Raw genomic sequence first — 288,358 nt, 5'->3', positions numbered from 1 at the left:
TCGTTAAAATAACGCACCTTGACGGATTCCATTGGAATCCACCAAGGTTTCTAATAATTGCCTATGGTGGCGGAATCCACTGACGGATTCCGTCACGTTCTACTGAGCATGCTCAGCATGTCCAGCAGAACGATCGAAATCATTTAAAATCACTCCTGGTCTCTCTCCCCCCTCTCACCCCCTCTCTCATACTCACGGGCGTGATGCTGCACAGTTGTCACAAAGCTCCAGCGGCTTTTCCTCTTTTGAAAATGCCGGCCGCTCATTATTCCATCTAGTATTCACTGCTTTCCCCGCCCACTGGTGCCTATGATTGGTTGCAGTCAGACCTGCCCCCATGCTGAGTGACAGCTGTCTCACCGCAACCAATATTGTGCAGTACAATAAATAAATAAATAATAAAAAAAACGGCGTGCGGTCCCCCCTAATTTTGATAACAACCAAGGAAAAGTCACACGGCTGAAGGCTGGTATTCTCAGGATGGGGAGCCCCATGTTATGGGGAGCCCCCCAGCCTAACAATATCAGCCATCAGCCGCCCAGAATTGCCGCATCCATTAGTTGCGACAGTTCCGGGACTCTACCCGGCTCATCCCGAATTGCCCTGGTGCGATGACAATCGAGGTAATAAGGAGTTAATGGCAGCAGCCCATAGCTGCCACAAAGTCCTAGGTTAATCATGGCAGGCGTCTATGAGACACCCACAATGATTAACCTGTAAGTGAAAGTAAATAAACGCATAAACCCGAAAAAATACTTTATTTGGAATAAAAGATAAAAAAACACCCTCTTTCACCACTTTATTAAAATCCCCCAAATACCCCTCTGGCGTAATCCACATGAGGTCCCGCGACGCATCCAGCTCTGCTACATGAAGCTGACAGGAGCGGCAGTAGAACACCGCCACTCCTGTGAGCTCCACGCAGAAACTGAAGGGAGTCGCGCTGTCAGCGTGAACGTCACTGAGGTAATGCCTGTGTGTGTGCAGTGATGATGCGTGCGGTAGTGCCTGCGTGTGCGGTGATGATGATGGGTGCGGTAGTGCCGGAATGTGTGTGATGATGTTGAGTGCGGTAGTGTCGGGGTGTGTGATGATGATGGGTGCAGTAGTGCCTGCGTGTGCGGTGATGATGATGGGGGCGATAGTGCCGGGATGTGTGTGATGATAAAGACAGCCATGGATCCCCCCTTGGGGAGGAGGGGCGACATGACCAAGGGGGAGTTAGGGAGTGATGGGGTTAATAGGGACAGTTTGCTTGGCAGGCCTAATATGGCATTAAGGGGTGGTTTTAGCTTGGGAGGAAGAGGAGGAGTAGGGAAAGGGTTAGTCTGGGAGAGGAGGGGGTTACCTCCTCTTCTTCTTCCGGACGCCAAGAGATCAGCAGCACGAGTCACCATGGCTGATCTCCAGGAACTTCAGCGCCTGATTGCAGCAGCCATTGCAGCGCACGGGCCCCTGGCAGTGCAGACCCACATCAGGGCTACCGGGGTTAACCCGTCGGCGCTTGCCCCTCGCTCCCCCAGCCGTGGTGTGCGCCAGTCGCGGCCCCCCCGCAGGTATTCCCCGGGTGCGGGGGGGGCGAGGAGGAGATGCCAGAGCCCCTCCAGGGACCCTCCGCAGCGGGCCGAGCAGCAGCGCAGTCCGGCTGCTGATCCCAGCAGCAGCGGGAGGAATCTGCGTTCCAGCCGCGGTGGTCGGGAGGTGGGAGTGGCCAGCGTGGGGCCTACTTCCGGTCCCGGCCTCCGGGCTGGATTTCCAGTGACAGCAGCGGCTCCAGGTCGGCAGCGCGCTCGGCGAGGGATGGAGGCCAGCAGTTCCCCCTGCAGTCGGCGGGGGGACCGAGGGGCTGCAGGCGGCGGTAGGTCCAGCGCCAGGGGGAGGTCTGTGGTGCCTGACCCTGGCGCGGCAGTGAGCAGGGGTGACGGCGTGAGCCATGCGGCGACCGCCCGGTCACTCAGGACCGCTGTGCAGCCCCCGGATGTGGCGGTGTCCCGTGGGAGCGGGAGGACCCAGCGGCAGGAGGCCTGCGGCGGCCCAGGAGGGCCAGAGGCGGCGACGGCTGGGATCCAGAGCCGGGCGTCCATCAGTCCAGAGTCCCCTGGCAGTCGGCGAGGGGGTGGGCGCGGGCGCAAGAGGTCGAGGCCTGGGGTGCCGGCGCGGGGGACAGGACGGTCTCCTGGGCTGTCGCCCCAGGGCAAGAGACGGAGCGGGGACAGCACTGCCCACGCGGCGGCCCGGTTTGGCGGCCGTGGTGGGGGGGTGCCGCGGCGGCGCCCCCCGGATGTCGGATGGAAGAAGATGTCAGCGGCGAGGATGAGGAGGTCGTGCTGTCGGAAGAGTCGGATGGTCGGCAGACGGAGGACAGCGAGGCTGCGGTATCGGGGGACGCTGAGCCGCGGTTGGGTGAGACGGCGGCAGGGGCTGCGCTGGCGGGGAGTGTCGGGGGCGGGAGGGCGGCTGTGGACACGGCAGCGCCTGGCGGAGTAGCAGTGTGGAGCCAGTTGTTGGGGCTGTTGCAGGGGTTGGCGGCGGTTGCCGGGGCTGGGGGGAGGGGCGGCGCAGGCGCCGGCGGCGGCGTGGGTGGGGACGACAGGTCGGGGGGCGGCGGCGGTGGGAGGGGGGGACGGATCGGGCGCGGCGGAAGGGGGGGGCGCAGGGGGGAGTGCGGCGGAGGGGGCAAAGGAAAAAGAAAAGGAGAAGGAGGATGAGGTGGTGCGCCTAGATGATAGGGCTAAAAGCGAAGTTTATGTTTGTTTTGAGGGCCCGCTGGGGGCTCATTTAAAGAAGGAGGTGCGGGAAAAAATTTGGAAAGGGGAATATGTGGAGATTTTTTCTCTGCTTCCCCTGGAGAAATTTAATTTGGATATGGTTAAGCCGAGCGACTCCAAAAAGGAGAAGGACGAGGAGGAAAAGCGCCGTTATAGGCTTATTCCTCGGACTTTTGCAAACTGGTTGCAAGCGTTTGCGATTTTGGCGAGCGTGGTCGGGGAAAAGGAGTCGGAGCATTGTTCGGCCTTGTTTGGTTACATGGATGCGATAGGGGAGGCTTATCGGGTTTATGGCGGGCTGGCGTGGCTGCGTTACGACGAGCAATTCCGGCAGCGGAAGGCGTTGCGGCCGGATATGCGATGGGACCATAAGGATATTTCCTTATGGATGCGACTGATGTCGGCACCGACTCAGCCCTTTCGGGGGGGTGCCAGGGGACCGGGGGCCGGGTCCCCGGCAAGTCAGAAAAAAGGTTTCTGTTGGCAATATAATGAGGGGCAGTGCAGGTTTGGAGCGGCATGCCGGTTTAAGCATGAATGCTCAGGTTGTGGGGGAGGACATAGCCTGTCCAAGTGCTTTAAAAAGGGGAAAGGAAAAGCGGGTGACGGGGTTGGAAAAAGGGATGACGCCGGTGAAGGTAGAAGCGATGGCCCCCTTTTTAAATAGGTATCCGGACGGCGAGGCAGCGGCGTTGTTATGGTTTGGTTTTTCTGACGGTTTCCGTATCCCGTCGGCTGTTAGTCCATCGCCCCCGCCGTACCGTAATTTACGTTCTGCTCGGGATCATGCGGATGTGGTGGATGAGAAGCTGAGAAAGGAGGTGGTTTTGGGCAGAATGGGCGGTCCTTATGACGCCCCGCCGTGTTCGAAGTTGGTGGTTTCGCCGTTGGGGGTTGTGCCGAAGAAAGAGCTGAACAAATTTCGGCTTATCCATCATTTGTCTTACCCAGAGGGGTTATCGGTGAATGATGGCATTGCACCGGAGTTAGCGGCGGTATATTATGTGTCGTTCGACAAGGCGTTGGACCTGGTCAGGGCTGTGGGTCGGGGTGCGTTGATGGCAAAGGCTGATGTGGAAGCGGCGTTTCGGTTGTTACCGGTTCATCCAGATAGTCAGCATTTGTTAGGTTGCTGGTGGGATGGCAGTTATTATGTTGATCGCTGTTTGCCAATGGGTTGTTCAATTTCGTGTTCGTATTTTGAGGCGTTTAGTTCGTTTGTAGAGTGGGTGGTTCGGGATGTGTCTGGGCTTATGTCCATTATTCACTATTTGGACGATTTTCTTTGTGTTGGGCCGGCGGGTTCAATGGTTTGTGCGGGGTTGTTATTTGCGTTGCAGAAAGTCGCAGACAGCTTCGGAATTCCCTTGGCCCCCGATAAGACGGAAGGCCCGGCGCCTGTGATGCGTTTTTTGGGGATTGAGATTGATTCTATTGCCATGGAATGTAGGTTGCCGGAGGAGAAGGTTCGTGATTTGAGGGCCGCGGTGGCAGGGGTGAAGGCGGCAAAGAAGGTGCGGCTTAAGGTGGGGCAGTCCTTGCTTGGGAAATTGAATTTCGCTTGCAGGATTATGCCGATGGGGAGAGTTTTTGCGAGACGTTTGGCAACGGCGACGGCAGGTGTGCGGTCGCCGACACATTTCGTGCGAATCACGAAGGCGATCAAGGACGATCTTTTGGTATGGGATCAATTTTTGCAGTGTTTCAATGGCCGGGCCCTGGTGATGGAGAAGGTGGCGTCTAACGGGGCGTTACAGCTGTTCACCGATGCGGCTGGGTCGGCAGGGTTTGGGGCCGTGTTTCGAGGTCACTGGTGTGTGGGTCGGTGGCCACAGGCGTGGCGGGAGAGCGGTTTGGTCAGGAATTTTGCTCTGTTGGAGCTATTTCCTATCGTGGTAGCAGTGGAGCTGTGGGGGTCGCGTTTTGCCGGGAGGAAGGTTTGCTTCCATTGTGATAACCAGGCGGTGGTGTTTGCTATTAACAACTTGTCGGCTAAGTCGGAGCCAGTGGTGGTGTTTTTGCGGCATTTAGTGTTGAGATGTCTGCAGCTGAATGTACAGGTGGTGGCAAAGCACGTTCCGGGAGTTGACAATGGGGTGGCTGACGCTTTGTCTCGTTTTCAGTTCAGCAGGTTTCGGGCGCTACTGCCTTGGGCGGACGAAGTCGGAGTGGAGTGTCCCGTGGATTTATGGAATCTGGTGAGGTGGTGATCTCAGAATTGATTCGGAATTCGGTGACTGAGGTGAATTGGTGCCGATATGCTAAGGTGTGGGCTGAATGGGAGGAGTTGCTGGGTCGGATGTTTGATGGGGTAAGCGTGGATTACTTGGTGGCATTACTGGCGTTGGTGAGTGTGGATTTCTCGGCCGGGCGATCGGCATCGGCCGTGGCGCATCGGGTGGCGGCGGTGGCGTTTTGGTTAAAAATGAGAGGGGAACAAGATGTTTCGCAGGATTTTCGGGTTCGACGGGCCTTGCGGGGATTCCGCCGCGGTGTGCGGGAGAGGGACAAGAGGCGTCCCGTATCGTTTGGTTTGTTGAGGCGGTTGGTGGGGGGCCTGAGCGGCATTTGTGAGTCGGTTTACGAGACTCTTTTGTTTACAACAGCTTTCGGTCTTGCTTTTTATGGGGCTTTCCGGATCGGTGAGTTGGTAAGCCCGTCCAGGGTGACAGGCGGCGGGTTGCTGCTTGAGGATGTGCGAGTGGGCGGTGATCAGGTGGAGTGCCGGATTAGTCGGTCGAAAACGGATCAGCTGGGTCGGGGTAGGTTGGTGGTGTTATACGCGGTCCCGGGGGAGGAGTTGTGCCCAGTACGTTTGGTGGAGCAATTCATGGCCGTGAGGGGGGGTTTACCGGGCCCATTTTTGCGGCACGTGGATGGGTCCTTTTTATCAAGGTTCCAGTTTGTAGCGGTTCTGCGGCGAAGTTTGCAGAATGTGGGGGAGCGCCCGGAGGATTTTGGGTCGCATTCCTTTCGGATAGGGGCAGCTACGGAGGCCGCTCGTTGGGGGCTTGGAGATGAGGTGGTAAAGCGTATTGGTAGATGGGAATCTTCTTGTTTTCGGCGGTACGTGAGGCCGCAGCTGTTGTAGCATTATGGTAACTTTGGTCTAGGTACAGGTGGTTTGGCGGTTTGGAAGTGGTTTATATATGTAAAAAAAAAAAAAAAAGAGGGGGTAATGTACAAGTGTTAGAGGACGGAGGTAGAATGGGTTTTTTCTGAGAGGCGTTGATGGTGGTGATGTTATTGGTTTTTAATTTCTGTTTTCGTTGTCTTTCTTTGTTGTAGGGATGTGCCTAATCTGGATTCTGGGGCATTCCTTCGTGTTCTGGGGTGCTCGGCGGGCGGCGGTTCGCCCGAATGGTCGGCAGCTAGGGCTGGATCGTGGGCAGGCGACTGTTCGGTGGATCGGTGTTTGGGGCATGGAGTGGGGCAGGGTGGTCCCAGAATTTGGTCGTTATTGTAAGGTTGACCGGCCTCCGGATGTGCTGGTATTACACGTGGGAGGTAATGATCTGGGAGTCCGGGCGTCACGGGATCTGATCCGGGATATAAAGATTGACTTACTGCGGTTGTGGAAGCAGTACCCGGGTTTGATTGTCGTGTGGTCAGACATAGTGACCAGGTTGTCATGGAGGGGGGCTCGGTCGGTGGAAAAGGTCAATAAGGCCAGGGCCCAGGTGAATCGGGTGGTTGCCAGGTTTGTGATCAGGATCGGTGGGATTGTGGTGAGGCACAGGAGTTGGAGCCGGCAGATTGGCGGTTTCGGAGGGGTGACGGAGTGCACCTCAACGACATTGGAGTGGATTTATGGGCATTGGGCCTGCAGGATGGTGTTGAGCGAGCTTTTGGTGTGTGGCGGGTCCAGGCCACGTAAGGTGTCACGTGGTCTGTCCTGTGGCGGGGGGGTAGGTCTGGTCCAGAGGTTGGAAGTGACTGGTAACTGGACCGGGAGTCATTGTCTCGGTATGGTGGCTCTCGGTTCCGGGATGTGGCAGGCACGGGGTTCTGCCAAAGTGTGGGGGTGTCAATCCGTGGGTGATTGGCACCTCGTCTCTGGGTCGGTGTGTTGCGGCCAGGGGCAAGGGGAGTAGTAGTTATGGACTGGGCCTGCCCCCGGGAGGGTCATGTAATTGGCATTGTCTATTGTTATCTGTGTGTTGTTTTGGGTCGCCCGTTGGACGGCGTCCCTAAGGTGCTTAGTTTGTGAACAATAGGCAATAAAAGGCTGCTGTGGCCATTTTGAACCAAGTCGCATGCAGTCCGTGTGTTTATTTATAGTATAAGGGGTTTGGTAACACAGACATCACGACCGGAGAATACTCCCTCAGCTGGTCATGAGTGCGGTAGTGCCTGCATGTGCGGTGATGATGATGGGTGCGGTAGTGCTGGGATGTGTGTGATGATGATGAGTGCGGTAGTGCCGGGGTGTGTGATGATGATGGGTGCGGTAGTGCCAGGATGTGTGTGATGATGATGAGTGCGGTAGTGCCGGGATGTGTGTGATGATGATGAGTGCGGTAGTGCCTGCGTGTGCGGTGATGATGGGGGCTCTCTCGTGCCTAGAAAACTTAACGCAACGTGTTATTTCCCAGGAATCCGTTGCCTTTATATTCCACTATTTGCAAGGCATCCGTCACATGCGTCACACAACGCAATGCAACTGATGCCGTTCAACACAAGTGTGAAAGTAGCCTTACATTCAGCGGGGTGTATCCTACAGACGGGTCATGTTATCTGTGACATTCCATATGTTGCGGAAGGTCAGAAAGAAAACATTGGGAGCACAATAACATGACCTATTCTTCAAACAGTTTTTATGACCTTACCTGTAAAAGTTACATCAGCAGTTTGCTCATATGCACCGATTAGCTTGCTTGGCAGATATTTGTAAAAGACTGTATAACCCTTTAAGGGTTCTCTTACACAAAAGCTTTTTTCACATGTCAAAATCACCGTCAATTTTATGCATTTTGTACAAGCATTATTTTTGTTTTTCTGTTTTTGTTGATGTATTCATATGTAGCACCCATGGGGCAGAGGTTCAATACTCGTCGCCAGGTCTGGTGATGTCGAGTCTGGGAATGTCACAGGGTGGCCCTTGTGCCCGGCTTCATGGCACCGAGGTGTACAATAAAGGGAATGGGGTGGTGGTGATGGAGGTTTGATTTCGTGACGCCACCTGCGGTATGCGGCCAGGGAATTAGCCGCCGCTGCTGTCGCTGTACTCCGGGGCAGATGGTAGTAGCAGTCGAGATATTTCTGCTCCCCACAGGTGGAGTGGGCCCCGGGGAGGATAGTAAGGGAACTAGTAATTGTGGGTGCCGAAACACGGGGCGGTGGCGCCGGCAAGATCAGGCACACAGTATCTGCGGGTTCCAGGTGTTTTACTCACAGTTCTTTAGGTAACCCGGTTGCCGTTCCTGAGGTACTGGCCACCGCTGTGATGGGCCCCATCGATCCCGGATCCATTGGCGGTCGGACCCGATACAGTGGTCGGTGGGCCCTTCCTGCTTGCGCCTGTTGAAAATGGATCCCCGTGGCTTGAAGCTACTTGGGGACCCCTGCTCTTGACTTGTTGTCTCCCGTCCCGTATGCAGGTGCCGCAGGTCTGCAGTTGGGCCGGACTTAGATCGCGACTCCGGACCCTATGTAGCACTGTGCTTCGAGAACTGTTGTGGCCAGAGGGACATGCAATCCCCCTGTCCTGCAGACTCTGGTGACCAAATCTGAAGTATGGTTCACCCTAGGGCTTTGCACCCTGAACGGCGCTGGTCCCGAGGGAGCAATGAAGCTCTCCCCTCGGTGACCAACTTGACTCCTGTGTCCCACCAGAGCCACTGGTAAAACCGTCTGCTCCTTTCCTCTTCTGCTGGAGAACTCTCTAACTGTTGTGTTAGCTCCTGACTTCCTCTGGTGGTTCCTCTTCCCCAGGGTCCCTGTCACTAGTGGGTAGTTGCCCACCATGTTTGGTGACTGCCTTAAGGCCCTGTGCGCACTTACCGGATTTTGCCGCGGATTTTCTGCGGATTTGCTGCATGTTTCGCTGCAGAAAATGTTCATAACATCTCTGCAGTGAATCACCAGCAAAACCTATGAGAAAAAAAAATCCTGTGCGCACTAGGCGGATTTTGACAGCTGCATGTTTTGCTGCGGGATTCCCGCAGCAAAAACAATTGCATGTCAATTCTTTTCCGCACGTCACTGCGGGATTTCACTCCATTGACTGCAATGTAATCGTGAAATCCCGCAGGGAATAACGCAGGCAGCAAATTCTGTGCGGTTCACTGCGTTTTCCTGCGGTATTTCGCGGTTTACATGCGGTAATGTACATCGCTTGCCTGCGGTTTTGCAGGGAAGTGATGTCATTGACAGGAAGAGTAAGCGGAGCAGAAAGTAAACACACACAGATCACAGACACACACAGACATCACAGACATAGAACACAGACACAGACACATAGAACACACATAGAAATCAAACGGAAATATAGAAAACAAAACACGTGGGCTCCGCTGTATATTTACCGTACAGCTGAGGTAAGCACACAGAGGCGGCCCGGTATTCTCAGGCTGGGGAAGGCGAGGGGCAGGGTTAATGTCCCCCGCCTCCCTCCCACCTCCCGCAGCCGAGAATATCAGCCGCAGCTGCCCCGGGACTGTCGCATGCATTATGCGGCAGTACCAGAGTGTCCCCGGCTCTTCTTGTCGCCGTGATGCAGTGGCAATCAAGGTAATGTAAGGAGTTAATGGCGGCGGATCACCGCCATTAACTCTAGGCTTGATCATGGCAGCATCTATGTGACAGCTGACATGATCAACCCGTAAGTAAAGTGAAAAAACACACAGACCGAAAAATCATTTATTTTAAATAAAACACAAAAAAGCCTCGATCACCCTTTTATCAACCCCTCCCGAAACAAAGCTCCGGCGTAATCCACAGCTCCGGCGTAATCCACAGCTCTGGCGTCCTGCGAGGCTTGCATCCAGCCGCGACTGACACAGACACTGCTGAATGCAGCCTCGCAGCGAGACAGCAGAGGTAACCACAGGGCATTTCCCACGGCCGGTAATGTGAACTCACTGCCGACCGTGAGAAATGCAGAGTGTGCTCACAGGGAATCTATCTATCCCTCTATCTATCCTTCTATCTATCCCTCTGTCTGTCTATTTATTCTTCTATCTATTCTTCTGTCTATTTCTCTATCTCAGAATGAAATGACTTTTTTTTTTCTTTTTTTTTTCAATGTGCTTTATTGCATTGAATGCAATAAAGCACATACCAACCCGCACGCGGCAAAACCGCTGCAATACCGCGAACAATACCGCGGTAAAACCGCAGCAAACCACTGCGGTTTGCCGCAGTTTTTTACCGCGGGTGCGGTAATCTTTGAATACCTGCGGAATTTTCTTGAGAAAATTCCATTTTCCAGTGCGCACAGGGCCTAAGACCCGACCCTGGCTCGGTCCCCATTGAGGAGGGCAACCTGATTGTGTGTTTGAGTTGTGTAAGTGGTGAAACCAGTACCGACCTCCTATGGATCCAGTATAAGCACCGCACCTTAAGGGAGGTGCAGTACCCTGTGGCGACTGAAGCCTCAGGGTCGCCATACATACCTATGGGATACTGTCAAAAAAATCATCAAAAATATCCAAAAGCTGCGAACAAAGCATCATTGTTAGCAATGTATTTTATTTTCACTATAGAATATTATGCGCTGGCTCAGTGTTTTTACAAGCATTTTTGTGGCTTATTTTTTAATTTGCACACTTTTACTGTCCAACGTTTTTTCTTTACAATTCATGTCCTAAAAAAGAGGTCATGCAAGCATGACTGGAAAAGACATCGCATCCAGAACATGTTGAGCTTGAAGGAAAAGTGAAACAAAGCTGCAAAAGGACAGGAAAAAGGCCCAAAGCATTATTGTCCTGATTCATTACTTTCAGATTTTTATTTTTTTTTTAGTTTTTTATTTGTTAAATCTGGACTTTCTTTTGTTGTAGAGACAAAATAAGCAAAATGGCACAAAATGTTTGCTAAATTTAGTACACATGCAAACACGTGGGGGCTTTGCAGTATTAAAGTCCATAAAAGTTAGATGTGTAAAACTTGCTTCAAAGAACTTTCATAGCTTGCATCAAATGAATCTTGTTGTACATGTACTTTGTACATCAGTGATATTGATTCCTGAAGAAGGAGTTTTCAAGACTCTGAAACGCGTTGAATAATAAATCACATTTTTATCCTCAAGTGATCATCCTCCTATTCCCCACAGCAGCACGGGTTAACCCTTTTCCTTCTTCCCCTTGCATATTAACTTTTTAAGACTAGAAAGAGGTAAAAAGTTTGACCATGCCCCTAGCCACAACCAAATCATACCACTGAGTTATTGCTTCCCTTTGGCCAGGTCACGCTATATATCCTACCACCTTCTACTCGGTGTCCTGGGTACTGGACCTCATCCATCCCCATTTGGCACGTGTCCATCTGAATGATTATCCCAGTCTGCTGAATGCACTGGAGTATCTCCTCTACATGCTGCAAGTGTTCCTCCCAGGTCTTACTAAATATGGCAATATCATCAGGATGAGCCTTGGAGAACTCCTGACAGCCTGCAAGCATGAAATCCACCATTCACTGAAAGATAACTGACACATCCTTCATCCTGAATGGCATAATTGTAAATTGGATCAAACCAAAGGGGGTGAGGATGGCGGAATGCTCCTGGGTAATCAATGTCAAAAATATGTGCCAGTAGACTTTACTGAGATCTAGGGTAGACACAAATGTTGCTCCCCTGATCTAGTCTAACAGATCAACTATTTGGGGCATGGGGTAAGCATTAGTGATGGTTAGCTTATGTAGTCGCCAGTAGTCCACGCAGAATCTTGTGCTCTGGTCTTTTTTCGGGACAAGGACTTCACTGGCAGCCCAGAGACTGCACGAGGCGACCAGCGATCTCAACTCTAACATTTCTTCTGTGACGCCCCCGTGTCAGCAGCCGGGCTTCTTGGATCCGGATCCGCGGTGGCTCCAGGGGTGTCTGGACCCGGGGGTCGTGCGGCCACTCAAATGAAGGGGGTATTAAAGGGGATTGTGTTAAAGTTTGTGACGCCAACCGTGGTGTGTGTATGATAATATGGAGCAGTACCGCTGCAGTTGGGAGTACCCGGGTGCGATGGAATGGGGTAGCCAGGTGTTAGAACCCTCCATGGGTAGGGGGGATGCCTCGGGACTCAGTGATGATGAGGGGGAAGTGCCGTTGGGTGCGAAGGCGGTCACTTTTGTACTCACTCAGTCCAGTAAGCTGACACCAACAACTGGGTAAACCAAAGTTCTGGCTACCGCTGCTGCTGAGGGGAGCTAGTTTGGGTCCCGTCCCCAATGGTGCTGCCTGGTGATCCGTGACCTTCCTCCTCCACTAAGTTCACTTCTCTGTTGGTCTCGGTAGTATGGAACTAGTTGGGTCCCACTCCCCAGTATGGCTAACTGTGGGAGCTTGCTCTCAGGGTTCACGCTTGGGATTTTCTGGACCTTTTTTGTGGAAAGTTCTATCCCCCTGGTTGCGCTAGTACCCCGATTTTGGAGCGGGTGGAGAGTGGATCTTGAAGGCTCCGTTCTCCTCGGGTAAATTGTCAGGTTGCCTGAAGCTACTCCCTGACCTAGGGTCCACGTACCCCGTCGTGCCCTGGACCCAGCCTGGTGATGGTACAAGGACGCTGGCTGTCCTCCTCGACAGTTCTGTGCCCCTTGTCACAATCCCCTGCCACCGGAGGTCCAGCTCCTACCAGGTCCAGACCACCTTCTGCTACCTAGGTGTCTCCAAGGAGCCCAGCTCCTGAGCTCCTCTCTCCTTCACTTCCCACTCTCCACTCTTCACTGACTCTTCTCTCTACTCACTGACACTTCTGACCTCACCTTATCAACCCCCCAAGTGGGCGACCCTATTACACTCAGGCCGTCCACTGGTGTGTCTGGTGGGTGTGGTCCAGAGTGTATCTTAGGACTTTAATCAGCTGATGTAGGCAACACCATGTACTTGGGGACCCACAACCAAGGAGGCAGATATTGCACGGGAGGGCAGATTGTGCAATGCTCTGTGACGACCCGATAATCCAGGGGCGTCACACTTCCACTAGTGGTTCAGCCAGGCTGGTTAGAGAAGAGCCCACAATACTGGTCTAATAACCCCCATAGTTGACTGGATGGACCTGGGTTGAGGTGATCCCCTAAGGTGACTTGCTTAACACCCCTTTTCCTTGGTGTTCTGTAACAAGTCCAGGAGGACTGCTGGAGGAGTGTGACTGATTCCCGGGACATTTATCCGCTTACTGGACTATATTCGTGTTTCTGGACTATTTTAATCCTCTGTATGGAACATATGTATAGCGAGCTTCTGTTCAACCCCCTGTCCGTGTGTTTTGGGAGGAGGGGGATTATTTTGGTGTGTCCTGTTGCCCGGGGTTAGGGGTATGGGGAGTTAGGTCAAGGCTTGGTGAGGAGACAGGGACACACTAGGGGCCCTGAACTGACTACCATCAAGCGTATCTCTGGAAGAAGGGTCAGTCAGTGCAGGGCTCCCAGTCTGATGGTCAGTTGAGGTCTCCCCTGTTATCCTAGCTCACCTGTGATATTGTGATCCTTGTTCCATGCCAGGAAGATATACTGCTGTATAGGATTGTTCCACAATTCATTAGAGTTCTTTCCTCCATAAATCTGAGCCATTCCGTGACACAGGTTTAGTGCTTTTCTTTATCCTTTTCATTTTATGTAGTTGTTGTATCCCGCTTGTAACATCTTTTGTATATTTTTATAATTAGTGCCTATTTTTTAGATTAACTATATAAAATTAAATAGCTTAATTTCTTTGCTCTCTAAACCACATCCCTGAAGTCATATTTCATCTTCTACAGGTGTCCAAACGGCCTGTATCCAATTGGTGGTGGTAGCTGCTAGTTACTCTTCTGTTATTGTGCTATTGCGGACCTTGACACTGACCATACTGAGGTAGGTATATACATTTTTATATATATATATATATATATATATATATATATATATATATTGTAAGACTGAGACCGGGGTTGTCTATGACGGCCGGTACGTCTCGCCCCGGTTGTGCTCCCTCCATGTATAGAAAGCAACTCCACTCCAGGGTTAATGCTGTTTCCCTGCAGGCTGAAAGGAGGGTTAAAAGGAAACAGGAACATGGGCGTGGGCCCTAGTGTGAGGGAGTGAACACAACTCCCTGAGTTTCTGCCAAAGAAACACATGTGAGCCATTTCTGGAACCTGGCTTGTTGGTCCAGGAGGAGGACATTCCGGAACGTGTTGTGTGCTGTTTTGGACTTTGTTTGTGCAATAAACCGTGTACTGTGACCATTGGTGCCTGGATCCCGTGTCTTCTGCCGCGCAGCCAACCACGCTACCTCACAGATGGTGGAGAACGTGGGCATGCCAGCCCGGTGAGGTGTAGCATCCATCCCTGGTGACCCAGTAGCGCATGTCCTGGATTCGAGCGGCTATACTACAGCCCAAACCCGGCGACGCCATGGAGGACATACTAAAGCAGCTGGCTCAGGCTAATGCACAGCAACTACAGACCAATGCACACCTGCTCCGGTCGTTGGATCGTCAGCAGCAACAGCACCAGCACTCCTTGCAATTGCAGGAACAAAGGCACCAAGAACAGATGGTTCTTCTGGCCAAGTCGATCCGTGCCGGACCTGCAGCAACAACCCCGGGACCGGGTGACGACGGCAGCGTCCGGAAAGCGGTGAGACAAGCGTTGCAAAAGATGACCCCGGGGGATGACGTGGAAGCGTTCCTGGCGGTGTTTGAGCGGGTGGCCGAGCGGGAGAAGCTGCCGACCCCCCAGTGGGCTGAGGTATTGTCGCCCTATCTGACGGGGGAGCCCCAAAAAGCGTACCTGGACCTCTGTACCGAGGACGCCATAGAATATGAGACCCTGAAAGCCGAAATACTTGCTCGGTTGGGGTGAATACCTATGTACGGGCTCAGCGGGTAAATCAGTGGTTCTATGAGGAAGTCAAACCCGTACGCTCCCAGGCCTATGACTTGTTGCATCTGGTAAAGAAGTGGTTGCAGCCTGACACGAGGAGCCTTGCGCAAATGGTGGAGAGGGTAGTGGTTGATCGCTTTGTGCGCACTTTACCCGTCACCATTCAACAGTGGGTAGGACAGGGCGACCAAGTACCCTGGACCAATTAGTGTGCTTGGTGGAGCGGCATGTGGCTACGCAGGACTTGATATGGGACACTGAGACTTTGCGTGCCGCCCGTCGGTCCGGCCCCTCCGAGCCTCGGGCCAAGGACCCACCGCTGACACCGGTGCGGGAGTCCGCTACCGTCCCGTCTGAGGCCGCGCCCGCCGTCCCTGAGGTCCGGAAGGCTATGTACCCTAAATGACAACTCGTCAAGGGGGTTTCCTTCCCTATTAGATGTTGGCGGTGCCAGCGGGTGGGACATATGGAAGCCCAGTGTCCACTCACCACGGAGCCCATGGATTGTGGGGTTACCCGGCGGGGTTCAATGTATGCTCAGGCGGTGTGTACCGCGGACCTTGTCTCCCCGGAGACTGAGCCCCACTTGTGCCAAATACAGGTGAATGGATGTCCGGTTACAGGCTTGTTGGATTCCGGAAGCTTAGTGACCCTTGTGCGATCAACCCTAATGGCTGAAGTAAAGGCCACAGGACGTACAGTGGGGGTGGTTTGCATACATGGGGACCACCGAGACTATCCCACGGGGGTTGTCACCATCACAGCACCCTGCGGTCAGGTGCAACATGAGGTGGGACTTATGAACACTCTTCCCTATGACGTGATCCTAGGAAGGGATGTGTCGTATTTTTGGACTCAATGGAAGGGGCCTCTTAAGTCCCCTCAGGTATTGGACAGTCCGGGACCTGAGCCCGACAATCACGAATCCGGGACGCCTGCCGTAGGGGTCCCCATGATAGGGACAGAATGTGAACCCGATAGGTCACCCCTAGAGGTATTGGCAGGAGAGGCTGAGATGGTCGAGCCCATCCCGGAGTTGGAGGCATCCCCGGTTACATTTGGGACAGCCCAACTCCAGGACCCTACATTAATACATGCCCGGAGTCGGGTGACAGTGGTTGACGGGGTGGCACAGCTGCCCGGTGCCCAGGTAAGGTACCCCCATTTCGCTCATAAGCAGGATTTACTCTACCGGGTAGATGAAATACGGGGCGTGGGGGTAGAGCAGTTGGTGGTGCCCCAGCCGTATCGCCGGCGGGTCCTCAACTTGGCTCATAAACACCTGATGAGTGGCCACCTAGGGGTCAAGAAAACGCAGGAGCGAATATTGCAAAGGTTCTATTGGCCCGGGGTCTTTGGGGAGGTAAAACGGTTCTGCGAAACCTGCCCGGAGTGTCAGCTTACCGCACCCCTGGCCCACTTTCACAGTCCGTTGGTACCGTTACCCATTATAGAAGTCCCTTTTGAACGGATAGGGATGGATCTGGTGGGGCCCCTCGTAAAGTCCGCTCGAGGGCACCAACACATCCTAGTGATCGTTGACTATGCCACCCGGTATCCAGAGGCGATACCTCTCAGACATACTGCAGCAAAGCTTATAGCTCGAGAGTTGTTTGCTGTGTTCTGCCGGGGGGGGGGGTTGCCCAAGGAGATCCTTACGGATCAGGGGACCCCATTCATGTCTAAAGTGACCAAAGAGCTATGCCGGCTACTCCAGATCAAGCAGTTGCGTACGTCTGTGTATCATCCTCAAACGGACGGTTTAGTGGAGCGATTCAATAAAACCCTGAAAACCATGCTCAAAAGGGTGATTTCCAAAGACGGGAAAGACTGGGATATGATGCTTCCCTATTTGATGTTTGCCATCCGAGAGGTGCCACAGGCATCCACGGGGTTTTCGCCTTTTGAGTTGTTATACGGGCGACATCCCCGGGGATTGTTGGACCTGGCAAAGGAAACATGGGAGCAGGAGCCCACCCCCCATAAAAGTGTGATTGAACACATTTTAGGAATGCAGAACCGCATAAGCGAGGTCATGCCAATTGTGAAGGAGCATTTACAGGAGGCTCAGGCCGCGCAAAGCGGCCGCTACAATAGACAAGCCACCGTGCGGACCTTTAACCCCGGGGATCGGGTGTTGGTATTGGTCCCCACGGAAGAGAGTAAATTCCTGGCTCAGTGGCAAGGCCCCTACGAGATAAAGGAAAGAATCGGGGTGGTCAACTATAAGGTATTGCAGCCCGGTAGGTGGAAACCTGAACAAATATACCATGTCAACCTGTTAAAACCTTGGCAGGAACGGGAAAGCCTGATGGTTGATTTTTCCCCATCTCCCTCCTCTTCGGGTCATTCAAACCCGGCTCCAGCGACCTCCGGAGAGGACGAACCGGAATTAAGGATTGGAGAAGCCCTCACCAAGCAACAGAGGCGAGAGGCCAGACGGCTGGTTCAGCAGAACCCCGATGTCTTCTCCAAGCTGCCTGGTAGGACCAGTCTGATACGACATGACATTGTCACCGAGCCTCACCTGAAGGTACGCCTGAAGCCATACCGGGTGCCGGAGGCTCGAAGACAAGCCATATCAGAGGAATTGAAGACAATGCTACGCCTGGGGGTCATCGAAAAATCCCGGAGTGAATGGGCTAGTCCCATTGTCCTAATACCAAAACCCGATGGTTCCTTAAGGTTCTGCAATGACTTTAGGAGATTGAACGAAATATCCAAGTTCGATCTCTACCCCATGCCCCGGGTGGATGAGCTGATTGATAGGCTGGGACAGGCGCGATATTTCACCACGCTCGACCTGACCAAGGGGTACTGGCAGGTGCCACTGACGGAGTTCACCAAGGAGAAAACTGCTTTTGTTACACCGGAGGGTCTCTTCCACTATGTTGTCTTGCCTTTTGGGTTACATGGCGCTCCGGCCACGTTCCAGAGGTTGATGGACTTGGTGCTGGAACCCCACCAGGCGTATGCATCAGCGTACATTGATGACATCATTATTTACAGCTCCGAGTGGCAGACCCACTTGGAACAGGTACAAGCGGTGGTGAACGCGCTCCGAACAGCCGGATTGACAGCCAATCCCAAGAAATGTGCGTTGGGGCTCACGGAAGCCCGCTACTTGGGCTACGTAATAGGCCAAGGAGTGATTAAGCCCCAAATTAATAAAGTTGAGGCGATCCAGAAGTGGCCTAGACCCCTGACCACGAAGCAGGTTAGGGCCTTCCTGGGTATCGTGGGGTACTACAGGAGGTTTGTAAAAAATTTTGCGGGACTATTAGCACCCTTGACGGACCTTCTCAGAGGCAAGAAGTCCGTCATGGTGCGCTGGACTCCGCAGGCCGAGGACTCCTTCCGGGCCCTGAAGGGGGTCCTGTGCGGACAGCCCGTTCTTGTCAACCCTGATTTCCGGAAGGAGTTCGTAGTACAGACCGACGCCTCTGAGGTCGGCCTGGGGGCAGTGCTGTCTCAGGTGGTTCAGGGGGAGGAACACCCCGTCACCTTCTAAAGTAGGAAGCTCACCCCTCCCGAGCGAAATTATAGCGTAGTGGAGAAGGAGTGCCTGGCGATCAAGTGGGCCTTGGAGTCCCTACGCTATTACCTGCTGGGATGGCAGTTTCGCTTGGTGACTGATCACTCTCCGCTGGTCTGGATGAGGTCCACCAAGGAACGGAATGCCCGGGTTACCCGGTGGTTCCTTTCTCTACAGAACTTCTGGTTTACGGTTGAACACCGGGCCGGTAGGTTGCAGGGCAACGCCGATGCCTTGTCCCGCGGCCCGTGTTTGATGGCGGGAGTTCAACCCCGCACGCTTGAACTGAGGGGGGGGTATGTGAGACTGTGACCGGGGTTGTCTATGACGGCCGGTACGTCTCGCCCCGGTTGTGCTCCCTCCATGTATAGAAAGCAACTCCACTCCAGGGTTAATGCTGTTTCCCTGCAGGCTGAAAGGAGGGTTAAAAGGAAACAGGAACATGGGCGTGGGCCCTAGTGTGAGGGAGTGAACACAACTCCCTGAGTTTCTGCCAAAGAAACACATGTGAGCCATTTCTGGAACCTGGCTTATTGGTCCAGGAGGAGGACATTCCGGAACGTGTTGTGTGCTGTTTTGGACTTTGTTTGTGCAATAAACCGTGTACTGTGACCATTGGTGCCTGGATCCCGTGTCTTCTGCCGCGCAGCCGACCACGCTACCTCACAATATATAACAATATATATATTCCATGTGTTGTAATCGGTTGTGTATCTACAAAGCGGTCACTGTGAGTTCCCTAATAATCGGTCTTATAGTAAGAACAGCCGTCACCTCAATTGTTGGTTTATTGCTTATTATTCTCATGATTTAAGACAGTGGTGTGCTGTTCTTGACAAATAAGTGGCAGCGGTGGGATATTTGCATGATCTCCTCGGCTGTGTCCATGACAACAGGGTTATTTTTTTCTTATTACCACTTATAGAAATTTAAGAATTGAGCTAAATCTACATTGTAAAGGCCGCTTTACACGCAACGACATCGCTAACGCGATGTCTTTGGGGTTACGGAATTTGTGACTCACATCCGTTCTCGATAGCGACATCGTTGCGTGTGACACGTACGAGTGACTGCTAACGATCAAAAATACTCACCTTATCGTTGATCGTTGACACACTGTACATTTCCCAAATATCGTTGCTGTTGCAGGATGCAGGTTGTTCGTCGTTCCTGCGGCAGCACACATCACTACGTGTGACACCGCAGGAACGAGGAACATCTCCTTACCTGCTGCCGCCCGCAATGAGGAAGGAAGGAGGTGGGCGGGATGTTACGGCCGCTCATCTCCGCCCCTCCGCTTCTATTGGGCGGCCGCTTAGAGACGTCGCTGTGACACCGAACAAACCGCCACCTTAGAAAGTAGTCGGTTCGCTGGTCCCAGTGACATCGCTAGGCAGGTAAGTAGTGTGACGGGTCCGAGCGATGTTGTGCGCCACGGGCATCGATTTGCCCGTGACACACAACCGACAGAGGCGGGAACGCTCACTAGCGATATCGGTAACAATAGATATCGCAGCATGTAAAGCGGCCTTTAGTGTCCGCTCACAACTGCATATAAATACTGTGCAATGTGAGAAAAAAAATCACAATGCACTTGCGCAAATATTGTTCAAGGAGGCAGTGTTCATCTGTCAGTTTTTTCTCAGCTGGAATCGGGCTGAGGAAAAAAATCACAGTATGCTGCATATGACCACTAGAGATGAGTGAACCGGTCGCGGTTCGGCTCGAGCTCGGTTCGCCGAACCGAGGTCTCGTTCGAGTTCGGTTCAGCGAACCACTCAAACCCATAGGAAACAATGGGAGGCAATCACAAACACATAAAAACACATTATAAATGTATACATACAGCTAATAAACATTTGCCATAACACTTACCGGTGCCCGCGATGCGTCCTGCACTCTGTCTCCTGTCGCTATTCCGTCCGATGATTGCTGCGTCCTCCCGATAACCAGCACTGACAGGACCTTCCGTGACGTCGTCAAACTAGCCATGTGACCAGTCACGTATCTGTTATCTCATTGGCTACATACTGGTCAAATGACTATGACGCGTCATGTAGGACCTGTCATTGCATCTCTCTGTTACACGGTGCACGTTTGTGTATCGCCGTGTACCGGCGACATGCTCTAGCACACGGTCGACTCCCCGTTCTGCTTCCCCGTTCCGTTAGGGACCGGCTGACACAGCCGGTCAATAACGGAGATCACCATTGCCATAGCTAACCGCGGCTCTGGGAATCACATGATCGGAGCACCGTTGCTATGGTAACGCGTCTGTCAGCGGTAATGTTACCGCTAACAGCCAGCAGCACTGATCACTCACGGCGTGAAGGCAGCACGGGAAGCAGCGTCTTCCACCATGCAGTGCTGTCTGATGTAGTAGAGCTGCATGTGTTGAACGAGAAAGACAGAAGAGCATGGATCGTGGAGGGCTGACAGTGAGTAATAAACATGGAGTCTCTAATGTGTCTGTGTATTTATTTTTACTAAAGTATTTTTTCTCTGTGTGGGTTTTTTTTTTTAACCCTTTATTGGAGATTCTTAATGGCCGGGTCAAACTTGCCTGACATTAAGAATCTCTGACTTAATACTAGCTAGTAAAGCAAAGCCAGTATTAACTCATTATTACCCAGCAAAGCCACCGTCACCAGGGCTGTTGGAAGAGTTGGATACAGCGCCAGATGATGGCGCTTCTATGAAAGCACCATTTTCTGGGGCGGCTGCGGATTGCAATTCGCAGCAGAGGCGCCCAGAAACCTCGGGCTAACCTGTGCTGTGGATTCCAATCCCCAGCTGCCTAGTTCTACCCGGCTGGACTCAAAAATGGGGCGAAGCCCAAGTCATTTGTTTTTTAAATATTTCATGAAATAACTGAAATAATTAAAAAAAACGGGCTTCCCTATATTTTTGGTTCCCAGTTGGGTACAAATAGGCAGCTGGGGGTTGGGGGCAGCCGTACCTGTTGCTGTACCTGGCTAGCATACAAAAATATGGCGAAGCCCAAGTCATTTTTTTGGTGGGCAAAAAACTCCTGCATACAGTCCTGGATAGAGTATGCTGAGCCTTGTAGTTCTGCAGCTACCGTCTGCTCTCCTGTATACACTAGTGAATGGAGCATGCTGAGCCTTGTCGTTCTGCAGCTGCTGTCTGCTCTCCTCCATACAGACAGACAGCAGCTACAGAACTACAAGGCTCAGCATACTCCATCCAGGACTGTATGCAGGAGTTTTTTGCCCCCTGAAAAAATTATGTGTGCTTCGCCATATTTTTGTATGCTAGCCAGGTACAGCAGGCAGCTACGGGCTGCGCTCAACCCCCAGCTGTCTATTTGTATTCGGCTGGGAACCAAAAATAAAGGGAAGCCCTTTTTTTATTATTTCATGAATTTCATGAAATAATTAGAAAACAAATGACGTAGGCTTCGCCATATTTTTGTGTCCAGCCAGGTACAACTAGGCAGCTGGGGATTGGAATCCGCAGCACAGGTTGGCCTGAGCTTTCTGGGCCCCTCTGCTGCAAATTGCAGTCTGCAGCCGCCTCAGAAAATGGCACTTTCATAGAAGCGCCATCTTCTGGCGCTGTATCCAACTCTTCCAGCTGACCTGGTGAAGGGTGGTTCGCCCTGGTGAAGGGTGGTTCGCCCTGGTGAAGGGCTAGCTGTATATTATCAACTGAAATCATTATTATCCAGCGAGCCACCGGCATCAGGGCAGCTGGAAGAGTTGGATACAGCACCAGATGATGGCGCTTCTATGAGAGCGCCATTTTCTGGGGCGGCTGCGGACTGCAATTCGCAGCAGAGGGTCCAAGAAAGCTCGGGCTAACCTGTGCTGCGGATCCAACCCCAGTTGCCTAGTTGTACCCGGCTAGACACAAAAATGGGGCGAAGCCTACATCGGGTTTTTTTTTTAATTATTTCATGAAATACCCCAGCTCATCCCGTGCCCTGGTGCAGTGGCAAACGGGGTAATAAATGGCGTTGATACTAGCTGTAAGGTCATCTGACATCAAGCCCAGCAGTTTGTGATGTCATGGCGTCTATCAGATACCCGACATCACAAACTGTCAGTACTAACAAAACAAATATACGAAAAAAAATGTATTTGAAAAAACACTCCCCAAAACATTCCCTCTTTCACCAATTTATTGTAGGGAAAAAAAAAAGGGGGGTCCCACGATGACTCAGGACCATCTAGAATATGGGGGGACACGCTCAGGGAATGTATCCCCCATTTTCTAGGAGTGCAGACCCTCCATGTGAGGAGTGTGGGTGCAATGAATCTGTACCCACTCTCCCCGGGTCCACAGCAGCAGAGTCCATGTCGTAAGTGTTGCTACCAAAGCTGCAATGCCCTGCTCATGAGGTAAGGGCATGCCTAATCAGGAGAACTATTCTACATTTCCAAATATTGGTATTTGCTGATATTATTGCTATTCCACCTACTATATATTGGGGATAGGATCTTGGAGATGGAATACCCCTTTAAGTCCAGTTATCCAGCTGAATGAATACTAAACAGAGCTCTCAGAAATAGCAAATCCCTCCATTTGTAAATGTAGTATAGCTCTCCTGATCAACTATGTTCCTTACCTCATGAGCAGGGCATTGCAGTAGCTTACAGATGCATGGTTACCACCACTCACTGTGTCTGAATACAGGAAGCTGAGCTGACAGCAGCTCTGTGCATGCGGCAGCGTCTATTGGGAAGGAGGGGGCCGCGGGGGATCAATGCTGTACAGGTACCGTGGGACACCGGGGAACACCCGTGGGGTTATAGGGGGTGACCTGGCAGGGCCTGGGGAGGAGTTTTCTGTCGCATGTGTCATGGCACATGCGAAAGAAATCAGAGGAGTATGGTGAATGCGGCCGGCGCGCTGCTGTGCGCGTGGCCATCTTGGATTTCCGGGAGAGGATCGGGGGGGCACTTTGGCGACACTGGGGGACCGGAGGGGACCGGGGAGGAGATTTATCTCCCATCTGACATATTTGTTCATGCCAGATAGGAGATAAATAATTTTTTACCGGCGCTGTCATTTACTGTAACGTGATCACCGGTATACATTGTATACCGGTGATCACGTGAGCGGGGATCGGAAAAACCGGCCTGAATCATGATCTCCAGGGTCTCAGCTACCCCTAAAACCCCGAAGCTTTTCTGACGCTGGGGGGCACTGTTTACTTATTTCTGCCTGCTGTTTATAAATGGCAGATCAGAATGAGGCTACATTCACACAACCGATCCGTTTTTGTTTTTTTTCACGGGTGCATCCGTGTGGCATTTTGTAATTTTGCACCCTTTAGTGCCTTTCATGTGGCACTAAGGGGTACTTAGCCTTGTATTTACCAAAAAAATAAATAAATTTAATAAAAAAATAACGTTGGGTTCCCTCTATTTTTGTAGCCAGCTAGGGTAAAGCAGACAGCTGCAGCCTGCAGACCACAGCTGGCAGCTTCACCTTGGCTTGTAATCCAAAACTGAGGGCACCCCACGCTGTTATTTTAAATTAAATAAATAATAAAAAAAAAAGCATGTTGGGGTCCCCCTAAAATTGGATTACCAGCCAAGCTAAAGCGGACAGCTGGGGTCTGATATTCTCAGACTAGGGAGGTCCATGGTTATTGGACTCTCCCCAGCCTAAAAATAGCAGGCTGCAGCTGCCCCAGAAGTGGCGCATCCATTAGATGTGCCAATCCTGGTGCTTTGCCCCGTGCCCTGGTGCGGTGGCAAACGGGGTAATATATGGGGTTAATACCAGATGTGTAATGTCACCTGGCATCAAGCCCTGGGGTTGGTGAGGTCAGGCGTCTATCAGATACCCGACATCACCAACCCAGTCAGTAATAAAAAAAAAAAATAGACGACAAACACATTTTTATTTGAAAAAACACTCCCCAATACATTCCCTCTTTCACCAATTTATTAGAAAGAAAAACAAATCCAGGTCTGCTGTAATCCAAGGGGTTCCCATGACGATCCATACCATAGTCACTGTCCCAGTCCATGAAGAACAGAATGTTCCCCATTGGCTGGGAGAGCAATGCAGTGACCTGAGCTAACATCAATAGGTCAGCCCAGGACACTGCAGGGCATGACAAATGCTGCTGTCAGGAGCGAGGTACATTACCTGCGGTGACGATCTCCTGCACTGCTGACAGCAGACCTGTCACTGAGTTCAATGACCTTCACAGTCAAGTATCGCGAGAGCCTGTGACGTCACCGCTAGTGTCAGTCTCGGGCCGCAGTGACAAATGTGAAGCGGCAGCCATGGAGGACAGTGACAGTGCTGAGGTCGGGAGGGCGGGACTTCATCACCGCAGGTAAGCCGAGCGGGGTAATGTGTGCGGAGTGCGAGGTCGGCGGAGCCTAGCGGGGTAATGTGTGCAGAGTTCCAGGTGGGCGGAGCCTAGCGGGGCCATGTGTGCAGAGTGCCAGGTGGGCAGAGCCTAGCGGGGCCATGTGTGCAGAGTGCCAGGTGGGCGGAGCCTAGCGAGGCCATGTGTGCAGAGTGCCAGGTGGGCGGAGCCTAGCGAGGCCATGTGTGCAGAGTGCCAGGTGGGCGGAGCCTAGCAGAGCCATGTGTGCAGAGTGCCAGGTGGGCGGAGCCTAGCGGGATAATGTGTGCAGAGTGCCAGGTGGGCGGAGCCTAGCAGGGCCATGTGTGCAGAGTGCCAGGTGGGCGGAGCCTAGCAGGGCCATGTGTGCAGAGTGCCAGGTGGGCAGAGCCTAGCGGGGCCATGTGTGCGGGCGGCGGAGTGCAAAGTGGGTGGAGCCTAGTGGGGCTATGTGGCGCTGAGGACGTCAGTGTCGTGGACTGCATGGCTGGGGACAGGTGAGTGTGAGTGTGTGTGTGTGAGTATGTGTGTGTGTGTGTGTGTGTACATGCCGCGTGCAGGAGTGGGGCAGAGCGAGCTGAGCGGGGAAGTGTCGGCTTCCTGCACACATAACTAGGATAAATATCGGGTTACTAAACAAAGCACTTTGCTTGGATACCCGATGTTTATCTTGGTTACCAGCTTACCGCAGGCTGCCAGCGATGGCTCCCTGCACACTGTAGCTGTAAAAAGCCCTGCTTTTGCTGATAGAACCGTTCTCGAACGTAAGTCGAACTGTCGAGCTTTTAGCAAAAAGCTCGAGTTCTAACTAGAACACCCCCCAAAATCACTCGAACCACGAACTGGAGAACTGCGAACCACGCTCAACTCTAATGACCACATAAAACAGACAGGCCTCTCCAATGCAAGTCAATATATTGGAGAAAAAAAACTCTGCCAGCACATGGACCATTCGTTTGGCGTCCGATTTTTAAGCACACATCTAAAAGGAACAAAAAAACTACAAAAGATATACAATCCTGCTTACCATTATTGGCACCCCTTAATTTTTTTCGGACGGAGTACAATATCTTCTGAAATAAATGGAAATGTACCAAAGTTATATCCTCAGGATTTTTTAATTAGTGGTCCAAGGTAATACAACTATAAACGTCTCCAATAAAGGTTATGATGTTTTTACCATAAGGAGCTTTTGTGCCGGATCCTTCCTTCAACTTCTCTCTTCTGCACCACCGGCTGGGACTCACCGGTGGATTCCGTGCACCCGCTGGATTCTACAGCCTAGGCAACAGGTGAAGTAAGTTAGGACCCTGCTTCACCAATTAGGTGCTCTGGAGAAAATTATTTATATGTAGGGAAGAACTCCGGCACTCTTAATAACCCCAATAAGAGACTTAAGCAGTAATAATGTTCAAATTGATTTTTTATTCAGAGAAAAAAAGTCCATAAATTAAACGTTTTCGACCTAATTCGGTCTTCTTCAGAAGTCCACGGAGCGGTTCCCCACACACATAGGTCCACTTTGTAACATAATCGTGAGGGCTTTCCTCTTTTGTTCAGTATTGTCCAATCCAACCTCATCTAAGATATCCAATTATAGACAATCATAGGACGATATTCTGAATATATGCCATTAAATGGTCCTATAGGCAGCTGATCATTACATCTGTGTTCATACCGTAGCGATAAGTCCTTTCTGAAGAAGACCGAATTAGGTCGAAAACGTTTAATTTATGGACTTTTTTTCTCTGAATAAAAAATCAATTTGAACATTATTACTGCTTAAGTCTCTTATTGGGGTTATTAAGAGTGCCGGAGTTCTTCCCTACATAGGCAACAGGTGAGCTGAAGTTCTCCTTTCCAATACAACTATAAAACATTGTTTGTCAAGTCACATGTTGCAATTTCAAAGAAGAAACAGAATAAACAGCAGGTACAGTAATAAAGGCCCCCCTAATTAATACTTGGTTGCACATCCTTTGGCATTGATGACAACCTCCAAACATTCCTTGTAGCCATCTATACGCTTCTTGCACTACTCAGCTGTTTTTTTCTCCCACTCTTCCTTTGCAGTTTGCTCAAGCTCTTGAATATTTGCAGTCCTTTTTCCCAATGGCAGATTTCAGCTCACCCCAAAGATTTTCAATGGATTGAGGTCAGGACTTATTTCTGGCCATTTTAAAACAGTCCATTTTTAGTTTTCCAACCATTCCTGTGTACTTTGGGATGTGTGCTTTGAATCATTGTCTTGCTGGAGGACCAACGATCTTCGACTCTAACCAAGTTTTCTTACACTGGGTAGGGTATTTCGCTCTAAAATCTTTTGTTAATTCTCTGATTTCATGATTCCTGTGATACGGTCAAGGCCTCCAGTACCAGATGCAGCAGCGAAGCAACCCCACAGCATTAGGGATCCTCCAGCATTGTTAACTGTTGTTAGGGTGCTCTTTTTCTTATAAGGTTTATTGCACCTGTCGCGGGCGGGGAGGATGCCGCCTCCGCTGCACCCTCGCTGGCGCTCGGGTCCGGCGCTGCTGCTGCTGCTCGGTGGCTCGAGCGGTGGGCCGGATCCGGGGACTCGAGCGGCGCTCCTCGCCCGGACAGTGAAAGGGGTGATTTGGGTTTGGGGAGTTGGTCCGTGACGCCAACCACGGTTTGTGGTGATGTTGGGACACCACCACTGCTCTGGGCGGGGATCCCGGGAGCGATGACAGGGAGCAGCCGAGATGTTTCTCTCCCCTCCGTGGGTAGGGGGTTGGTGGTCCCGGGGCCCGGTGAGGTGGGAAGGGGAGGCAGGGTTGGCAAGGTGCAGGGTCGCGGGGCAGCGCGGTGCCAAACAGCACGGTGGTACTAACTCAGCCAATGATGGATACAGAGTCTCCGGTAAAACAAACGGCTGGATGGACGGGTCCCGCAGCCGGCTGCGGTAGCTACTCCTGGTAGGTTGGTGGTGGCTGCCTTTCCCTGCACCTGTTGTGTATCTTCGGTCCCGATGGCTTCCCACCGGTAACCCGCTCCCCAGCTTGGATATGGGCCGGAGGAGCCCCTTTTGCCCGCAGGCTCTGGCCCTGGGAATTCTAACTGTGGCGGTAGTTGTATTTCCCTTTCTCGGTTTGGACGGTTGCCTTCAGACGGGTCTTTGCTGCTAGGAAACCCCAGAGGTTCCGGTCGCTAACGGATTTGACCAGTTTAACGGCGACTCCAAGCCTGTTCGGGGTCCGCAGGCCCTGCCGGTTTGTGCTGGCTTCTCTTCGCTCCCCGGTTCGGTACCGGCGGGCCACCGCCCGTCCCCGGTCCTACGGTTCCGCGTCAATCAGCTTCTCCTGCAGACGGCCACCACCGTCTGCCAACCTTGCTCTTGGTGCCCGGGCCACGTACCCGGACACGGTCAGTCTGCTCCTCTACTACTTTACTCCTCTCGCTTTCACTCTCTGAACTACTCTCTCTTCCTTTCCTGCCTCCAGGACTGTGAACTCCTAAATGGGTGGGGCCAACCGCCTGGCTCCACCCCACCTGGTGTGCACATCAGCCCCTGGAGGGAGGCAACAAGGATTTATGTGTGACTGGTGTGCCTATCTCGGGGTGTGGGGTGTGTTGTTGCAGTACCTGTGACGACCTGGCTAGTCCAGGGCGCCACACACCGTCTGTAAACAAACTATTGCTTTGCATTGCCAAAAAGGTCTATTTTGTTTTCATCTTTTCATCTGTTCACAGAACTTTTTCCCAAAAGGATTGTGGTTTGTCAAGGTGCTCTTTGGCAAAGATAAGTTGTTACTTTTAATGTCTTTTCTTTAGCAGTGGTTTCTTCCTTGGCCTTTGCCAGTGGCGTAGCTAGGGGTTCAGCTCAGGGGGGGGCGAAACATCTGAGTGGGCCCCTAACCAGGTAACCGTGATAACTATGATGGAGCAGACTAATCGTGGGTATAGGGGATCCTCAGCATGACACTGATATTAGGGGAGGCACGGTGGCTCAGTGGTTAGCACTGCAGTCTTGCAGCACTGGGGTCCTGGGTTCAAGTCCCACCAAGGACACCATCTGCAAGGAGTTTGTATGTACTCCCCGTGTTTGCGTGGGGTTCTCCGGTTTCCTCCCATACTCCAAAGACATACAGATAGGGACTCTAGATTGTGAGCCCCAATGGGGACAGTATTACCAATGTATGTAAAGTGCTGTGGAATTAATAGCGCTATATAAATGAATAAAATTATTATTATTATATTACCACTATATGGTGACTATATAATGGTAGATATCAGCCTGCAGCACATACAAGAGAACACAGTACAGTTAGAGTGACTTATAGCTGACGTTCTTTCGGATGCAATTGTTCACTTTTTCCATCTTTTCCATCTGGCCCAGACCGACATGACAACTTCTTCTAGCCACAACTCGTCTACAGAGATTACAACAAAGACACATTTGACTTCTCACATTTCTGGCACAGTCCCCATCTAATCCCAACCTGCACAAACTCCTGCTGCCATATGTGTCCCTATTACTGCACCTGCTGTGTGGCACAAAAACCGACTCCTCTTACTGCCCCACATAGTAATGCCACCACTATGCCCCCACATGGTAATAATGCCCCCATTGTGCCCCCTACATAGTAATAATGCCACCACTGTGCCACCAGATGATAATAATGCCACCACTGTGCACCCCCTTTACATGGTAAAATGCCTCCTTTGTGCCCTCTAGATAGTAAAACTTCCCCCTAGAAAATATTAATGACCTGTGTAAGTACCCTAGAAAAATGCCCTCATTATGCTCCTAGAAAGTAATAGAGCCCCCAGTGTGCCTGTTATGGTCACAATACCCTGAGTTCCCCTATAACAATGATGCTTCTTAAGTGTCCACTATTTAACATTTAATAATGTCCCCCCACGTACAGATCATCTATACACAGTATGAAGCCCCTATACCTCCACTATACACAGGTTGTAAGAAAACTTTCCAGCTCAGCATGCCTTTAAAGTCCTAAGGGATCCTTCTGCAGTGCTCAGTACATAAAGTCGGCATCAAACTTGAGAAAAAAAAAGGATTTGTCCGGCAACATGCATCCAAGGTTAAAATCAGTTTATTGCAAAACAAAAATACACAGAACATGACAAAAAGTGAATAAAAAAATCCCAATGCAATTTTTTTGCCTCAACTTTTTTGTCATGTTCTGTGTATTTTTTTAGGGGGGGCTAATAAACTGATTTTAACCTTGGACGCATGTTGCCGGACAAATCCTTTCTTGTTTTTCTCCCCTATACACAGTATGATGTTCCCATAGCTCCCCTATACACAGTATGATGTTCCCAGAGCTCTCCTATACACAGTATGATGTTCCCATAGCTCCCCTATACACAGTATAATGTTCCCATAGCTCCCCTATACACAGTATGATGTTCCCATAGCTCCCCTACACACAGTATGATGTCCCCATAGCTCCCCTATACAAAGTACGATGTTCCCATAGCTCTCCTATACACAGTATGATGTTCCCATAGCTCCCCTATACACAGTATGATGTTCCCATAGCTCCCCTATACACAGTATGATGTTCCCATAGCTCCCCTATACACAGTATGATGTTCCCATAGCTCCCCTATACACAGTATGATGTTCCCATAGCTCCCCTATACACAGTATGATGTTCCCATAGCTCCCCTATACACAGTATGATGTTCCCATAGCTCCCCTATACACAGTATGATGTTCCCATAGCTCCCCTATACACAGTATGATGTTCCCATAGCTCCCCTATACACAGTATGATGTCCCAATACCTCCCCTATACACAGTATGATGTTCCCATAGATCCCCTATACACAGTATGATGTTCCCGTAGCTCCCCTATACACAGTATGATACCTCTATACCTCCCCTATACACAGTATGATGTTCCCATAGCTCCCCTATACACAGTATGATACCTCTATACCTCCCCTATACAGAGTATGGCCTCCGACACACATCCGTGCCACCGGTACGTGTTTGGTACGTTTTTGCACGTACCGGCGGCACGGAGACACGTACACCAATGCTACCCTATGGTAGCAGGCACACACGTAAAACCACACGGAACGTGTGTGCGTTTGTACGTGTGTGCGTTTTCCAACACGCTCGACATGTCCGTTTTTCGCCGGCATCACACAGGCACGGACCCGCTAAAGTCAATGGGTCTGTTCCTGTACGGACGGCGCACGTAGCATGTCCATGTGCTACACGTACCGTCCATGTGCGTTTTTTAGTGAGTGATGTCGGTCAATCTATTTTTTATGTGGTTGTTAGTCAATCTCCCTTTTTTTCTGTGCTTGTCAGTCAATATCCCTTTTTTTCTGTGGTTGTCAGTCAATATCCCTTTGTCGGTTGGTCTGTATCTCCCCCCTGTCTCATACTTACCGATCCCTGATCACCAGCACGGTGATGAACAGCTGTGCAAAAGCTACGGCGGCTTTAACAATTTTGAAAATGCCGGCCGCTGATTATTCAATCTACTGTTCCCTGCTTCCCCCGCCCACAGGCGCCTATGATTGGTTGCAGTCAGACACGCCCCCATGCTGAGTGACAGCTGTCTCACTGCAAGCAATCACAGCAGCCGGTGGGCGGGTCTATATTGTACAGTAAAATAAATAATTTAAAAAAACGGCGTGCGGTCCCCCCCAATTTTGATACCAGCCTTGGTAAAGTCACATGGCTGAAGGCTGGTATTCTCAGGATGGGGAGCACAACGTTATGGGGAGCCCACCACCCTTACAATATCAGCCAGCAGCCGCCCGGAAAAGCTGCATCCATTAGATGCGACAGTTCCGGGACTCTACCCAACTCTTCCCGAATTGCCCTGGTGCGGTGGCAATTGGGGTAATAAGGAGTTAATGGCAGCAGCCCATAGCTGCTACTAAGTCCTAGGTTAATCATGGCAGCCATCTCCCCAAGATAACTTCCATGATTACCTGTTATTAAAAGTAAATAAACACACATATTCAAAAAATCCTTTATTTAGAATAATTAAAACAAACAAACACCCTCGTTCACCAATTTAATAAAACCAAAAAACTCATACAGGTCCGCTGTAATCCATGGATGTCCCACGACGCTCTCAGCTCTGCTACATGAAGGTGACAGAAGCGGCCACACACAATGACCACTCTCTATCACCTCCAAGCAGCAACTAAAGTGAGCCACGTGATCACCGATGACGTCAGTCAGGTTACTCGCGGACACCACTGGATCCTCCAACTGTGACAGCGAGTCGCCCAAGTGACTGAAGTGAGCTGCGCGATTAGCGATGAAGTCACAGGTGAGTAGCGGTGTCGGGTGGGTGACTGCAGCTAGCCGCGGGTAACCTGAGTGACGGCAGCGCTAATGTGGCCGCTAACTTCAGCCACTCAGGGGATTAGCGGTCACTGGTGATTCCATCACAGATGTCCACTAATCAGGACGCCACAAACAGACAGAGCCATGGTATGACAATGAAGTCGGGTGAGGTTCACCCGAGTTCATTCTCATCGCTCGTCTCTGTCTGTGTCGGCTGACAGTGGGTATGTAGCAACGACATTTTACAACACGCACAGATCAACACATACGGACACCACATGGACATGTGTCACGCTCCCCGGGCCCTCGGCTCCCCTTCCCGGGTCTCCTGTCCCGCTCCCCGGCTCACCTGCCACGCTCCCCGCGTCCCAGTCTCTTGTGCCCGTCCTTCCTAGGCTCCCTGGCCGCCGATCCCGGCGCCCGACGGCCTCCCAGGCCCTGGCCGGCTCCCCTGCGTCCTCCTCTCAGCCTCCTTCCCTGGCTTCTGGCACCCGGGCCGCGCGCATGCGCATTAGGGCGCGCGCGCGGTCACTGACCCTTTCTTAAAGGGCCAGCGCCCATTAACAGGAAATGAGGTTAGACAGGTACGGGGTATAAAGGGGGTTCTTGTCCAAGGGGGCGGGGCCTGATCTTCGTGTTTTCTGAGCTAGGAGTCAGGTCTCCTTGTGTTTTCCTGCCATACTTACGTATCTCTCTTCTAGAGCTGATCCCGCCTCGCCATCCAGTCCTGCTGAATCCCGAGCCCCGCACGCTGTCCGTCTGCCATCTGACAGTCCGTACCATCTCGGATCCCTGCGGTGACCCGTCATCTCGCTCCAAAGGTTCCGGACCCCGCCTGACATCATCTTGGCTTCCGAACCTGAGCTACGTCACCCGGACTGCCATCTGTGACTCCGTGGTCCCAGGGACTCCTCCGCTACCTTCACTTGCACGGACTGTTCTGCTGCCCATCAGTGCTTCAGCTACCGGACTCCCTACCACCATCTTAGAGTTCGGCCCAGTGGATCCACCTCCTGGGTCTGCCCGACCGCCCGGCCCTGACAGTAAGATCAGGCCATGGATCCCGCTGCAGCACTATTGGCCCTGCAAGAGGAACTCCAACGCCAGCGTGAAGTCCAGACCCGCATGCTGCAATTTATGACCTCCGTGGACACCCGCCTGTACACGTTACAAGCATCAATGACGCCTGCGGCAACCAGGTCCCCCACTAGGCAATCCACGGCTCCCGCACCAGTGGCAGCCGCGTCGGATGCCTCCCGACTCCGTTTGGCGTCACCACCTCGTTATGCTGGAGATCCCAAGACCTGCAGGGGCTTCATAAACCAATGTTCCCTTCATTTCACGCAGCTGCCACATCTGTTCGCCTCCGACCAAGCCAAGGTCGCCTTTATAATGTCTCACCTGGAGGGCGAGGCACTGGCGTGGATGAACCCCTTGTGGGAGAAGGAGGACCCCATGACCAAGGATCTTCAAGAGTTCCTGCAGGCCTTTCGCAGTACCTTTGACGAGCCGGGACGCGCCTCTGCGTCTGCTTCATCACTTCTCCGCCTACGTCAAGGAACACTGACGGTGGGCCAATACGCCATCCGTTTCCGCACTTTGGCTTCTGAACTCGGGTGGAATAATGAGGCCCTGACAGCCGCCTTCTGGGAAGGACTTTCGAGTCGCATCAAAGATGAGTTGGCGGGTCGTGACATGCCCTCCACCCTAGATGCCCTGATTGCCCTAGCCACTCGAGTGGACATTCGTTTTCAGGAGCGCTCCAAAGAGCTGGTTCGTGAGCGACGTGCGGTACGGCACTCCTCCCCGCCACAGAAATCCTCTGTGCCACAGTCATCAACAGCTGGGATTCCTGTCCACGAACCCATGCAGGTTGACCGAGTACGACAGTCTGACCAACGTCGAGCAGAGCGGCTCGCCAAGGGCCTCTGCTTTTACTGCGGAGAGGGCACACATCTCCTACGCTCCTGTCCGGAAAGGCCGGGAAACTCCAAAGCCTAGGGTTGGTAGGAGAGGCCACCCTAGGTGCTGGGACTCTCTCAGACCCAGTTATGTGGACGGTACAAGTATCAACAGGAGAGACGCGCTTCACGGCTGAGGCATACCTCGACTCCGGAGCAGCAGGCAATTTTATCCAGCAGGCCACGGTGGACAAATACCAGCTGCCTGTTACTCTACTCGAGAAGCCCCTACTGATTGCCTCGGTGGATGGGAGACCCCTCTCTGATACCATCTCCTGGATCACCAAGCCGGTGGAACTGCGTATCGGTGCTCTGCACACCGAGAACATCTCTCTCTACGTCCTTCCACACATGTCCCATCAAATCCTGCTGGGACTTCCTTGGTTGCGAACACACGAACCATCAGTCAGCTGGGGTACTGGCGAAATCACCCGTTGGGGCTCTGCCTGTCATGAAAGATGTTTAAAGTCTATACAACCAGTCCGACGACCTCCGGTTCCTGAGTACCTACCGGGTCTGCCCTCGGCCTATTGGTCCTTCGCGGACGTTTTTGACAAGAAGGAGTCTGAGGTACTTCCGCCACACCGTCCCTACGATTGCGCCATCGACCTGCTCCCAGGAACAACACCACCTCGAGGACGGATATATCCGTTGTCTCCAGCCGAAACCAGGGCCATGTCCACCTACATCACGGAAAGCCTGGCAAAGGGATTCATCCGGAGATCCTCCTCTCCTGCGGGAGCAGGCTTCTTCTTCGTTAAGAAGAAAGAGGGTGACCTACGCCCATGCATTGACTACCGGGGCTTGAATCAGATTACCATAAAAAACAAGTACCCCCTACCGCTCATCCCCGAATTATTCGATCGGCTCAGAGGAGCCCGTGTGTTCACCAAACTGGATCTTCGGGGTGCCTACAACCTAGTTCGTATCCGCTCTGGAGACGAATGGAAGACCGCGTTTAATACTCGCGATGGGCACTATGAATACTGCGTGATGCCCTTCGGTCTGTGTAACGCTCCTGCCGTATTCCAAGAACTGGTGAATGACATTTTCCGGGACCTCCTCTACGTATGTGTAGTAGTTTATCTGGATGACATCCTTGTCTTCTCTCCGGACCTCCAGACCCACAGAGAGAACGTAAAGCTGGTTCTACAAAGACTGAGAGAGAATCGTCTCTACGCCAAATATGAAAAGTGCGTCTTTGAGCAGTCTTCTCTTCCTTTCCTGGGATACATCATCTCGGGTACTGGGCTGCAGATGGATCCAAAGAAGGTCTCCTCCATCCTCCACTGGCCTCCCCCTTCTGGACTGAAGGCAATTCAACGGTTCCTGGGATTTGCCAACTACTACCGCCAGTTTATCCCTCACTTCTCCGCCCTGACTGCTCCTCTCTCCGCTCTGACCAAAAAGGAGGCTAATCCAAAGGACTGGTCACCTGCGGCCGACGCCGCGTTTTGCTCCCTGAAGCGAGCATTCGCCTCCTCTCCTGTACTCCACCGACCGGAGTTAAACCGCCAGTTCACCTTAGAGGTGGATGCCTCCTCCTCAGGAGCCGGAGCAGTGCTCATGCAAAAATCCTCCTCCGGGAAGATGGTGACTTGCGGTTTCTTCTCTAAAAGCTTCTCAGCACCTGAACGTAATTACACCATCGGTGACCGAGAACTATTGGCGGTCAAACTGGCTCTGGAGGAGTGGCGCTACCTCCTGGAAGGAGCAGTGTACCCTGTGATTATCTACACGGACCACAAGAACCTGGAATACCTGCGGTCCGCTCAGCGACTGAACCCACGACAAGCCAGGTGGTCCTTATTCTTTGCCAGGTTTGACTTCCAGCTTCACTTCCGACCCGCAGACAAGAATATACGCGCTGATGCCTTGTCTAGGTCTCTCATGCCTCTGGAGCAGGAGGAAGAGACTACCCAACCTATCATCTCTCCTAGCAAGATTGTTCCGGTGGCTCCTGTCACTCTGGCCCAGATACCACCCGGGAAGACCTATGTCTCTGAGACCGACAGGCAAAAAGTGTTACACTGGGGTCATGCCTCGAAAACAGCCGGCCATGCAGGCCAGAAGAGAACATGGGGTGCGATTGTACGCCATTACTGGTGGCCATCCCTTCGCACGGACGTTGCCGCCTTTGTCTCTGCCTGCCCCTCTTGTGCCAGGAACAAGACGCCCAAACACCTGCCCTATGGCCATCTTCTGCCTCTGCCGATACCCTCAGTTCCATGGCAACACATAGCGATGGACTTTATTACGGACTTGCCAGTATCATCCGGACACACAGTCATATGGGTCGTGGTGGATCGGTTCTCCAAAATGGCTCACTTCGTCCCTATGCCCGGACTGCCCTCTGCTCAGGAACTCGCGGAAGCCTATATACAACATATCTTCCTCTTGCATGGCTTTCCTTCCCACATCGTGTCCGACAGAGGAACTCAGTTCACCTCCCGCTTCTGGAGGGCTCTCTGCAAACATCTGGGAGTGACTCTGGACTTTTCTTCCGCTTACCATCCTCAGTCTAATGGCCAAGTGGAAAGGGTCAATCAAATCTTGACCTCCTTCTTACGTCACTATGTCAACGCCCATCACGACGACTGGTCCACGCTTCTGCCTTGGGCTGAATTCTCCCATAACCACCACGTCAGTGAGTCGTCCTCCAAATCTCCCTTCCATGTCGTTTACGGACTTCAGCCCTCCGTCCCGTTGCCTATATCCCCTTCTTCGGATGTCCCTGCTGCTGATACTGTAGCCCGTGACTTCGCTACCATTTGGGACTCTGTCAAGGCGTCCCTTGGGCGCGCTTCCCAGCGGATGAAGAAACACGCTGACAAAAGGCGTCTAGATCCTCCGTGTTTCTCTCCTGGTGACCTGGTCTGGCTTGCTTCCCAGTACATCCGACTGAAGATACCTTCCTACAAGCTGGGTCCTCGCTACATCGGGCCGTTTAAGGTCCTCAGCAAGATCAATGAGGTCTCCTACAAACTGAGGCTTCCGACCACGATGAAAATACCCAACTCCTTCCACGTCTCTCTACTCAAGCCGGTGTTCCTTGGTCCCTTCTCCGCTGCTGCCAGTCCGGCTCCTCCTCCTATTGCTGAGGACGACATCTATGCGGTAAGGGATATCGTGGCCATGAAGACTGTTCGTGGCCGGCAGTTCTTCCTGGTGGACTGGGAGGGGTATGGTCCTGAGGATAGATCCTGGGAACCCAGAGAGAATGTGGGTACTCCTCTGATCCGTGCCTTCATCTCCCGGTTGCGGGGAGGGGGGCGTGGGGAGGGGGGTACTGTCACGCTCCCCGGGCCCTCGGCTCCCCTTCCCGGGTCTCCTGTCCCGCTCCCCGGCTCACCTGCCACGCTCCCCGCGTCCCAGTCTCTTGTGCCCGTCCTTCCTAGGCTCCCTGGCCGCCGATCCCGGCGCCCGACGGCCTCCCAGGCCCTGGCCGGCTCCCCTGCGTCCTCCTCTCAGCCTCCTTCCCTGGCTTCTGGCACCCGGGCCGCGCGCATGCGCATTAGGGCGCGCGCGCGGTCACTGACCCTTTCTTAAAGGGCCAGCGCCCATTAACAGGAAATGAGGTTAGACAGGTACGGGGTATAAAGGGGGTTCTTGTCCAAGGGGGCGGGGCCTGATCTTCGTGTTTTCTGAGCTAGGAGTCAGGTCTCCTTGTGTTTTCCTGCCATACTTACGTATCTCTCTTCTAGAGCTGATCCCGCCTCGCCATCCAGTCCTGCTGAATCCCGAGCCCCGCACGCTGTCCGTCTGCCATCTGACAGTCCGTACCATCTCGGATCCCTGCGGTGACCCGTCATCTCGCTCCAAAGGTTCCGGACCCCGCCTGACATCATCTTGGCTTCCGAACCTGAGCTACGTCACCCGGACTGCCATCTGTGACTCCGTGGTCCCAGGGACTCCTCCGCTACCTTCACTTGCACGGACTGTTCTGCTGCCCATCAGTGCTTCAGCTACCGGACTCCCTACCACCATCTTAGAGTTCGGCCCAGTGGATCCACCTCCTGGGTCTGCCCGACCGCCCGGCCCTGACAACATGACGTACGCATACACGGACATTCCACGCGCACACACAGAAAGCATACGCTATCACACGGATGTCACACATACCTGAGAAACACCCATAAAAAACAGATCACGGACCCAAAAAACGGAACGTGAGACACGTACGTTTTTTATGCAGAAGTGTGTCGAAGGCCTATGATACATTTTTGTGTAAAAAAGTTAAATTTTCATTTTTTCCTTCCACATCGCTTTTGTTCCTGTGAAGCACCTAAAAGGTAAATAAACTTCTTGGATGTGATTTTGAGTACCTCGAGGGGTTCAGTTTTTAGAATGTCGTCACTTTTGTGTATATTCTGTCACCTAGGCCCCCCCAAAGTCACTTCTAACGTGATGCGGTCCCTAAACAAATGGTTTTGTAAAAATTTTTTGGAAAAATTAAAAATTGCTGATGAACTTTAAACCCTTCTACCTTTTATTGTGACATATCTCTCGAATTTATGGGCATAAAATTTAAAAGTTTGAAAATTGCAAAATTTTCACCAAATGTCCGAACTTTTCATAAATAAATGCAAAAAGTATCGGCCTAAATTTACCACTATCATGAAGAACAATATGTCATGAAAAAAACTGGTCACTATATGTCATTACCACAGTCTATGGCTGGTCACTATATGTAGTCACCACAGTCTATGGCTGGTCACTATATGTAGTCACCACAGTCTATGGCTGGTCACTCACTATATGTAGTCACCATAGTCTATGGCTGGTCACTATATGTAGTCACCACAGTCTATGGCTGGTCACTCACTATATGTAGTCACCATAGTCTATGGCTGGTCACTATATGTAGTCACCACAGTCTATGACTGGTCACTATATGTAGTCACCACAGTCTATGGCTGGTCACTATATGTAGTCAACACAGTCTATGGCTGGTCACTCACTATATGTAGTCACCATAGTCTATGGCTGGTCACTATATGTAGTCACCACAGTCTATGACTGGTCACTATATGTAGTCACCACAGTCTATGGCTGGTCACTCACTATATGTAGTCACCATAGTCTATGACTGGTCACTATATGTAGTCAACACAGTCTATGGCTGGTCACTATATGTAGTCAACACAGTCTATGGCTGGTCCCTATATGTAGTCACCACAGTCTATGGCTGGTCACTATATGTAGTCACCACAGTCTATGACTGGTCACTATATGTAGTCTCCACAGTCTATGACTGGTCACTATACGCAGTCACCACAGTCTATGACTGGTCACTATATGTAGTCACCTACTTAAGTAGTCGCCACAGCAGAGCGGAGTGGCTGATGTACCTGGAGGTGGACGTGCACATTCCTGCCTCTCTCAGAGGCATGCTGGAGCTTCTAGTCCTGTCTTATCTGCAGTATGAGAGGGAAAGTGATTAGAAGATGTCAGGGCCATGCTGGAGCTTGTAGTGCTATCCTGGTGTCAGGGGCATGCTGGAGCTTGTAGTGCTATCCTGATGTCAGGGGCATGCTGGAGCTTGTAGTGCTATCCTGATGTCAGGGGCATGCTGGAGCTTGTAGTGCTATCCTGATGTCAGGGGCATGCTGGAGCTTGTAGTGCTATCCTGATGTCAGGGGCATGCTGGAGCTTGTAGTGCTGTCCTGTTTAATGCCAGGGGCATGCTTGAGGTTGTAGTGCTGTCCTGATTAATGTCAGGGGCATGCTGGAGGATGTAGTGCTGTGCTGTCCTGATGTCAGGGGCATGCTGGAGGATGTAGTGCTGTGCTGTCCTGATGTCAGGGGCATGCTGGAGGTTGTAGTGCTGTCCTGTTTAATGTCAGGGCATGCTGGAGCTTGTAGTGCTGTCCTGGCTGATCTCAGGGGCATGCTGGTTCTCAGTATGAAAGGACAGTGGATGTAGAACAGCTAACGGCAGATATGCAGCACCCTGAGCATTGCTGCAGTCCTCTCTCCCCATGATTTAATGCCTGTATCTGGTATTATATGGCCCCTTCTCCCTCACTCTCTCCTGGGACAGGTGCTCACCCGACCCTGCACACTACAGAAGAAGTAACCAGTGTGAGTGCAGCACCTGAGCTCCATCCATTGCTGTAATTCTGCAGCAGGTAGGAGATGACTGGAGGCTTCTTTCTTCCATGCTGCCTTTACTCAAGCATGCAAGTGAAACTTTCTGATTGATAGAGCAGAAGACAGAAACTCCTGCTCGACCAATCATCGAGCATTACACATTGTCCCACCCTCTCTCTCTAACTTGCAGCCTATCAGGCTTTAGCTCCCTCGGGCCACCCTGCCCCCTGCAGAAAAAAAACATGCAAAAATCCATAGAAAGTCCTGCAGAAAAAGGATAATGGGGAAAATAAAATTGCATTTCAGGCCTGAGTGGGCCGCCCTCCCAGCACGGGGCCCGGGGCACCCGCACCCCCTGCCATCCCCCCCGGAGCTCCACTTTGTTTAGTGTGTGGCGTATAGTACTTGTGGAAACCATGACCCCAAACTGCTCCAAGTTGGCCTTAAGGTCTTTGAATGTTTAAAGGGGTGTTTTTTTCCAAAATTTGCACCTGCCTTCGAAAATATCTCTTCTCAATTTTCACCTTTCCCTACATCCAGGAAGATTCTTGATTGTTCCATGGTTGGCAAACATCTTAATAACATTGCGCACTGTTGAAACTGGGATACCAAGGTCTTTGGAGAAGGCCTTATATCCATTGGAAGTCTTCTGTTTTGCTAATAATAGTACTTCTGATGTCTTCAGACCGCTTTTTTTCTGTTCACCATTGTGACAAAGAAACAGTGTGTACCACGAAGCTTTTTAAAACACTGAAGTCATCATTCATTGGCTAATTCATGTTACATGGGCACCCACAATTTATTACTAGTGATTCTCATTTATGATTTACCACAGAAGAGTCAAAATGTGTTTCTGTACTAATTTCATGTAAAAGGTGACAATACCAGCGTCACAGCAGTTTTAGATTTTTCTATTTTCCCCTCCCATTGTTTTTTGTTTTAAATTGTTGTGTATCATATTCTCTTTTTTATTTAACACGAATGCTCTATACAAATGTTTCACTTGATTCATTTTTTTCAGAAGATATTGCACATTATGTACTTAAACTTCATGGATGCCAATAATGATCAGCAGATCTGTAGATAGATAGATTTGATTCACCACAAAGGAGGCATGTGGGTGTAACTTGTGTTAATAAAAGTAAATGCTAAATTGTGATTCTTGTTCAATGCTGGGAAGATACAGTGCTGTGTAGGGATTGTTCCACGTTTCATTTGAGCTCTTCCCTTCATAAATCTGAGCCATTTCTGTGACATAGGTTTAGTAATTTTCTTTTGTTATTCATACTTGATTTTATGTAATTGTATATATTGTATTGTTTTGTTCCCCTTTGTAATATCTTTTGCAACCGCATCTCTGAAGCCATACACTGTCTGTAACGGGTGTCCAATTGGCCTGCATAAGCGATTGGTGGTGGGAGCTAGTAGTTTTTCTTGGGTTACTGTGGAGCTTGGCAGTGACTATACCGAAGTATGTGTATATATATATTCCATGCTTTGGAATCGGTTGTATACATACAATATAGTCACTGTGAATTCCTCAATAATTATGATGATAATCGGCCTAGTAGTGGAAACAACAGTAGCCTCATACATTAATCGTCTGTCAATTGCATAATTGTCCTGACAATTTGGAGGACGCTGAGTGCTCTCAGTGATAATCACAATTTTTAGATTTATATATTAGAAAACAATGTATCATTGTTAGTGATGAGCGAGTATGCTTGTTACTACTCGGTACTCGCACGAGTATCACTGTACTCGGGCTACTCGGCGGGGACCGAGTAATCTCGCGATACTCGTGCTGTACTCGTGGTCTTCATCCCTGCATGTTGGCGCTCTTTTGAGAGCCAGCCCTCATGCAGGGATTGGCTGGCAGACCACTGCAATGCCACAGCCCTGTTAGTTGTGGAATTGCAGTGATTGGCCGGCCTGCACAGCGTGACCGAGCCTTTATACCGGCGGGCGCGCTGTGCTCTGTACACAGCCATCTCTTTCCCTGCTTTCCACGCCCACAGGCGCCTATGATTGGTTGCAGTGAGACACGCCCCCACGCTGAGTGACAGGTGTCTCACTGCACCCAATCACAGCAGCCGGTGGGCGTGTCTATACTGTGCAGTAAAATAAATAAATAAATAATTAAAAAAAACGGCGTGCGGTCCCCCCCTATTTTAATACCAGCCAGATAAAGCCATACGGCTGAAGGCTGGTATTCTCAGGATGGGGAGCTCCACGTTATGGGGAGCCCCCCAGCCTAACAATATCAGTCAGCAGCAGCCGCCCAGAATTGCCGCATACATTAGATGCGACAGTTCTGGGACTCTACCCGGCTCTTCCCGATTTACCCTAGTGCGTTGGCAAATCGGGGTAATAAGGAGTTAATGGCAGCCCATAGCTGCCACTAAATCCTAGATTAATCATGACAGGTGTCTCCCCGAGAAACCTTCCATGATTAATCTGTAAATTACAGTTAAAAAACACACACACCTGAAAAAATCCTTTATTAGAAATAAAAAACAATAACAAAGTCCCTCATCACCAATTTATTAACTCCGACAAACCCTCCATGTCCGGCGTAATCCACAGTCCTCCAGCGTCGCGTCCAGCTCTGCTACATTCAGGTGACAGGAGCTGCAGAATACACCGCCGCTCCGGTCACCTCCACGCAGCAAATGAAGACAGCCGCGCGATCAGCTGCTGTCAGTCAGGTAACTCACGGCCACCGCTGGATCCAGCGGTGGCCGCGGGTAACCTCAGTGACAGCAGCTGATCGCTATACTCACCTCAGTTGCTGCATGGAGCTGACCGGAGCGGCGGTGAGTAGCGCGATCAGCTGAGCTGTCACTGAGGTTACCCGCGGCCACCGCTGCATCCACCGCTGGATCCAGGTAACCTCAGTGACAGCTCAGCTGATCGCGCTACTCACCTCAGTTGCTGTGTGAAGCTGACCGGAGCGGTGGTGTATTCTGCAGCTCCTGTCACCTTCATGCAGCACAGCTGGACGTGACGCTGGAGGTCCGTGGATTACGCCGGACATGGAGGGTTTGTTGGGGTTAATAAATTGGTGATGAGGGACTTTGTTAGTGTTTTTTATTTCTAATAAAGGATTTTTCGGGTGTGTGTGTTTTTTAACTGTAATTTACAGATTAATCATGGAAGGAATCTCGGGGAGACGCCTGACATGATTAATCTAGGATTTAGTGGCAGCTATGGGCTGCCAATAACTCCTTATTACCCCGATTTGCCAACGCACCAGGGCAAATCGGGAAGAGCCGGCTACAGTCCCAGAACTGTCGCATCTAATGTATGCGGCAATTCTGGGCGGCTGCTGACTGATATTGTTAGGCTGGGGGGCTCCCCATAACGTGGAGCTCCCCATCCTGAGAATACCAGCCTTCAGCCGTATGGCTTTATCTGGCTGGTATTAAAATTGGGGGGACCGCACGCCGTTTTTTTTAATTATTTATTTCACTGCACAGTATACACACACACACCGGCTGCTGTGTTTGGGTGCAGTGAGACACCTGTCACTCAGCGTGGGGGCGTGTCTCACTGCAACCAATCATAGGCGCCGAAAAGCAGGAAAGTAGGGAATACGAGATTGTTTAATGAGCGACTGGCTTTTTCAAAAGAGGAAAAGCCGCCGGAGTTTAGTGAACAGCCGTGCAGCGCCGCGGCAGTGATCGGGGAACGGTAAGTAAGAGAGAGGGGGGAGAATGACCGACAGACTGTGAGAGGGGGACAGACAAGACAGAGAGAGACCGACAGAGCGAGACCGACCGACGGGAGATAGAATGAAAAAAAAAATGACCGACATCGCTAGTAAAAAGCACAAAACGTGCGTTTTGGACATCGGAGTGCCACACAATGTTTTACGTAAAATCTTTCATGTATTAATCTCAAAAAGTAACATACACCAGCTCTATCTCACTATTGGGTATGTGCCCTTAACATTTCCGCCATAAAAATTCATTTTGGTGTCATTTTGGAAGGTTTTCTGGTGAGTCCGTAAAAATGGCGTAAAACGCGGACAAAATTGTTCACAGCTGTGACTTTTGAGTGATAAATGCTTCAAGGGGTCTTCCCCATGCTGTTGCCATGTCATTTGAGCACTCTTCTGAGACTTTTGTGACATTTTTAGGGTTTCTACATGCTGCCGGGGGGTCATTTCACAAAAATACTCGGGTCTCCCATAGGATAACATTTGGCTCGGTGCTCGGGCCGAGTACACGAGTATCTTGGGTTGCTCGGCCCGAGCCTCGAGCACCCGAGCTTTTTACTACTCGCTCATCACTAATCATTGTCTTTACACTTCACAAATAGTAGCTACTTTGTGTTGGTATGCCACATAGAATCACAAGAAAATACACTTAAATTTATGGGTGTAACATGGAACAATGTAGAAAAGTTCATGGGGTATGAATAGTTTTGCAAGGCACTGTATGTTTACTTAAAATTTGAAACAAATAAGACCAACAATTAGAAAAAAATATATTGTATGTTTATGAAAAATTGAATTAAATAACCTCATTTTCTGAAGACACATTTCCTTCAGTTGTAAAATTACCATACCATTAATTTCCTTCATGGAAGTGATTAAATTGATGGACATATAAGGCTTTTACTGACAGAAATGTCAAAAACATGTTAATGGTCATTTAGAAACCACAAAAGTTGGAAACTGCCGTACATCTGCTCTCTGTGACTTTACGACTCCCTCCTTAATTCTTTTAGGTTTTAAAGTAAGTGCTTGGATATAAAAGCCGAGATAAAATCTTCTGCTTCAACACAACCAGTTGCTCTGGAAGATGGAAAAAGACATTTCATGGATAAAGAATCATTTGACCTCATGAAATGAACATTGTGCTTTGCTGGGTAAGTTTATCTTTAATAATTACACTTTTTCGTTTTTCCATAATCACTGGCGTAATCACTGGCCAACCCAGAGTAATATCCTTTAAAACATTTATTTTATAATATAAGCATAATAAAAATTCTTTTGCATTTTTCATACAGACATTATAGAACAATTTTGGAGATTATTCTTTTACAGCACCCATCATGGCCATTAAAGGGGGCTTTACACGCAGCGATATCGCTAGCGATATTGCTTGTGAAAGCACCCACCCCCGTCGTTTGTGCGTCACGGGCAAATCGTTAGGAGCCATCACACGGACTTACCTGCCTAGCAAAGTCGCTGTTGCCGGCGAACTGCCTCCTTTCTAAGCGGGCGGTTCATGCGGCGTCACAGCGGTGTCACTAAACGGCCGTCCAATAGAAGCGGAGGGGCGGAGATGAGCGGGACGTAACATCCCGCCCACCTCCTTCCTTCCGCATTGCCGGCGTCCGCAGGTAAGCTGCAGTTCGTCGTTCCCGAGGAGTCACACGTAGCAATGTGTGCTGCCTCGGGAATGACGAACAACCTCCGTCCTGCAACAATGAATGATTTTTTGAAAATTAACGACGTGTCAACGATCAATGATAAGGTGAGTATTTTTGATCGTTAACGGCCGTTCGTTGGTGTCATACGCAACGACGTCGCTAACGATGCCGGATGTGCATCACGGAATCCGTGACCCCGGCGATATATCATTAGATACGTCGTTGTGTGTAACGGGGCCTTAAGACCAGACTCTATGCGTAGTCCACCCTTGAGGATATTATTGTTATTTTTACTTAGATGCATGTATTTAGGACTATAAATAAATTTTGAAATTGAGTGTCCTTAAAACGTTTGGACCATTTGCCTTCTATAGCCTATTTGTTGCACTGCCTATTGGAGATAACCAAGAAATCATCAGCGAGCTTGCTCTCATTGCCTGATGGGAGAGTGTAGAAATCTGAGCTCCTCTCAGCTGATTTATCACCACTGACCTCATCAAACTTGAATGTGCAGGAAAACAAAAGCCAAAAAAGAGCTACATTTTTAATTAAACCCAATTGGGAAAATGATTTTTAGCTCCAAATAAGTAAAAAAAAGTTCTTAAAAAGTGAGCACCTTTTTAACTCTTTCCTTGCCCAGAACATATCTCATCATACAACCTTGCAGGATTGCAACTCAGTAGCCAAAGACAAATTAGATATCTCCTGGCTATTAATGGTCATATCTCAGCCTGACTCACCTCTCTATAAGCGACTCGAGGCTCATTTTAAAGCTCCTTAGTTCCTCTTCCTCAGCACTGCTGTATTTGTGTGTTTGTCAGCTCATATTCTCTACTTTCACTTTAAGTAACCATAACTCTAGTTGGTTCATGATTACAGCCAAGATTCTTGTACCATTTTAAGTATATGTTCACATTTGCATACAGGGCAGCACGGTGGCTGAGTGGTTAGCACTGCAGCCTTGCAGCGCTGGGGTCCTGGTTTCAAATCCCACCAAGAACAACATCTGCAAAGAGTTTGTATGTTCTCTCTGTTTGCGTGGGTTTCCTCTGGTTTCCTCCCACAATCCAAAGACATACTGATAGGGACCTAAGATTGTGAGCCCCAATAGAGATAGTGTTGCTGATGCATGTAAAGGGTTATGTAAAGGGTTAATAGCGCTATATAAGTGAATAAATGTTATTATTAAGAAAACACACAAGTGCTATCTGATGTTTTATTGGATATGTTATACTATGGAGCAGAGCTGTGCTGATCAACGTTTTTTTTCTCATGTTGATTCGGCATTAGAAAAAAATTGCGGAATGCTGCAATTGACAGCAAAACCTCGGAAGTCCATGTCCAAGTTCAAAGTTTGGGTGCTGTTAGCATGTTAATAAAGTTTGTTGAAATGCCTTGGTAACTTGGTGAACGAGGGATTGTGGAAGTGTTTTTAATGAAATAAACTATTTTATTCGTGTGTGTGTGTGTGTGTGTTTTTTAACTGTATACTTACCGGGTTAGTAATGGGGGTGTCTAATAGATGCCTCTACATTACTAACCAATGGACTTCAAGATAGCTGTCAATTCACAGCTGACATTAAACCAAAAAGTACTACTTTGATTGGCACGCACCAGGGCAATTGAGAAGAGCTGGTCAAAGCACCAGGATTGGCACGTCTAATGCACGTGCCACTTCTGAAGCGGCTGCTATTTGTAGGCTGGGAAGGACCAAATAACCATGATAATATCAGCTCCCAGCTGTCTGCTTTACCTTGGCTGGTTATCAAAAATAGGGGGGACCTTTCTCGGGTTTTTAAATTATTTGGACTTGACCCTGGATCCCCGAACCTCATATAAGTCAATAGGTACCTGAACTTTGGTGCTGTAAAATGGTTATAGTAATGGCTAGGGGTGTCACATGGAGATTTTCACTAACTTCGCCAACTGTCATGGCGGCATCAGGTTCTATTCAGATTGCAGATTCTGACACTCTGCCTTAGAGATTGTCTGGTGTCTGGGGGCAATGCAGGCAGACTTGGTGGCCGAACTGCTGTGTGCTAATTCATAGGCAAGCTAGCAACAGTTAATCTCTTCTGGTCTGCTGGTATGCTCCCTTTGGTCAGCTGTTGTGAGGGAGCCTATCACATCTGCTCCCCACCTATATATACTGCCTGGGTCCTTTCACCTATGCCAGCTATAGCTTGTTTTAGTTTATTTGGTGTGGTGTCCAAGACTTTTTCGTGTTGGTAGTTCTTATTGCTTTGTGCGGTTGTTGAGTTTACCCCAGTTGTCTTTTGTTGTTTTCTTCTTGCTCTTATTTTTCTCCTGAATCTCTTATTTTCCTATCCTGTGTGTTTGTGTGCAGCGTGTCAGAGTTTTGGTTAAAATCACACTTCTGCCCTGTCCTTCCCAGATGGGGGGAGGGGGAAATCAGACTAGGTCTGTTCAAGAGCAGGGCTAGGAACAGGACCCAGGTGTCTCCACCATTAGAAGTATCACTGAGATTAGGGATAGTATCAGGCACCCTAGCATGAGGGACAGCATAGGAGCCCCTATCCCTTGTAATCCAACAAGTAACATTGTGACAAGGGGGCTGCAAAAATAATATCAAAATCGGAATAAGAGCAAGACAATTGCCCTGCAAATAAATGTGGATAGAAAATAAATAATTTAAAAAAGTGGTGTGGGGTCCCTTTAATTTTTTATACAATTTTTGATAACCAGCCAAGCGGTCTGCTCTACCTGTGCTGGCTATCAAAAATAGGGGAGACCCCATTTTTTAAAATTATTTATTCCCTATGCACATTTGTTTGCAGGGCAATTGTCTTGCTCTTGCCCTGATTTTGCTTTTTTTTGCAGCTATCTTGTTACTTTTTACTTGTTGGACAACAAGGGATGATTCTCTATGCTGTCCTTCATGGTAGGAGGGCCCTATGCACGTCATTTTTTTTTTTTTTTATTATTCCCTATCCACATTTGTTTCCCTTTGCAATTGTACTACTATTACCCCAATTTTCCTTCTTTTTGCAGCCCATAGCCCTTACTACGACCATTTTACAGCCATTTTACAGCATCAAAGTTTGGGTCCCTATTGACTTTATATGAGGTTCGGCGTCCAGGGTCAAGTTTGGGTCAATTCCGGGTCCCAAACCGGAATTTTAACTAAAGTTGGTGAACCCGAATTTCCATGGGTCCATTCATCCCTAGAGATGAGTTTTAGTTATGAATAACATTATTCACGTTACCATATACTGTGCTGAAAAATGGGATAAAATTTGAAGTTTAGTGAAATGGTGAAAGACCACCATTGCTTTTTTGGTTGTGTTTTACAGTGTTTATTGGCCAGTACAAATGGCATGCCAACATAATTCGGCAGATTAGTACGAAACTCATATAAAAAAAAATCGGAATGTGTTCTGGGTTGCCATTTTTGGAGATCTATAACATTTCTATTTTTCTGGGTATAGAGCTGTTTGCCGACTTTATTTTTTTTGTCATGGTGAGCTGAATTTTTTATTGATACTATTCTAGGTCACATGCAATATTTTAATAACGTTTTATTGCCTTGTGTTTAGAGAAACGGGGAGGCCAAAAAAAATCTAAATTCTGGCTTTCCTTTTTTTTTATATCCTGAGTCATATTGCAAAGGATTGTCGAAAATCCACTTGTGACTTTTAGGATCGCTACTTCCAATAGGTGGCGCTGTGCTAGAGTTTGTCTCCTTTACTGGAGAGACAATTTGAATATTTCCCAGAGGGGCATTGCAGCTATAAGTCCCCTTACCTGGCAGCCAGACTGGCTTGCAAAGTCTCCTTAAGGAGAATAGTGTTCCCCCGTGGAATTTTAGGGGCATTGCAGCTATAAGTCCCCTTACCTGGCAGCCAGACTGGCTTGCAAAGTCTCCTTAAGGAGAATAGTGTTCCCCCGTGGTCCCCACATAGCTTTCTCATGAGCCAGATCAGACACCCCCATACTTTGCACTGATGAGGGGCAAGCACCCCGAAACACCGTGTCTGCAAATTGGGATTCTGATCTGGCTTATATATCCTGAGTCATATTGCAAAGGATTGTCGAAAATCCACTTGTGACTTTTAGGATCGCTACTTCCAATAGGTGGCGCTGTGCTAGAGTTTGTCTCCTTTACTGGAGAGACAATTTGACTTTTTTTTTATGGCATTAACTGTTTGGGTTAATTCATTTTATATTTTTACAGTCTAGACTTTTTACGGATGCAGTGATACCAAATATGCATATTTTCCCATGTAATTATTTTTAACCCTTTCCTACCTGGTTAACTTTCTAGTTATATGTGTTTGGATTTTTATTCTCCACTTTTACCAAAGCCATACGTTTTTTTAAATAGTTTTAAATGACTCCGTTCATTTGACCATTCAATGCAATAGAAAATGGAAAAAAATCTGAGTGCGGTGATATTACGAAAAAGTGCAATTGTGAAATAGTCTTTTCAGTTTTGTTTTCTTGGTGTTCTTAGTGCTGGAAAAAGACCTGGTCATATGACTTTATACGTCAGTGCAATTATTGTAATACTAAACTAGTATAGTCTTTCTTATTTAAGGGTGAAAGATTTGGAAATTTCTAGGACAAAAAATGCATTTGTGTCACCATTTCCTGAGTTATGTAAAGCTTTAATTTTTACATTGACAGAGCTGTGGGAGAGCTTCTATTCTGTGTGGTGAGCTGACATTTTTATTAATACAATTTTAAATTACATATAATGTTTAAATCGCTTCTTGTTACTTTTTTGGTGGATCTTCATTACCTGAAAAAATGTAATTCTGGTATTTTTTTTTTTCTACAGCATTTGCAAATCGTGTTGATTAATTTTATATATCAATAGATTTTTTACTGATATTTATTTTAATTTTTCTTGATTTTTAATAGGGAAAAATAAGGGTCATTCACATTTTTTATCTTTTATCTAAATATGTACAAGTATATCAGAGGGCAGTACAGAGATCTCTCCCATGATCTGTTTGTACCAAGGACTGTGACCAGAACAAGGGGGCATTTTTTTCAATTGGAGGAAAGAAAATGTCTACATCAGCATAGAAAAGGGTTCTTCACAGTAAGAGCAGTGAGGCTCTGAAACTCTCTTCCTGAGGAAGTGGTGATGGCCAACTCACTGAATGAATTTAAGAGAGGAATGGATGCTTTTCTTGAAAGCAACAGTATAGAAGGTTATGACTAACATAGTATTACAGGTAGATAGTTGACCCAGCTTAGGAGTCAGGAAAGAATATTTTTCCCTATGAAGAAAATTGGCTCCTACGCTGTGGGTTTTTACCTTCCCCTGGTTCAACACTGCAGAACAGCTGCACTAAAAATAGGCTGAACTAGATGGACATAATTTCTTCCTTCCGCCTTACAAACTATGTTACTATGTTAACAATTAATAAAATACCGGCAGTCTGTATGCAGAGTCCCAAATTAAAAATATATTGTTCGAATAAATCGCCATAAAAAACAAAACAACACAAAAACTAATTCGCATATCTCAAGAAATCTAATTTTCCCTATAAGGTTAATTTAATCATTCGGGTACGAGCAGGAAACTAAAAATGTAAAATCCTGAATTTAAAGGGTTAAACGAACTCTTCTCGGGAGGGGTCCCATTCCATTCTCATTCCCTCTATATTAAACTCCAGGCAGCCTTCTTAACGTCCAGCTCTGCTCTTTGGATGTATTGTTTAATTCTTTTACAAATGGATATAATACCTTCTGATATCATTGGGGTAAGTCTTTTAAGATTTTTAGATTAGCTAACACGGTACAAAGATATGTATTTACCTACCTCTATTCTTTTTTTTTTTTAAGATATAATGCTGCTGGACTTTTAAAATACCAATAGTTTTATGTGGGCAGTTACTTCTTTCTATTTACAAATTCTTTAAAAATGTTCACTTATTTATCTCTGACTTGCATTTATTGGATAGCTGAGTAAGCAAATATACTATTTTATACTTATTCAAATGTGTTAGTTATGTATACCAGAGAACACCTCTACCCTCCCCTAAAAAAGGGAAAAAAAAGTTTAAAGGGGATGGGTTGAGAACTTTGGACAAAGAACCATTGAGAGGTGCCTGGCTAAGCTTGGTGTATATGGGGAGGGTCTACATTATTATGCATTTATGCGCTCTACTATAGGCTGCTATTCTATAAATGCCTACATTTATGCATGATTCCTATGTAGGACAAGGGATTCAAAATAACAAATTTTGTACTTGTAAACTCTCAATATTCTCACTACACTAAAAGAATCCCCCAAAAATCTCCTAATTATCAAAAGGTGCTCTTAAGATAGAAAACCTAGCACAATTACATGTACATTTAACACTTGGTCAGTTTTTTGTTTTTTTTTCTTTTCTTCTCTGCAACTCATGAGGAGCTGCCTACCCCCACCTTCCAGATGGGGGGGTTGTATCTGCTCCAGTTTCTCTATGTTTGAAAGATCCCAGTTACGAGCAGTTTTAAGAACTAAGCTAGGAATTGATCACTTCACAATCTCATCATAGATTCTTTACACTACCCATGTCCATCGTAAGTCACCAATTTATACAACCTCTTGCAATTATCAGCTCCTGTAGGAAAAAACAATCTCTTCTTGAACAGAGTATACATAGTGCTCTAATTGGATTGGCCAACTCCAATTTGAATTCTTTCCCACCTCGTTGCGTATCTTTCTAATACCCAATCACAACAGTGGCACGTGTATGAATACACAGGGGAATACGCTGATTCTAACACTATCATTCACCTGAACCCTTCCCCCTCCTTGCTCTTATGAACAGTGAATGTGTTATATTAAACACAGGGGGATCGCTAGTTCCCACACTTCTGTTCAAATCCAAAACAAACTGTCAAGGCTGCAACTCTCAGCCCCCTTGATGTCTTCTATACTAGCCCAGTGACCCCCCTGCTTGTTCCCTCCTCCCGCTCTCTGTGTAAAGACTGCAGCTACATGGGTAATTGAACCCCCTTCTCTCTGCCTGATTCTTCTAACACCTGCAGTAAATTAACCCTTTGAGGACTGAGTCAGAGTGGAGAAATTACACTGTGGAGCCCCCAGCCCCCATCTCTCTGTCTAAGTCAAACAGCCGTGGGTAATTGTTGACCCCCTTTGCTTTCTTCTCCTGTCCTTAATGAGTCACAGATGTCAGTCCACTAAGGCTGTGGGCAGTGCTATGGCCGAGGCTGTGGGCAGCTGCTGCTCACTAGCCCCCTGCGTCTCCCTGTTTGCAGCTCCATGCACTGACCACCCTCCTTTTTTCCCCCCTCGGCTGCTAAAAAATTCCTCTCTAGTCCCTGCTTCTCCTGTTCCGTCTATCAGCTCTGTAACACACAAGCAGTCAGATCCTGTTTAATGACCTACACCCAGCACTCAGGGAGTCTGAGTTCTTCCTTTTTTCTAGGCCAACGGCAAAAAATAGGCACACTATAGGCCTGCAGTGTAATCTCTTTTCCAGATCAGAGACCAAACCTTTCACCGAAAACCTCCCGACCCACAGGCAAAACAACACACCTGTGGTTTTTGAGAGTGATCAATTCTCATTGTTGGGCGATTCTTTGTTACTTGGAAGCAGCCTCCTGGATCCGGAAGGGAAATTTAGCCAAATTTTTCTTTCGGTGGCCCCACGATTGTAGCGCCAGCTGTTGAGGTGAGACTACAATGGGTCTCTTAAGGTCTGACTGCTGTGTTCAGATTATAATGTCATGTGTGCACACGAGAAAGAAATAACAGACTTAAATTGGTTATTATGAACCTTCTCGCCATGACTGACGCCAGTGAGATTCTGATTCTCTTTACTGTTTGAAACTTTTTATAGCTCTAGAGAAGTGAAGGGTGTAGACAAAATACAGTCCAATCAAGTATCGCAGGCTGGACTCAGGATATATAGGAATTTGCATAGTCTCTGCTGAATTAGTTGTTCCGAACTTTAGGAATTCCTTTGTTCCTCAACTTCTTTGGGAGTTGTCCAGGATGTAGGTGCCATCTTTAAGTTACATGTGCTGGTATATTATATTAAGGAAAATCACTAAATATGCAGTATATATATATCTATATATGTATATATATGTGTTAGTAAGAAGCAAAAACATTCATAAATATGTGTGTTAGGTGTTATGATCCGGAACCATGGAAGACCACCACAAATCATTGCCAAAAGGTGACAAGAGCATTGGCAACTAATCTGGCCGCCATCCCCTTACTAACCATCACAACTAGAAGTAGCCGAGGGGTGAACTAACATCCTGTGCACCGCGAACCCAGCCAGAAAACTAACTATCCTAAAGGTAGGAAAGATGAATAACTCTCTGCCTCAGAAAATAGACAAGAATAGCAAGCCCCCCACATTCAAAGACTGTGGTGATATAGGAAAAACACAATACACAGGTAGATGACAGGATTAGCAAAAGGTGAGGCCCCCACTGACTAAAATAGGAAAGGACAGGAAAGGGACTGATGGTGGCCAGAGAAAAACCCTGCAAAATACCAACTTCCTGATAGTACAAAAAGGCCCTCAGATCGCTCGATCTGAACTCCGTCCTATACCAGGTGCCCTTGTCATACCAATGAACAGAAAACAAGAATTATAACAAATTCAACAAGCCACAAACACATGGACCCAAAGGAGCTATACTCCACACAGAACTGCAGGGAGTTCCTCAACAATCCACTGAGGGGGAAAATCCCTGGAAGGAAATAAACTGAAACCAACCACAACAAATGACAAACCCAGATAAGCAAAAGAACCAGACAATAAATAAAGAGCAAGCACTTATCTGGAGTAGATGTGGTGTAAAGCAGGATTAAGCAGGCTGGAGATACAAAGAACAACTGACATCCGGCAACAGCCTGCAATCAGACCAGGACTTAAATATGCAGAGAGTTAGCAAAGGAAACACCCACTGCACAACACACCTGGTCCAAGTCCAAACCATTCCTGGCCACCAGAGGGAGCCTCCCAGCAGCCAAAACATAACTAACATTCACAATAGTTAGGTTACATCAACTAAACTATATATTTGAGTCTATGAAATGGCTGAATTAAGTATTTTTGGTTACTTAATTCTTATCCTCAACAACTTCTGGAGACCGACCCAAAAACTTAATAGGGGATTGGTGCTGAAGGGATCATTCCCGTGTGAGTCCTGTAATATATGTCCCTACATGACTCCAACTCGGAACAATCTTCTTAATCCCGCGGATCACAAGGAACACTCACTGAGTACATATATCAAATGCAAACCCACTAATGTTACATACGCTATCATTTTTTTCTTGCCCCAAGGTTTCTGTAGGCCAGACATCTCAAGAATTGAGAAAACGGATCCAAAAACATAAATCTACCATCAACCTTGCAAATTCGGACCTCAAAAAAAGTAAAATGATTACATCAGTGGCCTCTCATTTTTTATCACATCATTTTGGCCCCAGTAGAGATATGCAAGGTATACAGTCATATGAAAAAGTTTGGGCACCCCTATTAATGTTAACCTTTTTTCTTCATAACAATTTGGGTTTTTGCAACAGCTATTTCAGTTTCATATATCTAATAACTGATGGACTCAGTAATATTTCTGGATTGAAATGAGGTTTATTGTACTAACAGAAAATGTGCAATCCGCATTTAAACAAAATTTGACCGATGCAAAAGTATGGGCACCTCAACATAAAAGTGACATTACTATTTTGTAGATCCTCCTTTTGCAAAAATAACAGCCTCTAGTCGCTTCCTGTAGCTTTTAATGAGTTCCTGGATCCTGGATGAAGGTATATTTGACCATTCCTGTTTACAAAACAATTGCAGTTCAATTAGGTTTGATGGTCGCCAAGTATGGACAGCACGCTTCAAATCATCCCACAGATGTTCAATGATATTCAGGTCCGGGGACTGGGATGGCCATTCCAGAACATTGTAATTGTTCCTCTGCATGAATGCCTGAGTAGATTTGGAGCGGTGTTTTGGATCATTGCCTTGCTGAAATATCCATCCCCTGAGTAACTTCAACTTCGTCACTGATTCTTGCACATTATTGTCAAGAATCTGCTGATACTGAGTTGAATCCATGCGACCCTCAACTTTAACAAGATTCTCGGTGCCGGCATTGGCCACACAGCCCCAAAGCATGATGGGACCTCCACCAAATTTTACTGTGGGTAGCAAGTGCTTTTCTTGGAATGCCGTGTTTTTTTGCCTCCATGCATAACGCCTTTTTGTATGACCAAACAACTCAATCTTTGTTTCATCTGTCCACAGGACCTTCTTCCAAAATGTAACTGACTTGTCCAAATGTGCTTTTTCATACGTCAGGCGACTCTGTTTGTGGCGTGCTTGCAGAAATGGCTTCTTTCGCATCACTCTCCCATACAGCTTCTCCTTGTGCAAAGTGCGCTGTATTGTTGACCGATGCAAATTGACACCATCTGCAGCAAGATGATGCTGCAGGTCTTTGGAGGTGGTCTGTGAATTGTCCTTGACTGTTCTCACCATTCTTCTTCTCTGCCTTTCTGATATTTTTCTTGGCCTGCCACTTCTGGGCTTAACAAGAACTTTACCTGTGTTCTTCCATTTCCTTACTATGTTCCTCACAGTGGAAACTGACAGTTTAAATCTCTGAGACAACTTTTTGTATCCTTCCCCTGAACAACTATGTTGAATAATCTTTGTTTTCAGATCATTTGAGAGTTGTTTTGAGGAGGCCATGATGCCACTCTTCATAGGAGATTCAAATAGGAGAACAACTTGCAAGTGGCCACCTTAAATACCTTTTCTCATGATTGGATACACCTGCCTATGAAGTTCAAAGCTCAATGAGGTTACAAAACCAATTTAGTGCTTTAGTAAGTCAGTAAAAAGTAGTTAGGAGTGTTCAAATCAAGAAATTGATAAGGGTGCCCATACTTTTGCACCGGTCAAATTTTATTTAAATGCGGATTGCACATTTTCTGTTAGTACAATAAACCTCATTTCAATCCAGAAATATTACTGAGTCCATCAGTTATTAGATATATGAAACTGAAATAGCTGTTGCAAAAACCCAAATTGTTATAAAGAAAAAAGGTTAACATTAATAGGGGCGCCCAAACTTTTTCAGGTCTTCAGAAGATTCAGGATTCTGGAAGAGGTGGCTCCCTGTATAAACCCTTGCTGCGAAGCCAAATGGATTTTCCATCTGAAATCCTTGACCCCCTATGGGGTTAAATGAGAAGTTGCTATTTTCTGGCTTTTTGGGCTAGATTATATTATATCAGCCCTTGTCATGGCTCATATACTTTTATATACTAAAATTCTATTCTTTATCTATTTTTTTCACAGTCTGGGAACCCCCTCCTCTCTCATTCTTCCTTCTGGATTGCGTGATGTTCTCTGTTACTTAGTATCTCACGATGCTTGGTGACTTTGGACTACATAACTTGGAACCTGTCTACATCATTCATTGTCTAACACTGACGATTATTGATCACACTCATGAAATTTGTGATCGTTTTTCTTCACGGATATTACGATCTCTTATGGACAACCTTTGTGCAAACATCCTTTGATGTACCTTACCTTGGAATATTGTAAATGTATTCATCAATGATCCCTGTCTATCATACATCCTGATATGTGCTTACCTCGCTTTTTGAACTTTCGGTCTCTTCTTCACTGTGGTTTGCGTGACTCCATTTAATACTAATACATTTGTGAATTTCTACACTTCCCCATGCTCTGACCCATAGGTATTGGCATGGGGAAAGGAGAAAAAAAAAAAATCAACTTACATACATGAGTTTTGTGTAGCGTTACCCGACTCTATGCAGTACTATAACATCGGAAATATACTGTGAACCATTGAGATATATATATATATATATATATATATATATAAATATATACACACACACACACACACACACACACAGGGGCGGACTGGCCCACCAGGAGGTCGGGAAAACCCCCGGTGGGCCCCTGCTATTGATGGCCACACCCCCTAGGCCCCGCCCCCCTGCCCCTCCTGTGCCCTATGGATGTGTGTGAGAGGCCCCCCCGGCCGGTAATTTCACTAATCATATCGGCACATTGCCGATATGATTAGTGACAATCCCATTCCCTCTGGAGCGGCAAGCAGGGAGAGCGATCTCCCTGCTCTGCCTGCTGTCACTGTCAGTGCCGCTCTGACTCATCTGCGCAGCGACACTGCAGGAGGAAGCAGTCTCAGAGTGATGACTGCTTCCTTCCTGTGCAGGTGCTGGCAGCATCGCACTGCGCGCGGCGGAGGACGGACCGGCGTCACCCCACTGACTGCAGCAGCAGCACGTGAGTATAGAAGGCGGGGGCCCCGGGGGAGGGTGCGGGGGCTTGGGGGGCGAGCAGGGGCCCCGGGGGGGTTGCGGGGGCCCAGAGAGCGAGCAGGGGCCCCGGGGGGGGTGCGGGGACCCGGGCAGCGAGCAGGGGCCCCGGGGGGGGGGGGGTGCGGGGGCCCGGAGAGTGAGCAGAGGCCCCGGGGGGGGGGCGGGGGCCCAGAGAGCATGCAGGGGCCCCGGGGTGGGAGTGCAGGGGCCCAGGAAGGGTGTACGGGGGCCCCGGAGGGGGGGTGCGAGGTCCCAGGGAGTGAGCAGGGCCCCTCATACTCACCTGTCTGCAGCCTCCCGGTGCCATGTCCGCTCCCGGTACCCGCGGCTCCGGCTGTGTGCAGACGGCCGGGACACCTCCGATAGCTGCAGGACCAGGCGCTGATCACCTGATGCGGTCACCTGATGGAATCAGCTGACAGTGATAGTGACCGCGGTGACGCCGGCTTTTTACTACCCGGCCGGCTAAACTATCAGCTGATGCCGTCAGGAGACTTTATCAGCTGATTACCGCCGGGTCCTGCATTGATTGGAGTCTGCACAGAAGTGTGTGGGGTTTTTTTTCTTTTTTTTTTTTGCACTGATGCATCAGCTGATTGTATAAACTGCTTTTATACAATCAGCTGATGTGTGATGGAATTCACATCCTTGATCCTGACACATCATCTGATCTCTCTGCTTTCCAGCAAATGATCAGATGATATTGGATCTGGATTGGACGGCGCGGGACCCTGACCCAGGATAACTGCGGAGTGGGGTTCTTTATTTCAATAAAGATGGAGTCACTAATTGTGTTGTGTTTTATTTCTAATAAAAATATTTTTCTGTGTGTTGTGTTTTTTTTTTTTTTATCTTTACTAGAAATTCATGGTGGCCATGTCTAATATTGGCGTGACACCATGAATTTTGGGCTTAGGGCCAGCTGATAATATACAGCTAGCTCTAACCCCATTATTACCCAGCGAGCCACCCGACATCAGGGCAGCTGGAAGAGTTGGATACAGCGCCAGAAGATGGCGCTACTATGAGAGCGCCATTTTCTGGGGTGGCTGCGGACTGCAATTCGCAGAGGGGGTGCCCAGAAAGCTTGGGCACCCTGCACTGCGGATTCCAATCCCCAGCTGCCTAGTTGTACCTGGCTGGACTCAAAAATATGGCGAAGACCACGTCATTTTTTTTTTTATTATTTAATGAAATTCATGAAATAAAAAAAAAGGGCTTCCCTATATTTTTTGTTCACAGTCGGGTACAAGTAGGCAGCTGGGGGTTGGGGGCAGCCCATAGCTGCCTGCTGTACCTGGCTAGCATACAAAAATATGGCGAAGCCCACGTCATTTTTTTGGAGGGCAAAAAACTCCTGCATACAGTCCTGGATGGAGCATGCTGAGCCTTGTAGTTCTGCAGCTGTCTGCTCTCCTGCATACACTAGTGGAGAATGAAGAACATATTGAAGAAGGAAATGACATCAGATCTTTTTTTTCAACAATCTTTAATGGCATTGTTCACTGATAAAAAACGCATAAAAAAGCAGTGAGCAAAAACGCAGCCAAAAACGTGGTAAAAACGTATAGCGTTTTTACCGCGGGTGCATTTTTGTGCGTTTTTCTGCTGCCAAAAACGCACAAAAAACACCTAGTGCGCACATACCCTTAGTGTACAGAGAGCCGCGGAGGATGGAAGACAGAGGAGAGGCCACCGATGCTTGGAGCAGGTAAGCGCTCAGTGAGCCAAAGATGCAGGGAGAGGGGCCACATAAGATGGCAGCTATATTTGGCTATATGAGGAGAGGGGCCACATTAAGATGGCAGCTATATGTGACTATTGGGAGAGGCCACTTAAGATGGGAGCTATATGTGGCTATATGGGGAGAGGGGCCACATTAAGATGGCAGCTATATGTGGTTATATGGGGAGAGGGGCCACATTAAGATGGCAGCTATATGTGGCTATATGGGGAGAGGGGCCACATTAAGATGGCAGCTATATGTGGCTATATGGGGAGAGGGGCCACATAAGATGGCAGCTATATGTAACTATATGGGGAGAGGAGCCGCATTAAGATGGCAGCTATATGGGAAAAGGAGCACATGGGATGTGATCTGCTGAGGTAAGAGGCCATAATGGGATGGGATCTGCTGGGGAAAGAGGACATAATGGGATGGGATCTGCAGGGGAAAGAGGCCATAATGGGATGGGATCTGCAGGGGAAAGAGGCCATAATGGGATGGGATCTGCAAGGGAAAGAGGCCATAATGGGATGAGATCTGCAGGGGGAAAGAGGCCATGATGGGATGGGATCTGCAGGGGAAAAGAGGCCATAATGGGATGGGATCTGTATGGGGAAAGAGGCCATAATGGGATGGGATGTGTAGGGAGAAAGGAGCCACATGGGATGGGATGTGTAGGGGAAAAGAGGCCATAATGGGATGGGATCTGCAGGGGAAAGAGGCCATAATGGGATGAGATCTGCAGGGAAAAGAGGTCATAATGGGATGGGATCTGCAGGGAGAAAGGAGCCACATGGGATGGGATCTGCAGGGGAAAGAGGCCATAATGGGATGGGATCTGCAGGGAGAAAGGAGCCACATGGGATGGGATCTGCAGGGGAAAGATGCCATAATGGGATGTGATCTGTATGGGGAAGGTCGTCCATTCCTATTTTAGCAGGGCTCCTTTAGTAATAATTTTTAAAAACTGTAGAAAAATCATTTAATATAATAAGAGTGACAGTCACTGGAACAACTGGTGCTGGACAGGAGAGTGACGGTATTGGAGGGGAAGGAGATTTTACTTTAAATTACATGTATTTTTTGGTAGAGGAAATTGCGTGAAAATGGGTGTGGTTACAGAATGGGTGTGGTTTTCAAATGGGCGGGGTTTACAGAGAACCTGTTAAAAATTTGAATCCCACCCCTGCTATATACAGTACGGTAACTGCATGGTGCTGGTGGGCCCCAAGATTGATTTTTCCTGGTGGGCCCCAGGTACTCCAGTCTGCCGCTGCACACACACACATAAGAGTTTAGGTTTTCGGTCACATGTTCCAAGTGCCCACTCTGTTCATCTGTATCCTTATTCATACTTGTCTATACACTGGTATTTTAACCTTACATTTACTTAATTGTGTAATGGTCTTCATGATACCATGCTTCCATACTTCTTCTGGCAGCTGCATCTATGTATCGAATACTTCTTGCTGCTATGTCCGTGCATGCGTGCTATATTGATGAGGTAACGCAACTGTGACTGTACACGTAATTTCAGGTTTTGTCTCTCCTTGAAATATGTCTGGCAATATGTCCGTGGACCAGCTATGATGATGTAATTGCACCTGCACATATCGTTTAAGAGCTTTGCTCAACCTTTAGAGGTACTGGCATCGTTTATACCTCCGGATTCCTTCTTCCGGTCCATGCTCCTGTGTCCATTCAATCCACTGGTATGTTGATACCTGCTTGCTAATGGTTTGATTGTTTTGAGCACCTGTGTATATGTGTATAGGTAGATCCGTGGATTCCAATCACAGTCACCCCTGGCGAAGCTGCTCAGCAGCCTAACGCATGGGCTCCTTATGGCCTTTTATTTCATTTTTCCATTCATTCCTTATCCTGCTCATGGCTGCCTCCTGTCAGCTGTGGCTCCACACCCTTGGCCTCCCTGCCTGCATAGTTGTTCTGCAGCTTTTACATTTTTGAATACCGGGCCCGATGGGTAACACATCATGTATTGTGTGGTTCCATGGCAGCAGGCATTTCTATCTATACTATTGAACTCATGGTCATAGTACTACCATATTTCTAATGATCTATTGTTGGTCTTAGTATGTTACAATTTTGACACATATATTTAATGAAGGTATGACACTCATGCTCATTGGGCGTTTATTACTTATAATGATCGCTCTGAATAGAACTTTATAACATTTATTTGTCTATCCACATATGTTCTCCATATTATTGTATTCAGGTAGACAATATGTTGCTATTGTATGCATGAATATATTGCTCTGTACTGTGTTAATCAGGGTTATATTCTTGGTAGTCATATTTCTACTTTTTTATGTACATCTGTCTCTTATTATCTTAGTGTCTTCCATTGCCCATGGTTCTATATGATCTCATGAGCTAATGTTATTTCCCCTAAAGGTCGTTTTGATATTCACATGTTTTTTAAGTATTTTTATCATGTATGGTTTTTCTTGGATTGAATAAAATTATTGATTATCTTTATTATTATTGGGATGTGCGCTTCCTATTTGTGTGTTTTTTTATCTTCTTTTGATTCTTGCCTTCCACACAAGAGGCTGCACCCCTCTTCTTATTGGATCGGCTGTGCACCCTGTCTTTTGTTTTAACCCCCCACCTGAAGGGAAACTGAACAATCAGTGCAAGTTTCCACACACTGAGTGAGAGGGGAGTTATGCGGCGAAGTAAGCTTAATAGCTGGTTCCAAAGACCTGAGGGATATCCCCAAAGCCTTGGCCATAATGGTGTCTAAAAATTTACTTCTGCCCCGCAATTGACAAAGGCACAACCCTCTACCACCCTCCCCAAAAAGTCAACACAATGGGAAAAAATACTTTTTTAAACAGGCAAACCTGTACACCTAGTTGGGGAGCCCCTACTCCAACTAGGCGCGGTCATTTCTTGAATGCTCTAGGTGAGGGCAGTCTCACACCAAATGTTTAGCTGAACTGCAGAGAAGGCATAGTCTTCGTTTCCCAACGGCAACATCTGTGTTCATGCGATGGGGCAACTCCTGCCAATTGCATAGGCTCCTCCCCTGCAGAAGAAGGTAACTCTGGAGAAGACCACACTCTTCTAGCAAGGGTCTTATCCTGAAGTCGTTCTTGTTGCCTTCTGTCAACACGCACGGAAAGAGTCATAGTGGCCTCCAGACTTTGAGGCGGTGACTGATGCACCAGCATGTCTTTCAGGGGATCCGCCAGCACATCCAAAAACATACTTCACAAAGCAGCATCATTTCACCCCACCTCAATAGTCCACTGCCTAAACTGTGAACAATACTCCTTTGCAGGAAGTTTACATTGAGTAAATGCCTTGAGGTTTAACTCTACAATGGCGACTCAATCTGGCTCATCATAAATAATCCCCAGTGTCCAAAAAAAAATCCTCAGCGGAGTTATGGGCCAGGAAATCCTCAGTGAAAGGGAAAGCCCATGTCTGGGGATCTCCTCTAAGCAAAGAAATAAATAAGCCCAACCGAGACCACTCATCTCCAGAAGAAAGAGGTCTGAGCTGAAAATATAATTTGCAACTTTAACGAAAATTAAAAATTTGCTTATGGCCCCCAGAAAAAAATTCTGGTAATGAAACCTTGGGCTCCTGAGATGTCTCGGCCCCAGAACTGTGACCTAATGTGGGGAGTACAGGATCTGCTGGGATTAACTGAGCCAGGGTTTGAGCATGGTGCTTCACCGCAGTAGCAAAATCCAAGAAACATGCTTAACATTTTCGACATCTGCTCTGCCAGCTGCTTGGCTGGATCAATTAAATCTGGGCTGATTATTATGTAATGTAAAGGCCCCGTTACACGCAACAACGGAGCTAACGATATATCGCCGGGGTCACGGATTCCGTGACGCACATCCGGCATCGTTAGTGACGTCATTGCGTGTGACACCAACGAACGAGCGTTAATGATGGAAAATAGTCACCTTATCGTCCATCATTGACACATCGTTCCTTTTAAAAAAATCGTTGATTGTGGAGGACGCATGTTGTTCGTCGTTCCCGAGGCAGCACACATCGCTACGTGTGACACCCCGTGAACAACAAACAACAGCTTACCTGCTGCCGCGGGCAATGCGGAAGGAAGGAGGTGAGCGGGATGTTCGGCCCGCTCATCCCCGCCCCTCAGCTTCTATTGGGCGGCTGCTTAGCGACGCCGCTGTGACGCCGAACGAACCGCCCCCTTAGAAAGGAGGCGGTTTGCCGGCCACAGCGACATCGCTAGGCAGGTAAGTCCGTGTGATGGCTGCTAACAATATTGTGCACCACGGGCAGCGATTTGCCCATGACGCACAAACGACGGGTGGCAGGTACGCTGCGTGTAATGGGGCCTTTTGGATAGTGATGGGATGATCAGACTGCAGGCCAGCAAACATAGTATGCCAGACACACTTTGCGCTAGCCATCATGCCACCGTACACCCTTAAGGGCCGGGGTGCTTTTCACCCACCTTCTGGTCCTGGAAGGGAGGACTTTGGCAGAGTCCTTCCCAAGTGACAATAGCGAGGTGACTGGTGGCTGGGCACACAGCTTGGTGTCAGATAATAAGCACCAATACCAGCAAGGAAAGAAGAAACCACAATACAGGTATAAGGGGAGTTTGGGGACAAAGCCAAAAGACCAAAGCAGAGCAAACCAGCAACAACACAGCCTACAAATATTTCTACTCAAGCATAACTGAAAATAATCAGCACTGACCAGACGAGATGGCAGGTTTAAATATCCCTCTCCTGAGTCAGCTGACATTGCTGAGGTAACTCCCAGTCTCCACCTTCAATCCAGAGTGGCAGGTGAGGGGGAGAGGAAGATTGACTGGGAGGAACCTCCCACCACCTAGTTGAACCAGAAGACATGACGTTCCTTCTCCCCTGGCAACAGCTCATGTAGTGGGTGGGCCTACCCCCTACTAGTTTAGCATAGTGTACCCGGCATTGTTATTATTAAAAGTGTTGGTTTTATTATTGCATGTGTTAGGGCACCCCCTAGTGGCCGGGTGGGACGGCTGTTGCCACCGGGGAAGGAGGAGTCGGCGGGATATCTAGGAGAGGGCTGTGTGTGTGAAGGAGGAGAAGGATCCGGGACAGCAGGCAGTGAACATCTGCAGCGGCAAGTGTGAGCGTGTGAGCGGAACACCAGGGGACACCGGAGATAAGGAGGTGGACGCAACCTCAGGGTCTATTCCGCTGGTGTGGGTCCAGTGTGTGCTTGACCGGAGAGTGGGAGCCCGGAGAAGAGGAGTATCTAGGGCATATCCCCACCAGAGGGCGCGTTTGGGCAGGTTGTCCCCAGCTCCACCAATTCTGCCGGATTCTGCTGACCGGAGTGTTACTTTTCTGTGTGAATAAATGTCAGTTTTTATGCATTCCAACTTTTGCCTGAAGACTCTTTATGCATCGGACGGGGAAAGAGACGCCTCACTCTGCACACTTAAGTCAGCCCCAGAAGTTGAGAAAGTGGTGGAACCAGGGGTCTGCCTCAGTATCAGTGCCACGACTACAAGGCCAGAGGCTCCCCTGGCCCATCACTTCATGTGGCGTAGTCGGCAGGATCCGAGTTCCCTGCCGGGGACCCAGGGAGCTGAAGACCAGGTAGTGCCCGAGGCACCAGAGTCTGACTGGTGGGAAGAAACCATAGGGTCTGTAGCGTTGGACCGGGCCCAAGAAGAAGAAAAGGCACGAAAAGTTGGCGCCGAAAGAAGAGCCTGGGGCTGGCCGGTGCCGAGGAAGAGGCATAGAGTACTCCGCCCAAAGAGGGGAGGCGCCAGTCCCAGGGCATTGAAGACATACAGAGTGGGCGGTATAAAGAAGAAAAAGAAGTACCGCCGCGGAGGGGTCAAGATATTGTGTGAAGCTGTGGGAGGATACTGTTTAAGAGCGGGAAGCAGAGGACCGCCTCCTTCTCCCTCAGTCTGCACTTTGGCACCACCGCTAGTCAAAACCCAGCAATCCGTGATGGCAGCTTTCGGACAACCGGAGGAATTGGCCACAACCATGGCCCTGATCACCTTAGGCCGAGGCCGCCCCCGGTTTGCCCCTGCCAGTGAGGCAGCTATGGTGGATCTTCCGGTGGGACCGGGAGGTTCTACGCGCCCTGACAAAGTGTCGTGGAAAACCACCTGGGACGCACAGTCCGGAAGAACCGTCACTGAGGTGAAGGCGACATATGCTACACCAGCAGGAGGCCGAGCGGAGGTTACACCCTTCCCTTGGGAGACCCCGCAGCTTGGCGCCACCACACCATCTGTTTCCTCGATGGAGCCGGCTGAAGAGTTCACCGAGCGGCTGGAGAAGGACCACCGGGGCTTCATCTGGGACCCGGTAATCGTCCCGCCCGCCGAGCCGCGCCCCAGAGCACCGTCCCCGAAGCCCGACCCTGTGCAGGAACGTCTTGTGGCCGAAACCCTTGTCCGGGAGATGCTGTCCGGCCCGGGCGGAGAGGAGCTGACTCTGCAGTTTACCACCGGCGTGGTGGTTAAATTTAACCAGAAGGAGGGGTACGGCTTCATCCGCGAGTGCAGCACAGGGGACGACTACTTTTATAACAGGGTCCACCTGGATGTGGAGGGCTTGCCCACCCGGCTTCGTACCCTATGGCCGGGTGAGAAGGTGCAGTTCCTGCCGGACGCAGGCAGTCGCGGTCTATTTGCCGTTGCCATGAACCGGATGCCAACTGCCCGGGAAGCGGCTCAGTGGCAGGAGGAGCTGGAGTGGGAGGAGCAACAAGAGCGGCGCCGGAGCCATGCCAGACCGGTCCCCTCCGAGCCCTCTCACCCCCGGCGTACCGTGACCGCTGCCCCGGAAGCAACGTCTGTGCCGCCCGCTGACCCGGAGAAGATTTCTCCCGTAGTGACCGTGAGTCAGCATGTGACCAACCAACCGGTCATTGTTTTGGACGCACCACCCCGGGGAGCGACACCTTCGCCGCCGCCAGGAGCCGAGGCAGCCACGCCAGCAGAGCCGCCTGTCGCCCCGCTGTCCTTCCGACGGGTCCGCCGTCAGCCGGGACAATCTCTGGGGGCCTACATCCAGGCGCAAGCGGAGGAATGGAAGCGGTCCTGGCCCCCAGAGTAAGTCTCCACTGTCACCTGTTGTTAAGTCCGGTGTTGTTGAACCGGCAGAAGTTATGTTGAAGTTTTACGGGTCAGTTGCCCGCTCAGCTAAGACCGGGAGCGCTTTTGAGCCTCCGGGCGCCCAGCTAAGACCGGGAGCGCTGGTGAAGCCTCCGGGCGCTACTCAGAGACCGGGAGCGCTGCCGCGCCTCTGGCGCCCCAAGGACCGGGAGCGCCGCAGAACTGGTGTCGCTGCTGACATGGACTGGCCTGAAAGGTTTCTTGGTTTTAACGTGCTTATAGTTAAGAGCCTTGCCGGGAGGCTCGGGTTTTAAGAGGGGAGGCATGTAGTGGGTGGGCCTACCCCCTACTAGTTTAGCATAGTGTACCCGGCATTGTTATTATTAAAAGTGTTGGTTTTATTATTGCATGTGTTAGGGCACCCCCTAGTGGCCGGGTGGGACGGCTGTTGCCACCGGGGAAGGAGGAGTCGGCGGGATATCTAGGAGAGGGCTGTGTGTGTGAAGGAGGAGAAGGATCCGGGACAGCAGGCAGTGCACATCTGCAGCGGCAAGTGTGAGCGTGTGAGCGGAACACCAGGGGACACCGGAGATAAGGAGGTGGACGCAACCTCAGGGTCTATTCCGCTGGTGTGGGTCCAGTGTGTGCTTGACCGGAGAGTGGGAGCCCGGAGAAGAGGAGTATCTAGGGCATATCCCCACCAGAGGGCGCGTTTGGGCAGGTTGTCCCCAGCTCCACCAATTCTGCCGGATTCTGCTGACCGGAGTGTTACTTTTCTGTGTGAATAAATGTCAGTTTTTATGCATTCCAACTTTTGCCTGAAGACTCTTTATGCATCGGTCGGGGAAAGAGACGCCTCACTCTGCACACTTAAGTCAGCCCCAGAAGTTGAGGAAGTGGTGGAACCAGGGGTCTGCCTCAGTATCAGTGCCACGACTACAAGGCCAGAGGCTCCCCTGGCCCATCACTTCACTGACACTAGAGGACCCAGCGTCCCAGGACCCCTGAACTGCATAATTGCTGGGAGCGCTGACAACTCGCCTTTCAGCAATGCCACAGCCTAAAGTGAGTCCCTTAGAGCGCAAAACATGGCCAGAGGAAACACCTGCACTAGCTCCACCCCCGGAAACCTGCCATGATGCCCACCTCCATGCAAACCGCGCCAGACCTGACAGATATGTTTTGACTTTTGTCACTTCAGGCTTCAAAACTCGTAAAGTGGGTAAGAGTAGTAACCTTCAGCCGTCTCTCTTGTGCCACTGCAAAAATGATTTAAAAGGAGTTAAATAAGACATTTACTTCAGGAACAAGCCAGCGCTGAAGTATTTCCTGCTTAATAAATGATGTGGGAATGACGCCATGTGCATATACTTTTAAGGCCCCCATAGACATTAGACTAATGTTGGCTGAACACATTGACATTGACAGGTTTGGTAGGCTAATGTGTTTGGGAACTGGTGGGCGTTATATGAAGTGTGCTTGTGTGGACAGCAGCTTAAAAGACTGTTTGGTGGACTTCCTTGTGTTATGCTGCCACCTGCTGTCAAAACAGAGAACAGCGGGCAAAAGTCCTGCTGCTCGAGTGACTGGTTCAGTCTGGAACAGGAGGAGGAGGAGTCTACATGTGGCTGTTTTTTGCAGAGAGGAGTGTGCTCGAGTAGGCTGTAAGATAGAAGGCCTCAGTCTGCCCTGTTTTCCGAGGTCCAAGTACCTTAGAGTGTTGCGTGGTGTCCCCCCCAAGACACAGATCCAAAGAGGCTGGATGTGGAGCGAGGGGCCAGACAGCACGTGCAAATTACAGATCCAAAGAGACTGGATGTGGAGAGCGAGGAGCCAGGCAGCACGTGTAAGTTACAGATCCGGGACAAAGACTGAACTTTAGAGGTGTCTGCCGGCGGAATACGGGCCCCAACGGTGACGAGGTACCCCACGCTGAAATCTGCAGTTAAGTGTGCACACTACTTTTAGTTAGGGACAGATAGGAAAAGACTCTGCACTGTGTTATACGAGTAAGATAACAAGGACTCTGCGGTTTTTTTTGTTTAATAAGGATTTCTGTGTTTTGCTTTTGGGAGTACAATCTGAGGCTTCCTATCTTTGACAAGTTATTCAAAGTAGTTGTATGTATATTGCATTATCTCTACTGCTTTGCTCCCTTCCCTCACTTTTCCTCCACCTGTGTTGTGCAATACATTATTAAATTTGCATTGATTAACCCCCGTGGTTCCGTGCAGTCCTTGCGTATCCCGTTACCTGCAGGTTATTACATTTGGCGTAGTCGGCAGGATACGCAGGCTGGTACGGAACAATTGACGGACAGGGGGGTGTCGCTGATGGAGGTGTTCTAATACAACCTGATGGGGGAATACCAGCAAGGCAACTGTCCCTGGGGGCTACGCTGACCCATATACCAAAATTTACTGGCAGCAATGTACGTCTCCATGACTGGGCGCAGAGAGTGAGGGGCATGTTGAGAGTAGCAGGAGTGACTGCAGAAAATCAAGGGGAGATACTGTTGATTGCCCTTGAAGGCCATGCTCAAGAGACCATTTTATTGCGCCCTGATAGTGAACGAAAGACGTTAGAGCAGGTGGTGAAGATTCTTGAGAGAGTGTATGGCGGGAAACCAGAAGCAGGAGATTTACAGGCGCAACTGTTCTACAGGCTGCAGGGTGAAGAAGAAGGTCTGCCACAGTATGCAAATGCACTCCAGAGAATAATGAGACAAATGCTTACAGCAGAGCCAGAGCTAGCACAAACCCCCGGTTATGCTGACCGTACCCTACGAGATCAATTCCTCCGTGGGTTACATAACCCCAAGATCAAAGGTGCCTTCCGTGAACGGCTCAGGGTAGAAAATAAACTAACTTTCCAGGAGATATTGGAAGAAGCAGTCTCCCGCACACAAACTGAAAATTGCGACCCGCAGAACGCCTGGGGTGAAGTTTGTATGCATAAGGTAGTCCCGGGTGAGAAAAACCGAGAACCGAGCCAGCTTGAGGCTAAAGTGGATCAGTTACAAGAGACTGTTACTGCTCTACAAGAGTTGCTGAAGAATATGCAAGCCCCGGCGTCAGAAGTAGGAACTACAGCACCGCGGCCAAATACCCGCACGCATACCTATCAAGAAGAGAGGGGACAGATCGAGCAGAGACGATCGAGACCCGCTGGAGACTACCAGTGTTGGAACTGTGGAAATCGGAACCATTTATTCCGACACTGTCCGGAGAGGAAGACGTCTCAAGAAAGACCACCTTTAAACTAGTGCCTCCCTCCATGGATGGGCACATGGCGGGGAGACCAACTGATCTTAGAGAAAACCAACGCCCTGAAGATATAGCAGCCAACACGCCGACGATCATGGCCGAATTTGAAGGGAAAGAAGTAAGATGCCTGATGGATACTGGGTCCCAAGTGACCACCATGCCAGAACAGTTCTTCTACCAACATTTTGGACAAACTGTATCCATTGACAAAGGGGCACATATCAAACTGAGGGCTGCAAACAATCTTCCCATTCCAGTTGTAGGGGTCGTGTGGATGAACATACGTGCCTGTGGCCAGAACATAGGCAAAAAAGGGATTGTGTTAACGGAGGGCCGGTACGACAGAGAGGTGCCAGCTATCGTGGGCATGAACATCCTGAAAGAATTAGACTAGTTGCTCTTCAACAAGGGGGGCTGTGATTACTGGAAGACGACAGTTGCTAACCGGCCTGCCCAAAAGGTCTTCCAACACCTTATCCGTGCCCGAGGACTGTGGAAGAATGGTGGGAGCCGCTACCCGGTGGGGAGGGTTCGAGTCCCAAGACAGACAACAATTACTCTACCTCCAAATCGTGAGACAGTCCTCACCTTGCCAGTCGGGGCCCACCGTACACTCGAGGGGATGGAGGTGTTGGTGGAGCCTTACCGTGGTGTTGAGAACGGAGACGAACCGTTGGTGGCTCGCACTTTAGCAACAGTGAGAAATGGAAGGGTCCCTTTCCGTTGCGTGAACTCCGGTGAACAGGCCTACACCTTGACCTCGGGAGTTGTTCTGGCCCATGTCTACCTGGTGCCTGAAGAGGTGGCGGCCGCAGAATCGATTGAATTGCAGCCCATGGCAGGGGAAGCCTGGACTTGGGCTCTTTCTATGGAAAGAAAAGAGAAACCCACTGATCAATGGAACAGTCGCGTCATCTTAGGGCAGATGGGAGTGGACCTGAGCCCCTTCGCTTCGGAGCAAGCCCAAGCCATAGAGGACTTTCTTTGGGAGAATCAAGCCACGTTCTCCCGTCATGCAGAAGATTTCGGCTGTACTGACAAGATTCAGCACGAAATACCCATGGGAGATGCCCCACCGATCAGGGAAAGGTACAGGCAAATACCCCCAAAGTACTACCAAGAGGTAAAAGAGCTTTTGGCACAGATGCTGAAGAGCGGGGTGGTAAGAGAAAGTCAGAGTCCATGGGCTGCGCCAATCGTGCTGGTCAAGAAAAAGTGTTCTTCTGTGTTGACTACCGCAAGCTTAATGGATGCACGGTTCGTGATTCCTACCCTCTGCCCCGGATAGAGGAGTCCCTGTCGGCGTTGGGAAAGGCACGTTATTTCTCCTCCCTCGATCTGGCCAGCGGATATTGGCAGGTCCCTGTGGCAGAGAAAGACAAGGCCAAGACCGCATTTATTGTACCTATGGGACTCTTCGAGTTCAATCGCATGCCGTTTGGACTAAATAATGCCCCAGGAACTTTTCAGCGCCTAATGGAAAGTTGCCTTGGAGACATGAACTTCGAGGCCACATTGATTTACCTGGACGACATAGTAGTGTATTCTGCAACCTTTGAGAAACATCTAGAAAACCTGCACCAAGTGTTTCAGCAGTTACGAGCCCATGGGCTTAAACTAAAACCAAAAAAATGCCGAATCTTTCAGGAAGAGATTGAATATCTCGGACACAAGGTGTCAGAAGCCGGCGTACAGCCCTCCGATGGGAAAGTGAGAGCAGTGCTACAATGGCCCACACCCAGCACAGTGCGGGAGGTTCGAGATTTCCTGGGGCTAGCCGGATATTACCGTCGCTTTATCAAAGATTTCGCGAAGGAGGCAGAACCTTTGCACGAATTGCTCCGAGGGACTGCGAAAGGACTAAAAGCACAGAAAATTTGCTGGGGACCAAGACAAGCAGCAGCCTTACACCGATTGAAAGAGGCCTTGGTTAGCGCCCCTGTGCTTGCCTATGCAGACTATAACCTCCCCTTTCGGTTATATACAGACGCGAGCCTCTACGGCCTGGGTGCAGTACTGGCCCAGGTACAGAATGGTACTGAACGGGTGATTGCATATGGAAGTCGGACGTTGCGAGAAGCCGAGCGCAATCCCGAGAATTACAGTTCCTTTCGGCTGGAGTTACTGGCACTAGTATGGGCGATAACCGAAAGGTTCTCAGAATATCTCACGGGAGCTCAAATTGAAGTCTATACGGATAATAACCACCTGGCTCACATCTCCACTGCCAAACTGGGAGCAATGGAACAGAGGTGGCTGGCACGACTCTCCAGATACAATTATTATGTGCAGTACCGCTCTAAGCATGAAAATCAGAATGCGGATGCCCTTTCTCGTGTTACCACCGAAGCCCCAGTGGGGGAGAGAGATGAACAGTTGGAGGAAGACGAAATTCCAGACTTCAGTAAATTCACCGCTCAAGTGGTAGAGGCTCGTATGCTGGAAATTACGTCGGGCACGACATCACGCCTGCTTGGCCAAACCAGAGAGGAATGGGTGAAAATTCAGTCATCCGACCCAGAACTGCTTCAAGTGAAAGAGTGGGTGATCCAGCAGCGCAAGCCTAGAAAGGAAATATGGGCCACGCTGTCGCACGTGGCCCTCCAGATTCTCAGCCAGTGGGATAAGCTGTCGGTGCAAGAAGGGATGCTGTATCGGAAGGTGCACCTAGCTACAGAGTTGGAAGTACGGTGGAAAGTAGTGATACCCCAGAAGATGGCAGTACCACTGGCCCGAGAGGCGCATGAGAAGGGAGCCCATTTCGGACCGGACAAGACTTACCAGTGGTTGCAAAGAATAGTATACTGTCCTCAGATGCTTCGGGCAGTAGAGAAGGCCTGTAAACTGTGCCGTTCCTGCGAGTTAAGTAAGGCTCCCCCACAGCAAGCACCAGTACAGACTATTGTAACCAAAGAGCCGTTGGAAGTACTCATGATCGATTATCTGAAGATTGGTCACTCCCACCGGGGCTATCAGTTCTGCCTTGTGATGACAGATCACTTCTCCAAATTTGCGGTGGTGACACCCACCAGAGATCAGACCGCTGAATCAGCTGCTCGAGCCATCAGTGATGACTTTATCCGGGTGTACGGCTGCCCCAAAAGAATACATTCCGACCAAGGGGCTTGCATTCAGGGCGGTGTCATGAGAGAGCTGCAAAGGATTTACGGAATGCAGAAGTCAAGGACTACGCCTTATCATCCACAGGGCAACGGAGCCTGCGAGAGATTTAACCGGATCCTCCTACAAATGCTACGCACGTTGGAGGATGATCGTAAGAATCACTGGCCCGGCTATCTCGCAGAACTCGTGTGGGCGTACAATAATCGTGTCCACTCCACCACTGGGTACACCCCATACGTACTACTGTTTGGAAGAGCCGGAAAAGGCATAGAAGAGCTCAACCTGGCTACCCCCGAGATCAGTGAAGGTCAGAGCGTAGGTTCCTGGGTTGACTGTCACCGTCGGCGGCTGGAGACTATCCACCGAATTGTCACCAAGCGGTTGCAAGAAAAGACACACCCGCAGCGGAAACCTGTGTGTGAAGCCCCGCTCTTGCCAGGAGACCGAGTACTAGTTGCAGAGAAACACCCGAGACACAAGTTGAGTGAGCGCTGGAAAACAGAGCCGTGCATTGTGATTAGAAGAATCTCTCCGTGAGAGGTGAGCGAAGAGGCGACACCCTCATCCTGCATCGTAATATGCTGAGGCCCTGCTATTCAGAAGACAGGACCAGACAAAGTACCTCGGAGACGGTGCCCGTGCCTGTTCCTGTTACCTTCGAAGAGGGCTCTGATGATGAAGAATGGTGGCGGGCCCCGACCAACCCAGCAGACTGGGAGAGATCCACACCTCCATCCTTTCAAGACACAGGTGCCACCCCTGCAGAGCAGGAGTCACTAATCTCCAGAGATGGGGACGGGAATACTGTACTCCCTGATACGGCGCCGACGTCTGGTGAGTTAGCTGTGGTGCCACGCCGGACTGAGCGGGCTAATGCTGGTATTCCCCCTGATCGATACTTGGCAGATGAATTTGTGTGTTCTGTCACTGAATCCTGTTTTACGACATTGGCTCCCAAGCAACAGGTTGTGAAGCAGGGCAGGAGTTGCCACCGTGTGCCCCTTTGCAGAGTGCTGTCACGCTCCCGGTGTCCCGACAGCCCTCCTTACCCACTGAGCCGGTCCCTGCATTGCACCACCGCTCCGTACCCACTGATCCAGCATCGCCAGCACACCACCGCTCCTTACCCACTGATCCAGTATCGCCATCGCACCACCGCTCCTTGCTCACTGATCCAGTCCACGTGTCCACTGGTCATGGCTGCCGCTCCCGCTCGTGCTCTCCTGTGTCCTGCTCCTGGTCTTATGAGTCTGACTCTGAGTCTTAGCCACATGGTTCTGTATAGGACCGGGCCGCGCCCACTCTCCTGGTCTTATAGGCCCAGCACACCTGCAGCAGGAAATGACATGAGGCTGTGCTGGGTATATAAGACTGGCCTTTCCATGTGGGCGGCGCCTGATCAACGTGTCTTGAAGCTTTGTCTTGTGAGCTAGGTGCTCAGGTCCCCTTGTGCCGTGTCCTGTACTACTGCCTATCTTTACTATCCGGCACCTGTACCAGTGTCCTGCACTGTCTCAAGGAACTCTGTGACCCCGGTGACTTTGTTCTACCCGTCCCCGGAAGGACGCTGGCCCCCTAGTACCGTGTGACTTTGTTCTACCTGTTCCCGGAGGGACCCATCCCTGCTACGCCAGTGCTCCGGCTGCCATGTACCCTGCCCTCCTGTGGGGTGCTCGGTCCAGTGGATCCACCTCCTGGGCCTACCAGTCCTCTCGGCCCTGACAAGTGCCTCAGGAGTGTATCGGCCGGGACTGCCGAGGTTAAAGAGGGGGGAAATGTAAGACCTGTTAACATTTATATATATATATATATATATATATATATATATATATAGGTTTAAAGACTGTTTGGTGGACTTCCTTGTGTTATGCTGCCACCTGCTGTCAAAACAGAGAACAGCGGGCAAAAGTCCTGCTGCTTGAGTGACTGGTTCAGTCTGGAACAGGAGGAGGAGGAGTCTACATGTGGCTGTTTTTTGCAGAGAGGAGTGTGCTCGAGTAGGCTGTAAGATAGAAGGCCTCAGTCTGTCCTGTTTTCCGAGGTCCAAGTACCTTAGAGTGTTGCGTGGTGTCCCCCCCAAGGCACAGATCCAAAGAGGCTGGATGTGGAGCGAGGGGCCAGACAGCACGTGCAAATTACAGATGCAAAGAGGCTGGATGTGGAGAGCGAGGAGCCAGGCAGCACGTGCAAGTTACAGATCCGGGACAAAGACTGAACTTTAGAGGTGTCTGCCGGCGGAATACGGGCCCCAACGGTGACGAGGTACCCCACGCTGAAATCTGCAGTTAAGTGTGCACACTACTTTTAGTTAGGGACAGATAGGAAAAGACTCTGCACTGTGTTATACGAGTAAGATAACAAGGACTCTGCGGTTTTTTTTGTTTAATAAGGATTTCTGTGTTTTGCTTTTGGGAGTACAATCTGAGGCTTCCTATCTTTGACAAGTTATTCAAAGTAGTTGTATGTATATTGCATTATCTCTACTGCTTTGCTCCCTTCCCTCACTTTTCCTCCACCTGTGTTGTGCAATACATTATTAAATTTGCATTGATTAACCCCCGTGGTTCCGTGCAGTCCTTGCGTATCCCATTACCTGCAGGTTATTACACTTTCATGTGAATCTGACCATTTTGAGGTTCAATTCGCACAAAAAATAACTTACCCGGCATCATTTCACACACTGCTGAAGCATCAGAGAGCAGGAAAACGTCAGTTTGCATTGCATTGCAACCCTGCCCATAATTCAGAGTCATTGGGTAAGTCTCTCTCAAAAGATTCACTCATCTCTAGTTTTAAGTTCAGGTGCCTATATAGTGGATAAAGCGTGAGGGCCTGGGGCCTCTGGGATCTAGTAAGCAGATTTTTAATCAGTATGTTTACCTATTACTGTTTGTTAGTGTTTTTCTTGTACAAAGCTAAGTAAATATGTCCATTCATCAACTTGAAGTTTAGGTTAGACAACAAAAACCATAGTATACGGCCAAAATCAGTCATTTTATTAACAAATTTTATTGAACATAGAGCATAAAACATACATAAAACAATGCCAACAGGTATTGGGAGGACAGAGAATATTGCACAATTTAAAGGTAGATCAAAAATTATATCCAAGGATTAATAAATATAAAGTGAGACAGTGCTTGTAAACATCCAAGGAATAAATAATCAGCCTGTATTTCAGCCTCTGGGATTATAAAGTGCAAAAGTGCACGTATTAGCAATAAACCACCAACAGGGGGAGCCCAGATAATTAGTTTCTATACAAATCAAGAGTGAATAGATAATGTGATTATGCAGAGCAGGTTCAAAGGGAATTCAGGCTACTGCAATGTACAAACCTACTGAAAACTAGTAGCCCAGGACATATCAGGCAAAGAAGATTAAAGATCTACAATCACTTAAGTAAATAAGCTTATAAGTAGCGTATATTACGTCTGTCCACACACCGACGCCTCCAACGCACGTTTCGTGACAACTTTTTCAGGGAGCGTGTGTTGGAGGGGTAGGGGGATGGTATATGAACATATCGGTGGCCAATGAACAGCTGATCGCAAATCAGCTGATACGCCGGGTGAGTCATACTACGGCGCATGCGTCCTCCGCACCAGACGTAACAGGGGAAGACACGAAAGCGGACAGTGGAGGAAGAGCATCGGCTGTCGTCAAGGAGACGGCGTCCGAGCTCCAACCCCTGTAGCCGCCGTCATGACAACCCACGACCGTGCTTTGAAGCATGCGCACAAACTCAATGCTGGAACTTAGTCATAGGCAGTAATCGCCCACAATGTAGCTATCGGACCGGAATAAGAATCTGTGCACATATCTATGCAAAAGACATAATACAGTAAATAGCCATATATAAGGTGCATAATTAAGTAAGAAATAAATAGGGAGTAAAAGTGATATTATAATATAAGTAGAATATAGATCAAAACATATATAGGAACATAGTACATAAATGTGAAGAATATGAATATAAATTACTGAAAGCTTAAATAAGCGTCCATATAAAAATTAATTAGTGTGATATAAATAAAGTGAAATAAAACTGTGTGCGCATGCATATACACATATAGATATATATACATAAGCACACAGCCACATATATACAAGATATAAATTATGTGAATTAGATTGTACAGTACGATAATATAAGTGAGACCGTGATATGTACATGCAGATTTAATCACAAAAAAGGAAACTGCATAAAATGAATATATATCAATTAAAAAATACATATTCTTGATCCAATCAGAAGCCAGAATATTCTTATCAATATCCACCCGACAAAAAGATGTAAATAGGCCAAAACTATAACGAAAAAAAAGGGAAGTTAAAATCAAAATAATATATACAGATATATAAAAACAACAACCACCCTACCCCCCTAAAAAAGTCCGAAAAACTAATTTTTAAAGATCAATTTATAAAAATGATGGTAACGGCTGATGTAGAAAGTCTATATACCTCTATCAAGCATGAGGATGGGCTAAAAGCTGTATCCTGGTTTTTAAAAAATAGCAACATCCAACCACGGTTAATTGAATTGCTTTTGGTACTATTGGACTTCATTTTGAAGCATAATTGCTTCTTGTTTAGGGACCAAGTCTACCTCCAGCTCCAGGGAACTGCAATGGGGGCGTCATGTGCGCCCTCATATGCAAATCTGTTCCTTGGAGCTTGGGAAAGGGAGATCTTTTTAAGTAATCCCATTGACCAGGTTGACCGTATCCATCATTGGATACGGTATATTGATGATATATGGTTTATATGGGAGGGGTCCCCTGAGCAATTGAAGAATATGATGTCTAGGTTAAACAATAATCAGCTGAATATTAAACTCACTTTTCAATATGGCCTTAGGTTGAGCTTTTTGGATATTGACATCAAAGTTACCTCGGATGGATTTCTTGAAACTGACATCTATACTTATATTATAATATCACTTTTGCTCCCTATTTATTTCTTACTTAATTATGCACCTTATATATGGCTATTTACTGTATTATGTCTTTTGCATAGATATGTGCACAGATTCTTATTCCGGTCCGATAGCTACATTGTGGGCGATTACTGCCTATGACTAAGTTCCAGCATTGAGTTTGTGCGCATGCTCCAAAGCACGGTCGTGGGTTGTCATGACGGCGGCTACAGGGGTTGGAGCTCGGACGCCGTCTCCTTGACGACAGCCGACGCTCTTCCTCCACTGTCCGCTTTCGTGTCTTCCCCTGTTACGTCTGGTGCGGAGGACGCATGCGCCGTAGTATGACTCACCCGGCGTATCAGCTGATTTGCGATCAGCTGTTCATTGGCCACCGATATGTTCATATACCATCCCCCTACCCCTCCAACACACGCTCCCTGAAAAAGTTGTCACGAAACGTGCGTTGGAGGCGTGGGTGTGTGGACAGAGGTAATATACGCTACTTATAAGCTTATTTACTTAAGTGATTGTAGATCTTTAATCTTCTTTGCCTGATATGTCCTGGGCTACTAGTTTTCAGTAGGTTTGTACATTGCAGTAGCCTGAATTCCCTTTGAACCTGCTCTGCATAATCACATTATCTATTCACTCTTGATTTGTATAGAAACTAATTATCTGGGCTCCCCCTGTTGGTGGTTTATTGCTAATACGTGCACTTTTGCACTTTATAATCCCAGAGGCTGAAATACAGGCTGATTATTTATTCCTTGGATGTTTACAAGCACTGTCTCACTTTACATTTATTAATCCTTGGATATAATTTTTGATCTACCTTTAAATTGTGCAATATTCTCTGTCCTCCCAATACCTGTTGGTATTGTTTTATGTATGTTTTATGCTCTATGTTCAATAAAATTTGTTAATAAAATGACTGATTTTGGCCGTATACTATGATTTTTGTTGTCTATATTATGCTAGTTTTTGGCCGTTATGTTCATGAAAAGGTACAGCGTGGTTATTGAAGTTTAGGTTGTAGATTAGGATGTTAAAAAAATTAAAAGTGCTTAACTGATTTCTGGGACGGTGTACAAAAAGTGGTTTGTGAGGTTCATGAGTGTCTAGATTTACATCTCCTACATGTCTCACTCACTAAGAGTACGGTTCCACTTGCGTATGACTCATGCGAGTCTCACATCGTATCACCCGACACGGCCGCATACTCTCCTGACAGGAGCGGATCGGCTGCATGTATTTCCATGCAGCTTAGATGCTCGTGTCCAGAGAGCTTCAGGCTGTGCTGGGTGATACCGATGCGACACTCACACGAGTCATACGCAAGTGGAACCATACCCTTAGGCTGGCGTCACACTTGCGATTAACTCGCACGAGTGCAATGCGAGAAAATCTCGCATTGCACTCGGACCAATGTTAATCAATGAGGCAGCTCCGATCTGCTATTTTTTTCTCAGCTCAAATCGGACTGAGAAAAAAATCGCAGCATGCTGCGATTTGTAGAGTTTCTCGCGCGAGTCACTCCTATGCAAGTCTATGGGTGCGTGAAAAAAAACGGATGTCACACGGACGGCACACACACCATCCCAGTGACATGTGTTTTTCTAAATACATTTATCGCATGTTGCAGAGAACACTGGAAATGAGTGAGGTCTGTCGATGTCGGTCAATCTCTATCTCTCTCAGTCTGTCTCTCCCTCTCGTTCTCTATTCTCTCTCTGTCGGTCTCTCCCACCCCCTCTCTCATACTCACTGATCCCCGATCACCAGCGTGGTGCTGCACGGCTGTCACGAAGCTCCGGCGGCTTTTCCTCTTTTGAAAAAGCCGGCCGCTCATTATTCCATCACGTATTCACTGCTTTCCCCACCCACCGGCGCCTATGATTGGTTGCAGTCAGACATGCCCCCATATTGAGTGACAGCTGTCTAACTGCAACCAATCACAGCTAAAGGTGGGCGGGTCTATATCGTGCAGTAAAATAAATAAATAATTTAGAAAAAACGGCGTGCGGTCTCCCCAATTTTCATACCAGCCAGGGTAAAGCCATACGGCTGGGGGCTGGTGTTGTCAGGATGGAGAGCCCCACGTTATGGAGAGCCCTCCACCCTAAAAATATCAGCCAGCAGCCGCCCGTAATTGCCGCATCCATTAGATTCGACAGTCCCGGGACTGAACCCGGCTCATCCCGAATTGCCCTGGTGCGATGGCAATCAAGGTAATAAGGAGTTAATGGCAGCAGCCCATAGCTGCCACTAAGTCCTAGATTAATCATGGCAGGCGTCTCCCCGAGATACCTTCCATGATTAACCTGTAAGATAAAGAAAATGAAGACATACATCAAAAAATCCTTTATTTGAAATAAATAACAAAAAAAACCACCCTCTTTCACCACTTTATTCAAGTCCCCAAATACCCCTCCATGTCCGACGTAATCCACAGAGGTCTCACGACGCTTTCAGCTCTGCTACATCAGAAGCTGACAGAGAGCGGTCACAGACCATGACCGCTCTCTGTGAGCTGCCTGCAACTGAAGTGAGTCACGCTATCAGCAATGACGTCACTGAGGTTACCCGCGGCCACAGATCTCAGGTGGAGGACTTCAGCTGTGGCCGCGGGTAACCTCAGTGACGGCACCGCTGATAGCACAGATCACCGCAGTCACTCAGGGGATTTGTGGTCACCGGTGAGACCTTCACCAGTGACCGAAAATCAGGCCATGACACACAGACAGAGCCGCGGGATGACAATGAAGTCGGGTGAAGTTCATCCGACTTCATTCTGATCGTGCGGCTCTGTCTGTGTCTGCTGTCAGCGGCCATGTAGTAGAGCTGACTTGCAGATGACATAGTAAAAACGGATCCCATACGTATCAAACACGCATTGCACACGGACTGCAATCAATTGAAAAATCCCAGGGTCGCATTGCAGTTGCATTGCACACTGATCATAACGTGAACAGAGCTCATGCTACTTTCTAGCATGAGACTCGGACCGATTTTACATGCACAAATGTGTTTCCAGCCATAGGCCTCTTCTCCACTGGCGTTTTTTAAATCACAGCGATATTCGGCTCAAAATGTGAGTCGAGTATCCTGCGTGTGTCCTGTGTGTGATCTGCGTATGGTGTGTGTTTTTTTCCTCACATAGCATCCGTATGACATGTGAGCGTCATGCGGGTGCTATGTGAGTTTTTAGGTAAGCAGCGTCAGACTGGCTACGGGAGAAATCTCCTGTAAAACCAGGCCTGGCCGCGGTTACCTGCACTCAGCTCCAGAGCTGTAATCTGAGCTCCAGCGTTCTGCCTGATCTGTCTGCAGCTGTGCTGACCTGAACAGCAGTCGCCGGGGAATCAATCACTCGGCGCTCGCTGTTCAGGCTGCACTCTAGAGCTCAGGGGACAGCTCCGGGGTTCAGTGCAGGTAACCGCGGCCAGGACTGGTTTTACAGGAGATTCCTCCGGTAGCCAGTCTGACCCGGTATGCAAGTGTCAGGATCCGTGTGACATGCGCATGCCACCCGGATTCTGACTTGCATGAGGGTGACAGAGCTGAGAATCGCATCAAATCGCAGCATGCTGCGATTTCATGGAGAGCCTGTGTAGAGTCCTTAAAAAACGGGGAAATGGAGACAGCCTCATAGGAAACCATTTGCAAGATTGCAAACCGTTTCTCAATGCGAGGGAATTTGCAGGACAAAAACGCTAGTGGAGAAGGGGCCTAAGGCCTCTTCTCCACTAGCGTTTTTGTCCTGCAAATTCCCTCGCATTGAGAAACGGATTGTAATCTTGCAAATGGTTTCTAATGATGCTGTCTCCATTTCCCCTTTTTTTCCAGACGATACACAGGCTCTCCTTGAAATCGCAGCATGCTGCGATTTGATGCGATTCTCAGCTCTCTCACCCCCATGCAAGTCAGAATCCGGGTGGCATGCGCATGTCACACGGATCCTGACACTTGCATACCGGGTCAGACTGGCTACCGGAGGAATCTCCTGTAAAACCAGTCCTGGCCGCGGTTACATGCACTGAACCCCAGAGCTGTCCCCTGAGCTCCAGACTGCAGCCTGAACAGCGAGCGCCGAGTGATGGATTCCCCGGCGATTGCTGTTCAGGTCAGCACAGCTGCAGACAGATCAGGCAGACGCTGGAGCTCAGATTGCAGCTCTGGAGCTCAGTGCAGGTAACCGCGGCCAGAACAGGTTTTTACAGGAGATTTCTCCTGTAGCCAGTCTGACGCTGCTTACCTAAAAACTCACATAGCACCCGCATGACGCTCACATGTCATACGGATGCTATGTGAGGAAAAAAAACACACATTGTACGCATATCACACGCAGATCACACGCAGGATACTCGACTCGCATTTTGAGCCGAGTATCGCTGTGATTTTAAAAACGCTAGTGGAGAAGAGGCCTAAGGCCCCTTCTCCACTAGCGTGTAAAAAATCACAGCGATACTCGGCTCAAAATGTGAGTCGAGTATCCTGCGTGTGATCTGCGTGTGGTGTGTGTTTTTTTTTCCTCACATAGCATCCGTATGACATGTGAGCATCATGCGGGTGCTATGTGAGTTTTTAGGTAAGCAGCGTCAGACTGGCTACAGGAGAAATCTCCTGTAAAACCAGTCCTGGCCGCGGTTACCTGCACTCAGCTCCAGAGCTGTAATCTGAGCTCCAGCGTCTGCCTGATCTGTTTGCAGCTGTGCAGACCTGATCAGCAGTCGCCGGGGAATCAATCACTCGGCGCTCGCTGTTCAGGCTGCACTCTGGAGCTCAGGGGACAGCTCGGGGTTCAGTGCAGGTAACAGCGGTCAGGCCTGGTTTTACAGGAGATTCCTCCGGTAGCCAGTCTGACCCGGTATGCAAGTGTCAGGATCCGTGTGACATGCGCATGCCACCCGGATTCTGACTTGCATGGGGGTGAGAGGGCTGAGAATCGCATCAAATCGCAGCATGCTGCGATTTCATGGAGAGCCCGTGTAGAGTCCTTAAAAAACGGGGAAATGGAGACAGCCTCATAGGAAACCATTTGCAAGATTGCAATCCGTTTCTCAAGGCGAGGAAATATGCAGGACAAAAACGCTAATGGAGAAGGGGCCTTAGGCGTGTGATCTGCGTGTGATCTGCGTACGGTGTGTGTTTTTTGGTTTTACAGGAGATTCCTCCGGTAGCCAGTCTGACGTGGTATGCAAGTGTCAGGATCCGTGTGCCATGCACATGCCACCCGGATTCTGACTTGCATGGGGGTGAGAGAGCTGAGAATCGCATCAAATCGCAGCATGCTGCGATTTCAAGGAGAGCCCGTGTATCGTCTGAGAAAAACAGGGAAATGGAGACAGCATCATTAGAAACCATTTGCAAGATTGCAAACCGTTTCTAATGCGATGGAATTTGGAGGAAAAAAATGCTAGTGGAGAAGAGGCCTAAGGCCTCTTCTCCACTAGCGTTTTTGTCCTGCAAATTCCCTCGCATTGAGAAACGGATTGCAATCTTGCAAATGGTTTCCTATGAGGCTGTCTCCATTTCCCCGTTTTATAAGGACTCTACACAGGCTCTCCATGAAATCGCAGCATGCTGCGATTTGATGCGATTCTCAGCTCTGTCACCCTCATGCAAGTCAGAATCCAGGTCGCATGCGCATGTCACACGGATCCTGACACTTGCATACCGGGTCAGACTGGCTACCGGACGAATCTCCAGTAAAACCAGTCCTGGCCGCGGTTACATGCACTGAACTGCACTGACCCCCGGAGCTGTCCCCTGAGCTCCAGAGTGCAGCCTGAACAGCGAGCGCCGAGTGATGGATTCCCCGGCGATTGCTGTTCAGGTCAGCACAGCTGCAAACAGATCAGGCAGACGCTGGAGCTCAGATTACAGCTCTGGAGCTCAGTGCAGGTAACCCCGTCCAGGACTAGTCCTACGGCCTCTTCTCCACTAGCGTTTTTGTCCTGCATATTTCCTCGCCTTGAGAAACGGATTGCAATCTTGCAAATGGTTTCCTATGAGGCTGTCTCCATTTCCCCGTTTTTTAAGGACTCTACACAGGCTCTCCATGAAATCGCAGCATGCTGCGATTTGATGCGATTCTCAGCTCTCTCACCCTCATGCAAGTCAGAATCCGGGTGGCATGCGCATGTCACACGGATCCTGACACTTGCATACCGGGTCAGACTGGCTACCGGAGGATTCTCCTGTAAAACCAGTCCTGGCTGCGGTTACATGCACTGAACCCCGAGCTGTCCCCTGAGCTCCAGACTGCAGCCTGAACAGCGAGCGCCGAGTGATTGATTCCCCGGCGACTGCTGGTCAGGTCAGCACAGCTGCAGACAGATCAGGCAGACGCTGGAGCTCAGATTACAGCTCTGGAGCTGAGTGCAGGTAACCGCGGCCAGGACTGGTTTTACAGGAGATTTCTCCCATAGCCAGCCCTACACTGCTACCTAAAAACTCACATAGCACTCGGATGACGCTCACATGTCATACGGATGCTATGTGAGGAAAAAAACACACACTGTACGCAGGACACACGCAGGATACTCGACTCACATTTTGAGCCGAGTATCGCTGCGATTTTTTTAACGCTAATGGAGAAGGGGCCTACAGGAGATTTCTCCCATAGCCAGTCTGACGCTGCTTACCTAAAAACTCACATAGCACCCGCATGATGCTCACATGCTATGTGCTATGCTATGTGAGGAAAAAAACACACAATGTACGCAGATCACACACAGATCACACGCAGAACACATGCAGGATACTCGACTCACATTTTGAGCCGAGTATCGCTGTGATTTAAAAAACGCTAGTGGAGAAGGAGCCTTAGGCCCCTTCTCCATTAGCGTTTTTGTCCTGCATATTTCCTCGCCTTGAGAAACGGATTGCAATCTTGCAAATGGTTTCCTATGAGGCTGTCTCCATTTCCCCGTTTTGTTCTGACGATACACGGGCTCTCCTTGAAATCGCAGCATGCTGCGATTTGCTGCGATTCTCAGCTCTCTCACCCCCATGCAATCCTATGGGGGTGAGAGAAAAGTCAGGATCCGGGTGGCATGCGCATGTCACACGGATCCTGACACTTGCATACCGGGTCAGCCTGGCTACCGGAGAAATCTCCTGTAAAACCAGGCCTGGCGCGGTTACCTGCACTGAACCCCGAGCTGTCCCCTGAGCTTCCAGACTGCAGCCTGAACAGCGAGCGCCGAGTGATGGATTCCCCGGCGACTGCTGGTCAGGTCAGCACAGCTGCAAACAGATCAGGCAGACGCTGGAGCTCAGATTTCAGCTCTGGAGCTGAGTGCAGGTAACCACGGCCAGGACTGGTTTTACAGGAGATTTCTCCCGTAGCCAGCCCTACACTGCTTACCTAAAAACTCACATAGCACCCGCATGACGCTCACATGTCATACGGATGCTATGTGAGGAAAAAAACACACACCACACGCAGATCACACGCAGGACACACGCAGGATACTCGACTCACATATGCATCCCATACTCGCTGCGATTTTTTAACGCTAATGGAGAAGGGGCCTTAGGCCTCTTCTCCACTGACGTTTTTTTAATCACAGCGATACTCGGCTCAAAATGTGAGTGGAGTATCCTGCGTGTGATCTGCGTGTGATATGCGTACAATGTGTGTTTTTTTCCTCACATAGCATCCGTATGACATGTGAGCGTCATGCGGGTGCTATGTGAGTTTTTAGGTAAGCAGTGTAGGGCTGGCTACGGGAGAAATCTCCTGTAAAACCAGTCCTGGCCGGGGTTACCTGCACAGAGCTCCGGAGCTGTAACCTGAGCTCCAGCGTCTGCCTGATCTCTTTGCAGCTGTGCTGACCTGACCAGCAGTCGCTGGGGAATCCATCACTCGGCGCTCGCTGTTCAGGCTGCACTCTGGAGCTCAGGTGACAGCTCCGGGGTTCAGTGCATGTAACAGTGGTCAAGCCTGGTTTTACAGGAGATTTCTCCGGTAGCCAGTCTCACGCGTTATGCAAGTGTCAGGATCCGTGTGACATGCGCATGCCACCCGGATTCTGACTTGCATGGGGGTGAGAGAGCTGAGAATTGCATCAAATCGCAGCATGCTGCGATTTCATGGAGAGCCCGTGTATCGTCAGAACAAAACGGGGAAATGGAGACAGCCTCATTAGAAACCATTTGCAAGATTGCAATCCGTTTCTCAATGCGAGGAAATTTGCAGGACAAAAACGCTAGTGGAGAAGGGGCCTAAGGCCTCTTCTCCACTGGCGTTTTAAAAATCACAGCGATACTCGGCTCAAAATGTGAGTGGAGTATCCTGCGTGTGATCTGCGTGTGATCTGCGTACGGTGTGTGTTTTTTTCCTCACATAGCATCCGTATGACATGTGAGCGTCATGCGGGTGCTATGTGAGTTTTTAGGTAAGCAGCGTCAGACTGGCTACAGGAGAAATCTCCTGTAAAACCAGTCCTGGCCGCGGTTACCTGCACTCAGCTCCAGAGCTGTAACCTGAGCTCCAGCGTCTGCCTGATCTGTTTGCAGCTGTGCTGACCTGAACAGCAATCGCCGGGGAATCCATCACTCGGCGCTCGCTGTTCAGGCTGCACTCTGGGGCTCAGGTGACAGCTCCGGGGTTCAGTGCATGTAACCGCGGCCAGGACTGGTTTTACAGGAGATTCCTCCGGTAGCCAGTGTGACGTGGTATGCAAGTGTCAGGATCCGTGTGACATGCGTATGCCACCCGGATTCTGACTTGCATGGGGGTGAGAGAGCTGAGAATCGCATCAAATCGCAGCATGCTGCGATTTCAAGGATAGCCCGTGTATCGTCTGAGAAAAACAGGGAAATGGAGACAGCATCATTAGAAACCATTTGCAAGATTGCAATCCGTTTCTCAATGCGATGGAATTTGGAGAAAAAAAACGCTAGTGGAGAAGAGGCCTTACAGTGAGTTCCTTCAATACCATACTATCGCTCCAATTTGTGGAGCCATTGGTTTACACAAAGCTTCAGTCAGTTGGGACTCATGATTTGGCAGCATTTCTTATTTTCATAGTGAGGTTAGAGAGTGAGAGTTAAGCCAGCTTTACACCTTACAATTAGGTATGCGATCTCGTATGCGATGTGACACGCCCAGGTCGCATATGCGATTGAATGAGATTGCACGTAGGTCGTTCATTTGCTGTCACACGTGCGTTAGTAGCCTATGTTAAATTGATCAATTTTGTGTGCGATCCTTTAGATCATGTGTTCTGTGACGTATGCATCGGGCACCCTTTTTTTTTTTTATTTATTGACTTGACAAGCGTGTGTAATGTGTAGGGATGCGTTTTTACTATGTCATCTGCCATTCAGCTCTGCTACATGGCCACTAACAGCAGACACAGACAGCCATGTAGCAGCGGTGAATGGCAGATGACAGCAGACACAGACAGAGCCGCACTGTCAGAATGAACTCGGGTGAACTTCACCCGACTTCATGGTCATGCTGCGGCTCTGTCTGTGTCGCGCCCTGATTAGCGGTCACCAGTGAAGGACTCACCGGTGACCGCTAAACTCCTGAGTAACTGAATTGAGCAGCCCTCTCTCATACTCACCGATCCCCGATCCCCGGCGCTGCACGGCATTCACACTGCTCCGGCGGCTTTTACTGTTTTGAAAAAGCCGGCCGCCCATTAAACAATCTCGTATTCCCTGCTTTCCCCGCCCACCGGCGCCTATGATTGGTTACAGTGAGACACGCCCGCCACGCTGAGTGACAGGTGTCACACTGCACCCAATCACAGCAGCCGGTGGGCGTGTCTATACTGTGTAGTGAAATAAATAAATAAATAATTAAAAAAACGGCGTGCGGTCCCCCCCAATTTTAAAACCAGCCAGATAAAGCCATACGGCTGAAGGCTGGTATTCTCAGGATTCGGAGCTCCACGTTATGGGGAGCCCCCCAGCCTAACAATATCAGCCAACAGCCGCCCAGAATTGCCGCATACATTATATGCGACAGTTCTGGGACTGTACCCGGCTCTTCCCGATTTGCCCTGGTGCGTTGGCAAATCGGGGTAATAAGGAGTTATTGGCAGCCCATAGCTGCCAATAAGTCCTAGATTAATCATGTCAGGCGTCTATGAGACACCTTCCATGATTAATCTGTAAAATACAGTAAATAAACACACACACCCGAAAAAAATCATTTATTAGGAATAAAAAACACAAACATATACCCTGGTTCACCACTTTAATCAGCCCCAAAAAGCCCTCCATGTCCGGCGTACTCCAGGATGCTCCAGCGTCGCTTCCAGGGCTGCTGCATAGAGGTGACCGGAGCTGCAGAAGACACCGCCGCTCCGGTCACCTCCACGCAGGTAATGAAGACAGCCGTGCGATCAGCTGATCTGTCACTGAGGTTACCCGCTGTCACTGGATCCAGCGGTGGATGCAGCGGTGGCCGCGGGTAACCTCAGTGACAGCTCAGCTGATCGCGCTACTCACCTCCGCTTCGGTCAGCTCCAGTCAGCAACTGAGGTGAGTAGCGCGATCAGCTGAGCTGTCACTGAGGTTACCCGCGACCACCGTTGCATCCACCGCTGGATCCAGTGACAGCGGGTAACCTCAGTGACAGATCAGCTGATCGCACGGCTGTCTTCATTACCTGCGTGGAGGTGACCGGAGCGGCGGTGTCTTCTGCAGCTCCGGTCACCTCCATGCAGCAGCGCTGGAAGCGACGCTGGAGCATCCTGGAGTACGCCAGACATGGAGGGCTTTTTGGGGCTGATTAAAGTGGTGAACCAGGGTATATGTTTGTGTTTTTTATTCCTAATAAATGATTTTTTTCGGGTGTGTGTGTTTATTTACTGTAATTTACAGATTAATCATGGAAGGTGTCTCATAGACGCCTGACATGATTAATCTAGGACTTATTGGCAGCTATGGGCTGCCAATAACTCCTTATTACCCCGATTTGCCAATGCACCAGGGCAAATCGGGAAGAGCCGGGTACTGTCCCAGAACTGTCGCATATAATGTATGCGGCAATTCTGGGCAGCTGTTGGCTGATATTGTTAGGCTGGGGGGCTCCCCATAACGTGGAGCTCCCCATCCTGAGAATACCAGCCTTCAGCCGTATGGCTTTATGTGGCTGGTTTTAAAATTGGGGGGGACCGCACGCCGTTTTCTTTAATTATTTATTTATTTATTTCACTACACAGTATAGACACGCCCACCGGCTGCTGTGATTGGGTGCAGTGTGACACCTGTCACTCAGCGTGGGGGGCGTGTCTCACTGTAACCAATCATAGGTGCCGGTGGGCGGGGTAAGCAGGGAATTCGAGATTGTTTAATGGGCGGCCGGCTTTTTCAAAACAGTAAAATCCGCCGGAGCAGTGTGAATGCCGTGCAGAGCCGCGCCGGGGATCGGTGAGTATATGAGAGAGGGGGTAAGAGGGATAGACTGACATGGACAGAGAGAGAGGGACAGAGATAGTGACGGACTGACAGAGATTAGTGCATGACAGACATTGTGAGGCGCTTCAGAACGCAGCTTTTCAGCTCCGCTCTGATACAGACCTTTTTTAAGCTGCGGTGCAGAGCGCACACCTGCGCACATAGCATCAGACACCGAAATCGTATGAGGGATGTCACACGTTACAATTGACTAGTTTCGTACTACCAAACGTCCAATGTATGAGGAATAAACGACGTGTATGCGATCACCGTATTTTCGTTCAATATCGATCGCACATAGGTGTCACACGCAAACACGTCACGAACGATGCCGGATGTGTGTCACTTACAACTTGACCCCGACGACGGATTGAAAGATTTATTGAAGTGTGTAAAGCAGGCTTTAGGGCTCTTCTCCACTGGCGTTTTTTTCTCCAAATTCAATCACTTGAAAAAACGGATTGCAATCTGTGTAATGATTTCCTATGAGGCTGTCTCCTTTTACCCGTTTTTTTATGTCTATACACGGTTCCACCTTCAAATCGCAGCATGCTGCGATTTGATGCGATTCTCAGCTCTCTCACCCCCATGAAATCCTCTGGGGGTGAGAGAAAAGTCAGAATCCGGGTGGCATACGCGTGTCACACGGATCCTGACACTTGCATACCACGTCAGACTGGCTACCGGAGAAATCTCCTGTAAAACCAGTCCTGGCCGCGGTTACATGCCCTGAACCCCGGAGCTGTCCCCTGAGCTCCAGAGTGCAGCCTGAACAGCGAGCGCCGAGTGATTGATTCCCCGGCGACTGCTGTTCAGGTCAGCACAGCTGCAAACAGATCAGGCAGAACGCTGGAGCTCAGGTTACAGCTCTGGAGCTCAGTGCAGGTAACCACGGCCAGGACTGATTTTACAGGAGATTTCTCCCGTAGCCAGTCCTACGCTGCTTGCCTAAAAACTCACATAGCACTCGCATGATGCTCACATGTCATACGGATGCTATGTGAGGGAAAAAACACACACTGTACGCATATCACACGCAGGATACTCGCTGTGATTTAAAAACGCCAGTGGAGAAGAGCCCTTAGGCCTCTTCTCCACTAGCAATTTTTTAGTCACAGCGATACTCGGCTCAAAATGTGAGTCGAGTGTCCTGCGTGTGATATGCGTGCAGTGTGTTTTTTTACTCACATTGCATCCGTATGACATGTGAGCATCATGCGGGTGCTATGTGAGTTTTTATGCATATCGCGTCAGACTGGCTACGGGAGAAATCTCCTGTAAAACCAGTCCTGGCCGCGGTTACCTGCACTCAGCTCCAGAGCTGTAACCTGAGCTCCAGCGTTCTGCCTGATCTGTTTGCAGCTGTGCTGACCTGAACAGCAATCGCCGGGGAATCCATCACTCGGCGCTCGCTGTTCAGGCTGCAGTCTGGAGCTCAGGGGACAGCTCGGGGTTCAGTGCAGTTCAGTGCAGGTAACAGCGGTCAGGCCTGGTTTTACAGGAGTTTCCTCCGGTAGCCAGTCTGACGCGGTATGCAAGTGTCAGGATCCGTGTGACATGCGCATGCCACCCGGATTCTGACTTGCATGAGGGTGACAGAGCTGAGAATCGCATCAAATCGCAGCATGCTGCGATTTCATGGAGAGCCTGTGTAGAGTCCTTATAAAACGGGGAAATGGAGACAGCCTCATAGGAAACCATTTGCAAGATTGCAATCCGTTTCTCAAGGCGAGGAAATATGCAGGACAAAAACGCTAATGGAGAAGGGGCCTTAGGCCTCTTCTCCACTAGCGTTTTATAAATCACAGCGGACTTGAATAAAGTGGTGAAAGAGGGTGGGGTTTTTTTGTCATTTATTTCAAATAAAGGATTTTTGGGTGTATGTATTTATTTCCTTTAACTTACAGGTTATTCATGGAAGGTATCTCGGGGAGACGCATGCCATGATTAACCTAGTACTTAGTGGCAACTATGGGCTGCTGCCATTAACTCCTTATTACCTCGATTGCCATCGCACCAGGGCAATTCGGGATGAGCCGGGTTCAGTCCCGGGACTGTCGAATCTAATGGATGCGGCAATTACGGGCGGCTGCTGGCTGATATTTTTAGGGTGGAGGGCTCTCCATAACGTGGGGCTCTCCATCCTGACAACACCAGCCCCCAGCCGTGTGGCTTTACCTTGGCTGGTATCAAAATTTTGGGGAACCGCACACCATTTTTTTAAAATTATTTATTTATTTATTTTATTTACTGCACAATGTAGACACGCCCACCGGTGGCTGTGATTGGTTGCAGTGAGACAGCTGTCACTCAACGTGGGGGCGTGTCTGATTGCAACCAATCATAGGTGCCAGTGGGCGGGGAAAGCAGTGAATACTAGATGGAATAATGAGCGGCCGGCTTTTTCAAAAGAGGAAAAGCCGCCGGAGCAGTGTGAACGCCGTGCAGCACTGCGCCGGTGATCGGGGATCGGTGAGTATGAGAGAGGGGGAGAGAGGGATAGACCGACAGACAGAGAGACCGACAGAGAGACCGACATCGACAGACCTCACTCATTTGCAGTGTTTTCTGCAACATGCGATAAATGTATTTATAAAAACGGATGTCACTAGGATGGTGTGTGCCGTCCGTGTGACATCCGTTTTTTTCACGCACCCATTGACTTTCATTGGAGTGACTTGCGCGTGAAACTCACCAAAACGCAGCATGCTGCGATTTTTTTCTCAGTCCGATTTGGACTGAGAAAAAAAATAGCAGATGGGAGCTGCCTCATTGATTAACATTGGTCCGAGTGCAATGCGAGAATTTCTCGCATTGCACTCGTGCGAGTTAATCGCAAGTGTGAAGCTGGCCTTATGAGAACTCTTTCTGATCATTCTGGACTTCACAGATTCTTTTTAAATAACCGTTTTTAAACTGTGCTGGCTGGATATGGTTAAGCATAATAGCCCTCTCCTTGTGTCTTGTTATTTTTGCCAGTTTTACCTCATATTCTTCATATTCTTACTATACTTACTGTAAAGGCTTTGTTTTCACTATGCTAAGTTATGGTTGACCCAAGGTTCTTGAGGGTATCTCTTTTCTGCTATAGCATTGATTATTAACGTTACTTTAGAATTGTAAAAATCTAAAGTTCCTAAAATAAAGAATTGCAAAACACATTTGGATTGCTTTTTTTTAGACTAGATCTGATATGATTGCTTTGGTTGTTTAAATTGGGAACTTTTGGAACCTTCTGTGATCTGCACTTATAAATACAACACACACACATATATATATAATATAAATATATATATAAAGGCAAATTCTGTACATTGTTTTATTGTTTGCACGAGGCAAATAAACTAGGACAAAACTTGTTCCTAAAATAGCCACTGAAAGACATCTCGGCAAACAACACCTGGCATTCTGAAAGTTAAAGCCGCGCGCTTTGCAGTACCATAATATAAATACGATGTTTAAAAACAGAATTGTCCGGGTCTATAGAAGATCTATACGAAATCTGTCCTCCAATAACTCCTTCACCCCTGGGCAATGTTCCATTTTTCCTCCCCTTCTTCTAAGAGCCATAACGTTTTTATTTTTTCTTCATTATAGCCCTGTGAGGGCTTGTTTATAAAAGGACGAGTTGCACTTTTGAACAAAACCATTAATTCTGCCCCATATTGTACAGGAAAATGGGGAAAAAAATCCAATTGCTGTGAAATTGCAAAAAAAGTGAAATTACACGATTGTTTACACTGATTATTTACCGTTTTCACTATTTGAAAAATTAACCTTACATTATGATTCCTCAGGTTGGTACAAGTTTGTAGATACCAAACATGTATAGTTTTACTTTTATCTAAATGATGAAAAAAATCAGAAGTTTGTAAAAAAAAAAAATAAATTGCGTTTTTGTTGCCATTTCCTGAAACTCGTAACGTTCTCATTTTCAGTATCTGGGGCTCAATGACAGTTTATTTTTTTGTGTTGTGAACTGGCATTTTTATTCATACCAAAAGATACGTAGATGCAATATTTTAATCGGATCACCTGTTATTGTATTTTAATGCAACATTGCGGTAACCAAAAAAACGTAATTTTGGCATTTGGAATTTTTTTCTCACTACGTAGTGTATCGATCAGATTAATTGATTTCATATTTTGATAGATCGGGCATTTCTGAACTTGGCAATACCAAATGTATTTTTTTAAAATTATTAATGTTTTATTTCAATGGGGCAAAAGGGGGTGATTTTAACTTTTTAGTTCTATTTTTAATGTTTAATACTTTTTAAAACTCTTTTTTTTTTTTTACATTTTTTATTTATTTTACTAGGTCTGCTAAGGGACTCTATGCCTGCAGTGTCCAATTGCTTCACCTGATCAGAGTGATGCTTCAGCCAAGTTTTGGCTCTTCGAAAGAGGGGTAAAAAAAAAACAACACACAACCTCGCCTGCTCCTTAACCCCTTCACAACCTTGGACATACTTGTACTTCCAAGGTCATGTCACTATCCCTTTGATGCGGCAGCTGACATGTGCCTCTAACAGGTGCAGGTGAAACTGAGATACACCAGCTCCTGTTGTTAACTTGTTAAATCCCGCTTCCAATCTCAGCCAGTGGGATTTAACGCACGCCGGCAAAGAGTATGTCAGTTCTGGCTCCCATCAGTAGCCCTGTGATGTGATCATTGGTGCCGATGGGTTGTCATTAATGATGGACGAATCTATATATATAATTCTCTAATTCTGTCTGTCTGTAACGAAAATCCTGCGTCGCTGATTGGTCGCGGGCGGCTGGCGCGACCAATCAGCGACAGGCGCATTCCGGCTGCAAATTTGCACGGGATTTGAACCACGCTTCGCTGATTCATCGCACACAGGCACCGCCGCACACAGGTACCGCCGCACACAAGCACCACCGCACACAGAAGCCTCTATATACACCTCAGCAGCCTCTATATACACCCCAGCAGCCTTTATATACACCCAGCGTCGGACTGTGGTGTCTGGGGCCCACCAGAGGAATTGACTCCAGGGGCCCACCCTACAGTGATATACAAATACCTGTTAGCCGTTGTCCCTGTTACAGTGGAGCATCGACTGTGAAGTACAGGCGGCTCCTGCACATCTCCTGTGCACACAATAACGGATGTACAATTACAGTAGTTTAAAGTAAGGGGGGTCTTTGGTGAAAACAAATGATCACCGATCCACAGGTTAGTTAGGTGATCACTTATTGAATGAATGCATCAGGGACAAGTCGGACATGAGCTCCACTTTCAAGGGGATAAAAGTTGCACAATCAGTGCAGGTCCCAGCAATCGGTCCCCTAGATGAATAGTTATCACTTACCCTTAGGCCATGTTCACACGTTCAGTATTTGGTCAGCATCTGACATCAGTAATTCTAAGCCAAAACTAGGATTGGGTGAAAAATGCAGAAGTGTTTCTATTATACTTTTCCTCTGATTTTACCACTCCTGGTTTTAGCTACAAATACTGAGGTAAAATACTGACCAAATACTCAACGTGTGCACGTGGCCTTAAAATAGGCGATTACTTAGCGTATTTGTGCAGTGTAATAGTCACAGGACAGGGAGGGGTTAAACATTCAAGTATTTAATCTCTACTGCAAATAATCTTCCCTTTATTGAGTGAGAGAAAAAGTGACCTCCAGAAACAACACAATCCACTCTACCAAGACCAATAATACCACATACAAGGGAGAAATACCGTGACCAATAACATATTACCACCACATAATAACCGAATACAACCCCATACAAGAGAGAAATACCGCCACACCATAATCAGAGCACATAGTGACCGAATATTACCACATTCAAGGGAGAAATACACCTCAACACTACGACCAGACCACATAAATGACCAAATACCACATGCAACAGAGAAATACCACCATATTGTGGCCAGACCACATATTACCACCACACAGTGCCCGAATAATACTACAATAATGATCATAAATAAAAACCACAATACTAATAACACTAACATTACCATCAGTGCCTTTATACACAGGAGCTCTGCATAGTGTCAGTGTACAGGTAATACAGTGATCACCAGTGACATGAATTAGTGACATTATACACAGGAGCTCTGTATATAGTGTATAGTGTGTGTGTGTACATGTAATACACTGACTTACCAGTGACATCTCTAGCTGACGTTATTCATCTTTACTTTTCCTCTTCATCCGGCACTGACCGCCATCAGTTCTTCCTGCCATGACGCGACTCTGCAGAAAATAACACAGTCACCTATAGCCAATCACTCCCAGAGCACATTCCTCACTTTTCCCCCACAGCAAGTGAAGCCAGGAGGCTTACTGCAGGGGGAGACTCACAGCAGGGGGAGGCTCACAGCAGAGAGAGGCTCACAGCAGAGAGAGGCTCACTGTAGGGGGAGGCTCACTACAGGGGGAGGCTCACTGCAGGGGGAGACAGGAGGCTCACAGCAGGGGGAGGCTCACTGCAGGGGGAGGCAGAAGGCTCACAGCAAGGGGAGGCTCACAGCAAGGTGAGGCTCACTGGAAGGGGAGGCTTACAGCAGGGGGAGGCTTACAGCAGCGGGAGGCAGAAGGCTCACAGCAGCGGAAGGCAGAAGGCTCACAGCAGGGAGAGGCTCACAGCAAGGGGGAGCCTCACAGCAAGGGGGTGGCTCACAGCAAGGGGGAAGCAGGAGGCTCACTGCAGGGGGAGGCTCACTGCAGGGGGAGGCTCACAGCAAGGGGGAGGCTCACAGCAAAGGGGAGGCAGGAGGCTCACTGCAGAGGAGGCTCACTGCAGTGGAAGGCTCACAGCAAGCGGGAAGCTCACAGCAAGAGGAGACTCACTGCGGGGGGAGGCTCACTGCAGGGGGAGCTCACAGCAATGGGAGGCTCACTGCAAGAGGAGGCTCACTGCAGGGAGATGCTCACTGCAAGGGGGAGGATCACAGCAAGGTGGAGGTTCACAGCAAGGGGAGGCTCACTGCAGGGGGAGGCTCAAAGCAGGGGGAAGCTCACAGCATGGGGAGGCAGGAGGCTCACTGCAGGGGAAGGCTCACTGCAGGGGGAGGCTCACAGCAAAGGGGAGGCTCACAGCAAAGGGGAGGCTCACTGCAGGGGGAGGCAGGAGGCTCCCAGCAGGGGGAGGCAGGAGGCTCACAGCATTGTGAGACTCACAGCAAGTGGGAGGCTCACATCAAAGGGGAGGCTCAAGCAAGGGAGAGGCTCACTGCAGGGGGAGACTCACAGCAGGGGGAGGCAGGAGGCTCAATTCAGGGGGAGGCTCACAGCAAGGGGGAGGGTTTCAGCAAGAAGGAGGCTCACAGCAAGGGGAGCCTGACAGCAAGGGGGAGGCAGGAGGCTCATAGCAAGGCAAGGGGGGGCTCACTGCAAGGGGAGGCTCACAGGAAGGGGGAGCCTCACAGCAAGGGGGAGGCTCACAGAAAGGGGGAGGCTCACAGCAGGGGAGGCAGGAGGGTCACTGCAGGGGGGAGGCTCACAGCAAGGGGGAGGCTAACAGCAGGGGGAGGCAGAAGCGCTTACCTGGTGCCTGTGCGTCCTCTTCTTCCGTGTGGCCTCAGGGTTGATGGATGTCGGTGCAGTGCTGAGGAACTCCTCTGCCTCAGTCCTGGCACCGCACCGTTCAAATGTACGTGCGCCTGAAAGACGCACGTGCATTTCAATATGAGAGGCACAGTCTGCAGTTCCTTCGCACACCTCATTTTGTGCAGGCCTGAAAAATGGTATAAGACACAAAAATAAGCCATCACTGAGCCCCAGATAATGAAAAATGCGAGTTACTGGTCTCAGCAAATGACGAGAAAAGTGCAATTCTTTTTTATGACAAAAATTCTTAATTTCTTTTCACCACTTATATAAAAGTTAAACTACACATGTTTGGTATCTACGAACTTGTACTGACCTGAGGCATCAAAATGCCAAGTCAGTTTTACCAAATAGTGAACAACATGGTACATAAAACCCCCCGAAAAACAACCGTACAATTTCACCTTTTTGGATTTTTTTTCCTGTTTTTCAGTACAATATAGGGATAACATAATGGTGTCATTCAAAAGTACAACTTGTCCCACAAAAAAACAAGCTCTCATATGGCAATATTGATGGGAAAAATAAAAAAAGTTATGGCTCTTGGAAAAAGAGGAGGAAAAAACTAAAACTAAAAACGGAAAATCGCACAGGGAGTGAAGGGGTTAATGTGCTGTATGGGCTATTCCCTCATTGATCCATTGTCAATTAAGCAGGTAAAAGGCCTGGAGCTGATTCCAGGTGTAGCATTTGCATTAGAATTAGCATTTGGAAACTGTTGCTGAGAACTGACAACATGCGGTCAAAGTAGCTTTCAATGCAAGAGAAATAGACTTTCATTAGGCTGAACTAAAAGAATTCCATCAGAGAGATAACAGATATGTTAGGAGTGATCACATAACTTGAAAGTGGCAAAAATAATTTTCAATTAAATTTACTTAACAGCAACTAATGAAACAAAAACATTGCTCATGTATTGTCGTTCAACAGAAAAATGTTAAAAGGATACTAAGTAATGGTTTAGACAACTTAATTTTTTCCCCCCTAGGTAATTTTCCTTTTTTCCTTCCCAAGAGCTATACATTTTTTATTTTTCCATCAATATACGTAGCCATATGAGGGCTTGTTATTTCCAGATTGAGTTGTACTTTTGATTGACACCATTCCTTTACAATATAGTCTACTGTAAAATGGGAAAAAAAAATTCCAAGTGCATTGAAATTGCCAAAAAAGTACAAATACGCAATTATTTTTATTATTTTCTATTTAACATGGTAAATTATTGTAAAACTGACCTGGCAGTGTTAGTCTCCAGGTCAGTGTGAGTCCGTACCAAATATGTATATATTTTTTTTTTATTATTTAAGTGTTAAAAAAAAATTAGAAATTAGTATATAAAATTTTTTTTGCTTGTGTCGCTATTTTCCATGACCAGTAATGTTTTTCTTTTTCAGGATATGGGACTGTTAGACCCGCAACACACATCCGTTTTTTTTGTACGTGTGCAGTCCGTATTTGCACGTACCGGAGACACGGAGACACGGAGACCCATGTTATTCAATGGTAGATGGCACACACACGTAAAATCACACGGAACGTGTGTCCGTGTGGTAAGTACGTGTGTGCGCTTTTCTACATGGACGACATGTCCGTTTTTGGCCGGCAGCACGCAGGCACGGACCCGCTTTAGTCTATGGGTCCGTGCCTGCACGGACCGCACACGGAGTATGTCCGTGTTCAGCACGTATCGTCCGTGTCCGTTTTTCATCACAAAATCTGAAACACTTGTTTCCAATCTGTCAGGTCAATTGAAAGCAAACAACAACACCAGGATCTCATGATGAATGATTAAAATCGTTAATTGGGTAAGAATGCGGACCTTTAAAAACGGACAGCACACGGACAGCACACGTACGTATTTTATGTTAATACGGACATTCCACACGCACACACGGCTCGCATACGCCATCACACAGATGCCATATGTACCGGAGAAACGCCCCTAAAAAACGGAACACGGACCCGAAAAACGGACCGTAAGACACGTACGTTTTTTTTGCAGAAGTGTGTTTTAGGCCTTAAAGCTTATTTTTTTCTGAGCTAGTGTTATTACTGATACCATTTTGTGGTAAATACCATGTTTTCATCACCTCTTATTGTATTATATTACAATGTTGCTTTGACCCCAAAAAAACGTAATTCTGGAGGGGTTTTTTTGTTTCTTGTTTACTGATTGGATTAATTTATTCTATATTTTGATAGATTGGACATTTCTGAAAGCAGTGATAACAAATGTGTATTTTTTTTAAATTGCTTTATTTTTAACCTCTCAACCTAGGGCAAACCTATACGTCCTAGGTCATATTTGTCCCTTTAATGTAAGCTCGCATAAAAGTTCAGAATTTTATTTCACCATTTAGATTAAAGTAAAACTATACATGATTCGTATCTATAAACTCATACTGAATCATACTGGCAGGTAAGTTTTACCATATATTGAACATGGTAAATAAAGTAAAAAAAATAGTGCAATTGCACTTTTTTGCTACTTTACCTCACTTGGAATTTAAAAAATACAACTCCTCCCACAAAAAAACAAGCTATCATATGGCTATATTGAAGGACAAATAAAAAAGTTATGGCTCTTTGAAGAAGGGAAGAAAAAAACAAAAACGAAAAAACAGAAAATCGTTGGGGGTGAAGGGGTTAATAGGGCAAAAGGGGGATGATATTTAACTTTTTTTTATTATTTCTTTCATATTTTTATAAACTTTTTTTCTTTACTTTTTACTGTGCCATACAGAGCAGTGCCACAGTAGAGCTCTGTATAGCAGAAATCACTATTTCTTATGAATTCCAGCTCACAGCCGGCATTCACAGGTGGATGGTAATGACAGACACATGGGTCATCAGCTGAACTCTGGATGTCAAGAAAATCCATTGGCGCACCGCGATCCCATCACGGGGCACTGCCAATGGGAGCAGGGAATGACGCGGCCTCCTGCCAAGGCGTGTTAAATCCTGCTGTCAGAGATTGATTGGTTAACAGCTGTGGGAGGCTCTCCAATCCATCAACCGCATGACAGCTGATTAAATGAGCTCTCAAGTGCAGGGAATGAAGCAGACTCTGAGTGTGAGCCTGCATTAAAGGCAGGGACACGACTTTAGACTTAGACATATGTGGCGCCCCTGTGGCTTCAGGCACCACAGGGTACTGCACCCCAATTAGGGTGTAGTACTTATCCCTGGTCCAGGGAAGGTCGGTGCCGGTTTCAACTTACACAAACATACAGTAACACTGAGGGGGGAGCCAGCACTGCCTATGAATGGCATGCAACAATAAAAAGTGTAAAATTCACAAATTTTTTCTACTGTAATAAAGCAAATGACATTTTTTTGCAAACAATTGATCAATGATTTGAGCCCCCCTGCCACGTCACGGCAAATCTCTATATGGGGGTCTCTACTCTATATTATAAATTACTATTGTGCCATACGGTCTCTTATATTGAGCATTACCATATAAAAGCAACACATACCTGAGACATATCTGAACTGCTCCCATGTTGCAAGGACAGACAACTGCAAATAAAGGCAGTCCTGGTGCCAGCATTTGCAGTGTTGTGTCCCATGAATAGGAACAACCTGTTGTATATATTTCTTCCTTTGCATATTTTTCTTCCTATCAGGAAATTCCTTTATTGTTACTAGGTAGATTTAGACTGTATGAAGATTGTCCATATGTTCCTCGCTTAGTTAGCTTCTGTTTAGAATGCTCCTCCCTTCTTCCTCCTCAGTTTAGTCTAGAGGAACCATTGCTGAAGACACATGTGTACACCTTGTGCAGATTATTCCTTTTCATCTGTCTTTACTTTGTACTTAATACAAGATTCTAGAACAGGGTTCCCCAACTCCAGTCCTCGAGGGCCGCCAACAGTGCATGTTTTCAGGATTTCCTTAGCATTGCATGGGTGTTGGAATCATCAACTGTGCAGGTGATTAAATTATCACCTGTGCAATACTAAGGAAATCCTGAAAACATGTACTGTTGGCGGCCCTCGAGGACTGGAGTTGGGGACCCATGTTCTAGAAGAAAACTACAGCGTTTTTCCTGGTCTTCCTACAAGTCATCGTTTCTAGCTGAGTTGAACTATCTGTGGATGCCGGTAGTGTGAGTACAAGCATACAGTTATCTAAGAGACTGATAATTAGAGCGCTTGGGATTCACAGCTTATAGGGAGAGACAGAACAGTGAAAAGGACTAGCTGTGACCAGGATTAGTATACATATATCAGTAAAGAACCTGTTACCAGGAGTGCTATACTGCATATAATCCAGAGAAAGGATTACCCCAAGGGGCTGATAACAAGCCACAGCATAAAACTTTATAGCAGCTTGCAGACAGAAAGTGCCCTGTAAAGTATTAACCTGTTATCAGAACTGTGTGCAGCTATAAACCTAGAATCACCCATAAGCTAATTGTAAGTTGCAGCTAGAGACTGCAAATACATTCTGCAAACACAGGCTGATCCCCCAGCTAAGATTGCAACATTGTATTGGTCTCCATGACAACCAGTGCAGAGCAGCATTCACCCTTCTTGATGGAGGCAAAAAGAACAATTTCACTACCTGCTCTAGAGCAACAAGAGAAAGACATGGACTCACACTTAAATTACAGTGAAAGATCTAAGCGGTTAACCAAACCAATATGGAAGGTTAAAGAGAACCTAGAAACAGCCAGAAGTGAACTGCTTACCCACACAACATTATTGTGGCAAAGAGTGCAAAAACAAGTGACTGTTTTATCTGCGCCCGGTGCTCATGAGCTACCACCAGAGGGAGCCCTTGAACAGCTGTACTCAACATACTAGTCCTACAAAGACATTTGTAAAAAATATTCCTCTACCCTGCTGGGATCAAATACGTCTGACTCTCAAAAAGAACTACAGGACTTCCAACAGCTTAATGCTGAACGAGACCGCACCGTGCGCAACATTGTGAGCGAGACTGAAGCAAAAATGGCGCAAATGTCAGGAGCGGCAGCTTACAAATCCAGGTCCGTTAAGAACTCAAGGCACTCACTCAAATCAGGCTCATCAAGGTACTCAACCCTCAACGAGCAGCTCATAAAGGCGCGCAATGAAGCAGAAACAATGAAAGTACAAGCCATCTTCGCTCAGACAGAAGCAGAGATGAAAGCAGAATCCGCACGCAAGGAAGCAGAAACAATTGCAGAATCTGCACGCAAAAAGGCAGAAATTGAAGCCTTACAGAAGGAATGGGAACATGTGGCGGCCATGGTAGGGCTAAAGGTCTTTGAGCAAGCTCTGGGTGGGAGCCAAGAGCAGCGCCAGTTCGTGTGATCTCGACATAGAAGACTCACTTAAGCATACAAAAGATTACGTGCTGAGCCAAGCCAACGAACTGCCAACTACCATCAACATTCCCGTCAGTGCCAACACTTCTCAAGAGCTTCAAGACACTGATCCACCTACAGCTTCCAACCATCCAGGTCAGTCCAATGCACCTCAGACTTTCAAGCCTGAACCTGCTTCATATTACAATGCACAGCCACATCCTGCGCATCAGCAACCTCCGTACGCCCATGTCTATATGCAACCTAACATGCCGGCAAGGCGCTACACTCCCAAAAACTGTGTAGTTCCGGCCCCGCATACAACAGAGACTGTACACACTAAACCGGTCGCTGGTCTAAATGACTGTGCCACTCCGTATTTTCCCACATTCCTGAACCAAGAAGCTATGAACTACGCAACCAACACGACGCAGTCAACAAATGTGCCCCCAAGGACGGAAAGAACAGACATGTCCGACTTTGCAAGGTACATGATCCGCCGAGAACTCATCAACACCGGTCTCACAAAGTTTGATGACCTGTCCGAAAACTACAGAGGGTGGAAGTGTGCCTTCAAAACCGCAACGCATGACCTCGACATTATGGCTGCTGAAGAGCTGGACTTGCTAATCAGTTGAGTTGAGCGATGTTCGATGTTCAAGGTTCGCCAATTTCATGTTCAAGTGATTTTGGGGGGTGTTCGAGATCAAACTCGAGCTTTTTTGCTAAAAGCTCGACAGTTCGAGTTAGGTTCGAGAACGGTTCGATCAACAAAAACGTGGCTTTTCACAGTAAGGCTATGTGCACGAATGCATGCGTCCTGCATCCCCAGGACAATCCCTTTCTCTTTCCTACTCACCGATCACGGGCGTCTCGCTGCACGGCTGTCAGAAATCTGCGGCGTCTTTTCCTCTTTAGAAAATGGCTGCCGCTTCATTATTCAATCAGGTATTCCGTGCTTTCCCCGCCCACCAGCGCCCATGATTGGTTGCAGTCAGACACGCCTCCACGATGAGTGACAGCTGTCTCACTGCAACCACAGCCGCCGGCGGGCGGGTCTATATCGTGCAGTAAAATAAATAAATAATAATAAAAAAAAAATGCGGTTCCCCCATATTTGATACCAGCCAGGATAAAGCCACACGGCTGGAGGCTGGTATTGTCAGGATGGGGAGCACCATATTATGGGGAGCCCACCACCCTAATAATATCAACCAGCAGCTGCCCGTAATTGCCGCATCCATTAGATGCGACAGTCCCGTGACTCCACCCAGCTCATCACGAATTGCCCTGGTGCGGTGGCAATCGGGGTAATAATGAGTTTAATCATGCCAGGCGTCTCCCCGAGATACCTTCCATGATTAAACTGTAAGTGAAAGTAAAGAAACACACACAACAAAAAATCCTTTATTTGGAATAAAAGACAAAAAAAATCCTCTTTCACCATTTTATTAATCCCAAAACAACAATCCAGGTCCGAAGTAATCCACACGACACTGTCAGCTCTGCTACATGTAGATGACAGGGAGCGATCTGTGCCCTCTCCACGTAGCACATGAAGAGAATCGCGCTGTAATCTGAGACTTCAGTCTGCAATGCAGAAGTCAAGATTACCAAATCTGCCCATGTTTTTCATTAGAGACAGTAGCTCAATGGTTCAGATGCATTAGTTCACGAGTTCTAGCCCCCCTGACCGTCCTTGTAAAAAATGTAATTTATTTTTAAATTAGAATTATTTATTTATAATTCTAATTTAATTTAATTATGTACTGAGGGAAGGAGCCAGACATCAGCTGTGAGCCACACCTTGGAGCAGTTCATAGAATGAGGTTGCATTGCTCTATCTCTTTTTCTCAGTCAGTCAGTCAGTCAGTCTCAGTCAGTCAGTCAGTCTCAGTCAGTCAGTCAGTCTCAGTCAGTCTCAGTCAGTCTCAGTCAGTCAGTCAATCTCAGTCAATCAGTCTCTCTCTTTTTCTCTCTCTCCTCTCTTCTCTCTCTCCTCTCTTCTCTCTCTCCCCTCTCTTCTCTCTCTCTCCTCTCCTCTTCTCTCCCCTCTCTCTTCTCTCTCTCTTCTCCCTCTTCTCTCTCTCTCCTCCCTCTCTTCTCCCTCTGTCTTCTCTCTCTCTCCTCTCTCTTCTCTCCTCTTCTCTCTCCTCTCTCTCTTCTCTAACTCCTCTCTTTCTTCTCTCCTCTTCTCTCTCTCATCTCTCTCTCCTCTCTCTCTCTTCTCACTCTCTCCCTCTCTCTTCTCTTTTATCTTTCTTTTCTCTCTTTTCTCTCTTTTTTCTCTCTCTCTTTTCTCTCTCTTTTTTCTCTCTCTCTTTTCTCTCTCTTTTCTCCCTCTCTTCTTTCTCTCTCTCAAAGACCTGGCGATGATCAGCTGATGCGGTCACCTGACGGCATCAGCTGACACTATAAGTTGAGCGGTAAGGCCGGCTTTTTACTGCCCGGCCGGCTGAACAATCAGCTGATGCTGTCGGACAGGAGTCTGCACAGAAGTGTGTAGTTTTGTTTTGCACTGATGCATCACCTGATTGTATGAAAGCCGTTTATACAATCAGCTGCTGTGTCTTGTGATTCAGGCCCTTGAACCTGACACATCATCTGATCACTTTGCCTTCCAGCAAATATTTTTCTGTGTTGTGTTTTTTTTTCTCTGTACTAGAAATTCATGGTGGCCATGTCTAATATTGGCATGACACCATGAATTTCGGGCTTAGGGCCAGTTGATAATATACAGCTAGCCCTAACCCCGTTATTACCCAGCGAGCCACCCGTCACAAGGGCAGCTGGAAGAGTTGGATACAGCGCCAGAAGATGGCGCTTCTATGAAAGCGCTCTTTTCTGGGGCGGCTGCGGACTGCAATTCGCAGCAGGGGTTCCCAGAAAGCTTGGGCACCCTGAGCTGCGGATTCCAATCCACAGCTGCCTAGTTGTACCTGGCTGGACACAAAAATTGGGCAAAGCCCACGTCATTTTTTTTTTTCAATTATTTCATGAAATTCATGAACTAATTAAAAAAAAAGGGCTTTCCTATATTTTTGGTTCCCAGCCGGGTACAAATAGGCAGCTGGGGGTTGGGGACAGCCCGTAGCTGCCTGTTGTACCTGGATAGCATACAAAAATATGGCGAAAACCACGTAATTTTTTTGAGGGGCAAAAAACTCCTGTATACAGTCCTGGATGGAGTATGCTGAGCCTTGTAGTTCTGCAGCTGCTGTCTGTGCGGTCAAAGGAGGGTGAAGGCACATATAATATGCACCACTGCCCCATCCCATCGGCGCGGTGTGGTTTCAGCACCACGGTGATGGACAGCGGCTGTGCATATTATATGAGCGGGAGCTGGAGGCCAAAGGCTCCCTCCTGCAGCTTTCACAAGCACCCATCACCGCTTCAGAGCTGCCCCCACCTCCCCTGGACCCTGCAGTATATATATATATATATATATATATATACAGTGCCTACAAGTAGTATTCAACCCCCTGCAGATTTAGCAGGTTTGATAAGATGCAAATAAGTTAGAGCCTGCAAGCTTCAAACAAGAGCAGGAATTATTAACAGATGCATAAATCTTACAAACCAACAAGTTATGTTGCTCAGTTAAATTTTAATACATTTTCAACATAAAAGTGTGGGTCAATTATTATTCAACCCCTAGGTTTAATATTTTGTGGAATAACCCTTGTTTGCAATTACAGCTAATAATCGTCTTTTATAAGACCTGATCAGGCCGGCACAGGTCTCTGGAGTTATCTTGGCCCACTCCTCCATGCAGATCTTCTCCAAGTTATCTAGGTTCTTTGGGTGTCTCATGTGGACTTTAATCTTGAGCTCCTTCCACAAGTTTTCAATTGGGTTAAGGTCAGGAGACTGACTAGGCCACTGCAACACCTTGATTTTTTCCCTCTTGAACCAGGCCTTGGTTTTCTTGGCTGTGTGCTTTGGGTCGTTGTCTTGTTGGAAGATGAAATGACGACCCATCTTAAGATCCTTGATGGAGGAGCGGAGGTTCTTGGCCAAAATCTCCAGGTAGGCCGTGCTATCCATCTTCCCATGGATGCGGACCAGATGGCCAGGCCCCTTGGCTGAGAAACAGCCCCACAGCATGATGCTGCCACCACCATGCTTGACTGTAGGGATGGTATTCTTGGGGTCGTATGCAGTACCATCCAGTCTCCAAACGTCACGTGTGTGGTTGCCACCAAAGATCTCGATCTTGGTCTCATCAGACCAGAGAACCTTGAACCAGTCTGTCTCAGAGTCCTCCAAGTGATCATGAGCAAACTGTAGACGAGCCTTGACATGACGCTTTGAAAGTAAAGGTACCTTACGGGCTCGTCTGGAACGGAGACCATTGTGGTGGAGTACGTTACTTATGGTATTGACTGAGACGAATGTCCCCACTGCCATGAGATCTTCCCGGAGCTCCTTCCTTGTTGTCCTTGGGTTAGCCTTGACTCTTGCCTGGCCTCGGCACGGGTGGAAACTTTCAAAGGCTGTCCAGGCCGTGGAAGGCTAACAGTAGTTCCATAAGCCTTCCACTTCCGGATGATGCTCCCAACAGTGGAGACAGGTAGGCCCAACTCCTTGGAAAGGGTTTTGTACCCCTTGCCAGCCTTGTGAACCTCCACGATCTTGTCTCTGATGGCCTTGGAATGCTCCTTTGTCTTTCCCATGTTGACCAAGTATGAGTGCTGTTCACAAGTTTGGGGAGGGTCTTAATTAGTCAGAAAAGGCTGGAAAAAGAGATAATTAATCCAAACATGTGAAGCTCATTGTTCTTTGTGCCTGAAATACTTCTTAATACTTTAGGGGAAAAAAACAGAATTCTTGTGGTTTGAGGGGTTGAATAATAAATGACCCTCTGAATAAACTTTTCACAATTTAAAAAAAAAAATAAAAAAAGAAATAACATTCTTTTTTCCTGCCGTGCATTTCACACTTCCAGGCTGATCTACAGTCCAAATGTTACAATGCCACTTTAATTCCGAATGTGTAAACCTGCTAAATCTGCAAGGGGTTGAATACTACTTGTAGGAACTGTATATATATATATATATATATACTAGCTGTACTACCCGGCTTTGCCCGGGTTAATAACTACTGTTAACAAAATAGAATGTATTAACAAGAGGTAGTAATGGCAGATACTATAACAGCTTTTAAAAAAGGGCTGGATGATTTCCTCAGTACACAAAACATTGTTGGTTATAAATGACTTAGTGACTAAATATAGAACTGGTGGAGGAAGGTTGAACTAGATGGACCTAGGTCTTTTTTCAACCTAAGTAACTATGTAACAAAAATGTATTCTGCACACAAAAACCACAAAACAAATAGATATAAATGTAATTATAATGTCTGTCTCCCCCTCTGTATATATCTCTCTGTCTCTTTCTCTATCTTTTTGTCTGTCTGTCTCTTTCCCTGTCTGTCTCTTTCTCTTTCTCTGTCTGTCTCAATCTCTTTCCCTGTCTGTCTATCTATCTCTTTCCCTGTCTGTCTATCTATCTCTGTCACTTTCCCTGTCTGTCTCTTTCCCTCTCTTTCCCTGTCTGTCTCTTTCCCTCTCTTTCCCTGTCTGTCTCTTTCCCTCTGTCTCTTTCCCTGTGTCTGTCTCTTTGTCTGTCTCATTACCTGTCTTTGTTTGTCTCTTACCCTGTATGTCTGTTTCCCTCTCTTTCCCTGTCTGTCTGTTTCCCTGTGTCTTTCTCTGTCTCTTTATCTGTGTCTGTCTCTTTACCTGTCTCTCTCTTTCCCTGTCTGTCTCTTTCCTTGTCAATCTGTCTCTTTGTCTGTCTCTTTGTGTCTGTCTCTTACCCTGTCTATGTCTGTTTCTTACCCTGTCTGTGTCTGCCTCTTTCCCTGTCTGTGTCTGTCGCTTTCCCTGGCTGCATTGTGACACGCCAACATTCCATTTAAGGACGTGGCAGCGCATTCTTCTGAAGTTCTGGCTGCACTGTGGCTCCCAGCTCCATTCGCTTTAATGGAGGCAGGTTTTTTGGTGAATAACTGTAAAGCGCGGGGTTAAAATTTCCCCTCAAAACATAGCCTATGACGCTCTCGGGGTCCAGAAGTGTGAGTGTGCAAAATTTTGTGGCTGTAGCTGCTACGGTGCAGATGCCAATCCCGGACATACATACATACATACATACATACATACATACATACATACACACATTCAGCTTTATATATTAGATATACACCCCCCGTATATTCGGATTATAAGACGCACCCCCTACTTTCCCCCAAAATTTGGGGGAACAAAAGTGCGTCTTATAAAGCGAAAAATACGGTAAGTGCATTTAGTGTGACAGCACGGGTCACGTACAAGCGCTCCTGCACCCACGCCTTCTCCTACCACAAGTCATGGCAGGGAGAGTACAGGCCAAGCTGCAAACCACCTCACAGTATCCTCCTCGTGCATCGAAGTCTTCAGAGAAGATCTCTGGAACAAGTCGTGTGCGAAAATATGCCTAGTAAGTGTTTATCCCAAAGGTCACCCAGAAAAGGCCGTGAAGTTGTACAGCATCCTGGACGACCAGAGTAACAGGTCACTGGCCAGGTCTGAACTCTTCGACTTGTTTGGCTTAAAAGGAAATGCCTACCCTTACACACTAGGTACTTGCAGAGGCATCTCAGATGCTTGCGGAAGAAGAGCCAGTGGTCTTGTGGTAACATCTCTTGAAAATACCATAGAGATACCTCTACCGACACTCGTCAAGTGCAACCAGATACTGGCTAACCGGAAAGAAATTCCAACACTGGAGGCAGCTCTTCACCACCCTCACCTGAGAACTATCGCCAGCAAGATCCCTGCTCTCGATCATAGTGCAAAAATCCTGATTCTGCTTGGAAGGGACATCCTCCGGCTACACAAAGTACGCCAACAAATCAATGGGCCACATGACACGCCATTCGCTCAGCGCTACGACTTAGGCTGTGTGGTCATAGGAAACGTCTGCGTGGGAAGAATGAAGAGTCCCGACGCGATCTCCTCCTACAAGACGCTCATCCTCCCAAACGGTCGCGGCACTCACTTTCAACCATGTCCGCATCACTGCTGGGTGAAAGAGAGGCTGAGCGATATCAGGTGGTGACAGCAGCAGCCCGACTGCGCGGACGCAAACCATCTCTGGGATGACGACTTTGGGTCGACAGTGTTCGAGTCTACAAATGAAGACAAGTTCGCACCGACGAGAGAAGACAAGGAATTCATAATGATTATGGATAAAGAGTTCTCTTAAAATGACTCTAACAGTTGGGTAGCCCCATTACCCTTTCGGTCTCCAAGGCCAAGGTTGCCAAACAACTTCCAGCAAGCAACAGCAAGGTTCTCCTCTCTAAAACGCACCTTGAAAAGAAAACCAGAGATGGACAAATACTTTGTCGACTTCATGCAAAATATCCTCGACAGAGATCAGGCTGAACAGTGGCACCACATTCCCACTGAACAAAACCCAGCTGACCTAGGAACGAGACTCATTGCTGCGTCTAAACTCGGCAACAACATGTGGCTGACACCCCCAAGTATTTTATACGAGGAGACCTTCGATAACTGATGACAGCATCACAAAGGGTGTTAACCTTTCCAAAACCAGTTCGCTCTTCAACCTGAATCCAGTGCTCAATCACAAGTTGCTATGAGTGGGCGGCCGGATTGGAAAATCTGATCTGCTTAACATGGAACAGAACCGTATTATAATTCCCGGTCGACACTACATTGATACCTTGTTAGTCTGACACTATCATGAATAATTGCAGCCTCAAGGTAGACAGCTTACCGAAGGCAGGATCAGGTCCACCGGTTTATGGATCGTTGGGGCGAAAAGGTGTGTCTCTTCAGTGCTTCATAGATGCGTCAAGTGCCAAAGGTTAAGAGTAGAGATGAGCGAACCTCTAGAGGCTCGAGTTCGACTCGGTTCGTCGAACGGAGGCTGCGTTCGAGTTCGGTTCAGCGAGCCATTTGACGAACCTCTCGAACCCCTTTGAAACCAATGGGAGGCAAACACAAACACATAAAAACACATTATAAATGTACACATACAGTTAAAAAACATTGCCATAACACTTACCTGTCCCCGCGATGTGTCCTGCACTCTGTCTCCCACCGCTTTTCCTTCCGATAATCGCTGCGTCCTCCCGGTAACCAGCACCAGCATAGGACCTATCGTGACGTCAAAATAGCCATGTGACCAGTCACATGTCTATTATCTCATTGGCTACAGACTGGTCACATGGCTTTGACGTCATGCTAGGACCTGTCAGTGCATCTCTCCAGTACGCGGTGATCGTTTGTGTATCTCCGTGTACCGGCGACATGCTCTGGCACACGGTCGACTTCCCGTTCTGCTTCCCCATTCTGTTATTAACCGGCTGCCACAGCCAGTCAATAACGGAGATCACCGTTGCTATAGCAATGCACCTTTCAGCGGTGACGTCACAGCTTACAGGCAGCAGCTTCTGGTCACTCATGGAGTGAAAAGACTGCACGGGAACAGCAGCGTTTTTCCTCCCATGCAGCGCTGCTGATGTAGCAGAGCTGCATGGGTTGAAGGAGAAAGAAGACAGAAGAGCAGGATAGTGGAGGGATAAGAGGGAGTAACAAACATGGAGTCTCTAAGTGTGTCTGTGTATTTATTTCTATTAAAGTATTTTTTCTCTGTGTAGTGTCTTTTTTTTAACCCTTTATTGGAGATTCTTAATGGCTGGGTCAAACTTGCCTGAGATTAAGAATCTCTGACTTAATACTAGCTAGTAAAACAAAGCTAGTATTAACTCATAATTACCCAGCAAGCCACCCGGCTCCAGGGCTGTTGGAAGAGTTGGATACAGCGCCAGATGATGACACTTCTATGAAAGCACCATTTTCTGGGGCGGCTGCGGATTGCAATTCGCAGCAGAGGGGCCCAGAAAGCTAGGGCTAACCTGTGCTGCGGATTCCAATCCCCAGCTGCCTAGTTGTACCTGGCTGGACACAAAAATGGGGCGAAGCTCATGTCGAATTTTTTTTTAATTATTTCATGAAATTCATGAAATAATTAAAAAAGGGCTTCCCTATTTTTTTTGTTCCCAGCCAGGTACAAATAGGCATCTGGAGGTTGGGGGCAGCCGTACCTGCCTGCTGTACCTGGCTAGCATACAAAAACATGGCGAAGCCCACGTCATTTTTTTGGTGGGCAAAAATCTCCTGCATATAGTCCTGGATGGAGTATGCTGAGCCTTGTAGTTCTGCAGCTGCTGTCTGCTCTGCTGCATACACTAGTGAATGGAGCATGCTGAGCCTTGTAGTTCTGCAGCTGCTGTCTGCTCTCTTCCATACAGACAGACAGCAGCTGCAGAACTACAAGGCTCAGCATACTCCATCCAGGACTGTATGCAGGAGTTTTTTGCCCCCCAAAAAATTATGTGGGCTTCGCCATGTTTTTGTATGCTAGCCAAGTACAGCAGGCAGCTACGGGCTGCCCCCAACCCCCAGCTGCCTATTTGTACCCGGCTGGGAACCAAAAATATAGGGAAGCCCATTTTTTTAAATTATTTCACTTATTTCATGAAATACTTAAAAAACAAATGACGTGGGCTTTGCCATATTTTTGTATGCTAGTCAGGTACATCAGGCAGCTACGGGCTGCCCCCAACCCAGAGCTGCCTATTTGTACCTGGCTGGGAACCAAAAATATAGGGAAGCCCGTTTTTTTTAATTTCACTTATTTCATGAAATAATTAAAAAACAAATGACGTGGGCTTTGCCCAATTTTTGTGTCCAGCCAGGTACAACTAGGCAGCTGTGGATTGGAATCCGCAGCTCAGGGTGCCCAAGCTTTCTGGGAACCCCTGCTGCGAATTGCAGTCCGCAGCCGCCCCAGAAAAGGGCGCTTTCATAGAAGCGCCATCTTCTGGCGCTGTATCCAACTCTTCCAGCTGCCCTGGTGATGGGTGGCTCGCTGGGTAATAATGGGATTGGGGCTAGCTGTATATTATCAACTGATCCTAAGCCCGAAATTCATGGTGTCATGCCAATATTAGACATGGCCACCATGAATTTCTAGTACAGATAAAAAAAACACACACAGAAAAATATTTTTATTATAAATAAAATACAACGCAATTAGTGACTCCACCTTTATGGAAATAAAGAACCCCCCTCCACAGTAATCCTGGGTAAAGGGTCCTGCACCCTCCAATCCGGATCCAATATCATCTGATCGGTTTGCTGGAAGACAAAGCGATCAGATGATTTGTCAGGGTCAAGAGCCTGAATCACATGACACAGCAGCTGATTGTATAAACGGCTTTCATACAATCAGCTGATGCATCAGTGCAAAAAAATTCTCAAAAATCTACACACTTCTGTCCAGACGCCTGTCCGTTGGACAAAAAAAAAGAGACAGAGTGTAATACTTATATATGTTCTGAGGATTTCGATAGCGTAGGGCAATGACTATCAGAGACGAGTTCTTGGTACAAGATATTTTATAATATGTAACCACGGTAGATACACAACGGAAGACACAGCGGTACAAATACACACAATACTTTCCCGGAACGGAGCGAAGGGAATTCCCGGGGCCACGCACCGGACTCCCCCAGGGAGACCACCAGAGCGAACCCCTATACAGGGACTGTCCGGCAATCACCCCGGAAGGCCTAAATGCGCAGCAGCCGGGACACAAGGGGCAAGCGGTAAAAGTCCAGGAGTGTCCGTACAGGATGATTGTCCAGAGTGGTTACGAACCAGAGAGAACCGGGCAGGGTGCTGACCGAAGATGGCAGAAGGAATCCGGGCACAGCCTTGAGAAACCGGGTAGGGTCCAGAGTCGGTCGGTCGTCTTTAGGATGATCCAAAGGTAATCAGGATTAGCAGCAGCAAAGCAGGAGCACACAGCAAGCAGTATACTCAGGCACTGGACTAGGCTTAGAGGCGGCCTTTTAAGCAGCTGGACAGGAAGTAGGGCAACAGAACAGTAAACTCCATGTTAACCGAGGGCAAGCTCATTCAAAAGAGAACTGGAAAACCTGGAAACCTGACATTACTCCCCCCCCCCAGAGACGGCCTCAGGACGGATCAGGGCCTGGCTTGTCCGGGTACCGCCGATGAAACTGAGCAATCTTCCGGGGTGCCCGAATGTTACCCACCAGTTCCCAGGAATCGTCCTCGGGGGCGTACCCCTGCCAACGTACCAGATATTGAAGCCGACGACGATGGATCCGGGAGTCAATAATGTCCTCAACCACGAACTGCTCCTCGCCGTCGACCATCACAGGCGGAGGAGGAGGCACAACACGACCATGAAACGTATTAGGGGAAACGGGTTTGAGGAGAGACACATGAAAGACCGGGTGTACCTTTAGATGGTGCGGTAACCGTAGCCGACAGGCCACAGGGCTCACGATCCCGGTGATCTTAAACGGACCGATGAATTTTTGTCCCAGCTTCTGCGAAGGAACACCCAATCTCAGGTTTTTGGTGGATAACCATACAGAGTCCCCTACCTTGTACATGGGTGCCGGTTTCCGGTGAGTGTCTGCCGACCTCTTGTAACGCTCCTGGGCCGTAGCCACAGTGTCCTTTAAAACCTCCAGATTTTGTCGTAGTTCCGTCAATCTGTCCTCCACCGCTGGCACCGAAACCGCAACCGGTGACCTAGGCAAAACAGTCGGATGGTAACCCAGGTTAGCGAAAAAGGGCGTTACCTTAGTGGAGCTGCTCTGAGTGTTGTTGTATGAGAACTCCGCCAACGGAAGCATCTTCAACCAATCGTCTTGGAGATGGCTGACATAACATCGAAGGTATTGTTCCAGGGTTTGATTCGTCCGTTCGGTCTGCCCATTTGTCTGAGGATGGTATGCAGAAGACAAACAGACATCAATCTGGAGTGCCGTACAAAACCCCTTCCAGAATCTAGACGTGAACTGCACGCCCCGGTCAGAGATGATCTCGTCTGGTACCCCATGCAATCGGAATACGTTCTGGATAACCAAATCCACTGTCTCTGCGGCTGAGGGAAGACCGGTACACGGAATGAAGTGAGCAGCTTTAGTCAATCGATCCACCACCACTAAAATGGTATTGTGCCCGCCTGAGACTGGCAACTCCACAATAAAATCCATGGAGATAGACCCCCAAGGGCGAGATGGCACGGGTAACGGTTGGAGGAGTCCCGTAGGAGCCACACGAGGGACCTTGCACCGGGCACAAACCACACATGAGTGGACATAGTCCTTCACATCCTTTAAACAGGTAGGCCACCAGAAAAAACGGCTCAGAAATTCCTGCGTCTTCAGTACCCCCCTATGACCAGCCAACACGGAGTCATGGACCAATTTGAGAACCCGAAGTCTTACGGCCTCCGGGACATAAATGCGTCGCTCTCTCAACCACACACCATTCCGAAGAACAAGCGTTACATCCTTCGGGGGGGCAGCAAGAAATACGTCACCATCATAGGCCAGCTTGATGTCCTTCCACAAGTCCTGGTCCTGGATTACTCCAACGAAATTGGCATCCGATAACACGGTCTGAGACGGGGTTCCAGGCACGGAGTCCACGGCGTGGATTCGGGACAAGGCATCGGCTTTCCCATTACGTGAACCTGGACGGTATGTAACGATAAAATTGAATTGGTTAAGAAATAGGCTCCAACGGGCTTGCCGTGGAGACAGGCACCTGGCAGACTTAAGAAATTCCAGATTACGATGATCTGTGAGTACTATCACTTGCTGCGCGGCTCCCTGTAAGTGGTGTCTCCATTCCTTGAAAGCGGAAATAATCGCCAATAATTCCTTGTCCGCAATGTCATAGTTCCTTTCTGCAGGGGACAACCGGCGGGAAAAGAAGGCACACGGATGCAAGAGACTCTTGTCCCCGGTCCTTTGAGAAAGAATGGCCCCTAATGCATAGTCGGAAGCGTCGACCTCCACGATAAAGGGAAGTGCGGGATTCGGATGTATTAATATTGGCGCTGAGGTAAAACATACCTTGAGACGATGGAATGCTTCCTGGGCCTGGGCGGACCACACAAACCTCTGTCCTTTCTTGGTTAACAGAGTGATGGGACGAACAATCTCTGAAAAGTTACGGATAAAGCGTCGGTAAAAGTTGGCAAAACCGACAAAGCGTTGTACCTCTTTGATGTTTCCCGGTTCCGGCCAGTCTAGAATGGCTTGTATCTTGCTAGATTCCATGTTCAGTCCCTGAGGAGAGATGACATAACCTAAAAATTGTATTTGTGAGCAGTGGAACTCGCATTTCTCCAGTTTAATGTACAGGTGGTTCTCCCTCAGACGGGTAAGTACGGTCTTAACGTGCTCCTGTAGAGAATCAGAAAAGATTAGGATATCGTCCAGATAGATCACCATGAATTGGTCCATGATATCCCTAAAAATATCGTTAACCAGATGTTGAAATGCCGCGGGAGCGTTACAAAGTCCAAAAGGCATCACTAGGTACTCAAAATGTCCGTACCGACATCGGAACGCGGTCTTCCACTCGTCTCCGGGACGTATACGAAGCAGATTATATGCCCCACGGAGGTCTAATTTGGTGAATATTTTTGCCTGTTGGACCCTCTCCAATAGTTCAGGAATCAACGGTAACGGATACCGGTTCCGGATGGTTATCTTATTCAGTTCCCGGTAGTCAATACAGGGTCTCAGAGTCCCCTCCTTCTTTTTCACGAAAAAGATGGGTGCCCCTGCGGGTGAGGTAGACGGACGAATAAATCCCTTGGCTAGGCTTTCATCAATATACTCTTTTAGTGCTTCTAGCTCAGGTGCCGCCAACGGGTAGACATGACCAAACGGAATCTCCGCCCCTGGGAGTAAGTCTATGGGGCAATCATACGGTCTATGCGGGGGAAGCCGATCAGCTTTTCTTTTGTCGCATATATCAGCGAAGTCACGGTAAACCGGGGGTAAAACAGGTACCTGTACAGTGCCCTCCGTATTTGATGTTACTGGAACCGGAACAGTTGGACAAATGGTCGTACCACTCTGCGGTGGGAAGGATATTTCTTTAGTCTCCCAATCGATGACGGGATTTGTAGACCGTAGCCACGGAATACCTAGAATAATCGGAAAATGAGGAGAAGAAATTATCATGAAAACAAGGGTCCCCTGCTGACCTGGCTTCATCACGCATTCGAGCGGTACTGTTTCCCGATCCACTGGTCCAGAGATTAACGGGGATCCGTCTACCGTCTCCATGGTAACCGGTGAGGATCTTTGCTGAGTCCGGATACCGTGTTTCCTGGCAAAGGAAGAGTCCATGAAATTTCCCCCTGCCCCAGAGTCTATCATTGCAGAGGTAGGAATTAGCTGTCCCTCCCAACGGATCTGAATGGGGAGTGAGCAATGGGTGTATTTCCCCTCTGAGTCCTTCGGTGAGGTGGACATTACCGTCAAGGGAAATACTGCATCCAAGTGTCCACTTGCCTCAGAGATATCGGACTCTGCGTCCGTGTTGTCACACTCTGCCATGGCTGCCAATACCTTATTTGGGCGATTTGGACGTTTCGGGCAGTCGATCAAGAAATGGTCCGATTGACCGCAATAGAAGCACAAACGCTCACGGAGTCGGTGTTCACGACGTTCGTTGGTCTCTCGTTTTTGCAGAGAGTCCACTTGCATAGGTACGTCCTCAGCCTCCCGTGGCGTCCTGAGAGCGGGTTCTCTGGAAGGAAACGCAATATTGTTTACACGGTTTACAGCTGCCCATTTTTCCTGTCTACGTTCCGTCAAACGGGTATCAATGCGTACACAGTGCTGGAGAAACAGTTCAAAATCCCCTGGAGATTCGGAACGGGCTAACTCGTCCTTGATGGTACCGGACAAACCTTTTCTGAAAACAGACAATAAGGCATTGTTTCCCCAATCGGTGTCTACCACTAACCTCTTGAACTCAGTGGCGTATTCAACGACAGAACGCTTTCCCTGACGTAAGGAAAGGAGAGCCGCTTCAGCGGTAGCACGGCGATTCGGATCATCAAACATTTGCGCCATTGCGTTCAGAAAGTCATCCAGGTGATTCAAACGGATGTCCCGATTCTCTATCATGGGATTAGCCCAAGCCAGTGCTCGTGAGGTTAATAACATGATGATACATAACACCTTTGACCGATCAGAACGGTAATAATCAGAATGTACATCGAAAAACAGTATACATTGGTTAACAAATCCACGGAACTGACTACGATCACCATTGAAACGGAATGGGGGTAACCTAGGCATACCGGCAGCTGATACGGACGTAGTGGGGACGGCTTCCTGAGCCTCCACTCTGACTTGCAAATCCTGTATAGCCGGCCCCAGTACCTGGTGATCATGGCCCAGCTGTGCCTCCACATCTCTAAGTTTATTCTGCACCGCCTCCATCTCCTGCTGCAGGGAGTTAATCATGGAGAAGAGCTGGTCTACTCGTGTCTCAGTCATTGCCCCAGCGAAATCCTCTTAGGCCTGAGTATAATGTAATACTTATATATGTTCTGAGGATTTCGATAGCGTAGGGCAATGACTATCAGAGACGAGTTCTTGGTACAAGATATTTTATAATATGTAACCACGGTAGATACACAACGGAAAACACAGCGGTACAAAGACACCAAATACCTTCCCGGAACGGAGCGAAGGGAATTCCCGGGGCCACGCACCGGACTCCCCCAGGGAGACCACCAGAGCGAACCCCTATACAGGGACTGTCCGGCAATCACCCCGGAAGGCCTAAATGCGCAGCAGCCCGGACACAAGGGGCAAGCGGTAAAAGTCCAGGAGTGTCCGTACGGGATGATTGTCCAGAGTGGTTACGAACCAGAGAGAACCGGGCAGGGTGCTGACCGAAGATGGCAGAAGGAATCCGGGCACAGCCTTGAGAAACCGGGTAGGGTCCAGAGTCGGTCGGTCGGTAGTCTTTAGGAGGATCCAAAGGTAATCAGGATTAGCAGCAGCAAAGCAGGAGCACACAGCAAGCAGTATACTCAGGCACTGGACTAGGCTTAGAGGCGGCCTTTTAAGCAGCTGGACAGGAAGTAGGGCAACAGAACAGTAAACTCCATGTTAACCGAGGGCAAGCTCATTCAAAAGAGAACTGGAAAACCTGGAAACCTGACACAGAGAAAGAGAGAGAGAAAGAGGGAGAGAAAGAGAGAAAGAAAGAGAGAGAAAGAAAGAGAGAGCAAGAAAGAAAGAGAAAGCAAGTAGGAAAGAGAGAGCAAGAAGGAAAGAGAGAGCAAGAAAGAAAGAAAGAGCAAGCAAGAAAGAGCAAGAAAGAAAAAGCAAGAAAGAAAGAGCAAGAAAGAAAGAAAGAGCAAGAATGAAAGAGCAAGAATGAACGAGCAAGAAAGAAAGAGCAAGAAAGAAAGAGCAAGAATGAAAGAGCAAGAAAGAAAGAGCAAGAATGAAAGAGCAAGAAAGAAAGAAAGAGCTAGAAAGAAAAAAAGAGCAAGAAAGAGCAAGAAAGAAAGAGCAAGAAAGAAAGAAAGAGCAAGAAAGAAAGAAAGAGCAAGAAAGAAAGAAAGAAGCAGCAAGAAAGAAAGAGCAAGAAATAAAGAAAGTGCAAGAAAGAAAGAGCAAGAAAGAAAGAGCAAGTAAAAAAGAGCAAGAAAGAAAGAGCAAGAATAAAAGACCAAGAAGGAGCAAGAAAGAAAGAGCAAGAAAGAAAGAAGGAGCAAGAAAGAAAGAGAGCAAGAAAGAAAGAGCAAGAAAGAAAGAAAAATCAAGAAAGAAAGATCAAGAAGTAAAGAGAAAGAAAGAAAGAGCAAGAAAGAAAGAGCAAGAAAGAAAGAAAGAAAGAGCAAGAAAGAAAAAAAGAGAAAGAAAGAGCAAAAAAGAAAGAGCAAGAATGAAAGAGCAAGAGAGAAAGAGCAAGAAAGAAAGAAAGAGCAAGAAAGAAAAAGCAAGAAAGAAAGAGCAAGAAAGAAAGAAAGAAAGAGCAAGAAAGAAAGAGCAAGAAAGAAAGAAAGAGCAAGAAAGAAAGATAGAGCAAGAAAGAAAAACAACCAGAGAGACAGACAAACATAGATGAGGAAACACACAGACCTTGATAGATGATGTCCGGCTACTTTCCTCTGTGCATAATTAAAATTTTAATATTGCTTAATTAAATATAAATAAAGAATAATCATTGATTCATTTAAAAAAAAAAAATTCCAACACAGCCGGGATTTGAACTCATGAAGTTATGCTTCTTGCAAGCGCTCTATCCATTCAGCTACTCGCTCCAATGAGGAACATAGACAGATTTTGTTATCTTGAGCTCTGCAAAGTAGAGTGAAGTCTGAGGTGACAGGCGATTCTCTTCATGTGCTACGTGGAGAGGAGACAGAGCACTCGTGTTCTGTAGCAGAGCTGACAGTGTCATGTGGATTATGTCGGACCTGGATGTGTATTTTGGGATTAATAAACAGGTAAATGAGGGTGGTTATTGTTTTTTATTCCAAATAAAGGATTTTTGGCTGTGTGTGTTTCTTTACTTTCACTTTATAAATAAATAATAATTATAATTTAAAATTAAAAATAAAAAAATATAAAAAATTCTTTACCGGGACCAGAACTCCTGACGTTATGCTTCTTGTGCACGCACTCTATCCACTAGTCTACTGCCTGTAATGCTAAAGATAGGCAGATTTTGTAATCTTGAAGCCTGCAGTGCTGACTGAAGTCTCTGCTGACAGCGCGATTTACTTCATTGCTACGTGGACCTGATACAGCGCGATGGTGTTCTACGGTGCTGCTACATCTTCAGGGAGCAGAGCTGACAGTGTTGTGTGGATTACGTCGGACCTGGAGGGCTATTTGGTGATTAATAAAGGGGTGAAACAGGGGTATTTTTTGTCTTTTATTCTAAAATATAGGATTTTTCGCGGTGTGTTCATTTACTTTCACTTTCAGGTTGATCATAGAAGGTGTCTCGGGGAGACGCCTGGCATGATCAACCCCGTTATTACCCCGAGTGTCACCGCACCAGGGCAATTCGGGATGAGCTGGGTAGAATTCGGGACTGTCGCATCTAATGGATGCACCTATTCCAAGCAGCTGCTGGGTGATATTGATAGGCTGGAGGGCTCCCCATACTGTGGCGCTCCCCATCCTGACAATACCAGCCTCCAGCCGTGTGGCTTTATCCTGGCTGGTATGAAATATGGGGAACCGCATTTTTTTTTTTATTATTACTTATTTATTTATTTTACTGCACAATATAGACCCGCCCGCCGGCGGCAGTTATTGGTTGCAGTGAGACAGCTGTCACTTAGCTTGGGGATATGTCTGACTGCAACCAATCATAGGCGCCGGTGGGCGGGGAAAGCACAGAATAACTAATTGACTAATGAAGCAGCAGCCATTTTCTAAAGAGGAAAAGATACCGCAGATTTGTGACAGACGTGGAGCGAGACGCCCGTGATCAGTGAGTAGGAAAGGGAGAGGAATTGTGCTGGGGATGCAGGACGCATGCAGATAGCAACATGTGCACATAGCCTAAAGGGGGCTTTACACGCTACGATATCGCTAATGCGAAGTCGTTGGGGTTACGGAATTTGTGACGCACATCCGGCCGCATTAGCGATACCGTTGCGTGTGACACCTATGAGCGATTTTGCATCGTCGCAAAAACGTGCAAAATCGCTCATCGGTGACATGGGGGTCCATTCTCAATTATCGTTACTGCAGCAGTAACGATGTTGTTCCTCGTTCCTGCGGCAGCACACATCGCTCCGTGTGACGCCGCAGGAACAAGGAAGCTCTCCTTACCTGCCTCCCGGCCGCAATGCGAAGGAAGAAGGTGGGCGGGGTGTTACGCTCATCTCCGCCTCTCCGCTTCTATTGGGCGGCGGTTCAGTGACGCTACTGTGACGTCGCTGTGACACTTAACGAACTGCCCCCTTAGAAAGGAGGCGGTTTGCCAGTCACAGCGACGTCGCCGGGCAGGTAAGTATGTGTGACGGGTCTGGGCGATGTTGTGCGGCACAGGCAGCGATTTGCCCGTGTCGCACAACAGATGGGGGCGGGTACCCACGCTAGCGATATCGGTACCGATATCGCAGCGTGTAAAGCGGCCTTTACTGTGAAAAGCCACGTTTATGGTGATCGAACCGTTCTCGAATGTAACTCGAACTGTCGAGCTTTTAGCAAAAAGCTCGAGTTCGTCAAACATCTCGAACACCCTGCCAAAATCACTCGAACATAAAATTGGCGAACCTCGAACATCGCTCATCTCTAGTTAAGAGGAAGACATCAACACCAGCAGATGGCAAATCTTTCGACAGATTGTTTAAGTACAGATCAGCCATTCTCGTATGTCGGTGTGAACGTCTTTGGTCCATTGTGAGTCATCACAAAAAAAACTCGTGAAGAGCTGCAAATAGTAAGCAATGGGCTGTACTATTTACCTGTCTCAGCATCCGTGCAGTTCACATTGAAGTAATTGAATCCATGGACTCTTCCTGCTTCATCAATGCCCTAAGAAGGTTCTTCTCCATCCGCGGGCCTGCCAAACAATTCCGGTCTGACTGTGGAACTAATTTCACAGGGGCTTGTAAGGAACTGCAGCTAAACAACTTCTTGGCTGACAACGGCTGTACCTGGGTGTTCAATCCCCCATACTCGTCACACATGGGTGGATCCTGGGAACGCATGATCAGAATCGCACGAAGAATCCTTGATTCCATGCTGCTAAATCACAAGCTTCCTCTCACCCACGAAGTGCTGGTGACCTTCCTCGCAGAAGTATCCGCTATAATAAACGCCAGACCTCTGGTTCCTGTATCATAATAATAATAATTAATAATTTTATTCATTTATATAGCGCTATTAATTCCATAGCACTTTACATACATTGGTATCATCCGACCCCAACGCTCCAATGATTCTCACTCCAGCCACATGCCTCACACAGAAATTGGAGCTGTTTCAGTCTTTCCTGGGGACTTCAATCAAAAGGACATTTTCAGACGTCAATGGAAGCAAGTACAACATCTGTCCAACGTGTTCTGGCATCGGTGGAAGACCGAGTATTTGCATCTGCTACAGAGATGTCACAAATGGCAGAAGTCATCTCCTAACCTGCAAGTAGGAGACGTTGTCTTGCTGAAAGACAGAGAGACTCATCGCAACGAGTGGCCAATGGGACTCATCACCAAGGCTGTACTCGGCGACGATGGAAAGACCCGGAAAGTAGAAGTGAAGGTGAGAAAGGGCGGTTCAACCCGAATCTTCTTTCGTCCAGTCACCGAACTTGTGCTACTTTCACCAAAGGAGGACGTTACTTGAACTAATTTTGTCGTTGGACACTGCCACGGCGGGGAGTGCACCTTCTCTTACCCCTGCTGTACTGAGACACAACTGTCTGTGTGCAATTGAACCTTGAAGTTTTCCTTTGGACTAAAACTTTATCGTTGGATTATTGGGTTGGAGGAAGAGTTGGTGTACCGCCCCGCTCTCGGCAGTCGAGCTGCTCAGATCCGGTCCTTCTGTGGGTGGCTCGAGGGTCTCCAGACCCGGGGGTCTCACGGTCACTTCAAATGAAAAGGGGGGTGATGGGATGGTTGGTGTAGGACGTATACGTACGGGTTGAGCCATACGGAGTTCGTGACGCCACCCACGGTATGTGGTGATATTGGACACCACCGCTTCCATTACGGGGCACCTGGGGAAGATGTTGCGCAGCAAGTTGTTAACCCCTCCATGAGCAGGGATAGTAAACCCGGGACCCGTTGGGGACTGGTGGTGCAGGGAGATGGGTGACTGCAGGGTGCTGATGTACTCACTATTAGAAACACACATGAGTCTCTGGTAAACCAAGGTGATGGTGGTCGGTGCCCGCAGCCGGCTGCGTTCGGGTTCCCCGACCCGGCTGGTGGTCTCTGCCTTTCTCCTGCACCTGTTTTAGAATGGTGGACTGCCTGCGCTTGCAACTTCAGCAGTCTGCTCCCAGCTGGTTGTGGCCTAAGGAGTAGAGTTGAGCGCAGTTCATGGTTCGAGGTTCACCAGTTCGCGGTTCGAGTGATTTAGGGGGGTGTTCTAGATAGAACTAGAACTCGAGCTTTTTGCTAAAAGTTCGGCAGTTCGAGTTACGTTCGAGAACGGATCGATCAGCAAAAGCGTGGCTTTTTACAGCTACAGTGTGCAGGGAGCCATCACTGGCAGCCTGCGGTAAGCTGGTAAACAAGATAAATATCGGGCATCCAAGCAAAGCGCTTTGGTTAGTAACCCGATATTTGCCCTGGTTACGTGTGCAGGGAGCTGACACTTCCCCGCTCGGCTCCGCCCCCCTCCTGCACTCGGCATGTACACACACACACTCACCTGTCCCCAGCCATGCAGTCCCCGACACTGACGCCTTCAGCGCCACATGGCCCCGCTAGGCTCCACCCATTTCGCACTCCACCGCTCGCACACATGGCCCCGCTAGGCTCCACCCACTTCGCACTCCGCCACCCACACACATGGCTCCGCTAGGCTCCACCCACTTCGCACTACACTGCCCGCACACATGGCCCTGCTAGGCTCCACCCACTTCGAACTCCGCCGCCCGCACACATGGCCCCGCTAGGCTCCACCCACTTCGCACTCCGCCGCCGCACACATGGCCACGCTAGGCTCCACCCACTTCGCACTCCGCCGCCCGCACACATGGCCCCGCTTGGCTCCACCCACCTCGCACTCCGCACACATGGCCCCGCCTAGCTCCAGCCACCTCGCACTCCGCACACATGGCCCCGCTCGGCTTACCTGCGGTGATGAAGTCCTGCCCTCCCGACCTCAGCGCTGTCACTGTCCTCCATGGCCGCCGCTTCACATCTCATCTCACTGGGGAGCCGAGACTGTGACTAACGGTGACGTCACAGGCTCCCGAGATACTTGGCTGTGAAGTCGGTGGTCATTGAAGTCAGTGACAGCTCTGCTATCTGCAGTGCAGGAGATCGTCACCGCAGGTAATGTACCTCGCTGACAACAGCACTTATCATGCCCTACAGTGACCTGGGCTGACCTATTGATGTTAGCTCAGGTCACTGCTATCCCAGCCAATGGGGAACATTGTGTTCTTCATTGACTGGGACAGTGACTATGGTATGGATCGTCATGGGAACGCCTTATTGGATTACAGCAGACCTGGATTTGTTTTTCTTTCTAATAAATTGGTGAAAGAGGGAATGTGTTGAGAAGTGTTTTTTCAAATAAAAATGTGTTTGTCGGCTATTTTTTTTTTATTACTGACTGGGTTGGTGATGTCGGGTATCTGATAGACGCCTGATCTCACCAACCCCAGGGCTTGATGCCAGGTGAAATTACACATTTGGTATTAACCCCATATATTACCCCGTTTGCCACCGCACCAGGGCAACGGGATGAGCTGGGGCGAAGCACCAGGATTGGCGCATCTAATGGATGCGCTACTTCTGGGGCGGCTGCGGCCTGCTATTTTTAGGCTGGGGAGAGTCCAATAACCATAGACCTCCCTAGTCTGAGAATATCAGACTCCAGCTGTCTGCTTTACCTTGGCTGGTGATCCAATTTTTGGGGGACCCCCACGTGTTTTTTTTTTAAAATTATTTATTTAATTTAAAATAACAGCGTGGGGTGCCCTCAGTTTTGGATTACCAGCCAAGGTGAAGCTGCCAGCTGTGGTCTGCAGGCTGCAGCCGTCTGCTTTACCCTAGCTGGCTATCAAAAATAGGGGGAACCCCACGTCATTTTTTTTTTACATTTTTTTTTTTTGGTAAATACAAGGCTAAGCACCCCTTAGTGCCACATGAAAGGCACCAAAGGGTGCAAAAGTACAAAATGCAGGAGAGTGGGACATTATGTGTCTTTCTGCCATTATAATGACAGAAAAGACTGATATGAAGTATACAAGCACAAGAAAATCACCAGTGCGCTCTACGCTGTGAAAGGCAGTAGAAAATGGCACTGGAGTGAACATGTGACCGCCTCATGTAGGCTGAAGCTATGGATCCTGGGTAAATTTATGTATTTTCCCTCCTTCAGTTTTTTTGCAGTATGCAGTAACGGAAGGCACACGGATGACAATCGGATGACATACAGACCGTATACGGAACGGAAACAAATGCCACCGGATGCACCCGTGAAAAAAACGGACCGTTTTTCGCGGACTGCAAAATTGGATCGGTCGTGTGAATGTAGCCTTATTCTAATCTGCCGCTTATAAACAGCAGGCAGAAATAAGTGGATAGCGCCCCCCAGGCGTCAGAAAATCTCCGGGGTTTCAGGGGGTAGCTGAGACCCTGGAGATCATGATTCAGACCGGTTTTTCTGATCCCCGCTCACGTGATCACCGGTCTACACTGTATACCAATGATCACGTTACAGTAAATGACATCGCCGGTAAAAAATTACTTATCTCCCATCTGGCATGAACAAACATGTCAGATGGGAGATAAGTCTCCTCCCCGGTCCCCCCGGTGTCGCCAAAGTGACCCACCCCGACCCCCTCCCGGCAATCCAAGATGGCCGCGCGCACAGCAGCACGCCGGCCGCATTCTGCCTACTCCTCTGATTTCTGTCGCATGTGCCATGACACATTCGACAGAAAACTCCTCCCCAGGCCCTGCCAGGTCACCCCCTATAACCCCACCGGTGTTCCCCGGTGTCCCATAGTACCTGTGCAGCATTGATTCCTCGCGGCCCCCTCCTTCACAATAGACGCTGCCGCATGCACAGAGCGGATGTCAGCTCAGCTTCCTGTGTTCAGACACAGTAAGTGGTCGTAACCATGCATCTGTAAGCTACTGCAATGCCCTGCTCATGAGGTAAGGAACATAGTTAATCAGGAGAGCTATACTATATTTCCAAATGGAGGTATTTGATTTTATAGTTGCCCTGCTGAACGACTACCAAACATGAGAGTCCGTTATACGCCACAAGAAAACATGTCTAAATAGCGAGCTCTGTTGTTTAGTATTCATTCAGCTGGATAACTGGACTTAAAGGGGTATTCCATCTCCAAGATCCTATCCCCAATATATAGTAGGTGGAATAGCAATAATATCAGCAAATACCAATATTTGGAAATGTAGAATAGTTCTCCTGATTAGGCATGCCCTTACCTCATGAGCAGGGCATTGCAGCTTTGGTAGCAACAGTTACGACATGGACTCTGCTGCTGTGGACCCGGGGAGAGTGGGCACAGATTCATTGCACCCACACTCCTCACATGGAGGGTCTGCACTCCTAGAAAATGGGGGATACGTTCCCTGAGCGTGTCCCCCCATATTCTAGAAGGTCCAGAGTCATCGTGGGACCCCCTTATTTCTTTTCCTTACAATAAATTGGTGAAAGTAGTAGTATTGTGCCCATCCTTGACGTATTATATGCCCATCCTTGTAGTATTGTGCCCATCCTTGTAGTATTGTGCACCACTTTAGTATTGTGCCCATCCTTGTGCCCTGTAGTATTGTGCTCATCCTTGTGCTCTGTAGCATTGTGCTTATCCTTGTGCCCTGTAGTATTGTGACAATCCTTGTGCCCTGTAGTATTGTGCCCTGTAGTATTGTGCCCATCCTTGTAGTATTGTGCCCTGTAGTATTGTGCCCATCCTTGTGCCCTGTAGTATTGTTTCCATCCTTGTGCCCTGTAGTATTGTGCCCATCCATGTAGTATTGTGCCCTGTAGTATTGCACCCATCCTTGTGGTATTGTGCCTAGTAGTATTGTGTCCATCCTATTGTGCCCATCCTTGTAGTATTGTGTGCCCATCCTTGTAGTATTGTGCCCTGTAGTATTGTGCCCATCCTTGTAGTATTGTGCCCTGTAGTATTGTGCCCATCCTTGTAGTATTGTGCCTTGTAGTATTGTGTCCATACTTTTGCCCTGTAGTATTGTACCCATACTTGTGCCCTGTAGTTATGTGCCCATCCTTGTGCCCTGTAGTATTGTGCCCTGTAGTATTGTGCCCATCCTTCTAGTATTGTGCCCTGTAGTATTGTGCTCTGTAGTATTGTGTCCTGTAATATTGTGCCCTGTAGTATTGTGCCCATCCTTGTAGTATTGTGCCCAGTAGTATTGTACCCATTCTTCTGCCCTGTAGTCTTGTGCCCATCCTTGTAATATTGTGCCCATCCTTGTGCCGTGTAGTATTGTGCCCATCCTTGTGGTATTGTGACCTGTAGTATTGTGCCCATCCATGTGGTATTGTGCCTAGTAGTATTTTGCTCATCCTAGTAGTATTGTGCTTAGTAGTATTGTGCCCATCCTTGTAGTATTGTGCCCATCCTTGTAGTATTGTGCCCTGTAGTATTGTGCCCTGTAGTATTGTGCCTATCCATGTGGTATTGTGCCTAGTAGTATTGTGCCCATCCTTGTAGTATTGTGCCTAATAGTATTGTGCCCATCCTTGTAGAATTGTGCCCATCCTTGTAGTATTGTGCCCATTAGTATTGTACCCATCCTTGTGCCCTGTAGTCTTGTGCCTATCCTTGTAGTATTGTGCCTATCTTTGGGCCCTGTAGTATTGTACCCATCCTTGTGGCATTGTGCCCTGTAGTATTGTGCCCATCCTTGTGGTATTATGCCTAGTAGTATTGTGCCCATCCTTGTAGTATTGTGCCCTGTAGTATTGTGCCCATCCTTGTAGTATTGTGCCCTGTAGTATTGTGCACTGTAGTATTGTGCACTGTAGTGTTGTGCACTGTGGTATTGTGCCCTGTAGTATTGTGCCCATCCTTGCAGTATTGTGCCCTGTAGTATTGTGCTGTGTAGTATTGTGTCCATCTTTTATGCAAAAAAAAATATCCTCACCTTTCCTTCATTCCAAGGCTACGTGCCCACGATCAGTATTTGCGGTGTTTTGGAGGCAGCGTGTTTCAGCTGTGACCAAAACATTGATGTACAGTACACGCAAAGTGGATGGGATTTCTAGAAATCACGTGCCCACTGTGCGTGTACAACCCGCAGCAAACACTGACCTGTGATGCGGCTTTCAGAGGCCGCAGCACGTCAGTTCTTTGCTGAAGAGCCGCATGCATCCTCCCTAGGGAGAACATAGCGAGGAAACCGCAGCGCCCCGAACCCTGATTGTGGGCATGGGCCGCTGCAGCCTCCTGCAGAAAAGACTTGCAGCCCTGCAGGTCAGGACCTGCTGCGTCCAGAACACAGCAGGTCCTGATCGTGGGCACGTACCTTACTTGCTTGTTGCAGCCCATGACGATAGCGGCCCTATGTTGGGCTCAGCGCCGGCTGGACTTTACTACAGTTGACTCATTTGCAGTAACGCGCAGACGAGCTGTCTGCGCTGTACCAAGGGCTGTACCAATCAGATGCAAGGAGGTGACATCATAGAGCGACATCACCTCCTTGCATCTGATTGGCGGGCGGCAGCCATTGGTATAGTGCAGACAACTCCTCTGCGCTGTACCGCAAATGAGTCACCTGTAGTAAAGTCCTGCCGGCGCCGACCCCCAGCATAAGGCTGTGATCGTCAGGGGGTCTGCGAGCCGCAACAAGCAGCCTCAGGGGCCGCATGCGGCCCGCGGGCCACATGTTTGAGACCTCTGCTCTAGACCATCCATCCTCATCAACTATTGAAGGAAGGTGCAGGCTCCGGGCTGCACAGGCGCTGCACTCCTTCGCCAAGGAGACTCTGTGTGTGGATGTGACTTTGGATGGGGTGCATGACACTTAATGGTTTATTCAGACTGGTGTCTATCACCCCGCTGGCAGTCGCCATCGTGGACAGTCAGTAACTCACGCAACACCAAAGTTCACTTGGTCAACCAGAATCATTCACTTCTATTCTCACCATTATGACAGACATGGCCTTCCTTTACTTCCTTCCTCCCAGTGTGCGGTACTGCTTCTCGACCTGTTCCCCCCCACTATCATGGATTATGTCCTCAAGCTCCGAGGTCTGTGCCTCTCTCCCCCTAACTTTGTTCACTTTCGTCCCATGATGGGCCCCGACAACTTTCTAGCCAGACGATTCTCTAAAGCGGGCTTTACACGCTACGATATATCTAACGAGATGTCGGCGGGGTCACGTCGTAAGTGACGCACATCCGGCATCGTTAGTGATATCGTAGCGTGTGACAGCTATGAACGAGCAGAAATATTCACCTTCTCGTTCATCGTTGACACGTCGCTCATTTTCTAAAAATCGAACGTCCTGTTGTTCATTGTTCCCGAGGCAGCACACATCGCTCCGTGTGACATCCCGCTGGCAATGCTGAAGGAAGGAGGTGGGTGGGATGTTTACGTCCCGCTCATCTCCGCCCCTCTGCTTCTATTGGCCGGCCGCTGTGTGACGTCGCTGTGACACCGAACGTCCCTCCCCCTTCAGGAAGTGGATGTTCGCCGCCCACAGCAAGGTCGTTTGGAAGGTAAGTACGTGTGACGGGGGGTTACAGCATTGTGCGACACGGGCAAGAAATTGCGATCGCACAATTAATTGTAACGTGTAAAGCAGCCTTTAGCCCGTCGGGGTGAGCCATAGGCCGTAGGCTCTGGACCTTTGTTACCCTGACTGGTCCTAGCACCGAGGCCGCAACTTCTCAAACTTGAACCCTATTCTCTACTGGTCCCCGCTGAGCCTTCTCTCCTGTTCTCTTTCCCACCATCTGACACTCCTCCCTTCCACTACCTTAACCTTGTGTTATATAACATCTAATCTAAAATCAATTTGCTGCTAGATGGCAGCCATTGGTATAATCATATACATATAATATCAACGGTCTATAAAACATGGTACATTTACACAGTGGGGCGTAGCCCCCCTGTTACACTATAACCACCACACCGTCTCCACTTATGATATTTGGTTTCCACACCATGCCCCCTTATGAATTATAACCTCAACGCTTTATTGTAATATTAATACCCTTGTACTTCTCTATAATAATAATAATTATGCTCACAGACCCCCCCATATAGAGTATGACAACCCCCACAGCCAACTGCGTGCAGTAGGATGGCCCTCACAGCCCTCATTATGAAATATGCTGGTGCAGACAGCATTCTATATGCAGTATGATGACACCCACAGCCACCATATGCAGTAAGGTGAGCCCCACATAGCCATAAGATTGACCTTCACAGCCCCCATACACAGTATACAAAGTAATGTGGCTCCCACAACTCTTTTCTATATAAGATGTTCTCACAGCTGCCTATATAAAGTACGATGTCTCTCAAAGTTCTCTATACTCTATAATAAGTATGATGCCCCCACAGTTTCTGATATACAGTATGTAGTAGGATTGTTCACAGTATGCTAGCCCCACATTACAATCCCCCTTATGATGCAAACACAAACATAACTTCACAGGCTGCATTGCACAATAAAGTGTAGCAATATGTATATGCTGTATGGCCTCTAGGGGCCTCTAGGGGTGTCTCTACTTGTATGTGTACACAAGCAAGTGGGAACTCGCTGGTACTGCAGACAGAGTGCAGGCAGCAGAGGGAGATGCAATGGCTGACAACACCACCTAATAAAGAGCCTGAAGATCTCCACTGTGTGTGATTACTGAGAGACACAACAACAGAACATGGTGGCAGCTGGGCACAGAACCTTCATGTGACACCTGCAAATCCTCAGAGCTTGTGTGTGAGACTGGGACTGTACAGAACATCATTGCAACTGTGAGTACAGATTTCCTGTCATTATACAAGATGGAGACTGGTCTGAAGCCCCCTCAGAAACTGGATGTCTCATCATGTAATCTATCCCAGACATGGAGACACTGGAAAGAGGAGTTTATTCTGTATGTGGATTAAAAAACCCTACTTATCATAGTCTCCATCTCCTCTTCTGGGTTCTGTTGCTGTGGGCAGTGATGTCATCATGCTGCCTAAGGTCCCCTATGTGGCGTCAACTTTCAAAAGGCAGCAGGCTAGAAGTAGCCTGCATCCTGCTGGAGTAAGTAGCTGTTAAATTATCGGCATCCTGAAGACACTGATACTGTTACAAAAGTGTTGGGGGCAAGTCAATGCGTCCCACTCCCGAAACTGCTGTTGAGGATAAGAATTGAGTAACCTGAAATACTTAATTCAGCCATTTCACAGACCCAAATATATAGTTTAGTTGGCCTAACATATATATTTATGAATGCTTTTGTTTCTTACTAACACATATATACACATATATGTATATATATATATATATATATATATATATATACAGTCATATGAAAAAGTTTGGGCACCCCTATTAATGTTAACCTTTCTTCTTTATAACAATTTGGGTTTTTGCAACAGCTATTTCAGTTTCATATATCTAATAACTGATGGACTGAGTAATATTTCTGGCCCTGACTGTATGTCTAATAACTGATGGACTGAGTAATATTTCTGGATTGAAATGAGGTTTATTGTACTAACAGAAAATGTGCAATCCGCATTAAAACAAAATTTGACCGGTGGAAAAGTATGGGCACCCTTATCAATTTCTTGATTTGAACACGTCTAACTACTTTTTACTGACTTACTAAAGCACTAAATTGGTTTTGTAACCTTATTGAGCTTTGAACTTCATAGGTAGGTGTATCCAATCATGAGAAAAGGGATTTAAGGTGGCCACTTGCAAGTTGTTCTCCTATTTGAATCTTCTATGAAGAGTGGCATCATGGGATCCTCAAAACAGCTCTCAAATGATCTGAAAACAAAGATTATTCAACATATTTGTTCAGGGGAAGGATAGAAAAAATTGTCTCAGAGATTTAAACTGTCATTTTCCACTTTGCTGAACATAGTAAGGAAATGGAAGAACACAGGTACAGTTCTTGTTAAGCCCAGAAGTGGCAGGCCAAGAAAAATATCAGAAAGGCAGAGAAGAAGAATGGTGAGAACAGTCAAGGACAATCCACAGACCACCTCCAAAGACCTGCAGCATCATCTTGCTGCAGATGGTGTCAATGTGCATCGGTCAACAATACAGCGCACGTTGCACAAGGAGAAGCTGCGTGGGAGAGTGATGCGAAAGAAACCGTTTCTGCAAGCACGCTACAAACAGAGTCACCTGAGGTATGCAAAAGCACATTTGGACAAGCCAGTTACATTTTGGAAGAAGGTCCTGTGGACTGATGAAACAAAGATTGAGATGTTTGGTCATACAAAAAGGCGTTATGCATGGAGCCAAAAAAACACGGCATTCCAAGAAAAGCACTTGCTACCCACAGTAAAATTTGGAGGTTCCATCATGCTTTGGGGCTGTGTGGCCAATGCCGGTATTGGGAATCTTGTTAAAGTTGAGGGTCGCATGGATTCAACTTAGTATCAGCAGATTCTTGACAATAATGTGCAAGAATCAGTGACGAAGTTGAAGTTACGCAGGGGATGGATATTTCAGCAAGACAATGATCCAAAACACCGCTCCAAATCTACTCAGGCATTCATGCAGAGGAACAATTACAATGTTCTGGAATGGCCATCCCAGTCCCCGGACCTAAATATCATTGAAAATCTGTGGGATGATTTGAAGCGTGCTGTCCATGCTCGGCGACCATCAAACTTAACTGAACTAGAATTGTTTTGTAAACAGGAATGGTCAAATATACCTTCATCCAGGATCCAGGAACTCATTAAAAGCTACCGAATCCCGAACCCCGAACGCTGCCTATCTGCCATCCTGACAGTCCGTTCCATCTCTGATCCCTGCGGTGACCCATCATCTCGCTCCATCGGTTCCGGACTCCGCCTGACACCATCTCGGCTTCCGAACCTGAGCTCCGTCACCCGGACTACCATCAGTGACTCCGTGGTCCCAGGGACTTCTCCATTCTTCTCTTGTGCACGGACTGTCCTGCTACCTTTAGTGCTCCAGCTACCGGACCCCTTACCATCATCAAGGAGTTCGGCCCAGTGGATCCACCTCCTGGGTCTGCCCGTCCACCTGGCCCTAACAGGTGCAAATTCACCCTGTATCCATTAACATACAAAACTTAGAATAAAAACATATGAGCAAATACCCTGCAGTAAGTAAATACATGCTAACAGTATGTGAAAATAACATAGGAAACTTAATTGACACGATTTTGATCAAAAGAGAATAAAAGTCATGCTACCGCGACAAGGTTAAGTCAATCAGGATGGTTTCTAACTTTTATAGATCACCTCTCGATAGGCCTCAATAGAAGGTTAGAGCAGGACCCAGGCCTGGCTGTTTTGCACCAGCCCATGGAAAGCTACATAGGCAAGATGCAGAGCCCAAAAGAGTGAAAATCACAACCCTATATGTACAGAGTACAAGAAACTAAATGGTACTTTACACGCTGCGATATCGGTATCAATATCGCTGGCGAGCGTACCCACCCCATCGGTTGTGCGTCATGGGCAAATCACTGCCCGTGGCGCACAACATTACTAACACCCATCACACGGACTTACCTACCCTGCGACGTCGCTCTGGCCAGCGATCCACCTCCTTTGTAAGGGGGTGGTTTATGCGGCGTCACAGCGACGTCACACGGCACGGTATTTCAGGCACAAAGAACAATGAGCTTCACATGTTTGGATTAATTATCTCTTTTTCCAGCCTTTTCTGACTAATTAAGACCCTCCCAAACTTGTGAACAGCACTCATACTTTGTCAACATGGGAAAGACAAAGGAGCATTCCAAGGCCATCAGAGACAAGATTGTGGAGGGTCACAAGGCTGGCAAGGGGTACAAAACCCTTTCCAAGGAGTTGGGCCTACCTGTCTCCACTGTTGGGAGCATCATCCGGAAGTGGAAGGCTTATGGAACTACTGTTAGCCTTCCACGGCCTGGACAGCCTTTGAAAGTTTCCACCCGTGCCAAGGCCAGGCTTGTCCAAAGAGTCAAGGCTAACCCAAGGACAACAAGGAAGGAGCTCCGGGAAGATCTCATGGCAGTGGGGACATTGGTTTCAGTCAATACCATAAGTAATGTACTCCACCGCAATGGTCTCCGTTCCAGACGAGCCCGTAAGGTACCTTTACTTTCAAAGCGTCATGTCAAGGCTCGTCTACAGTTTGCTCATGATCACTTGGAGGACTCTGAGACAGACTGGTTCAAGGTTCTCTGGTCTGATGAGACCAAGATCGAGATCTTTGGTGCCAACCACACACGTGACGTTTGGAGACTGGATGGCACTGCATACGACCCCAAGAATACCATCCCTACAGTAAAGCATGGTGGTGGCAGCATCATGCTGTGGGGCTGTTTCTCAGCCAAGGGGCCTGGCCATCTGGTCCGCATCCATGGGAAGATGGATAGCACGGCCTACCTGGAGATTTTGGCCAAGAACCTTCGCTCCTCCATCAAGGATCTTAAGATGGGTCGTCATTTCATCTTCCAACAAGACAACGACCCAAAGCACACAGCCAAGAAAACCAAGGCCTGGTTCAAGAGGGAAAAAATCAAGGTGTTGCCGTGGCCTAGTCAGTCTCCTGACCTTAACCCAATTGAAAACTTGTGGAAGGAGCTCAAGATTAAAGTCCACATGAGACACCCAAAGAACCTAGATAACTTGGAGAAGATCTGCATGGAGGAGTGGGCCAAGATAACTCCAGAGACCTGTGTCGGCCTGATCAGGTCTTATAAAAGATGATTATTAGCTGTAATTGCAAACAAGGGTTATTCCACAAAATATTAAACCTAGGGGTTGAATAATAATTGACCCACACTTTTATGTTGAAAATGTATTAAAATTTAACTGAGCAACATAACTTGTTGGTTTGTAAGATTTATGCATATGTTAATAAATCCTGCTCTTGTTTGAAGTTTGCAGGCTCTAACTTATTTGCATCTTATCAAACCAGCTAAATCTGCAGGGGGTTGAATACTACTTGTAGGCACTGTAAGTGCAATATGTGGGTGCACATTCGCACTGTGGCCATTAACATAAACAAAATAAAACAAATGAGCAAATACCCTGTAAATAGTAATTGTACATTTAAATAACAGAGTGTACTTTGATGACACTAATTTGATCTTGGTAATATGCAGCAGACTTACTACAAGCAAATCTGTAGCAAAATATCCACTGGGTATTGGACCTATGTTTACATATCCTTAGGGTCTTAATGGTAGATTACACTTCTATATACTCATCCAGGCATGTACACAATTACTTAAATTATTACACACACAGAAACACTCAGGCAGACACATAAGCATCTTTCACATGCAAAAAGTCTTCTACACATGGCGGAATGATTTCATCTACCTATTTCTACACACAGAAATATTTTTACACTTATTTGTTTTACACACAAGGACGCCTTCCCAAGCATACTTCTGCTCATAATGGCAATTTTTTTACTTACTTGCTTCATATGCTGACCCTCTAGCAGGTACAACCCCAATTTCCAAAAAATCTGGACGTTTTTTAAACTGTAAATAGAACAAGAAGTTGAAAGTTAGACATTTTTCCATTTTATTTTTCACTGTGCACAGATAACAAGCTGGATGGTCCCTCTCCTTCTAGAATCTCCAGGCAGGGCTGCCACCAGGGGGGGACAAACAGGACTCTAGTCTGGGGCCCCAACAGAAAGGGGGCCGATTCGCGCTTCATTTATTGGCTTACAAATCAGAGTGGAGGCGGAGCAGGGATGGAGACGGAGCTGAGGTGGAGTCTCAAAGGGGCCCCAAAATTATGCCAGTCGGGTCCTGAAATTCCTAGTGGCAGCCCTGCTCCAGGGCATAGAATCCAGCGTTTCCATAAAGAATTTCAATTTTTTTTCCATTTCGCCTCAGTCCATTTTAAGTGAGAATGCCCCAGAAAAAAAAACACAGCATTTCTGCTTGTGCACATAGATTTCACCAGAATCTCTGAATTGTTTGCTGACATTATGTACTGTGGATGGTGAGATATTCAAAATCTTTGCAATTTTACAGTGAGGAACATTTTTCTGAAATTATTGCACAGTTATTAGATAAAAAAAACTAGGTAAGGTCCTTGAAGCTGTAAACCCTGGTAATCGATATAACCAAACTGTAAAACCAACTTGCTCCCAGCCGTTACATACACCGACTCGGGAGCACCAACACACGAAGTGTTATTTTCTCCATTAACCAAAACACACACGGGGGCCGACAAACTTCGCCAGGATCCCCCTCCCCAAAATCACCAGGTAACCGACCATTCCTTGCCAATGAGGGGATCCATACCCAGACGGATCCACCCAACCAATTTACACAACTTCAAGGACCCACCAAAAACCACTAAAATCCACTATGACCCGATAGCTTCTCCCTGTAAAGTGAACAACCCACTTGTACAAAAATATTTTATTTCGGGAGGGTGGGTGGAATTCTCACGTTGTCCCTAAAGAGCAGGAATGGTGCCGCTCCACCCCCTTGTTCCCCTTTTAAACCCCCTGTAGTAACCCCCACTTTTCCCCCACAAGGGATCCTCTCCTCCCCTCCAATCCAGGTCATGCTGGCCTTCGCCTATGGCCCTGGGGGTAGTGCTACGGCCTATCTTGACCCTAGAATTGTAGATTCCGGAATTACCCCGTAACTACATCCCACCCTTCTGTTTCCCTTTAATCTAAAAATAACTCTGACACCATTTGTTGGATATTTTGGCCATAGCAGCCATTTATTAACAAATACAAGCATAAAAATTCTGTAAAAAACTAGGTAAGGTCCTTGAAGCTGTAAACCCTGGTGATCCATACAACCAAATCGTAAAACAAAATTGCTCCCAGGCGTTACCCACAGCGGCTAGGGAGCACCTACACACGAAGTATTATTTTCTCCAATAACCAAAACACACATGGGGGCCCGACAAACTCCGCCGGGATCCCCCTCCCCAAAATCACCAGGTAACTTACCATTCCTTGTCAATGAGGGGATCCATACCCAGATGGATCCACAGAACCAATTTTCACAACTTCAAGGACCCAGTAAAAACCACCATAAATTCCTCCTCCCTCTTCTCCAGCTCAAAATGTCGGACTGTGACCCCGACATTACGGCTATACAAACTTGGATATGGCCCTGTTCAGCTTAACCCATGCCTTATTCAACTTCTCCACTGACCTCGCTTTACTCCAAGGTCTCCTAGGAACCATTTCTCATCAAACTGTTACCATACCTTGGAAGGATGCCCACAAGTGCAACAAATCATGCTTAATATCTTTTATCAAAATTTGAAAAAGACGTACTTGTAAATTGTTCCCCCCAATGTGCAACACAAGAATGCCAGGAGGCTTGTCCAAATGAAAATACCTGTTAAACTCTTGCAGCACCCTATTCCATCCCATACCCCTAAATCCTGATCCACCTGATGAGGGCAGCTTCCCCAGTAAAGCTGAGCTGTCTACCGTTTCTGCTAGCATCCGCTCATAAAGCTCCCCAATAAACATAGGAATGGCCCAAAATCCAAACAAGACAAGGGGGTGGCTCTAAAATACAAAATTAAAAAACACAACAAAGTAACAGACTAACTTAGTCCCACCCCTCGGTCAAAAAAGTGGCAATTAGCTGCCATCCACAACTGGAGGGCGGACATAGGATTTGAAACGCTGAGACGTCCATTGTCCAATTCTCTGAATCGCATCAGCAGATAAACCACAAATTGAAGCCTCTGTCGCGGCCCCAATGCTAAAGGAGTGTGAAGCAAAACTTCTCGCATCCAAAACCAGCGATCTCAGACATGCCCGAAAGACGCTAGTGAAGTGATATCTGAAAAGAAAGGAACCATCCTCATGACATAACAAAGGGCCGTCATGACTAGGGCGGACCTGTCCAAAAAGGCAGAAAACACTTTAACGGACACATGCCTGAAGAAGAGACAGCACCTAAGCACACTCGCCATCCTGAACCAGCTTGATCCATTTTCGATTTTTAAATCCAGAATTTAATGCAATCATTGAAGGCGACAATATCACCATGTCCTAAACCCCCAAAAGACTTCTTACTAGGGGACACCAATTCACTCAAACGCATTGCCCCGACAAAAGCCAGCGAAAAAGCTAGGCATAACAACAATTCCTCAAAAACTGTTGTACAAAACTGACCTTAACTCCCTGCCCAACCGTTCCAGCAACCTAAAAGACACAGGCCGTCTTCCATCAGTCGACTAATGGCCATTATGGAAATCCTTCAATGCTTGCCTGACCCAGAAAGTCTTTGACAAATCCCGCAAACCACACCTCTTGAAACCAAATGCCAGGCCAGCAATAATACAACTCACTTTCGAGGAGGAGCAACCTGCAGCCGCCATCTCACTCAACCTTTCCAACAATACTCTTATCTGTTCTTCCTCAGACAACTGAGCAGCCGCTCCCATCCACTGCTCCCAGAGAACCCATGCCGCATGATAAGCTGCCCATGTGTTACCGGCCAGAAATGCACAAATCAGCGGTCCTGCTGCTTGAATACCACATTCCAAAGCTGCGCCGGGCACTTGCCACGCCGCACGTTGGCTTCTGCTTCTGGGGCAAAAACCCGAAAACGATCCCACTGAAAGCGAGAGAGGGAATCAGCAATTATATTCTCCACTCCTGGCACATGAGACCCCGAAATGCATGCATTGATCGACAAACAAATCAATACCAGCTGCCGCAACACCCGAATGACCGGCGGTGAAAATGCTGAGACGTTATTAATCGCCAACTACACCCCCTTGTTGTCAAAATTAAAACAAATTCTCCTGTTCGCCAGCTGATCCTTCCACAAATGCAACGCAACCAAGATTGGAAAGATTTCTAACAAGGCCACTGACCCTGAAAATAGGCCCCGAAACTTGAGCTACCTGCTGCATCCGTGTACAAATCGAGTTCAGAATTGTTGACTACATCATCCACAAGCAGCGAGCGACCGTTTTACCAGAAACTCACTCCAGATCTATATGTCCACTCTGTGTTCTGCGGGCAATCGAATGTAGTGGTGGGTGCGCGCACCCCTGCTGTGGCACAAGCTATTCTCCTAGAGAAAACCTGGCCCATAGGCATCACCCGGCATGCAAAATTGAGTTTCCCCAAGAGAGACTGAACCTCCCTCAACTGCAGCTTCTTCACCCAGCATGCCCTTACCACCTCATCTTTCAACAAAACAACTTATCATGTGAGAGTCGAAATTCACAAGACACCGAGTCTATCACAATGCCCAAAAAACAGATACAAGTAGTCGGGCCAACGTTTTTTTCAGACGCCAGGGGATTCCCGAAACACCTAGGTTCCCACTCCATGGATCCAAGAATGTTCTCGCATTGCACCAAATCAGCGGATCCTACGCACAAAAAATCATTCAAATAATGCACGAGCGAGTACAGGCCCGAAACGTCCCAAACCACCCATTCCAAAAAAGTACTAAAGGTTTTAAAAAAAATGCTCAAGATATCGAACACCCTATGGGTAAGCAATGATCCACAAAAAACTTCCCCTCCCAAAAACAAACAAGTAACTTAACACTGTCCGGATGCAGCGGCAAGAGCCAAAAAGCTGACTCAATGTCTGTCTTTGCCATCAATGTGCCCCTGCCACATTTTATCACCCACTTTGTGGCCTCATCAAATGATGTGTAGACCACCGAGCAAAGCTGTCATTGACTGACTTGCCCCAAGGTTAAGATAAATGGTCAATCAGCCAAAACTTACCTGGCTCTTTCTTAGGCACGACCCCCAAAGGCGAAACCACCAAGTCAGGAAAAGGAGGTACCTGAAATTGGCCCACCATCCTCCCCAACACTACTTCATTCCCCAGTTTCTCAGATACAACTGCTGCATGTTGATATGCTGAGGGAAGGTTCTTTGTTGTCCCTGGAACCACAAAGGCAGGGGCAGGAATTCTGAAACCGTCACCAAAACCCTGCCTCAAAACTTCCACTTTCTCCCTATCAGGGTACCTTTAGGTACAGCAGCATCGCGGTTAGCTTCACTGGCGTCTGCCCCTTGGTATTGTTGACAGCAGGCTTGGGCTTTCCCTTTTTGAATCTCCAGGATGCTCCGTGAGATGCTCTGCTGCAATGTGAGCAGAGATGCTTGAACCGGCAGGTGGTGCTGAACGTACTTTGGCCTTCATTAAACTGCCAACACAAACCGGGCTTTTAAGACGCTGCCTGACCATATTGATTACCGGACCCCTGACTACCTGACTGGCCTTAAGACCCGGCCCCACCCTGAAAGGAATACTCATACCTGGCAGGCGCCATCACCCTCAACCCCAATCCTATGTCCTTTTGATCCCATTTGATGGAAGGACAAATGGCCCTACGCTGATGAAACTGTTCATCAGAGTGGAGCCAAGTCTGCCCCCAATAAACGCTGTACGCCTCGCCAATCAAGTCTATGTAACAGAACAAATGAGAGCAATTCTCAGGTGCCTTTTCACCAATTATGCTAGCTAATATCGCAAATGCCTGCAATCAATTAGCAAACATCTGAGGAATCAGGCACCATCGGCGCTTCTCCTCTTTCTTACTATCTTCCTTCTTTCACTAGTCCAAATTAAGTTTTACCAGTGGGAGGAGGGAAAAATCTCGACATATTCGTCTTTCCAGATCTTTTCCATCACTTCCTTCTTAAGATGGGAACCTAAGGGGCCCTCAAAACATACATAAACTTCGCCCCACGCCCGATCGTCCAAATGAATGCTCTCCTCCGTAGCTTTTTCTGTTTGAACTGAGACCGATACCGACGCAAAATTGTTAGTAAGCAACACCGCTGCAGAAACATTAGTAACCGTGGCCTTGTTTCCCCCACTAATAGGCGGAGGAATCCAAGCCGACAACTGAGCAGGTGGTTTACTAGGCCCCCAACGCGAGCCAGCATATCCAGAACACTACCCAGCAACTTCACCAGCCCACCACCTGCACCTGACGTGAACCCCCCAAGACCCGTCGACATCACCGGCCCAAAGCCAAACTGCCCTGTCTCTTCCTCCACACTGTGTACCTGACTAAAGTGTGAAAACAAATATGACATAGACCTATACTCACCAGGCTGCGCAAGGGCAGAGACCTTGCCAGCCGGAACTCCGAATCCCGCTGTCCGCCCTGTCGTTGCATCCCGGAATGGCATCTCGAAGATGGCATCCCGGCGTGAATATGTGATGCTGTAAAGCCGGAGGACCCCCCAGGTTGCAAATCCCACTGCTGCTGCCAGTCTATGAAGCTGACTGGACCAGAGGGCTGCACACTCCGTCCCATGCTGCTTGAAGGCTGCCCTCCGTACGCTCCCCACAAAGTCCCAACCCCAGGCACGGCCTCAGGCAACCCAGGTTCTGGTCCCCAAACTCGACCATCAGCTGACAAATGCACACGCGATTTGCCCGACTCCTTTTCTCTGGCTCCGGTCCTGTTCTCCCTCATTGCAGGGCCTGGCTGAGAGTACTCAGCAAGGATATCACCAGAGCACCCCGCCGCAGTGCTAATGTCACTCGCTGAGAAGGCAGACGCAGGTCCCGCTCCTGCTTCCAGCGCAGGCCTGCTAACTGCTGCTGGGCCGAGCTGCTCACCTGAATTCCTCCCAGGCCGGCGCCTGCAAGTTCTCTTCATGCGCTGCGCCCGGCCTGGAGGGTCCCTGGAGGGGCTTCTACGATGACGCTGGGCCCTGGGTGTCAGGTCAGGTGACATCCTAGCTGATGGCCTAGACCTTTGGGAGCGCCACTCAGGAAGAGTTGAGCTCCCCACCGCTCCCGGACTCCCACCCATGATGCCCCCAATGGTCTCCTGCAACCAGCCAGGGGGATGGTCGGCGGCAGTGACTCTGAGCCACTCCAGGAGATAATCTACGGTCTTCATTCCAGGTATGCAGAAGGGGGGTAAGGGGACTCTCACGTTGTTCCTAAAGAGCGGAATGGTGCCGCTCCACCCCCTTCTTCCCCTTTTAAACCCCCTTTAGGAACCCTCACTCCTCCCCCACAAGGGATCCTCTCCTCCCCTCCAATCCGGGTCATGCTGGCCTCTGCCTATGGCCCTGCCGGTAGTACTACATCCTGTCTTGAGCACCACTTCCTATTCCAACCATTTGGTAACTCTATACCAACTTATTGAGGCATGTCTCTGCTATCATTTTCTAAATAAGTTAATTTTTAAAACATTATATCTGTAGAAAAAGACATGGATGACACATTCAAAATGTATATGTGGCGTTCCTGAGGCTTCAGTCGCCACAGGGTACTGCACCTCACTAGAGGTGCAGTATTCATCTCGGATACGGAGGAGGTCATCGCTGGTAAAACCACCACAATCCACCAAAACACACAGTTAGATGCCCTTTCACTGGGACTGGGCTATGGTAGAGACATTGGAGGTTGGCCATCACTAATGTAGTGGACCCTCTGTTCACTAGTTCAGGAACCTGGGGGGAGGAGCTAGACACTGGGGAGCAAGGTGACACACACACACTTACAAACAGTCTAGTCCAGGACAGGAAACATGTGAGACGCAGGAGGACACGGTCGCTGAGGGGAGAGCTGATAGGTCCCTAGGGACCAGCGCCCACTTCAGGGTGCGGAGCTCTAGGCTGGTGGGTACTGCAAGTCCCACCAGCAGAATCCACCGGGCAGAGGATTTCAATTCTTCTAGCCCACACACAGCACCCAGGGCAAAGCAGAATATAGAGACAGGAGTCATGACCATAGGGTGGCTCCATCTACGAACTCGCGCTGCCTGCTATACGGGACAGGAAACAGAACAACCCCAAGGACTTGGGTCCTAGCGTAGCTTCAAGCCGCAGGGACTCGCACAACACATCGCAGGGAGGAAGGGCTTACTGACTAAAACACCGGTTCTGACCTCCGAACTATCCGGGATCGGCTGGTGCGCATGACAGTGGAGACCGGCAGTCCAAAGGTGGTGACATCTCAGTGAGTAAAAGAACTTGAACTGCAACTACTGTGTCGTCCGATCCTTCCTGCGCCCCGCGCTCCTGCATTAGAGTGGACAACTACTCCCCACATCCTACCTGGGGCCTAAGGTCTGCCTGTCGACAGCTTTACCATCTGAGCTGTGTTATCATCCGCCCTGGAGAAGGCCTCCCACAGCGGCGGGTAATACCTGGCCGCACACCACAGGTGGTGTCATGAATACCTACTACTTCCATCATCTTCCCCCTTCATTTGGTTGACACCGCGGGATCACGGAGCCGGGCCTGGCTGCTGTGACATCCCAAACCCTACACCGGCCCGGTGATTAGTAACCCCCAAGACCTCATGGGCGCGTCATATATATTCATCCTTTGCGGCTAAGCAAAAACCTGAATATGAGGTTTTGGTTTAACATTCTAATCAGACTATATGAACCCCACTGCCACATCAGGGCTAACCTCACAGTGATCTCCTGACCTTAAAGATGGAATGTCATGCACTAATCCCTGCAACAGTGCACCAGTATGGGGAACAATCTGGTGACCCACCACACCAATGTTGCAAGACTGAGCCCCCATAACTTCAGGCCACATCATTCTACAGGCTCAGCTCCACAGCAACAATGGCTGACACAAAGCACCTACACCAACTGACATGCTAAAAAGAATAACCTTCCACATGTTCTCAGATTGCGATCTGAAAGCAAAAATAGGCAGTACCCCTCTTGTCGTCTCCTGTTAATTAAAATGACTGAGCCAAATGAAAGGAGTACTGGTCCAAGTAAATCTAAAGATGAGGGGACAGTAATGCAATATATCATGTCTGTAGAAAAAAGTAATTGATCCCACATCCAAAACTTATATTCTAATGTATTGTGGCTAAACACAAAATGTACAAAACTGAACATGAGGTTCTTAGCAGAACAATCCAATCAGACTGAATGAAGTCCACTGCCATATCATTGCAAGCTCTTAGTGGGTTCCGGTGGTGCCAACCACAGCCACAGCAGGCCTAGTAACCTGGTGCCCCACAGCACCCAGGCTGCATGGTTGTGCACCCTTGACTTCTGGCCACGCAACCCCACAGGTACAGCATCAACCACCACAAAGCACAAACACTAAGTGACAGAATCTAAAAAAACAAACAGCATGGCTTCCCACAAGAAAAGTTCTAGTGATAAACTGTCTGCCTGCAGTTTGGACCTTTGACCATTAGAAAACATTTGGCGCATTTTGAAATGAAAAATCTGGTAAAGAAGATCCAGTGCGTTGAGTAGCTGGAATCCTTCGGCAGACAAGAATGGGACAATTCTTTTACTAAAACTCCAGCATTTGACCTTCTTACTTCCCAGATATTTACTGATTGATATAAAAAGAAGAGGGGATGCTACCACAATGGTAGACATCGCCCAATTACAACTTTTCTGACATGTGTTTCTACCATCAATTTCTATAAAAGTTAATTTTTAAAATGAAATAGAAAAAGAAAAAATCTGTGTTTCAACTTCTAATATGTTCTGTTGAGAATAAAATATGGTTATCAGAGATTTTCAAATCATTAATTCTTGTTTTCTTTACATTTTACAAAGCATTCAACATTGTTGAAATTGACGTTGTATATTGCACGCTGTTTGTTTCACAAAGGTCTCATCTCGAAGTGGCATCATGGTGATGAGGAAGCCTCCTGACACTCCAACTAAGACTGCTTTCACACATCCGGTTTGAGCCGTTCGGCTCAATCCGGCTGTGAAACCTATGCAACGGATGCGGTGAAAACACCGCATCCTTTGCATAAGTTTTTTACATGCGGCCCGTCCGGTTTTTGCCGCTTGCGGCATGCTACTGAGCATGCGCAGTGGCAATAACCGCATGCGACGGCCGGATGCGGTTTTTGCCGCATCACGCCACATCCGGCATCCATAGGGATGCATTGGGAAAAGCACCGCATCGGCCGGATGCGGCGCGGTGCGGTTTTTTTTTGCCGCACAAAAAAACGTGCCAGGCAACAATCCATCCGGCCGCCGCATCGGCTAAATTTGCCGCATGCGGCAAAAACCGGACGGAACGCAAGGCCATGCGGCACTAATTAAAGTCTATGCAGGAAAAACGCAACCGGCAGCAAAAAAAACGGAGGCGTTTTTCCTGCAAAGTGCCGGATTGTGCCGCATAGCAAAAACCTGATGTGTGAAAGCAGCCTAACAGGGCCTTTCACTGAATGTGTCAACATGGTTTGATTTTAACGAAATCGTGGCAAAAAAAGCCACATTTTGCAGCAATTTTGTGAAAATCAGAGCATACAGACACAACTTTACCATGGTGAGAGTAGCATCTGTGCAGCAGGGATAGCTGATACATCTAATGAATATTGACATTCCTTTTCTAGTAGAAAGTGGGGTCCAAGGAGAGAACACATGGGTCCCGCATGCTCACAAAGGGTGAGGTAAAATGTCAGCTTTATCTTGCCATTGCTTCTTCTCCCTGCAGGGGAGCTTAGTAGCAGATCTTATTAAAAGCTTTTGAACTAGTCGGTTTAGGGGTCCTCCAGGGGATTTACCGACTCCCTGGTGGGCCAGTCCAAGCCTGGATGAATGTCAGGCTTAACTGCTGATTTAAATAATTTATTGTGTATGGGATTGTCCTGAATCTCCCAGATGGTAGATTTGGATGTTTGATTTCAATAAGTTTTGTCCTCTTATTCTGGCTGCAGATAAGCCACCCCCAGAGATTATTGTCAGCCACATACATTGCTTTAACCATTGAGAACACATGCACTTTCGGTGGAGCTATTCCAAGCTAGTATTGTATATTCAAGCAAAATAAGTGGTGAGATTTTTCTTTATTTTACCTGCAATTGTAGATGGGAACCATACACACACTTCCTTTCTGTTTTCTGTTTGCCTGTATTCACAATGATTATGATTTATGCCCATTTTATTAAATAAGAAACAAGGATAGTGAAATGTTAAAAGAATAATACAGTGGCAAAGAATAAATGTCCAGATAAAAAAACCTTTATAATATTGACACTAGGCAGTGGCAGGGAAACTACATAGTGTTATTATCCTACCTACATCTCCAGAATTACAAAAAGGTGTAATCTGTTATTAAAGAGGTTGTTTGTTTAGGAAAATACAATAGCCATGCAGAGGTAATGTCTGACAAAAACAAAATAGCATTACTCACATGTTGAAGTCTCTTCTGCTCCCTGGAGTTCTTAGTTGACTACACTACAGTGGTGACATCCCATCTGTAATTTGTGACCACTAAAGACAATCACTGCCAACTGCAGTCATGCCATGGTTGACGTCATAAGACTTCAGAAGGCCAATGATGATGAGATTTTTGTGGTGACTATTCCAGGCTCCACATCAATTTGACAATAAACCAAAAGGAGCCATTTTACAGAAGAAATCCATTACCAATTAGAAGTTGTTAATCTCTGAGCAGGAAGCTAATTGGAAATATTTTACGTTGAGATTTTGGTCCAAGGTTTGACTGGAAGGAGCAAAGGTTGAAAAACATCCAGTAACAGAAGTAAAAGGAAATCCCAATTGATATTGCCATTTCCCAGGTCTTAAGCGGGCTTTACACACAACGACATCACTAGCGATGTCGCTAGTGAAAGCACCCTCCCCCATCGGTTGTGTGTCAAGGGCAAATCACTGCCCGTGGCGCACAACATCGCTTACACCCATCACACATACTTACCTCCCTAGCGACGTCGCTGTGGCCGGCGAACCGCCTCCTTTCTTGGGAAAGGAACGACGTGTCAACGATCAATGACTAAGTAAATAATTTTGATCGTTAGCGGTCGTTCCTGCATTTCACACGCAACGACATCGCTAACGAGGCTGGACGTGCGTCACGAATTCCGCGACCCCAACAACATCTCTTTAGCAATGTCGTTGCGTGTAAAGCCCGCTTTACTGCCAGCAGTTCATGGGTTTTCTTATCAACGATCGTGGTCACGGGAGAGACATGGATTAGGAATTTGACAGGGAAATAAATTGGTGAAAGAGGGTTTCTCTTGTCTTTTTTACTTTACTAATGTTCTCTCTTTATGTCTGCCAGGTTCTCCTTTGGGGAATGTCGTGAGACATCGCTATGGATTATGTCTGAACTTTTTGGAATTTTTTTTAATAAATAGATGAATGAGTGCTTGAGTCAGGGAGGGTTTGTCCAAATATTTTTTTTCTTTTATTTTAACTACAACTGGAATTAGTAATGGGGGTTATGACAACATGGACTCTCATGGGTTAAAGTTTCTTAACATTCATCCAGACGGGATGATAGATTGTTTATAGACGGGGGATAAGTCCCTCATTGTTTTTACAAGACTCTTTTGGACTCATGTAATTGTGTTGGCCACTGAAAGCCAGACATATTGTTTCTCCAGACTTTTCCAGTAATCATTGTATTGTAGTTGTGTATTGCTAATGTAATTACCTTAGTAGCCATTGTCTAGTCGGTGACTCCCAGACTACATGTATACCCTCAGTCTTTCTGTAGACATCATTTGGATGAACATTGTCCATGAAGCTTGAGATTCATCCAATGGGAGAGGCGCTCTTGTCCAACCAATCGATGAGGACGCAGTGTATCTAAGTGGAAGGCTGTGGATATAAAAGGGACTTCTTTAAGCCACCAGGTTGTTGATGGATGCTGATGGATCCAGTCTAAGCTCTTTGGAGCTGACTAGAGGATCAGGATATCTTATGGCTTCAATCTAGGGACTCCGGTTCCGGTTGGAGACCATATCCACAGCCTAGGGATTTCGACTCCGGCTGCCAGGATTGTAACATCATATCAGGACTACCTAAGGAGGACACTCAGGTTGGGACAATCCGGTCACCTGGCTACAGACTTTGCAGACGTCAGCCAGCTTCCTAAATCTGGCATTATTCCTTTCTCGGTGGGTGCCCGCCAAAAGCGGGGTGCTGCTGGATTGGAGTAAATAGCCCTGGAACCTCTGAGGCATGGACATTCTAAATCTCTGGTGAGCCAGCGGAAGGGTGAGACTCTGTTGCCTGTTACATTTGTGTGTTTTGCTGGTTATGTGTTATGTGCCGTTAATTGTTTGGGGATCCAATAAAGTCTAATTATTGTGGTTCCCTCACCCTGTGTTGTCTGAGTAGTGTTACGCCCACGGTTAAGGAGGCCGGCGTTCAGTTGGGATGAGCCCTGAGCCACGCTGTCTTTCTAAAGGCGGTGGGTTTTAGTGGACGAGAGCACCCACTGAGCCCCGTGTCTCCACAATTGTTGGCAGCAGTGGGATACTACTCAGCCTGGTTTACCCAGGGGAGCTGAAGCGGACTGGTGTTTTCGGACACCGTCCAGGGCTCAACAACCAGGGAGGCACATAAGCATACCCAGCAGGCCATAGGGGAGGCATTCAGGTTTCGGACGCTGCCATGTCCAACCCCACCAGCTCAGCCATGGGACAAGGACAAGAGAGGAGTTACGACCGCTGCAGTAAATGGATGCTACAGGATCTGTGCTAGAGGCGAAAGATTATCTACTGGAACGCTGAGACTCGGTCAGACTTGATCCAGAAATTAGTCCGTTGGGATGCCCAGAATGATGCAGAGGACGATGAGGATCCCGCCGATATTGACCCAGAGGATTTAAACTATGTCCCACATCATGGATCTAGTGACAATCGGGAATCAACTTTGTCCAAAATGGCCCAAGCCACAGCGTTGTTGGATGCATTGGGGCCTAGATCCTCAAGAGAAGAGAGGGCTTATGTTCTGGAATATGTTTATGGGATTCCAGCTGCAGTACTGCTAACACCAGCCGGTCGAGAAGGATGGTCCCGCTACCCAGCAGAAGCTGCGCCAAAACAAAGGACTACAAACAGGGCCTGTGACTCGCCCAATCTATGGCGCTGTTATACATGTGGGTGCCATGGACATATAGATAAAGATTGTCTCCAAAACCGAGGCCGCATGCTTGGAGCCCATCTACCAGCTCAGCCAGTCAAGAGCCAGGGACTACGAGACACTGGTTCCTCCATTACCCTGGTAAGCCCAGTTATTGTTTCCCCAGAAGACCCTGTACCAGATTCACAATTATCCATCTCCCTGGCTGAGGGCCAGCGCTCAGACATTCCTCTGGCATGTGTGCAGTTGGACCTAAGGACCGACCACGGAGAGGTCGAGGTGGAGCTTGTGGACAGCCTCCCCACACCTGGTATTTTGGGGACCAACCAGTAAGTGATCGATGTGGGGATTGTGAACAGCCTCCCCATACCTGTCATTGTGGAGACTGACCAGAGCAAGGCTGATGTGGAGCTTATGGACACCGTCCCCACACCAGTTACTTTGGGGTCTGACCAGGAAGAGGTCCATATGGAGTTTATGGACAACCTCCCCACACCTGTTGTTTCGGGGACTAGCCAGGAGGAAGTTGAAGTGGGGTTCATAGATGGCCCCACCAAGCCTGTTGTTTCGGATACCACTCAAAGGGAAGTGAAAGTGGGGCTTGGGAATTACCTGCTCACACCAGTCATTTTGGAGAGTGACCTAGGACAAGGACTATCCAGTCAGTTTGAAGGAGCCATCACCCACCTCCAAGTCAAGCAGGACCCTGATGTGGATCTTTCTAACATCTTTTCCAGGGATGGTTTGCGTTCCCGGTCTCCATCATCCACTTCTGAGCCAAGAACCGTGAGTAAGCCTAACCACACTGTGACTATTGACTGGGGGAGGATTGATAGTGGGAGATTTGTGCAGGCCCAACTCATGGACCCCACCTTAGTGCTTGTCCACAATATGGCTGCTCAGCTTGGGGGAGGTAATCAGGAGAGGTGTATAGATGGGACCCTCTGTTGCTGACCTCACCATTAAAAAGGACAATGCCGTCAAGAGGAGAAGGATGATCGGAAGCCTATCATGTCTGGCTAATATTAAGAAGGGGGAGGAATGTGACGACATGGACTCTCATGGGTTAAAGTTTCTTAACACTCAGCCAGACGGGATGATAGATTGTTTATAGACGGGGGATAAGTCCCTCATTGTTTTTACAAGACTCTTTTGGACTCATGTAATTGTGTTGGCCACTGAAAGCCAGACATATTGTTGCTCCAGACTTTTCCAGTAATCATTGTATTGTAGTTGTGTATTGCTAATGTAATTACCTTAGTAGCCATTGTCTAGTCGGTGACTCCCAGACTACATGTATACCCTCAGTCTTTCTGTAGATATCATTTGGATGAACATTGTCCATGCAGCTTGAGATTCATCCAATGGGAGAGGCGCTCTTGTCCAACCAATCGATGAGGACGCAGTGTATCTAAGTGGAAGGCTGTGGCTATAAAAGGGACTTCTTTAAGCCACCAGGTTGTTGATGGATGCTAATGGATCCAGTCTAAGCTCTTTGGAGCTGAATAGAGGATCAGGATATCTTATGGCTTCAATCTAGGGACTCCGGTTCCGGTTGGAGACCATATCCACAGCCTAGGGATTTCGACTCCGGCTGCCAGGATTGTAACATCATATCAGGACTACCTAAGGAGGACACTCAGGTTGGGACAATCCGGTCACCTGGCTACAGACTTTTCAGACCTCAGCCAACTTCCTAAATCTGGCATTATTCCTTTCTCGGTGGGTGCCCGCCAAAAGCGGGGTGCTGCTGGATTGGAGTAAATAGCCCTGGAACCTCTGAGGCATGGACATTCTAAATGCCTGGTGAGCCAGCGGAAGGGTGAGACTCTGTTGCCTGTTACATTTGTGTATTTTGCTGGTTATGTGTTATGTGCTGTTAATTGTTTGGGGATCCAATAAAGTCTAATTATTGTGGTTCCCTCACCCTGTGTTGTCTGAGTAGTGTTACGCCCACGGTTAAGGAGGCCGGCGTTCAGTTGGGCTGAGCCCTGAGCCACGCTGTCTTTCTAAACGCGGTGGGTTTTAGTGGACGAGAGCACCCATTGAGCTCCGTGTCTGCACAGGGGTGTCTACTAGACACTCACCCATCACTAATACCAGGGCTTGGTGCCAGTTGGTAATTCATAGCTGGTTTCAACCCCATATATTACCCCATTTGCCATTGCAGCAGGGCAACGGGAAGAGCAGAGAACAGAACCAAATTTGGCACATCTAATAGATGTGCCATCTCTGGGGTGACTGCGGGCTGCTGTTGTTAGGCTGGGAATGACCAAATAGCCATTGCCACTCTAATAATGTCAGCCCCCAATTGTCTGCTGTCCCTTGGCTAGTTTTTTTAAAATGGAGGGGACCCCCACTCCATTTTTTTAAATTATTTGTTCCAATAATTAAAAAAATAAGAGTGGGATCCCCTCTATTTTGGATAACCAGCCAAGGTACAGTTGACAGCTGAGGGTTGCAGTCCGTAGATGGTGCTGTACATGTGTTGGATATGAAAACTGGTTGAGGACCGCACGTCATTTTTTTCTAAAATTAATTTTAAATTCAGCTAAACTGCTGTCCAGGCTATCTAGCTATCGCTCTATCGCTCTATTATATCTATGTATTGTGTCCTATCTATTTATTCTATCTATTTATCTATCTAACTATCTATCTATTATCCTAACCTATTTTATTGTACTCTATTCCATCTATTTAGCATTTATGGGCAACGGATCCGTTATAGTGTAAGGGGTGGGCAGACCCCTTACAAATAAGCAGTCTACCCGGAACGTTGTTGATATTAATAAAAATGTTTTTATTGTTATTACATTGTCTTAGTGGGTTCCCCTAGTGGCCGGGTGGGACGGCTGTCTCACAGAAACAAGTGGTAAGAGGAGCCGGCAAGATGAAGGGGAGGGAGAGAAAAGATGTGGAGGAAAAAGTGGGAGTAAGCAGGCAGTTGAGTCCGGGACGGGAGAGAAGAAGCAGTGCAGGGGCAGAGTGTGGGAGCTGGATAAAAGGGAAGCCGGAGAGAAAAGGAGCGGGCGGAACCTCAAAGTGCGAAGCGGTACCGGTGTGGGTCCGGTCTGTGGGTAGCCGTAGTGGGAGCCGGATGAAGAGGATTAGCCGGGCACATCCCCACTGGAGGAGACGTCAGGGCAGGTTTTCCCCCAGCTAAAGGAAGTGTGAAGTGTCATCTATAACTGCCGGTTGTGTGAAGAACTGTGAAATAAAGAATGCCTTTTGTTTGCACCGAATCATGCCTGGAAAGTGTTTGTACATCGGACGACATCTGCACCACCACACTCTGCCCCACCAAGTCATCTCCTGTCTCAAAAGTGACGGCGGCACCAGGGGTAAGCCTAACAAAAGGGGCCACGACTACAATCCCCGAGGCACCCCTGGCACCCCGTTACAATAGCATAATGGGAGTCTATGGGCAACGAATCCATTAAAAGATTGGTGAATGGAAGCTTTACTAACAGATCTGTTGTCGATAGAGTCCTGTTATGCTATAACGGATATGTTAGTCATCCGTATTTGGATCCATTCATGAAAAGTTATGCTTGCAGGACTTTTCATCCGTCAAACACAATGGACGGATGATGGATTGTACTTAATGGGTGACACATTTTGTCACATCCGTTAGATGTGACAAAATGATAGATCATGCACCATGAAAGTTAATGGAGAGCCAATCGATCCATTAACTGTTACGTTTTTGCAATTTCCAAACAGTTCCAAAAACGGAAATGATTACAGGACATGGGAACACAGCCTTAAACAGCCAACACGCATCGGTCATTGTGTGACCACAGGTCCTAAAGCCAGCTCCATAAAACTGCATCCAACGTACAAATTAAGGCCACATCTCACTAAGCAACATCGCTAGCAACATCGCTGCTGAGGCATGACTTTTGTGACTGAACAGCGATGTTTTTAGCGATGTTGCTGTATGTGCAATAATATAAAGAACCTCAATTACCAGAATAAAATGTAACCTTTATTAATATCTAGATTTAGTTAAAATACACCCAGTGACTGTGAGCACACATAGGGGCATACAAGCAAAAAAGGGGCATTACCAAATGGGATCCCTCTAAATAAGGAAGAAAGGGACTGCCCTTAGCTGTGGGGAATTATATGCTGGCGTGTGTGTAGCATACACCCCCTTTTTTAGAAAACTAATTATTTCTTGATGCCCCCCAGATATCAAAAAGCATTCATTACACCATAGGTGCACAAAAGGGTAGAAGGGGTGGACAGTCTCTATGGAGTCCCTATCTCACCCTATACATGCTTGCTCCTACCTACCGACGGGGGGTTTGACGCCGTAGCTTTTTGGGCGCCCCCGTTCCACGTCGGCTTACCCTTATGCACCCTACCTCAAGGTGAATGATTACTAAACAATTTTTAGAAATTCAAAAATTTCAAACATTCATGGATCAGAGCAAATGCAATTATTGTACAATCTGTACGAAAAATATGCAAAGGGACCTAAATGACTAATCCTCAATGCATTCTGATCATCACATAATAATTGAAACCCTTTCCACTTTACTCCGCCCCCTTGGTTTCAATTATTATGTGATGATCAGAATGCATTGAGGATTAGTCATTTAGGTCCCTTTGCATATTTTTCGTACAGATTGTACAATAATTGCATTTGATCTGATCCATGAATGTTAGAAATTTTTGAATTTCTAAAAATTGTTTAGTAATCATTCACCTTGAGGTAGGGTGCATAAGGGTAAGCCGACGTGGAACGGGGGCGCCCAAAAAGCTACGGCGTCAAACCCCCCGTCGGTAGGTAGGAGCAAGCATGTATAGGGTGAGATAGGGACTCCATAGAGACTGTCCACCCCTTCTACCCTTTTGTGCACCTATGGTGTAATGAATGCTTTTTGATATCTGGGGGGCATCAAGAAATAATTAGTTTTCTAAAAAAGGGGGTGTATGCTACACACACGCCAGCATATAATTCCCCACAGCTAAGGGCAGTCCCTTTCTTCCTTATTTAGAGGGATCCCATTTGGTAATGCCCCTTTTTTGCTTGTATGCCCCTATGTGTGCTCACAGTCACTGGGTGTATTTTAACTAAATCTAGATATTAATAAAGGTTACATTTTATTCTGGTAATTGAGGTTCTTTATATTATTGTCTTTAAAACTCAATTCAACTGAACTGTTTTTTTGATAAAGATTTCAAGGTTTCTATGGCGGGTTTCTTATCGGGACCTATTGGGGCAGATGACTGGCTAGAGGATGCGGTCCAAGCATTCTCCACTGAGGACAGTAATTTAGGGTCAAATTCTCCATCTTTGAAAAGTACCTTTAGGGACCTACAGGATCTCTATTCAGAGAACCTGAGGTCCTGGTGGGAGGTTAAAGCCCTTGAGAACTATATTAAGCAAAGTATCGTCCCGAGGGGATTACGAATAAATATAAATCCGGCTCCGAGATTACAGGACCCTGAGTTTCTGTCCAACTGGGAGAAAGAATCAATAGGCTCCTCGCTGAGGTTTATGCAATTGCTCCTTGAAAAAGAAAAATTGAATTATAACGAATCTTTGACCAAATTGGACTCATTGAGAAAAAAGGCCTTGGAACTAAAAAGTGATCCTGATTTTGGGAGGAAAGAAACGTCGTTGCAGAATAGTATAGAAAAATATCAAGCAACATTAAAGAAACGTAAGCATAAACAATTCTTACGTGATTACAACGACTTTAAGGATAAGAGAGCATATAATTTTACAACATCAAGTGAATCTAAATTATATACGGATATTTCCTCGTCTGACCAAGAATATTCAGACTCCGAAAAAGTAGGTCCTTCACATTCAGGAGACTATTATAGAGGTAGGGGATACACGAATAGACCACCACGGAGACAGCGATGGCGCAACCAGAGAGGAAATTACTTTTCCCATGGTCCAAATACAGAAACAAGACCAATCCGAGGTCCACTGCAGTCTCCCTCTGGTTCTTCCTTGCCTCACTTACCCTCATCATCTGGTACCCCCTCTTTTTTAGAGAAGGGAATCCCCAACTCTTACAATCTGAGGAGTCGGGACCAGCGAAACGTAAAGATCTAAATGATACCCAAATAATAAACCTCTCCCCGTTTGCTCTCACAAAGGATATGCTATCTGTCCTCAGAAGGGGGTTGTCCTTCGTACCGACACAGTCATTTGATAGGTTTTCTTGGACTAAGGACATCAACCTCTTTTGTAGGAAACTGAAGTGGAAAAAATTCTTCAAAAACAATGATAACGAGAGATGCAAACAATTGGGGATTGAGGTTTCTGACTTGGAGGGGGTTAATATCTTGGCAGAGCTCCTTGAGGAGGGTGAACGGAATAGGGGTTGGGGACCCTTTACGGAATTGAGTAATAAGAGTCAAAGGTTGCCACCAGTAAGTGAGTTATCAAGTATTGACATTTTCTTGAAATTAGTAGAAGAGGATATTGCAAAATTACGGGGTGGTTTTGACTCTTGTAATCTCACCGAGGGTGAAAGAGATGCCCTGAGACTACTTAAAGACAATCAGATGGTCATAGTAAAACCATCGGACAAAGGTGGAAACCTGGTTATAATGGATCATGATCTGTATAGAAGTATGTGTAAAAATCTTTTAGATGATAGAGCTACCTATGGGGTCCTTGAAACCGACCCCACAGGTAAGTATCTATCAGAGCTTACAGTGATCTTAGATGAGGCTCTTGAGACACATTTGATCTCCAAAAAGGAGTATGAATTTATGTTGCCAACTAAACCTTCAATAGCCACCTTCTATACACTCCCGAAAATTCACAAGGGGTATCCCCCATTGAGGGGACGCCCTATTGTTTCGGGAGTAGGATCAATAACCCAAAACATTGGTATTTATATTGATGTGATTCTCAAACCTTTTGTTCTTGCTTTACCATCCTATATTCGCGATACCTCTGATTTGCTCTCAAAAATGGATGGAGTTTTTGTTGAACCAGGGATGTTCCTAGCATCAATTGATGTGGAAGCCCTGTATAGTTCTATACCACACTCCAAGGGCATTGATGCAGTACGTCACTTTCTTCGGTCTAGAGCGGTGTATTTACAACCCCATAATGAACTTGTATTAGAGCTCCTGACATATACTTTGATGCATAATTTTTTTCTTTTTGACGGTAAGTACTTCCACCAGCGCAGGGGCACTGCGATGGGGAGCTCCTGTGCCCCATCGTATGCCAACTTGCTCCTGGGCTGGTGGGAGGAAACCGTCATTTTTTCCGATGACTCCCCCTGGTGGATGAATTTTATCCACTTTTGGGGGAGGTTCATTGATGATATTTTTTTGATTTGGTCAGGTAGCAAAATTGATTTCCACAGGTTTATTAGAGAGATAAACACCAATGACTTTGGGTTGTCATTTACAAGTGAAATTGAAACATCATCACTGTCTTTTTTGGATATTGTCTTTACGGTTGACAATTGTGGTCATCTTTCTTCACGGACGTATAGGAAGCCGACGTCAACAAATAACCTGTTAAGATGGGATAGTTTTCATCCAGTCCCTCTTAAGCGTGGCATACCGAAAGGACAGTACCTCCGGATGAGGAGAAATTGCTCTAATAAAAGAGATTTTTTTGAGCAATCTAATGATTTGCAGAACCGCTTTAAGCGAAGGGGTTACCCGGATGAGGTTTTGAAGGGAGCTTTCAAGCATGCCCTATATTGTGATAGAGATTCACTGTTACGACCACGGGTGAGAACGATGGAGGATGACATCATTAGAGTTATTGGCACCTACGATTGTCAATCAGATAAAATCTATGGCATACTTCGAAAATACTGGGGAATCCTCCGTGCCGATCCGGATATCTGTGACAACGTCTCTCTTCGTCCCTCGATCACTTATAGGCGTGGAATCTCCCTTAAGGACCAATTGGTTCACAGCCATTACCAAAGACCTACCCCCCCTGGTACTTGGTTGGATAGAAGACCTATAGGTTGTTTCCGATGTGGTGACTGTAAATATTGTAATTGGATTGGTACGTCAAAAAGCTTTTGCAGTGCTAGCACCGGGAAAAGATATTGTATCAGGGACTTCTCGAATTGTAAAACAAGCGGGGTGGTCTATATGGCCACCTGTAATTGCCCCTTAAACTATGTAGGTAAGACTACAAGGGAACTACGTAGACGCATTGGGGAACATCTAGGGGATATAAAACATAAAAGAGACACCCCCCTGGCCCGACATGTTTGGGAATTCCATCAGGGTGACAGTAGATCTATCTCCTTCATTGTTATTGAAGTGGTTAAACCTAGCCCCAGGGGTGGTAACCTTGATAAGATCATCCTGCAGAGAGAATGCAGGTGGATTTATTCCTTGAAAACGCAAGTTCCATTAGGCCTTAATGATAGATTGACATACTCCCCATTTCTGTAGTTCTAAAATTTATACCTTATTTTCTCTTTGTCTCCAATTGGTCACTGATTCACTAAACTTATATATATAAAAATAAAATAATAAAAAATATAATAAGATATCGTCCCGATTTTTATACCCCACCCGTCATTGCCCCGCGAATGGGGATTCACGGGCATTTGTCTACACACCTTTATCTTTAGGTGTTTGTCTCCTGGTTATAATATTTTGTCTCTACGGTTGTTTCTGCAGTTGTTAATTTATTTCATCTCCCAATTCCCCTATGCCTCCTCCCCTCATCATCTTTCTCCTTCTTCCCCTTAGCTCCTCCCCCCCTCCCTCCCCACCCCCTTCATTTAGATGACGTAGCATGATGCGTCTTTGACATTAGGTGCTAAGTATACATGTGTGGTGGTACTCCCTTATGATCTTTTTGGGACAGAGATGAGCCATCATTATGGGCAATATGTATGAATGGAATAAAATATACACATCCCTTGTATAATGTGCTCCCCACCGGCCTGGATTGATTGACTGTGGGAGGAGTTAGATGTGGGCGTGGTTAATAATGCCGGCAGATTTGTTTCAAATGTGCGGCTAAAAATCATCTTTGAGAAGGGGATGATTTCCTACACGCCCCTCATGTAAGTTAATCTTGTGCCATATTAGGAGATCTTATTAGGCGTATCTTATAATATAAGACCGATAGATCAGTGCATATGTGCGGGGTGTCATCTTGCCCCGGAAATCTAAATGTAACTGAGCGCCGCACTGGGATGTCGGTGGTGGGACAGGAGACTGAATGGAGCATGCTCGGGAACATCATCAGACAGGTACGCATGCGCTGTTACGTCACCTTGCCCGGAGAATTTAACTGGGCGCCGCATTGTTATGCCATCAGTAAGATAGGATACTAAATGGGGCGTGGTGTGTTATATTGACAGATCAGTACGCAGGCGCGGTTACGTCATTGTGCCCGAGGGATTTGACTGGGCGCCGCGCTGCGATGCCTTTGTAAGTAATATCTGTGGGGCCGGCAGGCTTGCACACAGACACACCCCGTTTACTTCCGGTCTTTAATCAGATATCTGTGAGTAGGAGGTATATGCCCTGGAGGCGTTACCTCACTATGACTGTGATGGTGGGAGGTTCTGAGAGACGGATTGATGACGGGAGTGGTGACCTAGAAACAGGGGCGGTACTACTTTTAGCTGCCGGTTTCTTTGAAGGTGCACGCAACTTCCTTGTACTTGCGTGCATTTATGTAATCAAGTCACTCATTGGCTAGAGCATGAGTGACATGTGCAGTAACAAATGTAGGAGATGAGATAGCCAGGGGCTGCTATTGGTTGGTGGCTCCATGTGACCTATTGGTGCCGATTTTTAAACCCTGCACTTCCTGTGACCAGGGCGCACAGCCATGGATCACCATATCTGACAGCTGGAACCTTTGCCTCCTGATGATCCTTATATCCATAAGAAAGGGGAAACGCGTCGAGGCCACATAGAAATGATCATCTGAAGGGAAGTAACTGCATCTATATTCCCTTTTTCTTTTATATATATATTTTTTGTGCAATCTGTACGATAAGTTATGGTAATCAGAAATTTACCCTATCACCTGTTTCAAGGGATGACCTCTTGATTTTCAGTAAACGCTCTGTAATATATCAGTGAAAATCTTATCTGAACTGTAGGATGTATATGTGCAGGTCCTTTTTTAGAATCATGTGTGATTTTTGAAAAACTGTTTAGAGAGTGTTCACCTTTGAGGCAGGGTGTATCAAGGGAAAGCCGACGTGGAACGGGGGCGCCCAAAACAGTTACGGCGTCAAACCCTCCGTTGGTAGGTAGGAGTTAGTGTGTATAGGGTGAGATAGGGACCCCATAGAGATTGTCTCCCTTTCCACTTTACTCCGCCCCCTTGGTTTCAATTATTATGTGATGATCAGAATGCATTGAGGATTAGTCATTTAGGTCCCTTTGCATATTTTTCGTACAGATTGTACAATAATTGCATTTGATCTGATCCATGAATGTTTGAAATTTTTGAATTTCTAAAAATTGTTTAGTAATCATTCACCTTGAGGTAGGGTGCATAAGGGTAAGCCGACGTGGAACGGGGGCGCCCAAAAAGCTACGGCGTCAAACCCCCCGTCGGTAGGTAGGAGCAAGCATGTATAGGGTGAGATAGGGACTCCATAGAGACTGTCCACCCCTTCTACCCTTTTGTGCACCTATGGTGTAATGAATGCTTTTTGATATCTGGGGGGCATCAAGAAATAATTAGTTTTCTAAAAAAGGGGGTGTATGCTACACACACGCCAGCATATAATTCCCCACAGCTAAGGGCAGTCCCTTTCTTCCTTATTTAGAGGGATCCCATTTGGTAATGCCCCTTTTTTGCTTGTATGCCCCTATGTGTGCTCACAGTCACTGGGTGTATTTTAACTAAATCTAGATATTAATAAAGGTTACATTTTATTCTGGTAATTGAGGTTCTTTATATTATTGTCTTTAAAACTCAATTCAACTGAACTGTTTTTTTGATAACGATGTTGCTGTATGTGACATCCAGCAACAACCTAGCCCCTGCTGTGAGGTCGCTGGATGTTGCTGAATGTCCTGGACCATTTTTTAGTTGTTTCTCTCCCGCTGTGAAGCACACATCGCTGTGTGTGACAGCGAGAGAGCAACAACTGAATGTGCAGTGAGCAGGGAGCCGGCTTCTGCGGACGCTGGTAACCAATGTAAATATCGGGTAACCAAGAAGCCCTTTCCTTGGTTACCCAATATTTACCTTCGTTACCAGCGTCCGCCGCTCTCACGCTGTCAGTGTCGGCTCCCTGCTCCCTGCACACATAGCCAGACTACACATCGGGTAATTAACCCGATGTGTACTCTGGCTAGGAGTGCAGGGAGCCAGCACTAAGCGGTGTGCGCTGGTAACCAAGGTAAATATCGATTTGGTTACCCGATATTTACCTTAGTTACCAAGTGCAGCATCGCTTCCTCGCGTCGCTGCTGGCTGGGGGCTGGTCACTGGTTGCTGGTGAGATCTGCCTGTTTGACAGCTCACCAGCAACCCGTGTAGCGACGCTCCAGCGATCCCTGCCAGGTCAGGTTGCTGGTGGGATCGCTGGAGCGTCGCTTAGTGTGACGGTACCTTTATTATTCCGATCTGATACCGAAACGAAAGGATATTTTATGCTATGTTGTGGGGGTTCGGGTCTTGAGTAGTCCACAATTTTCAAAAAGCCACTCTATTGTGCACTAAAAATGAGGCAAAAAATACTGAGATCATGCATGAGTGTGCACACAGATTCGATTACAGCCCAAGCAGAGAGCAGTGAATTGCTCATAACATTTCTATTGACTCTGTATGTACACTTATGCAGGAGCTCAGAGCTTTTGCTTTCTGAGCAACGTGTTAAAGCTTAAAGCTGGTGTCACACATAACGACGACGACAACGACGTCGCTGCAACGTCACCATATTCTGTGACGTTGCAGCGACCTCAACAGCGACGTCGCTGTGTGTGACACATAACAACGATCAGACCCCTGCTGCGAAATCGTTGCTCGCTCCTGAATGCTCGAAGTCATTTTTTGATCGCTGCTATCCCGCTGCGCCATGCTGATAAGCTGATAATCCTTGTGTTTGACACCGCAGCAGCGACGCTACGCTACGTCTGAAACCACACAACGACCGTCAACGTCGCTATGATCGCTGCTCCATCGCTGCTTTTTCTAACATGTTTGACAGCTTACTAACGATCATCGATGGTCGCTGCTACGTCACAGAATATGGTGACGTTGCAGCGACGTCGTTGTCGTCGTCGTTATGTGTGACCCCAGCTTTACAGTGCAGATGTCTGAGCGTTCAGTTGGGATATCAGAAACTGGACTCCCAATTATATGAATGATTATTAGGGTAAAGATGTAAAAAAAAAATAATAGGTATCTATTAAATCCCAATCCAGTGTAATGCTTGCTGGGGCTTTGAAAAATCTGCCAATGTAAAGGAGTGGAAGATTGTAGACACCCCCTGAATAGATTTGCTGATGTGACTTAATGTTTTGGGTTTTTTTTTACTGCTACATGATATATTATTACATTACATTAATGCAAGGTACTGTGATTTTATCCCATTTCATTCTAATCCTTTTATGCAACATTTTTGGGAGAATAGGCAGTTGGACAGGGAAGAGTTATAGTGAGTCAGCCCTGCAGCTGCAAGGAGGCTTTGGATTGTGAAGGGATATAACTAGGTGATTCAGTTCAAAGTTTGCAGTGTAAAGTCCATAAGAAGAGTGTGACAGTCTAGGGAGTCTAGCTTTTAGTAGCTGGATTGTGGAAGCAGTAGTATGGATTTTAAACATGGTTAGATTACCCTTGATGCCCTGGAAAGTGGAGCAGAGAGAAAGGAGAGCTTATATATATACTTACCGAGGCTCCCACGGGGCTGTCAAACTACTTCCGGGTCCGATCATTAGCTCTCATGTATATTCACTGCCTTCCATGTCCACCTTCTGTGAGATCGTCTGTGATTGGTTGTGGTCAGACTTCTGGCATACTGGCATTTGTCATTGGTTGTGAAGTGTAAAAATAAATAAATAATTGGAAAAAAAAGACATAGGGTCCCGCATATATTGACACTCAGTGCAGATAAAGCTGATGGTTACAGGCTGCAGCCCCCAGCTGTGTGCGATATCTTGGCTGTGTATCAAAATACGAGGAACCCTATGCAGCTTTTTAAAAATGATTTCAATAAATATTTTAAAAAATTGCATGCATTCCCTCCCAATTTTGATACCCAGCCAAGATAAAGTGGACAGCTGGGGGCTGGTATTCAATAAATTGGAGAAAGAGGGTGTTTTTTTGTTTGTTGTTCTTTTTAAAAAGGATTTTTCTCTGTGTTTATTTCTTTTTACTTACAGGGTTAGTAATGGAGGCAACGTCTCATAGACCCCTCCACATTACCAACATAATGCTTGATGACAAGGTCGCAGTGGTGAAATGTCTGATTATCTGTGATTAATGTTTTTACCACCATAAGGAATTTTTTAGGATCTTCCCTCTGTACTAAACCTAACTAAGCCTACTTTGGCTTCAGAGCTTTTATACTCTTTTTGTTCCTTTAACCTTTACGGTGCATTTCATTTATGAATTTATCAGGAAGATTAGTGGACTAGCAAAATGTAACTGTCTATATTCTTATTCAAAAAACCTAGAAGTTCCAGGTGCTCCTTGCTTGCTACTGACCTATGCAACAAATTTTGGGGTTCATGCATAGCTCTCAACTGTCTTGGATTCAGTGGGACTATCCCAATTTGAGGGCTCAGTCCCACTGTCCAAGCAGTAAGGGGACTTTTGTCCTGACTTCCTTTCACCACACCTTGTTGCTCTGTAGCTCCTCCTACTTAAGGGGCGGGCGCGGCATTTCACAGAATGAGCATAACTAAATTAACAATTCTCTTCTCTGCGCTCCCCAAGACTCAAACTCATGACCTTCATATTTATAGGCACCAACTCTACCAATGAGCCAGAGCTCACACAGACCAAGATAGGAGAATTTGGTAATCTTCATGTAATGCTAGGGCGAGCCGAAACTGGCAATATGTAATGCAGCTATGTGTAATCTTGAACAAACCCACTAGATGTCACTAGCATCCGTGTATGGATGCAATGGGATAGTCGTACAAGCCGAGGTCAGAGCCAGGAAGTAACGTAGTACAAGGGAGCAGATGTAGTCGGAGTCAAGTGAGTTGGAGGTCGGAAGTCAGGTAACAAGCCAAAGTTGGGGACCGAGAGAGCAAGTCAGTAGGTGGAGGGTACGTAGACAGAAGAACAAAACAGGGAGCAGGAGAGGGAGACAGGGAGGTCGAACAAAACAGGGAGCAGGAGAGGGAGACAGGGAGGTCAGACAAGACGGGGAGGACAGGAGTAAGGGAGATGAGGACTGGGTAGCAGGCAGTATCAGAGGGACGAGGGACCAGAAGCTCACTCTGCAGAGCAGGAACTATAACTGGCGCCGATCCTAGGAACAAGACACCAAGATAAGGCAGCTTGACCCTGGGAACGAGTCATGAAAGGATAAGCTCCTTCCACTGGTCCCAACACACAAAGCACCTATGAAGGCTCTGAAACAGCATAGTCCTACATGAATCGTGACATTTCAGTTGTATTACAGACAGTGAACTCAGATGCAGATTATTCAGGTACATCGTGATATATTATACATAGCAGTGTATCTCTATGTCCCTGTATTCTATAGCTGAAGAAAAGGTCAGATTTCTTTTTGTTCCTATAAAAATGCTACAAATAAGGAGAAACAATTACAAAAATGTCCTTTTTTATTTCTAAAAACACAGTATCTATGCTATATTTGAAGACAGCCTTAGGCCCCTTTCACACGTCAGTGATTCTGGTACGTTTGTGCTTTTTTTTTTTTAAACGTACCAGAATCACTGACATACGCAGACTCATTCTAATGAATGGGTCTGCTCACACGTCAGTGATTTGTCACTGCATGTGTCTCCGTGCGGCGTACCCGCGTGTGCGTGATTGCTGCACAGAGACATGTCCATTTTTTTCTGGCATCACTGATGTTCCACGGACCACGCAGTGGTGTGGTCCGTGAAACACGTGCCAGAAAAAAACGTGCTTTTAAAATAATAAACATTTTAACTCACCCGGCGTCCAGCGATGTCCTCTGCAGCCCGTTCTCCCTGCTCCTTCTGTGCCGGCTGATTACTGTCGCGCATATTCATTATGCGCGACACAGCCGACCCGGAAGCAGCTCCTGCAGGGGTCACCACCGGCCGGATGCTGCGTCGCGGGAGGATTCAGCACCACGGACAGCGGGAGCGGGCGCAGGTAAGTGAATCTCTAAGTGCAATCACGGGCCACGGAGAACGGAGCCCGGATTGCACTTAGACAACCCACGTGTGCCGTGATTTTCGGAAAACGCAAGGACATGTGCGTGTTTTACACGCCAGTGAAAAACGGCTGTGTTTTTCACTGACGTGTGAAACGGGCCTTACAGAGACTAAAAGCAAGTTATCAAAATGTGAAGCTTACATCAAAATGAGAAAGCTCTGGCTGCTATGACTATGAATGAATGAACAATCCTGGGTATCTGCTGAATGTCCCTCACTGTCAAATGGGTGTGGCTAGGGACATGGTCACAATTTGGCAAGGGGTGGGGTGAGTTTTCCTCTTCCTTGTATGGTGTATAATGTGTTTTTAGTTTGTTTACTTATGGTTATGCTATGAGTAAGAGCCCTTGTTCGGCTTGAAACACATAAGACGCAATGATTTTAATTATTTGTACTTTTGTACACCAATAAAATTAATAATGATTTTATCAAGTCCGTGAAATTTATGGAATTGGGATACTATATCTTCAAGTGCTGGATAAATGTTTTTTCTTTGCTTCTTTAATCCCGAATCCGGCCCGCTGACTGTCCGTGCACTGATTTCCAAAACCGGCCACAGCAAGTTTAGAGGTGAGCTGATCCTGAAAATTTTCTTTGTCTTAGTGGCGCAGCCCATGCCCCTCATAGTTTGTCCCTGTTATTCAAAAGTTGGGAGCTATGGTTCATGTGGTTAATGTACATGATCTGCAGTTGAATACAAAAATCCCTGAACATAGATGAACATGATTGCAGGGAATATACAACATTACACACTAAACACTGACTGCAGTGCTTGCTCACACATTATTCTTAGTTCTGATCAGTAGTAGTGAGAGCATGGGTCAGATACACAGATCCCCTCTTATATACCTGTAACCAGGGCCGGATTTAAGAGGTGGGTGGCCCGGGGCCCAGTTTGGAAGGAGGCCCATTTTTCAAGGTTTTGCAATATGTAACTCAAAATGAAACAAACGCAAGTTTATTTAGAAAAATCATTTACGCAGAGTAATTCAGGTAAAATCTTTCATTTTTTTACAATTCAGGCACTTTCCTTGATGTTCGTGCTGCAAAATCACTAATAACGTCACTAAAGTCCAATTCACGCAGTATATCTGACTCAATGCTCATGATAGCCAAATTTACAAGTTGTTCCTGTTTCATGGATGTCCTTGAGTGGTTTTCAATTAATTTGAGTTTTGAGAAGGAATGCTCCCCACTGCAGTTTGTTACCATCAAAATTAGATATATCCTTAGAACTATCTCAATATTTGGGAAAGTGTTCTGCACATCCTTTTCCATGATAAGTTGTACATGAAAAATTCAGTTCTGATATCTTTTGGCTCTTCGTCTGTGAATAAAATACAAAATACAGTTCACAGTTCACAACACTTCTATGCAGAGATACAAAGCAGTGAACTCAAAGGTAGCTGAACAAACTCTCATCTAATCTAATCCAAGGGAGCAATATAGCTGAATAGGTAGCACCTAGAACAGTCATGTTGAACCTTTTACAGGCCAAGTGCCCAAACTGTAGCCCTAAACCCAATTTTTTTTCCGAAGTGCCAATCAAACCTATTATGTAAATAATTGATTTTAACCTTACCTTTACAGTTTTCTCTTCTCTTCAGCAGAGGGCATGACAGTCAGGCATGCTTACCACACATTGAAGCTGAGCCTCTCCCACTGCCCTTTCCAGACATGGCAGTTGGATTTATCTTTCTGGAAAAAATTGCAGCATATAAGAGAGACAGAGATTTTAGCATGGAATGCAATCAGATTTCACCCTGTAATCCACATCTACATTTCAAAGTCTGAACATCTTGAAATCCCATAAAGATGTACGAGTTGCTCCCCTCCCCTTTAATTGTATAGTTATGTCCCCCTGCCTGGGCCACTTCCTGGTAAACATGTCCCCCATCCTGATATATATTTCCAACATTCTCGTATATTTGTCCCCATCATGGCCCCATCCTGGTAAATGTACCTCATCTTGGTAAATGTTCCCCCATCCCGGCATGTACCCCATTCCTGATAAATGTCCTCCATCCTGGTAAATGTCCTCCATCCTGGTAAGTGTACCACATTCTGGCATGTTCCCCCATGCTGGTAAATGACCCTATCCTGGTAAATGTCCCCCTTCCTGTTAAATGTACCCCATCCTGGCATGTTCCCGCATGCTGGTAAATGTACCCTATCCTGGAAAATGTACCCCCTGTGACGACATGGACACCCAATGCCTCTCATGGGTTAAAGTTTCTTAACATTCAGCCAGACGTATTGTTCTATTGTGTATTACCTCATGTTTGCTTAGCTTTTGTTTCTACAGACCCTTCCAGTAACCATTGTATTGTAGTTGTGTATTGCTAATGTGATTACTTTAGTAGCCATTGTCGAGTCTGTGACTTGCAGGCTCCATGTAGATATCCTTAGTCTTTCTATGCACACCATTTAAATGAACATTATCCATGCAGCTTGAGATTCATCCAATGGGAGTGGTGATCTTGTCCAACCAATCGATGAGGACGCAGTGTATCCAAGTGGAAGGCTGTGGCTATAAAAGGGATTTCTTTAAGCCACCAGGGGGTTGTTGATGGATGCTGATGGATCCAGTCTAAGCTCTTAGGAGCTGACTAGAGGATCAGGATATCTTATGGCTTCAATCTAGGGACTCCGGTCCCGGTTGGAGACCATATCCACAGCCTAGGGATTTTGACTCCAGCTGCCAGGATTGTATCATCATACCAGGACTACCTAAGGAGGACACTCAGGTTGGGACAGTTCAGTCACCTGTTACTGACTTTGCAGACCTCAGTCAGCTTCCTAAATCTGGCATTATTCCAGTCTCGGTGGGTGCCTGCCGAAAGCGGGGTGCTGCTGGATTGGAGTAATTAGCCCTGGAACCTCTGAGGCATGGACATTCTAAATCCCTGGTGAGCCAGCGGAAGGGTGAGACTCTGTTGCCTGTTACATTTGTGTGTTTTGCTGGTTATGTGCCATTAATTGTTTGGGGATCCAATAAAGTCTAATTATTGTGGTTCCCTCACCCTGTGTTGTCTGAGTAGTGTTGCGCCCACGGTTAAGGAAGCCGGTGTTCAGTTGGGATGAGCCCCGAGCCACTCTGTCTTTCTAAAGGCGGCGGGTTTTAGTGGACGAGAGCACCCACTGAGCCCCGTGTCTCCACACCCCCATCCTTGCATGTTTCCCCCATGCTGCCATGTTATCCCCATCCTTGCATGTTTCCCCCATCCTTGCATGTTTCCCACATGCTGCCATGTTTTCCCTCATCCTTGCATGTTTTCCCCTATCCTTACATGTTTTCCCCTATCCTTACATGTTTTCCCCCATCCTGTCATGTTTTTCCCCATCCTGCCATGTTTTCCCCCATCCTGCCATGTTTTCCCCTATCTTGCCATGTTTTCCCCATCCATCCTTGAATGTTTCCCCCATCCTGCCATGTTATCCCCCATCCTTGCATGTTTTCCCCAGTCCTTGCATGTTTTCCCCTATCCTTCCATGTTTTCCACCATCCTTTCATGTTTTCCTCCATACTGCCATGTTTCCCCCCCACCTTGACACAGCCACACACAGTTTAAAAGAAAAGCAAGAAAAAAATGCCTCAACTTCCAGCACTCACTCCACCACCGCGCAACGCTGGGTCAGGTCCTCAGTTCCCACGCTGCCACCAGTCGTCACTACGCTGGCGCAGCTTACTGACGTGTTATGAACATATTTGGACTGGGTTCTGGTTTGGGACTCCCTCTTGTGGCCAGTGCTGGTAGTGGAGTTGGTCTGCTTAACAGAAGCCAGACAGCTGATGATGATTGGGAAACAGGTTGTTCAGACAGGGCCTATATAACTGAGTAGTTTTCTCTTGCTCTGGGCCGGTGATCAATGTTGCTTCCTGTGGTTATATGGACATTCTGAAGCCTGCTCTATCTTGTTTCTACCTGAACTCCTAACAGATACGTTTGGTCTTGTACCTCTGCTGGTTTTGTTTCCATTTTTCCTGTTGTTTAATTTGAAGGTACTAAGGCTTGTTCCCTGATTTTTCTTCTGGAGTTCTGGATGGAGTTGGATCATTCCCTGCTGGGAATGTCTGTGTACAGATGAGCTTTTTGTATTTCTCTCCCTTTAGGAAGAATTAGTTCTCCGGCTGTGTCGAGGCGAGTAGGTCATCATAGTCTCGTCCCACGGCTACTTCTAGTTGTGTTGTCAGTGTGAGGTCTGCAGTCAGCTGAGTTTCCAACCTCTCTGGTGACACTCTGGATTTCCTAGTTTTTGCCTTTTTTGATCCTCCTCGGTCACTGAATCATAACAGTATCACCGGCCAAATTTAAGATACAAGGGTACTCGATAGAAGGGAAAAAAAAGTGTGTCAAAATTTTTATTTTTTTTTTTATTTTTCCTCTTTTTCTCTGGGTGTTGTGGAGGATCTTGTGCTGCAATGGATGTTACACAATTGGGTGATCGAGTTGATCATCTTGCTTCTCAGGTTAAGGATATGTCCGATTATCTTGCTCAGACACTTACTGTAGAGCCTAAGATTCCTGTCCCTGATTTGTTTTTGGGGGATCAGTCTAAATTTTTGAACTTTAAGAACAATTGTAAGTTATTTTTTGCCTTGAAACCAAAGCCCTCAGGGGTCTTCCATGCAGTGAGTTCAGATTGTTATCTCCCTGTTGCGTGGTGGTCCCAGGATTGGGCCTATTCCCTGGCTCCTGGAGATCCAAATAAGCTAGGAGTTTTCTGTGGAGACGCCTCTCATACTATTCCCGTCTGCCCTAAGCACGAAAAACGATTTGCCTGTTTATTTACTTTGGGGAATATACAGCCTGTTTCTTGTGTCAATTTTGTTGATTTGTTCTCTGTCGTCATTTTCGGCTATGGCTTTTATTAATTCAGGAGCTGCCCTGAACTTTATGGATTTTGGGTTTGCTGAGCATTGTGGTTTCCCAATGGCACATTTGCAAACTCCTATTCCTTTGAGGGGTATTGATGCTACTCCTTTAGCTGAAAATAAGCCCCAGTTTTGGACCCAGGTGACAATGTGGGTCGCACCAGACCACCAGGAGGATTGTAAGTTTTTGGTGTTTCCTAATTTGCATGACACTTTGGTACTGGGATTCCCTTGGTTGCAAACTCATAATCCAGTTCTGGATTGGACATCTTTGTCTGTGACTAGTTGGGGCTGTCAATGTGTGCATAGTGATACTCCTGTTTTGTCTATTTCGTCTCGGACACAGGAGGTCCCTGACTACTTGTCGGATTTCATGGATGTGTTTAATGAGACTGAGGCTGCGTCATTGCCTCCGCATAGCGACTATGATTGCCCTATTGAATTAGTGCCTGGATGTAAATTTCCCAAGGATGGCTTTTCAATTTATCTGTACCTGAACATGTTGCTATGCGGACTTATATTAAGGAGTCATTGGAGAAGGGTCACATCGGACTGTCATCTTCACCTCTGGGTGCTGTGTTTCTCTTTGTGGCCAAGAAGGATGGCTCTTTGCGACCCTGTATTGACTATCATCTCCTTAATAAAATTACGGTTAAATATCAGTATCCATTGCCTCTGATTTCCTGTTTTCCAGAGTGAAGGGTGCTAGTTGGTTTACTAGGCTCGATCTTCGGGTGGGTGTATAATCTCATTCGCATTAAGCAGGGTGATGAATGGAAGACGGCGTTTAATACCCCTGAGGGGCATTTTGAGTACCTGGTGATGCCCTTTGGGCTAACTAATGCCCCTTCCGTCTTCCAGTCTTTCATGAATGATATTGTCCGGGACTTTGTTGACAAGTTTTTGATTGTCTATTTGGATAACATTTTGATTTTTTCTGATGACTGGGATTCTCATGTTGAACAGGTTCGGACAGTGTTTCACGTTCTCAGGGACAATGCGCTATATGTTAAGGGATCAAAATGTCTTTTTGGTGTAGGAAAGATCTCTTTTTTGGGGTTCATTTTGTCCCCATCTTCTACTGAAATGGATTCGGTCAAGGTCCAGGCCATTCATGATTGGGTTCAGCCTGCTTCTTTGAAAGCCCTTCAGAAGTTTTTGGGTTTTGCTAATTTCTATCGTAAATTCATAGGCAATTTATCTGGTATTGTAAAGCCATTGACAGATTTGACCAAAAAGGGAGCTGATGTTGTAAATTGGTCTCCAGAGGCAGTCTTGGCTTTTCAGGAGCTTAAAAGGAGGTTTACTTCTGCTCCAGTCTTGCGGCAGCCTGATGTGTCTCTTCCATTTCAGGTGGAGATTGATGCGTCAGAGATGGGAGCAGGGGCTGTCTTGTCTCAAAAAGATCCTGTGACTTCTAAACTGAAACCTTGTGCCTTCTTTTCCCGAAAATTTTCACCACCGGAACAACATTATGATGTAGGGAATCGGGAATTATTGTCTATGAAGTGGGCTTTTGAAAAATGGAGACATTGGCTGGAGGGGGCAAGACATCAAATTGTTGTACTCACCGATCATAAGAATTTGATCTATCTCGAATCAGCCAGGAGGTTGAATCCCAGGCAGGCTAGATGGGCCTTGTTTTTCACGCGCTTTAATTTTGTGGTCGCTTATATTCCGGGCACTAAGAATATTAAGGTGGATGCCCTCTCTAGGAGTTTCTTTGCTGATTCTCTTGATCTGACTGAGCCTGCTACCATCCTGCATGAGGGAGTGGTTCTCTCCGCTATTTCACCCAATTTGAGACTAGCTCTTGAGAAATTTCAGGAGGACAAACCTGAAAGATGTCCTGTGGGGAAATTGTACATTCCTGATCAGTGGAGGAGTAAAGTGATGTCTGAAATTCATTGTTCGGCGTTGGCTGGTCATCCTGGGATTTTTGGCACCAGGGATTTGGTGAGTAGGTCCTTTTGGTGGCCTTCTTTGTCTCGTGATTCGGTTCGTGGTTCTCCAGTTCGCGGTTCGAGTGATTTTGGGGGCTGTTCTAGATCAAACTAGTACTCGAGCTTTTTGCTAAAGCTCGATAGTTCTAGTTACGTTCGAGAACGGTTCTAGCAGCAAAAAGCCAAGCTAATTACTAGCTGGCTTTCCGCTGTAATAGTGTAAGTCACTCTGTGACTAACACTATTATGAAATTTCAGCGTATAGTGTGCGGGAACAGCGCATTCAGATCACTGCTGCTGGGATAATGGCGATCACCATTTTTTTTTTTCCTTGTCTTCCTTCCCTAAGCGCGCACGTGTAGTGGGGCAGGCCAGCATGTCAGCCAATCCCAGACACACACACAGTTAAGTGGACTTTTAGCCAGAGAAGCAACGGCATGTGTGATAGGATGTCCATGTCACATGTCCCTGCATTACAAAAACGGGTATCTGCCTGTCCGGACGCCATTATCTGCCTTCTGCGTCTGGGTGTCAGTCACCGCTGGCATAGCTCCTGTGTACGCTCTACACACAGCGCTATACAGAATAGGGATAGAAGTTTCTATTAGCCCTTGTAAGGGCTAATAACAGCAGGCTCAGAGCCATAGGTGACAGTCAGGTCTGTGGAAACAGATTTTAACAGCTACAGCAGATAACAGCGTCTGTGTAGCTAAGCTCAGGGACTTCCTCGCTGCATTTCCCCATTAGGAGGGATAGAAAGTGAGGCTTCCTTTCCTGTACACTGACCCACAACCCTGCCACTGTACCCTCCTGCCCTTTGCACACTCAAGCTCATTGTTACTAAGCCATTATACTAGCAAACACTGAGTAAACTTAGTGGCATCCTAAAAGTGGCTGTTGGACTTCCATTAGTGTCCCACTAGTGCAAATCTATTTGCAGCACCTCTGCATTGCACACTCAAACTCATTGTTACTAAGCCATTATACTAGCAAACACTGAGTAAACTTAGTGGCATCCTAAAAGTGGCTGTTGGACTTCCATTATTGTCCCACTGGTGCAAAGCTATTTGCAGCACCACTGCATTGCACACTCAAGCTCATTGTTACTAAGCCATTATACTAGCAAACACTGAGTAAACTTAGCGTCATCCTAAAAGTGGCTGTTGGACTTCCATTAGTGTCCCACTGGTGCAAAGCTATTTGCAGCACCTCTGCATTGCACACTCAAACTCATTGTTACTAAGCCATTATACTAGCAAACTATGCTGCCAGTTTAAGGGCCGTAGTTGCATTGTCAGGGATAGTTATTGTTGTTTATTCCGCTGTTAATAAAGATAGACCACCGCTGCAATCTACACCACCTCTCAATTTTTACTACCACATTTTAAGTGCACAATCTTGTCGCAATCAAAATGAGTGGCAAAATGACAGATGCTGGTGGAAAGGGGAAGAGGCGTGTTGGAAAAGGAAAAAAAGGGTTTGTCCGTGGGGAAGGTGGCAAAGCTCCATTAACATCTGCTGAAGATAGACCATCTTCCAGCAAAAGTAAGATGTCTACTACTTACCGTGGACAATCCGATGTGCTCCCTTTTTTACGGACACAAACAACTGGAACAAAGGTAGATGATGGCCAAAAAAAAAAAATGCTTGAATGGATCTCAAGTTGTCCAACAAGTGCCCTCTCCGCCACCTCAACTACCGCATCCAAAAAACACCAGTCCTCTGAGTTGTCATCCCAATCACACTTGCTTTCTCCCAGCTCTGAAGTCTCCATCCGCCCTGCACAGTATGGTGGAACTGAAATGGCTGAGTCTGCAGAGCTGGTCAGTCACACTATAGCCTGGGAATCAGAGGTCTGCTCCCAAGCTACAGTGAGTACAGACCAGGAAATGGTCTGCAGTGATGCCCAGAACCTTTGTGACTCTGATTCAGGCCATGAGGACCAAGTTTCTGAGCATAATGTTGACCCTTATTCACAAACTGTAACACCTGTTGTTATAGACAATGAGGAACATACTGATGACGATGAGACGCAGATACCAGATTGGGATGACAACTTAAATATTGGTTCACGTCAGGAAGAGGCTCGGTCTGAGGGTGAGGGGAGTGCAAACACAACGCTTGATGAGGAAGTTCTAGATTCCACCTACTGTCAACCCACAGTCAGGCACTCGAGGATGTCAACAGAGGCGGTGGAGGAGGATGCTACTGACGACGAAGTTACCTTGCGCCTTCCTGGACAGAGGAGTAGTACTAGTAGCACGTCTACAACTGCATCCTCAGCCACCACTCTGCCTCTGAGCACTAGTCGGGGGGGCTCAGCAGGTCGCATGCCCTCTAAGCCTTGCCTAGCCTGGACCTTTTTTGACATAGAAAAAGATCGCCCAAATCATGTGATATGTAAAATTTGTCGTAATTCTGTTAGTAGAGGGCAAAACTTCAGGAGTTTGACAACTTCTTCCATGAATCGTCACATGAATAAATATCAAATGTCCCAGTGGGAAGCTCACCGTGCTGCAATGCGGTCTACCGGAACCATCCACCACCTGCCCCTTCAAGTGGATCCGCGCGCTCTTCATCTTCAAGGACTGTGGGGACAGCTGTCACACCTGGTTTTCCACACACAACTTCCACCACTGTAACCGCAACAGGCAGTTTGCTTGGTAGGTCGTCATTTGGTTTGGAAGGGGAAACAAATGCGTGTGTACAGCTCTCTCAGACATCGATAGCATCAACGTTGGATGAAGGCAACATCATGTCTACGCCTGCACTTTCCTCACAAACCTGCATTTTTTCATGGACACCCTACTCACCACCGTCTACACACAGCAGCCAGATCTCTGTCCCTCAGATGTGGACAAATAAAAGGCCATTTCCTGCGACCCATGACAAAGCTAAGAGGTTGACTTTATCCCTCTGTAAGCTCTTGGCTACCGAAATGCTGCCTTTCCGCCTATTGGACACAAAGGATTTTAGAGACCTTATGTCTGTCGCTGTGCCCCAGTACCAGATGCCCAGTCGCCACTACTTCTCTAAGAAAGGTGTGCCTGCGCTACACCAGCATGTCACACACAACATCACCGCTTCCTTGAGAAACTCTGTGTGTGAACGGGTACATTTCACCACCGATACTTGGACCAGTAAGCATGGACAGGGACGTTACATGTCGCTGACTGGGCACTGGGTAACTATGGTGATAGATGGTGGAGGGTCTGCTGCACAAGTCTTGCCGTCCCCACGACTTGTGTGTCAATCCTCTGTCTGTCCAAGTTCCGCCACTGCTTCTGCCTCCTCCACCTCGTCTGGGTCCTCCACCTCCGCCCCAAGCCTGCCTGGTCAGGCCACCAGCGTTGTAACTGCGCAGAAGGAATCATGCACCCCTCATTACTATGCTGGCAGCAGAGCGCAACGGCATCAGGCGGTCTTTAGCTTGAAATGTCTTGGAAATAAGAGTCACACAGCGGCTGAGTTGTGGGCAGCTCTGGAGACTGAGTTTAATAAATGGTTGTCTCCACTCAACCTGCAGCCTGGTAAGGCCATGTGCGACAATGCTGCAGACCTGGGTGCGGCCCTTCGCCTGGGCAAGGTGACAAATGTGCCTTGTATGGCTCACGTGTTGAACCTTGTTGTCCAGCAATTTTTAACACACTATCCCGGCCTAGATGGCCTTCTGAACAGGGCACAAAAACTGTCTGCTCACTTCCGCCGTTCAACCACTGCCGCTGAGCGACTTGCATCGCTCCAGAAGTCTTTCGGCCTGCCGGTTCATCGCCTGAAATGCAATGTGCCGACAGCTGGAATTCGACTCTCCACATGTTACAGCGACTGTAGCAGCACCGTCGAGCCCTGGTGCAATACGTCATGATGTATAGCCTGGGCCAACGAGATACAGAGGTGTGTTACGCTCACCGAGGAGCGGCGAGCGTCCGGAGGTGGACCCACTGGACCGTGCACCGGACTCCCCTGAGAAGGCGACCAGCAGCGAACCCCTATACAGGGACTGTGCGGCGCCTCCCCAGAAGGCCTAAATGCACAGCAGCCAGGAACCGGTTGTAGGAGTCTCTGTAGGGCCAGGTGTAGCAAGGTTGTGACGTCCACAGCCGGCAGGACACGGAAACTGCACCGGAGATGTTCACAGCAGGTGACGTCCGCCGCAGGTACGGCACGGATAATGTCCACGGCAGGTAGGGCACGGTGACGTCCACTGTCGGTATGAGCGGTGACGTCCACAGCAGGTACGGCACAGATAATGTCCACGGTAGGTAGGGCACGGTGACGTCCACTGTCGGTATGAGCGGTGACGTCCCCAGCCAGAATGGTACGGATGGCACTACGGTGAGACAAGGGATTAGAACCAGGTATCAATACACAGAAAACAGATAACGGCACAAGAGGTCTGGACACTGGCAAGGCTCTAATGGAAGCGTTGCTCGGGCGCCTGCTGCTGGGGGAGGTGAACCTAAATACCCATTAGGTAACAGGTGACCTCTGAGGTCACTTCCAGAAAACAGGGCATACCGCTTTAAGAAAGGGGGCGTGGCCTCGCGCGCAGCCTAGAGTCACTTACTGCAGCTCTGTATAAGGAAGGGAGACAGGAAGAGGCTGCAGCATGCCTGGGAGCAGGAGCAGCGCCTGCAGAGCCATGGGACTGGTAAGAGGAAGGCCGTCGCTGCCTGGGGCTATGACTGGGAGTGCTAGTGGGAGCCATGCTGGGACTGGGCACATGTGAGGGAGCGCGCCCCCCACGGGGTCTGGTGGGACCAGGTGCTACATTACCCCCCCTGAAGACCCCCCCTCCTCAGGAAGCTCCAGAGGAGACGAGGAGCATCCACGTCCTCCGCAGGTACCCACGTCCTCTCCTCAGGACTGAACCCCTTCCAGTCCACCAGATAGTAGGTTCTACCTCGGACCTCCTTAGCCGCAAGGATGGCTTTTACCTCATAGATGTCGTCACCACCAACAGGAGGAGGCGTATTACCAGAATCACTGTGGAAACGGCTCAGGACCACCGGCTTGAGGAGGGACACATGGAAGGAGTTCGGGATGCGAAGTGTAGACGGCAGCTTCAACCTGTAGGACACCTCATTGATCCGTCGGAGCACTTCAAAGGGACCAATAAAGCGGGGACCCAGTTTGTAGGACGGCATCTTCAGGCGGACATACTTGGATGAGAGCCAGACTTTATCTCCGGGTTGAAAGAAAGGAACATCCAGACGTTTCTTGTCAGCGTGTTTCTTCATGCGGACAGAGGAATGTTCCAGAGCCGACTTGGTCTCAGCCCAGACGGCGGAGAAGGACCTCACAAGGTCATCAGTTGCAGGGTTGCCGGAAGAACATGTCACAGGGCACGGCACTTTGGGTCGCTGTTCATACACCACCTGGAACGGGGATTTAGCAGAGGACTCACTGTCATGATTGTTGTAGGAGAACTCAGCCCATGGAAGCAGGTTGACCCAGTTGCTATGGTGTTCGTCCACGAAGTGGCGGAGATAATTAGTCAAGACTTGGTTAATGCGCTCCACTTGCCCATTGGACTGAGGGTGGTAGGCAGACGAAAAGTCCAATTGTACCTCCATCATTTTGCAGACTGCTCTCCAAAACCGAGCGGTGAACTGGACCCCTCTGTTGGACACGATATGGAGAGGCAAGCCGTGAAGCCGGAAGATATGTTGAATGAATAAGTCAGCAAGAACCTGAGCGGACGGTAGCCCGGAGAGTGGTGTAAAGTGGGCCATCTTGGGGAACCGGTCCACCACCACCCAGATGACTGTGCAGCCAGACGATTTTGGCAGGTCCGTGATGAAATCCATGCCGATATGTTGCCATGGAGCGGATGGTACAGGTAAAGGAAGCAAAGGGCCCGCCGGAAGAGTCTTCGGGACCTTGTTCCGGGCACAGGAGGAACAGGATGAAACAAAGTCCTGGACGTCTTGACGTAGCCCTGGCCACCAATAATATCGGGATATCAATTGCAGAGATTTCTTTTGACCCACATGACCTGCTATTCGGGAAGAGTGTCCCCACCGGAGTACACGTTCCCTATCGACCTCAGCAACAAACGTCTTACCGGGAGGAAGGTGGTGCATGTCAACTGGTGCCGCCATTAGCTTGGAAGGTTCAATGATGTGCCGAGGTTCCTCTTCCTGATCCTCTAACAGGAATGATCGAGACAGCGCATCGGCCTTCAGGTTCTTCTCGGCTGGACGGAAATGCAGAACAAAATCAAAGCGGGCGAAGAATAATGACCATCGGGCCTGTTGGGGGTTTAGCCTGTGGGCTGTCTGGAGATATGCCAGATTCTTGTGGTCAGTATAGATGGTAACTGGATGTAATGACCCTTCCAGCAGGTATCGCCACTCTTCCAGGGCCAGCTTGATTGCCAGCAACTCACGGTCTCCGATTGAATAGTTTTGTTCTGCTGGGGAGAAAGCCTTAGAAAAGAAGCCACAGGTTACTGTCTTACCCTCTGACGTTTTCTGTGTAAGAACCGCACCGGCTCCGGATGAGGAGGCATCTACCTCAAGGATAAACGGCTTGTTAGTGTCGGGTCTGTGTAAGGCTGGAGCAGAAGCGAAGGCTTGTTTAAGGGACATGAACGATTCTTCAGCTTCCAGGGTCCATTTCTTAGGGTTCTCCCCTTTGCGAGTGAGAGAGGATATGGGACGCACCAGAGACGAGAAGTGTGGAATGAATTGCCGGTAATAGTTGGTGAATCCCAGGAATCGCTGGATAGCCTTCAACCCTTCCGGACGGGACCAATTCAGTACGACTGATACCTTATCGGGGTCCATCTTTAGGCCAGTATCAGAGACTATGTGGCCAAGGAAGGGTAGCGAGGTCTGCTCAAACAGGCATTTCTCGAGTTTGGCGTAAAGGCGATTCTCTCTCAATCTCCGCAGGACAAGACGGTCATATCTTCGGTGGATATGCAAGTCCGGAGAGAAGATAAGGATGTCGTCTAAATGCACAACCACACAGGTGTATAGAAGGTCACGGAAGACGTCCTTCACAAACTCCTGGAAGACCGCTGGAGCGTTACTGAGCCCGAAGGGCATCACTCGATATTCATAGTGCCCATCCCGAGTGTTGAACGCAGTCTTCCATTCGTCTCCCGACCGAATGCAGACCAGATTGTACGCACCCCGGAGATCTAATTTGGAGAAGATCTTGGCACCTTGAAAGCGGTCAAACAGTTCCGGTATCAGGGGTAGCGGGTATCTGTTCTTCACCGTGATCTTATTCAATCCGCGGTAGTTAATGCAAGGCCGTAGACCCCCGTCCTTTTTCCCCACAAAGAAGAAGCCCGCTCCGGCAGGAGAGGAGGATTTTTGGATGAAGCCTCGTGCTAGATTTTCCTTTATGTAATCAGACATGGCTTGGGTCTCTTCTCGGGACAGAGGGTAGATGCGCCCACGTGGAGGGGTTGCCCCGGGAAACAGGTCGATGGGACAATCGTAGGGTCTGTGTGGCGGCAACGTCTCAGCCTCCTTCTTGTCAAAGACATCGGCATAGGCCCAATAGGCAGGGGGTAACCCGGGAAGGGTGACCGGTTCAACGGGTCGGTGCGGAGGATGCACTGGTTTCAGGCAGTTGCTGTGGCAAGACGCACCCCATTGCAGGATGTCTCCAGAATCCCAGTCCAGTACTGGCTTGTGCGACCGAAGCCATGGTATTCCCAGTAGTAGGGCATGCGTCATGCCAGGGAGTACGTGGAAGGCGATGGTCTCAGAGTGTAGCAACCCCACTTGCATAGTACAGTTCTCCGTGATGTACCGGATGGGTTCGGATAGCGGTTTTCCATCCACGGAAGAAAGACTGATGGGGGTAGCAAGACATTGGACGGGAATCTGGTGTAGGTCCACCATGGCTTGTTGGATAAAGTTCCCGGCAGAGCCTGAATCCAGGAACGCATGCTCTGACAACCGGATGGAACCACAGGACAGGGATACAGGTACATGGAGAAAAGGAGAGGACTTGGCATGACCTAGGGTGGCCTCTCCGATGGACCCTAGGCTCTGTAGTTTCCCGGCTTTACTGGACAGTCCTGAATCAGATGTTTGGCACTTCCGCAGTAGAAGCACTCTCCTGCCATTCTCCGATTCCTCTGTCGCAGTCTGGACTCACTGACGCGATCGACCTCCATGGGCTCGTGCGGAGCAGTAGGCCGGGTGGAGGGAGGTGACAACTGCCTTTAGAAGGTGGGTGCAAGGCGCGGGGTTCTTCTCGCCCGGGTGACTTCTCTGGCACGCTCTTGGAAACGGAGATCAATACGGGTAGCCAGAGAGATCAGCTCTTCCAGGGTGGTAGGTACATCCCGGCCGGTCAGTTCATCCTTGATTTTACCGGATAACCCTTCCCAGAAGGCAGCTACGAAGGCGTCATTGTTCCACTTGAGTTCGGAGGACAGAGTGCGGAATTCGATTGCATTCTGTCCCACGGTGAGATTCCCCTGGTGGATTCTCATGAGCGAAGAGGCAGTAGATGAGAGACGGCCTGGCTCATCGAACACCTTACGGAAGGTGGTCAGAAAGACGGACAGGACTTGAACGGTCGGGTCATTCCTCTCCCAGAGCGGATTCATCCAAGCCAGAGCCTGACCAGTCAGATGAGACATGATAAATGTAATTTTCGAGCGATCAGTCGCTCGCTGCAGCGGCGACAGCTCAAAGTGCAGGGAGCACTGGTTTAAGAAACAGCGACACAAACGGGGATCCCTTCCATACATGGGTGGGGAGGCCAGGCGGGAAGGAGACATGCATGTCGATAATCCCGCAGAGTCGGGGGTTGTTGAGGAGGCCGGATTCTGCAGGGCGTATAGACGGGAATCCACGGACGCCATATATTCGGCCATGTGTCTCTGGGCCTCATGCTGGCGGGACAGTTCCTTCTGTAGTTCACTTAACTGGGAGCCGTCGGAGGATCCGGAGGTTTGCATGGATGCCAGACAGGATTCCACAGACTTCATGTGAGCCACTAATCTTGCTTGGGTCTCACGTTGGCGGGATAGCTCCTGTTGCAGGTCAAGCAGTGGGTTAACCTTGATCCCGGCGGAGTCCATGGCCCGAGCAAACTGTTACGCTCACCGAGGAGCGGCGAGCGTCCGGAGGTGGACCCACTGGACCGTGCACCGGACTCCCCTGAGAAGGCGACCAGCAGCGAACCCCTATACAGGGACTGTGCGGCACCTCCCCAGAAGGCCTAAATGCACAGCAGCCAGGAACCGGTAGTAAGAGTCTCTGTAGGGCCAGGTGTAGCAAGGTTGTGACGTCCACAGCCGGCAGGACACGGAAACTGCACCGGAGATGTTCACAGCAGGTGACGTCCGCCGCAGGTACGGCACGGATAATGTCCACGGCAGGTAGGGCACGGTGACGTCCACTGTCGGTATGAGCGGTGACGTCCACAGCAGGTACGGCACAGATAATGTCCACGGTAGGTAGGGCACGGTGACGTCCACTGTCGGTATGAGCGGTGACGTCCCCAGCCGGAATGGTACGGATGGCACTACGGTGAGACAAGGGATTAGAACCAGGTATCAATGCACAGAAAACAGATAACGGCACAAGGGGTCTGGACACTGGCAAGGCTCTAATGGAAGCGTTGCTCGGGCGCCTGCTGCTGGGGGAGGTGAACCTAAATACCCATTAGGTAACAGGTGACCTCTGAGGTCACTTCCAGAAAACGGGGCATACCGCTTTAAGAAAGGGGGCGTGGCCTCGCGCGCAACCTAGAGTCACTTACTGCAGCTCTGTGTAAGGCCTGAAACACACATCCGTGAAACACGTGCGTGTTTGGTCCGTTTCCGTGTATACTGGAGACACGGCCAAACGTGCACCAATGTTATTGAATGATAAAAGCTCCACGTACGTTTTTGATGCATGTCCGTTTGTCCGTGTCCGTGATCCGTACCTGTGTGCATTTTGCACGGCAGCATGTCCGTTTTATGCACGCAACACGCAGCACGGACCCATTGAAAGTCAATGGGTCTGTGCGCAAGTCCGAGTGACACGAACGCATCTCTGTTTGCTCCCGGTATGGTTTGTGCTTTTTTTCATGTGATGTCGGTCTTTTTTCTTTTTCTGTTTCGTTCTCTCCCTCAGTCCGTCGGTCGGTCTCTATGTCTGTCGGTCGGTCTCTCTGTCTTATCTGTCCCTCTAGCTGTCTGTCGGTCAGTTCCCTCCCCTCTCTCATACTTACCGTTCCCCGATCTCCGGCGCGGCGCTGCACTGCTGTTATAAAAGCTCCGGCGGCTTTTACTATTTTGAAATAGCCGGCCGCTCATTAATCAATCTCGTATTCCCTGCTTTACCCGCCCACCGGCGCCTGTGATTGGTTGCAGTCACACACGCCCACCACGCTGAGTGACAGCTGTCTCACTGCACCCAATCACAGCAGCCGGTGGGCATGTCTATACTGTGCAGTAAAATAAATAAATAATTAAAAAAAATGGCATGCGGTCCCCCCCATTTTAATACCAGCCAGATAAAGCCATACGGCTGAAGGCTGGTATTCTCAGGATGGGGAGCCCCACGTTATGGGGAGCCCCCCACCCTAACAATATCAGTCAGCAGCCGCCCAGAATTGCCGCATACATTATATGCGACAGTTTTGGGACTGTACCCGGCTCTTCCCGATTTGCCCTGGTGCGTTGGCAAATCGGGATAATAAGGAGTTATTGGCAGCCCATAGCTGCCAATAAGTCCTAGATTAATCATGTCAGGCGTCTCCCCGAGACACCTTCCATGATTATTCTGTAAGTGACATTTAAAAAACACACACACACCCGAAAAAATAATTTATTAGAAATAAAAAACACTAACAAAGTCCCTCATCATCAATTTATTAACCCCGACAAAGCCCTCCATGTCCGGCGTAATCCACGGACCTCCAGCGTCGCTTCCAGCTCTGCTACATGCAGGTGACAGGAGCTGCAGAATACACCGCCGCTCCTGTCACCTCCACACAGCTAATGAAGGCAATAGCGCGATCAGCTGAACTGTCACTGAGGTTACCCGCTGTCACTGGATCCAGCGGTGGATGCAGCGGTGGCCGCGGGTAACCTCAGTGACAGCTCAGCTGATCGCGCTACTCACCTCAGTTGCTGCGTGGAGCTGTCCGGAGCGGCGGTGAGTAGCGCGATCAGCTGAGCTGTCACTGAGGTTACCCGCGGCCACCGCTGCATCCACCGCTGGATCCAGGTAACCTCAGTGACAGCTCAGCCGATCGCGCGGCTGTCTTCATTAGCTGCGTGGAGCTGACAGGAGCGGCGGTGTCTTCTGCAGCTCCTGTCACCTGCATGCAGCACAGCTGGATGCGACGCTGGAGGACTGTGGAGTACGCCGGACATGGAGGGTTTATCGGGGTTAATAAATTGGTGATGAGGGACTTTGTTAGTGTTTTTTATTTCTAATAAAGGATTTTTTCAGTTGTGTGTGTTTATTTACTGTAATTTACAGATTAATCATGGAAGGTATCTCGGGGAGACGCCTGACATGATTAATCTAGGATTTAGTGGCAGCTATGGGCTGCCAATAACTCCTTATTACCCCGATTTGCCAACGCACCAGGGCAAATCGGGAAGAGCCAGGTACAGTCCCAGAACAGTCGCATATAATGTTTGCGGCAATTCTGGGCGGCTGCTGACTGATATTGTTAGGCTGGGGGGCTCCCCATAACGTGGAGCCAGGGCCGGATTATAGGCGGGGCAGGCGGGGCTTCAGCCCAGGGGCCCCCACCACAAGAGCTTCTGAGGGGGCCCCCACCACCATCAGTGTGAGCGCCATTTTATTAAGGTTCAGGACCACACTGTACCTTTAAGAGAATTTCAATCCGGCCATCACTATGCTGCAGACACGCCCACTGCATGCTGTGTGGGCTGAGTCTGCAAGGATGACGTCACCGCGCTGCTGCTTCTTCGTGCCGTACAGGAGCTTGTGGGAGGACCGGAGCAGAGGCCTCGGTGGATGATGGTGAGTGACGTCATCCATCATGGTGCCGGGCAGGAGGCTGCAGTGAGGAGGGAGCAGGACGGGATTTCATAGTGTCAGCGGCAGCTCTGCCGGCAGGACCAGTGTGAGTTATTGCAGGAGTGTGAGCTGCTGCAGATCAGGTCGGGCTGTCAGTGCCGGGTCTTCAGCCTCATCCCTCCCCTGCAATAACTCACACTGATCTTCAGCAGAGACATCACTACACAGAATCCTGCACTGATCACATCTGAGCCTGCAGCACACATTACACTATATGGCCCATATTACATATAGAATATGTGAGGTCCTGTAGGCCCAGGTGTGATCAGTGCAGGGCATTGTATATCTGTGTATATATCACATCCAGTGTACAGAGTAGTGTGATATACTGTGTACATTATATATCACATCCAGTGTACAGAGCAGTGTGATATACTGTGTACATGGTATATCACATCCAGTGTACGGAGTAGTGTGATATACTGTGTACATTATATATCACATCCAGTGTACAGAGCAGTGTGATATACTGTGTACATGGTATATCACATCCAGTGTACAGAGCAGTGTGATATACTGTGTACATTATATATCACATCCAGTGTACAGAGCAGTGTGATATACTGTGTACATGGTATATCACATCCAGTGTACGGAGTAGTGTGATATACTGTGTACATTATATATCACATCCAGTGTACAGAGTAGTGTGATATACTGTGTACATTATATATCACATCCAGTGTACAGAGCAGTGTGATATACTGTGTACATGGTATATCACATCCAGTGTACGGAGTAGTGTGATATACTGTGTACATGGGATACCACATCCAGTGTACAGAGCAGTGTGATATACTGTGTACATGGGATACCACATCCAGTGTACAGAGCAGTGTGATATACTGTGTACATGGTATACCACATCCAGTGTACAGAGTAGTGTGATATACTGTGTATATGGTATATCACATCCAGTGTACAGAGTAGTGTGATATACTGTGTATATGGTATATCACATCCAGTGTACAGAGTAGTGTGATATACTGTGTACATGGTATACCACATCCAGTGTACAGAGCAGTGTGATATACTGTGTACATGGGATACCACATCCAGTGTACAGAGCAGTGTGATATACTGTGTATATGGTATATCACATCCAGTGTACAGAGTAGTGTGATATACTGTGTACATGGTATACCACATCCAGTGTACAGAGCAGTGTGATATACTGTGTACATGGTATACCACATCCAGTGTACAGAGCAGTGTGATATACTGTGTACATGGTATACCACATCCAGTGTACAGAGCAGTGTGATATACTGTGTACACACATCAGATGACATATAATGTGTATATTGTATAACATCTGGTGTCTGTATCACAGTAAACCCGGTCAAATGCCGGGGCCCTGAGCTGCCGGGGGGCCCAATCGCGGTGGCAGGAGTGGCGTACCGCTAGTCAGGGGGCCCAGTGCTAGCGCTGTCACCAGCCTCCCCCCCGCCGAGGATCGCACTTTCAATTGTATCGGCATCGCAGTTGCCGATACAATTGAGAGCAATGATGAGATTGGGCGGCTCTCTCTCATGATTCTCCTCACTGTCTCTGTTGGCGCTCTGACAGCTCTGCAGCGGAGCTCGGTGACGTCATCACTGCGCGCCTGCTGATAGGTCGAACGACAGCAATGGACGCGCCGAGGAGACCGGAGCAGCGGGGGAACGAGGAGAAATGAGTATGTACAATCACTGTGGCCAGACGACCATGGGGGTACATTAAATGATATGGCGGCTGTACACTAAATGAGGATGCCTATTGCTATCTGGTTCTCTGCACTGTGCTATATACTGGCTGTATACTACATGAGGGTGCCTAATGCTAACTGGCTCTGCACTGTGCTATATAGGGGCTGTATACTACATGAGGATGCCTAATGCTATCAGGGTCTGCACTGTGCTATATAGGGGCTGTGTACTATGTGAAGGTGCTTAATATTATCTGGTCTGCTCTGTGCTATATAGGGGCTGTGTACTATGTGAGGATGCCTAATGCTATTGGCTCTGCACTGTGCTATATAGGGGTTGTGTACTACGTGAGGATGCCTAATGCTATCTGGGTCTGCACTGTGCTATATAGGGGCTGTGTACTACATGAGGATGCCTAATGTTATATGGGTCTGCATTGTGCTATATGGGGGCTGTATACTACATGAGGGTGCCTACTGCTATATGGGTCTGCATTGTACTATATGAGGACTGCTTATTGTAATATGGGGGCTGCATAGTGCCATATGGGGGCTGCATAGTGCCATATGGGGGCTGTATACTACATGAGGGTGCCTACTGCTATATGGGTCTGCATTGTACTATATGAGGACTGCTTATTGTAATATGGGGGCTGCATAGTGCCATATGGGGGCTGCATAGTGCCATATGGGGGCTGCATAGTGCCATATGGGGGCTGCATAGTGCCATATAGGGGCTGCATAATGCCATATGGGGGCTGCATAATGCCATATGGGGGCTGCATAATGCCATATGGGGGCTGCATAATGCCATATCGGGGCTGCATAATGCCATATCGGGGCTGCATAATACTATATGGAGGAATATTGAGGCTGCATAATACTATACCCCCAGAGTTGTATGTCCCTTCCACCCCAGAGCTGTATACCCTAAGAGCTGCATGTCACCCCCCCCCACCTCAGAGCTGTTTGTCTCCCCACCTCAGAGCCACTGCCCCCCTCTAGAGCTGTATGCCCCCCATTGCTCCATACCCCTTTCCTTAGTAATATTTATGCCCCCCCAGTAATGTGTATGTCCCCAGCCTCTCATGTGATGTGTATATACATCGGTGTTAGTGTGCTCTATGTGCGGCCATGTCTGTTAGTGACTGCCACCAATCAGCGTGGCACAGACACATGCCCAGGAGGAGTTGGATGGAGACAAGCGGGGAGGTGAATGAGACTGTTGCCGGCTTCCCAATATTAAAAATATATATAAAAATGTAAAAATGTGTCTGTGTGTGCATGTATGATGTGTATCTGTGTATGATCTGTGTATGTCATCTATGTATGTCAGTGTATATGACTGTGTCTAGATTTATGTCTGTTTATATGTGTTTTTGTGAATTTCTCTTTAAATATATATGTATACATATGCCTGTATGTGTATGTATCTGTGCATGTCTATTTGTGGATGGGGCCCACTGAGACTCTTTCGCCCAGGACCCACAAAAACCTGGAGCCGGCCCTGCGTGTACCAGTCATGTATTCTCCTGTACACTGTGCAGGGGCGTACCTTTGGGGGGCATGCGGCATATTTGCATATTTATCAAAGGGGCACCATTGGAAAGTGTGAGGCAGCAGTATGGTGGGAGAAAATTGTAAGTAGACAGTATTGGGAAAGAAAAGTGTGAGGGGCATAGAATAGAGACTGGGTAGTGGTGGGGGATAAGCAGTATAGAGAAGGGGCAGCATGGTGACCAGTGTGAGGGCACAGTATGGAGGGCACAGTATGCTGAGGAGGGGGAATGTGAGACGGAGGTACAGTATAGTGACTGGATAATGAAGGAGATAGGCAGTATAGATAGGGCAGCAAGGTGGCCAGTGTGAGGGCACAGTATGCTGAGGAGGGGGAATGTGAGACTGAGGTGCAGTATAGAGAAGGGGCAGCAAGGTGGCCAGTGTGAGGGCACAGTATGGAGGAGGGCACAGTATGCTGAGAAGGGGGAATGTGAGACTGAGGTGCAGTATTTATATCTAAATGCTACAGTGCGTGCTCTACTGTTACGGCTAAAATTGTTAACGTTATTGGGCCCCCACCAGATTTTCTGCCCAGGGGCCCCCACCAACCTTAATCTGGCCCTGCGTGGAGCTCCCCATCCTGAGAATACCAGCCTTCAGCCGTATGTCTTTATCTGGCTGGTATTAAATTTGGGGGGAACCGCACGCCATTTTTTTAAATTATTTATTTATTTATTTCTATACTCCATAGTGACACGCCCACCGGCTGCTGTGATTGGGTGCAGTGAGACACCTGTCACTCAGCGTGGTGGCGTGTCTCACTGCAACCAATCATAGGCGCCGGTGGGCGGGGAAAGCAGGGAATACGAGATTGTTTAATGAGCGGCCGGCTTTTTCAAATTAGAAAAAGCCGCGGGAGCAGTGTGAACGCGTGCAGCGCCGGTGATCGGGGATCGGTGAGTATGAGAGAGGGGGGAACACTTCAGTCACTCGGGGGATTAGCGGTCACCGGTGAATCCTTCACAGGTGACCGCTAATCAGTACACGGCACAGACAGAGCCGCGGCAAGACAATGAAGTCGGGTGAAGTTCACCCGAGTTCATTCTCATCCCGCTACTCTGTCTTCCGACATGTAGTAACGACATTTTGCATCACACACATACATTTCACACGGACAATACACACACATGTCAGTCATTTCACTCACGCACACACGGACATTCCACACGCACATACGGTTAGCATACGGGATACACACGCTGGCCACACATACCATAAAAACGGACCTAAAAAACGAAAAACGGACCCGAAAAACGGCCCGTATCACACGTGCGTGGTTTTAACGGATGTGTGTTGGAGCCCTAAGGAAGGGAGACAGGAAGAGGCTGCAACATGCCTGGGAGCAGGAGCAGCGCCTGCAGAGCCATGGGACCGGTAAGAGGAAGGCCGTCGCTGCCTGGGGCTATGACTGGGAGTGCTAGTGGGAGCCATGCTGGGACTGGGCACATGTGAGGGAGCGCACCCCCCACGGGGTCTGGTGGGACCAGGCGCTACAAGGTGTGGCAGACCACCCTGGAGTGGTCTCAGATCAAGGACCTATGCACCCTTCTGCACAGTTTCGACATGGCGACGAATATGTTTAGCGCTGAAAATGCCATTATCAGCATGACAATTCCAGTCATTTAAATGCTGGAGCACACGCTAAACACTATTGGGAGTCAGGGGGGATACAACAGGAAGGGGAGGAACTACAGGAGGATTCATATGCACAAGACACAACAACATCACCAAGGTCCAGACGTTCATCATCACCAAAGCGGCAGGCATGGGACCATGGGGGACAGGGATCAACAAGGGCGCATAGTAGCAGATGAAATGCTGAGGAAGGTGCAGGAGAACATGAAGAAATGGAGGACGAACTGTCCATGGACATAGAACACTCAGCGGATGAGGGAGACCTTGGTCAAATTTCTGTTGAAAGAGGTTGGGGGGAGATGTCAGAGGAAGAAAGAACGGTTAGCACCTCTATGCCACAAACACAGCGTAGACTTGGTCCGCATGGCTGCGCAAGACACATGAGCGCCTTCTTGCTGCACTACCTCCAACATGACCCTCGTATTGTCAAAATTAGAAATGATGATGAGTACTGGCTTGCCGCACTATTAGATCCCTGGTTCAAGTCCAAATTTTGTGACATATTTCCAGCCATAGAAAGGGACGCACGTATGCAGGAGTATCAGCAGAAGCTGTTACTCGATCTTAGCTCGGCTTTTCCACCAAACAACCGTGGTGCACGGAGTGAATCTCCCAGTTGTAACTTGACAAACATGGGATGGTCTCGTCATCTTCAACAGTCTACCCATACCAGTAGGACCGTATCTGGTGCTGTCAACAGCAATTTTATGGAATCTTTTCATAATTATTTTAGACCATCCTTTGCAAGGCCACCAGAGACAACAAGTCTGACACATAGTCAACGGCTGGAGAGGATGATACAGGAGTATCTCCAAATGAACATCGATGCCATGACTTTGCAAATGGAGCCTTGCTCATTTTGGGCTTCAAATCTTGAAAAATGGCCAGAGCTCTCCACTTACGCCTTGGAGATTTTGTCGTGTCCAGCTGCCAGCGTTCTCTCTGAACGTGTCTTCAGTGCTGCAGGGTGTGTGCTGACAGATAAGCGCATGCGTCTGTCCAGTGACAATGTGGACAGACTAACGTTCATCAAAATGAACAAGTCATGGATCCACAAGGAATTTACTACCCCTGTGTCATCCTGGGGAGAGTAAATGCTTGTGGATTTTGAATGTGCTTGATGCAAATCTACCTGTGAAGTGTACAACTGGGGCACAAGTGCTGCCACTGGAGAGGTGGATGTGTGTGGGGCCAATTTTTGGAAAAAAAAGGGAGACTCCGCTTGGAGTAACCCTTGCTTGCTGTGTTTTTTTAAAGGAGCCAAGATGAACAAGTCATGGTTCAGCAAAGACTTTGCTACCTACCCCGGGGTCATCCTGGGAACGGTTAAGGATGGCGTATTTTTGAATGTTCTTGATGCAAATCTAGCTGGGAAGTGTACAACTGGGGCACAAGTGCTGCCACTGAAGGGGTGGGTGAGTGTGGGGCCCAATTTTTGGAAAAAAGGGAGACTCCGCTTGGAGTAACCCTTGCTTACAGTGTTTGTAAAAATGATCCAAGATGAACAGAGCTGGGATCAGGAAAGACTTAGCTACCTACCCCGGTGTCATCCTGGGGATGGTTAAGGATGGCGTATTTTTGAATGTGCTTGATGCAAATCTAGCTGTGAAGTGTACAACTGGGGCACAAGTGCTGCCACTGAAGGGGTGGCTGTGTGTGTGGCCCAATTTTTGGAAAAAAGGGAGACTCCGCTTGGAGTAACCTTGCGGTGTTTTACATGATTTTAGAAGGGCATGCCATGCCTATATCTGTGTCTCCTCCTCTTTTTCCTTGTCCAGCTCTTTTGTTTTCGCATGAGTATATGTCCTTGTCACTTTCCCATGTGTTTGTGTTGTGTTGTGAGTTGTTTGTCACCTTTTGGACACCTTTGAGGGTGTTTTCTAGGTGTTTTTATGTGTGTTTGTGATTGCCTCCCATTGTTTCCTATGCGGTTCGAATGGTTCGCCGAAACGGTTCGCCGAACCGAACTCGAACGAGACCTCCGTTCGGCGAACCGAGCTCGAGCCAAACCACGACCGGTTCGCTCATCTCTACTCGTGATGTGAAGAGTTTTATGCAATCCTGTGGTATTTGTTCTAGATCCAAGCCTTACTGTTCTCGTTCTAGTGGATTGTTATTGCCATTGCCGGTGCCTAAGAGACCATGGACTCACATCTCAATGGATTTTGTTTCCGATCTACCTGTTTCTCAGGGGATGATGGTTATTTGGGTAATCTGTGATAGATTTTCCAAAATGGTCCATTTGGTGCCACTGCCTAAGTTGCCATCAGCTTTGAAGATGGTGCCCTTGTTTCTCCGTCAGGTGGTTCGTTTGCATGGTATCCCTGAAAACATTGTGTCTGATAGAGGAGTCCAGTTTGTGTCTAGATTTTGGAGAGCTTTTTGTTCAAGGCTGGGAATTTCGTTATCTTTATCCTCTGCGTTTCATCTTCAGACCAATGGACAGACTGAGACGGCTAACCAGACTTTGCAAACCTATTTGAGATGTTTTGTGTCAGCTGATCAGGATGACTGGGTTTCTTTTTTGTCTTTGGCTGAGTTTGCTCTTAATAATAGGGCTAGTTTGGCCACTTTGATGTCTCCTTTTTTTGCAATTTCGGTTTTCATCCACGGTTTTCTTCGGGGCAGATGGAGGCTTCAGCCTGTCCAGGCATTGATTCGGCGGTAGAGAAAATGCAGCAAATTTGGGATCAAGTGGTGGATATATTGTCCCACTCCCAGAAAAATGTCCAACGGTTTGCCAACCGGCGTAGGACTGTGGGTTCCCAGTTTAAGGTGGGGGACTTGGTCTGGTTGTCCTCCAGACATGATACTATGAAAGTTTCTTCTCCGAAATTTAAGCCAAGGTTTATTGGGCCTTATAAGATATTGGAGATGATTAATCCTGTTTATTTCCGTTTGGCTCTTGCAGAGACTTTCAAGATTCACAATGTCTTTCATAAGTCTTTGTTGAAAAAGTATGTTGAATCGGTAGTGCCCGTGGCTGTGCCTCCTGATCCTGTGTTGGTTGCAGGGGATCTGGAATATGTTGTGGAGAAGATTTTGGATTCCTGTCTTACTAGACAGAAGCTCCAGTACCTGGTCAAGTGGGAAGGTTATGGTCAGGAGCATAATTCATGGGTGTTTGCTTCTGACATACATGCTGATCGCTTGGTCTATGCTTTTCATCGGGCCCATCCTGACAGACCCAGGGGCTCTGGTGAGGGTTCGGTCCACATTTGGACTGGGTTCTGGTTTGGGACTCCCTCTTGTGGCCAGTGCTGGTAGTGGAGTTGGTCTGCTTAACAGAAGCCAGACAGCTGATGATGATTGGGAAGCAGGTTGTTCAGACTGGGCCTATATAACTGAGTAGTTTTCTCTTGGTCTGGGCCGGTGATCAATGTTGCTTCCTGTGGTGCTGTGGACATTCTGAAGCCTGCTCTATCTTCTGTTTCTACGTGAACTCCTAACAGATAAGTTTGGTCTTGTACCTCTGCTGGTTTTGTTTCCATTTTTCCTGTTGTTTAATTTGGAGGTACTAAGGCTTGTTCCCTGATTTTGCTTGTGGAGTTCTGGATGGAGTTGGATCATTCCCTGATGGGAATGTCTGTGTACCTTGCTCCATATTCTGCAATGTATTTCTGTTTTGTCATGCTTGGTATTAATTTTAGACCTTCCTCTATATTAATGTTTTGCTTGGATCCCAGTAACACCAGAGTACTGATATAGTTGGGGGAGGTTGTGTGGTCTCAGCTTTTTTCCTATCAGGTGTGTTGGTTTTTCTAGGGTATTGCGCGGCTGCAGACAGTGCTCTTTTCTGTCCTTTCCTATATAGATAGTTTGGGCCTCATCTTTGCTGAATTTGTTTTCTACCTGAGTACTGTGTTTCATCTTGTCTCCCCGGTTTTATGTTTGGGGGCTATCTATATCTTTGGGGAACTGCTCCGAGGTAGATGAGCTTTTCGTATTTTTCTCCCTTTAGGAAGAATTAGTTGTCCGGCTGTGTCGAGGCGACTAGGTCATCGTAGGCTCGTCCCACGGCTACTTCTAGTTGTGTTGTCAGTGTGAGGTCTGCAGTCAGCTGAGTTTCCAACCACTCTGATGACACTTTGGATTTCCTAGTTTTTGCTCTTTTTGATCCTCCTTGGTCAATGAATCATAACACTGATGCTCCCGTTGTGTCCTAGGCAACAGGCCTGCGGCCTAGGAGAGGAGGAGTGTAAGAGCGAGGAGAAATGTCTCCTCTGCTCCAACACAACTTTGAACTGCCGTTGCGATCACACCAGCAGTTTAAAGTGGCTGAATTAGGCGACAGCGCGCATGCCGACAGAAAGTGCTCTGCGTGCCCTGTCTGGCACGCGTGTCATAGGTTCGCCATCACTGGCCTAGAAGCTTCTGTTGGGATCGGAGAAGGCTGTCGCATGCCATAAGCTAGGTACAGGTACTAAGGAAGTCTGGGTAGCCAGGTCAGTGGATGCTGACGCAGGTGCCATGACTTTGTGCCTGCCACTGAAATGTAGGACCGTAGCCAGGTCCCTAGACTTTCAATAGGTTCTCTTTTGTTAAATGTTCCTTATCATTAGAAACAGTTCACAGCAAAGAGACGTGTATTTTACATGTTTTGAGATATATATCCCTATATTGGTGGGAGGCCCACGCTTAAACATACCCTTATTCCTGTGCTTCCAAGGGTGCCTGTTCTTCTACGTAGTTGAAAGTGCTATTCTACACACCTAGATCAGCCGTTCCAAGTCAAAGGTGCCGATCTGCATACTCAACTCTGCTGTTCCAAGGAGCCTCTGCCATAGTCGCTCCGCTGTTCCATAGCATACTCGGTTCTGCTAATTAGAGATGAGTCAACCAGAGGTTCTGTGTTCGTGCCGAACACAGACTTAACAAAAAAAAAAATACAGCTCAGGTTCGGAGTTCGGGTGCTTTACATATGCAAACCACTGCAGCGAGCATCACCGTGCTCAGGTACACTCTGTGCTCAGCCCGGTGCGGTGCGAGCCGTGTACAGTGTTTGATCAGCTCGCACTGGGGTAACAACAGCATGATCAGATGTAGAGTGCACCAAAAAAAAATAAATAAATACCCTGCAGTGGAAATGCTCTGCTTATGGCTGGCTGTATGTGAGTGAGCATCCAAACTGGCCAAGTAGTGACTGCCAATGGGATTCAGGTTAAGTCCGGGTCCCACACGAATCATTTTCAAAAGTCCAGCTTCATCTGCCAAACCAAACTTCCACGGGTCCACTCATCTCTACTGTTGATGTGTCTGCATATCCATCTCTGCCATCTATGACCATGGTGCCTTCCAACATGCTCAGCTCAGTCGTTCAAGGACCATTGTGCCATCTTGCTTGTCCAGCTCCTTTAATCCATGACTAAGGTTTCAGCATATTCAAAATTGTCATTTCTCACCTCAGGTGCAGACCATCAAATTCAGTCCCACAATTACGAGCTGCTATATGTGCCATCCAGCATATCTTGTGTTGCGCCCCTGAGGCTCTGGTTGCTACAGGACACTGCACCTCAATTAAGGTGCAGTATCCATCTCAAGTAAGGGGGAAGGTTTAATCACCGGTGTTCCATATTCACACTTTACATACAGCTTAGGAGCCTTCACACGTTGTGGGATGACTCAGGGAAGTGACCCGCCCCCAGAGCTTGGGGTACTCAGTCCCGGGCGTGTGCGACACCCAGGGGGAGAGTCGTGGTCATGGCCGGTGCCCGGTCCTGGACCCTGGGGAGGGGTCAGTCCGAAAATAAAAGGGGAATGAAAATAAAAAGGGGATTGTAGTGACTTCGCCTTTTGCGGTGTGCAGCCAGATTTGGCGGCTGCCGCTGCAGAGTTCTGCTGAGGATGATGGAATGTGCAGCTCTGATGACCTGGGCCCTCCGCAAGTAGGGCTTTTCCCCAGCAGGTGATGATGGTGGTATTAGTGTTTGGAGCTGGTGTTACGGTGCAGTGTGCCGGCCATGATTCAGTCGACACAAGTGCTGCGATTGATGTCACTTTTCTCACGGTAAAAGGTGCAGCTGCCCGGTACTGTGTTCCACCAAGGTGGACTCCAGGGAATTCCTTCTTCTCAGACTCCCGTGCCGTTACCATGTGAGATGAACCCTTATGCACCTTTAGTTTCACCAGCGGTTAACAGACAGAACCTGGGCTGAGCTCCAGTTACCAGCCCCAGGCTACACACAGGTCTTCAAGCAGCTTCAGGCCCTTTTAGCTCTGTGGCTGCCGCGCCACCAGACCATCTGGCCTCTCCGGCCCCTCACTGTTCTTTTGTCCTCTCCTTCTCTCTGACTGCTCCTATGGTCCACCCGACACCGGTGGCCAGGCCGGACCCCAGTCCACACATTGCCCAGACTCCGGGTCCCACAGAACTCTCCCTTCAACCTCTTGTTCTTCTTACACCTCACTCCTGACTGAACTCTTTCATGTCACAGACTTAACTGAATTCACTTCCTGCCAGCTCCCATCTACCACACCACTGTTCCCTCCCCCTGCTGGGTCTCTCCCCACAGATTGGATGCCCATTTAACCAATGAGTGCCAATCCCTGTCATCTGTTGCTAGGCAGTCTCCCAGCCTGGTGTTGGGGTGTAGGTGTGTACCTGATGGTGCTGGTGTGTTGTTAGTGGCTTTTACTGACACAGGAGTACTTAGAATACAGGATGGGTATCACACCTCCAGGAGATGCATTACCCTGTGGCAACCTGGTCTCTCAGGGGCGCCACAGTAGGCAGGGGGGTGGCCATCACGATGCATGGGACTTCCCCGGTCACTGAAGCCAGCCACCTGGGGGGCGGGTTCCATTTGAGGGTAGAAATAGGCTCACTCACACAAACTGAGACGAGTCAGGACCATAGTTCTGAAAAGACACCTCTGGAACTCTTGGACTTTACTACTTTACTAGGCCCGGGGCTTGGAGCGGGAGCTCAGCCCGGGTACCTAACTGCTGAGGGGGACATCCTAGGAAAAGGACATTCTCTGTCTTTTCAAACACCGGTGGTGAGCCCTTTCTTGCTTGGGATTGACCGGAGCCCACGACGGCAGAGACCAGCACCTGGGTGCAGCTTTAAATCAGTGAGTAAAATAACCTGCAACCGCAGTTGCCGACTCTGACTTCAATTAACGATGCCGTCACCCCGCGCTCCGGCGTTCTGGCACTTCCCAGGTGACTGCCATACCCTTCGTCATCCTCCCAGGCCCGCCTGTGGGGAGCGACGCCATCCAGGCTGCCATAACACCTGCCCCGGCGAGGAATTCTGCAGCGGCGGTTACTCCTTGGCCGCATACCACAGGTGGCGTCACGACAAACTTTCCCCAATCACCCCGCTTTCGATTCATTTACTGCACTCCCCGGGGCAACGGAACCAGGCAAGTCCACCTGTGACATCGCCTGACCCGACTTGCAATGACCAGGCAACGAGTAGGTTAACCAACTGCCCCGAGGGGCGCTGCATTTGGTGTCATGAGCAGGATATCATGCCTATTCAAATGGATACTCTGCGCCTACAGAACTGAGTTAAGCATGTTAATTTGGCGTTGACGAAAAAAGCCGGTCGACATTATCGGCAAAGCACGGAAAAAGAAGAGGCGTGTCTTCGTAGGCGGAGCCCAGATAAGCGCGTGAAGAAGAGCCCCGCTGCCGGAAATTACCAGGAAACCCCATGTCTCCAGCCAAGAGCGGGAACTGTTTTCCAGGATAGATTGTACAGCTTATTTGAATTGCAACTCTAGATTTTGGAACTGAGACAAGGTAATGCAGACCAAACCAGGGTCCCAGCAACCGGTGACCATTGAACTGGCTTCCAGTGCTGAGGATCTCCCCTGTCAGCAACGTGGATAGAACCCGCCGCCCTCCGTGACCGATTGTTACGATGCTGACGGGCAGCCCATTTGCGCCATTACGGCAAACCAAAACATTATGCCAGAGGATGTACAGTGATCGTGCCAAACCAGGGTGTCGGAATCGGCCCTCTGGAAACACCAGCAACCAAGCAAGAATAATTGTTAATGTTTTTCATGTGCAGAATGTTTTCTAATTGCTGATATATGCTTGCCTTGAAATGTTTTAATGACCTGTGACCGGTATTGTTGAAAATGTTTGAAACGTTTTGAAATAATTGTTGCTTCCCATAAAGGGAAGGATGTCTTCTTGTTAACCTGTTACATGCATATAAAAATTGCAGTGTTAACTGTGTTTTGTTGCAGCCCGGGAGTGCTGCCATTTGCCGCAGGGGAATGTGGCACCCCTGAGGCTCTGGTCGCACAGGGTACTGCTCCTCAATTAAGGTACAGTGTTGTGAATGTTAGTTATGTCTTGGCTGCTGGGTGACCAGGAAGGGTTTGGACAGAGACCAGGTGTGTTGTGCAGTGGGTGTTTCCTTTCCTAACTCTCTGCTTATTTAAGTCCTGGTCTGATTGCAGGCTGTTGTCGGATGTCAGTTGTTCTTTGTATCTCCAGCCTGCTTAATCCTGCTCTACATCACATCCACGCCAGATAAGTTCTTGCTCTTTATTTATTGCCTGGTTCTTTTGCTTATCTGGGTTTGTCATTTGTTGAGATTGGTTTCAGTTTATTTCCTTCCAGGGATTTTCCCCCTCAGTGGATTGTTGAGGAACTCCCTGCAGTTCTGTGTGGAGTATAGCTCCTTTGGGTCCATGTGTTTATGGCTTGTTGAATTTGTTATAATTCTTGTTTTCTGTTCATTGGTATGACAAGGGCACCTGGTATAGGACGGAGTTCAGATAGAGCGATCTGAGGGCCTTTTTGTACTATCAGGAAGTTGGTATTTTGCAGGGTTTTTCTCTGACTACCATCAGTCCCTTTCCTGTCTTTTCCTATTGTAGTCAGCGGGGGCCTCACCTTTTGCTAATCCTGTCATCTACCTGTGTATCGTGTTTTTCCTATATCACCGCAGTCTTTGAATGTGGGGGGCTTGCTATTTTTGTCTATTTTCTGAGGCAGAGAGTTATTCATCTTTCCTACCTTTAGGATAGTTAGTTCTCCGGCTGGGTTCGCGGTGCACAGGATGTTAGTTCACCCCTCGGCTACTTCTAGTTGTGTTGGTTAGTAAGGGGATGGCGGCCAGATTAGTTGCCAATGCTCTTGTCACCTTTTTGCCAATGATTTGTGGTGATCTTCCATGGTTCCGGATCATAACAGTACAGTATCCATCTCAGGTAAGGGGGGGTTTAATCACCGGTGTTCCACATTCACACTTTACATACAGCTTAGGTGCCTTCACACAGGGTGGGATGGCTCAGGGTAGGCAGGGGTGTGGCCATCACGATGCATGGGACTTCGCCGGTCACTGAAGCCAGATACCTGGGCGGCGGGTTCCACTTGGGGGTAGAAATAGGTGCAACACACTTACACAAACTGAGACGAGTCAGGACCATAGTTCTGACAAGACACCTCTGGAACTTTTGGACTTTACTAGGCCTGGGGCTTGGAGCGGGAGTACCTAACTGCTGAAGGGGACATCCTAGGAAAAGGACATTCTCTCTCTTCAAACAACGGTAGTGGCTCCCTGTCTTGCTTGGGATTGACCGGAGCCCACGACGGCAGAGACCAGCACCTGGGTGCAGCTTTAAATCAGTGAGTAAAAGAACCTGGAACTGCAGGTGCCGACTCAGACTTTGATTAGAAATGCCATTGCCCTTTGCTTCAGCGCTCCCAGGGGACTGCCATTCCCATCGTCATACATTTGGGGCCCACACCGCCAGTGGGGAGCGACACCATCACCACTGCCATAACACCTGCCCCGGCGAGAAATTCTGTAGCGGTGGCTACTCCTTGGCCGTATACCACAGGTGGTGTCACAACAAACTTTCGCCAATCCCCCCGCTTTCCCTTCATTTACTGCACGTCTCTGGGCAACAGAACTGGGCAAGGCCACCTGTGACATCGCCTGATCCTACCCGCAACAGTCCGGCAACGAGTAGGTTAACCACCTGCCCCATAGGGCGCTGCATTTGCTTTATTGTTGCATGCTATCTTATGCACTAACGCCTCTGGCTCATGCTGCTCTATTAGACCTATGAATCCACCTTACCAGGTGAATACAGTATAACACCATGGCTGTCAAACTGCATTGGTGAGTACATGAATGCTCAGGCTCCGTGTTACTGCATGCAATGGAGGTAATTATGGAGGGATGACTCTGGCAACTAGCAGCAGTGATAAGCTTCTTAAGTGCTCAGGGTCTTTGGTTTTGTTGTCTAGAGGTGAGATGGCCGCCTGCCAGCGTCCGTAATAAGCTTCTTAGAGGTTATAGGTGCCTTCAATTTTTTTATTAACAATAATTTTTGCAATAGGGTTTACTTAAAAACCATGAGCCATTTCATGTACACTGTCTTTATATATCATAGTACCATTCATAGTGCAGAATGAGTTATCAGTGAATCCATCAGTGATCCCGTTTGTTAACTCCATCTTCATTGTCCCTATTTCTTGTAACCTGATTAATAACCATATCAAGGTGACTTTTAGTGTCATAAATTGGCTTAGAAATTAAAAAAGTAAAAAGGAAATTAAAAAAGACATAACCATTACAAACCCTGCTGTGAGACAAATTCACTGACAGAATCACTGCTAGCAAGGTGCCTCAGTGGTTAGCACTGCAGTCTTGCAGTTCTGGGGTCCTTGGTTCAAATCCCACCAAGGACAACATCGGCAAGGAGTTTGTATGTTCTCCCCGTGTTTACGTGGGTTTCCTACGGGTTCTCCATTTTCCTCCCTCACTCCAAAAACATACAGATAATGAATTTACATTGTGAGCCCCAATAGGGACAGTGTTGCCATTGTATGTAAAGAGCTATGGAATTAACAGCGCTATATAAATGAATAAATATTATTTTTATTATTAACTCTTTCTCCAGCTTATACACTGTGATATATAGAGGTTGTAGAAGCCAAACAGATGAAAATTTTTAATCAAACCCTAATGGTGAAGTGACTGTCAGTCAGTGCTTGGAGCACAGTTACAGCCACTGCTCACTATACCCAATGCCGTCCAGTTTATCATTTTAGATTATAGGGTCAAACCTTCTGAGTAACCTTAAGCCTACCACTTAAGGTGATTTTTAATTTTCTATTAGCAGGTCCCTGCCCACCCATAAAATTGTAGGCTTTTTAGCCCAGGTGGAGGCATTTAGGGACCAAGCATAAGATATACGCCTGGATGCTGGATGCTGGGCTCACATACAATTGGCCTTTTTTATGTTCTAAGCATCTCAATTTTAAAATGTATTTCCTTAGCAGTGCTGCATGTCTAAATTCCTGTATCCAATGTTTGCATACCTTAGTGTCTCAGAGTGCAACATTATATTTAGTACACTATACCCAGAGCGGTGACTGAAGCCTTGCCGGCACTACCCAGATGACTGAAAGCCGAAGCTGCCGGGAGCAATAGAGTTCATTTCCTCCCCGCAAGGAGGCTCTCAGTGCCAGCGACAGGCTGCTTCAGAATGCTATTAACCTGCAGATTAACTCCATATGTGCAGGTTAATAGCATTTTTTAGCTGACATGACAAGTTCCCTTTAACAGCAACTGGCTTGGAGATCACAATCTATGGAATGGCTTGTTTTGAGAAAAGGAATAAAGTGAGTCTTATGGCTGAGCTGTACATTTTTCTCAATCTCCTCAGACTCAGTCCCCAAAAAAGAAAACGGAGCAAAAGAAAGATGAGAAGAAATTAAGGGTAAATACGAGGGGGTGGAGAGCTTTCACACTCATTTACCATACCCTACTTTACTATTTTCACAGATTTAACTAATATTGTCATACTGTAAAAAAAAAAGGAAACATTTCTGATTTATGGGTTTTTTTTCAATTGCAATATACGGTAATACAATGGGTTGGTCACCACATTTTTAATTATGCTTATGTGAGTAACAAATGTTTTCATCCTTGGAGCTTTAAGTATGTAATGGTATAACATGTTTCTATTATTATAAGTATAGGAATATTTAACATACGGCGGGTGAAATAATTTTTGAACACGTCACCAATTTTCAATGTAAATATATTTCTAAGGCCCTGTGCGCACTAGAAAAAGGATTTTTCTCAAGAAATTTCTCAAGAAATTTCTTGAGAGTGAAGGATTAGTGCACCTGCATTAAAAAAAAAATGCACCAATAACGCACCAAAAACACATGCGTTTTTACCGCATTTTTGTGCGTTTTTGGTGCGTTTTGTTACAGGTTGGTCCCTGCGTTTTGTAATGCTTTAACAGCAATAAATAATATAATATAAATATAGAAAATTTCAGACACAGAAGGGAAAAGAATTATCAGACTTGTCCCAGAGCTAATAATCACCTGTGGAGATCTAAGGAAAGACCTGGAATCAGCAAGTAAACTTGTTTCAAAGAAAGCAATAAGTAATACACCCAATCTTCAGGGCTTTTATGCATTCTCACCTTGCAAGACTCCAGTGCTGAACAAAAAGCATGTTCAAGTGCATTTACAGTTTGCGCAACAACATTTAGACAAGCCTGTGAAATAATTGGAGAATATGGTCTCGTCAGATAAGACGAAAATTGAACTGTTTGGGTGCCATAATATACACCACTGTCTCACATGCCACAGACCAGGCTTACCTTGGAGGGGCATGATTAAGTTCTTAATGGGTATTCACCAGAGTCTCTGATGGTGAGGTTGGGCTTGGCTGCTGAAAGACACCGGTTCCACTCCAGAGCAGTTCCCGGTACTGCAGTAGGTGACTACTGTGTTCAGCGACACAAGTATGTGGCTCAGGTTACCGGACAGGATCAGGATCACAGGCAGGGTGAACACAGGTACTAGTTCAGACTGGAGGGCTGATACTGACAGGATGGCTAGATCAGACATGACAGCTTTAATGGTATGCTGGCTGGCAGGATGAACACAGTTTCAGGCAGACTGGACAAGTTTGACTTCTAACTGGCAGGTCAGGCTTAGGTTCAGACAGGCAAGACAGGTATGGGTTCAGGCTGACAGGACAGTTTTGTGTGACACCCTGGCCGGGCCAGGTAGTCACAAATAGGGCCCCGCATTACACCTTTCCCTCACAGGTAAGACACTACTAACCACAAAACCCTAGTCACCTCCCTCGGGGCTTGATAGACACACCAGGGGGCGGAACCAGGCGGTTGGAAGACGCCCACCGAGGAGCTTTAGACAGCCCGAGGGCGGGAAGGAGAGAGTTGAGAGTAGTCAAGTTCAGAGACAGATGAGGTGTGGAGTTCAAGGAGAGTGGAGGTCAGGCCTGTGTCTGGGCCTGAAGGAAAACTAACAGGTACCAGGGTAGGAGCCCTGGTGCCTTTGGCTAGGAGGCAGACGGTGGTCTCCATCTGCAGGAGTCGGAAAGACGGCTCGGTGGAACTGAGGTGGACCGGGACAGGGTTGTAGCCCGCTGGCACCAACTCAGGGAACCGACTCGGAAACTGGAGCACACAGGGGGGTACTCAGACCCTGAAGCTAGGTCCAGAAGTGACTGGAACTGGTTAATTAACTGATTGCGGCCAGTATTAGAGGTCCTGTCCCACCCAAAGTCCCTAATAGAAGACAACAGCCCACCGAGGGGGATAAAAAGGCCACCGCCACTGCTCAGAGATCCCACGGGCCAACGTCCGCGGGCAAGGGCTCCTTAGGCCACATCCAGCCAGGAGCGGACTCCTGGAGTTGCAAGCACAGGCAGTCCACTGTTCTAAAACAGGTGCAGGAGAAATACAGAGACCACCAGCCGGGTGGGGGAACCAGAACACACCCGGCTGCGGGCACCGACCACCATCACCTTGGTTTACCAGAGACTCGTGTGTTTTCTTAATAGTGAGTACACCAGCACCCTCCGGTCGTCCTTCTCCCTGTACTGCCAAATCCCAACGGGTCCTGGGGCCACCATCCCTGCCCACAGAGGGGTTAACAACTTGCTGCACAACATCTCCCCCGGGTGCCCCGTAACTGCAGCGGTGGTGTCCAAACTCACCACATACCGTGGGTGGCGTCATGAACTCCGTACGGCCCAGCCCATACATATACGTCCTACATCCACCATCCCATCACCCCCCCTTTTATTTAAAGTGACCGCGAGACTCCCCGGGTCCGGAGACCCTCGAGCCACCCACAGAAGGACCAGATCCGAGCAGCTCGGCTGCCGAGAGCGGGGCAGTACATTTGGGTTCAGGGACCTCACAATTAACTCCCAGGCACAGGACTAACGAGAAACAATGTTGCTCACTCACCTTCCAACTGGGGAATGTGCCTTAAATACCTAGTGCCTCCCAGCAATAGGCTGGGTACACTTCCGGTTTGCAGGCGCTGCCCCATTGAGAATCAAGAGAGAGCACCCTAAGGTTGCGAGGAGACCTGCATGGCATGTACAGGCCCTGGGAGCAGGGGACTGCAGCTGGGGCCAGCACACATGGAGGAGAGACAGCAGGATGGTTGTGACAGGGAGTATGTCAGAGATGCTGGGGCCAGACCTGCAACCAAGTTTGGAGGAGAAATGGCACTGCATATCACCTTAATAACATCATACCAACAGTGAAATTTGGAGGTGGGAACATCATAGTGTGGGGCTGTGTAGCACCCAGGGGTATGGAGTACTCAGTTGTGGGCAGAATCTCTATTGGGACTGTCACAGTGGTGGCAATTACCCGGTTACGTGCCTTGGGCCCTTTTTGTAATGGGGATATTTACAGGTGATTAGTGAATACATTTTATATGTGACGCCACTTGCAGTGTTGTGGCTAAGTGTAGGGAGCCGCCGCTGCAGAATGTCTCTACTGAGGCTGATAGTATTGGCAGCTAGTATGGTAGTCCCTCCGCAAGTAGGGTTTTGCCCCAGCGGGTGTATGGTGCGGTGGGCGTCGGAAGAAGGAGTCCAGACAGGTATTCAGTGCAACTGGTTTACTCACTTGAGATGTTAACTGGTTGCCCAAAGCCAGCTGGTTTTGCCTCCAAGTCCCCTTCATCCCAGTGCCAGTCTGGTTCCTCTGGTACCTTGTTCCCCTGCACCTGTCTCTGGTAAGTTGGTCCCCGTGGTATAGAACACTGGGGGTCCCCGTTCTGTGGTTTGCCCACTTCTGTCCGCTTGACGGTAGCATGAACCCTGTGGGGTTGCAGTCTCTGGTCCTGTCGCCGGTTCTCCCTTTGCTACTGAGTCTTCGGATTCTTTAGGGTCAGCAAGGTCCTTGATGGTCCCCTTGGTGTGCAGGTGTTAACAGGTCGGCTTGGATTTATTTCCTGTCCTAGGGTCCTGTACCCCATTGGTACGTAGTTCTGGGAATACTCCACCGTACTCCACCGGCAACTACTTCTCCTGGGTACCAGGTCACCGTTAACCCGAGTCAGGATGTCTTTTCGCTTCCACCTTCACTCCTCACCTGTCTGACACTTGTCTCTCTACAGTCACTGCAGTTCTGACTACTGACTTCCTGTGTTCTCTCTGTCCACAGTCTGGCACTCCCACCTGGTCAACTAGTGGACTACATTGGCTTGATCTCTAGGCGGCCATCCATAGTTCCACCCTATCTGGGTACCATTGTATGGAGGATTGTTGGGGAAAACTGGGATTACCTGGGTTATTGTTGGTACCGGCACTGGGGTTCTGGGTCCCTAAGGCGGGGTAGGCCCTGCATCCTTGTTGGGATGCAGAACCTTGTCGCACCCTGATGGTTTCAGGAGCGCTACAAACTTGATGCCAGCATGTTACATATTTGGAAGCCCAGGTAACTGATCTAAATATACAGCTTACAACACTCAGGAGCATTGCAAACATGGATAGAAGTTTAGAGCTCACTGAGCATGCTCTGGCTGGGGCAAGTGCTATGGAGGAGGGTGGAGAAGGTCAGGTTCCAGAGGTAGGTAGATGGGCAAAAGTTAGAAGAAGAGGTAGGAAGAAAAGTGTCAAGGAGCCTAGTCCTAGGCTAAACCTAGTAAATTTGCCTGTTTGGCTGATTTTAGAGATGCATGCCCAGGACTAGGATCACTACAGCAAAACGTTGCCCCTAGCAACTTGGAAAACGACTGCTGTGTGAAGAAGGGAAATAGGAGTGCAGCAAAGGCCAGACAGATGTTGGGGTAGGGGACTCTATAATTAGGCAGACAGACAGGGTCATCTGTCGCCGGGATCGTGAATGCCGAACAGTGTGTTGTCTGCCAGGTGCTCGAGTTTTGCATATTGCGGATCGGATAGAAAGATTGCTGGGTGGGGCTGTGGAAAACCCAACGGTCATGGTGCACATTTGTACCAACGACAAAGTTAGAGGCAGGTGGAAGGTCCTTAAAAATGATAACAGGGAACTAGGAGAGAAGCAGTCCAGGACTGCCAAGGTGGTGTTTTCAGAAATACTACCGGTGCCAAGAGCGTCACTAGAAAGACAGCTTAGGGAGATAAATACATGGCTTAGAAATTGGAGCAGGAAGGAAGGATTTGGGTTCATGGAGAACTGGGCCGATTTCTCAGTCAGCTACAGGCTCTACGGTAGGGACGGGCTGCACCTCAACGGGGAAGGTGGAGCTGTGTTGGGGGAGAAACTGGTCAGATGGATGGAGAAACTTTTAAACTAGGGTCTGGGGAGGGAGGTTAGTGGTGTAAACAATGGCAAAGATAGAGCAGATAGAGACAGTGAGACAGTAGGGGTCAATGAAGGTTTTGGGGTGCTGGGACATTCAAGGAAAGTAGGGAGGCAAAGAGTAAGGAATGAGTTACTAGTATGAAATGTCTACTGGCAAATGTACTCAGTGACCACGTAGGGGGGGAGTTATGACAATGTAGAGTCAGTATGGGTACAGTGCCTTGCGAACGTATTCAGCCCCCTTGAATTTTTCGACCTTTTCCCACATTTCAGGCTTCAAACATAAAGATAAAAAATTGAATGTTATGGTGAAGATTCAACAACAAGTGGGACACAATTGTGAAGTTGAACGAAATTTATTGCTTATTTTAAACTTTTGTAAAAAATAATAAACTGAAAAGTGGGTCGTGCAATATTATTCGGCCCCTTTACTTTTAGTGCAGCAAACTCACTCCAGACGTTCATTGAGGATCTCTGAATGATCCAATGTTGTCTTAAATGACTAATGATGATAAATATAAGCCACCTATGTGTAATCAAGTCTCCATATAAATCAGGGGTGGGCAATTAATATTCCCATGGGGCCGCATGAGAAATTGGGACGGTTTTAGAGGGCCGGACTAATATAATTAACTCAGTTTTACCCAATACTGTATACAGTATATATACTATCCCTTCATAAACAAACAGTAAGTTACAGACTGTGTGACCCCTCGTGGCCCTGCACGCACACACGCAGACATGTCCATTTTTTTCTCCAGCAGCACGGGTGTCACACGGATCGCATACTGATGTGATCTGTGTGACATCAGTGTGACAAATACCAGAGAAAACAAGGGTCTTTTTAATAAAAAGATTTTCTATATTTACCTCTCTCCAGCGCTGCTGTCTCTGGCTCTGCTGCCTCCCGCTCCTTATAGTCGGTAATTATACTCACTGAATATTCACTGCAGTGAGCAGCTGGAAGCAGGGACAGCGCTGTGGACCGCATCGCTGGGTGAGTATACAGGTGTGTGTGTGTGTGTTGAGAACCTGGAAGCCGGAGCACCTCGGGGACTCGTCACAGTTCCCAATGAACTTTGATGAACCCGTGAAGCTGTAGCGTGGGTGTCGCAGGGGGGTCATCAGAGTTCATTTGAAACTCCGATGACCTCCTAGAGGTCACTGTGCTTGCAGAATACTCACCTGTCCCTGCGGTGATGTCCTCAGTGGTGCTGTGCCCAGCGCTGTCACCGTGATGCTCCGGCTTACAGGTCCTGAGTGCGGTGAATAATCAATGAATGAGCGGGGGTCAGGAGCGGGAGGCACTCCTATATACTGCACCTGTAACATACATCACTACACTCCTATATACTGCACATGTAATATACATCACTACACTCCTATATACTGCACCTGTAACATACATCACTACACTCCTATATACTACACATGTAATATTGTCACGCTCCCCGGGTCCTCACCCCCGCTCCCCGGCTCACCTGCCACGCTGCCCGCTCCTCAGCCCCCGGATTCCGTCCGTCCCAGGCCCCCTGGTCCCCGATCCCGGCGCCCGACGGCTTCCCAGGACCTGGCCGGCTCTCCTGCGTCCTCCTCTCAGCCTCCTTCCCTGGCTTCTGGCACCCGGGCGGCGCGCATGCGCGTTAGGGCGCGCGCGCGGTCACTGACCCTTTCTTAAAGGGCCAGCGTCCATTAACAGGAAATGAGGTTGAACAGGTACTGGGTATAAAGGGGGTTATTGTCCAAGGGGGCGGGGCCTGATCTTCGTGTTCCCTGAGCTAGGAGTCAGGTCTCCTGGTGTTTATGTGCCTGTACTCACCTATCTCTCTTTGTAGAGCCGTACCTGCCTCGCCATCCAGTCAGCCGTATCCTGAACCCCGCACACTGTCCGTCTGCCATCTGACAGTCCGTACCATCTCGGATCCCTGCGGTGACCCGTCATCTCGCTCCTGAGGTTCCGGACCCCGCCTGATATCATCTCGGCTTCCGAACCTGAGCTACGTCACCAGGACTACCATCTGTGACTCCGTGGTCCCAGGGACTCCTCCGCTGCCTTCACTTGCACGGACTGTTCTGCTGCCCATCAGTGCTTCAGCTGCCGGACTCCCTACCACCATCTTCGAGTTCGGTCCAGTGGATCCACCTCCTGGGTCTGCCCGACCGCCCGGCCGTGACAGTAAGATCAGGCCATGGATCCCGCTGCAGCACTAGCGGCCTTGCAAGAGGAACTCCAACGTCAGCATGAAGTCCAGACCCGCATGTTGCAATTTATGACCTCCGTGGACACCCGCCTGTACACGTTACAAGCATCAATGACGCCTGCGGCACCCAGGTCCCCAGCTAGGCAAGCCATGGCTCCCGCACCAGTGGCAGCCTCTTCAGATGCTTCCCGTCTCCGTTTGGCGTCACCACCTCGTTATGCTGGAGATCCCAAGACCTGCAGGGGCTTCATAAACCAGTGTTCCCTTCATTTCACGCAGCTGCCACATCTGTTCGCCTCTGACCAAGCCAAGGTCGCCTTTATACTGTCTCATCTGGAGGGCGAGGCGCTGGCGTGGATGAACCCCTTGTGGGAGAAGGAGGACCCCATGACCAAGAACCTTCAAGACTTCCTGCAGGCCTTTCGCAGCACCTTCGACGAGCCGGGACGCGCCTCTGCGTCTGCTTCATCCCTCCTCCGCCTACGTCAAGGAACACTGACGGTGGGCCAATATGCCATCCGTTTCCGTACTTTGGCTTCTGAACTCGGGTGGAATAATGAGGCCCTGACAGCCGCCTTCTGGGAAGGACTCTCGAGTCGCATCAAGGATGAGTTGGCGGGTCGTGACGTGCCCTCCACCCTAGATGCCCTGATTGCCCTAGCCACTCGAGTGGACATTCGTTTCCAGGAACGCTCCAAAGAGCTGTATCGTGAGAGACGTGCAGTACGGCACTCCCCTCCTCCACAGAAGTCCTCTGTGCCTCACTCATCAACAGCTGGGATTCCTGTCCACGAGCCCATGCAGGTTGACCGAGTACGACAGTCTGACCAACGTAGAGCAGAGCGGCTCGCCAAAGGCCTCTGCTTTTACTGCGGAGAGGGCACTCATCTCTTACGCTCCTGTCCGGAAAGGCCGGGAAACTCCAAAGCCTAGGGTTGGTAGGAGAGGCCACCCTAGGTGCTGGGACTCTCTCAGACCCAGTTATGTGGACGGTACAAGTGTCAACAGGAGAGACGCGTTTCACGGCTGAGGCATACCTCGACTCCGGAGCAGCAGGCAATTTTATCCAGCAGGCCACGGTGGACAAGTACCAGCTGCCTGTTACTCCACTCGATAAGCCCCTAGTGATTGCCTCGGTGGATGGGAGACCCCTCTCTGATACCATCTCCTGGATCACCAAGCCGGTGGAATTGCGTATAGGTGCTCTGCACACCGAGAACATCGCTCTCTACGTCCTTCCACACATGTCCCATCAAATCCTGCTGGGACTTCCTTGGTTGCGGACACACGAACCATCAGTCAGCTGGGGTACTGGCGAAATCACTCGTTGGGGCTCTGCCTGTCATGAGAGATGTCTAAAGTCCCTACAACCAATCCGACGTCCCCCGGCTCCAGAGAACCTACCGGAACTGCCCTCGGCCTATTGGTCCTTCGCGGACGTTTTTGACAAGAAGGAGTCTGAGGTACTTCCGCCACACCGTCCCTACGATTGCGCCATCGACCTGCTCCCAGGAACAACACCACCTCGAGGACGGATATATCCGTTGTCTCCAGCTGAAACCAGGGCCATGTCCACATACATCACGGAAAGCCTGGCAAAGGGATTCATCCGGAGATCCTCCTCTCCTGCGGGAGCAGGCTTCTTCTTCGTTAAGAAGAAAGAGGGTGACCTTCGCCCATGCATTGACTACCGGGGCTTGAATCAGATCACCATAAAAAACAAGTACCCCCTACCGCTCATCCCCGAATTGTTCGACCGGCTCAGAGGAGCCCGTGTGTTCACCAAACTGGATCTTCGGGGTGCCTACAACCTAGTTCGTATCCGCTCTGGGGACGAATGGAAGACCGCGTTTAATACTCGTGACGGGCACTACGAATACTGCGTGATGCCCTTCGGTCTGTGTAACGCTCCTGCCGTATTCCAAGAACTGGTGAACGACATTTTCCGGGACCTCCTCTACCTCTGTGTAGTAGTTTATCTGGATGACATCCTTGTCTTCTCTCCGGACCTCCAGACCCACAGAGAGAACGTAAAGCTGGTTCTACAAAGACTGAGAGAGAATCGTCTCTACGCCAAATATGAGAAGTGCGTCTTTGAGCAGTCTTCTCTTCCTTTCCTGGGATACATCATCTCGGGTACTGGGTTGCAGATGGATCCAAAGAAGGTCTCCTCCATACTCAACTGGCCTCCTCCTTCTGGACTGAAGGCAATCCAACGGTTCCTGGGATTCGCCAACTACTACCGCCAGTTTATCCCGCACTTCTCCGCCCTGACTGCTCCTCTCTCCGCTTTGACCAAAAAGGAGGCTAAACCAAAGGACTGGTCACCTGCGGCCGACGCCGCGTTTTGCTCTTTGAAGCGAGCTTTCGCCTCCTCTCCTGTACTCCACCGACCGGAGTTAAACCGCCAGTTCACCTTGGAGGTGGATGCCTCCTCCTCAGGAGCCGGAGCAGTGCTCATGCAAAAATCCTCCTCCGGGAAGATGGTGACTTGCGGTTTCTTTTCTAAGAGCTTCTCAGCACCTGAACGGAATTACACCATCGGTGACCGAGAATTATTGGCGGTCAAACTAGCTCTGGAGGAGTGGCGCTACCTCCTGGAAGGAGCAGTGTACCCCGTGACCATCTACACGGACCACAAGAACCTGGAATACCTGCGGTCCGCTCAGCGACTGAACCCACGGCAAGCCAGGTGGTCCTTATTCTTTGCCAGGTTTGACTTCCAGCTCCACTTCCGACCCGCGGACAAGAATGTACGCGCCGATGCCTTGTCTAGGTCCCTCATGCCCATGGAGCAGGAGGAAGAGACTATCCAACCTATCATCCCTCCTAGCAAGATTGTTCCGGTGGCTCCCGTCACTCTGGCCCAAATACCACCCGGGAAGACCTATGTCTCGGAGACCGACAGGCTAAAAGTGTTACACTGGGGTCATGCCTCAAAAACAGCCGGCCATGCAGGCCAGAAGAGAACATGGGGTGCGATTGTACGCCATTACTGGTGGCCATCCCTTCGCACTGACGTCGCCGCCTTTGTCTCTGCCTGCTCCTCTTGTGCCAGGAACAAGACGCCCAAACACCTGCCCTATGGCCGTCTTCTGCCTCTACCGATACCCTCAGTTCCGTGGCAACACATAGCTATGGACTTTATTACGGACTTGCCATTGTCATCCGGACACACAGTCATATGGGTCGTGGTGGATCGGTTCTCTAAAATGGCCCATTTCGTCCCTATGGCTGGACTGCCCTCTGCTCAGGAACTCGCGGACGCCTATATACAACACATCTTCCGCTTGCATGGCTTTCCATTACACATCGTATCAGACAGAGGAACTCAGTTCACTTCCCGCTTCTGGAGGGCTCTCTGTAACCATCTGGGAGTGACTCTGGACTTTTCATCTGCATACCATCCTCAGTCTAATGGCCAGGTAGAGAGGGTCAATCAAATCTTGACCTCTTTCTTACGTCACTACGTCAATGCCCATCATGACGACTGGTCCGCCCTTCTACCTTGGGCTGAATTCTCCCACAACCACCACTTCAGTGAGTCGTCCTCCAGCTCTCCCTTCCATGTTGTTTACGGGCTTCAGCCTTCCATCCCATTGCCTGTATCCCCCTCTTCGGATGTCCCTGCTGCAGATACAGTAGCCCGTGACTTTGCGAACATTTGGGACTCTGTCAAATCGTCCCTTGGGCGTGCTTCCCTGCGGATGAAAAGACACGCCGACAAGAGACGTCTGGACCCTCCGTGTTTCTCTCCTGGAGACCTCGTCTGGCTTGCTTCCCAGTACGTCCGCCTGAAGATACCATCATACAAGCTGGGTCCTCGCTACATTGGGCCGTTTAAAGTCCTCAGCAAGATCAATGAGGTTTCCTACAAGCTACAGCTCCCGGCCACGATGAGGATACCCAACTCATTCCACGTCTCCCTGCTCAAGCCGGTTATCCTTGGTCCCTTCTCCGATGCTGCCAGTCCGGCCCCTCCACCTATTGCCGATGACGACATCTATGCGGTAAGGGATATCGTGGCCATGAAGACCGTACGAGGTCGGCAGTTCTTCCTGGTGGACTGGGAAGGGTATGGTCCTGAGGATAGGTCTTGGGAGCCCAGGGAGAACGTGGGCACTCCTCTTATCCGTGCCTTCATGTCCCGGTTGCGGGGTGGGGGGCGTGGGGGGGGGGGTACTGTCACGCTCCCCGGGTCCTCACCCCCGCTCCCCGGCTCACCTGCCACGCTGCCCGCTCCTCAGCCCCCGGATTCCGTCCGTCCCAGGCCCCCTGGTCCCCGATCCCGGCGCCCGACGGCTTCCCAGGACCTGGCCGGCTCTCCTGCGTCCTCCTCTCAGCCTCCTTCCCTGGCTTCTGGCACCCGGGCGGCGCGCATGCGCGTTAGGGCGCGCGTGCGGTCACTGACCCTTTCTTAAAGGGCCAGCGTCCATTAACAGGAAATGAGGTTGAACAGGTACTGGGTATAAAGGGGGTTATTGTCCAAGGGGGCGGGGCCTGATCTTCGTGTTCCCTGAGCTAGGAGTCAGGTCTCCTGGTGTTTATGTGCCTGTACTCACCTATCTCTCTTTGTAGAGCCGTACCTGCCTCGCCATCCAGTCAGCCGTATCCTGAACCCCGCACACTGTCCGTCTGCCATCTGACAGTCCGTACCATCTCGGATCCCTGCGGTGACCCGTCATCTCGCTCCTGAGGTTCCGGACCCCGCCTGATATCATCTCGGCTTCCGAACCTGAGCTACGTCACCAGGACTACCATCTGTGACTCCGTGGTCCCAGGGACTCCTCCGCTGCCTTCACTTGCACGGACTGTTCTGCTGCCCATCAGTGCTTCAGCTGCCGGACTCCCTACCACCATCTTCGAGTTCGGTCCAGTGGATCCACCTCCTGGGTCTGCCCGACCGCCCGGCCGTGACAAATATACATCACTACACTCCACATACTGCACCTGTAACATACATCACTACACTCCTATATACTGCACATGTAATATACATCACTACACTCCTATATACTGCACATGTAATATACATCACTACACTCCTATATACTGCACCTGTAATATACATCACTACACTCCTATATACTGCACATGTAATATACATCACTACACTCCTATATACTGCACCTGTAACATACATCACTACACTCCTATATACTGCACATGTAATATACATCACTACACTCCTATATACTGCACCTGTAATATACATCACTACACTCCTATATACTGCACATGTAATATACATCACTACACTCCTATATACTGCACCTGTAACATACATCACTACACTCCTATATACTGCACCTGTAATATACATCACTACACTCCTATATACTGCACATGTAATATACATCACTACACTCCTATATACTGCACCTGTAATATACATCACTACACTCCTATATACTGCACATGTAATATACATCACTACACTCCTATATACTGCACCTGTAACATACATCACTACACTCCTATATACTGCACCTGTAACATACATCACTACACTCCTATATACTGCACCTGTAACATATATCACTACACTCCTATATACTACACATGTAATATACATCACTACACTCCTATATACTGCACCTGTAATATACATCACTACACTCCTATATACTGCACCTGTAATATACATCACTACATCCCCATATACATCACTAGACCCTTATAATACTGCACCTGTAAAACTACATCACTACACCCAAATATTACTCACCAGTTACCCCCCCCTATTGTCCCCTCAGGTTATTACTCATCACTCCCTTCTCAGGTACCTCCGTACGGGCCGAGATGCTTCTTCTCTTGTACGGGCCCCCGCCGCTGCTGTTCTTGTAGTGGCCCCGCCACTGCTGTTCTTGTAGGGTCCCCGCCGTTGCTTCTCTCCGTACGGGCCCCGGCTTCTGCAGCTTCTTCTCCTGCCGGGCGGGAACTTTTCAAATGACACACACGTGCGCCGTACTGACAACATCAGGGCGCGCGTGTGTGTCACAGAGAAAGTTGCCGGGCAGGGAACAGAGGACAGATTCTTGCGTTCCACTGCCTACACTGTGCGGCGCTGCAGGATCTGTCCTCTGTTCCCTGCCCGGCACGCAGCGTGTGATGAGGGCAATCTGACCACGGGGCTCCCGGAGCCTGGAACTCTGGACAATAGGTCAGATTGCCCTCATCACTGACCGGCCAGCAAGGACGCCCTAAGCCAGGCGGGCCGGTCACAGAGAGTAGGCGGCCGGATGTGGCCCACGGGCCGCCCCTTGCCCAGGTCTGGTATAAATGCACCTGCTCTGTGATAGTCTCATTCTTCTGTTTAAAGCGCAGATAGCATCATGAAGACCAAGGAACACAACAGGCAGGTCCATGATACTGTTGTGAAGAAGTTTAAAGCTAGATTTGGTTACAAAAAGATTTCCAAAACGTTAAACAACCCAAGGAGCACTGTGCAAGCGATCATATTGAAATGGAAGGAGTATCATACCCTGCAAATCTACCAAGACCCGGCCATCCATCCAAACTTTCATCTCAAACAAGGAGAAGACTGATCAGAGATGCAGCCAAGAGGCCCATGATCACTCTGGATGGACTGCAGAGATCTAAAGCTGAGGCAGGAGAGTCTGTCCATAGGACAACAATCAGTCGTACACTGCACAAATCTGGCCTTTATGGAAGAGTGGCAAGGAGAAAGCTATTTCTCAAAGATATCCATAAAAATGTTGTTTAAATTTTGAAACAGGCCACCTGGGAGACACACCAAACATGTGGAAGAAGGTGCTCTGGTCAGATGGAACCAAAATCGAACTATTTTGGCACAATGCCAAATGATATGTTTGGCGCAAAAAGCAACACAGCTCATCACCCTGAACACACCATCCCCACTGTCAAACATGGTGGTGGCAGCATCCTGGTTTGGGCCTGCTTTGAAGTCTGCAAAAGACCTTAGGGGCACTTTGCACGCTGCGACATCGCAGGCCGATGCTGCGATGCCGAGCGCGATAGTGCCCGCCCCGGTCGCAACTGCGATATCCTTGTGATAGCTGCCGTAGCGAACATTATCGCTACGGCAGCTTCACATGGACTCACCTGTCCTGCGACCGTCACTCTGGCCGGCGACCCACCTCCTTATTAAGGGGGCGGGTCGTGCGGCGTCACTGCGACGTCACACGGCAGGCGGCCAATAGGAGCGGAGGGGCGGAGATGAGCGGGATGTAAACATCCCGCCCACCTCCTTCCTTCTGCATATCCTACGGAAGCCGCAGTGACGCCGGTAGGAGATGTTCCTTGCTCCTGTGGCTTCACACACAGCGATGTGTGCTGCCGCAGGAGCGAGAAATAACATCGGACTGTCGCGTCAGCGTAATCATGGATTACGCCGACGCTGCAGCGATGATACGATTACGACGCTTTTGCGCTCGTTAATCGTATCATCGAGCCTTTACACACTACGATGTCGCATGCGATGCCAGAAGTGCGTCATTTTCAATTTGACCCCACCGACATCGCACCTGCGATGTCGTAGTGTGCAAAGCCCGCCTTAGACTGGGATGGAGATTTGTCTTCCAACAAGACAATGATCCCAAACATAAAGCAAAATCTACAATGGAATGGTTCACAAATAAACGTATCCAGGTGTTAGAATGGCCAAGTCAAAGTCCAGACCTGAATATAATCGAGAAACTGTGGAAAGATCTGAAAACTGCTGTTCACAAACGGTCTTCATCCAACCTCACTCAACTCAAGCTATTTGCAAAGGAAGAATGGGCAAGAATTTCAGTCTCTCAATGCGCAAAACTGATAGACACATACCCCAAGCGACTTGCAGCTGTAATCGCAGCAAAAGGTGGCTCAACAAAGTATTAATTTAAAGGGGCCGAATAATATTGCATGCCCCAATTTTCTGTTTTTTACTTTTTAAAAAAGTTTAAAATATGCAATAAATTTCGTTCAACTTCACAATTGTGTCCCACTTGTTGTTGATTCTTCACCATAACATTAAAATTTTTATCTTTATGTTTGAAGCCTGAAATGTAGTAAAAGGTTGAAAAATTCAAGGGGGCCGAATACTTTCACAAGGCAATGTAAATGTACATGGCGAGGGGAATAATGGAAAGCTGCTAATTGAAATTTGCTATAAGCCTCCTAACATACCTGAACAGGTAGAGGGTGAAATGCTGCAACAAATTGAAAAGCCAACTAGTAATAATAATAATTGGGTCCTTATTATGGGGGATTTCAACTATCCAGACATACAGTGGAACATAGGGGTACTTTACACGCTGCGGCATCGCTAGCGATTGCTAGCGATGTCAAGCACGATAGCACCCGCCCCCGTCGCACATGCGATATGTGATGCTTGCTGCCGTAGCGAACATTATTGCTACGGCAGCTTCACACGCACATACCTGGTCGGCGACGTCGCTGTTGACCGCCGAACAATCCCTCCTTCAAGGGGGAGGTGCGTTCGGCGTCACAGAGACGTCACCGTGACGTCACTAAGCGGCCGGCTAATAGAAGCGGAGGGGCGGAGATGAGCGGGACATAACATCCCGCCCACCTCCTTCCTTCCGCATAGCCGGTGGAGGCAGGTAAGGAGATGTTTTTCGTTCCTGCACCAGATGTGCGTCACTAACGATGTGACCCCGACGATATATATCGGCAGCAATGTCGCAGCATGTAAAGTACCCCATATAATCTTCTGGTTGTGCTAAAAGCTGTAAGTTCTTATCTTCCATACAAGACAATTTCCTCTCTCAGATGGTCGATGAACCAACCAGGGGAGATAATTTGCTAGATCTGGTCCTGTCAAATAGACCGGATACAATTTCAGATCTACAGGTCTGGGAGCACTTGGGCACCAGCGATCATAATATGGTAAGCTTTAAAGTAATATTCAATAGAGCATTTCAAAGGGAAAATGCTAAAACCTGGAATTTTAGGAAAGCTGACTACAACAAATTAAGGGAAAAGCTTAATTATGTAGATTGGTCCAATGTCATGGTAACTGGGGACACCGAACATAAATGGGGTAAGTTTAAGGATATACTCCTAGAGTCTTGTAAAAAAATTATAACCTCTGGTAATAAAATGTCCAGGAATAAAAAGAAACCACTATGGATAAATAAGACTGTACAAAGTATAAGAAAAAACAAAACAAAGGGCATTTAAAATCTTGAAGGCTGAGAATACAGAAATAGCATTTCAGGAGTATAAAGATATCAATAGGAAATGTAAAAAAGAAATCAAACAAGCAAAATTAGTTACTGAAACAAAAATCGGCATTAAAATAAATACCAAACTTTTTTTTATAAATACATTAATGCCAAAAGGAAAACAAAGGATGGTATCGGCCCCTTAACCCCTTCACCCCCGGGCAAAAAAATTGTATTCTTCCCTCCTGCACTCTCTGGAAATACATTTCAAAGTTTCAAAGTTTGTAGTTATTTAGTTTCTTTTTCTAAAATTATTTCATATGTATTTCTGTAGCTCTTGTTTTTTTTTTTGCTCCATGTTACACCAGTCTTTCAGTGAGACTGAGGTCAGGAAGCTGACTTAGCTTTTATAAAACTATTTCTTCTCCTCTTGGCTCACTTATGTGTTATAGATTATTGTCTTATTACATGATCCAATCTTAACATTTTAGGAATCACAGTCATACCCTCTGGCACTCATCTATATAATTTGCTAAGAAATGCTGGAATTTCTATGATTTCTCAGTGATTATATACTTTGCAGCCCATTATGATTCATTGCAGGAGGTTTCATAGTTGATGTTTTGGCGTTGTAATTAGAGATGAGCGATGTTCGAATCGAACCGTTCGCCAATTTCAAATTCGAGTTGTATGGGCGGTGTTCGAGTCGTTTGACGAACTCGAAAGATTCGCTTCACGTTCGACAGTTCGAGTTAACGTTCGATAACGGTTCGATCACCAAAAGCGTGGCTTTTCACAGTAAGGCTATGTGCGCACGTTGTGTATCTGCATACGTCCTGCGTCCCCAGCATAATCCCTCTCTCTTTCCTACTCACCGATCAGCTGCACGGCCGTCACAAAGCTCTGGCGGCTTTTCCTCTTTTGAAAATAGCTGCTGCTCATTATTCAATCTGGTATTCCCTACTTTCCCCGCCCACCGGTGCCCATGATTGGTTGCAGTCAGACACGAATTGCCGCATCCATTAGATGCGACAGTCCCGGGACTCTACCCAGCTCATCCCGAATTGCCCTGGTGCGGTGGCAATCGGGGTAATAAGATTAGGTTAATTATGACAGGCGTCTCCCCAAGATACCTTTCATGATTAACCTGTAAGTGAAAGTAAATAAACACATACACCCAAAAAATCCTTTATTTGGAATAAAAGACAAAAAACCTCCCTCTTTTACCACTTTATTAATCCCCAAATACCCCTCCAGGTCCGAAGTAATCCATACGACGCTTTCAGTTCTGCTACATCAAGCTGACAGGCAGCACCGTAGAACACAACTGCTCTGTGTCAGCTCCACGCAGCAACTGAAGTGAGCCGCGCTGTCAATGGAGACTTCACTCAGGTAGTGCCTGCGTGTGTGCGAAGATGATGATGAGTGCGGTAGTGTCGGGGTGTGTGTGGTGATGATGATGATGAGTGCGGTAGTGCCGAGGTGTGTGCGGTGAAAATGATGTGTGTGGTAGTGCCGGGGTGTGTGCGGAGATAATGATGAGTGCGGTATTGCATGAGTGTGTGCGGGGATGATGATGAGTGCGGTAGTGCCGGGCTGTGTGCGGAGATAATGATGAATGCGGTACTCCCGGGGTGTGTGCGGGGATGATGATGAGTGCGGTAGTGCCAGGGTGTGTCCGGTGATGATGATGATGAGTGCGGTAGTGCCGGGGTGTGTACGGTGATGATGATGAGTGCGGTAGTGCCGGGGTGTGTGAGGTGATGATGATGAGTGCGGTAGTGCCGGGGTGTGTGCGGGGATGATGATGTGTGCGGTAGTGCCGGGGTGAGTGTGGGGATGATGATGAGTGCGGTAGTGTCGGGGAGTGTGCGGGGATGATGATGGGGGTGGTAGTGCCGGGGTGTGTGCGGGGATGATGATGAGTGCGGTAGTGCCGGGGAGTGTCCGGGGAGGATGGGTGCGGTAGTGTCGGGGTGTGTGCGGGGATGATGATGGGGGCGGTAGTGCCTGCGTGTTTCTCTCTCTCTCTTCTCTCTCTTCCCTCTCTCTTCTATCTCTCTCTCTTCTCTCTCTCCTCTCTTCTCTTTCTCTCCTCTCTTTCTCTCTCTCCTCTCTCTCTTCTCTCTCTTCTCTCCCTCTCCCCTCCATCTCCCCTCTCTCTCTGCTCTCTCTCGCCTCTCTCTTTCTCCCTTCTCTGCTCTCTCTGTTTCTCTCTCTTTCTCTCTTCTCTCTCTCTCCCTTTTCTCTTTCTCCCCTCGCCCCCCTCTCTCTCCCCTCTCTCCCCTCTCTCTCCTCTCTCTCTTCTCTCTCAGATCTGGCGATGATCAGCTGATGCGGCCACCTGACGGAATCAGCTGACACTATAAGTCGAGCGGTTTGGCCGGCTTTTTACCGCCAGGCCGGCTAAACTATCAGTTGATGCTGTCGGACAGGAGTCTGCACAGACATTTGTAGTTTTTTTTTGGGGGGGGGTTTGCACTGATGCATCCGCTGATTTTATAAAAGCCGTTTATACAATCAGCTGCTGTTTTATGTGATTCAGGCCCTTGAACCTGACACATCATCTGATCGCTTTGCCTTCCAGCAAACCGATCAGATGATATTGGATCTGGATTGGATGATGCGGGACCCTTGACCCAGGATTACTGCGGAGGGGGGTTCTTTATTTCAATAAAGATGGAGTCACTAATTGTGTTGTGTTTTATTTCTAATAAAAATATTTTTCTGTGTGTTGTGTATTTTTTTACTAGAAATTCATGGTGGCCATGTCTAATATTGGCGTGACACCATGAATTTCAGGCTTAGTGCCAGTTGATAATGTACAGCTAGCCCTAACCCCATTATTACCCAGCGAGCCACCCGTCACCTGGGCAGCTGGAAGAGTTGGATATAGCGGCAGAAGATGGCGCTTCTATGAAAGCGCCAATTTCTGGGGTGGCGGCGGACAGCAATTCGCAGCAGGGGTGCCCAGAAACCTTGGGCACCCTGCGCTGCGGATTCCAAACCCCAGCTGCCTAGTTGTACCTGGCTGGACACAAAAATTGGGCAAAGCCCATGTCATTTTTTTTTTAATTATTTCATGAAATTCATGAAATAATTAAAAAAAAGGGCTTCCCTATATTTTTGGTTCCCAGCTGGGTACAAATAGGCAGCTGGGGGTTGGGGGCAGCCGGTAGCTGCCTGCTGTAGCTAGCTAGCATACAAAAATATGGCGAAGCCCACGTCATTTTTTTGGGGGGCAAAGAACTCCTGCATACAGTCCTGGATGGAGTAAGCTGAGCCTTCTGGTACTGCAGCTGCTGTCTGTCTGTATGGAGGAGAGCAGACAGCAGCTGCAGAACTACAAGCATCCTCCATCCAGGACTGTATGCTGGAGGGAGAGGCAGGGGGAGCAGAACCCCAAGGCTCAACATACTTCATCCACTATGTATTCAGGAGAGCAGACAGCAGCTGTAGAACTACAAGGCTCAGCATGCTGCATCCAGGACTGTATGCTGGAGGGAGAGGCAGGGGGAGCAGAACTACTAGGCTCAGCATGCTCCATTCACTAGTGTATGCAAGAGAGCAGACAGCAGCTGCAGAACTACAAGGCTCAGCATACTCCATGCAGGACTGTATGCAGGAGTTTTTTGCCCCCCCAAAAATGATGTGGGCTTCGCCATATTTTTGTATGCTAGCCGGGTACAGAGGCCCTGATGCCGGGTGGCTCGCTGGGTAATAAAGGGTTAATACTAGCTTTGTTTTACTAGCTAGTATTAAGCCAGAGATTCTTAATGTCAGGCAAGTTTGACCTGGCCATTAAGCATCTCCAATAAAGGGTTAATAAAAGACACCACACAGAGAAAAAATACTTTAATAGAAATAAATACACAGACACACTTAGAGACTCCATGTTTATTACTCTCTCTCACCCCTCCACGATCCTGGTCTTCTGTCTTCTTTCTTCTTCAACCCATGCAGCTCTGCTACATCAGACAGCACTGCATGGGAGAAAGACGCTGCTGCTCCCGTGCAGTCTAATCACTCAGTGAGTGAGCAGAGCCTGCAGGTTGTAAGCGGTGACGTCACCGCTGCCACCGGTGCAATAGCAACCTGACAGGCGGGTTACTATAGCAACGGTGATCTCCGATCAGCTGATTCCCGGCACCGCTATTCACCGGCTGTGCTGTGGCATCCAGTCCCTGCATGTGGGCTGACTTTGTAAAGAGCGCCAATATGCAGGAACGGGGAGCCAAGCATGTGCCCAAGCATCTCGCCGGTACACGGAGATGGTCGAACGAGCACCGCGTACCGGAGAGATGCACTGACAGGACCTAACATGACGTCTAGCCATGTGACCAGTCTGTAGCCAATGAGATAATACACACGTGACTGGTCACATGCTATGACGTCACAGAAGGTCCTATCATCAGTGCTGGTTACAGGGAGAGCACAGCAATGATCGGAAGGAGAAGTGGCGGGAGACAGAGTCTGCAGGACGCGTCGCAGGGACCTGTAAGTATAATGGCAATGTTTATTAGCTGTATGTGTATATGTATAATGTGTTTGTATGGGTCTGTGTTTACAGACTCCACCAAAAACGCAAAGCTCAGCTTGGCGAAGCTTTTGTGTTTATTAATGATGAGCCAGCACTACAATGCTCTGGTGATTAGTGTGGAGACACGGGGGACAGTGGGTGCTCTCGTCTACTGATCCGGCGCCTTTAGAAAGACAGCATGGCCAAGGGCTCATCCCAACTGAACGCCCAACCTCCTTAATCGTGGGCGGAACACTACTTAGACAACACAGGGTGAGGGAATCACAATATTAAGACTTTATTGGATCCCCAAACGATTAACGACACATAACACATAACCAGCAAAACACACAAATGTAACAGGCAACAGAGTCTCACCCTTCCGCTGGCTCACCAGGGATTTAGAATGTCCGTGCCTCAGACCTTCCAGGGCTACCTACTCCACTCCAGCAGCACCCCGCTTTCGGCGGGCACCCACCGAGAATGGAATAACGCCAGATTTAGGAAGCTGGCTGAGGTCTGCAAAGTCTGTAGCCAGATGACTGGATTGTCCCAAGCTGGATTCCTTCCTTAGGTAGTCTTTGATATCAAATCCTTGCATTCGATGCTGAAGTCCATATAGTGTTATAATCCAGGGTTGGTTATGGCTTGCCAATCGAATGCGCAGATCCTAGATTGGTAGCATGTATCAAGAGTCTCCCTGGGCAATGGACAGTCCTCCTTCTTATACCCCTGAGCTCTCCATTCAGACCATTGGGGTCTTCACGATTGGTGGATAAGACTGGGCTCTTATTGGCTAGATTTCAAGCCGCCATATTCAAATATCCAGAGACAGGATAGACAGGTAAGTTACATCACATCTAGCAATTCACTTAGTAATACAATGGGGGGTTCGCATAATTGATTTATCTGTGTGTCTGGCCTTCATTAGCCAAGGCAATTACATGAGTCAACAAGAGTCTTGTAAAAACTATGAGGGACTATCCCCCATCTATAAACAAACTATCTTCATGTCTGGCTGAATTTTAAGAAATTTAACCCCTGCTAGGCACTGACAGAGTCCATGTCATCACAATTAGCACTTGAAACAGCAGGTCAGACACTTGGATGGCTCTACTCGAGTACTGAGGTTAATGGAAGTCTATGGGAAACTCAAGAATTTTTCGGTAAGTTACGCAAAACAATCAGGTAGGACACTTAGGGGTACTTTGCATGCTGCAACATCGCTAGCCGATGCTAGCGACGCCGAGCGCGATAGTACCCGCCCCCGTCGCACATGCGATATCTTGTGATAGCTGCCGTAGCGAACATTATCGCTACGGCTGCTTTACACGCACTTACCTGCCCTGCGACGTTGCTCTGGCCGGCGACCCGCCTCCTTCCTAAGGGGGCGAGTCGTGCGGCGTCATAGTGACATCACACGGCAGGCGGCCAATAGAAGCGGAGGGGCGGAGATGAGCGGGACATAAACATCCCGACCACCTCCTTCCTTCCGCATAGCCAGTGGATGCAGGTAGGAGATGTTCCTCGCTCCTGCGGCTTCACACACAGCAATGTGTGCTGCCGCAGGAACAAGGAACAACATTGTACCGCCATTATGGAAATGACCGACGCTACACAGATCGCCGATTTACGATGCTTTTGCGATCGTTTATCGGCGCATCTAGGCTTTACACGTTGCGACATCGTTACTGGTGCTGGATGTGTGTCACTTTCGATTTGACTCCGACGATATCGCAGTAGCGATGTCGCAACGTGCAAAGTACCCCTTAGGCTTGACGCAGGTACTGAGTATATTGAAAGTCAATGGGAAACTTGAGCATTTTTCAGGAAGGTGCTCAAAATGAGCAGGTCAGATGTAGCACCCCACGGGACCTGCAGGGCTTACTCGTCACCGGGTCAGTGGTTTTGTGAGGTTGCTGTGAATGGCCTGACCTGACTCCGTGTCCCCGTCGGCTACAGGCAAAGAAAGTCCAAGGGGGGCATGGGGGTTTGCTTTGGAGCACCACCCATGGTGCGCGGCCAGGGATTAGCCGCCGCTGGGAGATGTCGCTCTCCTCCGGGGCTGATGTTACCACAGCTCAGATAGTCCAGCTCCCCACAGGTGGAGCAAGCCCCAGGGAGAATGGTGGCGATGGGGGGAAGGGCCGTTAGCGTCGAAAGGCGGGGCGGCAGCACCGGCAAATCAGAGTCTCACACAGGGGCTGTGGTTCCAGATATATTACTCACAGTTTGTGTGCTGCACCCGCAGAGTACCGGTCATCGCCATGATGGGTCCCAGCAAATCCCGGATGAATCAAAGGTCACCACCGGTGTTGTGAAGCATGTGAGACCTTCTTCCTTGCGCCTTGTGGTGTGGATCCCCGTGGCGTGAAGCTACTTGGGGACTCCAGTGTCCTTGGCTTTACTTACCGTTCCATACACAGGCAGTGCAGAACTTGTTATGGACCCTACCGTGGCCGCGGCTCCTGTCTGTATATCCTGCTGGTGCTCCGTGACTTTTGGTGGTGAGCAATGGGATGTGAAATCCCCCGTCCCTGCAGATTCTGGTAGTCCAACGTGAAGTATGTTCTACCCCAGGGCTCTGCACCCTGTGTGGTGCTGGTCCCGAAAAAGCGCAATAGGGTCTTACCCGGTATGAGGGTAGAGAGACAGAAAGAGATACACTCACCTGGTAGGGTTGTGCCAGTCACAACCCCCTATAATCGAATGTGAGTGTTTTTATGTGGTTTAGCAGCGGCCCCGGAAAGCAGGTTATCATATTAATCAAATAGAAAAACGGTTTTAAATGCCACGCTAAAAACCACAGATGTTGTAGATAAAGAGATTTCCTGTATTTCACAGTTCTACACGTTTCAGAGACATCTCCGTCTCCTTCCTCAGGAGAAGAAATCATATCATATGATTTCTTTTCCTGAGGAAGGAGACAGAGATGTCTCTGAAACGCGTAGAACTGTGAAATAAAGGAAATCTCTTTATCTACAGCATCTGTATTTTTTAGCGCGGCATTTAAAACCGGTTTTCTATTTGATTTATATGATCACAGCTCCACCCAGTAGTCTCCTGCTTCTCTCCGTCTGCCCGCTACCCGGTCGGCCCCTCTGGGGGAAGCCATTCAGCATCCTTCCAGAGGCCTTGCTCTTCTCTGCCTCAAGCTGTTCTCTCTCCTGCGTCCAAACTGTTCTGAGGTAAAACTTCTGATGTGAAACTGTGTGTTTGCTCACTTCTCCAGAGAGCCCCCACTTTTCTGATGACTCACCAGTGCTGGGGAAAAACCCGTTGTTATGGTGCCCACCTGTGTTGTGTAACAGCTGGCTGTGTTGTGTAAGCTAAAAAACACCAGTGGTTAACCTCTTCTTACCCAGATGAGTATTGCATCTTAAGTCAGATGCAATACCCTGTGACGACTAAAACCTCAGGGGCGCCACACAGAGACTTGGACAGGTTAAATTTGAGAATCAAGTACAATAGAAGTCAATGGGAAACTCGAGCATTGTTCTGAAAGATCTTCCAGCAAAATGCTCGTTTCCCATTGACTTCTATCATACTATCATGTCCCCCAAGTTTAGCCCGTCCAAGAGTCCGACCTGCTTTTTTTGTGTACCGAGCACCTGAGCATGGTAGTGCTCACACATCACTAGTGTTTATTTCAATGGGAAGACACTTCCGGCAGTGGCTACGCAACTTTTAGTATTTTGTATTAAATTCTGCTATGATAAGAAGGTAATAAATACACTGCTCAAAAATTAAAGGGAACACAACTAACACATCCTAGATCTGAATGAATGAAATATATGTCGCGGGCGGGGAGGAGGGTGTCAGCACACCGCGCTCACCCCTTCTGCTCGGGTCCGGCAGCTGCTCCTGGTGGCTCGAGCTGTGGGCCGGATCCCGGGGTTTCTCAAGCGACACTCCTCGCCCGTGAGTGAAAGGGGGTTGTTTGTTGGGTGTGGGGATTGTTATAGTTCGTGACGCCACCCACGGTTGTGGTGATTGCACCACCGCTGCTCAGTGTGGGGGTCCCGGGGATGGTGATGCGGAGCAGCCAGGTGTTGTGTTGCCCCTCCGTGGGTAGGGGTTGGTGATCCCGGGGCCCGGTGATGAGATGTGAAGTGTAGGGCCAGGAGGGCGCAGGGACGCGGGGGCAGCGCTGTGCCTTGCGGCACTATGGTACTCACTCAGCCTGACACACGGACACAGTTTGTACGGTAAACCAACGGCTGGTAGGACGGTCCCACAGACGGCTGCACCTGCACTCCCGGTAGGTGACGGTGATGTCCCTCTTCCTTGCACCTGTGTTGACTGATGGTAGCGGTGGATTCCCTCCGGTTACCCGCTCCCCGACTGCAATCTGGGCCGGAGGAGCTCTACACTTTGCCCGCAGGCGCTGGCCCTGGGGAAACTGGTGCCCTGGCGGTGGCGGTGTCTCCCCGGTAATGGTCGGGCTGTTGCCGTCAATCGGGACTTGGTTGTTGGGGGATCTGCGTCCCCGTCACTGACGGATTCGGCAAATTTGGCGACTCCTAGCCTTGCCGGGGTCCGAGAGGCCCCTGCCCTGGTGCTGACTGTCCTTCGGAACACTGCTCCAGACCACCGGGCACACAGCCAACGGGGTCCTTCCAGGAACTTCCAAACGGTCCCCCTCCAGACAGTCACCGCCGTTGCTGACCTTGCTGTTCTGGCCCTCACAAAGCTGGACCCTTCAGGCTGTCTTTCTCTTCTGTCACTTTACTTGCTTTTCCTCCTTTTCTACTTTCACTTTCACTTAACTCCTAAACTGAACTCTCCTCTTTACTCTTGCCCTGCCTGGGCTCGACTTCACTCCTTCCACTTCCTCCTCCCTGACTCTGACTCGCCCACCCCAGGGCTATGGGACACCCGGTGCCGGGCCGGACTAGTCCGGTGGTAGTCAGTGGTGGCTGGGCCCGGCTCCGTGGCCCTGGTGGGTGTCAGTTGAATATGTGGCGGATGACTTTAAGTTTGTATTCGTGACGCCACCTGTGGTCTGCGGCTATTAAGCCGCCGCTGCTGTGTGAGGCCACCGGGATGATGAAGTGGCAGCAATGGTGGTACTGCTCCCCACAGGTGGAGCAATGCCCGGGGCACAGTTGGTGATTGTGGAAGTCTATGGTGCTGTGTGACTAACACGGTGCAGGGCCGACAAGCAATGAAAGAAACAGGCACAAACAGTAGTCTCTTTACCTTCTCCTCTTTTACTCGGCAGAAACTTAGTCCAGGGAGACCGTCACAGATGTTAAAGATGATCCAGCCGGCCTGGAAGTGCCTGGGGTGATCTTTGGCCAGTTGAGTATGAGGCCTACTCCTTAATCTTTCTCTGCTGTTTTAGGACACTGCACTTTAGGTTTGCAATTGCCCTCTTGCTGCTGGGACTTGTTGTTCGTCCCCTTTTCTGTGTGGTAGACTGCGCAGGCCCTCTCTGGTGCTTTTCTGCTGGAGCCCACACCAGGCCCTTGGGATGCAGTTGTACCTTCAGATTGCTTCTGGGACAGGGGGCTTGCAGCTCTCCTGCCCTCCGGATTCAGCTACCAGGGATGGATTTTATGCCCTGGCAACTACAGACTCCGATGTCTGAGTCTCTGCTGTGCCTCTCTGCTCCCCTTGCTTCACTGGGCCAAGCTATCCCAGCTCTAGGCCCCAGTTTCACAAGGCAGCACTACCCTGCGTCTGCACTCTTTCACTCCTGTCTCCAGACTAACTACTACTTCCTCCCTTCAGCCAGACTTAAGGAATCCTCCCTGAAGTTCCAGGTTCAGAGCTCCCTCTGCTGGCCGGAGGGAGAATTGTGTTGAGTGTTAACTTACTGGCCAATAGATCTCCCAATTACCTCCAGGCTCAGCATTAACCCTTTGAGAGGGCAATGCTGTTGTGGCGACCAGGTCCTGGGGCGCCACACTCCCCCTTAGTTAAATTCAGTACTCCCGGACTGTAGAAACAAACATGACATGTTAGAACATTTCATCCCATTATGGGAGGCGCAAATACTTTAACGTTACAAACTTAAACATTACTATAAGAGTCCAGTGTGGCTCCCTGCCGGGTGTCCATTACACTGCTCCATGGGGGACCCGCCGCGATCAAACCCCCAACGTAGGCTCTGGGCGTGCGTCAGAGCATTGATGACCCCACTCTATGCACGCCGGACGGGTTTTTCTTCAGGGGTGTCGAGCACACTGGTGGTAACTATGAACAATTTAGGTGTTGGCCACCCATAGTCCAGTGGCCCAATTGTCCATTTTCGCAATCAAAGAAAAGAAAAACATTTTGTACGCAACCTTACAGACATTTTGCATAACTATGTACATTCTAATAAATACTCCTTCTTCTTCCCTTATACAGTTGACTCTCTATACCTTGGAGGGGGTTGTCCCCGAGTGCTGCGCTGGGACCTACGTAGCTCTGGTGTTTGCCCCTGACTACGTGGTGCGTTTTCTATCTCAGCACTACAGGTGGGCCTAACCCCAATAGGTAAGCGTGATGGTTGCCTTTGTGGGCTAAGAGTCGCCAAGGGTATGACAGGTTCACCACTGACAGGGGGTTGATCCTCCTGTTCCACTGCTGGCGTGTCATCTCGTGCTGGCGCGGACGGTTCTTTAGGTGGATCCGGAACCTTTTCTGTTTCTGGCTCGACCAACTGCGGAAACGTCAAAACTGGTACCACTATAGCATTGTTTATTCGGGTCCAAGTTTTGGGGAACTTTCCAAGGATGGTTTGAATCATCTCCCCTTCTTTCTCTTGACTTTGGGGACTTCCTTGTACTCCTTCCATTTCTCTTTGGATTCTGCACCGTTCAGGGCACGCTTTCAGGCGGTCTCGGGAAATTGCTTGATAGGTCTTGCCTTCATCCTTGCTTATGAGGCATACCTTACTATTGTCAAAGTTGGAGGGGATAATGGTGTAGGGCTCGTTTTCCCACTGATCATCCAATTTATGCGTCCTCCGCTTCTTCTTGAGGACTTGTTCTCCAGGTGCTAAGGGAGTTGCTGGGGCTGTTTGATTGTAATGCTGCTCTTGTCTCGTTCTTGCTTGAGACAGGCTCCTCTCTACGCACTCCTGGACCTTACGGTACCGCTGCTGCCGTTCTGTATCCCAATCCTCTATTTCTTGAACCGCCTCAGGCGACACAGTCCCCATCTCAAAGTCTACAGGCAACTTGCCAGGCCTGGCTCGCATCAGGTAAGCGGGGCTGCAGTTGGTCGAATTCACTGGGATATGGTTGTACAGGTCTACCAGATCTGGCAACTTTTCTGGCCATTGGTTCCTTTCCTCCAGCGGTAGGGTCTTCAGCATATCAATAACCACATGGTTCATTTTCTCGCACAGTCCATTGGTTTGGGGGTGGTACGGTGTGGTTCGGATTTTCTTACAACCGTACATGTTACAGAACTCTTGGAACACTTCAGCCTCGAATGCAGGACCCTGATCAGTCAGTACCCTTTCCGGATAGCCATGAGGTCGACAAAAGGATGCCTGGAACGCTCTAGCTGCTGCCCTGGCTGTCTGGTCCTTCACAGGCACTACTACCAGGAAACGAGAGTAATGGTCCACAATGGTGAGGGCGTACACATAGCCTGACCGGCTTGGTGTTAGCTTCACGTGGTCCAGGGCCACCAACTCCAGGGGCTGCTTCGTGACAATTGGCTGTAGGGGAGACCTTTGGCTGGCATCATCCTTCCGCCTCAGGTTACACGGGCCACAGTCTCGGCACCACTTCTCGATCATCTTTCTCATGTGCACCCAATAGAACCGATCACGGAGTAGGGCCTCCAACTTCTTCCACCCGAAGTGTCCTGCGTTATCATGATACGCTGCTAGGACCATTGGAGCATCCCTCTGCGGAACCACTATCTGCCAGACAAGTTCATTTGTTCGCCAGTTGACATATCTCTTGCAGAGCTTGCCTTGGTAGGTGAACAGTCGTCCCCTCTCCTTCCACAGCTGCTGGGCTTCCTCTGGAGCGTCTGGGCCAAGATGGGTCTCAGCTTGCGCTAGCTTCTCTTTGACCAATCGCACGGCCGGGTCACCATTCTGTGTTTCTTCCCAATTATGGTGGAGTAATGGGTTGACCGAGACCTCGTGCTGGCTTGAGCGCTTCACTCCCACAGCATGCTCACACTGGGAAACACCTTGGTGATGGAAAGCCGGTAACTCTATCTCTTCGAGTTCATCCAGGTCTTCTCCAGACTCGGGTAAGTGAGGCATTCTGGACAGCGCATCAGCATTGTTATTCTTCTTGCCAGCCCGATACTTGATGGTAAAGTCAAAGTTAGACAGCCGGGCCATCCATCGCTGTTCCATCGCACCTAACTTGGCTGTTGCCAGGTGTGTCAACGGATTGTTGTCCGTGAAGATGGTGAACTTGGCCGATGCCAGATAGTGCTTGAAGCGTTCAGTCACTGCCCAAACAATAGCGAGGAACTCCAGCTTGAAGGAACTGTAGTTTTCTGGATTCCTTTCTGTGGGCCGAAGCTTCCTACTGGCGTACGCTATCACCCTCTCTCTGCCTCCCTGTACCTGGGACAGAACTGCTCCCAGTCCCACGTTGCTGGCGTCTGTATACAGTACAAACGGTTGGCTGTAGTCAGGGTAGGCCAGAATTTCTTCTCCCGTGAGAGCCCCTTTCAGCCGGACAAAGGATGTTTCCAGTTGGCTGCTCCATTCAAATGGAGGGCTCTGCTTCTTAGCCTGCTTTGGCTGGCCCACCAGGAGATCTTGAAGGGGCGCTGCTATCTTGGTGAAACCATCAATGAACCTTCGGTAGTAGCCCACCAGTCCAAGGAACTGCCGCACCTCCTTCACTGTGGTGGGTCTTGGCCAGTCCTTGATTACAGTGACTTTCTCCGGATCAGGTGCCACACCTTCTGCGCTGACCACATGACCCAGGTACTGTACCTTTGGCTTCAAGAGGTGACATTTGGACGGCTTGATCTTCAGGCCATATTTCGACAAGGACTCAAACACTTCTGCTAAGTGCTTCAGGTGGTCCTCATAAGTCTTGGAGTAGACTATGACGTCATCCAGGTACAACAGCACGGTTTCAAAGTTGTGGTGGCCCAAGCAGCACTCCATCAACCTTTGGAATGTCCCTGGGGCGTTGCAGAGCCCGAATGGCATACAATTGAACTCACAGAGGCCCATTGGTGTCGTGAATGCAGTCTTCTCCTTGTCCGCCTCTGCCACGGGAACCTGCCAATACCCACTGGTGAGATCCAAGGTGGAGAAATAGTTAGCTGACTTTAAGGCTGTTAGGGACTCCTCTATTCTGGGCAGTGGATAAGCATCTTTATGTGTAATGCGGTTAATTTGCCTGTAATCTACACACATTCTCATCGTACCATCTTTTTTCTTTACGAGCACTAGTGGAGCTGCCCAGGGGCTACAACTATCTCTGATAACCCCAGCCTCCTTCATTTCCCGTAACATTTCCTTGGCACACTGATACTGTGCGGGGGGTACAGGGCGGTATCTCTCTTTAATGGGATGATGATCACCCGTGGGGATTTGATGTTTAACCCCTTTCACCTGCCCAAAATCTAGGGGGTGTTTGCTGAAGACCCGCTCGTACTCCTGTACCACCCGGTAAACCCCATGCTTTTGGTGCGAGGGGGTGGAGTCGGTGCCTACATGTAATTTTTGGCACCAGTCTTCCGGCTGCCCCTTGGAGCCATTGTCTTCCGCCTGGTCGGACGGGATCAAGGGTTCCACTGCTTTAATGGTATTGTTGCTGACAGTGTACAGTTTTGCTACAGTGGCGTACCGGGGCAATTTGGCCTCCTCCTCCCCACAATTCAAGACACGGACGGGCACTCTCCCCTTGCGGACGTCCGCTACCCCTCTGGCTATCAGGACTGCAGGCCTACTGTCTGAATACACCGGTTCTACCAAGGCATGGTAATCCTGACCCTTGAGGCCTATTGCTGCCCGACACCATATCAACATTTCACTTCTTGGGGGTATTACAATGGGGAGGGGGTCACTTACCCTCACACTGCCAATTTCTCCTCCGGCCAGCTCTACCTGCTGCCTCCTCATCAGGGCTCTGATCTCCCTCTGTAGGACACGCTGCTGCCCGGAGCTGGCAGTTTCAGACGCCTGTTGCAACAAAATTATCACTTCGGCAATACAATTTTCTATCACATTTGTACCAATGGTTAGCAGTGGGTCAGATTCTTTGCGATCAATATCTACAATTATCATCCCCTGACATGGCAATTCCACCCGCCCCACTTTAATGGTTACTTCTTTGTACCCAATTTGAGGTAAGGGCTGACCATTACTGGCCACAATTGTTAAATCATCATCTGGGCCATGGTCAATGTCTGAATCAGCCCAATATCTTTTGTACAGTTTGTGGGGGATGGTTGTTACCTGGGACCCCGTATCCAGGAGGTCATTCAAAGGGATCCCATCCAGCACAATGGGAAGGACCGGTCGTCCTCCCACATACTTGCTGCGGCTGTGGTTTGAGCCGGGCTTCCTTACACCTGGGGGTTGGCTCCTGGCCCCAGGCTCAGCCCATTTAAAGGACAGCGTCGTGCAATGTGGCCCGCCTGGTTGCAGTGGCGGCAGATCGGTTGTCCTGTTGAATCATACCGGTCTGTGTCTCTGCCTCGGGTCGGCGGAATCCTCCTCTGTCGCATCCATGGGACGTCCTCTGGGCTGGAGGCCAACTCGATTTTTGCAGGCGAGGGGGTCATTTGTAGAGACTGCACGGTCTTGGCAAGGGCAGCCACAGTCTTGGTCAGCTCCTGGAACTGCTGTCTGAGCTCTGCAGTGGGATCCTTATCCAGGGACTGCGCCTCAGCCCCTGCAGTGGCTCGTGTTGCAGGCACCACCCCGGGGTACGTGATAGCAAGAGGCCGGAGGGGTACTGGGTCATTCGGTGTAGATTCTCTCAGTACCCTGATGGCCTGGTCCTTAAACTTGGCAAAGTCCAGAGCAGGGTTCTGCAGGACCAGGATACGCAGCTGGGTCCTGTGGGCATCTGACAGGAGCCCCTCTATGAACTGCTCAGTTAGGAGTTTGTGTTCTTCACGTACACTCTCTGGATCCACCTGTTTAACTGCTTTCAGGGCCTCCTGCAAGTTTAAGGCATAGTCCCTTATGCTGTCTGTGGCCCGCTGCTTGCACCCAAAGAATCTCATCTTTATCTCTGCTGCGGTGCGGGTGTCAAACGTACTCTTTAGCTTGGCCAGTATCTGGGCTGCTGTCCCTTTATCTGTATCAGGCCAGGACTTCGCTTCACGCTGGGCTGCGCCGGCTAGCTGTCCCATTACTATGCCCACCTTCTGGCTCTCAGTCAGCGGATACACCCGGAACAAGCTGTGCAGGCTTTCTCTGAAGTCACTCAAGGTATGGGACTCCCCGGAGTACTGCGGCAGCCATTCTGCTCCCGGTATGTACGGCATGGTGATCGGCATTACCGGCGCTACAGTGGGGGCCGGGGCGACGGCGACGGGGACTGCTTCGGCCGGTGCTGCGGCGCCTTGGGCGATGGCAGCCACCTGCTCTCCCTCTGAGTCGGACATCTTCCTCCCCCTTAGTGAACCTTACCAGGCTCCGTTCACTTTTCAAATTTCCTTCTGGGTCGCGCGGGGTTAACAGCGCTCTGCTCTGATGGCGCGCTCCCTTCGCGCTCTTTTTCAGGCACGCCCCCCTTCTTCCTGCGCTCGGCGAGGCTAATGGCGGCGGCGGTTTACAGACAGTACACAGTCTTTTAAGCACAATTCCTGCAGGCGCACAGTACCCGGTGTGACCAGGCACGAAATCCTGTTCGTGACGCCAAAAGTTGACTCGCCCACCCCAGGGCTATGGGACACCCGGTGCCGGGCCGGACTAGTCCGGTGGTAGTCAGTGGTGGCTGGGCCCGGCTCCGTGGCCCTGGTGGGTGTCAGTTGAATATGTGGCGGATGACTTTAAGTTTGTATTCGTGACGCCACCTGTGGTCTGCGGCTATTAAGCCGCCGCTGCTGTGTGAGGCCACCGGGATGATGAAGTGGCAGCAATGGTGGTACTGCTCCCCACAGGTGGAGCAATGCCCGGGGCACAGTTGGTGCTTGTGGAAGTCTATGGTGCTGTGTGACTAACACGGTGCAGGGCCGACAAGCAATGAAAGAAACAGGCACAAACAGTAGTCTCTTTACCTTCTCCTCTTTTACTCGGCAGAAACTTAGTCCAGGGAGACCGTCACAGATGTTAAAGATGATCCAGCCGGCCTGGAAGTGCCTGGGGTGATCTTTGGCCAGTTGAGTATGAGGCCTACTCCTTAATCTTTCTCTGCTGTTTTAGGACACTGCACTTTAGGTTTGCAATTGCCCTCTTGCTGCTGGGACTTGTTGTTCGTCCCCTTTTCTGTGTGGTAGACTGCGCAGGCCCTCTCTGGTGCTTTTCTGCTGGAGCCCACACCAGGCCCTTGGGATGCAGTTGTACCTTCAGATTGCTTCTGGGACAGGGGGCTTGCAGCTCTCCTGCCCTCCGGATTCAGCTACCAGGGATGGATTTTATGCCCTGGCAACTACAGACTCCGATGTCTGAGTCTCTGCTGTGCCTCTCTGCTCCCCTTGCTTCACTGGGCCAAGCTATCCCAGCTCTAGGCCCCAGTTTCACAAGGCAGCACTACCCTGCGTCTGCACTCTTTCACTCCTGTCTCCAGACTAACTACTACTTCCTCCCTTCAGCCAGACTTAAGGAATCCTCCCTGAAGTTCCAGGTTCAGAGCTCCCTCTGCTGGCCGGAGGGAGAATTGTGTTGAGTGTTAACTTACTGGCCAATAGACCTCCCAATTACCTCCAGGCTCAGCATTAACCCTTTGAGAGGGCAATGCTGTTGTGGCGACCAGGTCCTGGGGCGCCACAACTCCTCTGCCTGGTTTCTTCCTGCCTCCAGAGTTGTGAGCTCCTTGGTGGGCGGAGCCAACCGCCTGGCCCACCCCCTGGTGTGCATCATCAACCCCTGGAGGAAGGCAACAAGGATTTGTGGTTAGCTGTGATGTGCCTACCTGGAGTGTGGGGTGTGGTGGTGTTGTGACCTGTGTCCCCTGGCTTGCCCAGGGCGACACATATACTCCTTGAATACTTTGTTCTGTACAAAGTTCAATGTGCTGACAACAAAATCAAACAAAAATCATCAATGGAAATCAAATGTTTTAACCCTTGGAGGCCTGGATTTGAAGACACACAAAATGAAAGTCGAAACAAGTCAAAATGAAAATCAAGACAAGACAAAACAAGACAAAATTAAAGTGGAAACAAGTCAAAATGAGTCTCAGTATTGTGTGTGGCCTCCATGTGCCTGTATGACCTCCCTACAATGCCTGGGCATGCTCCTGATGAGGTTGAGGATGGTCTCCTGAGGGATCTCCTCCCAGTCCTGGACTCCTTGACAGTCTGTGGTGCAACGTGACGTTGGTGGATGGAGCGAGACATGATGTCCCAGATGTGCTCAATCAGATTCAGGTCTTGGGAATGGGCCAGTTCATTGCTTCAATGCCTTCATCTTGCAGGAACTGCTGACACACTACAGCCACATAAGGTCTGGCATTATCCTGCATATGGTCTCACAAGGGGTCTGAGGATCTCATCTCAGTACCTCAGGCTAGCACATGCAGGGCTGTGCAGTCCTCCAAAGAAATGCCACCCCACACCATTACTGACCCACTGCCAAACTGGTCATGCTGAAGGATGTTGAAGGCAGCAGATCGCTCTCCACAGCGTCCTCAGAATCTGTAACGTCTGTCACATATGCTCAGTGTGAACCTGCTTTCATCCATGAAGAGCACAGGGCGCCAGTGGCGAATTTACTAATCCTGATGTTCTGTGGCAAATGCCAAGCGTCCTGCACGGTGTTGGGTAGTGAGCACACCCCCATCTGTGGACGTCGGGCCTTCATGCCATTGTTATTGAGATGATTTCTAACCATTTGTGCAGACACATGCACATTTGTGGCCTGCTGGAGGTCATTTTGCAGGGCTCTGGCAGTGCTCCTCCTGTTGCTCCTTGCCCAAAGGCGGAGGTAGCGGTCCAGCTGCTGGGTTGTTGCCCTCCTACGGCCCCCTCCACGTCTCCTGGTGTACTGGCCTGTCTCCTGGTAGCGCATCCATCCTCTGGACACTACGCTGACAGACACAGCAAACATTCTTGCCACAGCTCACATTGATGTGTCATCCTGGATGAGCTGCACTACCTGTGCCACTTGTGTGGGTTGTAGAGTCCGTCTCATGCTACCCCGAGTGTGAGAGCACAACCAACATTCAAAAGGGACCAAAACATCAGCCAGAAAGCATTGGTACTGAGATGTGGTCTGTGGTACCCACCTGCAGAAACACTCCTTTATTGAGTGTGTCTTGATAGTTGCCAATAATTTCCATCTGATGTCTGATGTATTCCATTTACACAACAGCATGTGAAATTGATTGTCAATCAGTGTTGCTTCCTAAGTGGACAGTTTGATTTCACAGAAGTTTGATTAACTTGGAGTTATATTCAGTTGGTTAAGTGTTCCCTTTAATTTTTTGAGCAGTGTATATACTGTAGATAGCAGCCAATTGGGCTGCATATCTATTTCCATTAATCCTAGAAAAGTGAATGGGAGTTATGAGAAAAAAAATTGAACAGCAAGCTATATTGTTTCCATAGATCTCTTTTACATGAAATAGCAGGGGTGCACTACCTTTTTTAGTCAAAGGACCACATTGTTATATTTAAATATTTTGTAAGACCACAATGTCTCTTCAGTGAAAAAGTAGAGGAACTCTAGTGCCATCTATTGGAGGTAGCAATCCTAAAAGTCAAAAGTGACCCTTTAACGAGCCTTGTCATATGACTTAGTAGAATAGCTTCCCCTTTAGAACCTGTCTTAGCCTCTCATACAGCCAGATCAGATTTCACACTTTGCCTTGACGAGGAACAACAATCCCGAAACACCGTGTCTGCAAATTGAGGTTGTGATCTGGCATAAATCCAAAGTCATATGACAAGGCTTAAAGGGTTTCTTATGAATTTTAGGATTGCTACCCCCAATAGGTGGCACTAGAGTTTGTTTACTTCCTCACTGAAGAGTAAATTTGCATATTTTCCAGAGGTGCATTGCGGCTTAAAGTCTTCTCACCACTGGAATGGTGTGTCAGACTCCGTAAGGAGAATAGCTTCTCCAAAAGACCACAATAAAACGTAAAGTGGCCTTACCTTTTAGGAGGTTTAATGCACATCAAAAGTATATGCCATAAATGTCTAAGGGGTACTTTACATTTTGCGACATCGCTACCACTATATCATCCGGGTCACGTCGTTAGTGACGCACATCCGGCGCCGGTAGCGACATTGCAACGTGTAAATCCTAGGTGGAACAATGAACGAGCACAGAAGCATACAATCTCGCTGATCTGTGTAACGTCGTTCATTTCCAAAATGTCGGGTCGACCGCAGGTACGATGTTGTTTGTCGTTCCTGCAGCTCAACGCATCGCTGTGTGTAAACCAGCTGGAGCGACAAACATCTCCTTACCTGCGTCCCGACGGCAGTGCGGAAGGGAGAAGGTGGGCGGGATGTTATGTCCCGCTCATCTCCGCCCCTCCGCTTCTATTGGCTGGCCGATTAGGGACGTCGCGGTGACGTCTCTGTGACGCCGAACGCACCTCCCCCTTGAAGGAGGGATTGTTCGGCAGTCACAGCGACGTCGCCGAGCAGGTATGTGTGTGTGAAGCTGCCGTAGCGATAATGTTCGCTACGGCAGCAATCACCACATATCGCATGTGCGACGGGGGCGGGTGCTATCTCGCTGGACATTGCTAGCCGATGCTAGCGATGTCGCAACGTGTAAAGTACCCTTTAGAGTAGAGGATTACACTGCCAGGACTGTCATATATTGGGAGAATGGGGGTGGTCTTCTACCTCAATCAGTATTCTAGAGAGGAATAGATCCCACAGACTTGCACACATGGAAGACTACGGGTGTTGCAATAGCTAGCTGTGTAGTACAATTCCTAAAACTACATTCCCATGACAAGTATTTGGTGAGTTTTTGATGTTGCAGATTTTCTGCACTGATTTGTTAAAATTAGTTTTCTTTTTTTCATTGCATTTTGGATCATGTTGTTTAAAGCCTGCTTTACGCTTTACAATTAAGCATACGATATCCTATGCAATGTGACACGCCTCCATCAAATGTGCGACACGTTCAATTTGTTGACCGTGTCGCACAAACAATTATTTGCCGTCACACGTACTTACCCTTCCATACGACCTCGATGTGGGCGGCAAACATACACTTCCTGGAGTGGGAGGGACGTTCGGCATCACAGCGACATCACACAGCAGCCAGCCAATAGAAGCGGAGGGGCGGAGATGAGCGGGACGTAAAGATCCTGACCACCTCCTTCCTCACGCCTAGCCGACGGGAGCCGCGGGACTCAGGTTAAGATCTGTTCATCGTTCCCGGGGTGTCACACACTGCGATGTGTGCTGCCTCGGGAACATTGAACAACCCGACGTGCAATTTTTAGCAAATGAACGACGTGTATGCGATGAACGGTTTTACATTCAATCGCAATCGCACGTAGCTGTCACACGCAACTACGTCACTAACGCTGCCGGATGTGCGTCACTTACGACGTGACCCCGCCGACACATCATTAGATATGTTGTAGCGTGTAAAGCCCGCTTTACATGCATTTATAACTTTTTTGACTCATTTTGGTTTGCTATATTTTTGATACTTCCTGGTATTTGGCTTTGAGAAAACTTTATTGTTGCAGTCCCATGTAGATTACAGTTTTTTAGAGTATTTCGACAGCAGAAATGTACTAAATACACAAATGTGTTTCTTTCCTGCAGATTTTCTACATCAAATGCATTTGTATGGGGGAAATCTTCACATAAAGATTAGCGTACCGCAAGAGAAATGAACATGTTGTAGAAATGAAACACACACCATAGATCAGTTTACGCTGTATTAAAAAGAAGCACAGTGGGCAGGAGCAGGGCGTAACGATAGTGGTCTCGCAGAGGTCGCCATCGCAACCGGGTCCGCAGGGTTAGGGGCCCGGCACCAGCCCTGCAGATCAGCAGCCGATTGTTTTGTGTGACAGAGGAGGTGCCCTGCTCTGTGGCAGACCACCCGGCCGCTATATGGCCCGTGAGTCAGAGGGGCCCAGTGTCAGCGGCGTCGGTACCATGCCTCCCTCACCCGTCATCGCACACAGCAATAATGAAACATCTAGCGGAGCGCTCTGTTCCATGTATGGTCATTCTCCCCCTGTGCCTGCGCTCGACATGTCAGCATGGTGACGTCACCACTGCACGATTGCTGTGCTGAGAATGCAGAGCGCAGAACGCAGGATGCGAGGATGCTCTGACCAAAGCAGCGGGGGAATGAGGAGAGGTGAATACTTGTTGTTTGTTTTTTTTTAATCCGTGAGTACACGGTGGCCCTATCGGCTGCATTATACATGGAGGCCTATGGGGCTGCATTATACATGGAGATCTATGGGGCTGTATTATACATGGAGGTCTATGGGGCTGTATTATACATGGAGGTCTATGGGGCTGCATTTTACATGGAGGTCTATGGGGCTACTTTATACATGGAGGTTTATGAGGCTGCATTATACAACATGAAGAACACCTTATACATGGACTATAGGGGTACTTTATATATAGAGGAGTAAGGGGTTGCATAATGTAATATGAAAGACAACTTAAACATGACTACAGGGGTGCATTATACATGGAGGACTATGGGGCTGCATAATGCAATATGAAGGACACCTTATACATGGACTATAGGGGTTCATTATACATGGAGGACTATGGGGCTGAATAATACAATATGAAGGTCTATGGGGCTGCATTATAATACATATAGGACTATGGGGGTGCATTATAATATATGGAGGACTATGTGGTGCAATATAATATATGGAGTACTAGGGGGTGCATTATAATATATGGAAAACTATGGGGTGAATTATAATATATGAAGGACTATGGAAGTTGTATTATAATAATTGGAGGGCTACTTTCTATATGGAGGACTATGGGAAATGCATTATAATACATGGAGGACTATGGGAGTGCATTCTAATATATGAAGGGTTATGTGGGACCCTTTATGCTATATGGAAGGCCATTATTGTATTTTGAAAACTATATACGAGGGGGACAAAGATAAAACCATGGGATGTGAAAGTTTTGTGCTGAGGGAAAAAGGTTCTTCCCCTCAGCACCCAGCTTTCCCATGCTCTGATATGGAAAAGCTGGTTGCTGAGGGAAAGATGTATAGCAGAGCATGGGGAAGCTGAGTCTCTATTTACAAGATTGATATCAGAACATAGTAAAGCTGGGTGCTGATTGAAAGAGGGATTTCAGATCATGGGAAATGTGGGTGCTGAGGGAAAGAGCCAAGTGTCACTGTCATTATCCCATACCCCGAGTGTCGACGTCATCCCATACCCCGAGTGTTGGTGTAAGTGGAGGGGGTGCCCAGGTCCAAAGTTTTCACTGGGGCCCATCAAACTCTAGTTACGCCACTAGGCAGGAGATTTCTAGAAATCCCATCCACTGTGCTGGAACTGTAAGAATGGCATGATGGGCCACAGGCTGGGTGCCACTGTTTTGTAAGAATTATGGAGACAGCACTGTAGACCTCAATTTCTTGTTTCTTCCGCACCAACCACTTGAGACTAGCGCGTAGACACTGTTATTCCCATCTTGGTCATGGATGGCTGATATGGAAATTTCCCTTTACCTGCCCTAGATTTAGGAACATTTAGGAACTTGGCTCTTATATGCTCTTGTGTTATAATAAAAATGTTGCACAAATCCTCACAGGTAAAATAAGCTTGAAATAAATAATACTCCATACAGCACAATGTAGGAGTATGAAAGTTCCAGATTTTTATTCATATTGCACATCTGGTTGCTATGTTAAAAAACAAAATAGACAAACTGCACCCTGGCTGACATTTTAATAAGACATCTAGAAGATAACATGGCAGTCTGTGAACCGACTAATTTATAAATCTAATGAGCTGTGGCATCAGGATCTTTTCTGCTCTAACGAAATTCTAACCTATTTATTTTGTACCATCATAATAGAGATTTTATTTGGACAGATCTCTCAATTTTAGTTTATTCGAATTTGGTACCAAACACATATTGTACAGCTTTTATTTGAAGCCTTTAAAAGGGTGTTCTGGTTTCAGCTATAATGAAAAATTATAGACAACGTTCTAATATTTTGTGACATTTACTAGTATAAAGGTTTTTGCTTCGATTTATTTCATAGGAGCTTTCAAAATTTACAGTTGTGTGCTGGACATAGAAGTGCAATGTTGTGTGGCCACGATGAGGTTTTAGTAAGTTTTTGAAAGTGCATAATTTTGTTGCATCAAAAATGCAGTGTATTAGGCAGGGCATACATAGAAATCATGGGGCCCATAGCAGAAGTTCTAATTGTCCCCCCTAAAAGGTGGGCACAGAAGAGCATATCTCACAACTTTGCAGCCCTTTACAATGTAATTTTACTCCTATTGAAGCCCCGAGATTCCCCCTTTCACTGCCTCATGAAGTAAGATGCCAACAAAGGGGCCTCCAAACACAGTATGATACCCCACAATGAAATCTTCCACAGTATCCTTCACATACACAGTATGATGTCCTAACTGTGACCCCCCCCCCACACAGCGCCACATAAAGTATGATGGCCCGCCATACAGTATATTTGTGCTGCCCCTGTGCCAGCAGCAGGCGCTGCTCGGATCCGGACCTTCAGGGGTGATGGCTCGAGGGTCTCTGGACTCGGAGGTCTCGCGGACACGCCGAATAAAATGGTGCTGTTACAGGGCACCCGGGGGAGATGTTGTGCAGCAAGATGTTAACCCCTCCATGGGCAGGGATGTGGCCCCGGGACCCGATGGCTCTGGTGCAGGGGGAATGGCGACCGCAGGGGGTGTTGGTGTACTCACTTTCAGTAAAACACATGAGTTTCTGGTAAACCAAGGTGGTGGTGGCCAGTGCCGCGGCCGGTTGCGTTCGGGATCCCCCACCGGGTGGTGGTCTCTATCCTTTTCCTGCAACGTTTTAGTAGAAAAGACTTCCTTGTATGAAACGTAGGAGTCTGCTCCCGGCTGGATGTGGCCTAAGGAGCCGTGCCCGCAGACGCTGGCCCGTGGGATCTATGGGCCTTGGCACTGACCTCTTATCCCTAATCGGTGTTTAACTGTCCCTAAGGGGAATGACTAGGGTTTAATGGTTGGCTGTGTGTTTCCTAATGAGGGAAGGTGTAATGTGGGGGCCTATCTGTGACTACCTGGTTTTGCCAGGGCGTGGTTAAACACAGACCGTCTGCGGGCTGTCCGACCACCACCGGTTTATTTTTACTGCAGAAAAGATAAAAGAATAAAACATTTTATAAACATAATAACATATTTACAGTTCATGAATACTTTTTTTTCTTCCTTTACGGGAGGCAGGTTGCTTAAACGTTGCATAACATAACCGGGATGGGACGGGACCGGGTCCTTCTCGCCTTTACCACCCAAACAAACCTAACCCTGGTGCCACTGCTAAGCACTGGTGCGCACCCTTTGCCCAAGTCCAAGTTAAGTCCGGGTGTTGTCCTTTTCAAGGGCCCCACGTCCAGGGGACCCCTGACCAGGAGGATAGTCACTGTGTTACGGTTGCTGCGAGCACTGGAGACTATGTCCAGATTTCTTGCTACTGCACATGTGCGAGCGCTGGAGACTAAGTCCAGATTTCTTGCTACTGCACATGTGCGAGCGCTGGAGACTAAGTCCAGATTTCTTGCTACTGCACATGTGCGAGTGCTGGAGACTAAGTCCAGATTTCTTGCTACTGCACATGTGCGAGCGCCGGAGACTAAGTCCTATCTTGGAGCCATTGCACATGTGCGGGTGACATCATCGCTGACACGAGGTCACATGTCTCTGACACCTTCTATGCCGATTGGTCGCTGGTCATGTGCTTGTGATGCCTTGCTCGGTGATAGGCCAGCATGACGTCACTCCTGTCGTTCTGGCAGCGGATTGGCTCTGGTGTCCTCCATCTTGGATGAGGCACAGAGTCTATATAAGACCCTGACACATGCCGCATGGCGCTCAGTCCTCTTGGTTCATGCATAAGAGTAGACGCTCTGTGCGCGTTCCTCTAGGCATTCCTCTGTCTATGCTAGGTGAGCGCTACCGGCAGGGTAGCGTTCTTATACCTTACAGCTTCGGCTGCTGTCCGTATCCTTACCTCTTAGGGGAGCGGACATAGGCAGGTGCCTGAGGCACATGGTCTGGCTGGGCCTTGTGGTTCGACTCGTAGGTGGACGTTGCCGCTAGGGTAACGTTCCTTATACTGCGTCTGGCAGTTGTTCGTATCCTCGCACACTAGGGGAGCGAACAGAGGTAGGAGCTTTGTGCGGCTTACGCTGCTGTTCGTCTCTTTTGCACCACTAGAAGAGCGGACCTAGGCAGGTGCCATATCTAGTGGTTCGTGTCCTCACACACTAGTGGAGCGAACGCAGGTAGGAGCTTTGTGCGGCTTACGCTGCTGTTCATCTCTTTTGCACCACTAGAAGAGCGGACCTAGGTAGGTGCCATTTCGCACACATTGCCTTTGTCTCTGTGATTATTAACAGAGATCATTCCACACACCCTCCAAGTAAGGGAGGAATTGCTTTACTTACTTATTATATCCTTCTGTGAGTTAACAGAGGTATTGCACTCTGCCATAGTCTGCAGCAGAGTCTTTGCACGGTGGACCCTGACTGTCTGATACTCCTTTAAGTTATTATCAGACAGCCCCCCGTAACATTAGGACTGAGCCAAGGGTCTGGCATTTATGGCAGAATATCAGCAGTTACACCGTTACATACAAGTACTTGAGTCACGGCTCAAGAGTATAGAAGATAAACCTCAGACCATGGTGACATCTGCACATGATCCTCGACTTGCTCTGCCAAACAGATATTCTGGCGATGCCAGATCATGTCGTGGTTTCATTAGTCAGTGTCAGATACACCTAGAGGTCAACTCTTCTCGCTTCTCTACGGAGAGGTCCAGAGTAGGCTTTATCATCTCCTTACTTCAGGACAAAGCCTTAGAATGGGCGACTCCCCTATGGGAGCGCTCTGATGTGGTTACTCTGAGACATCAAGACTTTCTTGATGCTCTTAAGGCGGTATTCATGGGTCCGCAGGTTACCCATGATGCGGCCCTGAGACTGTTAGATCTATCTCAGGGTTCGTTATCCACTAGTTCTTATGCCATTGCTTTTAGAACTCTGGTGGCAGAACTAGATTGGCCAGAGAAGGTGTTGATTCCTATCTTCTGGAGAGGGTTGGCAGGCTATGTCAAGGATGCTCTTGCTACTCGTGAGGTCCCTGCTTCTCTGGAGGACTTGATCACAGTAGCAACGAGGATCGATGTACGCCATAAGGAACGTAGACTCGAGGTCTCTTCCTCACGCCCTAAGCATCGGCCTATTCCAGTTGTTGAGGGTCCACTACCATCTTCCTCAGCATCTGAAACATCTCCCACTCCTATGGAGTTAGGTCATACGTTCTCCAGACTACGCAAGTCTGGTCCTCCTATATGTTACGTATGTCGTCAGGCTGGGCACTATGCCAACAAGTGTCCTAGTCATCAGGGAAACTCCCTGGCCTAGTAACCATTAGAGGGGGGTTACTAGAGACGTCTTCTGCACCCTCTAAGTGTTGTATCCCAGGTCAGCTCTCGTTATCTGAGAATACATGGCCTATTATGGCTTTTGTGGATTCCGGAGCTGATGGGACTTTTGTGTCCTCAGGATTTGTAAAGGGACACAATATTCCCTCTATCATGTTAGAGGCGCCTATTCCTGTCCGTGTTGTTAATGGAACTATGTTGTCTGACTCCATTACATTGAGGACAGTTCCCTTGCGCCTTTCCCTGTCTCAGGGTCACATAGAGGAGATTTCTTTTCTTGTTTTGCCTGAGGGTATAGACGACGTCCTTCTGGGTCTCCCATGGCTTCGGACTCATGCTCCTCACATTGACTGGGAGTCTGACAGCATTATTAGTTGGGGTTCGAAATGTCAGTCCCGATGTCTTCCCTTACCACCTAAGGTCATTGCGGTTGCATCTACTGATCTCTCTTCCATACCTACACCCTATCTGGATTTCGCTGACGTGTTCTCCAAACAGGGTGCTGAGGTTCTTCCACCCCATAGGCCGTATGACTGTGCCATAGACCTTATCCCAGGTTCGGTTCCACCTAAAGGCAGGGTTTACCCCCTGTCGATACCTGAGTCGGAGGCCATGTCGACCTATATAAGAGAGAGTTTAGAGAAGGGGTTCATTCGTAAGTCTGTCTCTCCTGCGGGAGCTGGGTTTTTCTTTGTTCGGAAGAAAGAGGGTGATTTGCGTCCCTGCATAGATTACAGGGGTCTCAACGCAATCACAATAAAGAACAAATACCCATTACCTTTAATTTCGGAGCTCTTTGACAGACTGAGAGGAGCTCAAGTTTTTACGAAGTTGGATCTGCAGGGTGCGTATAACTTGGTACGAATTCGAAAGGGTGACGAATGGAAGACCGCTTTTAACACCCGAGACGGTCACTATGAATACCTCGTCATGCCTTTTGGGTTATGTAATGCACCCGCAGTATTTCAGGACTTCGTAAACGATGTGTTCAGGGATTTACTGTTATCCTCAGTAGTGGTGTATCTGGACGACATCCTGATTTTTTCTCCTGATCTGGAGACTCATCGTCAGGATGTCGTTCGTGTCCTTTCCCGTTTAAGGGAGCACTCATTGTTTGCTAAACTCGAGAAATGTGTATTCGAGCAGTCCTCATTGCCTTTTTTGGGTTACATTATCTCACAAGAGGGCCTGGCTATGGATCCTGCGAAGCTCTCTGCTGTCCTGCAATGGTCCGAACCTCATTCCTTGAAGGCGGTGCAACGCTTCTTAGGATTCATAAATTATTACAGGCAGTTCATACCCCATTTTTCTACTTTGGTGGCCCCTTTGGTGGCCTTGACTAAGAAAGGTGCTAATCCCAAAGCCTGGTCTACTGAGACATCTCAGGCTTTTGAGGCAGTAAAAAGACACTTTTCAACTGCACCCGTTCTTCAAAGACCCGATGAGAGTAAGCCCTTCCTCTTAGAGGTTGATGCCTCTTCAGTGGGTGCTGGTGCGGTCTTGTATCAAAAGAACGATGCAGGTAGAAAAAGGCCGTGTTTCTTCTTTGCGAAAACCTTTTCACCGGCAGAGAGAAACTATACCATTGGGGATAGGGAACTGCTCGCCTTGAGATTAGCCTTGGAGGAGTGGCGTCACTTGCTGGAAGGAGCGAAACATCCTTTCCAGGTCTATACAGACCATAAGAATCTGATGTACTTACAAACCGCTCAGCGTCTGAATCCTCGCCAAGCCCGCTGGTCCTTGTTTTTCTCCCGCTTTCACTTCTCCATCAACTATCTGTCTGGGAGTAAGAATAACAAGGCAGACGCCCTGTCTCGCTCTATGCTTTCTACCCAGGAAGAGATTGACGAACCTCGTCTTATTCTTCCCTCCAGGGTTTTTCATACGCTCTCCCCTGTGACGTTAGACCAAATCCCACTGGGCAAGACCTTTGTTCCGCCTGATCGACAGAATGATATACTGTCATGGGCCCACACCTCAAAGGTGGGTGGGCATTTTGGTATTAGGCGGACACGAGAGTTACTGGAGAGGTGGTATTGGTGGCCACACTTAGCCAGCCACGTCAAGAGATATGTCGGTTCCTGCTACTCGTGTGCTCGCAACCGTCCATCTTAGGATTCATGACAAATTCCATGTTTCACTGCTAAAGCCGGCAATTTTACCTCACGCTCGTGAAGTGCACTTTCCTGCCTCTGATTCCTCTCGCTCTAGCTATGAGGTACGAGCCATAGTTGGTTCTAAGATGGTTAGAGGGCGCAGGTTCTTCTTGATAGATTGGGAGGGTTACGGCCCGGAACATCGCTCTTGGGAGCCTGAGGAGGCTGTCCATGCTCCCGACTTAGTTGCCGATTACCTGCGTCGCCGGGAGGGGGGTCCTTGAGGGGGAGGTACTGTTACGGTTGCTGCGAGCACTGGAGACTATGTCCAGATTTCTTGCTACTGCACATGTGCGAGCGCTGGAGACTAAGTCCAGATTTCTTGCTACTGCACATGTGCGAGCGCTGGAGACTAAGTCCAGATTTCTTGCTACTGCACATGTGCGAGCGCCGGAGACTAAGTCCTATCTTGGAGCCATTGCACATGTGCGGGTGACATCATCGCTGACACGAGGTCACATGTCTCTGACACCTTCTATGCCGATTGGTCGCTGGTCATGTGCTTGTGATGCCTTGCTCGGTGATAGGCCAGCATGACGTCACTCCTGTCGTTCTGGCAGCGGATTGGCTCTGGTGTCCTCCATCTTGGATGAGGCACAGAGTCTATATAAGACCCTGACACATGCCGCATGGCGCTCAGTCCTCTTGGTTCATGCATAAGAGTAGACGCTCTGTGCGCGTTCCTCTAGGCATTCCTCTGTCTATGCTAGGTGAGCGCTACCGGAAGGGTAGCGTTCTTATACCTTACAGCTTCGGCTGCTGTCCGTATCCTTACCTCTTAGGGGAGCGGACATAGGCAGGTGCCTGAGGCACATGGTCTGACTGGGCCTTGTGGTTCGACTCGTAGGTGCACGTTGCCGCTAGGGTAACGTTCCTTATACTGCGTCTGGCAGTTGTTCGTATCCTCGCACACTAGGGGAGCGAACAGAGGTAGGAGCTTTGTGCGGCTTACGCTGCTGTTCGTCTCTTTTGCACCACTAGAAGAGCGGACCTAGGCAGGTGCCATATCTAGTGGTTCGTGTCCTCACACACTAGTGGAGCGAACGCAGGTAGGAGCTTTGTGCGGCTTACGCTGCTGTTCATCTCTTTTGCACCACTAGAAGAGCGGACCTAGGTAGGTGCCATTACGCACACATTGCCTTTGTCTCTGTGACTATTAACAGAGATCATTCCACACACCCTCCAAGTAAGGGAGGAATTGCTTTACTTACTTATTATATCCTTCTGTGAGTTAACAGAGGTATTGCACTCTGCCATAGTCTGCAGCAGAGTCTTTGCACGGTGGACCCTGACTGTCTGATACTCCTTTAAGTTATTATCAGACAGCCCCCCGTAACACACTGGTCCCATTGGTGACTGGGCCTCGGCCTACTCTACCGCAGGCCCATCCTCCAACCAGCCTCTCCAGAGACTGCTGCAAAGTAGAGAAGGAGGGTCCAGGATTATTTACAAGGCTCAAAAGTTTATGGGTTGGCCTGCAAGTTCTCAGCTATTGTCTTTGGTTTTAAACTTGTAAACGAGAACATTAAAGGCACATTGTCCCAACAGGGAACTTTAACTGTGGGTAGCCGGGAACCACTACCACTGCTGCATGGGCCCGTATGGCTCACTGGACGCCCGGGGGCCAGCATTCTGGGACCAGCTACAATGCATCCTGGAGCTTTGGGCGTCCATCGGGAATGGAGGTGGTATAGCAGGTGATGCCACTGCTCCCGGGAGCAGTGCCGGCCGGGCACTCTCCCATCATGTAGGGCACAGGCTCCAGCTCCGGGCGGATCAGCGAGGACGAAATGGTCTGGGTGCCTTTCTCCCGCCGTGACATTGTGCGGGTAGCTTGGCTCTCGCGGGCCCACACCACGGCCACCATCCTCCGGACCTCTGCCTTCCACTCTAGCACCTGCTGCAGGGACCGCACCCGGACGCAGAAGCTCGCCAACTCCCGCTCCAGCCAGGCAGCCGTCCCCATCGGTAAGCGACCTGCGTCGTGTCCCTCCACGGGGACCTCCACTCTACCTCGGGGCGCCGCCGCTCCAGCGGTCGGCGCAGCCCTGGCATTAGATTTTGCAGAAGACATCTTCCCGTTTCTCCCCCTCGGTCATTTGCTGGCACTTCTCTTTTAGGCCTGTAAGTTTCGTTTTTCAACTTCCGGCCTCGCTTTCTAGCCGCGTTCCCAGGGGGCGGGGCTTTGGCTTTCGCGCCCTTTTCGCGGGGAAGAAGACGCTGGGCTGTAGTTTTTCGCGACAAAATGGCGACCAAAATGGCGACTTCTGAAATTTCGGCAATGGATCACCGCTGACTGTCCAATACATGGCGCACTTCCACAAGGTAAGTGGATGGGTAAGTATCCTGTTCGTGACGCCAAGTTTCGGGGTGTGCCGCCCCCGAGCCAGCAGCCGCCGCTGCTCGGATCCGGACCTTCAGGGGTGGTGGCTCGACGGACTCCAGACCCAGGGGTCTCGCGGACACGCCAAATAAAATGGGGGGACGTAGATGTACGGGCTAGGCCATAATAAGTTTGTGACGCCACCCACGGTGTGTGGTGAGGTAGGACACCACCGCTGCTGTTACGGGGCACCCGGGGGAGATGTTGTGCAGCAAGATGTTAACCCCTCCGTGGGCAGGGATGGTGGCCCCGGTACCCGATGGCTCTGATGCAGGGGGAATGGCGACCGCAGGGGGTGTTGGTGTACTCACTTTCAGTAAAACACAAGTCTCTGGTAAACCAAGGTGGTGGTGGCCGGTGCCGCGGCCGGTTGCGTTCGGGATCCCCCACCCAGCTGGTGGTCTCTATCCTTTTCCTGCACTGTTTTAGTAGAAAAGACTTCCTTGTATGAAACGTAGGATTCCGCTCCCGGCTGGATGGGGCCAAAGGAGCCATGCCCGCAGACGCTGGCCCGTGGGATCCTGGGCCCTGGCGGGCACCTCTTATCCCTAATCGGTGGGCTGTTGTCTTCTATGAGGGACTTTGGGTGGGACAAGACCTCTAGTCCTGGCCTCAATCGGTTAATTAACCAGTTCCAGTAGGTTTTGGTTCCTGGCTTCAGGGTCCGAGTGCCTCCCTTTGTGCTACGGTTTCCGGGTCGGTTCCTTATGTCAGTAGCGGTTGGCTCCAACCCTGGCCCGGTCCATCTCGGTTCCACCGAGCTGTCTTCCCGTCTCCTGCTGACGGAGACCACCGTCTCCCTCCTAGCCAGTGGCACCAGGACTCCTACCCTGGTACCTGTCAGTTTACTTCAGGCCTGACACACAGGCCTTACCTCCACTACTGAATTCCAAGACTGATCTGACTACTTTCCCGCCCCCGGGCTGTCTAAACCCCTGGGTGGGCGTGCACCAACTGCCTGGCCACACCCACTGGTGTGTCTAACTGTCCCTAAGGGGGGTTACTAGGGTTTAATGGTTGGATGTGTATTTCCTAATGAGGGAAGGTGTAATGCGGGAGCCTATCTGTGACTACCTGGTTTTGCCAGGGCGTCACATATTGGCCCCAACACAACCCTCCACACAGTACGATGGTCCCAGCACAACATTTCACACTCTATGATGGCCCCTACTAGCCCTCCAAACAGCATAATGGCACCCAGACAGCCCCTCAAACAATATTATGGACCCCACACAAACCTTTACCCTGTATAATTGCTAAAGTGTTGTAGCCCTGCAAACAGTATAATGGCTATGATGATTCAAGGATAGCGTCCCAACAATGTAGTACGCCTAGTCGCTGGCTGTTGGGCTTATCACAAATTGGCCAAGTTGTATACAAAGTACCTCATTTTTAACCTAGTTTCTATGGTAGTAATACAGCTCCAAATGTCTTCTATTCAAAGTTTATCTAGTATAGTATTTATATAATATGAATGCTCCCACATAGCCCTCCATATAGTATAATATACCCCACGCAGCATTCCATGTAGTTTAATGTGCCACATATTGCCTTCCATATAGTATCACGCACTGCACATTGCCTTCTATATAGTATAATGCACCCTAAAAGCCCTCTATACAGTATAATGGCCCCACACAGCCCTCCAAACAGCATAATGGCCCACACACAGTCCTTCAAACAGTACAATGACCTCATCATAGCCCTGCAAACAGTATAATAACCCCCACATAGCCTTCCAAATAGTATAATGGATCCCACAAAGCCCTCTAAATATTATGTCAACCTCATTGCCCTCCAAATATTATAATGGCTCCCGCATAGCTTCCAAATAGCATAATGAGTATGCAACCCCCCATTGCCCTCCATATAGTATAATACGGCCCCACATTGCCTTCCATGTAGTAAAATGCTCCCAACAATGCCCTCCATATAGTATAATGCTCACACATTGCCTTCCATATAGTATACTGTTATGCAGCCCCACATTGCCTTCCATATAGTATAATGCGACCTCAAGTTGCCCCCCATATAGTATAATGTGTTCCAAATTGGCTTCCACATAGTATAATGCATCAATATTGCCTCACATTGCCTTCCATATAGTATAATGAGAAACTGACCCATTGCAGATTTGAAATACACAACACAGGTCAGTTTACATTGAGTAAAATGCACCGCCCCCACCCCTTCCCCCCCCCACCAGGCATCACATTTTCAACTTTATAGGCATTTCAAGGCTGAAAGAGGGAGCGCTCTGCTCACTCACTCTCCTCCATAATTTTCCTGCTATATCTGTGTGATGACGTCACTACTGCGCGCCTGCTGTGCACAGAAGCAGAACACGCATGTAGTACCCACGAGGCAAGAGGTTAAATTACTTGTCACCGGGCCTGATGAAGTCGGGTCTGGGGATGTCACAGGGTGGCCCTTTCTGCCCAGTTTCGTGACCCCGAGGTGTACAATAAAGGAGAGGGTGGTGAAGGATGATGGTGGAGGTTGTTTTCGTGACACCACCTGCGGTATGCGTCCAGGAATTAGCCGCTGCTGCTGACGCTGTCCTCCGGGGAGGAAGGTAGTAGCAGCTAAGGTGTTTCTGCTCCCCACAGGTGGAGTGGGTCTCAGGGAGGATGATGAGGGGAGTAGTAATGGCGCCGCCGGAAGGACAAGCGGACACCGTCTCTGCGGGTTCCAGGTGTTTTACTCACAGTTCTTTAAGTAATCCGGTTGCTGCTTCCAAAGCACTGGCCACCGCTGTGATGGTCCCCAGCCGATCCTGAGCAATTCAAGGTCAACGCCGGTGTTCCCACTGTGAGTCCTTTCTGGTCGGGGTCCCTCCTATCCCAGTGTAGATGGAATATGGAATAGGTCGCAGGTGTTTCCTGCACTCTCCGCAGACCCTGGAATCCCGTGTAGCTGTAGAGAACCCGGGCTGAGCTTGAAGCTCCAAGCTATGGGTCCTATGGCGCTTCCAGAAGTGTGCAGTAGAAGAAGATTGAACCAAGGTCCTAGGTGCTAGTGATGTGTCGGTCGCGAACGATCCGACACAAAGATCAGGCTCCCTGCTGTGACTGAGCCAGATCTCCAGTGAGAGCCACTAACATCTCTAAATGGCTCTTTTCACTGCTGTAACCCCGCCCGCCCAAGGTTAAACCCTGCCCACTCAACAATTTAATTGGTCCCTTGTAAGTGGGCGAAGTTTAGCCGCGGGTGGGCGGGGTTTCATCAGCATTATTATAATCTTAAATATGTGTTCACCTGGGGTGAACACATATTTAATAGGGAGCCAAGAATGATCCGAATGAGCCGACTCTTTTTGGTGAGCGGAGCCATGGGAATCGAATCACCAAAAAGAGCCGGACTGCCCATCACTACTAGGTGCGTCTCACCCCAAGCTGTGCCCGGGGCTAACTGACTATGTGTGAAGATGCTCCTTCCCTTTTCCCCAAGTGGTGCTCGCCCCCCAGGTGGCTGTCCCAGTGACCGAAAAAGTCCCATGTTTCGTGATGGCCAACCCCCTGCCCACCTTAGGCCATCCCTCCAGTGGGAAGGCACCTGACTGTGTGTGGTTGTGAATGTGAGACTCACCAGCAATTAACCTCTTCTTACCCGGGATGAGCACTACATCTTAAAGAAGATGCAGTACCATGTGGCGACTGAAGCCTCCGGGGGCGCCACACACACCATAGAGACTGAAGCATTGGGGGAAAGAAGAGAGGTATTTATTTCTTTTAAAACCAGTGAGTACACTGGTGGAGGACTATAGGGTGTGCATTATGCTACTTGGAGTGCTATATGGAGTGCATTATAATATATGAAGGTTTATGGGGGTACATTATAATAGTTGGAGGACTATGGGGTGCATAATAATATATGTAGTACTATGGGGGTGCATTATACTATTTGGATGACCATGGAGGAGCATTATAATATATGGATCACTATGGGGGTGCAATATAATATATGGAAGACTATGGGGTGCATTATAATATGTGGAGAACTGTGGGGGTACAATATAATATATGGAGGTATATGGGGTACATTATAGTATATGGAGGTATATGAGGTGCATTATGTTATATGGAGGATTATGGGGTGAGCATTATACTATTTGGAGGCCTATGGGGGTACATTATACTATACGATGGATTATAGGGTGCATTATAATATATGGATGATTAGAGGGGTGCATTATACTATTTGGAGGACCCTGGAGGTGCATTATAATATATGGAGAACTATGGGGGGGGGCAATATAATATATGGAGGGCTATGGATGGTGCTTTATAATATATGGAGGTGTATGAGAGAGAGTACAAGATGCTATATAGGCCTATAGAGGTGCATTATAATATATAAAGGACATTGGGCTATATTATACTATATAGAGGACTATGAGGGGTGTAGTATACTATTTGGAGGGCTATAAGGGGTGCATTATAATATATTGAAGGCAGTGTGGGAACCATTGTACTATATGGAGGACTGTCGGGTGCATTATACTATATGGAAGGCAGTGTGAGACCCATTATACTATATGGAGGACTGTCGAGTGCATTATACAATATGGAGGACTATGTGGGACCCATTATACTATATGGAGGACTATGGGGGTGCATTATACTATTTGGAAAGCAATGTAGGTCACATTATACTATAGGGAGGAATTTGTGGCGCATTATTATGGGGTGCATTATATGGAACGCAATATGGGGCCAATTATAATACTGTATATGGAGAACCATGGGGAATGCATAATACTATATCTAGGAAAATGTGGGGCGAATTATACTATATGGAGGACTATGTGGGGCGAATTATACCATATGGAAGGCTATCTGGAGGCCATGACAATATTTGGAGGCTAATGTGGAGGCCATTATACTATTTAGAGGGCTATGTGGGTGCCATTATATTACTTGGAGGGCTATGTGCAGGCCACTATATTATCTGGAGGGCTATGAAAGCTTTTATGCTTTATGTGCTTTATGGAGGTTTATTTGAGGTTTGTGTTGGGGACCATTATACAGTTTGAAGAGGTCTAGGGGCCATTATACTGTATGTCGGCTCATTAAACTGCATGAAGGGCATTGAGGAGGTCACAGTTCATGATCATACTGTGTTGGGGTCACCATACTTTGCTGGAGTAGTTGACAGTGGGTACATTAGGTTCATCATAATGTGCGTGTGGAGGATACTGTTGAGGAATTCACTGTAGGGGTATCACACAGTGTTTGTGGGGCACTTGTTGGCATGATACTTTATGAGTGCAATGAAAGGGGAATATAGGGGCTTCAATAGGGGAAAATTACTTTGTAGGGGCTGTAAAGTTTTGACGTACATCCTTATGTGACAAACACAGCTGAATAATGTTTTGGGGTTTTTTTTTTCTTCTTCTTGGGGGGTAGGGTGGGTGCCCATTTAGAACTTCTGCTACGGAGCTTCATGATGTCTATGTATGCCACTGATATATAATAAATATATAAATATATATATATATATATATATATATATATGTGACACCCTGGACTAGCCAGGTAGTCACAGGTAGGCCCTTACACAAACACCTCCCCCCCTTAATAAGGTGACAGCAGCCAACCTACAAAACCTTGTCACCTCCCTCAGGGTTTGATGTTCACACCAGGGGGCGGAGCCAGGTGATTGCCCCACCCACCGAGGAGTTCACAAGCCCTGAGGCAGGAAAAACAGTGCAGTTCCCCGTGGGGAGCATTGTTGAAGGGTGTAGATTAGTTTTGACAGTGAAGTGGAGTGGAGTTCAAGTGCAGACCTGTGTCCAGGTCTGCCACAGTCTAACACCCGGTGTCTGGGTTGGAGCCCAGACACCTCTGGCAAGGAGGCAGACGGTGGTGGCCGCCTGCAGGAGCTGGGATTACAGCCGGTGGAACTGTAAGGACCGGGGACGGGTGGTGGCCCGCCCGGTACCGAACCGGGGAACCGATTGGAAACCGGAGCACCAGGACGGGTACTCAGACCCAGTACGAGGCCCAGAAGCAACTGGGCCGAGTCAAATCAACTGATTGAGGACTGGACTTTAGGCCCTTTACCACCTAAGACCCGACTGAAGACAACAGCCCAACGATAGGGGTAGAAAGTCACCGCCCAGGCATCGAGACCCCACGGGCCAGCGACTGCGGGCACAAGGGCTCTACTGGCATACATCAGGCTGGGGAGCGGACTACCGTTGCTCAGGCATAGAGGTCATCATTTTCTACAAAAGTGAGGTGCAGGAGAAAGGCGGAAACCACTAACCTGAAAAGGGGAAAAGCGCAGCCGGCTGCGGGTACCATCCACCATCTTGTTTGGTTTACCAGAGATTCCAGCGTATTTGTAATAGTGAGTACAACAGTGCTTTCAGGCCGCGCACCGCGCCGCACCACACCGACACGCCAGCAGCATCATCCATCCTCCCCGCCTCAGCGCCTCCTTCGGGCCCCCGGTTCCATCATCCCCCTACCCGCGGAGGGGGTCAACACCAAGCTGCGCAACACCATCCCCGGGAGCCTAGTCAACGGCAGCGGTGGTGTCCATCCATTCCCCACAACCCGTGGGTGGCGTCTCGAACTTAACCCCCAAAGAACCGCGGCCCCGGCCGTGGACCTCTCCACCGAACACAACCCCTTACGTAGCGCCAGCAACTCCCCCTTTCAGAAGCAACATGACCCCCGGGTCCGTGAGGAGCTCGAGCCACCCACCGACGAGCACGGATCCGAGCGGCTCGGCAGCCGGCCGAGCCCCGGGCGGTACATATATATTTTTTATATATATATATATATATATATATATATATACAGTGTAGCCTTGGATTACGAGCATAATTGGTTGGAGTGTGCTCTTAAACCAAGTTACTGTTATATCAAAGCGAATTTTCCCATAGGGAATAAATGAAAGACAGACAATTCGTTCCATAACTCAAAAATATCTTCCGTATTTATACAAACTTATTACAGTAATACAAAATAATGTCCTGTATTCATATAAAATTATTACAGTACATTAATGCAAAATACTGTACAGTACAGAAAAAAACATATAAAGCAAATTTAACTGCACTTTAGCTTATAATAAATGTGTTGGTGTGCGAGAGGTACAATACAAGCAATGTGTAGTACTGGTTAACAGAAAAAAAGTACAATACTGTATCCACAAATGCAAATTGATAGACGTGCTATATAGTATATACTGTACTGTGCAATGGTATACTGTCTACAGTATACGATGTGTGGGGCCCCGAGGTTCGGTGTCGGTGCAGCGGTGCATTACCTTCAGGGACTCCACGCGGCTGGATCTTGTCACAGGTAGGAAATCCTCTATTTTTGATTGTCGTGACGCCACTCTCAGAATTGCGGTCAGTGGAGACCGCCACTGCAGGTTAGGGGTGCCTGGGGCTGATAGTAGGTGCAGTCAGTTGTAATAGCCTCCTGAGAGTGAGGCATGCCCCAGGGTCCCGTGTAGGTGTGTGGAACTACAAGTCGCAGAATGACTCACACGCACAAGCAGGATGTCTTTCAGGGGTTTTACTCACTGATGGTGGCAGGGTGAGTAACCCGGGCGTAGCTGGGATGAACCAGGCTGGAACCAGGTGTCCTTCAGGCTGACTGATGAGGGTGGCTACCAACTCGCCTTCCTTAGCCCGTTGTGTTTTGGGGTAACCCCTGCTTGAAGCCCTGCTGGGGTCGCCCAGGGAAGTTGCTGGTGCCTCTCTCCCCTTCTTTTTGGCCCGTTTGCTTGTAGCCTGGACCAGGTCACTCCGGCTGCTTGCCTCCTGTGAGCTATGGGCCCTAACTTTGGCTACGTGGCTGCGGACTCTGTGGTGTTGTCTTGGGGGTGTAAAGTGCCCCCTCATGCAGGTTTGGCAAAGGAAAGGTGGATCTATCCCTGCACTGGGACCTGCTACCCGTTTGGGCCTGGTATCTCCCTGACAGTCTCCTTACTTTCCACTCCGTTGCTCTCTCTTTAGTCGTGGGTGGATTTCGGGCAGCACTCCCAGGTGACCGTTCTCCCCCGTCGGTAGTCACTGCGCGTACGTTGTCAGAATTGTGTAGAGCTACAGGGTCTGCTTCTGCCCTCCCTGAACTTCACCACTCAACTGTCCTCGGCTCACTCTTCCCTCCTCTCCTGTTCTTGCCTACGTCACCTAGCAACCAGGCTCTCTACCACACCCCTCGAGTGGAGATGGAGGCTTCGCCCCCTCCTGGGATCCCCAGGGGTCCTCTCCAAGGTAAATGTGTGAGACCTGATCACTATGCGCCTGTGTAGTCACACACCTCGGTCAGCCTTCTGGATTACCTGTTTTGTACTGTCCCCAGCATGGGTGCAGTACTCAGTGGTGCCTGACCAGGTCAGGGGCGCCACATTCCCCCTTAGTTATCACCAGCACGTCCTCGGGCTGCAAGACAACATTTTAAAATGCGTAAAACAGTAAAACATGGTAAAACGTTTTAAAACCATCAGGTACCATACATCACCACCTTCCACCCACAAGTCCGTTAACCCACCCTAAACCCTCTCAGGCGGCAGGTCACCGGTTTCTTTTGGTAACCAGGTCTGGGCCATCAGCTTCCCCAGACCTTTCTTCCCGTCTGCCTCTCCCGTTGGCCGCGCCTTCAGCCACTTCTGGCAGGATGTAGAGGCGGCTTTCATGGTCTGGTGGTTTCAGGGTATACCTGGCCTGGTGGAGCCGCGCCTTCAGTCTCTTCTGGCAGGATGTAGAGGCGGCCTCCACAGTTGGTGCTGACCAGGTACCCTCTTTGTGGTGGAGAGCCAGGCCCCATAAACAGGCGTGCTCCCTGGTAGTGGTTGTACCTCTGGGGTAATTATAAACACTGCGAGAGTTTGTGGCTATAGCCAGTTCATAGCCTTAAGGTTCATGGGTTAAAGTGTAAAAGGGTTTCTCACACAAGTTCATGTGGGCACGTGCTTAAACTTGTAAACGTTGCAAAACTGTACTTTAACTTGCTGTACTTCTTACTTTACTTTACATGGACTTTGCTCCTTCTTCCTCCTCACCAGGGCTTGGGCCTGTAGGGCTGTGGCACCTGTCGTCATCATCTGTAGTGGTTTCATCAATGAGTTCTTTGTATTTTCTTTCCTCTTCTTCTGTGTCTGTTTCTTTTTCTCTTTCTTTATCTTGTAGTGTTGAGACAGCAGGTTTACTGTAGGGATTCCTGGGACATGGTGTAACATCTAGTGCGTACCATCCGCGTTCTCCTTGGTGTTTGGTGAATTCTACTGAGTCTCCTATCTGTAGGTTTCTTCCTGGATGTCCTCTAGGTAAATGTGCTCTCACATCCCTTCTGTTCACAAAGATGCCCTCTTTTACACCAGGTGCTACTATAAAGCCATATCCAGACCTTAGATTGAAGTCTTCTACAACTCCTCGACAAAGTGGGCCTCTGACCTGCGATTTGGCTCTTCTCAAGGACCGCTTTTCCTCTAAGTCTCTGGCCGTGACCTCGTCCTTCTCCTCGGGAGACTGCTGTGCAGGTGGATCCCTTGTCCTGCTGCGGCGCCGTGTCCTGCGGGCTGGGTCCTGCCTGACTGCTATCTCACCGCTTGCAGGCTCCCAGGTGAGGTATCTGGACAAATCTTCCTCAGCGGAGGATGTCGGGCTCTCTTCATCCCAGCGGGAGTACGGCAGCATCTCTGGCTCTTGGACTGGTGCTGCATCCACTGCTGATGGCTCTGGGGTCAGCTTCTCAACTTCCTGGCCTCCCCCCCCCCTTAGTTCTTCTGGGCACTCCTCTTGTGGCAGCGCTAGGGATGGATTTTCATCAGCAGGCCAGGGCGGGGGACCCTTTGGCATGAATGTCGCAGGAGTCTTCCTGTGAGTATGCGGAGGGAGCAGATACCGGTCCACCATCTCCTTTGGGAAGTGGGCCTCCAGATCAGCCTTCAGCTTCCAGTATTCGGGGTCCTCCCCCAGCAGGGACTTCCTAGCAGGGACTTCCTTGGGCTGGGGAGCGGTGTCTGCCCTGGCCTTGCAGGCCGGGGTAAATAATGGTACAGTCTTGTCTTGGCGGGCCGAGCCTGGCGTGGCAGCGGCCTGGTCTTGGCGGGCCGAGCCTGGCGTGGCAGCGGCCTGGTCTTGGCGGGCCGAGCAGGGCATCGCTGCGGCGGCCTGGATTGGCGTCGCAGCTGCGATGGGATCTGTGCGGGCCGGGCTGGGCGCTTCTGCGGCCTGGATTGGCGTCGCAGCTGCGATGGGATCTGTGCGGGCCGGGCTGGGCGCTTCTGCGGCCTGGATTGGCGTCGCAGCTGCAGCCGGTCCTTGGCGGGCCGCACCTGCGGCGTGGAGGAGGGTCGCGGCGGCAGCCGGATCTTTGCGGGCCGGGCATCGTTGCGGCGGCCTGAATTGGTGTCGCAGCTGCGATGGGATCTGTGCAGGCCGGGCTGGGCATCGTTGCGGCGGCCTGGGCTCGGCGGGCCGCACCTGGCGTGGCTGCGGCCTGATTCAGCGTCGCCGCGCCGGGCATCTCCCCAGGGACCGCGGGCATGGCAGCAGGGGTCGGGGCACTCGCGCTGACAGGGGCAACACAGGACTCACCCATCGGTAACATCATCGGGGTCTGAGTCGTCGCCGCTCGGTCTGGCACTCGTCGTGCGGTTCCCCTCTCATAGGCCTGAACCGCTGCAGCCATCTCCAGAAGCTCCCTGCGTCCCTCGCTGATCTGCCATACGACCCTGGCCTCCAGTTGGTCGCAAAACTGGGCAAGTTCCCGATACCACCAGGCAGCGGAGCCTGGCTCTGGGTCTCTGCGTTCAGTCGCCATTTCCTCTGCGTCTCCTTCTTCTAGTAGCAGGCTTCTGGCTCCCTTTCTTTCCCGACGTCTCTGAACGCCTCCGCTCTCATCACTTGCGAGGCCAGGACCCTTCAGGGGATCTCTGGGTAGCCGCACCTCTTCGTGGGCGGTAACTTCTCCCAGCGCGGGCTGCTGTTGTTTTTCAGCGCGCTTTTCATGGTGGCAATATGGCGGCGCTTCCAATTTTCCAAGCGGACCGCCCAGGCACATGGTCACCTGTCTGAACAGGTCTAGTCCTTATCCTGTTCGTGACGCCAGATGTGTCGGGCCCCGAGGTTCGGTGTCGGTGCAGCGGTGCATTACCTTCAGGGACTCCACGCGGCTGGATCTTGTCACAGGTAGGAAATCCTCTATTTTTGATTGTCGTGACGCCACTCTCAGAATTGCGGTCAGTGGAGACCGCCACTGCAGGTTAGGGGTGCCTGGGGCTGATAGTAGGTGCAGTCAGTTGTAATAGCCTCCTGAGAGTGAGGCATGCCCCAGGGTCCCGTGTAGGTGTGTGGAACTACAAGTCGCAGAATGACTCACACGCACAAGCAGGATGTCTTTCAGGGGTTTTACTCACTGATGGTGGCAGGGTGAGTAACCCGGGCGTAGCTGGGATGAACCAGGCTGGAACCAGGTGTCCTTCAGGCTGACTGATGAGGGTGGCTACCAACTCGCCTTCCTTAGCCCGTTGTGTTTTGGGGTAACCCCTGCTTGAAGCCCTGCTGGGGTCGCCCAGGGAAGTTGCTGGTGCCTCTCTCCCCTTCTTTTTGGCCCGTTTGCTTGTAGCCTGGACCAGGTCACTCCGGCTGCTTGCCTCCTGTGAGCTATGGGCCCTAACTTTGGCTACGTGGCTGCGGACTCTGTGGTGTTGTCTTGGGGGTGTAAAGTGCCCCCTCATGCAGGTTTGGCAAAGGAAAGGTGGATCTATCCCTGCACTGGGACCTGCTACCCGTTTGGGCCTGGTATCTCCCTGACAGTCTCCTTACTTTCCACTCCGTTGCTCTCTCTTTAGTCGTGGGTGGATTTCGGGCAGCACTCCCAGGTGACCGTTCTCCCCCGTCGGTAGTCACTGCGCGTACGTTGTCAGAATTGTGTAGAGCTACAGGGTCTGCTTCTGCCCTCCCTGAACTTCACCACTCAACTGTCCTCGGCTCACTCTTCCCTCCTCTCCTGTTCTTGCCTACGTCACCTAGCAACCAGGCTCTCTACCACACCCCTCGAGTGGAGATGGAGGCTTCGCCCCCTCCTGGGATCCCCAGGGGTCCTCTCCAAGGTAAATGTGTGAGACCTGATCACTATGCGCCTGTGTAGTCACACACCTCGGTCAGCCTTCTGGATTACCTGTTTTGTACTGTCCCCAGAATGGGTGCAGTACTCAGTGGTGCCTGACCAGGTCAGGGGCGCCACAAGTACATATGTACAGAAAGTTTCCTCTACAGCGGGTCAGAGCGTGGTGAAAGGACAGAAGCGGAAGTGTGCACAGTGAGTATTTGCTCTTCTTGCAAAGCATTGCTCTTAAACCAAGTTACAAATTTGTAAAAAGCTTTGCTTGTCTTGCAAAACGGTCTTGTGACGCCCTGGCAAAACCAGGGTGTCACAGACATGCAGAAATCCAGCACAGAGCAGGTCATTCTCCTCCTTGGTAACCTGATCCCACACCAGTGCAGCAGGACAGACACCCCCCTCCCCAGTGTAAGAGCAAAACAGAGCAGCAGGGGAGGGGGCTGGAGCAGAGTGTGTGGGGAGAGGGAGAGGAGAGGAGCCCGGAGTTGTAGCTCCTGGACTGCTACAGAAGCGTGCTCCAAAAGGTGTTAGTGAGAAAGGAACTTGAGGTGACCGGGGCAGGGTAGTGGCCCGCCGGTATCGAGAGAGATCCCGGATCACTGCAGGGGAGTGGACTCCCCGTTCTCGGCTGAGGAGGAAAGAAAGAGAAAGAGTGGAGAAAGAGGCATCTGGCTGCAGGGGAAGAACAGGGGTCTGCTGCACCGTGTGTGGGACTTAAACACCCTCCGTACCAAAGGCTGCAGACTCCGGCAGTTTCTAGTTTACCAGAGACTCTGTGAATTTGTGCCTGAGTGAGTACAACAATGCCATCCAGCACCGCGCTGCGCTGCCTCCGCAACCCTGCACCCCAGCTACCCTGCCTCCCCGTATCACCACCGGGTCCCAGGATCACCAACCCCTACCCACAGAGGGGGACCCAACATCCTAGCTGCTCCCTGTCATCGCTCCTGAGATCCCCGTCACCAGCAGCGGTGGTGCCCATCATCACCACGACCCGTGGGTGGCGTCACGAACTATCTCCCCAAACAAACCACCCCTTTTCACTCGTGGGCGAGGAGTGCTGCTCGAGTCCCCGGGTCCGGCCCACCGCTCGAGCCACCGAGCAGCAGCAGCCCCGGACCCCAGCATAGCGAGCGCGGTCCCTCCGCCTGCGTCACTCTCAAACCAAGTTGCTCTTAAACCCTTAAAGGAGTTGTCCGACATAAACTCAAAAATTTTTGGTGAGCTAATCTGTGCTGTATTGTCATATAAAACACCCCTACATTGTTATTTCTTGTTTTCTAACTTTTGTTCCTCTTGAATTCACCCTTTATTCTCTGCAGCTCCTTGTTTATATTCAGCTCCAGCAAACTGACCACTTCCTGTGCAAAACCTCAGTCAGAGCTGGCACCGCCCGGCCTCACTGTCCAGCCCCGCCCCAGTGTCCAGCCTCGCCCCCTGCCCGCCCCCTGCACACACATTCTCTCCCTGTCAGTATTCTGCCCAGCACTGACCTGTTATCACTACAGCGTTGCAAATAACAGCCCCACATCAGGCTCTGCACACCACACGCACACATCAGGCTCTGCACACCACACGCGCACATCAGGCGCTGCACACCACACACGCATATATGGCTCTGCACACCACACGCGCACATATGGCTCTGCACACCACACGCGCACATATGGCTCTGCACACCACACAAGCACATATGGCTCTGCACACCACACGCGCATATATGGCTCTGCACACCACACGCGCACATATGGTTCTGCATACACCATACACGCACATATGGCTCTGCACACCACACGCGCACATATGGCTCTGCACACCACACGCGCACATATGGCTCTGCACACCACACGCCCACATATGGCTCTGCACCGCACACGCACACACTTATGGCTCTGTACCGCACGCGGTGCTCTGCACCGACCCCCCCCCCCCCATCCCCATCCCCATAGGAAACACATGTAGGGAATACATACTTACTCCTCTTCGGTCCCCGCCGCTCCTGCACTTTTGCGCGCTGTCTGTGCTCTGGCCATATCAGCACAGTAGTGACGTCACCGCTGTGCTGAAGAGAGCACAGACAGCGGGAGGGACAGTGATGAGAAGCAGGGCTGCGCTTCTTCTCATCAGCACTTTCAAATGTGCCGGCATCTGTGATCTGTGATGCCGGTACATTGAATGTGCGATCCTGAGCAGGGGGCCCGGTGCTGGCGCTGACACCACGGCAGCCACCGCCAGGCCCCTCCCCCAGGTCACGGACCCCACAGCAGTGCAGGGGGAGGTCGCGGGGAGAGTAAGGGGTGCGGGGGAATCTGTGGGAGGGTGCCGGGAAGGGGGCGGGGTTCATCGCACTGTACAGCCCAGCAGGGAGGCGACATGCTGTTCCAGATTTGCATGTCAACATGGCCCTGCCCATGTTGACATGAAATGACCGGAAGCCGCAAAATCGCGGCAGGAGCAGTCACATGACCACTCTGAGCCGGGGGAGAGGGGCTGACAGCAGGGCAGATAAGTGCTCTCTATCTACTTACCTGCCCTAATGTAACCCAATAGGGAAATAGAAAAAAAAGTCAAAAGAATAACCGGATAACCCCTTTAAACCAAGGTTCCACTATATATATATATATATGTATGTATGTATAAAGTTGTACATAGAAATCATGAGTCCTCCACACGGAGTAGGTGGGATCATGGCACATAGGCACAGTCGCAAAAGGACATACCGCTCATCTTGAAAACACGGGGAAATGGATATACTATGTACACAGCAATTTTACCTCTATTGAAACCATAGTGCAGGGCCAGACATATCATTGGTGCAAACTGTGCAGCTGCACAGGGGTCCAAGAGGTAAGGTGGCCCATTTCTACTTCCAAAGCAAGTGAACTAGTGCATTTTAATGAGTCATTAGACTGAAAAGGGCCCATATACTGTTCTTGCACACGGCACTTTTCTGTCTATGTCCGGCAGTGCCTTAGTTCTAACAGACTACCCTTTTCAAAGCTCCCATAGAATATAATGCTACCCACCCCCGTTTCAGTATAATGCCCCCAAAGTACCCCTAAACAGTGAAAGTAATCCGTGAGACCATGCTTTGCGGTCTTTCCTGCAATACTGCAATCTACTGTATGTCATACATTGTGGAATTGTGACGCCCTGGCCATACACCCCTTTCCCTGGACAGGTCACACCAGTCACACATTAAACCCTTGTTGCCACCCTCCAGGGTTGATGTCCACACCAGGTGGGGCAGAGCCAGGTGGTTGACCCCGCCCACCGAGGAGTTCACAGGCCTGGAGGCGGAAAAAACAGTAGTGAGTAGTCAGTGAGTAGTCGGAGAGTCCAGTTGTGGACGGTGGAGTGTGAGGAGTGTTACTGTTGGTGTCTGGGTTGGGGCCCAGACACTTCCAGCAAGGTAGGCAGACGGTGGTGGCCGTCTGCAGAAGTTGGTGAAGGTCAGTGGAACCGTAGGACTGGGGTCGGGCGGTGGCCCGCCGGTACCGAACCGGGGAGCCGATTGGAGCCAAGCACCAGGCGGGGTACTCAGACCCCGACTAGGCTCGAAGCCAACCTTTAGTCAAATTTACTGATTGCGGTCTGGACCTCAGAGGTTCATTCCCACCGAAGTCCCAATTGAAGGCAACAGCCCAACCGTTCCGGATAAGCGCAACCGCCAAGGGCCAGAGATCCACAGGGCCAGAGTCTGCGGGCAAACGGGCTCCTCTGGCACGTATACGTCGGGAAGCGGACTACCGGTGCCCAGGCATTGGAGTCAAGATACAAAACACAGGTGCAGGGAAACGACAGCCACCATCAACCCATTGAGTGAAAACACCGCAGCCGGCTGCGGGCCCCGTCCATCCAGCCGTTTGGTTTACCAGACACTCTGTCCATCTGTGTCTGAGTGAGTACACCTGTGCCATCCGGCGCTGCGCTGCACCGCAACCCTGCACCCTGCCAAAACCCATCCTGCGGAACCCTCCCTCCTACCGGGACCCGGGACCAACAGCCCCTACCCACGGAGGGGTCAACACCTAGCTGCTCCCCACCATCGCTCTCGGGAACCCCGTCACCAGCAGCGGTGGTGCCCATCATCACCACAACCCGTGAGTGGCATCACGAACTCAATCTATCCCAAACGTCCAATTCCAACCCCCCTTTTCACTTGTGGGCGAGGAGCGCTGCTCGAGCCCCGGGTCCGGCCGGTTCGAGCCACCGAGGAGAAGGCACAGGACACGAGCGCGATCTCCCCGAGCACCACCCGCGACGGGGAAGCTGGCCCCCGACAGAATCAATTAGCACTTACAGTAGTTTTGGTAAAATGGTATGGTAATAGTACTTTAGTGGCATTCATTTTGGTTTCTGAGTATAGCCGCACATAGCACTGACCCTAATCCCATTTGATACGCTCAGACGTATTTTATAATAGGTATAGTATAGTGTTGATGGAGGTGAGAAATCCTTTCTTTTGACCCTTGCTTTGGCCTCTCTTAGCCCCTGATATTTAGCGTCATCCCTTTTCCTTATTCCCTGCCATGTTTCGTCTTTGTCATTTGCTTTCGCAAATCTGCTTGTCTCCTGATGTCACACAACTGTGTCCGTCCTTGTCTCCAGCTTTGTATCCTGCTGCCAAGCAACTGTCTTGTCTTTGTCACTTTGAGTCCTGCTGCCATGCAGCTGCCTCCTTCTGTCTGTGCCACATATCTGGCCAATCGCTGTATATTCTGCAGGATATAAATATGAGCCCTATTACCAGGCATTGCATTGCTCTGTGCTACGAAGCCTTCTAACCTGTTTTTCCATTTGCACTCATATACCGCTATCATATGACTGTCTATGACCACTTCTCTCTGTCCCTCCGTCTGTCACTCAAGGACCTTTATTGCTGCTCCAATTTTTAACGGATGTATTTTTGGGTCCTTGTGTCATAGCAACGCAATCATGTGACAATTTTGAATATTCATGAGCTCCTCACGTTCCCAGAAGCAAGGGACTCTGGGAGACTGCTCACTGGGGAGACACGGAACCTATTAACTGTCATTATCATTATTTATTTAGACGAACGGCAGCCTTTTCACAATGTATGTACACAAAGTAACACTCAGCGCAGGAGCAGTGACATTTGTATACCTTATACTCTTCTGCCAACAGCCTTTACCCAAAAAATCTACCCATGTCAGATTGCAGGCAGCAGACCTGACACCACTGCTGACGACTGCCCGTCCATTCCACATATGCTTTATATGGACCCTGACTGAGAGGTAGAGGATTAGAATGACCCTGTCGCGTTTCAGGAGGAAAATCTGACAGTCAAACTGTTGTGGCCCATAACAACCAATCAGAGCTCAGCTTTCAATTATGCAGAGTAGTTTGAGAAATGAAACCTGAACTCTGATTGGTTGCTATCAGCAACAAAGTCAGCATAGTGTTGATAAATGAGGCCTATGTTGTTTAGAAACAAGCTAAGAATGAAGAGTAGTCATGATGAGGGCAGCCCCCTGCAAAGCTTTACTGGACCAGTGACAGTTTCCTATGTTATAGACTGGTAATATATCCTTAAAAATCAAATGCCATGCTGTAACATGCGATTATTTTCTCACACACATAGACTCGAATGAGTCTCATCCGATTTCAGAGTCAAAGTGCATCATGCTGTGATTTTTTTTCACAGATTCTGTTAGTGAAAAACAATGGTCATCTGCACATCATTGAATAATATGGGTCAGTGTGCTATAGAAATCAGTTAGTACACGTCCGATTCATATGCTTGCGTGAACCTAGCCTTAAAGGGAATCTGTCAACAGGTTTTTGCTACCCCATCTTAGAGCAGCACAATGTAGGAAAGGAGACCCTGATTCCAACGATGTATCACTCAGTTTACTGTGTGCAGCAGTTGTGAAACAATCTGAGTTTTTACATGTAGCAAGTAGCAGGCTCAGAAAGCTAACCACACACACACACACACGCACACACACACACACACCACAGCTTTCTGTGCACATTGTCTATGGACAGTGAGCTGATTATCAGAGGAGTAGGTGTGATTGGACTGGGGCTCATGTGCACTTTAGTCTGGGCAGCAATGATCTCCTAGTGATAAAACAATTATTGTGTTGAAATAACAGCACGCAGCCTAATAAGTGACATATCCCTAAATTCAGTGTTTTATCCCCTACATCATGGTGTCCTCAGATTCCATAGCAATAACCTGCGGACAGATTCCCTTAAAGGATATTGCTTCGTAAAAAGAAAAGTCTGACTGCAGAGTGTCGAATCATTACAGTGTGTGATTGGCATGCTGTTATTATTCCCCTATATGCCATATGCAAGTGTGAGGTCACGTGACCACTTTAGCAATTTGTATACTTTTGGTTACGTGACAACCTTTTTTTTTATAATTTTCAGTGTATTGGAGACCTCTTTTGTACTGGCTTTTTACAGACTTTTTTTTAAAATTTCAACAATGAAGAAACCTATAGCCGTTTTTAGAGCAAAAATGCTGACCTAAAGACGCCCGGAAAATACCTATTGACCCTCCCCTTTTACTGGTATTGTAAAGTATAGAGTGTTTCAGAGCAAAAAATGCCCGAAGAATGGTCAAATGGTCAGTCACTTCTTTAAATCACTTGGCGTTTTCAGAAGCCTGAAGCTCCGAAGACTCACACAGAAATTAGTTTTATTCATTCTTTTGAGCTTTTTGTTAGCACTTTTCTGACAGCGGACCCACTCCAAAACCCGCCTTCAAAAGATGTGTGAACAGAGTTTTTGTGAGGTTTTGATGCAGTCTAATATGGAAAAGCATTAAGTGAATATAAAGAAGGGAAAATATAAAAGGAATTCCTCTACATTTGGATTCACTCCATTAAGCGGTGGCTCAGTGGTTAGCACTGCAGTCTTGCAGCGCTGGTGTCCTGGGTTTGAATCCCACCAAGAACACCATCTGGAAGGAGTTTGTATGTTCTCCCCATGTGTTTGCGTGGGATCCCTCCGGGTACTCCGGTTTCCTCCCACACTCCAAAGACATACTCATAGGGAACCTAGATTGTGAGCCCCAATGGGGACAGTATTGCCAATGTATGTAAAAGCACTGTGAAATTAACAGCGCTATATAAATGAATAAATGTTATATTAAGCAAACCTGTACTATGTCCTTGCTATTCAACATTTTTCAGGCACAGCAATGAGAAGAAAGGTTGCACAAGGAGCTAAATATCATTTTAACTGTATACATACAGGTAGTAGGGCAAATATAAATACGTAAGTTGAATGATTTGTCTGGTCTCAAACCAATCACTGGGCTCAGCCCTTATACCCATGTAGATGGCGCTTGACCACAAATCATCACATATCCACAAAGACCAGAGGCAGCGGTGGAAAGATGGCACTAGAGTGCCAGTTGGCAAATACAGCTCTAATTGTTATTTTTATGTATAAAAATGTCAATGGAATAAAAAAATAGTTGAATGAACAACCCCTCTAAACTCTATGCACACACTGCAGGTTAGGCTAGGTTCGCTCTAGTACAGTGCTCTCTTAAAAGCACCATGTTGGTGTTTCTGTCGGAATTGGTGACGAGCGAACGTTCTTGCTACTGGTTGGTATTTGATCGAGCATTGGACTGCTCGGGTGCGACTCGAGCGCCGAGTATAGTGGATGTCAATGGGAAACTGGAGAATTTTTAAACTGGAGCGTACCCAAGCACCCCGATGCTCGATTGAGTTACGAGCAACAGCAAGCATGCTCCCTCATCACTAGTCACAATCTCCGATGGATCTATTCACTTGAATAAATTAGTTCTGGCATTATTAATCTATTTCGGACATGCACAAGACGTGCCAAACCACATTTTTGTGTATGTCTAAAAGACGAATATGGTCAGGACAGAGACCAGACAGTGTTCTCAGTGACTTCATTGGCTTAATCCAAGTGAATAGCTCCATCGGGGGTTCCCGTTTGAATACAGTTTTTGGGAGATTCCGGGAGAACCCATGAAGTAGTACTTGGCAAAGAGCACTGTATTAATGTGAATCTAACCTAATAGGGCATAGGCACTTATATAACCGTGTCTGCAATGGTTGTGTAACATTCAGTTGACTATATTTTTAATGATACAAAATCACCATAAGATATATACGTATATGTGCCGAATGTAACAAATGGCCAGTTATATGCAACTGTGGCACTAGTTAAAAGGGCCCTCATAACGTGGTATGATAACATTCATTTTTGGAATATCACATGAGAATGCCAGAATGGCTCAAAGAGTCTGATTTACATCCTGGTGAGAAAATCAGGAGTGTAACTTCACAGCACTAAGGATCAATTTATGGTGCAGATATCACTGTGGAAGTCACCTGTAACTGGTACTGAATGTGTATTTCCTTGTTGAAAATTTCCGCAACATATATGATGGAACATTTTGCAGCATATTCACTACAACTATATGTAGCCTAAGAATATCAGTGTATCAGAATATCAGAATGCCATTGATGTAAGGCAGACATACGTTGTTCGTTATACTGATACCCATGTACTTCTGTATGTGGAATAATAATAAGAAGCAAATATAATGTTCAAATGCAATGTACCATGTTAGAACGTGAAGACTTGTTACATGTGCCGGTCTGTGTCACACGCACTGAGATTAGATCCCCTTTGTGATAGATACACTGTGTGTTGTGTTAATCTGAGTGACTGTAGGACCCTGAGCCTGTCTGCTCCCTCACTGCAGTGCTGTGTATTAGATGGGGCTGAGCTGCTTCTCTGGTCTCCTGCTCCCTGGATGCAGCTCCGGCTCCTGCACACAGGTATGTGGCTAAATCAGACGGGTTCTGGACATAACCACTAATATGATTGCAAGGTTTACATATTCTGTATGTCATCAATACAAAAGGCAGAACAGATGAGCCTGGCAAATAGGGATACATGCAGGTATGAGACTTAAAGGGTGGTCAGATATGCAGGTGTCTTGTGGGGTGGTACATAAGACATATTACCTATGCTTAAGGTGCCATGAATATATTTGTGTGTGTGTGTATGTATATATATATATATATATATATATATATATATATATGTGTGTATATATATATATATATATATTATTTATATAGACACACATGTATGTGTGTGCATATATACTTATATAGATACACTTGTATGTGTGTGCATATATATTCATATATATATATATATATATATATATATACAGTATATACACACACAAATATACATAATGCATGTACACGCACAGTGTTATACATATACATTGTATGTGTACTAATATATGTATATACACTTGCATTTTGCTTTCTCTCTCAACCTTTTTTTCTCTGTATACACATAGTACATTTAAATGATGCATATATGCATATGTACAGTATATATATATATGTGTGTGTGTATATATATATATATATATATATATATATATATACACCCATGTATCTACCGTATGTGTATGTTAAAATAGATAACCACTCGTGCAGTAAATATCTGCCCCCCTGTATAATGTCCAACCGATTCTACATTCTACTAAGAATATATTGCATTTGATCTGTATTATATCATTTTGCTCATTTAGATTAACCCCCTATTATCTTCTCGTCCCTGCTTTCCAGGTCAAATACATTTCAAGAAAGAGTGGCCTGTTTAGATTTAAAGGATAAGTCTCTGTTTTAAAGAACCCATAAACACATGATTAATTTCAGACGCCACCAACGTTACCAGCTTTTTATCATCGGTAGCATCTTCTCAGGAAGACATGAATTCCAAGAAAATGTAATTAACCAGAAGGAGTAAATAATAATCCTCAAAATGATTACCTGCAAAATAAAAGATATCGCTATACATCTTGGTGGCATCATGAAAAGTAATGATCAGCTGAAGGAAACACTGAAGATTTTAAGAAACCTCACACTGGATTAACTGACAGCAACAGCGAACAAAAGGCCCAAACAGAAGGGGAAATAAGAAAATACTTTGCAGGAATGAAAGCAATATATCTAATACAGGAGAAATGATTTCTCACAAACTGAAATTGATGGAAGAGTATCACAGTACTTGCACAGGAAACATCTGTATGTGACAAATACTAACCTGAAATGTGACATCTTGAAAGGATCTCCCTCTTTTCCCCTATTCCCCTTTTTCATCTTGACCTTTAACCTTCCCCCATATTATTTTCTTTGCATTTCCTAGTTCCATTTCCATTTCACTTTTTAGTACAGTTTTTTCTTATTTTTCTTCATCTCCCCACTTTCTTTTTTGATTTTTGTTAATTGCTTCTGCTCTTTTCTATTTTGGCCTTTCTGCGTTTTCACTGATTCTCTCAGGTCCTACCTCGCTCTTTGGCGTATAATGGGTGATGGTCCTTTGAAAAAGAGAGTGATGGTGACCTTTTATTCAAATCATCCTCATGGATACCTCCCTTCCCTCTTTCATATGGAACGTTTCGCTCAATGCTTCAGGGAACCATATTACAGCAAATCCCCACTATGGGGCCCTTTTCATTATGCTTCTTATGGACCTATTGGCAGTAGCTGGGAATGTGGCTATCATGGGGGTCATCATGAAGACTCCATCCCTCAGGAAATTTGTTCTCGTCTTCCACTTGTGTGTGGTGGATCTCTTGGCTGCACTTACACTTATGCCCCTGGCTATGTTGTCTGGAAGTGGAGGCACTTCCCTGTATGAAATCCAGGGATTAGGGCAGATGGCTTGTCGTGCATACCTATTCTTGAGTGTCTGTTTTACCAGCACTGGCATACTATCAATCTCTGCCATAAATATTGAAAGATATTATTATGTGGTACATCCCATGAGGTACCAAGTCAAGATGACTATGGGACTAGTCAGTTGGGTACTAGCCGGTGTCTGGATTAAAGCTGTACTCACATCCCTAATCCCTGTTTTAGCATGGAGCCCTCCTGTCCCTGGACATTGCAGCTTGCAGGGAGGTGGCAACAGTGTCTTCCGAGCTGGATTTCTTCTCTTTTATTCCTCTTTTTATTTCTTACTGCCTCTTACCATCATTATTGTTGTGTACTGCAGCATGTTCAAGGTGGCACGAGTAGCTGCTCTCCATCAAGGGCCTCTACCCACTTGGATGGAGACTTCACCTCAACGCAGGCACTCGGAATCTCTTAGTAGCCGTTCCACCATGGTAACAGGATCAGGAGCCACACGTGGAACTCCTCAGCAACGTGTGACAGGGGGTGGTTCTGGAAGTGGTGGAAAGGCAGCAGCTGTTTTAGCTGCAGTAGGTGGTCAATTTCTATTATGTTGGCTACCATATTTTGGCTTCCACATATATGCTGCACTGCGCTCTCCACCTCCACCTCCTGGCTCACGAGTGGAATGGATTGTTACGTGGATGGGGTTTCTTTGCTTTGCCTCCAACCCAATATTTTATGGTTGCCTAAATCGTCAAATTCGTGAAGAACTGGGAAGGTGGGTTGGATGTTTCTTTAAACGAGGAAGCACTGGGGAGGATGAGCTTCGATTGCCAAGCAGGGAAGGCTCTATTGAAGAAAATTTTCTGCAGTTTCTGCAGGGTACTGGCTGCCCACCAGACACCAGGGCAGTTGTTCATATCACTCCTAAAGTGGATCAACCAGCTATAGACTTCCGGATTCCAGGGCAGATTGCAGAAGAAACATCTGAGTTCTTAGAGCAACCATGGGATATGACAGCGGTGGGTAAAGACTATATTAACACTGGTCCATCTCAAAAAACATGACCTTTAGCATAACTTTCCCTGCTGTTGACAATCTCCTCAAAAGTGTGATATAATGCAGACATTTCCTTGATGCATTCCTTTAAACCCATAGTACATAATTACCTGTTTATCTGACTCATTCCATGGGAATATTTACTGTCCTCTTTTTCCAGCATACTATCTAGACCAGGGGTCACCAACCTGTAGCTCAGGAGCAACATGTAGCTTGTGCACCCGTGATGAGCAGCTCATGGCTCTCTGCCAGCTTGGTGCATTAGCACCAGGTCTAGAAAACAGCTATGAAGAGCAGATCTGAATGGGGGTAAGGTAAGAACCCGTGGATCTTGATATACTGCCTTAGTGTGATTTTTGGGGAAAAAATTTTGGTTGTCATTATACAAGCAATTGGGGTTATGGGTGTCATTACTGTGAGGAGCGGGAGCTTGATATTGCTCAAAACCCTCTCTCAGATCTGAATATGGCTCTCAAGGTGAGAAAGGTTGAGGACCACTGATCTAGACCATGAAAGTTTGTTGTACAGTGTGCCCGAAGAAGAGGACAATAATTTCACTCACACTGAATGTCAGTAATTCACACTTACAAGCTGCCATAAGCCTTTGGAAGGAAGCCTATTGGATTTTAAGCTGGATAGTAGTCAGCCATGATCCAATGAGTGATAGTGAAAAATACATAGTTCCTGCACTAAAAAAAACCTAAACTTGAATAAAGCAACAAAAGAAGCTAATTTAACAGTAAAATTGTAATTTTTTTTAGCTTAAAGGGGTTGTAACTTTTGTACAGCCCCTGCTAATTAGGTACATCTCCATATACATCCAGTATCTTTGGAAGCCTTCCAATGTCCATCTTGTAACAATACTCCCCTATTACGTTTGTAGGACGGAGAGGAGGCTCAAATTTGGTTCTGTATGTAAATAGTGTCTTGGAGCCCTAGATGTAGGTATGAAGTGTATGGCTATTAAGTCAGGAAAAACTTACCTCTGTTCTTACGTGCTTCTGTAATACTAAGAGGTTCAGCCCTGCACGGTGGACTAATGTCTTCTTCCCAGCCATTAATAATAGTCTGCTTGGATCCATGATACTGAAGAGACATAAAAAACTTTAATGGAGTTAGACCTACCTGATTAATAGAGGTTGCACAAAACGTGAGACCACTTTGATTTAAAGTTGCCGCACAACTTATAGTAGATCTATATAGTGTTTTTGTCTGTGTAAATGAGTGAAGATCTGAATTTTTATTTTTGTTCAGCAAATTTCACCCCAAAAATATCCAGCAGAATACCAAACTAATTATCCAACTAAATTTGATTGTATTTATTTGTATTTTAGAGCATGTGACAGAAGTATCTTTTACTATGATGTCAAATCTGGATTTGGAACATAATGCAAATAGGTGCCAAAAATAGTTGCTGGTTGCAGAAACTGAATACAGTGTTTATGTTTGTACCAATAAATGTGTATTTTTTAATATTCACCTCATGTGGTCCTGCTCCTGCTTTTCACAGTGTTTATATGAAATATGTCTTCAATCATTGTATCTGCAGTGACAGAAGAATGTATTTCAATTCATTAAAGGGGTGGTTCACTATTCTGCGATAGTGATCACCTCTCTATAAAACTGATAGGGGAGGCTTTTTCTATGTAGTTTCATCAGCCAATTCTGCCTCTGAGCGGTGCTATCGCGGTTCGCTCATCCCCATAAAGTGACCGCCAGGGCTCCATGACCTCCGGGATCCAGTGATGTCAGGTCAACTTACAGTTGACCTGACATCACCGAGGCCGGCTCCAGTCTTCCTGAGTGACTGGGCTGTGGGCGGCGTTTCACCGCTCATCACAGCCCAGCATCATTCCAGCTTGCGGTGCTCTGCAATGAAGGAGAGAGTGTGCAAGATGCTGGGATGTGACGAGCAGTGAAACGCCGCCCACAGCCCAGTCACTCAGGAAGACTGGAGTTGGCCTCAGTGATGCAGATCAACTGGAAGTTGATGTGACATCCCTGTATCCCAGAGGTCACGGAGCCCCGGGGGTCACTTCATGGGGATGAGCGGTCCCTATCAGTTTTACAAGGATGTGGCCACTATTGCAAAGTACTGAAGCACCCTATTAAGACTGGCATTTCGTTTTCCAGTCTTGATTCTGGAGGTGCAGTAGTAAGATGTGCCTAATTCTTTAAGATTCTTCACCGCTTAATGATATAGGCACATCTTATACCTGGCATGCGTCCCCGTGCACCTCATTACTTCAGTCAGATTAAACTGAGAATACAGAGGCATAACGTTTGAAGAATTTGTCACCACACCCCCAACCCGTCCATGCTTTCGCAACTTTAAAGGATTTCACTAGGACTGTCATGGAAAAACTAAATATCGCAAAAGTTTTTTGTGACCTTATAAAAAAAATCTAAAATGCAACCTATAAATACCCCCCCTGTGTTATGTAAATTATAACGTTTTGGCCTACTTATTTTCATTCATATAATCTGTTTTTTTTCAGGAAGGGGGGGGGGTGGGCACACCCATAAACTTGAATAGACAAGCCTCATCTAAAATACTGAAGACAATAGTGGTCGCTGTAATTTTTTTTTTCAGGCAGACATTTGGTCTGTGTTAAACGCTCATCTGAACAGGCTTATTGAATAACATTGGGACATGTGCTGTCATTTTAATTCACAGACATTACTCAGACCAAAAATATGGACCCAAGAATGGAGCCTTTGTTTTTCTATCGATAAGGGAACTTGGCTTAAAATGTGTCAACAGGCACTAAGGGCCTAATTCATCAAGGTGTTTACCCTCAAATTTTGGTGTAAAACACCTTGAAATGTTGCACAAAGTATTATGACTTTCGACGTTTTTACGCCAGTCCTGGCCAGCTTTTCCCCAAATCTGTGGAGCTGTGGAAGGGATAAGTCGTGGTAAATTCTGCCTGGCAAATTTATCCAGTAATGTTCTCCAGTCCCTGTCTGGAGTAATATTTCTGGCAGAGGCACATGGCTGATGTGCCTAATTCAAGTGTTGTGTGCCTCTTAATGAATTAGGCGCATCTCACAACAGCGCTTCACTCATTAAGATGTATATGCAAGATACCAGTCTTAACCTTTTCATAGTTATGGGCGTCATTGTACATCTGTGCTAGGGTGACCGTGTGTCAGGTGCTGAGATTAATCCACATGCTGCTGATGCCGGCCATAATAAATAGCTTGTATCTGTCTCACTTGCGAGAGGATCGCATCACATCGCCCAGACTGGCAGGCAGCTTTCCTGACAGGAGCATGTCAGCTTCATGTATTTCTATATGTATTGCAGTTGACACGCTCCTGAGAGAGCCACCGGCCAGTCCCTGCGATGCGATGTGATCCTCGCGTGAGTGACACGCAAACGTGACTCCAGCCTAACAGCCAGAACTGAATCCTGACTGTGGCTATTAATCATTCAAGCCGGTGTCAGTTCACACCACACCAGCGCCCATCGGTGCCCCGTGACATTATTGCAGGATGCCAATGGAATATTATGACAGCTGAGGACCTGCTGAATGTGACAATCACCACCATCTTTGTCCTCCTTTGAAGTTCATCTATATGCTAAGCTTCAAAGGAGATACAAATTTTTACTATATACTGGAATATTGTGGTGGTATAATACAAGTGATCAGATGATCGCATGTTCAAGTCTCCTAAGTGGACTAACAAATAAAGAAAAAATAAAAATACAAAAAAAAAAATAAAAAGTTTAAATCATCCATTTTGTCCCTCAGCAATTAAAAAAAATTAAACATATTGGGTTTCACCATGTGTATAAAAGTTTGAGTAATAAAAATATAAAATTAATTAGCCAAATTGGTAAAAGCCGCAACGACAAAAAATAGAAACAACAGAATTGCATTATTTTGGTCAACATATCTCCCTAAAATGATTTAAATAAAAAGCTATCAAAACTTTAACGCTAACCATAAATGGTGTTGATGAAAATGCTGACTTCTCTCTCCCTGCCTTCGGACATATATGTAATCAACAGGAAGTGAAATCTGCGGCTGGCCGGTCCCTTCCTGTCGATTACTCATACATCCTAAGGTGGAGGGAGAGAAGCCGGCGGTGATGGAAATAGGGATTGCGTGACATCACAACCTCATGTGAGCCCCGGGAACGGTGCCAGCATGGGAGGTGAGTATAAGCTGTTTTATTTTAATGGGACTAAACATGGGGGATGAGAAGGGAACAGTTCCTAGTAGGGAACAACCCCTTTGAACTAAATATGGAAGGTTGGTATCGCTGTAATCATACTCACCTGTGGAATCAGGTTTCCAGGCCATTTTTACTGTGCAATGAATGTCGTAAAAATAAAACCCATAAAACAATGTTAGGATTACATGTTTTTCACTATTTTCACTGCACTTGGATTTTTTCCCATTATTCAGTGCAGTGTGCAGTAAAATGAATGGTGCTGTTCAAAAGTAGAACTCGTCATTAGTATGGCTTTTGTAGGAAGAAGAGGAAAATTTGAAGGTGCAAAAGTGAAAAATGTTTTTTAAAAGTTATGTGCAAAAAAAAGGATAAAAGTAAGCTAGCTAAAGGTAGTGTAAAGATAGACAATAATATCTCAAGATGCATCACATTTATTATCCATCTTGAGACTGATTTTTTTTTTACATTTTCACTGTGTAGACTGTTTTCACTGTCTGAATGCTGGACAGGATTAGCACATCTGCCACAATAACTTAATAAGCAAGGAATAAACGATGAGAGTTTTCAAAATGTCGTTCTTGAGGATTTGATGGAGATTTACAATAAGGATCATCCTCACAGTCAGTGGGTAGGAAACTGTTGAGAGCCCTGTGTATCATGAAGAGAAATGCCATCTGTAAATGTAGTTTCTAGTGACTTTTACATTTACCAATCTTCCTGCTGATGACAGTTGATCAACATTAACAATAGTAAACAACTTTAGCATTCAGTGATAATCTTCTTTTCCATTTTTACCATACTTATACATTTAGCTATGGAAAACGCTCGGTATTCGAATATGTGTGTGTGTGTCTGTGTGTGTGTGTGTGCGTGTGTTACAAGTGACAGACAGTCCTGTGGTGTCCGACATTAGAAGGTCATAGTGTTTGGCTGCTCAAAAGGCTCCCTGACTTTCTATTATTCCTGCTGTTAGTATTCAGTGTACTAGGTATCTCCTCTGCTGGATTTTCAACCTTGTCCCTTTAGGACCCTGGTGAGCTCCTCTTCTCTTCAATTGCTAATCATCTGTATTTCCCCTTGGGTTTAAATACTCTAATTATACCCTTGATTTGTGCTGGTAATATTCAGTTCCTTCACAAGCTCTGGATGCAAGCAAACGGCTTGCACTCATCTGTAGGCTTGTTGCTGACCTTTGCTGAACTTCTTCCAGAGGCATCAGGAGATAATTTGCTCATGCGCTTTCCCCCCCCGTGTGTGCTCAGTGTGTTTTTTTTAGTGTTTAGTGGGGTTAACAAAGAGCTTATCCAATCCGTTTCCTATCTAGGGTCAGCCTAGGGTCAGGTATCTGGCCAAGCACATAGATGCAGCGCCTATCTAGGGTGATGAGGGGCCCCAGGGGCTAGTGGTATGTTTGGTCAGGGGTCACCATCTTCCCCTTCCCTATACGCATGGTTTCCCTCTCCTGTTGCCGTTCACTTGGTACTCCCTTATAACTAGCGTGACAGTATGTGTGTGCGGGTGTGTGTGTATATATATATATATATATATATATATATATATATATATACAGTATATACACACTGTATATATTAGCAGAACCATGACTTGATCTGCTTGCCAAAGGTCCTACTTAAATAGAGGTTTACTCACTGTACAGAATACCTGCATACACATAAGTATTTCTCTGTACTAGTTCTCAAGAGAGTGGATGCTGGACCCTATGGACTGAATCTTATTGAAATTATATAGAAAGGGGAAAAAAATACCTTGGACAGGATTATTCTTACAATGCACATTAACTGATTAGTTCCTTTGTTCTTAAAGGGAATCTGTGACCAGGTTTTTGCTCCCTCATATGAGAGCAGCATAATGCAGGGACAGACAGGGCCGCCACTAGGAATTTCAGGCCCCCATACTGGCAAAATTTTCGGGCCCCCTTGGTACTCCGCCCAGGCTCCACTCCAGCTCCGCCTCCACCACTCAAACTTCCTACAGTCTCACTGCCACTCTTGCAAAAACATTATGTATGTATATCTATCTATCTATCTATCTATCTATGTATCTATATCTATATATTTTATACATATATATGTATATATATATATATATATATATATATATATAGATAGATATATATATACACACATTCATATATACAGTCATGGCCAAAAGTATTAGCACCCTTGAAGTTGTTTCCCTCAGAAAATTAATAATACACCCCTTACACCACTCCTCTCCATAATATCTCTCCCACACTGCTTTTATGTATAATACCCCCCTCCCCCTCACACACTGCTACTTGCAACACTTTGTTAAGAAAGAAGTAGTATAATATAATGTAATAAATATAAATAAAGGGAGGGGTACTAAAAACTATGCAAAAAAAAAATGAATTATAACATGAGAAGAAAAAAGCTGCCAAGTAAAAATGTACACACCCAGCTATTTATATATAAACATGGCTTTTATTGATACAAAACATACAAGGCTCACAAAAACAAAGATTAAAAACACAAATATCAAGAGAAAAACAAGGATGGGCCTAATAATCCTGTACATATCCCCAATGAAGTATGGGGGCACTGATAATAGAATGCACTACAAGTATGGTATATAAACAACACCCGACCGTAGAGCCTCATGTTAAAGGTAATGTGGCAATAAGTCAATAGAGGGTTGTTTTTGTCAGCCTTATACCTTTTTGTATCAATAAAAGCCAAATTATATATATATATATATATATATATATATATATATATATATAAAATGTCCCCCTCCTGATATATATGTCCCTTTCTTTGTATATATGTCCCCATTTAGGTATATATGTCCCATCGTGGGCCCCTCCTGCTATATACATCCCCCTCCTGGGCACATTCTGGTACATATGTCCCCTTCTTGGTATATATCTCCTCCTCCTAGTACATATGACCCCTTTCTGGGCCACTCCTGGTATATATGTCCCCATCCTTGTTTATTTGTCCCTTTCCTGGTATATATGCCCCACAGGTATATATGCCCCCTCCCTGGGCCACTCATGGTGTATATGTCTTCCTCCTGGTATATATGTCACATCCTGGGGTCCTCCTGGTGTGTGTAATTATATATATATATTATATACATACCGTGTATATATATATATATATATATATATATATATATATATATATATATATATGTTGCTATTATTATTATTATTATTATAATATTATTTATCCCTCTCCTGGGCACATGCGGGTATATATGTTCCCTGCCTGGTCTCTGCCCCTCCTGATGAATATGTCCTCCTCCCAGTATATATGTCCCATCCTGTGGGCCTCCTGACATATTTGTCTGCTGCTGCAAAAAAAAAAACACCCTTCCCGGCTGCCACACGTCGCATGACGTCTTCGCTAAGCAGAGAGCCGTGATCAGTGGTGTAACTACAGTTTGATAGGCCCTGATGTAGAGTTTGAGCCTGCCCCCCCGTCACATGTATGGGCCAATGTAGCATGCTAAATCCTATAAACGCATAAAAGTTGCCCCCGCTTTCATTGTATAGTAATGTCCCACATCCCGTATTATTATTATTATTATTGTTTATTTATAGAGCACCATTGATTCCATGGTGCTGTACATGAGGGGGTTACATACAGAATACATATACTGTCAGGGCCGGGAGGACTGGTGGGCCCAGGAGGTGGATCCACTGGACCGAGTACCCCACCGGGGGGCAGAGTACACGGCAGCCGGAGCACTGGCGTGGCCGGGACGGTTATAACCGGGTCACTAGGGTCACAGAGTTCTATAGGATACTGCAGGAAACAGGCACAGGTACCCGGTAGCAAAGGACAAACAGTAACAGGAAACAGGACACAGCACAAGGGGACCTGAGCACCTAGCTCTAAAGACAAGCAAAAGGACACGTTGATCAGGCCCCGCCCACATGGAAAGGCAAGTCTCATATACCCAGCACAGCCCCATGTCATTACCTGCATCAGGTGTGCTGGGCCCATAAGACCAGGAGAGTGGGCGCGGCCTGGTCCTATACAGAACCATGAGGCCAATACTCAAAGTCAGACTCCTGAGACCAGGAGCAGGAGTCAGGGGAGCAGGAGCGGGAGCGGCAGCCATGCCTGGTGGACACATGGAGTGGATCAGTGGGTAAGGAGTGGTGCTGGGACACTGGGAGCGTGACAGTACCCCCCCCCTCTAAGCCCCCCCCTCCGAGCACAGAACCCCAGGGGCACCCCGGATCGAGACACCGGGCCGGGGCCCGACGCAAAGGCGGGGAAGGACCTCTGACCCCGTACCGCCTTCTTAGCCGCACGGCGCTTAGCCGATCTACCAGCAGTGGCAGCGGGGGCAACGGGAAGAGGAGGACCGACAGAAACAGTACTGACATCGTGGAGAACCGGCCCGGGCGACTCGGACCGGGCACAGGACGGTGACTCATCCCCGGTAGCTGGTGGCATCAGAGTCTCAATCGTCGGGGACGGTGGAACGACGCTGGGGTGCGTCATCACTTCCGGTTCCGGTGGCACCACAGGCACAAGTGCCAGGATCTGTGGTACAACGCTGGACTGCGTCATTTTCTCCTGTTCTTGTGACATGATAGGATCAGGTGCCAGGGGCTGAGGGACGGGCTGAAGACAGGTATCATGGCACGAGGGACTCCAGCGAGAGATTGCGCCGGAGCGCCAACTGATGTCAGGATCATGGAGTTTAAGCCAGGGCAGACCCAGCAGGAGCTCAGGAGCCATTCTCGGGATGACATAAAACGCAATAGTCTCAGTGTGCAGGGTACCAATACAAAGTCTCACGGGTTCGGTGGTGTACCGGACAGGTTCGTATAATTGTTTTCCGTCCACGGAGGCGAACCAGAGGGGTTTTGCAAGCGGGATGACCGGTATCCGATAACGGTCCATGGTAGCTTGTTGGATGAAATTACCCGCTGCTCCCGAATCAATGTGAGCCTCTGCCGTGAACTGGGTCTTCTCGGTCGTGACCTGGACAGTCTGTGTAACCGGGACTGACGGGATTCCGGTACCAAGGGTGGCGGTTCCCACCATCCCTTGGACTTGGGGTCTTCCTGGCCTCTCAGGGCAAGAGCGGAGCAGATGTGAACCGCTTCCACAATAGAAGCACAGGCCCCGGGCGAGTCGCTCTGCACGACGTTGCTCGGCTTGGCTCAGCCGGTCTATTTGCATTGGCTCAGGAGTGGAGTCGCAGAACGGCAGTGGCGGGGGAATGGTAGACCTCTGCGGGACAAAGGCGTGACGGACTGGTCGCTTTTCCCGGGATACCTCCTTGGTTCGTTCCTGAAAACGGAGATCAATCCGGGTGGCTAGTGATACCAAAGCATCCAAGGTACGGGGAACATCACGACCGGCTAATTCGTCCTTGATGCGACCGGAGAGCCCCTCCCAGAAGGCGGCAGTCAAGGCCTCATTGTTCCAGCCTAGCTCGGAGGCAAGCGTGCGGAACTGAATGGCGTATTGGCCGACGGTCAGGGTCCCTTGGCGTAGCCGGAGGAGCGAGGAGGTAACCGCGGTACTGCGTCCCGGTTCATCGAAGGTACTTCGGAAAGCCTGCAGGAATTCCCGGATGTCGGTCGTCACCGGATCCTCGTTCTCCCACAACGGATTTATCCAGGCCAACGCCTCGCCTTCCAGGTGGGACATCACAAAGGCTATCTTGGCTTGGTCGGAAGCGAAGAGGTGCGGGAGTAATTTGAAGTGCAGCGAGCACTGGTTCAAAAACCCCCGGCAGTTCTTGGGGTCCCCGGCATACCGAGGCGGAGCAGCGAGGCGAAGTTGCGAGGCTGCAGAGACAACAGGTTCAGACGTAGAGACTGGTTGCTGCGTGGACTCAGATGAGACGGCTGTCTGTAGCGTATATAACCGGTGGTCCACGGACGCCAGGAATTTCAGCATCCGGCTCAGGGTTTCACGCTGTTGTGCCAGCTCTTGGCGCAGCTCAGCCAGCTCTGATGTTTGTGCTCCAGCGGGATCCATGGCCTGATCAATCTGTCAGGGCCGGGAGGACTGGTGGGCCCAGGAGGTGGATCCACTGGACCGAGTACCCCACCGGGGGGCAGAGTACACGGCAGCCGGAGCACTGGCGTGGCCGGGACGGTTATAACCGGGTCACTAGGGTCACAGAGTTCTATAGGATACTGCAGGAAACAGGCACAGGTACCCGGTAGCAAAGGACAAACAGTAACAGGAAACAGGACACAGCACAAGGGGACCTGAGCACCTAGCTCTAAAGACAAGCAAAAGGACACGTTGATCAGGCCCCGCCCACATGGAAAGGCAAGTCTCATATACCCAGCACAGCCCCATGTCATTACCTGCATCAGGTGTGCTGGGCCCATAAGACCAGGAGAGTGGGCGCGGCCTGGTCCTATACAGAACCATGAGGCCAATACTCAAAGTCAGACTCCTGAGACCAGGAGCAGGAGTCAGGGGAGCAGGAGCGGGAGCGGCAGCCATGCCTGGTGGACACATGGAGTGGATCAGTGGGTAAGGAGTGGTGCTGGGACACTGGGAGCGTGACATATACACGTTACAATAGACAGACTATCACAGAGGGAAGAGGGCCCTGCCCTTGCGGGCTTACATCCTAAAGGATTTTGGGGAGGAGACAGTAGGTGGGGTGTAGGTTGGGCGGCAGCTCCGCACGGTGGTGGGGCGGCAGCTCCGCACGGTGGTGGGGCGGCAGCTCCGCACGGTGGTGGGGCGGCAGCTCCGCACGGTGGTGGGGCGGCAGCGCCGCACGGTGGTGGGGCGGCAGCTCCGCACGGTGGTGGGGCAGTGAGGTCATTGTATATTATAGGCATTTCTGAACAGATGAGTTTTCAGGGTCCGTTTGAAGTTTGCAAGTGTAGTAGATAGTCTGACGTGTTGAGGCAGTGAGTTCCAGGAGACTGGGGATGCCCGGGAGAAGTCTTGGAGTCGGTTGCAAGAGGAGCGAATGAGAGAGGAGGAGAGAAGGAGATCTTGGGAGGACCGGAGGTTACGTTTTGGAGTGTAGCGAGAGATTAGTTCAGAGATATACGGAGGAGACAGATTATGGATAGCTTTGTAGGTCAGGGTTAGTAGTTTGAATTGGATACAATAGAAGATTGGGAGCCAATGGAGGGACTTGCAGAGAGGAGAAGCGGGGTGGTATTGAGGAGAGAGGTGGATCATTCGGGCAGCAGAATTAAGGATGGACTGGAGAGGGGCGGGTGTGTTAGCAGGGAGACCACAGAGGAGGATGTTGCAGTAGTCGATGCGGGAGATTATGAGGGCATGCACTAGCATTTTTGTAGATTGGGGATTGAGGAAAGGGCGGATTCTGGAAATATTTTTGAGTTGAAAACGGCAGGAGGTGGTGAGGGATTGGATGTGTGGTATGAAGGACAGGGCAGAGTCAAAGGTCACTCCGAGGCACCGAACTTTGGGTGCTGGGGAGAGCGTGATGTTATTAATTGTAATGGATAGATCAGATGGAGAGTGCAGGGGAGATGGAGGAAAGATGATTAGTTCAGTTTTGGCCACATTGAGCTTTAGGAAGCGAGAGGAGAAGAAGGAAGATATAGCCGATAGGCACTCTGGGATTCTGGACAGCAGAGATGTGACATCTGGACCAGAGAGGTAGATCTGAGTGTCATCGGCATATAGGTGGTACTGAAAGCCATGGGACTTTATGAGTTGTCCCAGGCCAAATGTATAGATAGAAAAAAGTAAGGGTCCCAGGACAGAGCCTTGAGGGACACCAACAGAGAGAGGACGGGATGAAGAGGTTGTGTGGGAATGGGAGACACTAAAAGTGCGGTTGGAGAGGTATGAAGAGATCCAAGAGAGGGCGAGGTCTCTGACACCAAGAGAAGAGAGGATCTGTAGTAGCAGGGAGTGGTCAACAGTGTCAAAGGCTGAGGATAGGTCTAGAAGTAGGAGTACAGAGAAGTGGTTGTTAGCTTTGGCAGTAAGTAAGTCATTTGTGATTTTAGTCAGGGCAGTTTCAGTGGAATGATGTGGACGGAAGCCGGACTGTAGGTTGTCAAAGTGAGAGTTAGAGGAGAGGTGGGAGGAAAGTTCAGCATGGACGTGCTGTTCCAGGAGTTTTGAGGCAAGTGGGAGTAGTGATATGGGTCGATAGCTGGTAGTAGAGGTTGGGTCGAGGGAAGGTTTCTTTAGGATAGGTGTGACTGTTGCATGCTTAAAGGCAGAAGGGAAGGTACCAGTTGTTAAAGATAGGTTGAAGAGATGGGTTAAGGCTGGAATAAGGATGGTGGTGAGGTTGGGGAGGAGGTGGGATGGGATGGGGTCAAGTGCGCATGTGGTGAGGTGTGCTTTTGAGAGAAGATGTGCAAGCTCTCCTTCGGTGATGGTGGGGAGGAAGTTTATGGGGGAGGAGCAGTGGTCTGTTATATGAAGGGGTTGTGGTGGTTCAGCAGAAAAGACTCATCTGGTTTGGTCGATCTTTTCTTTGAAATATGTGGCAAATTCTTCTGCGGAAATGTGGGAGGTTGGAGGGGGCAGTGGTGGGCGAAGGAGGGAGGTAAAAGTATTAAATAGCTGTTTGGGGTTGTGTGTTAAAGAGGATATGAGGTTTCTGAAGTAATTCTGTTTAGCAGAGGTAAGGGCCAAGCGAAATGTGTGAATTGTATTTTTGAATGTGGTGAAGTCTTCCTGGGAGTGCGTTTTCTTCCAGCGCCGCTCTGCAGCTCTAGACACTTGCCGTAGTTTTTTAGTGAGGCTGTTGTGCCAGGGTTGTCTATTGATTCGTCTTGCTCTGCCGTTCACAAGAGGAGCGACTGAATCAATAGCTGATGTGAGAGTGGCGTTGTAGAAAATGGTGGCACTGTCTGTGTCGTGGAGTGAAGATATGGAGGACAGCGGTAGGATAGAGTCAGAAAGGGTGTGTAAGTTGATGTGTGCAAGGTTTCTGCGGGGGTGTGTTAGGTGCTGGACAGGGGGGGCAGGTGAGGAGGACAGGGCTGAAAAGGTCAGCAGATGGTGGTCAGATAAGGGGAGAGGGGAGGTAGTGAGGTTAGATAGAGAGCAGAGACGGGTGAAGATAAGGTCTAGTGTGTGGCCATCTTTGTGGGTGGCAGAGGCGGACAACTGAGTTAGACCAAAAGATGAGGCGAGGGAGAGGAGTTTGGAGGCCGCTGACTGGCGGGTGTCAGTGGGGATGTTGAAGTCACCCATGATGATAGTGGGGATGTCAGCAGAGAGAAAGTGTAGAAGCCACTAATGTCCCCCATCCTGGGCCACTTCCTGGTAAATATGTCCACATCATGTCCCCATCCTGGTGCATGACCCCCATCATGGTTATATGCTGGTATATATGGTCCCATCCTGGTATACATGTCCTCTAGCATGGTCCCATCCTGGTATATATCTCCCCCCATCCTGGTATATAGCCCTCCATTGTGGTATATAGCCCCCATCCTGGTATATAGTCACCTATCCTGGTATATAGTCCCCTCATCCTGGTATATAGCTCCCCACCACGCCGCACACAGTAAAAAAAATAAACGATTGTACTATATACTATTGTACTTTCATAATGAGGCATTTGCAATTTTGTATAGATAGATAGAATGGATGTATAGATAGATGTACAGACAGACAGATAGGATAGATAGATAGATAGGATGTACAAACAGACAGTATACACAGACAGACAAAATATAGACAGACAAACAGACATAGACAGACAAAATATAGAGTAGGACCCAGCTATTGAGATTTGCCATGACGTGGCAGGGGGGCTCAAAAAATGGATCAATTATTTGCTAAAAATCTCAATTTGCATTATAGTTCATTTGGAATATGTGAATTTTTCACTTTTGTTTGCATGCCATTATCAAGCAGTGCTGGGTCCCCCTCTTTTTACAGATAGACAGTATGCACAGAGAGTATACACAGACAGAAAGTATACACAGATAGTATACACAGACAGTATATACAGACAGATAGTATACACAGACAGTATACACAGAGAGATAGTATACATAGACAGTATGTACAGAAAGTTAGTATATACAGATAGTATACACAGACAGTATATACAGATGGTATACACAGACAGTATATACAGATGGTATACACAGACTGTATACACACACAGACAGTATATACAAACTGTAGACACAGACAGACTGTATACACAGACAGACAGTATACACAGACAGACACAGTTTTTTAAGACAGACAGTATATACAGATACAGTATACACAGACAGATAGTATACATAGACAGACAGTATACACAGATAGTACACATAGACAGACAGACAATATACACAGATAGTATACATAGACAGACAGACAGCTATTATACATATTGCACACTATCCAGGACACACATATCTTATACATAACACATACAGACAGCACATACTGTAACACATGATTCACATTAGGCTACTTTCACACTTGCGTTGAACGGCATCCGTCACAATGCATTGTGTGACGCATGTGACGGATGCATTGTAAATAGTGTGATATAAAGGCAACGAATTCCTGTGAAATAACGCGGTGCGTTAAGCCGAGAGAGAGAGCTCCTATCATCACTGCACACACCCCGGCACTACCGCACTCATCATCATTACTGCACACACGCAAGCACTACCGCACTCATCATCATCCCCGCACACACCCCTGCACTACCGCACTCATGATCCTCACTGCACACACCCCGACACTACCGCACTCATCATCATCATCACTGCACACACCCCGGCACTACCGCACTCCTCATCATCATAACTGCACAAACCCCGGCACTACCACCCCCATCATCATCACCGCACACACCCAGGCACTACCGCCCCCATCATCATCACTGCACTCACCCCGGCACTTCCGCACTCATCATCACCGCATACACCGGCAGTACCGTCCCCATCATCCCCGCACATACACTGTGACTACCACACCCATCATCACCGCACATACACCAGCACTACCGCACTCATCATCACCGCACACACCCAGGCACTATCATCCCCATCATCATCACACACACAGGCACTACCGCACCCATTATCACCGCACACATGCAGGCACTACCGCTCCCATCATCACCACACATACACCGACACTACCGCACTCATCATCACCGCACACACCCCGGCACAACCGCACCCATCATCACCACACATACACTGGCACTTCCGCACTCATCATCACCGCACACACCCAGGTACTACCACCCCCATCATCACTGCACACATGCAGGCACTACCTCACTCATCATCACCGCACACACGCAGTCATTACCGCACTCATCATCACCACACACATACCGGTACTACCACACCCATCATCACCGCACACACGCAGGCACTACCGCAGTTATCACCGCATACACACCGGCACTACCGCTCCCATCATCGCCGCACACATTACCTCAGAGATTTCCCCGCTGATAGCGCGACTCACTTCAGTTGCTGCCTGGAGCTGATAGAGAGCGGCGGTGTTCTATGGACGCTCCTGTCAGCTTCATGTAGCAGAGCTGGATGCGTTGCGGGACCTCGTGTGGATTACGCTGGACCTGGAGGGGTATTTAGGGATTAATAAAGTGGTGAAAGAGGGTATTTTTTTATCTTTTATTTCAAATAAAGTATTTTTTCGGGTGTATGTGTTTATTTACTTTCACTTACAGGTTAATCATTGTGGGTGTCTCATAGACGCCTGCCATGATTTACCTAGGACTTAAGGGTGCTTTACACGCTACAATATATCTTACGATGTGTCGCAGGGGTCACGTCGTAAGTGACGCACATCCGGCATCGTAAGTTACATTGTAGCATGTAACAGCTACGTGCGATTGCGATTGAACGGTAAAACGTTCATCGCATGCACGTCGTTCATTTCCTAAAAATTGAACATCAGGTTGTTCATCGTACCCGGGGTAGCACACATCGCAGTGTGTGACACCACGGGAACGATGAACAGATCTTACCTACGTCCTGCGGCTCCCGCCAGCAATGTGGAAGAAAGGAGGTGGGCGGGATGTTTACGTCCCGCTCATCTCTGCCCCTCCGCTTCTATTGGCTGGCTGCCGCGTGACGTCGATGTGATGCCGAACGTCCCTCCTACTCCAGGAAGTGGATATTCGCCGCCCACATCGAGGTCGTATGGACGGGTAAGTACGTGTGACGGGGGGTTATTCGTTTGTATGACACGTTCAACAAATTGAACGTGCCGCACATACGATGGGGGCGGCTACGATCGCATACGATATTATATGCTTAATTGCAAGGTGTAAAGCAGGCTTTAGTGGCAGCTATGGGCTGCTGCCATTAAGGGTATGTGCGCACGTTGCTTTTTACCTGCTTTTTACCTGCTTTTTTGCTGCTTTTTCTTCTGCGCTGTTTAATGCCAAAATGGATGTGTTCTTCTATTCAAGCAAAGTCTATGGGAATTTGGGTTTCTTGTTCACACTATTGTTGTTCAAAATGCTGCCTTTTTGTGGCAGAACTTTCGTCAAAAACTCAGCTTTGCAGTGCAAAACCCAAATGGCAAAAACAATTGACATGTTGCTTCTTTGAAAAGCTGAGTTTTTGACCAAAGTTCTGCCACAAAAAGGCAGCATTTTGAACAACATAGTGTGAACAAGAAACCCAAATTCCCATAGACTTTGCTTGAATAGAAGAACACATCCATTTTGGCATTAAACAGCGCAGAAGAAAAAGCAGCAAAAAGGCAGGTAAAAAGCAGGTAAAAAGCAACGTGCGCACATACCCTAACTCCTTATTACCTCGATTGCCACCGCACCAGAGCAATTCGGGATGAGCCGGGTAGAGTCCCGGGACTGTCACATTTAATGGATGCGGCAA

The 288,358-nt window shown here is 48.5% G+C and overlaps 1 protein-coding gene across 3 annotated transcripts; it reads left to right on the top strand.

The window, feature by feature from the left end:
- The first annotated feature begins 44,871 nt into the window (after positions 1-44,871).
- On the top strand, positions 44,872-272,829 carry GPR61 (G protein-coupled receptor 61). Of its 3 annotated transcripts, none has more exons than XM_075333725.1 (2): positions 44,872-44,893; positions 269,239-272,829. In XM_075333725.1, the coding sequence occupies exon 2, from the start codon at positions 270,036-270,038 to the stop codon at positions 271,356-271,358; it is 1,323 nt and encodes a 440-aa protein (XP_075189840.1). In that variant the 5' UTR covers positions 44,872-44,893; positions 269,239-270,035; the 3' UTR covers positions 271,359-272,829. The 3 variants fall into 3 exon arrangements, with proteins under 3 accessions (XP_075189840.1, XP_075189838.1, XP_075189839.1); XM_075333723.1 differs by lacking the exon at positions 44,872-44,893 and adding an exon at positions 268,344-268,425; XM_075333724.1 differs by lacking the exon at positions 44,872-44,893 and adding an exon at positions 268,471-268,549.
- The last annotated feature ends 15,529 nt before the right edge of the window (positions 272,830-288,358 follow it).

Source organism: Anomaloglossus baeobatrachus, chromosome 2 (assembly GCF_048569485.1).
Source record: "Anomaloglossus baeobatrachus isolate aAnoBae1 chromosome 2, aAnoBae1.hap1, whole genome shotgun sequence".
Taxonomy (NCBI): domain Eukaryota; kingdom Metazoa; phylum Chordata; class Amphibia; order Anura; family Aromobatidae; genus Anomaloglossus; species Anomaloglossus baeobatrachus.
The sequence above is the reverse complement of the archived record's forward strand: the minus strand, read 5'-3'. Positions and strand labels throughout refer to the sequence as shown.

What these genes read in the sequence shown, in the direction of transcription:
- GPR61 (XM_075333725.1), top strand. Translation starts at nt 270,036, where the DNA reads ATGGATACCTCCCTTCCCTCTTTCATATGGAACGTTTCGCTCAATGCT.